This window comes from Watersipora subatra, chromosome 1 (assembly GCF_963576615.1).
Source record: "Watersipora subatra chromosome 1, tzWatSuba1.1, whole genome shotgun sequence".
Classification (NCBI taxonomy): domain Eukaryota; kingdom Metazoa; phylum Bryozoa; class Gymnolaemata; order Cheilostomatida; family Watersiporidae; genus Watersipora; species Watersipora subatra.
This window is the reverse complement of record NC_088708.1, coordinates 28334242-28577850: the sequence shown is the minus strand read 5'-3', so window position 1 is coordinate 28577850 and position 243609 is coordinate 28334242. Positions and strand designations below refer to the sequence as shown.

The 243609-nt window shown below is 36.3% G+C and overlaps 8 protein-coding genes and 1 long non-coding RNA gene across 10 annotated transcripts; 6 read left to right on the top strand and 3 right to left on the bottom strand.

The window, feature by feature from the left end:
* The first annotated feature begins 8731 nt into the window (after nt 1–8731).
* Nucleotides 8732–18144, top strand: LOC137385833 (leucine-rich repeat protein lrrA-like). Its single transcript, XM_068072408.1, has 8 exons — nt 8732–9628; nt 10159–10309; nt 11929–12052; nt 14652–14808; nt 15111–15245; nt 16170–16374; nt 17306–17449; nt 17767–18144. The coding sequence occupies exons 1-8, from the start codon at nt 8732–8734 to the stop codon at nt 17919–17921; spliced, it is 1968 nt and encodes a 655-aa protein (XP_067928509.1). The 3' UTR covers nt 17922–18144.
* Nucleotides 18145–48025: 29881 nt separating this feature from the next.
* On the bottom strand, nt 48026–79210 carry LOC137401083 (probable ATP-dependent RNA helicase DHX35). 2 transcript variants are annotated; one of them, XM_068087438.1, is made up of 18 exons: nt 79042–79210; nt 74715–74903; nt 73784–73995; nt 73444–73505; nt 71507–71636; nt 69910–70119; nt 69626–69657; nt 68685–68863; nt 67774–67827; nt 67543–67647; nt 67121–67245; nt 65563–65808; nt 60965–61042; nt 58658–58787; nt 57306–57465; nt 53554–53665; nt 48416–48483; nt 48026–48166 (listed from the first exon to the last, which is right to left on the bottom strand). In XM_068087438.1, exons 1-17 carry the CDS (start codon nt 79082–79084, stop codon nt 48445–48447), a joined length of 2106 nt encoding a protein of 701 aa, XP_067943539.1. In that variant the 5' UTR covers nt 79085–79210; the 3' UTR covers nt 48026–48166; nt 48416–48444. The 2 variants fall into 2 exon arrangements, with proteins under 2 accessions (XP_067943539.1, XP_067943548.1); XM_068087447.1 differs by having other exon boundaries at nt 67549–67647.
* On the top strand, nt 61403–64546 carry LOC137401168 (uncharacterized). Its single transcript, XR_010979295.1, has 3 exons — nt 61403–61507; nt 62105–62211; nt 64099–64546. It is a non-coding gene; the product is annotated as an uncharacterized lncRNA (long non-coding RNA).
* Nucleotides 79211–79679: 469 nt separating the features above from the next.
* LOC137401054 (synaptojanin-1-like) lies at nt 79680–161304 on the top strand. Its single transcript, XM_068087405.1, has 27 exons — nt 79680–79784; nt 80012–80143; nt 80273–80359; nt 82559–82690; nt 87224–87350; nt 87772–87997; nt 89457–89540; nt 90173–90331; nt 91662–91831; nt 92417–92498; nt 139542–139697; nt 141866–142022; nt 142354–142542; nt 144325–144427; nt 144645–144785; nt 145822–146014; nt 147275–147433; nt 147785–148005; nt 148370–148573; nt 148994–149075; nt 150449–150623; nt 150789–150887; nt 151165–151322; nt 152161–152242; nt 158633–158715; nt 159193–159358; nt 160359–161304. The coding sequence occupies exons 2-27, from the start codon at nt 80023–80025 to the stop codon at nt 160901–160903; spliced, it is 4101 nt and encodes a 1366-aa protein (XP_067943506.1). The 5' UTR covers nt 79680–79784; nt 80012–80022; the 3' UTR covers nt 160904–161304.
* A 5206-nt stretch (nt 161305–166510) lies between these two features.
* On the top strand, nt 166511–169392 carry LOC137385808 (arginine/serine-rich coiled-coil protein 2-like). The gene is made up of 5 exons (XM_068072375.1): nt 166511–166582; nt 167574–167730; nt 167839–167911; nt 168047–168229; nt 169059–169392. Exons 1-5 carry the CDS (start codon nt 166511–166513, stop codon nt 169390–169392), a joined length of 819 nt encoding a protein of 272 aa, XP_067928476.1.
* Nucleotides 169393–173731: 4339 nt separating this feature from the next.
* Nucleotides 173732–176334, top strand: LOC137401159 (mitochondrial inner membrane protease subunit 2-like). Its single transcript, XM_068087543.1, has 2 exons — nt 173732–174147; nt 175478–176334. Exons 1-2 carry the CDS (start codon nt 174122–174124, stop codon nt 176055–176057), a joined length of 606 nt encoding a protein of 201 aa, XP_067943644.1. The 5' UTR covers nt 173732–174121; the 3' UTR covers nt 176058–176334.
* A 49-nt stretch (nt 176335–176383) lies between these two features.
* LOC137401111 (peroxisomal acyl-coenzyme A oxidase 1-like) lies at nt 176384–196609 on the bottom strand. The gene is made up of 14 exons (XM_068087478.1): nt 196538–196609; nt 192382–192500; nt 191357–191534; nt 190988–191148; nt 189963–190070; nt 184758–184877; nt 184116–184401; nt 183200–183359; nt 182227–182417; nt 181143–181301; nt 179416–179518; nt 178704–178850; nt 177093–177299; nt 176384–176505 (listed from the first exon to the last, which is right to left on the bottom strand). The coding sequence occupies exons 2-14, from the start codon at nt 192491–192493 to the stop codon at nt 176443–176445; spliced, it is 1995 nt and encodes a 664-aa protein (XP_067943579.1). The 5' UTR covers nt 192494–192500; nt 196538–196609; the 3' UTR covers nt 176384–176442.
* Nucleotides 196610–196809: 200 nt separating this feature from the next.
* On the top strand, nt 196810–202368 carry LOC137401151 (UPAR/Ly6 domain-containing protein crim-like). The gene is made up of 3 exons (XM_068087530.1): nt 196810–196967; nt 200824–200970; nt 201831–202368. Exons 1-3 carry the CDS (start codon nt 196910–196912, stop codon nt 202088–202090), a joined length of 465 nt encoding a protein of 154 aa, XP_067943631.1. The 5' UTR covers nt 196810–196909; the 3' UTR covers nt 202091–202368.
* Nucleotides 202369–202519: 151 nt separating this feature from the next.
* On the bottom strand, nt 202520–236992 carry LOC137385797 (adenylate cyclase type 8-like). Its single transcript, XM_068072365.1, has 18 exons — nt 236906–236992; nt 223817–224965; nt 223254–223403; nt 221425–221537; nt 220653–220764; nt 218304–218431; nt 213308–213469; nt 210390–210606; nt 209210–209365; nt 208657–208790; nt 207937–208201; nt 207164–207214; nt 206846–207051; nt 205979–206072; nt 204983–205141; nt 204113–204352; nt 203003–203245; nt 202520–202808 (listed from the first exon to the last, which is right to left on the bottom strand). The coding sequence occupies exons 1-18, from the start codon at nt 236990–236992 to the stop codon at nt 202527–202529; spliced, it is 3948 nt and encodes a 1315-aa protein (XP_067928466.1). The 3' UTR covers nt 202520–202526.
* Between the last annotated feature and the right edge of the window lie 6617 nt (nt 236993–243609).

Below are 243609 nucleotides of genomic sequence, written 5' to 3'. Positions count from 1 at the left end.
GTACTTGGTTTGACAAACCTGTCTACGCAGTGAAATGATTGAAGGTAAGAATAGAGACTGTGGTTTTAATAAATGACAAATGGATAAACAATCAGATCTCCTCACTAGTTGCTTGCAGACTGAGCTAATTATTAGGTTTCTATGCTTCAAATAGATTGAGAGTTTCTTCCACCCCGATTCATAGGAACGGTAAAATCCGAATGGATTCGATGCCATTTTGCTTCGCTAAATTTGTGAAGGCAGTGATACTACTGTTCGACATCACAGCAACGGTCATTGCGAATAGATTCCAGTCAATAATACCCAATTAAGATTTCCCTAGTGGAGGTAAAAAAATTCAGTGCATTTCAATGCACTACCACGCGGGAATATTCTAACTACTATTGCCATTTGGTAGATTGCTCATACAATGAGATAATTACCTTTTTATTTATTTTACCACCTTTTTCATTAAAAAACTGAACCTACCGGTTGTACAGATTCCTACTGCACTTGTGCCGACCTTTTCTTAACTTAACTCTTTTAGCACAAAGATTTTTTAATAAAAGCGATTGTCGTTCATGCGACCTTTGAAGTAATCACTGTATAGTAAGTGAAAATTTTTGTTGTTGTTTTGTAATACACAGGGATATTAATATCGATAATAAAGAAAATTCGCATCAGGTATAATGGCTGAGTTATTGCAACAAACGTACGAAGGGTTATTTAAAAAGTGACCATGACCTGAAAGCGAGTCTAGTTTAAAAAGTGTTGTTTTGGGAGTACATTGCTAGTCTTGGAAAAATTGATAAAGTTCAACCCAGAGTCGTTGAAACGGTTGGGTACTAAGTCATTGACAGAGGCTAACTCCGAGTCCATTCAAAGCATAGAAAACCAGTTATTGAGACAGACAGATGCCAGGCAGCTTTATGCTCACATTCATCAAATCAGTGAAACAGATTGATGCCTGCAAAGCTTTCACCAAAATCAGGAGCCTTGAAAGATTCAAAGAGAGAAATGAAACAGTAATGATATTAGAAAAAAAAGAAAAAGCTCACTTGTGATAACAAGAAAGTAAACTAATAGTTAACCTAACAACAGACTGTTAATTCAGTTGATCATCAGAGAAAGATAACTTAACAGGTAGCCCTGGTCTGTGCAAAGGGCCTAAAAACTTAACAGCAGTAACCAAAATGACAAATATGCGGTGTTGTACTCTGAAGGGAGTTTATTGGTTGCACTACTAGAGAAAGCCGAAGAAGCTCCAGATGGCTCCTGATATTCATAAAAGCATAGAATCCCACAGCCATTATTTATATCAATTGTTAGCTTTAAACTACTCCATCATGAAAAGTGCGATTCAGTGTGCAGAAAGAAGAGAATTATTAACATTGGTCACAACTTAGTTCAACCAAAAGGAAATATGTAGCCAGTTTAAAAAGGAAATGTAAATGGTCTAAAATTGAGCTAAAACATAATGTGATCCAATAAAACTAGAGGACTAGATGGGTCTAACGGTGAATTTTCTGCAATGGTCCAATGTCCTAATAATAAGAGGTGATTGGAAAATGCGAAGTGAAAAATAGAGGAGGTTACAATGGCAAAACTTTGTTGATGGTGTAAGAGTAATACCTCATTTCAAATAATACTTGCTTTATCATGTGCATCTGTTTTTGTGATAAAAATAAACTCAAACTCATAGCAATGGCTTGCTCTAAAACAAAGATAAGTAGTTCTCTTGATTTCAACTTGAAGATTGTCTTACGAAACAACTGAAACTTTGAATCGCAGCAAACTGCTGAATGGTATTTGAACATAAGCTGTCCTGAGGTGCAGGTTTTCTATAACTATTGCATAATACCACAGATTTAGGCCTATTTTGTAGTTAATTATAATTGCTACTGTTACCTACATTTCTGATAGAAATAAGCAGAGTGCAGAGCTTTTCAACCTTAATAAGGAGTCACAAGCTTGATGCGATGGATTGGTTGGAATAAGCAAACATTACACTGGATCTTATTGGCTAGGACATCTTCAATCATTTGCAGACAGAATTGAACAAAGCCTCATTGTACTAACAGCAGAGCTTCTGCACCAGTGGAACCATTCGTATGAAGGTTATGGTACATTAGATCAAACCTTTACTATGGGTGGCCACTGGTTTTGGTGTTCTTGGCTGTTCTAGGTAATGATATTCAGCTGAACCACTTCCAGCAAAAAAACTCTCAGTAAAGCACTTGTTTAAGCAAGAAAAAAGCAAATGTCTCGTTGATATCTATCACAAAAACAAAACAGAATAAATTAAATGAATATACCATAATAGACACTGAGCAATAGATTTTAAGAGTATATACTGTCAGAGAAAAGCGGGTTGAAAACTTTTTAACCATAACCTAGGTACCTGGCAAGCAAAAACCTATTGCCAGACTAAAAGGCTTGCAACCACAAAACTAGAATTCGCTACTGCAACTAAGCCAAATGTAAATTGTAACAACAGTCTATGTCACAACTTTATTAAACTGTGATAGAAATTAAGACTGTATATAGGAAATAATACAAAACATAGTAAAAAAATATTCCACTGCTCAGCCTTTAACAAAAAAATGTAGGGTGTTTATTCAAACAATTCCTATCGACTTATAGAGTGATGACACCTATAAAGCAAACAATCTCATTTAAGTGCTCATGAATTCAGTTTAACTAGAGGTCTTTGAAAAAACGGAAAGGAAACAAAAATGCATTCTTATGAGTTTTCCATAATCCAATCTTACATACTATAAACCTAAGCTTTTTCGGTTCATGCTTAGTTTCTGCTGATTTCTAGTGTTAGTCTATAAAAGTAATGGATTTTGCATGATGGATGGTAACCAGCTTGTTCACATTTACTGCTTTATTTCTGTTGAAAGTGGTTAGTCGAGAATTATAAAAAACCTAGTAAGATTACAAATTCGTTTTATGGCAAATGTAACAATCGGTAACAGACATCGACATTTTTCAACCGAACAGTTTTTAAGCGGCACCCTGTGAACATTATAGGCCTAGAAGGTTAGCAACTTTAGCATGTCTTTTTCAGCTTTGTCATCATTATCAGAACATTACCGCGATCAACTTACTGCGTGTAAATTTATTTGTTACCTCATCAATCCATAATACCAAAAACCAGTTGAAGCTTCGATCCACTACGATGTCTTTTTAAACGGGCCTGCAAAACCAATATTGGGAGAAATGTGGTTTCCTTCCATTAGAATTCTGTAATCATCCCTCTCTGTATAAATACGATTAATAAGACTGGATATACTCCGCTACATATGTAGACAAGGTGTTTTTCCTCCTTCCTCGTTGAATAATCCTGCAACTATTTCACGCAATATGAAGCTATATTTTATTTTGCCATCAACACAAAAACCTTAACAAAAGCAACTTACGGACTAATGTATTACCAGCATGATATACCTGTTCTTGCTGACTGCAATACGCCTAGACCAGTAAAGTGTAAGGCTTTTGTTCAGGTCTGCGCTAAAGCGACGGTCATCACTTCAAATAAGCTGCGTTAGAATACGGGAATCCGTAATAATGTATAACCTTGACCCATAAGTAAATAGTTTGTTTTAATGAAAAAGCATCGGTTTTAACGTTGGCGATGCACCAAAGTTGGTGTTCCACTTGTTGGAATTAAACTACGCAGCGAGCGATCTCACGTGTCTTTCTAAATTCGACTAGCACCATCTGCTTTCTTCTGCCACTAGTTTAATTATTAAATTTAAAAAATACAAAATATTACAATGCCTATGACTACAGTGTATTTACTAAATATTTTCAACACGTATCTACCTTTTTACACATTTAGCCTAGTTTTGCAATATTGACTAATATTGCAGCGCATTCAAAGTCATTAGAACTTGATATCAGCTCTAGCTCCTCGATAGCCATTTAATTTTATTGTTCTGCAACAAACCAATAATAAAACCACGATATTATATGCGGTTTTTTGTCTGTAATAAGTTTCACAGTTTTTTAGCTGTTTCCATATTGTTTTAGTATATAAAGGCTTTTTCAAATCTCGCGTTATAAAAAATGCTCAAGTATGTATATATACATTAGTCATACCATACTATGGCGCCTTACAGTGCCTCGCGTTGCGTATTCGCAACTTGAGTTGCTGTTCAAAGAACTCGCCCTGGGTTTTTGATGAACTCGAGTTGTGTTACGCAAAACTAACCCGGGTTTGTAAAAAAGCCAAGTGAGTAATTGGAATGTCTCATCTACAGAACTGCCTTTGCGCAAGTTATATAAAATTTAATAATTGAATAATAATTTAAATATACATTTAAATTATATGCATTGGCGATATTTGCGCATATTTATCTATATATATATTTCTCAAAGTCCGTCTGTATGTCGTATATCTGTCTGGTGGTTTTCCGGCTATAGCTATTATTAGAACACCTGAGCTGGACAACAATGCAGACTCAAAGTCATGGCTTACCGTCATTGGAAGCCTAACCTTGTTAACTAGCTTTGTGGAATTTTCCATTGGCAACCAAATTCACATTACAGTTATTTGATATCAAAAGATTCACCATGTCTTACTCTGTTGTGTTGTAGGTGCAAAATATGTAGGAATGTGATTACAAGCTCTTAAAAGCTAAAAAACGAACAGTTAATCGCAGCCACACGAGACCGCCATAGTTTGGATTCTCTTTCCAAAACGGCTCAAATGTGACGTAGCTGTGGTAGATGGTTTCTGTTTACACTTTCATGCAACCTTATTCGTCGAAATATTTTCACAAATATACTTCACACATTCAATAAAACCATGTCTATTGTTCTTACGCGTCTATTTTATCGTCATTGTAATGCTGTCACTTTTAGCACTGATATCTTATAACTTACCGTGAAAATTCGTTAAATTTTTTAACCTTAGCTCGAAGGAGTATATATTATTGTCTGATAATCATGACGAGCTTGTTGGTCACCTGTGATAATGTGATGCAAAAATCATTTGCTGAGTATTGGGTCACATGATCAGATTACGACTTGACGATTAAATCAAGCCGAAACAAAACTGTAAAGTAGCGAGCATCTATATTTAATACGGGGACTTCGGTAAAACCCGAAGTGTTTGTCATAAACTAGTGCTACGATAAGTTTTATATTGAGCTTTTTATTGGCCTTTCAATTCACGTGAGAAGATCACGTAACAAGGCAATCAACTGTAATGACTACGTCAGAGAAATAAAGAGATTCCAATCTGCGGCGGCTTTTCGTTTTTGAGCTTTTAAAAGCTTGTAATCACATATGTTTTACTTTCCATGGATACATTTTTTTAGTTAGGTGTTACCCCTACATTGTAGAAATTCAAGGTTTGCTATTGTGAATTTCAGGGACTACTGACTGAATGAGCTAATGACACGTTAACCGCGAGTCGCGTTTTCCAAAACTTAACAAGGCAACGCGACCGCCCCGCGGGAATTGTGTTAGCTCCGAAACCCAGGCTATCACAATCCTAACAGAGCACGATCATTAAACTCCGCCCATATGATAGCCGTCGCCTATCCTTGGGGGGCTGTATATCATTGATTACAGAGACTACAGTACGCATAAGATTATATATGCTCCAGTTACCAAAAAGAAGTGTTCATCATTGTATTGGTTTGTAGACAGCGAGAAAGTACAACAAACAACACCATAAAGCATATTATAATGATCACAAAACCCTTCTGTAGTGGGTTAGCTTAATAACAACAGACTGGAAGAAAATCATAGGAACACTGAACACATAAAACATGTAGACTGTGACCTGGATTTTTTGCTTCACAGGTTTGATCAAACCAGTTAAATCCACCCAAATATCTTCGGACAATTTTTGCACTCACCATTTCACTGCACTATTTGGTTGCAGCTGCCATTTGGTTGCATCGCAATGTAATAGCTAATGTAGTTTGATCATCCTTCAATTCTCATTTGGTTTTCACCTTCAAAGGACGTGGCTCACTTTTGCCTATGTGGTTGCAGACCTGCTTTTAATGCTCCGTAAATAGATTTCATTTGAGTAATTTTTTTTCCCAAGAGTATTAAACAGTTCTCGATAGTCACTGAGTATACCCTTGCTAATTATGGCTTCGCATATGACTTTATAAGTTGAAATTCATCACATGCAAGTCCAATAATACTGGTGTTGCCTGGTTGTATATCAGTCTCTTCCACGCCGTCCTGGCATCGCTGCGCATCAGGCTTGTTGAGTTGCTTTCTTGCAAGCCAGTAAACAACAGTTCTCCTAAACTTCGTGCATCTTCCTGGCATACCTCAGACTGGTCATTTGATGTTTGTATCTCTGACCTTTGTAAACTGACCTGGACCTGCGCTGTTTTTGATAGTGCCCAAAATTCTGACACTTTTTTGACCTGTCTTCTCTAGGTGGACATTCTCTGCTTGAATTTATTGGCGCCTTAACACATCTGTGTTATCTCGACTCGTCTTTCGATGGTTGAGTTTTTTTCTTTTGTGTCTCAGGCCAGCATGCTACTGTTTTTGGCGCTTTGAATTTTTTGCGATTACATCGACTGCTGTCGCTCCAAAGCCACCTTTACCCATCGCCCGCTGCATCATCATCGATATAATTTTATCACAGCGGGGTATCCTGGCAGCTTGAGCTAATGTCAAGTAATTGGACTAGAAAATACGCTTTTTTATGAGCATCACTAATTCCTTTAGCATTCCATTGCTTGCTGACGTGCTGGCAATGTTCTCTGCAGCTCTTTAACAGTTTCAAGCACTGTAGGGTGACGAGCCAACTGCCTCTACAAGTTCAAGTTTTTACCTTATCAAGGTTTTTCCTCACTGGACCAACCTATTAGTGTTTATCAATATATAGCTAAATTTTCAGTTGTCTGCTTCATGATGCACCAGTGTTTTTATTGTGAGTTTGTACTCTGTTTATATATCTAGATTTATATATATATATCCTTTATATATATAGCTATATATATAGCCTTATATCTAGATTTTAATCAAAAAAATTAATTGAAGTTCAGTTTCTAAATCAGTATTTAGTGCATTGTCTTGGAAATAATAAATCAATATTTGTGCTATCAGTTGTGTAGACACATTTAATGCTGAACTTTTTGTGAAACCACATAATATTGAAGAATTGCCATTGTTAAAAATGGGCATTGCTTTAAAATTTATCCATCTTATTACTATGTTGTGTTTTAGCAAGTCTTTTTAATAAACCTTAGGACTCCTGTCATTAATTACTCAAATCATTTTCGCAGTATGAATGTTTTGCACTAACTTCATCGGATAATTTCACTTATATTCCAACTTATGAATAATCCTCAATCGAGTCTATGCCAAACGTTTTCGGCACATATTGACTAAACTAACTTTAAAAGGTTTTCACACATTAGATACATACAGTCAATTATTCAGGACAATTTTTTTTGTCTCTGTAGCTAGTGTCAGTTGTCAAGATGTACCCTTCTATTTTAACTCTGTATATCAGTCAATGGAAACTGCACAATACCCAGTGTTTTAAAGGTTAGCTGTGCATTGTTTCATCAATATTGCTTCAAAAAAAATTTATGTTGTCTTATATGTACATTGATCTATCTTATGAAAAAGTTTTGTTTGCCGAGATTCGCTATATGCAGCCATATAATCGTGAATAAGGGAATAAAAGGCAGGAGTCCAAACCGATTAGTTTTTGCAAATCTGCCATAAAGAAGCATGGGGTGAGGATCAGTTAACGACCAATGTAGGCAGGTCAAATTTCGCATCATTTTTGTTGTATTATTTGGCAATAATGCATAGGATTCTACAGCTTGTTGTTTTGTTAATAACAATTTTGCAGCAGCTTTAGGCAATAAGCGAGTACATGTTAATAACTCACTATTTTATCGAATGAGTTCACAATGTTAGACCGCGATTAGTACAACGCAAGGTCCAATTTCAAATTATGTTAATTGTCATCAAATCTCAACAGTACTTTCAAGATGTTTGGAGATTCTTTCTCCTACTCGTTCCAGCTCACCCCATTTTTGTAGGAGCAACCACTATGCATCCTTTTTATAGGCATTTGTTCTCACTGAAAGAATCATTTGCAGCTGTTTATACCATCTTTTTTCACAATTTATTTCGTTGCTCATTCCAAATAGATTTCATAATCTTCTTGAGTTCATGTTGAACTTTTGCTAGGCGTTTCTTTTCATCGCTAATTTAAACAGCACAAATAAACATTTGTTTGCGAAGCCAAGCAAGTTCACAGGTAAATTAAGAAAATAAGTGAATGTAAACTGTTTGCAAACTTAGCACCTGGCTTAAGTGATACCAGTTTTACTTGTGTGGTTCTTTACGTCACAATGAGAATTATGCATAGATGAAATGAATAAGTATGCATTAAACTATTATATCTACCATTTTGTGCAAACTGTGTGCCCTCAAATTAACAGTCGCGATCTGTTAAACAGTTGAACTAATGTTGTGTAGACATATATGGTAATTATAATGGCTTGATTATGCAGTATGCTATGTAATCCTAGTATATCGGTAACTTCATGGTTCTACAGTTTTTTTCTTCAAGAGGTGTTATCATAAACTCATATCCTGTGGTTCTGAACAGCACTCTTGAATTACTCCAACCCTTTAGCATATGCCTACTAGGCTACTATCAATTCTTAGATTCACATACTGCCTAAACATACCGTTTTTTTCAGCATTGGAGCAAAGGCAAAGTATATTTTATCTCTCAAAGATGGATGCTGGTGACCAGTCAACATTTTTACAACTGTCTTCCAAAGGCATTCGAGAGTGGCCAGATAACATCTCCGTCAATACCGTGTCGCTCAATCTTAACCACAATAATCTAACAGGAATTCCGCGAAATGTAGGCAAGCTCCAATGCTTGTTATGTCTAACTGCCATAGGAAATGAAATCGAGTACCTATCACCTGAACTTGGCGATGCATGCAAACTGGAAGATTTGAATTTTACAGAAAATTGTCTGACAACGCTGCCAGATTCTCTATGTTTATTAAGGAATTTGACTAACCTTACTCTTTTAGGAAATGAAATCACACACTTACCTAATGACATAGGATTGCTCTCCTCTCTCAAAACTTTAGATCTCTCAGAGAATGAGGTGACATGTGTACCTTGTAGCATTGGGTACCTTCAAAATCTTCAGTCCTTGGATATCAGTCATAACAATGTTGTTTCTCTTCCTTGCACATTTGGGAGTCTCAGCAAATTGAAGCATTTCAATGCATCAGAAAACTGTTTGGAAGAACTACCCGAGGAGTTTGGAAAACTATGTAGCTTGGAAATACTTGATCTCTCTTCGAACAATCTTTATTCTCTTCAATCGACATGCGAATTTGTAACGTGTCTGCTCGAGTTAGATTTAGACAATAACCAATTGCATGCTCTTCCCTCCTGGTTTGATCAGCTGGGGCAACTGCGCAAATTGAGCATTAGCGAAAATGCTCTGATTGATGATGCCCTGCGGGATGGAATGGGTTGGGGTTGTGTGGCACTAGAACATCTAGATCTTAGTGGGAATAATATCAGCCGTCTTCCATCAAGCTTCACAAACCTAATGAATCTTCAATTTCTTGATCTCGGCAGCGTTCTACCCGAATTGGAAAGAAAGGTGAGTAGAAAGCTACTGTTCTATCAAACTACAGAATAGGTTTGTGTATTGCTGTATCGCAGCCACGTTTGCATCGATAAAATACCTTATTGGTATATTTGATACCATTATACTGAAAATAATCTTTACTCCACTCAAATCTCACCAGGTGTTATAATTTATTTACGAAGTCTAGGATTTTTAATTATAAATAGCACCTATGCTGCTTGAAAATATTTTTGATTTGTGTTAGGTTACTTGACAACACTTGCTTCTGAGTAGTTGCATTAGCCATTGCCTATGAGTGAGATTTGTGTATCTAAACAGAGTGAGGAGGGTATCTGATGCCTAAAGTTATATCTTTTTTTTTGTGTGAACATAGAAAATAACAGCGAAATCACAGGCTTGAGCTTTTTATGTTCAAAGGTTGGTTAGCTAGTTGCTAGACAGTAATTAGTCCTCCCATTTCTTATTTTATCGGGTTGTGGTTGTTTCTACAGCTATTTGTGTATTTCCAGTAGTCTTGAGTGTATAAGTTTCAACTATTACAGGCTCAACTTTTGAATGGCAACATGATTGAGACCTTGCCTGCAGGCTTTGGTTCATTGTCCAACTTGGTAGAGCTAAGGCTCGATGAGAATCATGTCACTGAACTGCCAGAAGACTTTGGCCATCTCTCCTCACTTGAAATCTTTGATCTTGGTATTGTACTTGACAGCCACATAATTTGTTAATGTATCCGAAGGCATAAACAGACTAGTGAGTTTTCATTGCCTTTGTGCTGTTTTATCAAATGGTGTTACTGTTTTAAAACTAATGATTACACAAAACTCATGAATTATTTTTAAGCTGGTGTGTTAACACCTTGGAAGCCATTAGCATTTAGGAAAGTTTTAACAGAGGCCGGTAAAAAACTGATGCTGTACAAGGTAAAAATGAAGGTTACAAGTACGCTCATCTACAATGGAACTAGTAAGTTATTAACTAGATTGTACTTTAGTCAAATATGACAAATTTTTTTATTCTGTTTGTACAGACTATTTGGTTGGTTGAGGCTGATTCAATTGGATTCTTATGTAGCTTTTGTCTCAAATGCAGACAAATTAGTCTTCAACTGTAGCCCGCAATAGTTCATTTCAGAACAAAATTATTTAGTTTTGGGATATAGTTTACAGTCCATCAAGTAGAGAAATAGATGAGGAGTTTCCAGTATCAATGCCACGAAGGTTATTGAACAGCCTGGTTGTTGAAGAAGCTGGAAAAAAGGCTTGAATCACTTAAGGATTAGGCCAGCCTTGCTGCTGAAGATGTTGTGTACTAAGATGCCTGAGAGAAAAGACTAACTCGGATGCTGTCTCATCAAATATCAACTCGGCAACTTGTTTCTGAAAATATTGAGATGGGAAAATTGGCTCTCAAGAGTAAGCCTACTATACCATGGGTTTACAACCAGTTACACGAGAGGTTGATCCTAAAGCTTCAGCATCGAAAGAGCCATTTGCTCAGGATTCTTAGGGGGATATGGTGTTGTCTTCAACAGCAAAACAAATTCTTTTTATGTGGAAGCACCTATTGCTGACGACATTCAGATCGGTGTACCACATGAGAGTGAGGCCATACCTTTTATAGATGTAGCTAGTTCCAACTATATCAAGACTCCTCAACAGCTCCATCAGAATTCGAAACTGAAGTTTCATTAAAATATTACGAGAGCGTGTCAAATTGAATGTCAAGAAGTTGTTTTGGGTCGTCTGCCTCAAACCAACCAAAAGAGCACTGAATTTTTGATGCAATGCATTGTTAATACTATTGTTATATTCAATTTTTATATAATTTATTAGATTCTGTTACTGTATGTTATGATACTAATAGAGTAGTAATAAGATCGGCATCAGTACAGCAAGTACTGACAAGTCAAGTGACACATTTAGTTAAAGTTTGTCACATCGACTATATAATGTGCATTCATTATTGTTTTACTTCATGATTGGTACTAGCTGAAAAGATGCAAAGGCAAGAGAAAAAATAGTTGCTCGCATCGGTGGTTATTAAAAGACTTCTATGGCTAGCGTTGTCTTGTTAACGACTGCTGATTCTCTTTTTCAGCCAGGATCATGCCTGCCTTCAAGAAATGCTAATAAAACTCACTAGTCTGTTTACATTTTCACAAATATCCTGTTGTCTCCATTGATTCCATCAAATTGTCATGAACAATCAATTTTATTGCGGTAATTAAGCCGTGTTTTTCTTAGCAAGTTGAAGTATAATAGGTATCTGGTGTATGGCTACAATCACCACTCATACACACTTTCTCATGGCAGGTCGGGGAGTACTTACGGTTCTACCTGAATCATTCTGTTTGCTAAGCAAGTTGCGGTCATGCTCACTTGCAATGAACTGCTTAACATATTTACCAGAACGTTTTGGAGACCTCACTAGTCTGACGTAAGTTTGATTGTGGTCTAGTCATGTGCGAAATTATAAGACTGTTGACAATAATGTAGTATTTCTAAAATACCATATATATAGTAGCTAGTTGTAATTTCTCTTGAAAAAGAACAATAATACAGAAACTTGGTATCATTTTAATGCTCAGAATCTCCTCTATCTGTTTTTTATATCTACTAGTCTTTGAAAACAATACACTTGCTGTTACATTGCTCAGCAGTATGTAATGTAAATATTTTTACTAAATGCAGTTTTGTGAAAGGTGCTAAACTATCAAGAATAGCTGAATCTATACTTCTAGGGAAGTAAAAATGACAAACATTTAAGAAAACTTAATATCATCGCGGGAGAGTATTATGTAATGAGGAATAAATTTTAAGCTGCAAACATCACAATAACATCACAGAAAAGATCTTTATGAATATTGAAGATCTTTTCGAAGATCTTTATGATATTTATGAATCTCAAAGTTTGTCATCGACTGTAGGGATGTCTGCCTGTCCTGCTATAGCTATTAAAATCTTGGAATTGAAAATTTACTGTTTGCTGGATTTGAACTCACGTTGATTGCAACCGCAGGTTGGTAGTCCATTTGTCAAACTACGAGTCTACGAAGGCTCTTGCAATTCATAGCTCTTACTATATACTGTATACATCTTTTCTCGATTGCCCACGCTAAATGACGTATTAATTGAAACTCTATGAAGCACGGTGCTTTTTTGTCCTCTCTGTACTAGGGCTAATTGGTTTTACGCAAAACAATATCAACAATAATTTCTCTCGAAATTAAAATTTGGCGATGTATCTCAGTTCAGCGTCATCTGTTATCCGTTATGGTTATGATAAAAACGGATTCGCAAACAGATAAGTGATAACATTTTAGTTAAAAGTTTATTAAGATGCATACTAAAACTTTTTTCTATTGTGTTTTTAGTAAGCTAAATTCATATAAGTTAGATTCAGCGTTTATATTACGCGTGTATCTTGAAGGTAAGAACTCTGCACGTAGTACATTGTAATGTTACATTTTTTTCCAGACCGTACCTAGAAAATGCACTAAAGTTATTGTAGATAACTATAGTTACTAAGGTTAACATATTGTTTTGTTACTATTTTGTTATTTTGATGATTTTCAACAGGCAGTGATTGCATTAGATAATTAATATGGGTTTCTATACGTCTATACAATATTTTCGCCTTATGATAATCGTAGCAAAACAGACTATATTTAGCTCTTACTTGCTAATGATTTCACATTTACACTTAAACACCTTTACAGTGTTATTTTTCATCCCAATTTATCTCAACAAAACACTTCTTTCATGATATGAAATTTAAAAGTTGCAGCTGTTTAAAAAGTTTGAAAACCTTTACAGTTTCCTTTTTTCTCCTAATTCATTTGAACTGCACAAAAAACACTTTTCCCCATGATATGAAGTTTAAAAGTTAAAATGGTAAAAGTTGTATATGTTAAATAAAAATAAATTTTCAGTCTAAAGACTCTTTTATTATCTCGGTAACGTCGGGCATTCATCTAGTAACACATTAAAATGATATATAACTATCTTATATCCAAGCTGGTTATAAAGGGCTTATTGAGGCCTCTAGTTCAAGCGTATGAACATCAATGGGGCAGTTCTATACTTTTGCATGACTGTAATAGAACTCATCATCAATGTTACAAATTACAGCCCACCTTTGCAAGATCTTCTTTGCGCTATAAAGTTGACTATCACCTTTTGAAATCAACAGCTTTGAACGATCTAATCACTTGACTTATTGCTATGTTATGTAATACTATAAAGACGGCTTCATGGCTGATTCTGCAGTTTCAAATAATTTACAACAAAAATTCAGTGTAAACAGAATTGCAAGTCGTACTGCTGCAACTGTAAAGATTTCCATCTATCTGTGTTAATTGAAGTGATTGGCCACAGCTAATTAGTTTTTCAGTGATATAGCATACCTTATTTCAGTAATATTTTCATCGGGTAGCCATTTTGTCTGCTTGTAATTTGGATAACTATGGTTATCACTCGTGTTTAAGGTAGAGAGATAGGCTGAATATTAATGTTATTATCATAAGCTTTGCTCTGGTGGTTTTCATTTGTAAAAAATGAATAAATGACCTCACAAATAACATGTCCTCCTTTTGCTTGTTTCTAAATAAATATCGTACCAAATGTATTACCAAATTGCCTGATGTAAACCATTAGGCAATTCAGTAATACGAAATTTATTACCAAAGCAACTCCCATAATCATTATTTGGGAGTTGCCTTAGTGCGCTACTCCCAAATAATGATTCAATAGTTTTCATTTATTCACACGAACTATGTTATTGTGTTATTGATTGCAAAACAACAATCATACAGATCAATTGCTTTTGAAGTTTTTTCTAAAAGGTGTGTCATCATGTCTCGTTATGCACTGATTTGTATTTATTTAGGCTCTAAACTAGTCATAAACGTTGCTTCACTACTTGTTAAAACTGGAGATAAAAGGTTTTATGTGCACACCAGCTAGATTCACACTGTAATGTGACTTGGCACCATTGCTGACTTCCTGTCTATCAAGCGTATTTGATTTTTTTATAGCTGGCTTCGACTCGATCAGAACAGCTTGACATCCTTACCAGAGAGCTTTTCTCAGCTCATCCACCTGGAGTACCTTGACCTTTTCTTCAATGACTTTGAAAAATTTCCCACTCTTCTGTATTCTCTCACCAGCCTGAAGTCGCTCAATGTTGAGAGAGTATGACATACGACATCGAAATTTTTAGTTCAAGAATTTCCATTGTTCTGTAACAGTGGTGTGCATTTCTCTGTCCAGCTAGTAAATAAGCACTAATCATTCTGCCATAGCATAGATAGATATGAACTTTATTATTACCGGTCAAGGTCGTTTAAGTCAAATTAGACCATAAGATACGAAAGGATAGTAAAACAAAATTATACAAATTGAAAGAAAAAGATCTTTTTGCATAACGATGTTCCATGCAATCCCCGTTATAATGTGGATTGGCATATCTGCAGCTTTTTTCTTGTCGTATCTAGAACAAGTTCAAGATGAAGCATGATCCACAAATAGTGCATAAAACTACATACGCCGAAAGAAATCCCGCACTAGCTGAAAACTGGAGAGGAAAAGTTAGAGCTGCTGTCACGGATGGCAACGTCAACGCATTGCTAGTAAGGGCATGTTTCGGCTGCACTGGTTTCATTGTATTAGTTATCACTGGTGAAGCTTTCAGCGGGTAGCACATAGATGTCTAGTGAGAAGCCTTTGAAAAACGCTTATGAGTATAAGTATTATTTTATTGCATGCAAATATGTAATTTGTACAAATTTTGAAGTTCAAAACATGTAATATTAGAAATAGTCACTCTGTGAATTTTGGGCATTACGCTACAGATCACTATATTTCCACGTGCTTAAACCAATGTGATGATTCTGTTTGTTAAAATATCTTCTATGGAAATGGTAACATCGCCATAGCTGTGACGCTTTGGCTTGCGGCTAAGTTGTGGTAAATATTTGTTACTTGGAAATAATCAATGTCAGTATAAAATACTATATAATATTGCTCGGCTAGTTTATTGCATAAATTTTTTTAATTAGCGTGGAAGTGAATGTTTAGCAATTTTTGTAGGACTTACATTACTAGATCTTAAGGTTACTAATTGATCTCAAAAGCAGAATGGTTGTTAGAATTTATGGTTGACTAAAACTTATTACTATATGTTCTGTTATTCTTTTCGAATTATAACACAACTAGTTCTTTTTGACATATGTCACAGTGGCCACATTATTGCGATGTTGCAGCGCATTGCGTCATCACCAGAGCGCTGTGCCATCATGCAGCTATGAGTTTATTTCTAAACATGGATTCATGCTGACATTTCCCTGGCTTATAAATACACGACTTGAGTAAGCTATAAAGGTTTAATTATTCTCCTGGCTGATGCAATTGTGCAACAGTAATATAGAGTTGCTACTCTCTTTACTCTTTTACACTCTTCTAATTTTTGGGAAATTAATGGCCACAGGCTAGGTAGCGAATAACCTCAGTTATAAGCAAGTCGTTAGCCTGAGAGTCGATCCATTATTCTGCAGTTTGAGGGAGACTATCAGAGCTCGGAAGATGAGCTGGATGATGATGACTTTCAAATAGATCATAAGTTTATAAAGCAGGCCACCCAGAAAGGTGCCACTACGTGGCAGTCACATACAGGTGCTTTACTAGACAAGGAGAGGCAGATATATAGACATAGGTCCATGAGTCCTGCATCAGTGGAGAATAACGAAGAGACTGTGAGCGGTAAGACACATATACATGGTCACTCTAAATAAGTTGTATTTTTTTATGCAGGTTTTACCTGAATGTTCATTATTCTTTACTATGAATAGAATCTACACTTCAATAGGTTTTACCTTACTACAGGTTTTTTGCTTAGAACTATAGTTTATACCCTATGTTTAATCTTGTTCTACATTATCTTCTGAGAAATTAAGTTCATGTTACTCGTATTGGTTTTATTCTGACGTGATATGCTCATTTGGTTCTTCTTTATTTTAATTCACTTAATCAGGTATATTTGGCTGTTTTAGCTGTTTAAAACTAGCGAATACCTGGCGTTGTACAGGTATTAAAAACAGTTTATAAACAGTGGCAGGGAATGTTATTGCCTGCACTTGCCATTAGCCTGGCACATTGTTAATGCCTAATTTGAGTAAGCTATTATCTGTATTGCTAAACTTACTAATAAGAACCGTGAGAGCAAGCTTTAGTAACATTGCGTAACTCAAACTGTTATGCGTATTTTAACCGACATAACGATTCATATCACCTAATGAATCCATTGCATATCAGTAGCTTAATTGATTAGGTTATTACCTGGTGAAAGGGAGGTTCGGAGATCAAATCCAGTACGCAGTGGCTCTTTTATTCCTAGATTTTAATAGCTATAGCTGGACACACCCAACGATGAGTTTTGACATTTATATATATATATATATATATATATATATATATATATATATATATATATATGTAATTATATATATATATAGATTATTATACTAGGCCATGTAGCATTTCAAAGCAATTATGACGCGCTTATAGTGTAGTAAAGCCTTCTATAGTCTCTCTATTTGGAGCTGTACATGCGGTAGACAATGTCATTTTGTGTCACTGTTCCAAAAACGCTCTAGTTTTATTTATTTTTGTAATTGGAGGTTTATTTTTACAGAATGCACCTCAGAGAGTGTTCCCAACTGGGAGACCAATAATGAAGTCACAAGTGATTGGGAATCAGCTAGCTTTTCACAAAAAGAATGGGGTACAGAAAATGAGGAGAACTGGGATGATGAGGACCTCATCAACAACCCTTATGGTTGGTGGTCTCTAGCAACAGATCTCTAGTAGTAGACCTCTAGCGATAAATCTCTAGCGATAGATCTCTAGTGGTAAATCGCTAGCAATAGATATTTAGGGGTAGATCTCTAGCGGTAAATTTCTATCGATAGATTTCTATCAGTAGATCTCTAGAAATAGATCTCTTGCGATAGATCTCTAGTGGTAGATCTCTAGTAATAGATCTCTAGCGGTAGATCTCTAGCGGAAGATCTCTAGCGGCAGATTGCCATTTTTCATAACGCATGTCACTCCGTATTGTTAGGGTGTCATATAAGTCATGGCATTTGTCGCCAGGTACTCCTGCTTATTACCAGCATCCTCCATGGACTCAGAATACCGGCTTCATTCCTGCCGATTTGCACCGTCCAAGCCATGCCCACCTATTTCAAAGGGCTGCCTGGCCAATACTGCCTGTTGAGGATGGACAGTTTGATGATGCTTGCCCATAGAAGTTGATATCACATCCTTGGACACAGTTGATTAGCAAAGATAGTCATTATGTTCATTCACTTGAAGATAGATGGACCATCTTGTGCGTTATGTAATTTATTTACTTGATTAGTAATGGAGTACTAATTGCATTCACATATTGTGGAACTTTTTAAAGAAAGAAATATTTTTTCATTCATCCTCGATATCACGTAAAGCCTTGGTTTCAGATAAATTTGTTATATCACTGAAATATATCATCATCCAAGTTGTAGCTTTGTTATGCTTAATATGCGGCTTCATATATGATTCACAAAAACTCATGATTACCAACTTAAATTTCACGCCACCACTTTTTCAATATCAATTCGCTGTTAGATTGATTTCTTACAAGCTTTGTTAAAACCTTGATATGAATGTGATAAGGAACTGATTGTTAACATAATGTAGCCATTACCAAGGCATAAAATTACAGTGTATTATTATTTGTAAATTGTCCTGCTGAAGTGAGAAGCAACTCTGTCTCAGCATAATAGTTGTCTGCGTAGATATAGTAAACCTGCATAGATATATTAAACCTGCATAGATATAGTAAACCTGCATAGATATAGTAAACCCGCATAGATATAGTAAACCTGCATAGATATATTAAACCTGCATAGATATAGTAAACCTGCGTAGATATATTAAACCTGCATAGATATATTAAACCTGCCTAGATATAGTAAACCTGCATAGATATAGTAAACCCGCATAGATATAGTAAACCCGCTTAGATATATTAAACCTGCATAGATATATTAAACCTACATAGATATAGTAAACCTGTGTAGATATATTAAACCTGCATAGATATAGTAAACCTGCATAGATATAGTAAACTTGCATAAATATAGTAAACTTGCATAGATATAGTAAACCTGCATAGATATATTAAACCTGCATAGATATAGTAAACCTGCATAGATATAGTAAACCCGCATAGATATAGTAAACCTGCATAGATATATTAAACCTGCATAGATATAGTAAACTTGCATAAATATAGTAAACTTGCATAGATATAGTAAACCTGCATAGATATATTAAACCTGCATAGATATAGTAAACCTGCATAGATATAGTAAACCCGCATAGATATAGTAAACCTGCATAGATATATTAAACCTGCATAGATATAGTAAACCTGCGTAGATATATTAAACCTGCATAGATATATTAAACCTGCATAGATATAGTAAACCTGCATAGATATAGTAAACCCGCATAGATATAGTAAACCTGCATAGATATATTAAACCTGCATAGATATAGTAAACCTGCGTAGATATATTAAACCTGCATAGATATATTAAATCTGCCTAGATATATTAAACCTGCATAGATATAGTAAACCTGCATAGATATAGTAAACCCGCATAGATATAGTAAACCCGCTTAGATATATTAAACCTGCATAGATATATTAAACCTACATAGATATAGTAAACCTGCATAGATATAGTAAACCTGCATAGATATAGTAAACTTGCATAAATATAGTAAACTTGCATAGATATATTAAACCTGCATAGATATATTAAACCTGCATAGATATATTAAACCTGCATAGATATAGTAAACCTGCATAGATATAGTAAACCTGCATAGATATAGTAAACCTGCATAGATATAGTAAACCTGCATAGATATATTAAACCTGCATAGATATAGTAAACCTGCCTAGATATATTAAACCTGCATAGATATAGTAAACCCGCATAGATATAGTAAACCCGCTTAGATATATTAAACCTGCATAGATATATTAAACCTACATAGATATAGTAAACCTGCGTAGATATATTAAACCTGCATAGATATAGTAAACCTGCATAGATATATTAAACCTGCATAAATATAGTAAACCTGCGCAGATATAGTAAACCTGCATAGATATAGTAAACCTGCATAGATATAGTAAACTTGCATAGATATAGTAAATAGTAAAAATATAGGGTTTACTATATCTATGATTGTCTGTAAGTACCTGTAGCGTGCCATATTATTGCATATACATGTATTCATCAATTGCCTTGCAGTGTATTATAAATTTACAATAACTTTACATATCTACAGTCACCGAGCTTTTCCAAGTGTTATATTTTTATTATATTATATGTAAGTGTTATTATTAAATTATTATATTAAAGTACATATTTCAAAAAATTTAAGTTTTAAAAAAGAACTGTAAACTGCGAGTTGAGTACATGTATTTTAAAACTAGATTTATCTTTACTAGATGTAGACCTTCGCTGCTGTGAGAAATTTTAGTCAAAAGTCGCCTAATTTTACACATACTGTTATGTATATATATACATGTATCGACATGCACATTTATATATATTGTGGTGGATTTTACCATGCCACTTTCACCGTTTTCCACAAGCCAAGTAATCACGAAGACCGAGTTGTTATCTGATCATACAATTTATATTTTCATAATAAATATAGTTGTATTATAACAACGTCATGCATACATAAATATAGCACAATATAAGGATAAAGTGTCTCTCGTATGCAGGGAGCTGCGCTGGTCTGCCTGCCTCTCTATCCCGTCTGTTCTTTTATCTGCTTCGTTCGTGTTGGCTCCGCCCACTTGTGGTTTTGCATCCCGCGGTATGTTTGGTGGCTACATGACCCGCGTCACTCTGCCTTATCGCCGGCCCAGCCTCTGAGCGAGAGGGGGAGGCCTTGGTCGGCCTGTCACATGGCCGTCATGCTGGCACCGGCTCTGCTCGTGATGCGTTTCCCTCACACTCTCCTCCCCCTTCCCCCGGACTGGCCAGGGGGGCCATCCGACCGATGCCGGAGGGAGAGAACATTTGGGCCCAGAGCCAGTGCTGTCGAGCCTTTTCTTCCCACTGGGAGATCGTGTCCTCCAGGAACAGGGCATCCTGGCCTTGTTGTCGGGCACCCCTAACGAGTCCTCGAGCCTGGATGGCCATCCGATGCCGACGGCGACCATCCTCTTGTAACCGGTCGCAGCGGCCCTTTCGCAGTCGCCGGAGCTCCTCCCTGAACTGCTCTCCCCACAGATTCCGAAGCCGGTCCGCTCTGGTGGTTAAGGTTAGTACCGGCGGAGAGTTCTCTTTTTCCTTACAGGGGCGATAAGGCTGTTTGTCTGCGGGTCCAACCTTCTCTTGCCTAGGTGTGGGCCGCTTTCGTCCTGGCTTCTCTCGTCGTGGCTCTTCCCCGGGGTGGTTGTTTTCTGCCCGAATGGTCGAGGCCCTGGCCGGCCTCTCGGGTGGTGTGAGTGTGGGCCAACACTCCCGCATGGGCAGGTCTGCCGGCCATCCGCGGAGGCGCAAAAAAGACTGCCAGCGACAGCCTAGACTCCCCATGGTGAGCTGGGTAAGAACTCTCAGTCTGGGCTGGGTTGGTCTATCTGCTAACTCCTAACTAATCGACTCTTCTCTGGTCGACTCCCTTTGTTTTGAGTTACCATCAGCTATTATCCCTTGATTGGATTGGAGTAGCCGCTCCACCTGTTTCCGAGCCAACTGACAGGCTTTCCTTTTCACTGCCTATTGTCCTTCGCTGTGCGATTTCTTCTGCTTGCCTTCTTGCCAGCTCCAGCTCGAGCTGGCAGTCCCTCTCCTGCCTTTTTGCGCGAGCCCCTTTCATGTTTGGACCGCGTCGCGGCTCTAGTGTAGCTGGTGCTTGGCCTAGCTTTTCCTCGCTGGCATAGTAAAGCTTGATCCGGCCCTCATTTTGGATAGAGGACTGGCCCTGTCTCTCGATCAAATAGGTATGGTTTGCCCAAGCCCTTATGATTTTAAAAGGGCCCACGTACTTGGCCTGTAATTTGGGGTTTTCTCCTCTGCGCCGGCGCTTGTTCCGAAGCCACACCCACTCTCCTGGTGCGTATAGGGGTGGCTTTTTCTGGTCCTCCTGTCTCACCGCCTGCTGGGCCTCCCTCATTATCTTGTGAGCCGCTTCTAACCTCTACTGTGTTTCCTGCACGTACTGGTGGAAAGGCCGCTCCTCCAGCGGAGACGGGCTGATTTTCAACAGTTCAGGGAGGCGTAACTCTCGACCGAACATCAGCAGGTTTGCTGTTTCGCTCGTAACAGAGTGTGATGTACTCCTGTAAGCCCACATCAGCTGGGGCAGCAGTCTGTCCCACTCCTCCTGTCCTTGTGTTAGCAGAAGCGCTCGTAGCGAGTCTCCCAGTTGCCGGTTGTTTCTCTCCACAATGCCGTTAGCCTGAGGGTGGTATGATGTGGTGCGCATTTTTTCCACTCGCCATAGCAGCCACAGTTCTTCCATCAGTTGGCTCTCGAACTGTGCCCCTTGGTTCGCATGTATTTGCTCCGGCAAGCCCATGTAGCAAAATACTCGCTCGTCCAGCGAATTGGCAACTACAGGCACCATGGCATCCGGGAGGGCCAGTGCATCCTGCCAACGAGTGAAATGGTCTGTTAGCACCAGGATCCACTGGTTCCCTCTCGGTATCTCCGACATTGGTTCAACCAGGTCCACTGCCACCTTTTGCCAGGGGCGACCTGCGTATAACTTCTTCCGGCTACCTGCTCCCTTGTTCACACTGTGCTTAGCCACCTGGCAGACCTAACAGCACCTGACCATTTTTCTCACCATGGCCGTCATACCTGGCCAATACCAGGTCAGTTAGAGCCGGCTGATCGTTCTTCCCCCCCAGAGTGGGCCAGGGCGTGAGTCTGCCAAATGGCTGTTTCTCGGACCGGTGGGGGGTAGACGGATCACCACCTTGGCTGGCCGTGTGGAGCAGTATGTGCCTCCAGTACCCCGTTTTGCAGCCGGAGGAATGGGTGAATGCGGTGTAGCTGCCGCAGCTCGAATCCGCCTAATTTCAATTGCTCGGGGATTAATTCCATTGCCTGCTGCATAGAGAGGTACATGGAGGCCACTGGTCCACGTCCGGCAGCCTGCATGCGTGCCAACTCTCCTGTGGCGGTTTCTCTGGTGCTTATCTGAGCCGTCTCACAGAGTCCCGCATGGCCTCGACCAGCCTCGAGCTGGACCTCGATGCCTCTAGGGACAGAGGCGGGCTCGAACGACCGGCCGTTTCGCGCGCGGTCATTGCAACTCTTGGGTCAAGACTCGGGTTCTTTCCTGGTTGGTTCTCCAGGGCCAACTCCCTGTGGGTCGGTCCTCCATTCCTGTGACTCAATTAGCTCGCACTGTCGACAATTTTTGCAGGTCTTTCTGGCCACCTGGTTGGAAGGCTCCTTGCGTCGACACAGCCATTAGAGGGATGCGTGATCTGTACGGAGGAAGAACTGGGGCCCATAGAGGTAAGGCCGGAAGTACTTTACGGCCCTCACCATGGCAAGTAGTTCCTTTCGAGTCACACAGTATTTCCGCTCCGCCGGATTCAGTGTCTTGTTGAAATATGCGATGACCCGCTCAACTCCCCCTTGTACCTGGGACAACACAGCACCGACTCCACAATTACTAGCGTCCGTGTCCAGTATATACGGCTGAGTTGGGTTTGGGTAACTCCGTACGGGGGCTGAGGACAGCACCTTCAGCTTGTCGAAAGCCTCTTGTTCCTTTTAGCCCTAAGGCCAGGCCTCCCCTTGCTGGTGAGTCAGTTCAACGGACGGGCTGTGTCAGCGAAGTTGGGCACGTACTGCCGGTAGTACCCCACGGTACCCAGGAAGCCTTGTAGCTCGCGGAGACCCCTGGGATTCGGCCATAGCCGGACTGCCAGGGTTTTTTCTGGGTTGGTGGCTACCCCTTCCTCGCTGACTACATGTCCCAAGTACCGAACTCATAGCTGTAGGAGCTCGTACTTGAGCTTTAGTCCAGCTCCCTCCAAGCGCTGCAATACCTCCTCCAGCCATTGCAAGTGGGTATCAAAGTCCGGGGTGACGACGATGATGTCATCCAGGTATAGCAAGAGTGTCTTCCAGTGCAGCTCGGGCAGGACCCGCTCTACAAGCCGCTGGAACGGGGCCGGTGCCGAGGTCAGACCAAATGGCAGCACCTTCCATTTCCAAATTTCCTTGGATGCAGACTTTTCCTGCGCGTCTGCATCCAGGGTACATGCCAATACCCGCTCACCAGGTCGAGTGTGCTAAAATAGCGGCTGCCGGAGAGGGCATCGAAGCTGTCGTCGATCTGGGGGAGGGGGTAGGCGTCCTATGTGGTCACGGTGTTAAGTCGCCGGTAGTCGACACAGAACCGCCATTTCCTGTCTGTTTTTTGGACTAATACTACCGGGGAGCCCCAAGCTTCCTCGGCTGGCTCAATTAACCCCCTGTCCAGCAGCTCCTGTACCTGCCGCTTGGCCTCTGCCTCTTTTTCCGGCCCCAGCCGGTGGGGTGGCTGTCGGATGGGGCGAGTACCTTCCTTCAGTGGAATGGAATGCTCCACCTCGGAGGTACGACCCACATCCTCGTCTCCCCTGCTAAAGGTGTGCTAATAACGCACCAGTAACTTCCCCGCTGTGCCAGCTGGTCCAGCCCTTGGCAGTTCTTCCCGGCAGACACGTAGAGATCCTTCAGGTAGGCTGGCACCTTTACACCCGGCATCGCTTCCACGCCTCCCAAGGCGGGCCCGGATCCGGGGGAAGGTGGTCCGTCATTCATCTAATGGTACTCTACTCCCGTGTAGCTGCCGATAACCGACCCTGCCCGCAAGTGATAGGGTTAGTTCGTGAGGTTGAGACACCTAGCTGCCACGCCTCTCTTCGGCCCAGGCCAGTTTAAGCTGGCGGCCAGGGGCGGTCCACCGGGGCAACTTTATTAATCCGAGCAGACAGTGGTTTTCCGTGGTGACTCGGCAAGGCACTGTCATCTCCGTCCTGGCAAGTACTAACATGTCACGCAATATTTGAACTTTACTCAGGAGCAACTGGCCCTGTCGGTCTGTGCAGGTCAAGGGGTGACCCCGCACGGTCACGACGGGCTGCTCGAAGTTCATTGCGCACTGGTGAGCCACCAGGAAGGGCATCCCTAAGATAGCGTCCTCGCTTATCTGACTCACCACAAAGACCTCCTCGGTCTTTACATCCCGGAGTCGTACTGGCAGGCGTACAACCCCGTAGAATGTCAGCCGGGTCCCATCGGCCATGAGACTGTGACTATCACTCTCTTTCAACAAGCTCCTCGTGGCCGGAGAGAGCTTATCGAACACCTGTTTGCTCAGGAGGTTAGTGGTGCACCCTGTGTCGATCAGAAACTTGGCAGGCTTTCCCTCCACCTTCCCTGAAAGGAAGTAGCTCGTGGAGTGAGGCCAGCTCAGTGCCCGGGCTCTGATCAGCTCGGTGCCATAACAGGTACCTGCAACAGGTCCGGATACTCCTGGGCCCGAGCCCTCGAATATCTGCAAGGAGGGTTCCGGTGCATCGCTGGGGGTGAGCCCTGCCGCCTTTACGGCAGGCTTCTCACCGGGCGAAGGGGGTCCTTTCTTTTGACCCGCCCTACAGGGGCATCCGAGGTCCCCAGGTGAGAACTCTTTCTTGTATATTTCCACCGGGTTGCAGGGATACCAACAGGTTCGGCTAACTGCTTCTCCTGTCTCCCTGGGTTTCCCGATTTTTGACCTCCTTGGTGTCTGAGGGCACCGGTGTCCGTCTCTTCTTCTTTGTGGACAAGAGTTGGATCCAATCCTCCCAAAGACTCGTAGTAGTTCCGAAGAGGGACAAGTCCGGATTGGTCTGGCCATGAGAGTGGCACAGCACGACCTTGCCTGTCCTGTCTTCGCAGTCCTGGAGTCGGTGCGTCTTTCTGTCAGCTTTTAGGGGCCGAGGCTCGACCGGAGTGGCCGGGTCTCGCCCGCTGGTATTTGCCGGGTAGTGGAGACTTTGGGGCCTTGGGGCAGGCAGTAGTTGGCCCTACTACTGTGGCCCCTTCCCGTTTCCTTAAACAGTGGGCCTACCCTGAGGGCATCCCTTTCGGAAGTGCCCTATCTTTCCACACTTCCAACATTGTAGAGGTCGCTTCATGAGAACATCTTCACGGGGTGTGTGTTCCTCCGTAATCTTCTGTACTTGCCGGGTGAGGAGTTGGACCAATTGAGTGAGTTGGTCTAGCGTGGCATTCTGAACCACCGCGGCCTGGTCTCCGGCGGGCTCCTCGATGCTTCGCACCTCCGGCTAGTTCCTCCTTTCCGGCCAAATCTAAAAAATTCCGTGCTGGCTTGCACAGCGTCTGTTAAGGTCACCATGGGCACAGCCAGCAGATGCCGCTGCAGATTGGTGTCATTAAGCGAGTTGCAAAATAATTCTTTTGCCATATCGGCCTGGTAAGGTACCGGCGAGTCCCCGTAGGCCACCTTAACTAGGCATTCTACTTGACAGGCGTGCTCCTGTAACGAGGCGGTCGCCGTTTTCCGAAGGCTGTTTAGCCAAGTCCTTGCCTGTCGCGGAGAGACTGAACCAAGCTCGGAGCATCTCAAAGATGGCTCCCACCTCCCCTGCCTCTCCGCAGTTCTCGGCATCCTGTCGGAGTGCCTCTCTCAGATGCAACAGGCTGGCTCTATCTGTCCATCGGTTGGCCTCCGCCACCTCTCGGAACCGGCGGATGAAATACTCCACGTCGCCGGTCCCGTTGTACTGAGGGGTCTTGAACTGTGGCCCGGGGGCCTCAGTTCGTGGCCCAGGGGCCTCAGTTTGTGGGGCCATTGCTAGGCGCTCCAGTACTTCGGCTAATCAGTCGGTGCTGCGCTCCGCGCTCTCTTTTGCATCTTGTTCGAGAATATGCCTGTTTACTGGGGTTCGACTGCGTGCCTCAGCACGGTCTGCCAATAGCAGGGAATAACGTCTCGTTGTTCTTTCCTAGCCGAGAGTATGCCTGTTATTGAGAATCGACTGCATGCATCAGCACCGTCGGCCAATAGCAGGGAATAATGTCTCAGTCATTTCTTCTTATTCCGAGGCTTTCACCAATCCGGTGTGTCCGAGCGATGCTACAGCAAAGTCGGCAGCCAGATCTGGTTTGCTTTTTCCGTATGAGTGCTAGCTAACCCCGGTGTGCTCGATCGATGCTTATAAGCAAGGTTGGCAGCCGAAATCAGGTTTGCTCCTTGTAGTGCTCACTCGGTTGTTGTGGATTCGGCCTAAGTATCCCACTGCTGCCGCCAGTGTGATGGATTTTACCGAGCCACTTCCACGGTTTCCCACAAGCCGAATATTCACGAAGACCGAGTTGTTATCTGAGCATACAATGTATATTTCCATAATAAATATAGTTGTATTAATATAACAACGTCATGCATACATAAATATTACACAGTAAAAGGATAAAGTGTCTCTCGTATGCAGAGAGCTGCACTGCTTTGCCTGCATCTCCATCGCGTCTGTTCTTTTATCTGCTTCGTTTTTGTGTGCTCTGCCCACTTGTGGTTTCGCTTCCAGCCGTATGTTTGGTGGCTACATGACCCCCGTCACTTTGCCTTATCGCCCGCCCAGCCTCTGGGCAAGAGGGGGAGGCCTGGCTCGGCCGTCACGCTGGCACCTGCTCTGCTCGCGATGAGTTTCCCTCACAATATGTGCTTACATATATGCATATACAGTACAGTGCACCCTCGAGATACGATTACCCTGATATACAATTTTTTCACCTTACAAAGTCAAACATTGTGATATCTTCACCTCACTATACGAATATTATTTCACCATACGAATTTGAGACAAGTTTCGCCCGAGTTAAAATTTGGCCGCCGGTGTGCTCATAACACACGTCGAAATAAAAAAGACACTGAAATATAGTTTGCCAAAAACATTCTTAGAACGTTTAGAAGAGACACAATGATCGACTTCTCTCATATCCGCGTGGAAAATTTCATGTAAAATGCACAAGCAAGAGCAAATATTCATTTGTAGCGTTATTATAGCTTTTACTATAAACTTTTAAGTCAGCATAGGTATATAACTACAAGTATCTGTGATATCATCGACTCGGCTTGCTAGAACTCCGGCTTGACCAAAAACGAGAAAGACGCGAAACCGCTGGAAGAAAACCTCTCATCGCTCTCTTACGACTAGAAGCTCGGTGAGTGTTAACATGTTTGTTTTGTCTCCTGCTAAGTAGCTACTTGTTAAGGACCCACTGAACTAGATTAGCCATAGTTCACATGGTACCATGAGTGTTTACTTACAGGAGAAGTGTAATACGTTTGTGTTGAGCTAAGTTTGTCCGATAGTGTAGTGTTAAAGGAGGTGAGTATAGTGAATTGTGTTGGACAATTTTGGTGTGGATATAGGCGCTCAGCGAGGTGCATTGCGGTGTAGTGATGCCATAGATACACGAACGGATTTCAGTTGACCGTTCTGCTATTGATACTGTTCAGTAGCTTCTATTGTAATTTTTCGAATTAAAATAGCATAATTGCTAGAAGAAGGGCGGATGCAAATATTTTTGCTAGTTTCCCTGCGCTAGAGATTTTGGCTACTGATGTATTCGGTAGTTGGAAAAAGTTTAGCGAAGAGTTTACACTCTGTATGGCAATGAAGGCTTTTGAGATGGGGGATAGTGAGGCTACGGTGGAGGGAGAGGCCGTCGTGGTCCCCAACTTCACTCCTAGGGCTCAATTGCTAGCACTCTTAAAAGTCCTAGGCCAAAAGGGTAGGGAAACCCTAAGATCATTTGGTTTTGAGTTCAATAACCCGGGCTCAACATTCAACCAGGCTTGGGACCTGCTGAGAGGGCATTATGAACGAGAGGAAAATGTCTACGTCAAGACCCAAAAGTTTGTTTCTGTGAGACAACTTGCGGGAGAAAATGACAGAGATTTTCTCCTCAGAGTAGAACGGCTCAGTAGGCAGCTCGATTTTGGTAGGAATGACGATTCACATAGGAGCTTTGCCCTAGTCATTGCCGTGAATGGACTGCGCGATATAAAATTGAGTAGGGAATTAATGGCCCAAAATGATCTGGATTGGGAGAGGTTGACGAACCTTGTTCGAACCAGAAATGTAGCGCAAGAGGCTTCAGAGATGCTCGCGGCGGAGTCTAGTTCGACTTGACCAGCTGCCGCCCAACTTAGTGCGACACAGGATGCTGCGGTGCCGGCCCCAGGGGCTCGTCCCTTTTTGGAGGCTACAGGCGGTGAGGCTGGGGCACAGCAGCGTGTCAAACAGGAGGTTGGCGAGGTACGGAAGCGAGAGGACCGAGACTGTTGGCGAAAGAGAAGAGATGGTAGCGGTGACGGCTACAAGGATCGTGGACGTCAAGGGCGTTACGATGGCTACGGACACGGCTCTAGTAGCCGTGAGGGTAGTCAGGAACGCTTTGGGCATCGTAGTGGCTACAAAGGCGGCTCTAACAGTCGGGAAAGTAGCCACGAAGGACATTATCGCTATTGCCGTAATAGTGTTAACAGCCATTCAGACGACCCCAAGGACCGTGTAGGCAAGAATAGTTACTGGCGGAGGCGCCGTGACTCTCCCTACAGGAGAAGTGACGACTGTTGTTATGAGTGTGGCGCAGTGGATCACTTTGTTAGAGGTTGCCCCCAAGTTAGATGCAATGTTTGCAAGAAACCTGGGCACATGGCATGTGCATGCGGCAGACCAAGCAGGTGCCGTACATGCGACGGCAAATATCATGCGGAGAGTGAGTGTCCCTTTAAATCAGGGAAAGACCGCAATAGTGACGAAAAGGTTAGGATAGTCTCTAACCGGGATTCTAGTTGACTGGCTGATGGTTTTAAGACTCGCGCCCTCGGTCCATGGCCAAGATGCTCCTTTCTGTCTAGACACTGGGGTGGATGTCACTGTGTTGACAGTAGGAACTCAAAAGTCTTTGGACTTGCCACTCTCTCTTAGTTCCACAATTTTGGTTGGCGCAGTTGGAAAGAGGTTGAGTGTGGCAGGAGTTGCTGATATTAAGATCAAAAGCAAGCGAAAGTCCACTAATTGCAAAGCACATGTGGTGCTAGGTGCTAATAGAAATCTATTGGGAGCACGAGAAATTATAGACTTAAGTCTTTTAGCGATTGTCAATGCTATAAACATTGAGGCATTTGATCCAGTAAAGAAGTTTTCTAGGCTCTTTCAAGGGCTAGGAACGATGCCAGGCTTGTTTAGCATTGAACTAAAGGAAAACACTGAACCTTATCATCTTTTCTCTCCGAGGCCTATAGCTGCCGGTCTTTATGACAAGGCAAGGGCTGAAATAGAGAAGATGTTAGCGCTGGGAGTTATTGAGTCAGTAGAACAACCAACTGATTGGTGTTTGGGACTGACCATAGCTCCAAAACCTAATGGCGCCATTAGGATGTGTGTAGACCTTACCCACCTCAATAAAGGGGTGAAAAGGGAGACATCCACTCCCAAGGGTCAGTGACATGTTGTCAAGACTGGCCGAGGGTCGTATTTTTTCCAAGGTCGATGCAAATTCCAGATTTTGGCAAGTTAAGCTCGACCCTAAGAGCAAGCTACTGACGACGTTCATCTCTCCATGGGGGAGGTATTGCTTTAAACGAATGCCCTTCGGCATATCGTCAGCTCCTGAGTATTACCAAAGGGGCATGGAAAAGATATTAGGCCAGATGGACGGAGTTATCTGTCTAATGGATGATGTCTTAATCTTCGGTAAGGATGAGATCACTCACTGGAAACGGTTGAGAATGGTTCTATCCAAGATCGAAGCTGCTGGAGTGACACTTCGCGAAGGCAAATGTGAATTTGGCTGTACTTCGGTCAAATTCCTTAGAAATCTTGTTAGCGCTGAAGGTGTAAGGCCAGACCCAGACAAAGTAAAAGCAATTCGTCAGTTAAATCCCCCAGAAGATAAAAAAGCTGCCAGGCGCTTCATTGGCATGGTTAACTATCTCAGCAAGTTTTCCAGAAATTTTTCTGGTTTAGCTATACCTATTTATGCCGTGATGGAAGCGCGCAGTATGTGGCTGTGGGGCAGTAGTCAACAGTTGGCTTTTGAACAGATCAAACGGGAACTGTCATGAGCCCCTGTGCTATGTGCATTCGACTTGAATAAGCTGCATCGCGTGCAGCAGATTCAAGCCAGTATGCTCTCGGTGCTGTGCTATTACAGCAGATTGAGCTGAATACTTGGCAACCAGTCGAATGCGCTTCACGCAAATTGACTGAGGTCAAAACTAGGTATGCAATGGTCGAAAAAGAAGCGCTGGCAGTCACATGGGCCTGCGAAAAATTTGATTATTACCTAGTAGGTCGATATTTCGAGGTAGAGACAGACCACAACCTTTAGTCTCCATCCTTGGTGACAAAGATCTGTCTAAGCTACCTGTGCGGGTACAACGGTTTAAAATGAGAATGATGAGGTACGGTTATTCAATTTTCCATACCCTAAAACCTCAAATGTACTTCGCAGACACACTGAGTCGGCCCAGCGCCGCTAGCAGTTAAAACATAGGTCACTGTTCTGCAGTGGAACAGTACGTCGAGACACAGGTTGCAGAGATGCTAGACTCGTGTAGGCGAACTGAGTTGTTTGACGCCACTGGGCGAGACACAACATCCAGAAAATGTTTGGAATACCTTGCGAAAGGGTGGCCAGACAAAAAGAAATTGGATGCAGAGCTTGCAAAGTTGTATGGTAGTCGTGATACGATTACGTCATACCAGGGTTTAATTCTGTTTAAAGGCAGAATTTACATTCTGAGTGAGTTGAGGCCCATTTACCTGGCACGGTTTTATGAAAGCCATCAGGGGATCGAAAAGATGCGAGTAAAAATGAGGCAATTCACTTGGTGGCCCTCAATGAGTGGTGATATAGACCATTATGTCTCTCAACGTAATGTCTGTATTAGACACTGTTCTATCAAACACCAGCCCATGGAGCACGCTCAGCTTCCTGAAGCTCTTTGGTTGGAGATTGGGTGTGATGTTATGGAACATCAAGGTAACTTGTACCTAGTCATGATGGATTATTACTCCAGATGGATTGAAGTACCCCGGATTCAAGCTCAGACTTCTTGTCTTGTAATCCAGGCAATGAGGCCGGTCTTTGCCAGGCTGGGGGTGCCAAAATTAGTCAGGAGTGATAACGGACCATGTTTTGCTAGCCAGGAATATCGCAACTTTGCGCAAGCATGGGGTTTCCAAATAGCCACCAGCAGCCCAAGGTATGCGCCATCCAACGGACTAGCAGAACGGGCAGTCAAAACCGTCAAACGGATGTAGGACATGTCAACGGACAAGGACAAATCACTCCTTGATTACCAATCAACACCACTCAAATCGGGTTACTCCCCGAGCGAGTTAATGTTTGCTAGATCGATCAGGACAACGTCGGGAAAACCTGTTCTCCGAGTTGTAGACTACGATCTATTTGAACATAAAGAACTCGAAGCCAAAGAGGCTAAGCGTGAGAAATGGAACGCTAAACACAGGGCTAAGCCTCTGTCAGACTTCTTACCGGGGCAGCGGGTATGGGTTAATGCTCCAATCGATGTCGGTAAGGAAGGGGTTGTAGTCTGGGCGGACAGCTCTCCGAAGAGCTATTGGGTTCGCGTAGGACAGAGCGACCTTCGTCGCAACCATAAGCATTTATTTGTGCTTTCTGACTCAAATTGTAGAGAGGATGACTATTTTTTCATACAGCCTACCAGTGTGGGGAATGCCGAAGAGGCTGCCGTGAGTAAAAGAGTCATAGATAGACAAGCTTTTTCCGCTTTGCTAACCCCTAGAGTGCCTAATTCTACTACCCCCCGCTTTGATTAGAGGTAACACTGGTAATGTGGAAGACGCAATAGACGACGAGGCTCACGTCAGTAGTGATAACACTTAAAACAGTGGCACTAATGCTTGGGGTGATGGTATCTGCAGCAATGGTGGTTACAATAACACACTACCTGCTAACCTGAGCATAACTGATAGTGTAGAAAGTGATTTAGCTTCAGATACCTTATTTTCTGACCGCCTAACAGAGGGTGAGGCTTTGCCTGACAGACCTGCAGAAGTGGGACAAACCAGTAGTAGCAGCCGGGTTGCCAACCCCGTTGCTCAGACAGGTGACAGAGTGACCAGAAGTGGTCGGACTGTCAAGACAAAGAGGCACGATGGATTCCTCTATTATAAATAGTGTTCTCCTTTTTGTAGATTACTAATTCCTACTACATTGATCCAATATTATGAAGTGTCCCAATACACACTGCAAGGAGTCAGGAGACCACTTGGGGAAGGACTGCCCAAGATGCTGGAGTTGTGGAGAGACCTCCCATGCAACCGACCGGTGCATCTGCGTCAGGTGCAAGAAGTGCAGGCAGGAGGGACACGAGAGAAAACGGTGCCTCCGCATGGTCTGCAATGTGTGTGGGGAAAGGGCCACACAGTAGAGGTCTGCCAGAACATGTCAAGAAGAAGAGGAGGAAAGCCCTTCAGGCCTTAAGTACCTGCAGGTAATCCTTCAAAAATGGGACAGGCCTCAGGCCAACGAAATGTGGAAAGACGGGACGAAGGTGGGAGCAGACGGCACACAACATCCCATACCCCGTACAACCCACCTGTAGCCAGACAGACTGCGAGTGCCACCAATGTCTTCACCTTGGAAGACATTCAAGCAATGATCAGGGGGACTCCGGTTCCCAGACTGATTTTGAGGGAGACTTGCGGACCCTCAGAGAAGAACGTGCTGCACTGAAAAAGCGGCACGACACAGAAATGAAAGAGCTGGAGAGACGGGAGAATGAGCTCTTCGCAAAGAGGCATGAGCATGAGAGAGTTTGCCCTCTTCGGGAAGTCCTAGCCTCGGCTGGCTCCCCTGGTCTCCGGGTGGCTCCCCAGACACCCGCGTCTCAGAAAACACCTGCAGCTACCGCCATGCCACCGCCGTCTCCTGCCAACGACTGCAGCGAGGCATCTAGTGGAGACTCCAACGACAGAAGAGACCACCTCAAAATAGAAAGTCTTCCGTTGGAAGGAGGCCGTCCACGTCCTCCGCCACAGCCGAAGACCCCGCGACAGTAGACCGCACTGAACAGGCGACTGTGGCCGGAAACCTGCTTGCAGGAGACCGTGCTGAACAGGCGACTTCGGCCAGAAACCTGTCCACAGGAGACCGCGCTGAACCAACCAATGCAGCCAGAGACCTTTCTCTAGAAGAAGACTGTGCGAGAGAGAGGACATGGACACTGCCAACAAGGACCTGTTGCTCGGTCCAGGCAAAAGTGCGGTGTGATCTTCACAAGGTGGGAAGTCACGTCGGAGAGATTCCAGACTCTCGGCGACATTTGGAGAGATCCTAGATTCTCAACCCTTTTAAAGGAGTTCCCAGACTCCTTTTCTAAAACCTCGTGTTTCCAAGGATACCCGGAGTACCAAAGCGCCCTAGAAGCAAAGTAGAATTACCAGGCTCTACTCACAGAGACACCAGACTCTGGGGGAAACCCATGTTTACCCATGTGCACTTGACAGTGCAGAAGACCAGCAAGTAGTCGCCTACAGGCTATACAGGCTGCTGAGGGTTTGGCCTCACGGGATCTCCCAGAATCCCCTGAACACCCTCTGTTAAAGATCGGCATCCAACAAACAAAGGGAGATGTGATATCATCGACTCGGCTCGCTAGAACTCCGGCTTGACCGGAAACGAGAAAGACGCGAGACCGCTGGGAGAAAACCTCTCATCGCTCTCTTACGACTAGAAGCTCGGTGAGTGTTAACGTGTTTGTTTTGTCTCCTGCTAAGTAGCTACTTGTTAAGAACCCACTGAACTAGATTAGCCATAGTTCACAGTATCTACATTTAATTCGTTATCTATGGAATCTGAGACCGATACAAACGTTACAAAATGAAGGAAAAATTATTTCTATGTCAACAAAGTTGGATATCGTAAATAAGAAGAAAGGACCCGTATTATCAACATTGTCAAGGAATATGATCGCAACCAATCAGCATTTGCAATTATTATTAAACCAAGAACTCCATTAAAGCAAGCACAAGAAAGAGCTTCCGACTGAAGATTTGAATGAGCTAGGTCATGCGCGCAATCAGCATTCAAAAGGTGCAACCATTTAGTAAAGGCGAGGATGTAGAAGATACAGAAAACCCCACATTCGCAGAAATATTTCAAGTGTTTAATTTACTGATGTGGACTGGTACATTAAAACAATGCATGTATAATATATATTATTTATCTCTTGTGTGGCATGTTTTTCATATTTTATTCATTTTATTTGTTTCCCTTTGATTTTATGTTTTATTTTCTTGTTTAACCATGTCTTTGCATATGGGCTTGTTATCTTCTATGTGAATACAATTCATCATATGTATTTATGTAACTCATATAACTAGCTACTCAGGATAGTTGATGCATTCACATTACTTTCTGAAACTTGCTAAAGCCCTGTCCCCCTAGGGTATAAATATGTACAAACTTTGTATGTATGGTTACATTGATTCTTGTGCACATTTCAAACAAGACAAACTACTGTACCACATTCTCTGGATCCTTTTACAAGCGCTAGCTAGCAATTTTCTGCATTGCTCCATCAATTTTTTCGTAGAAAAATTGGACAGGAATGGACAACTTCTTTTAGCCTCCTAAAAAATTCCAATTCATTACGTTTTAAATTTATTTTCAAGTGTACAGCACCATAATTAGCATTGATACGTTTTTGCCTCATCTCTGCTTTACTCGCTACATGTACCAGCTAAAGCAATGTTATTCCAAAGGTATGTATGTCCTGCATAGAAAATAAAATTTTATTTTTCTTTTCGGTAGCCATTAAATGGTCAAGTGTGCGAGAGGCCGCTTTCTATAACTGCACCGCTCGGCCTTATTGATTTAGGTTGAAAAAGTTTTCAACCAGGTAGGCTAAAGTTTATAGTGAAATTAAAGATAGGAACTGCTGAAGGATAAAATTTCGTGATAAAAAGTTAAAATTCAGTAAAATAGTTCAAAATACATACTAAAACTTAGTTTTAAGTGTAGGCATAGCAAGCTAAACTTGAAGTGAATTCAAAGATTATGTTATGCGTACCTTTTGAAGGCAAGAACTCCTTACCGTACGTACTGCATTTGGTACACACATTATAATTTTGCGTTTTATTGCAGATCATAATCATTAAAATACACTAAATACAATACAGTTACTGTAGGTAACTATAATTACTAAAGTTAACATACTATTTTGTTGCTAATTGTCAATATGTACACATTTTTATAAAAAAAATTGACGATTTTTACCAGGGGGGTGTTTGCGTTGTTTGTATAATTACAATGGTCTCTATACCCCTACATACGATTTTTTCACCATACGATGCCAACTCTGGAACGAATTAACATCGTATTTCGAGGGTGCACTGTATATATATTATGCACTCATGCATTGATTACCTATATATACATAGATAAAGATGGATACATAGATGGAAACAGATGTACGTAAATGTCTTTACATACACGAGTCTACTTTTCATGCATATATACCGAATGTGTGGCGTTGCATGGGATATAAAATAAGTTTTTTGTATAGAAAATGTATTTTAAATTGGCCAAGTTTCGTTACTCAATGATTCTGAGTAACTTCTATATATATATATATAAAAGAAAAATATGTAATATATATGGGAAAGTGAAGAAAAAGAAGTTTTACTGTGTGTATGAAGCTTTTTACATGATAAATGTAAATAATAATATTAATAATTCCACCGGATGGCTTGGCGAGCAACGAACATTGGACCTCTTGAATGAATACAAGATATGGATAAGTTGATAGAAGATTACAGCTTTACCATCTGTAACAATGCTGCCATGTTTTAGATTATCAAATGCAGAAATAATTTTCATTTGCTCGTAATATAGGTAGTATTAGGAGTGTCGAACTGAGTTGGTGTTCAGGGAGATTAAAATTTATTGAGTATTATAAGTAGAATAGGCGACTTCAAACTGTCAGTGCCAATAAATTTTTTCAATAACCATGTAGATTCCAAACTACCGGTATAAAGATTTAGCAAAATTTACCAAAACTGCATAATGCAATCTAACAAATAGATTATGGCTTGAAAAATGCCAAAAAGTTGTTCATTACAAATCAAATAACAAATTGGGTAAACACCAAGGTTTGCAGCCTATCAGAATACTGGGAAACCGCTAGTGTTTCAGCTGATGACTTCTACCTGAAGGATAGCAGAAGAAAAACTAATCAAGTTTCATGATGATCATCAAAGTGTTACCAACGAAGTATGCCGGTAAAAGAAAGAAATTTAAAGAGAATTTGTGCAGCTCACACATAATTAAAAAACTTGTTACAGTCTTTGCTAACATAATCTTAAATTGGCTTGATTACTTGGATTATCTCTAAATCGAAACCCTCGATTTCTCATTCTTCAAGCACATGGCGCAGTAGCGATCTGTTTTTTATAGACGTGTCCCATCTTTCCAGCTGATCACTATGCTTATAGTGCTAATTAGTGACACCCGCTTGTATCGTGTTAAAGGTTACTACCATCAAATTTTAAAAGATTTTATTAAAAAGTAGCCTATGGATATTTTTTTATCATTTGAGATTTTGATTGTAGGTTTAGGTGATCTGACAGTCAGAATATTTCAAAAGTTAAATTGACAAAACTTGATTGCAGCTGAAGTGCTTCGGAGAAAAAGACATGCCCAGAATGCCCCAAAAAAAGGTGTTGATAGTCATGCATATCTATATACGTATATAAATCTCAAAGTTTGTCATCTGCGATTCGATCTGCCCACCTTGTACACCTGTACAAGGTGTACAAGATGTACATCTTATCCACCTGTACACGATCTGCGATTTGTATCTAGTGATGAACAATCCATATCGCAGAAGATTTGATCTTGGAACCTCTCATTCACCAGACAATGAACTAACCCATTGAGCTACGCGAGATGCCATTGATTCATTAGGCAATAGGGGTCATTATCTAAGTTAAAATATGCATAGCACTGTGCGTTACTGTGCAATGTCTCTAAAGCTAGCACTTATTAGAAAGTTTAGCAATACTAGCTTACTCAAATTAGCCATTGGCAATGTCTTAGGCTAATGGCAAGTAGCAGGCAGCTACATTACCTCTCAGTGTTTATAAGCTGCTTTTTAATAGCAGTACAACGTCATGCGTTCGGCTAGTCTACATATATAAATCTCACAGTTTGTCTGTCTGTGCTTCTGTCTGTCCAGCTATAGCGATTAGTATCTCGCAATGAAAAATCTGTTTCGCAGAAGATTTGATCTTGAAACCTCCCGTTCACCAGGCAATAAACTAACCAATCGAGCTACATGAGATTCCACTAGTTGTTTGTAAGTGACAAATACACTGTCACATCAGTAACCCTTTAAACACATTAATTATGATGACAGGACTGAATCAGTACTGTAGCAATGCATGAACCTCAACAAGCAAGTGTTCTAATTTTGAAATTTATGAATGCCACTCATTCTTCCAAAATATGGCTAAAGACGACCAACTGATTATCACCTATTATGTAAGTGTTGACATTAGCTCAACTTCATAAAGCGGTGTCAGTCTGTACCAGAGCTTGGTTCTCACAGCTATCTTTGCAAATAGCAAACTCCAAGAATATGATTGACTAGTCATATAATTTCTACAAATTTATCAGAGCAGCAGATCATATTCCGTGTGTTTTAGCATTATTGTACAAAAAACAGATCATCACATTGAATGGCTATGAGACAGCAGGTAAATGATTTTTATTAAGTTACCTAAGAAATAAAAAATTTTCAAGTGCTACTCAAACTTCAGAAGCTGTGCAAGACTACACATTTTTGGCTCACTAAATGTTATCTTTGGTTTTTAATTGTTTGTATTCTATGTGTTATTTATTAATTTATCTGTGCTGTCAGTAGAGATAAATTTAACTAAAATTTAGTATTTATGGGACAAGTATTTAACATTTTTGTTACATTGTATGCTCTTATTTAAAAAGATGTTTAAATAAGATTTCATCATATAACAAATTATCTATTCTGAAATCAAGACTAGGTGAACTTAGTCAGAATTATTGAAAAAAGGGTTTTCATGTCAAGTGAATGAACAAGTAAATTTCCTAAGACATGTGTTTGTGTTGAATAATATATAAATATAATATAACCTAATAAATTGTAGTATCATACAATATAATATAGTTACATACTATAGTATATAAGAAAATAGGTCAAAGTCATCCATGATTAGATATAGCTTTTAACACAAAGTATTTTGCCATTGTTTATCCAGTTTTGTTCTAATGCTTTCTTATTGCCCGAAAATAAAACTTGAAAGTGTAAATATTTTAGCAAATTATACTCAAACACTGTTGTATTTGAGCAAACTTAACTCATTGTAAAGAGCAGGTATGTGGTCACACATGTACACCGGTACACACCACCGTCATCTTAAATAAAGTGCAACAAAAGTACACTGTTGTATTATACATCAGTCTAAAATTCTACTGCATTGTAGATAATGATGACAGTTGGATTCGGCTTTTTATATGTCTTCTTGGCAGCAGAAATCACTAAACGGTATGTCATATTTATATTTAGTTTAAAATGCATGAAGCAAATCATTTAGCAAACAGAGACTAATCTACTCATATATGTATGTTTACTAACGCTTAGCTGAGTATAAAAGGTCCAGGATAATTAGATTGACACTACCAGTGGTTGTTACTACTATTGTCCTTATTGTTATTGTTATTACTGTTATGGTCGTTACTGTTATTGTTGTTAATGTTGTTATTGTCATTACTGTTATTGTTATTACTGTTATTGTTGTTACTGTTATTGTTGTTACTGTTGTTGTTGTTACTGTTATTGTTGTTACTGTTATTGCTGTTACTGTTGATGTTACTGCTGTTGTTAAAGGAACGACAATAATCAGACTGTCAGACTGTATCTAAAGACCAAGGATGAGGTTAGCAAAATCGCCGAAGATCTCTTTGCGCCAGGCAACATCCTCTTCAGCGAATTGAGTGCTCTACTTACAACTGATGGCAAGAATTATTCAGCGATAGTCGGACAGCATTTTAAACAGCCTAAGCTATCATATCACGAAGGGATAGGAACCAATGCTACATTTAATACTATATCTTCATTTGTACAAGTAAACAGAACTAATGTTTTTATTGCGGACTCAGGAAATGGCTGTATTAGATCCGTAGATCGAGTCACCAACACCACGTCTCGTATAGCTGGAACTTGTGTGAAGCTAGAATATCAGGCTCCTGCTATTGACGGTCCGATGCTGGAAGCTGAGTTTGGTACATTGAGTGACATGGACTACTATAACAATGTGTTATATGTTCTGGAGCCCTTTGCAAGACGCATTCGTAAAGTAGACTTCTGCTCGAGAAATGTATCTACCGTAGTAACTGAAACCTCCTTCTATGATCCTCAATTCCAGCCATATGGAATTGTAATCATTTCAACTGAGAATACAGCATATATATCAATTTCATATGGGATTGCAATGTTGGATCTCGTAAATGAGACCTTCTCATTTGCGACTCAGAACCAATATAATGCGGTTGCGGGCTATCAAGATGGCCTCCTTAATGAGAGTAAATGGTACTACAACACTAGGCTAACAATACTTCACAACACCCTTTTTGTTATAGAAAAGTATAAGTCACATCTTCGTGTGATAGACTTGGACACTAAAAATGTATCGACGATCCAGTTTACAAAATACTTGCTGTCAAACGTAGTGACTATCTCTGCGATCAACTGCACCCTGTATATCAGTGTTAAGAAGCGCATCAACTTCGTGACCATGGTAAATGAATTATGTACAGATAAGTCTACATCAGGATGGCTTTCTCATCACAAAGGTATAGTAACGATTGTTTATCACTCAGTGCTCTTTTGTCGGGTTGGTTACGTGTAGATTGAAATCCTACTAGTTGATTTTTACGTAAAAAATAGAAACTACCTTAGTCAGATAAATTTAAATTGTGTAAAAACAGAAAAGGATATTATTTTACAAAAATCTTTACTTAGACTTTTGTACTACCAATCACGTATTCTCACTCAACACATTCCACTCATCACATCACAAAATCTTTGAGCATAATGGCTTATCCTACACTTGCTCATTTCAGCATTTGTTTTACAGGTTTATAAATCCTGCCTAAACTATGTCCAGAACGTTTGTGTTCATCCTTCTAGGAATATGACAAGCATCACTTTTTATTCTGTGACACCAACATACCACATCAACCAGTTTCAGTTAATGAACTTTCTGTCCCTACAACCTTCAATTCACTATCCCGACTCCTCCGCAATACTATTAGATTACCAACTTTTATAACACTTTTGTTCGACTCAATAATTCCTGATTTCTGTCTTTTCATTTTTGTTTTGGTATGTAATAAAAACATGATTTTGTTGATGATTACTGATACTAATAAAAATTTACACATATGTATGTACATACATATGTATGTACATTCATATGTACATATGTACGTACATATGTACATATATTTTAATTATATACGGACATATGTACGGATGTATGAACGTATGTATGTACATGCATCTATAAGGATGGCAGTCATTCCTACTCTACTCAGTTGAATTAACCTTTTAGAGACGCAAATTGTTGATTATCTGTATACTGGCTGTATTCATGTTGGACCTAACCTATTTTTACTGATTTGCTAGATAAATTATGCGCCTAACATATACAGATGTACAAAGATTTTGTTTTTAATATTTTACTTAGGTAGCTGATCCTAATGAAAAAATGATCGATAACCTCTATTTACTAGGGTAGACAAATTCCTGAAAAAGTAGGTTCCACTATGTCAAACTTCGTCTGCTGAAAAGTTTATTGTCAGCCACATTGGAGATGACAGAACTTTATTGCTGAGTTTGGTGGACTAATTCATCAGCATAGGGTCCATAAGCGATATACAATTCAGGTGCTACAAATACAACCTGTCCATTCTTTCAAACTTGATTCGTAGTAGCGGGCTTTGATGACACTGAACAAAAAATACAATGGCTTTAATCTTTGAAAGAAAATATTTATAGAAGGTTTGTTTCATGATAGACAGGCCTCGTAAAAGATTCTTCAATGCAAAGGCTCAAAAGTATTTGAATATTTCAACTGCTACAAATGATATTTAATCCGAGTCTAAGAGCAGGTGTTGTAATTAATAGTGCAGCCATTCATATCAATTCAAATTCATAAAAGTTAATTTAGCCAACCCAAAACCGAAAGCAAAAACAAGTAATCACTGCTCAATAGACAATCTTAGAAAGTGAGAAAACTGCCGGTTCCCTTTATTGCTTCACAAGAATCAAAGCCACTGAGTGCAAGCCAATTAGACAGTTATATATTTTACAATTACATACAAATACATGTGATCAGCGTTTGCGCAGACAACAGAACAACATGACAGAGACTGCCAGCCATCTCTGATCTCATCGTTCTTCTGGCCTCCTTATATACACACTGTCTCTAACTAGCTCCACCCATCGGTCCTGTCAGGCCTCTGTCGATCTCAGCTGTCTTCTCTCAGCCGACCGAGTCTTCATCATCATCTGGATCTCCTGCTGAGCCGAGACTCAGCGTGGCCACGGCATTGGCCCTGGGGTCGACTAGCCAGCCGGCCCATGTCTCGGCGCACTGCTGTTTCACTAGTCAACCTGTAGAAAAATAATGGGACTGGTTAATAACAATATAATGTCTTCTGAAAATATCTTAGTCTGTCAGCTGAATGTGTTTTTGGGCGATGATTATTTCTATGTTTAAAGAAAGCACCTGCAAGTACTTTGAAGAATTTCTTACAGATAATACTTTATAAACATGGTGCAGCAGTAGCAAATCTTATAACTGAGGCTAATAATCTATCCGAGCTGAAAGCTTTTTTGAAAACTAGAAACAAGACATTTAAGAGCTAACATGTTATCAAAAGAAGCTTTATGAAGTAAAAGCTCTACTTGAAAAACACGAAGTAATTTGACCGGACCGACAGCCTCCAGTCGTATTATCATTTAGCAAGCCTAATTATAGAGGGTCAAAGATTAAGCAAGCAGTTCATAGCTGTCTATCTGTCTATCCCTCTGTCTGTCAGTCAATCTGTCTGTCAGTCAATCTGTCTGTCACTTGTCAACCTTTATTTTCACTAGTTAACTAAGCTTCAAGATACTTGGTAAAAAAAGTTTTGTGTTTTGTAATAAAAGTAGTATAAATCTTCCACTACCACCAAATAATGATTTCCAGACCATTCCATGTCATTCCAAAATATATTTGCCACAGTTACCATTGCTAAATGGTAGCAAGTCTTTAGCCGAGATTGTAACTAAAGAAAGTTCACATAGTGTGAGCTATTATAAACTTTTAAATGATCTTTGTGAATGCTATAGAAATATTCATATAATAAAGATCAAGTATTGTGGTTTAGTACAGCTTAAAACTGTTTTATGGCTATCATGCAAGGGTAGTACATTTTACACATGCCATTGCATTGCGATGTACGCATGTAGGTAACTCAGTCAAACTGTGATACAATTATGTTTGTAATAATATTACTTACTTAATATAACTTACACATATTATGTGTAAGTTTAAATTATGTTACTTAGTTCGAATTAAAATTTAAAGCCATATTATAAATTCATAATATGGCTTTTAAAGGTTTTGTATTATCGATTGATCAACTAAGAGCTAACCTATGCAATTGAGTAATTGCAATACCTTTTATAACTCACCGATTATTGGCTAAAGTACCCAAGTTAACAAACGGATATGATGGAATCAAATTTGGAAAATGTTTAGATGCGTATAAAATCTGCAAAACAATTTGCTGTACAAAGCTTACATAGCTTCTATAACTTTTAGATATAGCTGTTATAGCTGGAAGCGTATCTGGAGGAGCCTTGACAGCTTTGGCAGGTGCTGCCTTAGGATATTATCTACATCAAAAGAGAAAACATCGGAGATCTATCTTATCATTAAATCCAGTTTATAGCTCCTGTTCAACAACTGGATCAGAGCGAATTCTTGACGACTTCTCATCTCCCAAAAAGATGAGCTGAGTCAAGTTATCTACAAGTCCCAACAGAATAACAAATGCTGTAGCAAAGCGAATATTATGAAATTTAAAATATGAATATAACAAATGCATCCCATTTCTGTACTACAATCACATACTTCTGTGTTAGACATACGTCTTTAACACTTACATATACTTTTGGCTTGCTGTATTCCACTTTTTGCATGCAGGGTGTAGTATATGACAAGCTTTTCTGACGAATTCATTTGTAAATTTTTCTTTCTTTGCACAGTGCATTTTTATTTATCAGTCTGTAGGATGCTCTATGTGTACAGCAGAAACCTAGAGCTGTAATTTTCCTTGATTTTTAAAGCTTTCCATCTAACATGTAGTTTGTATACATAGCAAAACAAATATAAAAACTGGTTGACCATTGGTCATTAAAGACACATTCATTTCATTGTCGTACTCTCCGATTTATTCAAAATTCAATTTTTGAGATTTGTAGCCAATAATAAGTTAGAATGCAGAAATAACGAGAGAGTTGAGAATCCTAAGAAAGCTCTACGACTAAAGGCTTAGATGAAGGGCAAAGATATGGCGAACTAAATAGTGCAACTGATTTTGTATATAGCTGTACATTTATAACAATACAAATTAAAAAAACCTAAGAATACCAAAATGTCTTGGTTGATCAGTTGATCATATTTTAGTATAAACAAACAACTGTATAACCGAGGCAGCTGTATTTGCAACAAAGCTTGCTTTAAAAGCGTGACAAATAGTAAACAGGACTCTAATTTCTTTTTGTAAGTTACGTAATTTATCTTTTACACAAAAAATATTTTTGTGTCCCGTCAACGATTATTATGATACACATAATTCCTATCAATATCCAAGGAGTCCACAACATATACCTGTGTGAAAGCTATGGTATTACTGGCTGCAAAGGAAACTACAATATTTATTTAGACTTAAAGCCATCCCCAGCACATTATATTTGAACAAACTTGTATCAATGTACTTGCACAGTGGTAACCAACATGAAGTTAGTTTTTATCTTTGTCGGGTAAAAAAGTAGAATTATTTCCCGCAAAATGCTTATAAGTTGTATAAGTTATAGTTATAAGTTAGCTAAGCTACATGGCGAAGAGTTGTGCCACACTAATGATATGATATCTCTACATGAACAGTTACAGAAGTCTACTTTGAAGCTGGACTTTTGTACATCCCAGTTACATTTAAAAACAGCAATTTCTTTCGCAAATTAAAATTTTTGGATTGAAATAGTAAGAATACTGAGAGAAAGTTGTGTAACCAACAATGCTGAAGCCAGATCTCAGTTCCCATAACTGTCTCTACGAGCTACCAATCAGCCCATACAAATGCATACATAGAAAAATATCAGTTTATCATATGAAAGGGCTGCTCAGAACACAAGGTAAGAATGTAAGCGTTACTTTTGCTTGAAATAGTTCAATTTATTTGTCGTTTTATTTATGGTCATTAAAGAGCGAATGCTGTGTAGTTTGTTTATAGACCATTCAAACAAACTTTTTTTCAGCCCTTATATATAGCCTATTCACTGGAGAATCACCACTGGGTGTATTTGAAATTTTGTTGATAATTTGCAAAAAAGCAATCGTGTGTTTATTCTTGATATACAACTTAGAATTTGAGGATTGCATTAGTAAATTGCTATGCAATAATTAGCAATTGTACACCTTACATGCACTATTACACAAAACAAATGATTATATAATTAAATGATTTAGATTGAATGTCTTAAATGAACAAAATAATGTTAAGTATGGGATAGTCGCCACAGAGCATATCAGAGACCTATCTTACATTAATGTCACTGCAACTTTAGTACTTTACTGAACACCTGTAACCAGAAACACCGATATTAAACTGTAATAATTCAAATTATCATACTTCCATTCTGTTGATATATTCATCAAGGTTTTTCTTGAGAACAGCTGCTCTATAGTTCGCAAAGCTATTTTTTTGTACGATTTTCACAATTGTTCTACAAATACAGCTGTAGACTAACTAAACATATCACCTAGCCAGAGAGGTTTTGTAACATTTGAGACCCTTATTCTTTTTATATGGAAATTCAGTACTACATTCATGATGGGGGAAATTGCGGTAATGTGTTTCTGTTTGCTTATTTAACGGAATTCCTATGGTTTTGCAGATGCGGCTGGTAGTCATCCTTGCTTTTCTTATCCCAATGTCAGTAGATGGGAATGACAGATTGTAAGTAGGAGACATGTGCTCTAGTTTGCTATTTGCATCAATTACTGGTCACATCTTACATGTGTATGGAGATGTTGGCAGCGATTGCCTATCTTGCATATTTGCAAGTATTTCTACCCTCCACATTGTCACCAATTTGTCATAATATGGGGTTATGTTTCTCTAATGTTTTGATAGGGAAGTATGCTTGCATTTATATATAGCATGATATCAAGTTGCAACTTTAATTTTGTCCAGTCTTTATTAAGTAAAAAAATCAGCAAGAATAGAATTACAATTTGAGACTTCCTACTGTCAGAAATGAGAAAACAGTTTGACTCGATCACTTGTCAAATAATGAAAATTAAAAACTAATGATTAATCTTTACACAGCGATCAGATCAATAGTGTTGATGTTTAATAGATGTAACGCTGTAGCCTCTAATATCTTTAAAGGAAAGATGACAAAGAACCTGCAAAACTATTTCTAAAGACCAAGGATGAGGTTAGCCAAATAGCTGAAGATCTGTTTGCACCAGGCAACATCCTTTTCAGCGAATTGAGTGCTCTGCTTACAACTGATGACAAGAATTATTCAGCGATAGTTGGGCAGCATTTTAAACAGCCTAGGCTATCATATCACGAAGGGATAGGAACCAATGCTACCTTTAAAACTATATCTTCATTTGTACAAGTAAACAGAACTAATGTTTTTATTGCGGACTCAGGAAATGGCTGTATTAGATCCGTAGATCGAGTCACCAACACCACGTCTCGTATAGCTGGAACTTGTGTGAAGCTAGAATATCAGGCTCCTGCTATTGACGGTCCGATGCTGGAAGCTGAGTTTGGTACATTGAGTGACATGGACTACTATAACAATGTGTTATATGTTCTGGAGCCCTTTGCAAGACGCATTCGTAAAGTAGACTTCTGCTCGGGAAATGTATCTACCGTAGTACCTGAAGCCTCCTTCTATGATCCTCCATTCCAGCCATATGGAATTGTAATTGTTTCGAGTGAGAATACAGCATATATATCAATTTCATATGGAATTGCAATGTTGGATCTTGTAAATGAGACCTTCACATTCGCGACTCAGAACCGATATAATGCGGTTGCGGGCTATCAAGATGGCTCCCTTAGTGAGAGTAAATGGTACTACAACACCAGGCTAACATTACTTCATAACACACTTTTTGTTATAGAAAAGTATAAGTCACGTCTTCGTGCGATAGACTTGGACACTAGAAATGTATCGACGCTCTCTTTAGGCGCAACCAAAATTTCTGCTAAGTCTCCAGCCACTGTGGATGTCATCAACTGCACACTTTATGTGTCTGTAAAAGGAGTTATCGCTCAAGTAGCCTTGCTTGAGGTCCCCTGCTCAGCGAGTGACATCATCCCGACTAGAACACCAAACAGCTGTCTACCCATTGCAACTGAATTACCTGACCTTTTGACCCAGAGCATAGACTTGAAACAAACCACACCAATAACTCCGAACAGTAAACCTAAATTAACTTTGCCATTAACTACGGACAGCTCTCTATCTATAATAACGCACTTACCCCACCTTTCAACCCAGCCGACAGACATGAAACAAACTGAACTAATAACTCAACCCACTGAAGCCATATCAATTAACCAGACTCAACTTACCCCACTCAATGTGGTCACTAACTACACGCTAAATGCAGTCATCAGGGCAGGATGTATTTCTGTTGGAATAATAACAGGTGGTCTAACTTTCCTTGCCGGATACTGTCTACAAACCTATCTACGACGGCGACATCCACAAGCAAATACTCAACAACATGATCATGTGACACACTTGTAAATATGAAATAACTTCTTTTTTTTTAAATTCTATTTTGAGAAATAAGAATTGACCAGCTTTTTCACCGATTCCGCAACGGTTTATCTTGCCAGAAAAAACTGCAAACCAAAGTAAATGTTGACGGTTTTATGACAACTGGCATCTTATGGTTCAGCAGCTGATCTAGTAGGCCATGTCATATCATCACGTTCCTTATCACATAGGTTTCTGTAAACTTCAAGCTCCAGTTTTGGTTCAGCCAACCTAGTTCATTAATCTGAAATGGCAAAATAATGCTAAATTTGTAACATTTATAAACAAAAAACCAAAACAATCTGTTTTGGGTGGGCAAGTATGAAGTGCCCGAAAATAGAGACCATAACCAGCAAATGGATTTCACAATCACCTGTCAATGCTTATCATTACCAGCCAGCTACTCTAGCATACATGTCAGATGTCAGTAACAGATAAGCAAGAGTAGTTGGTTAAAATACAGAAAATTATGAGAGATAAGTTTGTGACATACAATGTCTGCTGTATCCCAGCTGCCTCATCTCAGGAGGTCTTTAATCTCTTTTCCGATATTTCCCGGCTCTGTATAACAAATATATATATTTCATGATTTCAATGATTTTAAAAACAACACTCCAATTCAGAAGATCATCGATGCTAAAAATTCAGAATAATTTCATGCTATTGATCTACTTTTAGATTTCTTACCACTACGTTATATTACTTTTATCTTAAATAATATCATGTTTAGCTGGTGTTTGCAGCAGATGAGCTATGATAGGACAATCTGAATAAAATTTGGTCACTTGGTCATGTTCAGAAATGGATTCCATTTTTGAACATGACCAAGTGAACTATTTCATCGGTTTACTGCAATGTATCAACTGTAAGCATATGTAGTCATGTCCATAAAATATCAGAACCAGTGTAAATTATTAGTAAATTTTTAAATTATTAGTACTCATTTATATAAATTTTTTATGTTTAAATTATTAATACAATTTATTAAATAATTTAATAAATAACTTAACAAATTGTTATTATTTATTTAAAATCTATAATTTTCAATTTATTATATGATTTAATAAATTGTAAATCATAGATTTTTAATTACTCATTTTTTGCAAATTATGATATGCAATCTATTGGTTGGACCTAGCTAACACTCACTAGTGATAGATGATGCTGTGTTTATATGCCATGTATCTATGCTTCGAATGGATTTGGAGATGCCTGCTGTCAACAAATTCGCACCCTACTGTTTCAACTATTTAGCGTTGCAATTTAGATCTTTTCAAGATTCGGCGATGTGTCCCTCAAAACGAAACTTGCTATATTAGTTTGACTTTCAGGTCATGGTCACTTCTCAATTCATGCGTAGTCAACTAGCTTCACTACAAAATAATGATTTTGTCATACTCATATGAGCAACCCATCCTTGGCATGCAAATGTTAATGTAAAGGCAGGGTAGAGCAGAAACAGTAGTGAGTAGCAGTAGAACGTTTTCACAGCAGAGACCCATGTGGTTGTGTGCTGAATTTTTTACCTCCATTGGAGAGAGCTTTGCCGAGTATAATTGATTTGAATCCATCAGTATTTAGTGAAATCTAATGAAGTGAAATGGCATCGAATGAGTTCAGATTTTATCGCTTCTACGATTCAAAGTGGAAGCAACTTTGAATCGTAGAAGCGATAAAATCCCAACTCATTTGAAAGTGGAAGCAACTTTGAATCCATTCGAAGCATGAATCTGCAGTGATAGAGCAGGTTATACTGCGTGTTATTTTTATTTCTTTTTATTAATAGATATAGACTGTAGAAACTCTCCAATATTGTTGTTATTGTGACAACTCATAGTCAGACCGCTACATGGAATATCCTGTTGGTCTACCTTGGAACAGATTTAACTTTAATAACATAATATGTAATTTACATCAGCACCGCTTCAGCATGCTACGGTATCAGACGTCAAACATTCTACAGTATTAGATGTCAAACATTCTATAGTATTAAATGTCAAACATTCTACAGTATTACATGTCAAACATTCTACAGTATTAAATGTCAAACATTCTACAGTATTAGATGTCAAACATTCTACAGTATGAGATGTCAAACATTCTACAGTATGAGATGTTGAATAACATAATAATAACAAAAAATAATTTGTGTACTGATCAACTTGGCAGGCTCGATGTCGACCAAGAACAACTGAACACCATTAGAAAAATAACAGCTTGGATATGTAGTCTACTAGGGTTAATAAGTAGCTACAGTCAATACTATCCTATCGCTACTTAATCATTTCCTGCAATACTACTACTGTTTAATATCCTTCTATTATCTCAATAGAGTCCACTTAGTTGCAATACATGCAATCAACCTTGTGTACTTGTCAACTGACATCTATATTATTAAATCCCACATTATCATTGTCTGTCTGTTAGTCTGCGTAAACGCTATGCGTTTCCATATTTTTTGTCCAAAATTCATGTGCAGACACTCCGTGCCTTCCACCAGGTCGCTTAAATATTTGGTTTCAAAACTTCTCATCTGGTTCCTGAGAAGCAACTTCCTAAACACAAATCTGATTAGAAAATCAAGTATGCGTTTTCGCAGACGTAAAAGGCATTGCCCTCGATAAATGCGTTCATAGATTGTTGGGGTGAAAAGAGTGCAGAACTTTGCGTTGACAATTTATACGGGTGCTACAGGCTATCTGATTGTAAATGAAAGAATTCAAGGCAACGTAGGGCTTAAAGCTAAGATTTAAATAAATTGTTGAACAATATTTAGTAATGCATTAACCATTTGAATAAGTCACTTCAATCTTGACTAAAATTATTCTGAGCAACAACAACATTCGTTTACTTTAGTATGGTGAAAACTGCCAATGTATTTTGGAGTTATACGCTCCGGCTGTGTGCATAAATGTTCAACAGTACAGTCATCCCTCGACATACAAGCTTAATGCGTTCCAGGACTGAACTTGTATGTCGATGTTGCAGGACTGAGCTTGTATGTCAATGTTCCAGGACTGAGCTTCTATATCGATGTTCCAGAACTGAGCTTGTATGTCGATGTTGCAGAACTGAGCTTGTATGTCAATGTTCCAGGACTGAGCTTCTATATCGATGTTGCAGAACTGAGATTGTATATCGATGTTTCAGAACTGAGATTGTATATCGATGTTCCAGGCCTGAGCTTGTATGTCGATGTTCCAGGACTGAGCTTGTATGTCGATGTTCTCATATCACAAAACAAAATTTCCGGCATAAAATAACAAAATACAAATTAATCTGTTCCCATACTATCAAAAAAACTGGCTGTTTTGATTGAAAAATATGCTTTCCATTGTTGTAATTCACTACCTACGCCCACAAAGTAACAAATACCTATTTAGTGGTTATGATCTGCAATAAAATGTAACATTACTATGTACAGTACTGTATGCAGTTCCTACTTTCGAGATAGACGTAGTGGCTAAGAGACTTAGCCACTACAGTGTGTGAGAGAGAGAGAGAGACTTGACAGCAGAGAGAGAGACTTGACAGCAGAGAGAGAGATTTGACAGCAGAGAGAGAGAGACTTGACAGCAGAGAGAGAGACTTGACAGCAGAGAGAGAGAGAGACTTGACAGCAGAGAGAGAGACTTGACAGCAGAGAGAGAGACTTGACAGCAGAGAGAGAGACTTGACAGCAGAGAGAGAGAGAGAGACTTGACAGCAGAGAGAGAGACTTGACAGCAATGCGTTCGGCACACTAGACGTTTGTGACGATATGTAACATAAACTTTGAATTTAACTTAAATGAATTTGGCTCACTAAACACACACTTAAAACTAAGTTTTAATTTTTACTAAGCTTTTACCAAACTCTAATTTTGACTTCATTTTAATTTTTGATCTTTTTCTGGTTTGGCGCTTTTTGCCACGCTTTTACCATAACTTTTAGCCGGCCTTTTTAAAACTTTTTTTAAACTGATTCGACGAGAAAGAGCGGGTGAAGTTGTTATCGAAAGTGGCCTCTTGCATACTTGGCCACTTATTGGCTGCATCGAGAATTGGGTCATATCCTTGTATCTCTTTCTTGTACCTCACGTCAGGAACTTGCTTGAAATTTTGCTCATATTTTGATTTTCTCGCATGTTGAGGCACTCGTATGTCGAGGTATGGCTGTACGTTTATTGTTAGTCGTTATATAAAGAATCATAGATATACACTAGTACAAAAATCACCAGTATTGTTGGCATATTATGTTAAAATGAAAAATTTCTGGCCCTACATTAATAACCATACACCAGCGTGTGATTTGTTTGCAAGGTAAATCCAGTTTGCTAGAAAATTCTGTGCCACAGGAGCTGTAGATACTAAAACGATGAAATTAAATTAAATAGATCTCTGTTTTACTAAAGAGAGTTTTTGAAATCGTATAGTTTACCCTTGCAATATCCTAATTCACTTTACGGTTTGGCTTAGGTATTAATTTCAAAAGACACACCTAAGAGAAGCAAGAATTTAACTTTGTAATGAGAGTTAACTTCAAATATGTAAAATCAACAATGATTTTGAGAACATGCCTTCTTACTGTCACAAGATATTATGTTTTAGTAAAAACAGCCTATAAAAATCCCAAGGTGACAGCACACAACCTGATAAGTGTTAGAGATGCCAAGCTAGGAGCAATTTGAAAGGCAACTCGGTGTGTATGACACCCAGGTTCAAGACTCATATATGATGCCAATTTGCATAATAGCAACGAATATGAGCAAGTATTAGCCTCGGCATATCAAATAATTTTCAACATGCAATGTCGAAGGTTTTGTAAATCATAACAACTCGTAAATCAGTACAAATGTATGCAGTTCTGCTTCAGTGAGTTTGGCTCTCTGTGCTCGGAAAATATACAACAGTGTTTCATACCTTCACTTTCAGTTTTAAAACCATAAACCCTAAAAGACTAGTGCAAGGGGTAGTGGCGATAAAAAAGGAAGGCACTACATATTTTAGAATTAATTGTATTCTAAATGTATTAAATATGTGTATTAATTTTATTCTGTATTAGAAGTATTCTGTAGCAAATTTAATGCTTGCGTTTAGAGAGCCAGGTGCTAATACTACAATAGAATAAATTTGTGTTTGTCTTTTTGACATTTTTGCGCACCCTAAGTCCAGTTATAGTAATTAAATCTAGCTATGAAAAATCTGTATCACGGAAGATTTGATCTCAGAAACCTCCTGCTCACAAGACAACAAACTGATCATTAAGCTATAGGTGGTACGATGGATTCATTGGGCAGATAGTCATTATCTGTGTTAAAATACACATAGCGACTCTGTGTTACGCGCAACATCACAAAAGCTTGTTCTCCTGGCTCTTATTAGTAGGTTTAGCAGTATGTATACTAACTTACTCAATTTAGCCAAAGGCAACTACATTACCTGCCACTGTTTATAAGCTGTTTTTTAATACCCGTACAAATGGGCAAGTGGTACAATGAAGAGCTCTCACTCTGGCACAACTGGTGGTCATAATTAACAGCTAATACCCCCTTTAGAATATTGTCCACCAAGTTTATTACAGTTACATCACCTTTGCAAACTTTGTAGGACATAACTTAAAAATTTGAAATAGTATGCAAGACCTACATACCGTCCCATATTCGTAGAAGTGACCAGCAAAAGTGTACAGCCATTCAGGTTCTATGACTGTTATATCCTGCATGTACTCTTTGTTAGTCCTCACTATCTCATTGAACACAACCCTGTGATAAACATAAACACATGGAAATCAGCTAAAAAGCACTGCTGACAGGCATAAGCGACACAAGACAACTGACAGATGACAAGTGAAATATGACAAGTGACATATGACAAAAGACAGAGGAAAAGTGACAGATGACAAATGTCAGCTGAGAAATGAAAGATTACAAGTGACAGACAGTAAATAACAGCTGACATGTGACAGATTACAGTGAAAGATCACAAGTGAAAAATGACAAGTGAAATATGACAAAAGACAGAGGACAAGTTATAAATGACAGCTGTCAGATGGCAAGTGGCAGATGACAAGTGTCATGACAAATGACAGACTGTAAATGACAGATAACATGTGATATATTATAAGTGAATGATGACAAATGACGCAAATGAGTGAAAATTAAATGTAATACTGACAGGTTTGCTTTAAGGATGTTAAGAACGGCTGTGTACAATCAGAGAGAAGCTTTGCCTAAGCCATTGAACAAAACCATTCAAATTCATAAAGCCCAAAGAGCTTTCACAAGAGCAAACGCCTGAGACAATCCCATCTAAACAAGATATAATACTGATAGATATACAAACAGCTATTAAAGATAAAGCTTTTTCAACATGTAAGTATTAAAATACAGTAAAGCAACTACGAGCATAAGCTCTATTCTAAAGAAGACATTGAAAGGCTCTATTACCTCATATTAATGTAAGATAACCTATAAACACTAAGCTTCACACAGAATATTTCACCAAATTACAGGCCATTTTTAAGTACAGTAGACCCTCCTAAAACGTATACTTCCTATAACATAAAATCCAGATAACGTAAAGAATTTATTGCAACGTTTTTGCTTCATACAACGTAAAGAATTCTATATTGTAAAGTGCCAAGTCGGAATGAATGGATAAAGTCGCCAATTGAATATTAACATATCTAGCCGCACTTGTGAGGAAAAAAACGACGTACATACATCGTTGCCTCTACATGTATTATCCATACAACTTCCATGACATTTTAGTTCGTTGTGAAAAATCATCAGATATGTTAACAGAACAGAGAATAGGTTGAGGACAGAGAGTTGTTCATAAATACTTGAAGGCGATCGTTTGGCACATTCATTACACCGCCAGTCTACCAATCTGAATGACACGAGTGGGACTATCCCCAAAAGTTACATTTTTTCTAAATCTTGACCTTGGATACGGATAGACGATGAACAGGTAAACACCGCTCGTAAAATATTTTTTTTAAATATATATTTATATTTTGCTTTCTTGTAGACATAAAATATTCGTTATTAGTTTTACTTTGTAAAGTAGATTTTGAAGTTTAAAAATGAACAAATCGTTGTAAATGTACATCAAATATGTGTGTTTTCCACCAATTTATTGTAAAATTACTGCAATCATAGTATATAAAACCAGTGAAATTGATCAGAAAAAAGAAAAATTTTATCGATGCTAACTAATAATATTGCGGTTATGGTACAGCCAACAAATTAAAAAGTTGAGCCTAGTTTTTCCTATTTTTATGGCCAATAGGGTGAGTTTGAAAAAATATTGGAGCGAATTATACATTTTAGTGTTCGTATAACGTAAAATCCCTATAATATAAACGTTCCTGGAACGGATTATTTACGGTGTAGGAGCGCCTAATGTGTTAGTCTTTTTGTAACATGATCAAATACACATGCATGTCTGGCTACCATTTGAAAAACATGTATGGTCACTGGAGTGAAATACAACACTACAAGTGATGAAGCCTGGCATAAAATACAATGGCGTTAGATACAACAGTTCATCGTCTGATCAAACACTGCGGCTTTTACATTTTCCTTGCTAGCTCAGCATATGTAGAACGAATGACAATAAAGATTTAATGCACTACAAATAGAATGGATATTGACGAATTGGTTTCTTGATGAGCTAATTGGCATGTAGTTATTTGTTTCTCTTGTTTTAAAATTTTTTTACATGGACATACAGACAAAATACATTGTAATTTGCAGTTGCCGCAATTAGGATCATAGTTGTGGTTTTTATTTTTATATTTGCATGCATTTGATGAAGTACCACTTTTATCAGTTGCAAAGGCTTCAATGTATTGACTTGTTATTTTAGTCTTGATGGTTATATGGTTGGTTGGTCAAAAAGTTTAACAATTGGATTTATGTAGAACGATATTGGTATTGATAAACGAAAAAAACTAGTGAAGATTTATGCCACAAAGTTTCAGGTAGCTACAGTCTCAATCAGTACTCTGAAGACCACATGTGTAAACATGCATTAACTTAAAAAAATAGCTAATTCAAATTCCTAAATAGGTCAACCAATTGCAATCTATTTTTGAACGAAAAATAACTGTTTACACTAAAAAAGCGGTAATAAACTTATTGAGTCATGTAGTAAAACAAGCGTGAGATTTGATGTTGAACTGGAAAACTGTCCATACATCTCAAGCACTTCCTAATTTTTGAAAGTCTACGTACTCCTTGAAAGAGTGAAGTCATTAGAAACTTTCACAGGAGATGCCAGGGTGAGTCACCTTGTAACTGTCTCAGCATATCTAAATCACTCAGTGATCAGTTTTACAGTCATCGGTCAACTTCCATAAATAATAATTACATAAATGTCACTAAATAACTGGTTGAAATTAAACATGTATCTCAAAATGTGCCCAAACAAACAAAGCTTATGACAACAAGTTACAAAAAGACAAAGCTGTCTAACTACCCAAAACCTGGTGGCCATAAGCAAAAGACTCTGCTTCATAATATAATGGTAAAAGATTAAGGTCTTAAGATGAGTTGGAGAAATTTATAAGAAAAAATTAAACTATAAAATAAACTATAAATATTATAAATTATCATGTCTATTATAATTTTTTAACTTTATGCTAAAATATGACTGATATGCGAATAGTCTTTGGAACAGTGTATTTGTTAAAAAATTAATTCTTGTCATGTAGTGTAACAATTAGAAGGTGAGGAATAGTCACACAAGTAGTCCACTTCATATTAAACCAAATCTATCTAATAGAAGCTGCTTGTAGTCAATAAGGAAAATAGCTCTAATTGTAATATGCTACGGCAACTCTAATGGCTGCATAGCTACACTATTATACAATGTGTACAAATTTGTTATCTACTCCTAACTGTGTAGACAACTCCTATATACCACAATGTGGTTGATTGTTATATATATTCTGGTGTAGAGGCTCAAGTTGTAGAATAGATTTAACACAGAAAATAAAAGTAAGACACTGGCTGATAGCAATAAGTAGCCTAGTTCTTTTTAGCAGAATTTTTGAAAAACTTGATCACCAAAATCCATTCCCTCTCTGCTGCATGTATGGCATTTTGTTCTGAACTAGATTTATTCTGGAACTAAATATACTGTGACCAACTGCTGACGGGATTTGGCACAGGAGTAATTGTGACTAGAACCTCTCCCTAACACCACCCAAGGTCCTTTTGTGATTCGAACCACTGATCTTATGATTACATGCCAGTGTACTAACCACTGGCCCACGGACTGCTTCGTGGTTCAGTTGTTCAAGTCCAAAATAAGTGGGACAAACACCTAACGATTTTTATGTACACAGTAAATGAATGACCCGCTTCAAAGTTCTCATGCAGGAAAAGAACTAACCACTGAGGAGGTACCTCTCTGTAGAGAACGGAGGTGGGATGAATATGCAGCTCATGGTTGTCTCTCACGGTTCTGTAGACTCCGATACCGGTATGGTGCAGCTTTGCAGCGTTTACAAAAATTCCTTTGGTGATACATTGTCTCACTGTCCTGCCATTTCCTAGAAAAATCAAGTAAGTTTATATGGACTAAAACGCTACCAGAAATATAAATAATATTGTAAAAACACAATTTAATGAAAATAAACTGTAGGTTAGCTTTGCGTAGCCTCATGTTTCTTAACTATAGGTAGAAAAGCTGTGAAAACTGCATCTTAAGGAGCAACATTGAGGCCTCTACAACTTATTTTTACAACTATGACATTTGTCAATGACATAGCTTACAATTTGTGACTCTTAGCAATTTGATTAATGATAGAGGCGCCTGCCTTCGTGTTAGTAGCAAGAGTTCAAGACAAAACATAAATAATTTCTAATGAAAGCTGATCGTGCATGAAATATTATTGAAGCAAAATTTTATAAACAGCCAATCAATGACGTCAAATGTGCTTGAAAGTCTTTAATTACCTATGTACTGAAAATACACATAAAAAGTTGTGTTTGATAACAGTTAGCTTTAATAATACTGGATAAGTCACTCATTTAGGTTACAATAATAACTGAGTCGACTTGGATGGATGTATGCAAACTTTTACTGTGTTGCCTGCTGATAATGTAGAGAATACTACATATCGTGTGGGTGGACAACTCCCAAAGTTGCTAACAGCAGGAGCTTTAAACTAAGGGGTTAGGACAATTTTGAGACGCCTTACAATAGGCAATTCCAAAATACCTCCACTGAACGAATAGCATGATGATTTTAATACCTAACACTATTTGAGTGATTATTTTGTTTGACTACTATCAGGAGTATATTAAAAGTGTACAAAAACTTGTATGTTGAAGAAACAGCAACTAACTTTTATCTCCCTCCTATCATCGATATTAATAAATCCCACGTTGTCATCGTGTTTGTCTGTCTGTTAGTCCGTATGAACACAATAAGTTTCTACATTTATTGGCTGATTTCATTCATATTTCAAACACTTACACGCACATGCTCCGTGTATTCCGCCAGGTCGCTAAAATACTCGGTTTCACAACTGTCTGGTTGCTGAAAACCAGCCTCTTGAACACCCACCTGCAGGTTATCTGATTTAAAACAACAAAAATTCTGGGCATCACAAAGCTTACTGCTAGTTTTATTTAAATGAAGCAAAATAAACAGACAAATAAACATAAAGTTTGCGACACATTTGCAAGCGGGAGCTGAATGAGTCGCTTTACCACACCAACATAATTAACTCTCCTTACCATTACAAGACTCAATGGGTAGCTTGAACCTTGACAGCACATTCCTTAACTGCTGCCGTATAGACAGCGCTCTAAGCAGACCCTTATAATTGAGATAATGCTGTCGACAGAACTTCTGACTCCGATGATTCTGATAAAACATAAGATAAGAGCATATGGAAGAAAACTTGTAGAAGGGAATTTCTCATGTGTTTTCTTTCACTTAGACTGAGACCTTTATCTAGCTATGATTGTTCAATCGCTACTATATTTAGAGAACAGAATAGAAAGGCTGACGATGTAGTCAGAAAATATCAGAGATATATGAGGAACTAAACAAGCTCAATGGTCGGCTACAAATAAGAAATGGTAAAAATGTACTAATAAAGTAACAAAAGTAAAAATTATAATAAATAAATTCATGGTATCAAGTAAATAAAAATACATAAAGGATGTGCTAAGAAAATCTACGCAAAAATTGAGCATCAGAAATGAAAAAAACAAATATAAACAAAAAAAGGCATGAAATGGAAAAGGCAGGAAAGGGAAAAAAGAGATATGAAATTTAGGTGACATACTAGCGATAAAAAACAAAAACAAGCATAATTCAAAAACTAGGAGCAGAAAATATGAAAAAATAAGCATAACGAGAAAACAATAGGGAAAAAAAGTGGTGTGAGAGATGAACAAACCAAGGACATAAGTGAGGAGGCACATAAAGAGAGATGAACAAACTAAGGACATAAGTGAGGAGACACATTAAGAGAGATGAACAAACCAAGGACATAAGTGAGGAGGCACATAAAGAGAGATGAACAAACTAAGGACATAAGTGAGGAGACACATTAAGAGAGATGAACAAACCAAGGACATAAGTGAGGAGGCACATAAAGAGAGATGAACAAACTAAGGTCATAAGTGAGGAGACACATTAAGAGAGATGAACAAACTAAGGACATAAGTGAAGAGACACATAAAGAGAGATGAACAAACTAAGGACATAAGTGAGGAGACACATAAAGAGAGATGAACAAACTAAGGACATAAATGAGGAGACACATAAAGAGAGATGAACAAACCAAGGACATAAGTGAGGAGACACATAAAGAGAGATAAACAAACTGAGGACATAAGTGAGGAGACACATAAAGAGAGATGAACAAACCAAGGACATAAGTGAGGAGACACATAAAGAGAGATGAACAAACTGAGGACATAAGTGAGGAGACACATAAAGAGAGATGAAAAAACCAAGGACATAAGTGAGGAGACACATAAAGAGAGATGAACAAACTAAGGTCATAAGTGAGGAGACACATTAAGAGAGATGAACAAACTAAGGACATAAGTGAAGAGACACATAAAGAGAGATGAACCAACTAAGGACATAAGTGAAGAGACACATAAAGAGAGATGAACAAACTAAGGACATAAGTGAGGAGACACATAAAGAGAGATAAACAAACTGAGGACATAAGTGAGGAGACACATAAAGAGAGATGAACAAACTAAGGACATAAGTGAGGAGACACATAAAGAGAGATAAACAAACTAAGGACATAAGTGAGGAGACACATAAAGAGGGATGAACAAACTAAGGACATAAGTGAGGAGACACATAAAGAGAGATGAACAAATTAAGGACATAAGTGAGGAGACACATAAAGAGAGATGAACAAACCAAGGACATAAGTGAGGAGAGACATAAAGAGAGATGAACAAACTGAGGACATAAGTGAGAAGACACATAAAGAGAGATAAACAAACTGAGGACATGAGTGAGGAGACACATAAAGAGAGATGAACAAACTAAGGACATAAGTGAAGAGACACATAAAGAGAGATGAACCAACTAAGGACATAAGTGAAGAGACACATAAAGAGAGATGAACAAACTAAGGACATAAGTGAGGAGACACATAAAGAGAGATAAACAAACTGAGGACATAAGTGAGGAGACACATAAAGAGAGATGAACAAACTAAGGACATAAGTGAAGAGACACATAAAGAGAGATGAACAAATTAAGGACATAAGTGAGGAGACACATAAAGAGAGATGAACAAACTGAGGACATAAGTGAGAAGACACATAAAGAGAGATGAACAAACTAAGGACATAAGTGAGGAGACACATAAAGAGAGATGAACAAATTAAGGACATAAGTGAGGAGACACATAAAGAGAGATGAACAAACTAAGGACATAAGTGAGGAGACACATAAAGAGAGATGAATAAACTAAGGACATAAGTGAGGAGACACATAAAGACAGGCAGAAGAGAGCAGCAACAGAAGAGACAAGAGAGGAGCAAAGGAACTAAAATTACCTCATCAAATGCATTGAAAACATTGAGTAGAGTCAGGTGGTCTCCCTCAGCAGCTGTGAACATCCTCTTCACTTTCTCCTACAGCAAACTGACAAGGTTTACCCCCTACGCACAAGATCGCCACATTTACTATGTATCCTTCATTACAAAACCTATCACCAGCCTAATTATCTTTCACCGATTCAGATGATTTAGTGGTCAAATGCATGAATATATTAGGGTAGGAGTAGCATTTTTCACAAAATGGCTGTTTAGAAACTTGTATAAAGATAAAGCGATCAAAGGCATGGCATAATATTTACAATACGGGCTACTATTCAAGTTTGGCTTCACAACAACAAATAAACATTTCAAATGACCATGTCTTATCTCCCTTACTCTATTTGAACATGAGCTCGATATGTAAAGCACGGCAGCTGGCTGTGTTCACTGACTTCACGAACGGTAGATAGGTGCACACAAGAGTGACATGCGACGCAGGAAACCATGCTTGGTTATAGTATTAGCTCTAATTGTGGGATGCGTTCATGGTCGGACCACTGGGTGGGTATGCATAATCATTATCATAGTAACGGTGAAATGATACTTGCCACAAGTTTAAAAATTAGACATGACTGGTAGAGTAGCGCAACAGAAGGCTCATGAGAAAAGGCTGTACTCATTGTAGACGAAATAATTATATAACCTTGAACTCATTGTAGACAACATAATTATATAACCTTGAACTCATTATAGACAACATAATTATATAACCTTGAACTCATTGTAGACAACATAATTATATAACCTTGTACTCATTGTAGACAACATAATTATATAACCTTGTACCCATTATAGACAACATAATTATATAACCTTGAACTCATTGTAGACAACATAATTATATAACCTTGTACTCATTGTAGACAACATAATTATATAACCTTGAACTCATTGTGGGCAACATTATATAACCTTGAAAACGAGGTGACTTGTTTGCACATTAGATCTATAACCGCCAAGTTGGTTGTCAGCAATGTGATTCAGAAGTCCAGACTTCATGTTTGTTTATAGCGGATGCACTACCTCTAGTCTTCTCATCCAATGAGAAGACATATATACATACCACCTATACTTCTGGCTACTGCATTTTCAATTTAGGTTGTCTGAGTCAGGGAAACGTGAGTCAAGGCCGTCAACAGACCTACACTCTTGGTATGACTCATCAACTGAGAGAAACTTACGGAGCAGTAACTCGTTATATAAAGGTAATTTTATTATATTCCACTGTTTGTGGCATCTGTCATTGTCTGCACAGACTTACACTATTAGCATTGTCCATAACTAAAATTTAATTGACATTTTAAAAGATCAATAGCGGTAAAATTACAATGTTCATCGGCTGGTCAATGACACTTTGCAAAATCAATCTTTTTAAATCAAATTCATGTCTTATTTTAAATTTTGATGGATGAATTTTGAAGCGATAACCGTGGAAGTCAGGCTAACAACATACGGTATAGTAGTTAGAATCGTGCTCTACAATGGATGAATTTTGAAGCGATAACCGTGGAAGTCACTCTAACAACATACGGTATAATAGTTAGAATCGTGCTCTACAATGTTACCAATTGTTTTTGCCCAATTGGGTCAAAACCACTCAGGCTATATGGTATTATATCAACATGGTACATGGTGATATAAAACCATATGTTTACATGGTATTATATTTACTTAATCTCTGTTGATCTCTGCCAGCAAAATTTCAGGCCATGCCTATATTTTTATTGACTAATTTTATTGACCTTTCACTGTACTGACCTTTTGCAATTAAATCAAAATGGATGGTGGATTCATAAATAATTTTTCAATTGTAGTTTTGACACTGAGATGCAAAGCATCAATTGCTATATCTGAACCACTAACTGTGAGCTTGCTATTCAGCATAACATGTTTCCATGACACATCAATTACCAGCTCACATATGTATATCTTCACAACACATGCTTAGAACACGTAGTCATGTAATTACACCAAACCATCATTTTGGCTTCATGAAAAGGACAGGACCGTGAAACGCAATGAGATTTGTGTGATTGCAACTGCCTCTAGAACAGAAATAAATGGCAAAAACCCACATAAAGAATTGTTGTAGCATAGATCCAATCAGCCAATAGTCACCAGTGTCAAGTTATTCAAAGTTATACGATGACGTTCCATCTAAAGCAGTTGTGTTGAAAGGTTATCTGCCTCCCACATTGACGAGAAGTTTATAAACAGGTACAGTACTAGATTCATGGACTGTACGCTGTTACACAAAAACCTTGAAGACAAATAGCGACACAATCTATCAGCTATTACAGTACATGATGGGATAAAGAGTCTTGGTGTCTGACCTGATCCAGTGTCGCCATATATGTACATTTCTACTTTACAGTGACAAATGACAGATTAACAGACCAAAATGATCTGGCCTAATATTTTATCAGTGAACATGTTGACTGACCCAATAACTGACTAGCTAACAAACCAACTAACCAACCCAAAGGACTGACCAAATGACTGGCCAAACAACTGACCAGATGACAACTGACCAGATGACAACTGACCAGATGACAACTGATTGGCTCAACAACTGACCAGCTGACAAACTGACTGGCTCAACAACTGACCAGATGACAACTGGCCAGATGACAACTGACCAGATGACAACTGATTGGCTCAACAACTGACCAGCTGACAAACTGACTGGCACAACAACTGACCAGCTGACAAACTGACTGGCCCAACAACTGACTAGCTGACAAACTGACTGACACAACAACTGACCAAATGACAAACTGACTGGCTCAACAACTGACCAGATGACAAACTGACTGGCTCAACAACTGACCAGATGGCAAACTGACTGGCTCAACAACTGACCAGATGACAAACTGATTGGCACAACAACTGATGAGCCAACAAACAGGCAGATGCAAGAACAGACCCTGCTAAAAAATCAGTCAGCAAACTGACATAAACACCGACTAATGAAATAACACACAAATTAACCTGCATTTTAGCTGATAACTGATCTGCTGAAAGAACGGTCCCTGCAACGAGACAAACTATTCAACTGGTTCCAATAACATAGTCACATTTTTACTATACAGATATACAGGCTGTCTGGATCCTCCCTACTGTGACAAGCGCAGTCGTAATCATAGTGGCAGCAGTCAGCATATTGGCAGTACAGTTGATACGGCAACGTAGATTGAAAAGACGACAACTAGGACTACTAACCATAGAGATGTTTGACATCACCAAAACACCAAAGAGAAGCATGAGAGGCCTGACTGTAAGCGTAATCAAACTTGACCAAAAACCGTCGAAGAGTGATGGAATGACAGATTCCCTGTGGTTAAAAAGTGAGGGGTGCCATGGATATGCATATATGTAGAAATGCTCTTGTTTTAAACCCTTACAGAATTCCAACATAGCCTATTACATAACAAGCAGAGAAATTGTGGCAGCATTTGATTGGTTAAAATAGTTTCACATTTTGCTCAACCAAAAGATTTATTTATTTATTTTAGTTTTAGTTTACTGATCTTAACAATCTATAACAAAATATATTACATAAATATTGCCCTTAATTTAATAACCTTGTCATAAAAAGGTTGAACTGTCAACTCTTGTCTCTAAAACCTTAAAAATAGCATTGCATTTGTCATGACGATCGTTGACCCCTCAAAAGGTCCAATTCCTTGTAAGTCCAGGAAAAGGACGAGAAGACTTTTACTCCCTAATCGAAACTCAAAGCGAAATCCGATTAATCAAAAAGCTTAATAAGATCTTACATGTAAACACACGTAAAAAATTATATCTAAAGTATTAAAATTTCCAAAACCATTCTTAAGCTTAGTTGTACAATGAAATTGGTTCTTTGGAGCCACTAGTCACATAACCTATATGCATTAAACTGACAGATCTTCAGCAAACAAGCAAACTCATATTCAAGCACTCATAAACCAACCTGCACATACAACATTAACATAAGTTTTTGGAAAAGACGCAGATTCAAAGCCATCCAGTAAGTTTTCATCTCGTAGAGGATACTTGTTCTTACTACATTTAGGTAATAACCGTATCAAAAGAGTATAGATGATTCTCTTGTAAAACACAAGATAAACATTGTGACTTCACTTGAACTGGCAGCCCATACCACTAATTGTAAAAACCGATAAGCACGAATAAGCAGTGAGATATAGTGCACAATCTGCTACCGAGCAAGGTAATTTTGTCGATAAGAAGTATTTGTTTGCACAGTGTAACTACCGGTAAGATTAAACCTAAATGGAATATTAACAATTCAAGTTTCCGTTGCTACGTGTTTTCCTCTAGAACCAACTTTCCACACTTATTGTTAACAAAAAAATGTCCCATGGCATTCCTAAAAACGCCTATCACCTATGTATACACCTATCACTTACAATATGTATACACCTATCCTATGTATATGACTTGTAACACTTAGCGTGAGTTATCTTCTCTCATCATGTATCTTATGAAAACTACATTTCATTTTGTCATATTTAAAGCTAAAATCAACACGGTGCTCACAGAATGCAACTCACAGCTTTCATCTTCTCGTTAGCTGAGTGCACAAAGACATTCTGTATCTGCGTCATAGCTGCAATAGTAAGCAATTCCTCAGCGCAACCCATATCCGCGCTGGCCAACAGCATCCTCCCAAACATAGGGTGCAGGGGCATCTCTGCCAGCCTCTCTCCATTTGGTTGAGTCAGAGCACATCGATTGTCTAAAGCTCCGAGGGCGTACAATAGCTCCACGGCTTGCAGCATGTTCTCGGCTGGTGGTTTCTGAAATTTTCATGAGAATATTGATATGTCAAAGGTTAGTTTCCTTCAAAGAAGTCTCATTGGTGTATTATATGTAGTTCTTTGATCGAACTCGGCTGAAAAACTGATATGGTCAATGAAATACTGCTAAACTCTGTGTACTAAGTCATGCTGCTCAAAAATTTTATCAAAAAGCATTAAAAGAACAAAAGCGTTATCCAATAAAACAAAAATTTTGCAATGATACTCCTTTAATACTAGTTTTCTATCTCTGAATAGACCGAGTTCTATTAACCTGTCCTTGACACTAAAAGGGCTGTAGCTACTGAGTGTTGGCTATACTTAAACTGTACATCAACCCACACTTGTGTAGGGAAGTTCATTGTATTGGTTGACACAATGTCACACGATCAAATCATCCACCTACCATCACCTACCCAACCCAACCCAATAAAAACTTTATATACCGTATTTGTCAAGAGTGGAATGTGAGGATTCATTGACAGCTGTAATGCAGCTTGAGGTAACACAAGATCTGACGATGTTCACATAGGCAATTTGCTTGAGAGATGAATCGAGTACATCAATCAGTGCCATGAAAACAATATTGACCAAGTCTAACATTTATATGATTGCTTATTCAACAACAAAATCATCGTCACAATCGCGTGTTCTTGTTGTGAAGTATATATTTTAAATTTGACTACGAGGCGCAAGCTGTGACAAGGTTTTAGATATTTACAATAAAAACTCAGAACCAGGTATAAAACTATATCAAAACTAATAACCTGGCAGTCTCAAGTGACATGAGAGGTGTGTGCGCCAATAAAGCACAGAGAATAACTATGTTTACAATAATTCTAAACACTTGCAAGGCGAATGATTGGTGCAGTTGGTAGTGTGATGCGTGACATAGCAGAATGCCCCGGGTTTGAATCCTATACAAAACACAATCTTTTTCCCTCAACCTCTAATCGCTTTTGTGAACATTTTCACAGACGTGTTTACAACTAGTTAGTCATGTAGTTTTAACACGAATACATACGATAGTCATTAACTGTTTGCATAAAAACCATTCTATAATACAGCTTTTTACTGCACCTCATGTGCTAAGATCATAAGTTTGCCTGTCGTTGTTCCATGTAGCAATATGTAGCTACTCCTCAAACCCGATAGCTTAATATTTTATCCTTATAAATCTACAATTAGTCACTAAAGACAGAACTAATGGCATTATTTGCAGCTGTGAGCATATGTAATCACCTATGATTACTCTCTCCAATGTTTATCAAGCTACCAATATTAAATATGACTGTAGGGTAGGTGAACTCACTGATATGTAGTCAAATCTAACGATGTTAACAATCCCCAGGGCCTTCATCTGCAAGACAAGGGGAGACAAGTCACTCCTTTGCATGTCAGGCACCTGAGTGGTTGATAGCTTATCATACTCACTCTCTGAAAAAGAATGACTGAACGTCTCCATCATATTATTCATATATACTATATTTCATCTAAAGTTCAAACTATCTCCATGTCTTCTAAGAGATTTGCATTGCGCCATAAACCTGAAATGCCAAATTAGAAAGTAATTTGGTTACACCCACTGTCATGAGACCTGAATTGAACAGTTGCAGCAGTCAATTCACTTGAATGACCTCATTGACAGCGAAGTGGTAACACGCCTGCTTCAGAAAATTTAAAACACCCTTAACAGCGGATAAGGACAAACAGCGGTAAGGACAAACAGCATACCGTTACCTGTATAGAGCCTGTAGACTTTGCCAGCACGTACTCTACCTGCCCTCCCGGCTCTTTGTACAGCAGATGCCTGTGATATCTTTGTTATAACTAGTGATGCTAAAACAACGTTATATAGACTGTTTATCATAGTTCACTGCCTATCAACCTTCAACAACTACAGAGAGTATGTATTTTTTTAATATTTTGGATACGGTTGTAATATCAAAGCTAGTTACTACTTACATATAGAAGCCTTTGGATTATAAGACATCAGCTTCACATACCCGCAGTCCACAACTACAACCAGCCGATATTGTGACATCATCAGACATGCAATATGACTTTTTCAAACGAGATATGAAGTACACAGAAAGAGCATGTGTTTTACAGTAGCCAATATGCACATAAGGTTCCAGTAGTTTGAGCGGCAAGTTGCAGTTATGTTAAGGTCACCCACAGTTTTTTTATAGTACAACCTATAACTACTTATAGTACAACCTAAATTTACCCATAGTACAACTCATAGCTTTCCAGAGTATAACCTACAGTAGTCACAGTACAATCTAGTTGTTCACAGTACAACCTATAATTTACTCACAGTATAACCTAAATTTACCTATAGTACATCATAGTACAACCTACAGTTGCGCATTATACAACTTATAGTTACTCATAGTACAACCTAAATTTACCCATAGTACATCCTAAATTTACCCATAGTACAACCCAGTTTTTTAGAGTACAACCTACAATTATACATAGCACAACCTACAATTTCTCATAGTACAACCTACAGTTACATATTCATAGTGCAACCTACAGTTACCACAAGTACAACCTATTGTTACTCATAGTACAACCCACAGTTACTCATAGTACAACCCACAGTTACTCATAGTACAACCTACAGTTACCGCTAGTACAACCCATCGTTACTCAAAGTACAGCACACAGTCACCCACAATAAAACCCATGATGATTCAGAATTTGACCTAAGGTAAACTGAAAGTTAATCCATGAGGAACACAACTGTATCTGAAAGAATTGTGATTTTTACCTAGATTAGCTGATTTTGATTCAGAGAGACCGTTTCACCTCTATCAACCTGACATGTCAGGACAGGGAGAGCAAGAATTTAAGCCACTAACTCTCACCATAAACTATCCCATTTATGGTGATAGAGGCCTCAGCTATGTTGGTTGCTAAAACAATCTTCCTCGTGTCCTGTGGGGTTCGCTGAAATACCTTCATTTGATAATTCGCTGGTAGACTGCCATGCATCGGCAAAATCATCATCTTTTGATGACGAGAAGACAAATCCCTGCTAATTTCCCTGAAGCAATAAACAGAGAGTAGATATTCCCAAATACGTTATATATATATATAAATATATATATATAAATACGATAGTGAGCAAAATAGCTGTCAAGGTTCCGAGACTAGTCTTCACAATTGTATCTGAAACTTCTCATTATCAACATTATGAGTAACATCGCCACAAATTGTAAGGCTGAAATACTATGAAAAGATATCAAGCGAATTCGCTGAAAATCCACCAGTATTGGTGCTAACACTATCGTCGGGACACTGGTTTATTTGTGGATAATAGATTATCTTTTCTGCCATGATTGGCTAGCTAATCATCAGTCTGAAAATAAAATAAATAAAATGCACAGAAAGGAAAAGTTCATGGTATAACAAAAACCTGATTCTAAAGTGATACAATGCAATTTGAAATTAGAACTGCTTTAAAAATAAAATTATCACATACAAATACTGAGAAAAATATTATTTTCATTACAAACATCGTAATAAAAATTAATTATAATTTTTAAGTATAATTGTCAAAAGCATAAGATTACACTTTGTTCAACACTCTGGTGTGCTTTACAGAGTGTTCATAGCAAGGCTGGCAATGATACTAGCGTTTCGCAATGACTCATACTTAATCTCTAGACTATTTCAGCCTTGACACTCGCACCAACTACTATAACTACGATGCTAGCCAGAACTGTTGCAGCTGCTACAAGCGAACATTCTTTTCAGCTAACATAGAAATGTTAAAAATTCCAAGCAATGTTGTTCAATAACATACCTCAGCTCTGCCACTGCAAAATCTATTTCGTCCTACAAAAGAAGATAACAGTTGAGGTTAAGATGATTAAAAACACAAAGTCTGAAACTATAAACCAAAGTCTGAAACTATAAACAAAAGATTTTCGTGCTAAAACATGTGAACTGGTTACGTGAGCAGCCAACAATCGTAAAAAAATGTTGAATTAACTAAAAATGCGCAGGTCTGTGTGACCAAAAAACACCATCATTAGAGAGACGATTACGTAACTGTAACACTGACAACAAAACACCATATATACTCACAGCTCCAGTCAGAAACGCCAAGACATCCCCGGGAGGCTCTCCTTTGTGTATTTTAGCAATAGTGTCAACGGTTTCCTGAACATAGTTCTGACAAGCAGCAGTCAGATAGTGCACATCTACCGGAAATGATCGGCCCTCCAAAGGCATTATAATAGCTGTATCTTTGAATTTGTCACCACTTTCATTCGTGTTGAAAAACTCATGAAACATCTGAAGGCAAATAACAACAGGCTGTTACGGTGCCTAACATCTCTATATTAACATCGCTATATTAACATCTCTATATTAACATCTCTATATTAACATCTCTATATTAACATCTCTATATTATAAAAGAAGCATAAACAATAAGAGAGCAGAATCGCTAGTTGTAAAACAAAGTGAAGTTGTTTTCTCTTGTCATTGAGCAATTTTCACTTTGGACTTGTTGATTATTACTAAACAATGTGTCTAGCAATCTTTATATATTGATTGCGTTTCCATGCTCTTTCTTAGCATCATTTGAAACACAAAAAAGTGGAAAGCTATAAAAGCTTATCCTCTGATTCTTATTTTTCTAAAACCGAAACTCCCACGAAAAATATTAAATTTTCAAGTATTTCTCCGGCCACGAGTCATATCCTTGGCAATAAAGACACAGCGTTGCGTTTTCTACCTTAGCTACTCCTTGTTAAAAGTTCTAAAACCGAAACCTTAAAACTAATTAATAAGCTATTAAGTTATAAAAAGAACCTTTAAGAAGTGAGACTCAACTTGTGAATTGATGAGAATAAACTGGAACAGGTTAACAATAGTGTCAACAATACTGCCTTCAGCAGGTTAACAATAGTGTCAACAATACTGCCTTCAGCAGGTTAACAATAGTGTCAACAATACTGCCTTCAGCAGGTTAACAATAGTGTCAACAATACTGCCTTCAGCAGGTTAACAATAGTGTCAACAATACTGCCTTCAGCAGGTTAACAATAGTGTCAACAATACTGCCTTCAGCAGGTTAACAATAGTGTCAACAATACTGCCTTCAGCAGGTTAACAATAGTGTCAACAATACTGCCTTCAGCAGGTTAACAATAGTGTCAACAATACTGCCTTCAGCAGGTTAACAATAGTGTCAACAATACTGCCTTCAGCAGGTTAACAATAGTGTCAACAATACTGCCTTCAGCAGGTTAACAATAGTGTCAACAATACTGCCTTCAGCAGGTTAACAATAGTGTCAACAATACTGCCTTCAGCAGGTTAACAATAGTGTCAACAATACTGCCTTCAGCAGTTTTCTCAGTGCATGAGCCTACATTGGATGCAGGGTAACTAATTAATGTGATTTGGTTACTGACAATATTCTTTAACTGTATGGAAATCCACATGTGATTATTCCCTTCAACACGATAATGACACTGAAGACCGACAGAATCTGTATTACGTAAATGATGCTCTCGACGTTAGGAGCATGACAAAAAGCATCAAAGGCCTCTTTCTCCCTTCAAATTAATATGATTTGACAATGGAAATAGTCGATTCTGCAAATGCAATGTACAGCGCATGTACTAGTGATTAAGGATAATGATTTCCAAGTGAGTTAAAAGTTAGGAGTCACCTTTGCATCTAAGGTAGCAGACGATATAATCACACGCAAGTCTTTTCTCTTCTTGAGTATTTTTTTCATTAGCCCGAGAGCCATATCTGTCTGCAGGGAACGTTCATGCGCCTCATCAAGCATGATAACACTAAAGCAGCAAACGGGTAATTTTGATTGGTCAAGCATTCAGAATACAAACTTGCCACAATGACACCAGATATGCATTAAGTTCAAAGACTACTAATAAACAATACCAATAAGATCATGCAAGATTTTCGATTCTTGTTAGGGTTATACACAGTAACCCTTCCTACTTCGTGTCATGGGTTTTATTAGGGTTAGACACAGTAACCCTTCCTACTTCGCATCATGGGTTTTATTAGGGTTATACACAGTAACCCTTCCTACTTCGTGTCATGGGTTTTATTAGGGTTATACACAGTAACCCTTCCTACTTCGTGTCATGGGTTTTATTAGGGTTATACACAGTAACCCTTCCTACTTCGCGTCATGGGTTTTATTAGGGTTATACATAGTAACCCTTCCTACTTCGCATCATGGGTTTTATTAGGGTTATACACGGTAACCCTTCCTACTTCGCATCATGGGTTTTATTAGGGTTATACACAGTGACGCCTCCTACTTCGTGTCAAGGGTTTTTGGTGGCCTTCATCCGGATAATTATGGCGATACACTGTCAGTCTCATCTCTAAAGCACGAACGCGACCTCACAGTTTATTGATATAAAAATCCTCTAACAACAAGCTTGTTGATGTCAGTGATAAAAACTAAAACCTCCTCCAAGAATAGTTTGAGACTGCTGTTCAACTGTTGAATAGTTTGAGACTGCTGTTCAACAGTTGAATAGTGTGAGACCGCTGTTCAACTGTTGAATAGTGTGAGACCGCTGTTCAACTGTTGAATAGTGTGAGACTGCTGTTCAACTGTTGAATAGTTTGAGACTGCTGTTCAACAGTTGAATAGTGTGAGACCGCTGTTCAACAGTTGAATAGTTTGAGACCGCTGTTCAACAGTTGAATAGTTTGAGACTGCTGTTCAACAGTTGAATAGTTTGAGACTGCTGTTCAACAGTTGAATAGTTTGAGACTGCTGTTCAACTGTTGAATAGTTTGAGACTGCTGTTCAACTTTTGAATAGTTTGAGACCGCTGTTCAACTGTTGAATAGTGTGAGACCGCTGTTCAACTGTTGAATAGTTTGAGACTGCTGTTCAACTGTTGAATAGTTTGAGACTGCTGTTCAACTGTTGAATAGTTTGAAACTGCTGTTCAATAGCCTGGGCATGGCTCTCTTGGGGGATGGGGGGAAGAGAGATGCCCAGGCTAGCTGTTCAACTGTTGAATAGAATCACACAACTTCTCCCTCACCTACACTGAATTGCCGACAAGCGCTTTTCATCATTTTACTATCCTGACACTGATTAGCTCCAAAATATTCAGAAATGACATGACCTCTTTGATTCTCACCCCAGCCATTCTTTAACCATCAGTTCTTGTTAATCTTTTACGGATTATATTATTGTAAATAAAATTTACTATACAAGCATACCGCATGCACAAAAACATGTATCTAAATGTATGGTAATTTTGAAAGTTTAGAAAACAGTTAAGTTTTCTGAAATGTTCAAATTATGGCTCATACTTTTAAAAAAAATCTAATTATTTTGTGGAAATAAAACTCCAGTTTTATAGGTAGGTTTGGAACATAATCCCTGTGAAGAAAGAGGGATTACTGTAATTTAGACTTCCTGATATCAGATTTGAGTATGATGGGAAGGAATGTCAGCAATAAATGCAATTTTTAATAATTAATATTTCACAAACTTAAAGACGAGCACAAGAATATAGCATCTATCCAGATGAAAATTACGAGTGAGTAATAACAGCAAAAAGCGGTATGTTGATCTGGCAATATGATGCTGCTCTTAAGCATTACCTGTATTGTCGAAGAATAGGGTCATTCATAATCTCCCTGATGAGCATGCCATCAGTGACAAACTGTGAATCAACAAACCAAAAAGAGTAAGTGAAGAGAATTTCAAATATTTATGAAAAATATTGTGCAGTTTCGTAGTCAACAGTTTCAAGACCGACGAAACAACCAGTCTAGTTGAAGAATATGATGTGAATTTTAGAATTTTAGATGACTATTGGACCTGAGTAAATTTGGCCAGAGAGAGACATCTGACAATATCCAAAATTGGATTGAATGTGAACTATTACCGATTTCAGTGTAACTGATTTCGGTGTAAATGGACAGAAATTCTTATTCTTACCTTTACTCGCGTCTCATTCTCATCCCAGCAATCATCAAATCGAATCTTATAACCTATTTCTCTTCCAATCATGCTGCCCCGCTCATCGGCCACCCTCGAAGCGAGAGTAACGCAGGCAACTCGACGTGGTTGTGACACAGCTATTGCGTAACCAAACTTTGCGTAGCCTGTTTCTAATAGGTATTGGGGAACTTGAGTACTTTTACCACTTCCTGTACAACAGATACCAAGTCATCCGCCATAGTGCAAAATATGTTTCCAATAATCAAGATCACTTATTAAAGCATAACTAACTTTGTTGTTGATTAACGACAACAAAGTTTCCACAACAACTTTGTTGTTGTGAAACAGAGAAAAACCTAAGGCTTGTTTCTGTCATACACTCAGTTTCCTGAGGTTATGATACTTCAGTTCATCAGTGTATGGAAGTGCGTCAAAATCATTAATGGAAGTGTGTCGAGTTCGTCGAGTTAATGCGTCGAAGATGGCCCGGCAAATCATAATAAGTTTTTTGATTGAGCTTTGCGGAAGGACTGTGCTAGTTGATGTTTTATCATTTCACTTTGTGAATGTCTTAGTCTTTTTAACAAGCTCTTACATAATGACATAGTATAAAAAACTGAACCCGAGGTTGCCATTAACGTCAGTTTTTCTCATGGAATATGCCGGATCTCGCAGCACATTCTTGACACTCATACCGTTATAACCATGATAAGTTATACCTTGACTTCATACTGACTAACATTTGTTCCATTGGTTAAAACACCATCCCAAACCTTTTCATTAATATAAGATTACCATGTCTACCAAGTGTCTATACCGATGATAGCTGAAGAATTTTGCAATTAGAGAGATCACAAGATAAATAGAATTACACATCGGTGTAAAAGACTCGGTATGTATCAGAAGAATGAGACCAAACACTACCCACCAGTTTCTCCGACTATTATAGTTGTCTGGTAATGCTCTACGCAATATAGCACATGTGTTCGGTGCTTGAATATTGGGAGTTGTTCTCTCTGCTGTCTTATAGACAAGGACATATGTGGATTATAAGATGATGTGATTATTTCATTGCCTATCCGCTCTTCCTTTATATCCTCTCCAGGAGCAGACGTGCCTGTTGACATAAACAAAATGTAAATAAAAGCTCTAAACAAATTCCACACAACCATTACATTTTTTAGTGGCCCAACATATATTCATATGTTAGACTCAAGCATAGAAAATTGGTTCCTTAAGTTAATTTATAGAATGATATACGTGATGGAAATTATGTGAAAAAGGTTTTGAGTCCATTAACCCCAAGGAAACATCAATATAACGGGAATATGGTCTTAAAATATTAGCCAATTACACAATGGATTTCTAATGCCTTATGTGACCTTATGATAAATAACAGTATTTTATTAACAGTTTAGTACTTTGCATACATAAATAATTTTACTTCTATAAAAAATATGTCATATTGAGAAAATTAAACGAGGGAGCCAGATAATGATTTATCATTTATTAAAAACATAATTAGTTTTCTGTTTTGCCATCAATAATGTAAGTGGAATTAGAACTGGTGGTACTTATATTAAATGAATGACATTCTAACGAAAAATAGCAGAAGTGTGCTGATTTTAGATTTTTATCAAACCCAGTCAAAAACACACAGAGGCCATATGAGTATTCGATGTCTTCCGTTCATCTGCTCAATAAACTTGAAAATAGTAGTCTAATAAAAGTGTTTTTGAGACAGTACATTATTTGTTTTGCCAAACTATATATTTAAGCGTCTGGTAAACTATCCATCTCCCTTAGAGTACACAATATAAGCACTTAAATCGTATGTTCTTTCATTTTTAAGCTTTGTTTAGCTGTCATCACAATTTTATTAACCAATTTTAATGTTTCAAGGAAATTTAGACATCATATGTTGAGACTAACTTCATTTGTTGAGATATATATTTGTGCAAATTTGATGTTGAATTTAAAAAAATGTACGTAGAGGTCAAGGGTTGACTGAAATTGAAAACAACAATAAGAATTACAGTGGTCAAGAAATTTACACTACATGTAACACAGTGGTTAGAGAAAGAAACAAACTTTGGTAGAAATAATTGGTCATGTTGTATAACTATAAGCCACTCTGACAACTGAGAGCTGTGACATGAAAAATGAAATAGACTGTACGAAAATGGCGCTCAGACAGACGGATTGCGTTTAACAAAACTTATACATACGATGATAGTTGTCTAAAATTATACTAAGACAATGACAAAATATTAATAGTTATCTACTCATGAGCCATGCTAAAGGCTGCTCTAAAAAGCATTGGTATCTTGGAAAGTTTGATTGTCAAATGAATTCTGTGATAACAGCTAAGCAAAAAATAAAAAGTTGGTTTTTTGAGAGTTATGACGTTCACATGTGAGAAAAAGGGTTGGAAAGTATAAAATGCTTGATTCATATGTTGCTGTTTCTTGTTATTGTATAAATATTTCCTAAGTTATTACTGATTTTGTTTTATTCCACATTTGGTAGATTTTTTAGTTTGCTGGTATTAGTGGTCGCAAGCTGTTTGAGTAGCAAATAATTTGCTGTATATTTCACAAATTTTTTTATTAGTATCAGATGGTGAAGCAATACTAATTTTTTATCCACACACTTAATTTAATAGAGCCTTTGGGATGCTGTTTTTGTGTAGCTGAAAACCTTCATTATATATCAGCTAGAGTAACTTTTTATTGTGAAATCGCTTGTTCCATGATTGACACAAAATATTTTAGCTTGTCACCTTACTTTTATTTTATCTGGAATGTTATTCGTACATAAGTAACGCAGCTTGTGATGATGTTTAAAATTGCCTTTTGGCTCTTTCATGTTTTTCAATTCCCCATGGTTTGATCAAGTTCTTGAATATGCCCTAATTGCCGCTTAATTTTTCTTGAAAAGCACTATTATAAAGAGCTAACCATTTTACACTCATTGGGCTTTTTTGAGCTGTTCAAATTTTTGAGTTACAAGCTAACAGAAATATTTCAAGTTTAAACAAGTTGACTGTTTAAACAACTGACATCGTCAGCTGTGTCTTAAAATGGCCTGAAACTAGTCACTGCATGAGAGACACCAAAGCCAATAGAAGACAACAATGTCAAATTCATCACATAAACTCAACAAATTTGAACGATTAGCAATTAGAGGCACCAACGACTGAACCATTTATATTTGATCTAGGCATATATGTACTTAGTTTATATAGTTCAGTTGCAGTCCTGTTTAGGATTACCTAATCTGCTGTTCAATATTTAGAGAAAAGTGATCATCACAGCCCTTTGTAGGTGCAATAATGACAGTTCATTTTGAACTAATCCAGCATTCTTAGAATGCTCTATTTGTTGCCATCGTCAAGCCATTAGTTACAGCCCTGATTCACCTTCATATTCCTCATGACAGTGAATTTAAATTTCAATCTAGACCTTAATTCACGGTTTGCTTCTTTCCCAGATAGTACAGCAGCTCTGCAGCTATCAGGGCAGACAATCATGATTCATCCGCTGTTGTATGGAAGTATCCGCAAAACAAGATATTGAAAAAAGAACGTCAATAAATTACTTACCCAATACATTTAATCATCAAAAAATCTACTACATGTATATTAAGAAGATTCAACTAGAATAAGCACATTAAGCAAATCAAAGAACCACACAAAAAACATTCGGAAGACACAAGTAAAAAAAATTAGGAATATGCATTACTAGCCAATCACAGAAAACCTACAAAAGAAATTAGATCTTTACTAGACACCACCAAAATTACTGGAGTTAGTCATCATATCTATCAGTACACTCCCATGATGTAATTAAAACAGGTCCACTCAAATACGCTGTTCTTTATGCTTCTAAGGCATAAAGAACAGAACCTGAGCACCTAAACACCTGCTCAAAGGTTAGCAGAAACATCTATAAAAGAAAACAGCTCCGATGATTCTGCTTCTCCCTTTCCCCACCACCTGCTGAGCTTTTTTTCTTCACTGTCAAGACTCCTTCTATTTCAACTGCTGAGCCTCCCTACCTATGGACTGTCATAATTATCATTTAACTGTCGAGACTTGCAGTTGTACGAGACTGAGTGAACGAGCATGGACGACCGTTCGAGTAAGGGTATAACTTTTATTGGCTATTTTAAGCTTTTCTCATTAATATTATTGTTTTAGAATTTTGCTAGTTGTGCATTTTAATTGTTTGGCTTAGAGAATATAAAAACAGCTTTTACTGGTAAATATCAGTATTGCTTATAGTAGCTTACCACCATCACTAGTACCTGAACCAGTAATAATCAAATTAGTTCACACAAGCTAAGAAGAAGTGCAAACTAAACATAGTCAGAATAGAATAAGATGACAAAGCAAATTCAACACTGATGTATGTGTGGATTTCAATGAATTGTGTACAACAAAATATTCCTTCCTAAGTCACCATAACACTGCTCAACATACGCAAGCCATTTAAAATGCAATCAAGAATAGCTTTGAGTTATGATATTATTGCCTCTTCAATACCTCAGTGTGGGTGATATTATCCCTTCATGAGATACCCATCGAATTGTCATGTTCCATCACATTTAATCGCAAGCTGTCTGTTTGCAAGCTGTAAAGAGTCCATGTCTTGATAGCATAAAATAAATGAGCCATTAGTGTAAACCAATGTATCTAATTTTCCACTTTGATTGAAATAAGGCGGTGGCTCCAACCCTAAATTCCCAAGCTTCCATACGCTGCACTAGCATTTTCCATTCTTAATAGGATTTCACTCTCTGGCTCTTGCATTGTGAGATACAATAACTTCACAATATGCCACGGTCTGACATTGTTTCCAGGTGGGTGCACGTGCTTGAGAAACACCTAGAAGCTTGCAGCTGATAAAAACTCCCTTTTTAATATCAAATTGATTTTAATGCTGAAGCGCCTTTCTGCAGTGACTAATCTATTTATCAAAACTTAAATTTGATGAAGATTGTGCGCTAATAGAGCACTGTCATTGGCAATAGAGACAAATTATCTATCATTAACGTACAGGCCTGCCAACCCAAGAGTTGGGCAATGCGTGAGATTTGGTTTTGGGGCAATTGATGTATCAATGATAGTATATACAAAATTGTGGAAATTGGGGCAAAAATCTCCCGCATTCTCATTTCTTTCTTTGGGGTGATTGCGTGAGTCTCGCGTCTCATGCGTGAGAGTTGGCAGGTATTTAATGTAAGGTTATTACCTGGCTTCCAAAACTTTCGTTTGCTGCTGTCGACATCCACCATATTCGCAATTGTCGTCCGCGTACTATAAGCTATTTATGCAATACAAATAAAAGCTGCTACAATTTACAAATTGTATTATTCACATTTGAGTCCATGCAAAAAAAAATTTGGTTTAATCGTCGCTAGTAATTAGAATTTCCATCCGACTCAAATTTCGTATACACGAACTACGAAGAAATGTATTTATTAATGTCGCTAATATTCGAGTTTGACATACTCGTAAGTTTCGGCGCATAAGGGCTCAACTGATGACTAGGGCGACATATAATCGGCAACATATTTTTTTCTTTTAGGCGAAAACAGTGGACGGAACAACAACCGATGAAAAAGTTAAAAATTGTTTAAAGAAATTAAATGAAAACTTAAAATTAGTATTAAAATTATTATATAACACTACATAAGTATACATTAATTTACCTGTAAAAACATTTATTTTTTTCAAAGTTAAAACTTTTATTAAGTTATTTACTTATTAGTATCCTTTTTACACGGTCGAAAGTAAAATATTTTGCCGAAATTGAAGAAAGTCTGTTGATTACAACGTCGGCGCAACAGAAACCGTAGCATTGTTTTTGAGCGCAGGCTACAAGTTTAGTATTAGTATCGATGTCTTGCAACAATCTCTATATAGTTGAGAAGAAGTCAACTGAGGCGGCATCTACAGAAAATTCATAATTACTGAACTAGGAAGTGCATGCATGTAATTTTGTTTTGTAATAGTTTATATTGTATATCATCATTTCTATTATTGTATTAATTGGTACATGCTATTGACACAAAATCTTTCAAACCGGCTTACGCGGACCATTAGAGTGGCGTAGAGTAGAACTCATGTAGCCAGTGATGGATACTTAAATATCGATGAAATGTTAACTTTCATCAATGTTAAAAGTGTTATAACCACAGATATTTCATCAAATGTTTCAGACTAGATCGTGATGAGCATGAGAGCTCTGCGAGTACACGAGAGAAGAGATGGACCTTTATATAAGTTATTGCTTCAGTCCCGGGATCAGGAAGAGACGATTATGTTCGAGGCTGGAGCTATTGCAGCACTGAGTAAGCGGATAACTTTTTTACGTCTGTGTGTATTTAATGACTGCTCGTTTACCCATGGCTCTTTTTATGAGTGCTGCCAGTTTGATTACAATATGATAGCACATTTCTATGCTCTTTTCATACATTTAGCTCCAATTGAGGTAGAAGAACTCAAGAAGCATTTGCCATTCACAAAGATTCTAGATGCTTTTGGATGTCTGGGAGTTTTACAAATTGGTAAGATATACCCAAAAAGCTATATCTTAGTTTATAGCAGTTTGTGAAAACAAGGTTTAACATCAGTGCATAGATGAATGATTCATGCGCACCGCTAAATTTTTTTACTAAAAATAAAAGAGGAAATTCTATTTTATATTGTTTGTGTATAATCGTATTGTTGAATTTTGCCAGCTTCCACTATAAAGACACTTTTGTTTCTCAAATAATCAAAATGACACGTATCATAATATTTTATCTTTTCATATCCAAAAGTACTTATATCATCTTTTTTAGTCCTTGCTTGTCTCAACTAATTCAAACTGTAAACCAAACTGCTATTTGGCTGATTTAAGTAACTATTGTATTTTCTTCTACAGACCCCTGCCCAAAATATTGAATTTCAACGGCTTGTAAAAAACGTCAATCAATTGCTATAAATCAGGATCCCGACATCTCGGAACTGTTTCTACTGGAAATATCTTTGTTTATCGTTGTGTTGGTTGTTGTATAGCTATTATTGCTTTTTAACCATCTCGTTAATCTTCTAAAAAGTGACACTATGTTGTGTCTATCGCCAATCACATGTATCCTGTGAGTTAACACTTTCATAACAGGACAAATAATAGACATATAAAAGTAACCGACAAAGTTTAGAAAAATGGGTTGCTTTCTAAAAAGAAAAAAGTCCTATCAGTCTGAAAGATACTTTCCCTTTGAATACCATTTAGATAAACATATAAAACTACATTAATCTATAACATGTAAAATTTTGTTATGTTGGGATAATAAAAGTTCTTTCGATTATTGTCAGAAAAAATAGGTAAATGTCTCTAGATTTAGTATTGCTGATGCAATGGCAACAAAAGTGATTAAGAGCAGATGTTTCGATGAAAAATATATTTTCTTTTGTTGCTGACAGCAGACAGTAAAGACGTTGTTTTTCGTAACAAAGTTGGTAGGTGGGAAAAGGTTTCTTGCACTCGCGCACATAGATAACTTGAAACAATTATAGCTGCAATGGTAACAAATTGAATTATCTCAGCCATAACACTGTGAAAACATCAATGTTTTCAAGTTATCACTCGGAGTCTACATATAAAATTAGGTTTAAAAAAAAGAAACTTTATACAGGTTGAGAATCTTCAAGCATATATGTGTGTGACACCAAATCAAAATGTACAGTTTGTAAAACCTCTATAAAATCTTGTCTATAGAGTAGGAAGTTTCCAGCACTACAAAATATTACACTAAATCAGGAGCTATTTATGCCGCAACATCTCATTCTAAGACGGTTACCATGTGGAAGCCAATGTGATATCGGCAGCCATAACAGGACCAGACACCTCGTAATGCAATTATTATGTTTGTGACATACTCAAAACTTTAAACAAAGTCATGTTTAGTTTAGAGTATGTCACTTTTGATATTTAGCAAAAATACTAAAAGTAATAATAAAAACACGATTGTAAATCTAGGGATCTGGCACAAGTTTAGACTCATTGTGACTACCTTTCAATAGTCAGCATTGATGATTCAACTTGGTTTCAGCTGCTCAAACATTGCCTCCTCATCATCAGCATTATCATAGAGCCAGAACACTATTGCCAATTATTGCTGAGTGCCAAAAAGTGTTAGTCTCGTGAACCAGGAAAGTTACCTATAGATTATAGGTATGAACATGTATACAGCAACACATTGGCAGACTATACATTTGCTCAATAAGCAAATACAAGGAACTTTTTGTCAACCTAGATCTCATGTAACAGGCTGTGAGTGTATATTGTAGACAGTATTATAGAGTAATGCGAACAATTAAAGGATATATACTTAGATATTTATATATATACTTATATATATGTATATCTATAACATGTAAAATTTGGTTATATTGGTAGAATAAAAGTTGTTTCGTTATATATACATTATATACACACCTCATATATACATGTACATATGTACTTATATATGTATATACACCTCATATATATATATATACGCACTTATATATATACTTGCATATATACTTTATATATAAAGTATTTTTGTATCAGTAAATCACAGAGTTTAACATTTAATAAGAAAATGCAATCCTTAATCTTGTGGCTTAGATGTCAAATGTACATAAGATATCTATCATTCTATAAAAATCTCAATTGGAACTTCGTGCTGAGAGCAGAGGTTTGTGATACGCAAGTGTTAACTGCTATCTCCTTGCAGACCGAATCTACCAGTACCTTGTTATGGTGACGAGCTGTGTATCTATTGGCAAGATACAGGAGTCTGACATCTATAAGATTACGGGCACAAGTTGTATTTCTCTGCGGGGTGGTGACGATGAGAGGGCTGGTGGTAGGTTGTACCTTCATAACTTTCTCTTTGTTTATTATCTTTACTTCATTAAATCTGTTTGACAACTTTTTGAAATTGGAGCTGGCATTGATTGGCTCACTTTGTTATACGAGGGCCATTCAATAAATAAGATGAATCTATATATATAAATCTAAGTGTTTGTTTGTCTGCCGTATGTCCAGTCGATAGCGATTGGTTAAAATACGCACTTGCAGCCCTTGGACTACTAGAAGCAAACTACTAAAAGCATGTTTGAACTATTAGAAGAAAAATACGTGCCCAGACTTTCCCAAAAATAGCGCTTGCAGTCCGATGCACCAGGAGAGATCATCATGTGTACGATTATAAGCACAATTATTCCAAGCTGAAGCAAGTTGGCTGCATGGTTTAGTAGTAGTGGGCTTGGTAAAATATCTGTGCATGCAAACATAAAGGTTCGATTCAAGTAAGGTGTAATCTTTTTTCTTAACAGCCAGATGGAAGGACGGACACAGCTCTTATTATAGTAAAGGCTAGCTGAATGCCCGGTGTTCTATAAAAATAATGATAAAAGTCTCTGGACAGAAAATTAATTTTTATTTAGCATATACAACATTTACCATTCTAACTTTTAAACATCATATCATAGGAAAAGAGTTTTTTGTGCAGTTCAAATGAATTAAGAGAAAAAAAAACAACTGTAAAGGTTATAAAACTTTTTCAAAGAACTGTATCTTTTAACTTTCATCTCATGTAAGTGGTTTGATGAAATAAATTGGGAGGAAAAATAAAATTGTAAAGTTGTTTAAATGTCAATGTGAAATCATTAGCAAGCAATGATTAAATATAGTCTGTTTTGCTACGATTACGATGAAAAATTATTCGGTATACAATTATCTGATTTTAGTTCGTTTCAGTGTTGACATCATAAGGTGAAAATATCGTTTAGATGTATAAAGTGGTGTAGAAACCCATAGAAATTATCTAATGCAATCACTTCCTGGTAAAAATCATCGTCATTAAAAAATAGTAACAAAACAATATGTTAACTTTAGTAACTATAGTTACCTGCAATAACTTTAGTGCATTTTTTGGTTCTGATCTGCAAGAAAATGTAACATTACAATGTGCTGAATGCAGAGTTCTTACCTTCAAGACAGACATGTAACATAAACGCTGGTACTCACTTATATGAATTTAGCTTACTAAAAACATACTTGAAGGAAGTTTTAGCATGTATTTTAGTAAACTTTTAACTAAAATTTTATCACTTATCTGTTTGCGAATCTGTTTTTATCATAACGGATGACGCTGAACTGAGATACATCGCCAAATTTCGATTTCGAGAGAAATTATTATTGATGTCGTTTTGTGGAAAACAAATTAGCCCTAGTACAGCGAGGACGAAAAAGCATCGTGTTTCATAGAGTTAATAGAGTTTCGTCAATAGAATTTTCATAGCTATAACTGGACATATCGACAGACACACAAACTTTGTGATTCATATATATAGACTAAGTGAATGCCCGGCGTTGCTCGGGTAATAAGTTTTTAGAAAAAAAATTTTCTTTTAACATATTACAACAATTATCATTCTAACATTCAAACTTCACATCATGAGAAAAATTATTATTTGTTGATATCGATTAACGGAAAACAAATTAGCCCTAGTACGGCGAGGATGTAAAGGCATCCTGTTTCATAGAGTTCATAGAGTTTCAATTATTACGTCATTTTGTGTGGGCAATTAAGAAAAGGGTATACGGTGTGTGATAAAAGCGATGAAAACGTAAGAACAGCATAGCTTGGTAGCTAAATGCATTTTCTCAAGCTCAATTTCATTGGGTAAAGAAACTTAGCCAATGGTAACTACATTACCTGCCACTGTTTAACGCTGTTTTAAGTTTTGAATGAATGTGTGGTATTAGCCTGTCTTGACAAACTAATTTTTACGGAGTTGTCCCCGTCAAGCGAATCGAGCAAAACAACAGCTTGTCACAATACGCACTGCACCTGATGCATCAGCTGCACTGAAAGGGAGTTGTTCTCTTCCGTCTATGCGGCTTGGGTGCGATGTTATGTCGGTCACTCCATTAGTAACAATAACGGATTTAGCCCAAAAATTAATGTAGAAAAAATAAGATCAAAACGTCTATCTTTAAAAAACGCTCTTCATCAATCCTTGTCCTAGTTTCTCTAAACAGTTTGCTCAATTGTAGACATTTTTATGGCTAAAATTGTCTTCTGCATAAACATTCACCATTATTATGTAAATCTCACCGGTTTTACACCCGAAAAAACTTGAAAACCTCCAAAAAAGGATCACATGACCATATAATCTCCAAGAAAGATTTTTGAGTCATCAGTAGAGATTATTTAAAACTTCAAAAGAATTTTGCTGTCTACTTATAATAAAACCCTTTCTATAAATAAATTCTCTTCTTTATTGAATGGCCCTTGTATTTTATCTAAACACAATCAACTGGGTCATTTTTTTGTTGTTAATTTTACGAACTAAATAAGCGTGATTGTTGATTGTTATTATTCTTATTATTCAAAAATTTTAAAGATTTATTGCGAAACCAGATTACAAACTTATAAACTTCATCCATACCTACTTTCATAACCAACTATCAATTTTCAATCGACGTGACTATAGCCTTTTTTCAAAATAGTAAGTAAGACATGCAGAGATCGGAAAAATTCAGGGAGCAAAAAACAAAAACTAGAGTAAAAATGCTGCCAGTAAAATAATATCATGTAATACCATTACAAATACCTTAACAATTATACTATGTGATGCCAAGCAATGAAATTCCTGTAAAAGAGTGAATGCTGCATAACGCAATCAAATACATCAATAAGTACATGTAAAATCGTGAGAAAACTGGTATTCGTGGCGAGTGTAACTGTGAGCTTATAATTTAAAATTATGTACTGAAACAAATGATTATGTAATCTCTTAGTCTGGTGACCTAGGCTGCGGGTCACCAGACTAAGAGTCTGAAAACTTTTTTTTCGTCTGCTGTTCTAAATACAGCTGACGTTAAAGTTCATCGTTTGATAAAGTGTTACACATTTTATGGTGGTCATCATTTTTGTAGCCTGGCAAAAATATTAATTTATCCATCAGTTCTGGTTCAAATGTGCCATTAGGGGGGAAAATTTCATCGGCTTTCCTCAAACTCATAGCTCAGTTTCTGCGAAAATGCTTCTGAAACCAATAACACCATGAACCAGTTACTTGAATCAGAGGCTCACTGCCAAATATGACAAGTGACATTTTATCTCATTAGCGACAGTTGGTGCCAGAAAAGTGTCATATCTATTGATAGTTTAATCATAATGTTACTTTGTTTACCATTTTAGTGTATATCTTTTAGTTATATTTTATTGCTTTTTCCATCAAGATTCTATGCACTGATAGATTGGCAAACAGGAGTGTCATAGCATTGTTCTACCAACACTGCACCCATTTTTATGCCTTTCATAATGCATTTAGTTTGGCATTTAGTTTACTTTCCCATATGGTCTGGACTCTCACTGAATCAGCACCGTCATAATATTTGGCAACCTGATAAGCTTTATTTGCTGTGCTTGCATAAGGAAATAACAAAAACTATGTGATAATTTCAAGTGTGTCTTTTAAGATGCTTAGTTATGAAATGTGAAGAGTACAATAAAAAATAGTTACACTTAATAGTTATACGAAATAGTTACACTTACACAAAGAAACACTTAATTTATCAAATGAAATCTGAGTATCCAACTTGAATCTGCAATAAGATCAAGATCCCATTCAATCGTGGCTGGAGTAGACCACTTTTTACCTTATGAGCATTTTCCATAAGTTAGATAATTTATTTGCGTAAGCGCTCATTTATGGAAGCCTGAAATGAAACAAATTATAAACAAAAGCTTTAATTTTAGAGAGCCGTCATTGCTATTAGCACTTTTTCAATAGCTTTAAAACTCCCGAAATACTCATGGCTTTATCAGCGAGTCATATAATAATACTGCTCGTAAGTAGGTCATATAGTAATATTATTCATGAGTAGATCATAATAATAATACTCCGAAGTGGGTCATATAATAATACTACTCATAAGTAGGTCATATAATAATACTATTCATAAGTGGGTCGTATAGTAATACTAATCATACATGTAAGTTGGTCATATTGCAATAATACTAATAAGTGGATCATATAGTAATAGTGCTTATAATTGGGTCATATAGTAATACTATTCATAAGTGGGCCATATAATAATACTAATCATAAGTGGGTCATATAGTAATAATACTCATAAGTAGGTCATATAATAATAATAATACTCGTAAGTGGGTCATATACATGTAGTAATACTGCTCATAAGTGGGTCATATAATAATACCACTCATAAATGAGTTATATAATAATACTACTCATAAGTGAGTCATATAATAATGCTACTCATAAGTGGGTCATATAATAATACCAATCATAAGTAGGTCATATAATAATGCTACTCATAAGTAGGTCATATAATAATATGGTATATTACTCTACCGTAGGCGTGCAAAAATTACTCAATTCTGGAACTTTCTACTTCGCTATGAGCTCAGCTGGATCGCAATTTAATTTAACCCTTTGCTCACAGAGGAGGCTGCAGGACCACGAGACTGACAACAGGTTTTTCTGGTATGTGTGGTATGCGCATGTGGTTGGTGATTAGCATCAGATTCCTGGATGTACACCTTTATGTCTTATTAACTGTGTATTAGTTTTTATGGCGCAGTGTAGTGTCATTAGTATTATAACATTGATATGTATGTCTAGGGGTTACAGATGCGCATAATAAATGCCTTCTCAACCAGTTTATATCATCCTATAAAATGCAGAGTTCTTTATTTTTAGCTTATAATTCCATTTTATGTATGTCAAGGTCAATCTACTGTTGCAGTAGTGTTTAGGTTTTACCGGGTTTTTAAAGTTTTTGCTTTTACTGCAGTTAGCAACTTCAATGGCCGTCATAACGAGTATTCTAGCATTTCTGTAGGTGAGAGTCGCTGATGAATTCGTTGTCATTTGGCTTGCCTTCAGCTATTGCCCTTTTTTGTAGGAATCGGTCTATGCACATACAGTTTGAAAGGTATGGCATAGCCTGTGAGAAATGGCTTCTCAAATGCATGTGTGGAGGCATAGAGATTCGCACCGTTTACTCAGGCGCAAAGCAGGCAAAGGCCTGTCTTATCTCGAGACACAGTTGCGAACGCGCAGGCACCCGCTACAACACTCGGGGCATAAATGATGATGGGCAGGCAGCTAATTTTGTTGAGACAGAGCAGGTTGGTTTCCTTGAATATTTGAAGTCATTTTTAGTTCTGGTCTGTATGCAAACATGTGGATGAGGCGGGAGGCTAGGCATTGTTTGACCGAATAGTTTAATGAAGTTGAGGCTTATGCTCTTAAGCCACTGATCAAAACACCGAGTCATGTTATCCATGCTTGTAATGGCAGCATTTCTACGTTGCTTTAAATTATTAGATTATGCTGTCTACTAGTTGGAGGAGGCCGCTTTTATATAACGTTCGCAATAATATGCTTTGAAACCCTGTTCTGTTGAATTCAATTCAGTGATTTTTAAAAATTAAAAAATGCCATAGTTTATACCATAGACCTATTAACTATACTATAGTTAATAGGTCTATGGGCTATACAGTCATACTTCGACATATGAAAACTTTGAGATACAAGCTGAATTGCAAGCAATTTTTTGCCTTGAGATGGGAGACAATTTAAAATGCAAGCATACGAGCCAGTTCTCGATGCAGCCATTAGGTGGCCAATGGTCGCTCGGTCTTTCTCGTCAGATCCGTTTGAAAAGGTTTTAAAGAAGCCGGCTAAAAATCAGTGAAAGCGAGGCAGAAAGTGCCAAGCCAGAAGACGATGATAAAATATGAAAACGAAGACAAAATTAGTGTTAAGTTTATTACAAAGTTAGAAACTATTTTCAGGTGTCTGTTTAGTAAGCTAAATTCATTTAAATTCAAAGTTTATGTTATGTATCGTCACAAAAGTGTAGTGTATCGAATGTGTTGCTGTCAAGTCTCTCTATCACCACCGCTAGCCACCATGTCTGTCTCAATGGTAAAGAATCCAGATAGTAGTGTACATATTAATGTTACATTTTATTGCAGATCATAATAGCAAGATAAACATTTTTTACTTTGTGAGTGTAAGTAGTGAGCGAATCACAACAATTAAAACACGTTTTCTGTCGTAATATCCTGTTTTAGGAGTTTGTTTAGAAATATTGCTTTGAAATACGAAAACATTAACATGCGAGTTGAGTTGTGGAACACATGCTCAGAATGTCAAGGTATGACTTTGTATAGGTTACTATAATCTAAAGAATCATTTATACAAATGAAAATACGTAAATTGTAAGGAATGAGTTTTACGATGTAAATAACCCCTTGAACCATTTCATATATTTTATGGAGGATTTTGGTTATGAAAAGTTACGAGAATGTTCTATTTTGATTTACCATAAAGTCTAGCCAATCCTAATCATAATTTCTTGCTGTAATTATGCCAATATATTGTATTATACATTTATTATGTGAAAGATTTCTGGACTTGTTTATCCATGTTTGTTTGTTTGGTCAACTTTCTTGCCGCTGAAATTTAACACATTTTGGTCATCTAGCATTAGATTATTTGCCATGCTCTCTCCATGCATGCTCCAATCAGATTTGCACGGTTGAAGTCATAGAGTTATCCAATCATCATCGACTTTTGCAGGTCATCGTTGTAGACGAGGTGATATCCTCCTTTGTTCAGATCAGAGGAAGCGTTCCTTTGTTTTGGGAACAACCTGGTCTAAATGTGAGTAATCTCTTTGAACCGTTGAACATGTAGTCTTTGACTTCAGACCTCACTTCAACATACATACTATTGTAGCACACTGAATCATTTTGATTGTAGTGAATTAAATGATTGAAATTAAAAAAATAAAGATTAAATGAGTTGAATTTGATGCAATGAATTGAAATATTTCATATTATGAAAGTATTTACCTTTATTTTTGTATTATAAACTAATGCTTACTGGTTTTGCCCGATCTATGGTGACAGACTTTCATACTTGAGGGTTGCTGTTCTTGACTATTTTATTCATATTTTGTGGTAGAATTACTTTTTATAGTTTTGTATTGAACCTATTAGATTATTTTTGTAGCAGCCCTGAGAATGGTTGTTAGCACTGGTAGGTACAACCTAGTTTGATTGTAAAAAAAGCTTTTGCACTTTTTATTTTGTCTGTTTATAGGGAGGAGACAATTGCTTTTTTGCAGTTTGTACTGTTAAATTTTCATTTAATCCATTTTATTAATATTAATTTTATTACTAATTGACACGTTGACGCATATTGATTAGCGGGCTCATTTTCTATTTTAGCTATATTTTAGCTATATAAGGCATTGCTTTCATATTTTCATTATCACTGTGTGTGGGTGTCAGGTGGGGTCTCATAAAGTGAAGATGTCACGGGGATATGAAGCCTGTGCACCAGCTCTTGAGCGACATCTGAATGGGCTTCAACAGCACTATGGCCAGGTATCTCTAGTCAACCTTTTGGGCAGGAAAGAAGGAGAGCATTCGCTTACTACGATGTTCAAGGTGAGACGTACATTGTTGGTATTTGCTGGCTCAAAGTCTATGCTTTCCCAACTTGGACATCACGATGGTGATTTACTGTTTTCTATATCTATGATTGCTGACATTGCTTAAGGTTATTAGGTCATTCTAGTTGCAAGTGGCGGCCATTACCATTGCTAGTTGCAAGTGGTGGCCATTACCATTGCTAGTTGCAAGTGGCGGCCATTACCATTGCTAGTTGCAAGTGGTGGCCATTACCATCGCTAGTTGCAAGTAGCGGCCATTACCATTGCTAGTTGCAAGTGGCGGCCATTACCATCGCTAGTTGCAAGTGGCGGCCATCACCATTGCTAGTTGCAAGTGGTGGCCATCACCATTGCTAGTTGCAAGTGGCGGCCATTACCATTGCTAGTTGCAAGTGGTGGCCATTACCATTGCTAGTTGCAAGTGGTGGCCATCACCATTGCTAGTTGCAAGTGGTGGCCATTACCATTGCTAGTTGCAAGTGGTGGCCATTACCATTGCTAGTTGCAAGTGGCGGCCATTACCATCGCTAGTTGCAAGTGGCGGCCATCACCATTGCTAGTTGCAAGTGGTGGCCATCACCATTGCTAGTTGCAAGTGGCGGCCATTACCATTGCTAGTTGCAAGTGGTGGCCATTACCATTGCTAGTTGCAAGTGGTGGCCATCACCATTGCTAGTTGCAAGTGGCGGCCATTACCATTGCTAGTTGCAAGTGGTGGCCATTACCATTGCTAGTTGCAAGTGGTGGCCATCACCATTGCTAGTTGCAAGTGGTGGCCATTACCATTGCTAGTTGCAAGTGGTAGCCATTACCATTGCTAGTTGCAAGTGGTGGCCATTACCATTGCTAGTTGCAAGTGGTGGCCATTACCATTGCTAGTTGCAAGTGGTGGCCATTACCATTGCTAGTTGCAAGTGGCGGCCATTACCATTGCTAGTTGCAAGTGGCGGCCATTACCATTGCTAGTTGCAAGTGGTGGCCATTACCATTGCTAGTTGCCAGTGGTGGCCATTACCATTGCTAGTTGCAAGTGGCGGCCATTACCATTGCTAGTTGCAAGTGGTGGCCATTACCATCGCTAGTTGCAAGTGGTGGCCATTACCATCGCTAGTTGCAAGTGGTGGCCATTACCATCGCTAGTTGCAAGTGGCGGCCATTACCATTGCTAGTTGCAAGTGGCGGCCATTACCATTGCTAGTTGCTCCAATTTATATTCTGTTATAGAGGAATAGCAAAATTTGATCTGTCTCTCTTTCTGACAGTTGTTTACTGTCTCTAACCTTTTAGCAATTTGTTGAGCAGCGTTGTTACTGTCTGTCACACAGAACCACCTGCACGCGTCTATGGTCTGCAGAGGGATACCCTACTATCACTTTGACTACCACTCGGAGTGTCGGGGTGGTAACAGTAAAAACCTCAGCAAACTTTTGACCAAGATGGAGAATGATATGGATAGCTTTGGAATCTTCCACTATGATGGTTCGAGTGTCATTCAGTACGTCTCCCACTATTAATTCATTTTTATGTCTCTAATTGATCTAATTTTTTACTTGCTGTCTGCAGGGTAATTCAGTATGTCTGTTATTGTTCTTTCACTTGATGTCTACAGGGTAATTCAGTATGTCTGTTATTGTTCTTTCACTCGATGTCTACAGGGTAATTCATTATATCTGTTATGGTTCCTTCACTTGATATCTACAGGGTAATTCAGTATGTCTGTTATTGTTCTTTCACTCGATGTCTACAGGGTAATTCATTATAATTATCTGTTATGGTTCCTTCACTCGATGTCTACAGGGTAATTCAGTATATCTGTTATGGTTTCTTCACTTGATGTCTACAGGGTAATTCAGTATATCTGTTATGGTTTCTTCACTTGATGTCTACAGGACAATTCAGTATGTCTGTTACTGCTCTTTCACTTGATGTCTACGGTGTTATCCAATAACTATTATCCCATATGGTTCACTATGTTTTTCATTCACGTTAGTCAAATTACATACGCTATCCTTAGATCTCTGTTTGAACTAAAGAACTACCTGCTTTCAACTTGCTGTAATGTAAATTGTTTATTTGTCAGGCAACAAAAAGGATGTATAAGGACAAATTGCGTGGACTGTTTGGATAGAACTAATGCCGTGCAAAGATTCTTTGCTTTATATGTGAGTTATACTCAAATGTTGGTTCTCTGGTTCTCACTTGTTAGTTATTTCCTCCTATCTAAAACCTGTAATTAGCTACTAAATAAATAAAATTATTGTTTACTTTATAAATTCTCTACTTAAAACAGGAGATTACTCTAAAAAACTCACAACCAAATTAAGTGTTATTTGTTCTTGGTTTAAAATACTTCTACTTTTATGAACTGCTGTTATTTTCTACACATTTCATAAGTCTGTTCATGAATCTAGGCACAGACTTTATAGACAGCCGGTGAACATGCGTATACATGCCTGTTTGTCTTTGTTGGTAGACTTGTGATAATGAGCTTTATTGCATATACAGTGCACCCCTGCCATATGACACTGATTTGTTCCAGTGTTGGCATTAGAAGGCAAAAATGTCGTATAGAGGGGTATAGAAACCCATAGTAATTATCTAATGCAAAAACCTCCTGATGAAAAAATATTAAAATTTTATATACACTGTACATTAGTAAATTAGTAGCAAAACAGTATATTAACTGTAGTAACTCAGTTACCTACAGTAAATTTAGTGTATTTAGTTATTATGATCTGCAAGAAAATGTAACACTGCAATGTACAGTACCGTATGGACTTCTTACTGTAGAGACACACCAATAACATAAACTTTGAATTTAACTTTTACATACCTTAGGGAGTTATTTATTACCTTTGGTACAGCTGTATAACATAAACTTAGCATTACAATGTACTACGTGCAGTACATACCTTAGGGAGTTAGTTATTACCTTTGGTACAGCTGTATAACATAAACTTAACATTACAATGTACTACGTGCAGTACATACCTTAGGGAGTTAGTTATTACCTTTGGTACAGCTGTATAACATAAACTTAACATTACAATGTACTACGTGCAGTACATACCTTAGGGAGTTATTTATTACCTTTGGTACAGCTGTATAACATAAACTTAACATTACAATGTACTACGTGCAGTACATACCTTAGGGAGTTATTTATTACCTTTGGTACAGCCGTATAACATAAACTTAACATTACAATGTACTACATGCAGTACATACCTTAGGGAGTTATTTATTACCTTTGGTACAGCCGTATAACATAAACTTAACATTACAATGTACTACGTGCAGTACATACCTTAGGGAGTTAGTTATTACCTTTGGTACAGCTGTATAACATAAACTTAACATTACAATGTACTACGTGCAGTACATACCTTAGGGAGTTAGTTATTACCTTTGGTACAGCTGTATAACATAAACTTAGCATTACAATGTACTACGTGCAGTACATACCTTAGGGAGTTATTTATTACCTTTGGTACAGCTGTATAACATAAACTTAACATTACAATGTACTACATGCAGTACATACCTTAGGGAGTTAGTTATTACCTTTGGTACAGCTGTATAACATAAACTTAACATTACAATGTACTACATGCAGTACATACCTTAGGGAGTTATTTATTACCTTTGGTACAGCCGTATAACATAAACTTAACATTACAATGTACTACATGCAGTACATACCTTAGGGAGTTAGTTATTACCTTTGGTACAGCTGTATAACATAAACTTAACATTACAATGTACTACGTGAGGTACATACCTTAGGGAGTTAGTTATTACCTTTGGTACAGCTGTATAACATAAACTTAACATTACAATGTACTACGTGCAGTACATACCTTAGGGAGTTAGTTATTACCTTTGGTACAGCTGTATAACATAAACTTAACATTACAATGTACTACGTGCAGTACATACCTTAGGGAGTTATTACCTTTGGTACAGCTGTATAACATAAACTTAGCATTACAATGTACTACGTGCAGTACATACCTTAGGGAGTTAGTTATTACCTTTGGTACAGCTGTATAACATAAACTTAGCATTACATTGTACTACGTGCAGTACATACCTTAGGGAGTTATTTATTACCTTTGGTACAGCCGTATAACATAAACTTAACATTACAATGTACTACGTGCAGTACATACCTTAGGGAGTTAGTTATTACCTTTGGTACAGCTGTATAACATAAACTTAACATTACAATGTACTACGTGCAGTACATACCTTAGGGAGTTATTACCTTTGGTACAGCTGTATACCATAAACTTAACATTACACTGTACTACGTGCAGTACATACCTTAGGGAGTTAGTTATTACCTTTGGTACAGCTGTATAACATAAACTTAACATTACAATGTACTACGTGCAGTACATACCTTAGGGAGTTATTTATTACCTTTGGTACAGCCGTATAACATAAACTTAACATTACAATGTACTACGTGCAGTACATATCTTAGGGAGTTATTACCTTTGGTACAGCTGTATAACATAAACTTAGCATTACAATGTACTACGTGCAGTACATACCTTAGGGAGTTAGTTATTACCTTTGGTACAGCTGTATAACATAAACTTAGCATTACATTGTACTACGTGCAGTACATACCTTAGGGAGTTAGTTATTACCTTTGGTACAGCTGTATAACATAAACTTAACATTACAATGTACTACGTGCAGTACATACCTTAGGGAGTTATTTATTACCTTTGGTACAGCTGTATAACATAAACTTAGCATTACATTGTACTACGTGCAGTACATACCTTAGGGAGTTATTTATTACCTTTGGTACAGCCGTATAACATAAACTTAACATTACAATGTACTACGTGCAGTACATACCTTGGGGAGTTAGTTATTACCTTTGGTACAGCTGTATAACATAAACTTAACATTACAATGTACTACGTGCAGTACATACCTTAGGGAGTTATTACCTTTGGTACAGCTGTATACCATAAACTTAACATTACACTGTACTACGTGCAGTACATACCTTAGGGAGTTAGTTATTACCTTTGGTACAGCTGTATAACATAAACTTAGCATTACAATGTACTACGTGCAGTACATACCTTAGGGAGTTAGTTATTACCTTTGGTACAGCTGTATAACATAAACTTAACATTACAATGTACTACGTGCAGTACATACCTTAGGGAGTTATTTATTACCTTTGGTACAGCCGTATAACATAAACTTAACATTACAATGTACTACGTGCAGTACATATCTTAGGGAGTTAGTTATTACCTTTGGTACAGCTGTATAACATAAACTTAACATTACAATGTACTACGTGCAGTACATACCTTAGGGAGTTAGTTATTATCTTTGGTACAGCTGTATAACATAAACTTAGCATTACAATGTACTACGTGCAGTACATACCTTAGGGAGTTAGTTATTACCTTTGGTACAGCTGTATAACATAAACTTAACATTACAATGTACTACGTGCAGTACATACCTTAGGGAGTTATTTATTACCTTTGGTACAGCTATATAACATAAACTTAGCATTACAATGTACTACGTGCAGTACATACCTTAGGGAGTTATTTATTACCTTTGGTACAGCTGTATAACATAAACTTAACATTACAATGTACTACGTGCAGTACATACCTTAGGGAGTTATTTATTACCTTTGGTACAGCCGTATAACATAAACTTAACATTACAATGTACTACGTGCAGTACATACCTTAGGGAGTTAGTTATTACCTTTGGTACAGCTGTATAACATAAACTTAACATTACAATGTACTACGTGCAGTACATACCTTAGGGAGTTATTACCTTTGGTACAGCTGTATAACATAAACTTAGCATTACAATGTACTACGTGCAGTACATACCTTAGGGAGTTAGTTATTACCTTTGGTACAGCTGTATAACATAAACTTAGCATTACAATGTACTACGTGCAGTACATACCTTAGGGAGTTAGTTATTACCTTTGGTACAGCTATATAACATAAACTTAACATTACAATGTACTACGTGCAGTACATACCTTAGGGAGTTAGTTATTACCTTTAGTACAGCTGTATAACATAAACTTAACATTACAATGTACTACGTGCAGTACATACCTTAGGGAGTTAGTTATTACCTTTGGTACAGCTGTATAACATAAACTTAACATTACAGTGTACTACGTGCAGTACATACCTTAGGGAGTTAGTTATTACCTTTGGTACAGCTGTATAACATAAACTTAACATTACAGTGTACTACGTGCAGTACATACCTTAGGGAGTTATTTATTACCTTTGGTACAGCTGTATAACATAAACTTAACATTACAATGTACTACGTGCAGTACATACCTTAGGGAGTTATTACCTTTGGTACAGCCGTATAACATAAACTTAACATTACAATGTACTACGTGCAGTACATACCTTAGGGAGTTAGTTATTACCTTTGGTACAGCTATATAACATAAACTTAACATTACAATGTACTACGTGCAGTACATACCTTAGGGAGTTAGTTATTACCTTTGGTACAGCTGTATAACATAAACTTAACATTACAATGTACTACGTGCAGTACATACCTTAGGGAGTTAGTTATTACCTTTGGTACAGCTGTATAACATAAACTTAACATTACAGTGTACTACGTGCAGTACATACCTTAGGGAGTTATTTATTACCTTTGGTACAGCTGTATAACATAAACTTAACATTACAATGTACTACGTGCAGTACATACCTTAGGGAGTTATTACCTTTGGTACAGCCGTATAACATAAACTTAGCATTACAATGTACTACGTGCAGTACATACCTTAGGGAGTTATTTATTACCTCTGGTACAGCTGTATAACATAAACTTAACATTACAATGTACTACGTGCAGTACATACCTTAGGGAGTTATTTATTACCTTTGGTACAGCTGTATAACATAAACTTAGCATTACAATGTACTACGTGCAGTACATACCTTAGGGAGTTAGTTATTACCTTTGGTACAGCTGTATAACATAAACTTAGCATTACAATGTACTACGTGCAGTACATACCTTAGGGAGTTAGTTATTACCTTTGGTACAGCTGTATAACATAAACTTAGCATTACAATGTACTACGTGCAGTACATACCTTAGGGAGTTATTACCTTTGGTACAGCTGTATAACATAAACTTAGCATTACAATGTACTACGTGCAGTACATACCTTAGGGAGTTAGTTATTACCTTTGGTACAGCTGTATAACATAAACTTAGCATTACAATGTACTACGTGCAGTACATACCTTAGGGAGTTAGTTATTACCTTTGGTACAGCTGTATAACATAAACTTAACATTACAATGTACTACGTGCAGTACATACCTTAGGGAGTTATTTATTACCTTTGGTACAGCTGTATAACATAAACTTAGCATTACAATGTACTACGTGCAGTACATACCTTAGGGAGTTATTTATTACCTTTGGTACAGCTGTATAACATAAACTTAACATTACAATGTACTACGTGCAGTACATACCTTAGGGAGTTATTTATTACCTTTGGTACAGCTGTATAACATAAACTTAACATTACAATGTACTACGTGCAGTACATACCTTAGGGAGTTAGTTATTACCTTTGGTACAGCTGTATAACATAAACTTAGCATTACAATGTACTACGTGCAGTACATACCTTAGGGAGTTAGTTATTATCTTTGGTACAGCTGTATAACATAAACTTAACATTACAATGTACTACGTGCAGTACATACCTTAGGGAGTTAGTTATTACCTTTGGTACAGCTGTATAACATAAACTTAGCATTACAATGTACTACGTGCAGTACATACCTTAGGGAGTTAGTTATTACCTTTGGTACAGCTGTATAACATAAACTTAACATTACAATGTACTACGTGCAGTACATACCTTAGGGAGTTAGTTATTACCTTTGGTACAGCTGTATAACATAAACTTAACATTACAATGTACTACGTGCAGTACATACCTTAGGGAGTTAGTTATTATCTTTGGTACAGCTGTATAACATAAACTTAACATTACAATGTACTACGTGCAGTACATACCTTAGGGAGTTAGTTATTACCTTTGGTACAGCTGTATAACATAAACTTAGCATTACAATGTACTACGTGCAGTACATACCGTAGGGAGTTAGTTATTACCTTTGGTACAGCTGTATAACATAAACTTAACATTACAATGTACTACGTGCAGTACATACCTTAGGGAGTTATTTATTACCTTTGGTACAGCTGTATAACATAAACTTAGCATTACAATGTACTACGTGCAGTACATACCTTAGGGAGTTAGTTATTACCTTTGGTACAGCTGTATAACATAAACTTAACATTACAATGTACTACGTGCAGTACATACCTTAGGGAGTTAGTTATTACCTTTGGTACAGCTGTATAACATAAACTTAACATTACAATGTACTACGTGCAGTACATACCTTAGGGAGTTAGTTATTACCTTTGGTACAGCTGTATAACATAAACTTAACATTACAATGTACTACGTGCAGTACATACCTTAGGGAGTTAGTTATTACCTTTGGTACAGCTGTATAACATAAACTTAACATTACAATGTACTACGTGCAGTACATACCTTAGGGAGTTATTTATTACCTTTGGTACAGCCGTATAACATAAACTTAGCATTACAATGTACTACGTGCAGTACATACCTTAGGGAGTTAGTTATTACCTTTGGTACAGATGTATAACATAAACTTAACATTACAATGTACTACGTGCAGTACATACCTTAGGGAGTTAGTTATTACCTTTGGTACAGCTGTATAACATAAACTTAACATTACAATGTACTACGTGCAGTACATACCTTAGGGAGTTAGTTATTACCTTTGGTACAGCTGTATAACATAAACTTAGCATTACAATGTACTACGTGCAGTACATACCTTAGGGAGTTAGTTATTACCTTTGGTACAGCTGTATAACATAAACTTAACATTACAATGTACTACGTGCAGTACATACCTTAGGGAGTTAGTTATTACCTTTGGTACAGCTGTATAACATAAACTTAGCATTACAATGTACTACGTGCAGTACATACCTTAGGGAGTTATTTATTACCTTTGGTACAGCTGTATAACATAAACTTAACATTACAATGTACTACGTGCAGTACATACCTTAGGGAGTTATTTATTACCTTTGGTACAGCTGTATAACATAAACTTAACATTACAATGTACTACGTGCAGTACATACCTTAGGGAGTTAGTTATTACCTTTGGTACAGCTGTATAACATAAACTTAACATTACAATGTACTACGTGCAGTACATACCTTAGGGAGTTATTTATTACCTTTGGTACAGCCGTATAACTTAAACTTAGCATTACAATGTACTACGTGCAGTACATACCTTAGGGAGTTATTTATCACCTTTGGTACAGCTGTATAACATAAACTTAGCATTACAATGTACTACGTGCAGTACATACCTTAGGGAGTTATTTATTACCTTTGGTACAGCTGTATAACATAAACTTAGCATTACAATGTACTACATGCAGTACATACCTTAGGGAGTTATTTATCACCTTTGGTACAGCTGTATAACATAAACTTAGCATTACAATGTACTACGTGCAGTACATACCTTAGGGAGTTATTTATTACCTTTGGTACAGCTGTATAACATAAACTTAGCATTACAATGTACTACGTGCAGTACATACCTTAGGGAGTTAGTTATTACCTTTGGTACAGATGTATAACATAAACTTAACATTACAATGTACTACGTGCAGTACATACCTTAGGGAGTTAGTTATTACCTTTGGTACAGCTGTATAACATAAACTTAACATTACAATGTACTACGTGCAGTACATACCTTAGGGAGTTAGTTATTACCTTTGGTACAGCTGTATAACATAAACTTAACATTACAATGTACTACGTGCAGTACATATCTTAGGGAGTTATTACCTTTGGTACAGATGTATAACATAAACTTAGCATTACAATGTACTACGTGCAGTACATACCTTAGGGAGTTAGTTATTACCTTTGGTACAGCTGTATAACATAAACTTAACATTACAATGTACTACGTGCAGTACATACCTTAGGGAGTTAGTTATTACCTTTGGTACAGCTGTATAACATAAACTTAACATTACAATGTACTACGTGCAGTACATACCTTAGGGAGTTATTTATTACCTTTGGTACAGCCGTATAACATAAACTTAGCATTACAATGTACTACGTGCAGTACATACCTTAGGGAGTTAGTTATTACCTTTGGTACAGATGTATAACATAAACTTAACATTACAATGTACTACGTGCAGTACATACCTTAGGGAGTTATTTATTACCTTTGGTACAGCTGTATAACATAAACTTAACATTACAATGTACTACGTGCAGTACATACCTTAGGGAGTTATTTATTACTTTTGGTACAGCCGTATAACATAAACTTAACATTACAATGTACTACGTGCAGTACATACCTTAGGGAGTTATTTATTACCTTTGGTACAGCTGTATAACATAAACTTAGCATTACAATGTACTACGTGCAGTACATACCTTAGGGAGTTAGTTATTACCTTTGGTACAGCTGTATAACATAAACTTAACATTACAATGTACTACGTGCAGTACATACCTTAGGGAGTTATTTATTACCTTTGGTACAGCTGTATAACATAAACTTAGCATTACAATGTACTACGTGCAGTACATACCTTAAGGAGTTATTTATTACCTTTGGTACAGCCGTATAACATAAACTTAACATTACAGTGTACTACGTGCAGTACATACCTTAGGGAGTTAGTTATTACCTTTGGTACAGCTGTATAACATAAACTTAACATTACAATGTACTACGTGCAGTACATACCTTAGGGAGTTATTTATTACCTTTGGTACAGCTGTATAACATAAACTTAACATTACAATGTACTACGTGCAGTACATACCTTAGGGAGTTATTAATTACCTTTGGTACAGCTGTATAACATAAACTTAACATTACAATGTACTACGTGCAGTACATACCTTAGGGAGTTATTTATTACCTTTGGTACAGCTGTATAACATAAACTTAACATTACAATGTACTACGTGCAGTACATACCTTAGGGAGTTAGTTATTACCTTTGGTACAGCTGTATAACATAAACTTAACATTACAATGTACTACGTGCAGTACATACCTTAGGGAGTTAGTTATTACCTTTGGTACAGCCGTATAACATAAACTTAACATTACAATGTACTACGTGCAGTACATACCTTAGGGAGTTAGTTATTACCTTTGGTACAGCTGTATAACATAAACTTAGCATTACAATGTACTACGTGCAGTACATACCTTAGGGAGTTATTTATTATCTTTGGTACAGCTGTATAACATAAACTTAGCATTACAATGTACTACGTGCAGTACATACCTTAGGGAGTTAGTTATTACCTTTGGTACAGCTGTATAACATAAACTTAGCATTACAATGTACTACGTGCAGTACATACCTTAGGGAGTTATTACCTTTGGTACAGCTGTATAACATAAACTTAACATTACAATGTACTACGTGCAGTACATACCTTAGGGAGTTATTTATTACCTTTGGTACAGATGTATAACATAAACTTAACATTACAATGTACTACGTGCAGTACATACCTTAGGGAGTTAGTTATTACCTTTGGTACAGCTGTATAACATAAACTTAGCATTACAATGTACTACGTGCAGTACATACCTTAAGGAGTTATTTATTACCTTTGGTACAGCCGTATAACATAAACTTAACATTACAGTGTACTACGTGCAGTACATACCTTAGGGAGTTAGTTATTACCTTTGGTACAGCTGTATAACATAAACTTAGCATTACAATGTACTACGTGCAGTACATACCTTAGGGAGTTATTACCTTTGGTACAGCTGTATAACATAAACTTAGCATTACAATGTACTACGTGCAGTACATACCTTAGGGAGTTAGTTATTACCTTTGGTACAGCTGTATAACATAAACTTAGCATTACAATGTACTACGTGCAGTACATACCTTAGGGAGTTAGTTATTACCTTTGGTACAGCTGTATAACATAAACTTAACATTACAATGTACTACGTGCAGTACATACCTTAGGGAGTTATTTATTACCTTTGGTACAGCTGTATAACATAAACTTAGCATTACAATGTACTACGTGCAGTACATACCTTAGGGAGTTATTTATTACCTTTGGTACAGCTGTATAACATAAACTTAACATTACAATGTACTACGTGCAGTACATACCTTAGGGAGTTATTTATTACCTTTGGTACAGCTGTATAACATAAACTTAACATTACAATGTACTACGTGCAGTACATACCTTAGGGAGTTAGTTATTACCTTTGGTACAGCTGTATAACATAAACTTAACATTACAATGTACTACGTGCAGTACATACCTTAGGGAGTTATTACCTTTGGTACAGCTGTATAACATAAACTTAGCATTACAATGTACTACGTGCAGTACATACCTTAGGGAGTTAGTTATTACCTTTGGTACAGCTGTATAACATAAACTTAGCATTACAATGTACTACGTGCAGTACATACCTTAGGGAGTTAGTTATTACCTTTGGTACAGCTGTATAACATAAACTTAACATTACAATGTACTACGTGCAGTACATACCTTAGGGAGTTAGTTATTACCTTTGGTACAGCTGTATAACATAAACTTAACATTACAATGTACTACGTGCAGTACATACCTTAGGGAGTTAGTTATTACCTTTGGTACAGCTGTATAACATAAACTTAACATTACAATGTACTACGTGCAGTACATACCTTAGGGAGTTAGTTATTACCTTTGGTACAGCTGTATAACATAAACTTAACATTACAATGTACTACGTGCAGTACATACCTTAGGGAGTTATTTATTACCTTTGGTACAGCCGTATAACATAAACTTAGCATTACAATGTACTACGTGCAGTACATACCTTAGGGAGTTAGTTATTACCTTTGGTACAGATGTATAACATAAACTTAACATTACAATGTACTACGTGCAGTACATACCTTAGGGAGTTAGTTATTACCTTTGGTACAGCTGTATAACATAAACTTAACATTACAATGTACTACGTGCAGTACATACCTTAGGGAGTTAGTTATTACCTTTGGTACAGCTGTATAACATAAACTTAGCATTACAATGTACTACGTGCAGTACATACCTTAGGGAGTTAGTTATTACCTTTGGTACAGCTGTATAACATAAACTTAACATTACAATGTACTACGTGCAGTACATACCTTAGGGAGTTAGTTATTACCTTTGGTACAGCTGTATAACATAAACTTAGCATTACAATGTACTACGTGCAGTACATACCTTAGGGAGTTATTTATTACCTTTGGTACAGCTGTATAACATAAACTTAACATTACAATGTACTACGTGCAGTACATACCTTAGGGAGTTATTTATTACCTTTGGTACAGCTGTATAACATAAACTTAACATTACAATGTACTACGTGCAGTACATACCTTAGGGAGTTAGTTATTACCTTTGGTACAGCTGTATAACATAAACTTAACATTACAATGTACTACGTGCAGTACATACCTTAGGGAGTTATTTATTACCTTTGGTACAGCCGTATAACTTAAACTTAGCATTACAATGTACTACGTGCAGTACATACCTTAGGGAGTTATTTATCACCTTTGGTACAGCTGTATAACATAAACTTAGCATTACAATGTACTACGTGCAGTACATACCTTAGGGAGTTATTTATTACCTTTGGTACAGCTGTATAACATAAACTTAGCATTACAATGTACTACATGCAGTACATACCTTAGGGAGTTATTTATCACCTTTGGTACAGCTGTATAACATAAACTTAGCATTACAATGTACTACGTGCAGTACATACCTTAGGGAGTTATTTATTACCTTTGGTACAGCTGTATAACATAAACTTAGCATTACAATGTACTACGTGCAGTACATACCTTAGGGAGTTAGTTATTACCTTTGGTACAGATGTATAACATAAACTTAACATTACAATGTACTACGTGCAGTACATACCTTAGGGAGTTAGTTATTACCTTTGGTACAGCTGTATAACATAAACTTAACATTACAATGTACTACGTGCAGTACATACCTTAGGGAGTTAGTTATTACCTTTGGTACAGCTGTATAACATAAACTTAACATTACAATGTACTACGTGCAGTACATATCTTAGGGAGTTATTACCTTTGGTACAGATGTATAACATAAACTTAGCATTACAATGTACTACGTGCAGTACATACCTTAGGGAGTTAGTTATTACCTTTGGTACAGCTGTATAACATAAACTTAACATTACAATGTACTACGTGCAGTACATACCTTAGGGAGTTAGTTATTACCTTTGGTACAGCTGTATAACATAAACTTAACATTACAATGTACTACGTGCAGTACATACCTTAGGGAGTTATTTATTACCTTTGGTACAGCCGTATAACATAAACTTAGCATTACAATGTACTACGTGCAGTACATACCTTAGGGAGTTAGTTATTACCTTTGGTACAGATGTATAACATAAACTTAACATTACAATGTACTACGTGCAGTACATACCTTAGGGAGTTATTTATTACCTTTGGTACAGCTGTATAACATAAACTTAACATTACAATGTACTACGTGCAGTACATACCTTAGGGAGTTATTTATTACTTTTGGTACAGCCGTATAACATAAACTTAACATTACAATGTACTACGTGCAGTACATACCTTAGGGAGTTATTTATTACCTTTGGTACAGCTGTATAACATAAACTTAGCATTACAATGTACTACGTGCAGTACATACCTTAGGGAGTTAGTTATTACCTTTGGTACAGCTGTATAACATAAACTTAACATTACAATGTACTACGTGCAGTACATACCTTAGGGAGTTATTTATTACCTTTGGTACAGCTGTATAACATAAACTTAGCATTACAATGTACTACGTGCAGTACATACCTTAAGGAGTTATTTATTACCTTTGGTACAGCCGTATAACATAAACTTAACATTACAGTGTACTACGTGCAGTACATACCTTAGGGAGTTAGTTATTACCTTTGGTACAGCTGTATAACATAAACTTAACATTACAATGTACTACGTGCAGTACATACCTTAGGGAGTTATTTATTACCTTTGGTACAGCTGTATAACATAAACTTAACATTACAATGTACTACGTGCAGTACATACCTTAGGGAGTTATTAATTACCTTTGGTACAGCTGTATAACATAAACTTAACATTACAATGTACTACGTGCAGTACATACCTTAGGGAGTTATTTATTACCTTTGGTACAGCTGTATAACATAAACTTAACATTACAATGTACTACGTGCAGTACATACCTTAGGGAGTTAGTTATTACCTTTGGTACAGCTGTATAACATAAACTTAACATTACAATGTACTACGTGCAGTACATACCTTAGGGAGTTAGTTATTACCTTTGGTACAGCCGTATAACATAAACTTAACATTACAATGTACTACGTGCAGTACATACCTTAGGGAGTTAGTTATTACCTTTGGTACAGCTGTATAACATAAACTTAGCATTACAATGTACTACGTGCAGTACATACCTTAGGGAGTTATTTATTATCTTTGGTACAGCTGTATAACATAAACTTAGCATTACAATGTACTACGTGCAGTACATACCTTAGGGAGTTAGTTATTACCTTTGGTACAGCTGTATAACATAAACTTAGCATTACAATGTACTACGTGCAGTACATACCTTAGGGAGTTATTACCTTTGGTACAGCTGTATAACATAAACTTAACATTACAATGTACTACGTGCAGTACATACCTTAGGGAGTTATTTATTACCTTTGGTACAGATGTATAACATAAACTTAACATTACAATGTACTACGTGCAGTACATACCTTAGGGAGTTAGTTATTACCTTTGGTACAGCTGTATAACATAAACTTAGCATTACAATGTACTACGTGCAGTACATACCTTAAGGAGTTATTTATTACCTTTGGTACAGCCGTATAACATAAACTTAACATTACAGTGTACTACGTGCAGTACATACCTTAGGGAGTTAGTTATTACCTTTGGTACAGCTGTATAACATAAACTTAGCATTACAATGTACTACGTGCAGTACATACCTTAGGGAGTTATTACCTTTGGTACAGCTGTATAACATAAACTTAGCATTACAATGTACTACGTGCAGTACATACCTTAGGGAGTTAGTTATTACCTTTGGTACAGCTGTATAACATAAACTTAGCATTACAATGTACTACGTGCAGTACATACCTTAGGGAGTTAGTTATTACCTTTGGTACAGCTGTATAACATAAACTTAACATTACAATGTACTACGTGCAGTACATACCTTAGGGAGTTATTTATTACCTTTGGTACAGCTGTATAACATAAACTTAGCATTACAATGTACTACGTGCAGTACATACCTTAGGGAGTTATTTATTACCTTTGGTACAGCTGTATAACATAAACTTAACATTACAATGTACTACGTGCAGTACATACCTTAGGGAGTTATTTATTACCTTTGGTACAGCTGTATAACATAAACTTAACATTACAATGTACTACGTGCAGTACATACCTTAGGGAGTTAGTTATTACCTTTGGTACAGCTGTATAACATAAACTTAGCATTACAATGTACTACGTGCAGTACATACCTTAGGGAGTTAGTTATTATCTTTGGTACAGCTGTATAACATAAACTTAACATTACAATGTACTACGTGCAGTACATACCTTAGGGAGTTAGTTATTACCTTTGGTACAGCTGTATAACATAAACTTAGCATTACAATGTACTACGTGCAGTACATACCTTAGGGAGTTAGTTATTACCTTTGGTACAGCTGTATAACATAAACTTAACATTACAATGTACTACGTGCAGTACATACCTTAGGGAGTTAGTTATTACCTTTGGTACAGCTGTATAACATAAACTTAACATTACAATGTACTACGTGCAGTACATACCTTAGGGAGTTAGTTATTATCTTTGGTACAGCTGTATAACATAAACTTAACATTACAATGTACTACGTGCAGTACATACCTTAGGGAGTTAGTTATTACCTTTGGTACAGCTGTATAACATAAACTTAGCATTACAATGTACTACGTGCAGTACATACCGTAGGGAGTTAGTTATTACCTTTGGTACAGCTGTATAACATAAACTTAACATTACAATGTACTACGTGCAGTACATACCTTAGGGAGTTATTTATTACCTTTGGTACAGCTGTATAACATAAACTTAGCATTACAATGTACTACGTGCAGTACATACCTTAGGGAGTTAGTTATTACCTTTGGTACAGCTGTATAACATAAACTTAACATTACAATGTACTACGTGCAGTACATACCTTAGGGAGTTAGTTATTACCTTTGGTACAGCTGTATAACATAAACTTAACATTACAATGTACTACGTGCAGTACATACCTTAGGGAGTTAGTTATTACCTTTGGTACAGCTGTATAACATAAACTTAACATTACAATGTACTACGTGCAGTACATACCTTAGGGAGTTAGTTATTACCTTTGGTACAGCTGTATAACATAAACTTAACATTACAATGTACTACGTGCAGTACATACCTTAGGGAGTTATTTATTACCTTTGGTACAGCCGTATAACATAAACTTAACATTACAATGTACTACGTGCAGTACATACCTTAGGGAGTTAGTTATTACCTTTGGTACAGCTGTATAACATAAACTTAACATTACAATGTACTACGTGCAGTACATACCTTAGGGAGTTAGTTATTACCTTTGGTACAGCTGTATAACATAAACTTAGCATTACAATGTACTACGTGCAGTACATACCTTAGGGAGTTAGTTATTACCTTTGGTACAGCTGTATAACATAAACTTAACATTACAATGTACTACGTGCAGTACATACCTTAGGGAGTTAGTTATTACCTTTGGTACAGCTGTATAACATAAACTTAGCATTACAATGTACTACGTGCAGTACATACCTTAGGGAGTTATTTATTACCTTTGGTACAGCTGTATAACATAAACTTAACATTACAATGTACTACGTGCAGTACATACCTTAGGGAGTTATTTATTACCTTTGGTACAGCTGTATAACATAAACTTAACATTACAATGTACTACGTGCAGTACATACCTTAGGGAGTTAGTTATTACCTTTGGTACAGCTGTATAACATAAACTTAGCATTACAATGTACTACGTGCAGTACATACCTTAGGGAGTTAGTTATTATCTTTGGTACAGCTGTATAACATAAACTTAACATTACAATGTACTACGTGCAGTACATACCTTAGGGAGTTAGTTATTACCTTTGGTACAGCTGTATAACATAAACTTAGCATTACAATGTACTACGTGCAGTACATACCTTAGGGAGTTAGTTATTACCTTTGGTACAGCTGTATAACATAAACTTAACATTACAATGTACTACGTGCAGTACATACCTTAGGGAGTTAGTTATTACCTTTGGTACAGCTGTATAACATAAACTTAACATTACAATGTACTACGTGCAGTACATACCTTAGGGAGTTAGTTATTATCTTTGGTACAGCTGTATAACATAAACTTAACATTACAATGTACTACGTGCAGTACATACCTTAGGGAGTTAGTTATTACCTTTGGTACAGCTGTATAACATAAACTTAGCATTACAATGTACTACGTGCAGTACATACCGTAGGGAGTTAGTTATTACCTTTGGTACAGCTGTATAACATAAACTTAACATTACAATGTACTACGTGCAGTACATACCTTAGGGAGTTATTTATTACCTTTGGTACAGCTGTATAACATAAACTTAGCATTACAATGTACTACGTGCAGTACATACCTTAGGGAGTTAGTTATTACCTTTGGTACAGCTGTATAACATAAACTTAACATTACAATGTACTACGTGCAGTACATACCTTAGGGAGTTAGTTATTACCTTTGGTACAGCTGTATAACATAAACTTAACATTACAATGTACTACGTGCAGTACATACCTTAGGGAGTTAGTTATTACCTTTGGTACAGCTGTATAACATAAACTTAACATTACAATGTACTACGTGCAGTACATACCTTAGGGAGTTAGTTATTACCTTTGGTACAGCTGTATAACATAAACTTAACATTACAATGTACTACGTGCAGTACATACCTTAGGGAGTTATTTATTACCTTTGGTACAGCCGTATAACATAAACTTAACATTACAATGTACTACGTGCAGTACATACCTTAGGGAGTTAGTTATTACCTTTGGTACAGCTGTATAACATAAACTTAACATTACAATGTACTACGTGCAGTACATACCTTAGGGAGTTAGTTATTACCTTTGGTACAGCTGTATAACATAAACTTAGCATTACAATGTACTACGTGCAGTACATACCTTAGGGAGTTAGTTATTACCTTTGGTACAGCTGTATAACATAAACTTAACATTACAATGTACTACGTGCAGTACATACCTTAGGGAGTTAGTTATTACCTTTGGTACAGCTGTATAACATAAACTTAGCATTACAATGTACTACGTGCAGTACATACCTTAGGGAGTTATTTATTACCTTTGGTACAGCTGTATAACATAAACTTAACATTACAATGTACTACGTGCAGTACATACCTTAGGGAGTTATTTATTACCTTTGGTACAGCTGTATAACATAAACTTAACATTACAATGTACTACGTGCAGTACATACCTTAGGGAGTTAGTTATTACCTTTGGTACAGCTGTATAACATAAACTTAACATTACAATGTACTACGTGCAGTACATACCTTAGGGAGTTATTTATTACCTTTGGTACAGCCGTATAACTTAAACTTAGCATTACAATGTACTACGTGCAGTACATACCTTAGGGAGTTATTTATCACCTTTGGTACAGCTGTATAACATAAACTTAGCATTACAATGTACTACGTGCAGTACATACCTTAGGGAGTTATTTATTACCTTTGGTACAGCTGTATAACATAAACTTAGCATTACAATGTACTACATGCAGTACATACCTTAGGGAGTTATTTATCACCTTTGGTACAGCTGTATAACATAAACTTAGCATTACAATGTACTACGTGCAGTACATACCTTAGGGAGTTATTTATTACCTTTGGTACAGCTGTATAACATAAACTTAGCATTACAATGTACTACGTGCAGTACATACCTTAGGGAGTTAGTTATTACCTTTGGTACAGATGTATAACATAAACTTAACATTACAATGTACTACGTGCAGTACATACCTTAGGGAGTTAGTTATTACCTTTGGTACAGCTGTATAACATAAACTTAACATTACAATGTACTACGTGCAGTACATACCTTAGGGAGTTAGTTATTACCTTTGGTACAGCTGTATAACATAAACTTAACATTACAATGTACTACGTGCAGTACATATCTTAGGGAGTTATTACCTTTGGTACAGATGTATAACATAAACTTAGCATTACAATGTACTACGTGCAGTACATACCTTAGGGAGTTAGTTATTACCTTTGGTACAGCTGTATAACATAAACTTAACATTACAATGTACTACGTGCAGTACATACCTTAGGGAGTTAGTTATTACCTTTGGTACAGCTGTATAACATAAACTTAACATTACAATGTACTACGTGCAGTACATACCTTAGGGAGTTATTTATTACCTTTGGTACAGCCGTATAACATAAACTTAGCATTACAATGTACTACGTGCAGTACATACCTTAGGGAGTTAGTTATTACCTTTGGTACAGATGTATAACATAAACTTAACATTACAATGTACTACGTGCAGTACATACCTTAGGGAGTTATTTATTACCTTTGGTACAGCTGTATAACATAAACTTAACATTACAATGTACTACGTGCAGTACATACCTTAGGGAGTTATTTATTACTTTTGGTACAGCCGTATAACATAAACTTAACATTACAATGTACTACGTGCAGTACATACCTTAGGGAGTTATTTATTACCTTTGGTACAGCTGTATAACATAAACTTAGCATTACAATGTACTACGTGCAGTACATACCTTAGGGAGTTAGTTATTACCTTTGGTACAGCTGTATAACATAAACTTAACATTACAATGTACTACGTGCAGTACATACCTTAGGGAGTTATTTATTACCTTTGGTACAGCTGTATAACATAAACTTAGCATTACAATGTACTACGTGCAGTACATACCTTAAGGAGTTATTTATTACCTTTGGTACAGCCGTATAACATAAACTTAACATTACAGTGTACTACGTGCAGTACATACCTTAGGGAGTTAGTTATTACCTTTGGTACAGCTGTATAACATAAACTTAACATTACAATGTACTACGTGCAGTACATACCTTAGGGAGTTATTTATTACCTTTGGTACAGCTGTATAACATAAACTTAACATTACAATGTACTACGTGCAGTACATACCTTAGGGAGTTATTAATTACCTTTGGTACAGCTGTATAACATAAACTTAACATTACAATGTACTACGTGCAGTACATACCTTAGGGAGTTATTTATTACCTTTGGTACAGCTGTATAACATAAACTTAACATTACAATGTACTACGTGCAGTACATACCTTAGGGAGTTAGTTATTACCTTTGGTACAGCTGTATAACATAAACTTAACATTACAATGTACTACGTGCAGTACATACCTTAGGGAGTTAGTTATTACCTTTGGTACAGCCGTATAACATAAACTTAACATTACAATGTACTACGTGCAGTACATACCTTAGGGAGTTAGTTATTACCTTTGGTACAGCTGTATAACATAAACTTAGCATTACAATGTACTACGTGCAGTACATACCTTAGGGAGTTATTTATTATCTTTGGTACAGCTGTATAACATAAACTTAGCATTACAATGTACTACGTGCAGTACATACCTTAGGGAGTTAGTTATTACCTTTGGTACAGCTGTATAACATAAACTTAGCATTACAATGTACTACGTGCAGTACATACCTTAGGGAGTTATTACCTTTGGTACAGCTGTATAACATAAACTTAACATTACAATGTACTACGTGCAGTACATACCTTAGGGAGTTATTTATTACCTTTGGTACAGATGTATAACATAAACTTAACATTACAATGTACTACGTGCAGTACATACCTTAGGGAGTTAGTTATTACCTTTGGTACAGCTGTATAACATAAACTTAGCATTACAATGTACTACCTGCAGTACATACCTTAAGGAGTTATTTATTACCTTTGGTACAGCCGTATAACATAAACTTAACATTACAGTGTACTACGTGCAGTACATACCTTAGGGAGTTAGTTATTACCTTTGGTACAGCTGTATAACATAAACTTAGCATTACAATGTACTACGTGCAGTACATACCTTAGGGAGTTATTTATTACCTTTGGTACAGCTGTATAACATAAACTTAACATTACAATGTACTACGTGCAGTACATACCTTAAGGAGTTATTTATTACCTTTGGTACAGCCGTATAACATAAACTTAGCATTACAATGTACTACGTGCAGTACATACCTTAAGGAGTTATTTATTACCTTTGGTACAGCCGTATAACATAAACTTAACATTACAGTGTACTACGTGCAGTACATACCTTAGGGAGTTAGTTATTACCTTTGGTACAGCTGTATAACATAAACTTAACATTACAATGTACTACGTGCAGTACATACCTTAGGGAGTTATTACCTTTGGTACAGATGTATAACATAAACTTAGCATTACAATGTACTACGTGCAGTACATACCTTAGGGAGTTATTTATTACCTTTGGTACAGCTGTATAACATAAACTTAACATTACAATGTACTACGTGCAGTACATACCTTAGGGAGTTAGTTATTACCTTTGGTACAGCTGTATAACATAAACTTAGCATTACAATGTACTACGTGCAGTACATACCTTAGGGAGTTAGTTATTACCTTTGGTACAGCTGTATAACATAAACTTAGCATTACAATGTACTACGTGCAGTACATACCTTAGGGAGTTATTTATTACCTTTGGTACAGCTGTATAACATAAACTTAGCATTACAATGTACTACGTGCAGTACATACCTTAGGGAGTTAGTTATTACCTTTGGTACAGCTGTATAACATAAACTTAGCATTACAATGTACTACGTGCAGTACATACCTTAGGGAGTTAGTTATTACCTTTGGTACAGCTGTATAACATAAACTTAGCATTACAATGTACTACGTGCAGTACATACCTTAGGGAGTTATTACCTTTGGTACAGCTGTATAACATAAACTTAGCATTACAATGTACTACGTGCAGTACATACCTTAGGGAGTTAGTTATTACCTTTGGTACAGCTGTATAACATAAACTTAGCATTACAATGTACTACGTGCAGTACATACCTTAGGGAGTTAGTTATTACCTTTGGTACAGCTGTATAACATAAACTTAACATTACAATGTACTACGTGCAGTACATACCTTAGGGAGTTATTTATTACCTTTGGTACAGCTGTATAACATAAACTTAGCATTACAATGTACTACGTGCAGTACATACCTTAGGGAGTTATTTATTACCTTTGGTACAGCTGTATAACATAAACTTAACATTACAATGTACTACGTGCAGTACATACCTTAGGGAGTTATTTATTACCTTTGGTACAGCTGTATAACATAAACTTAACATTACAATGTACTACGTGCAGTACATACCTTAGGGAGTTAGTTATTACCTTTGGTACAGCTGTATAACATAAACTTAGCATTACAATGTACTACGTGCAGTACATACCTTAGGGAGTTAGTTATTATCTTTGGTACAGCTGTATAACATAAACTTAACATTACAATGTACTACGTGCAGTACATACCTTAGGGAGTTAGTTATTACCTTTGGTACAGCTGTATAACATAAACTTAGCATTACAATGTACTACGTGCAGTACATACCTTAGGGAGTTAGTTATTACCTTTGGTACAGCTGTATAACATAAACTTAACATTACAATGTACTACGTGCAGTACATACCTTAGGGAGTTAGTTATTACCTTTGGTACAGCTGTATAACATAAACTTAACATTACAATGTACTACGTGCAGTACATACCTTAGGGAGTTAGTTATTATCTTTGGTACAGCTGTATAACATAAACTTAACATTACAATGTACTACGTGCAGTACATACCTTAGGGAGTTAGTTATTACCTTTGGTACAGCTGTATAACATAAACTTAGCATTACAATGTACTACGTGCAGTACATACCGTAGGGAGTTAGTTATTACCTTTGGTACAGCTGTATAACATAAACTTAACATTACAATGTACTACGTGCAGTACATACCTTAGGGAGTTATTTATTACCTTTGGTACAGCTGTATAACATAAACTTAGCATTACAATGTACTACGTGCAGTACATACCTTAGGGAGTTAGTTATTACCTTTGGTACAGCTGTATAACATAAACTTAACATTACAATGTACTACAAGCAGTACATACCTTAGGGAGTTAGTTATTACCTTTGGTACAGCTGTATAACATAAACTTAACATTACAATGTACTACGTGCAGTACATACCTTAGGGAGTTAGTTATTACCTTTGGTACAGCTGTATAACATAAACTTAACATTACAATGTACTACGTGCAGTACATATCTTAGGGAGTTAGTTATTACCTTTGGTACAGCTGTATAACATAAACTTAACATTACAATGTACTACGTGCAGTACATACCTTAGGGAGTTATTTATTACCTTTGGTACAGCCGTATAACATAAACTTAGCATTACAATGTACTACGTGCAGTACATACCTTAGGGAGTTAGTTATTACCTTTGGTACAGATGTATAACATAAACTTAACATTACAATGTACTACGTGCAGTACATACCTTAGGGAGTTAGTTATTACCTTTGGTACAGCTGTATAACATAAACTTAACATTACAATGTACTACGTGCAGTACATACCTTAGGGAGTTAGTTATTACCTTTGGTACAGCTGTATAACATAAACTTAGCATTACAATGTACTACGTGCAGTACATACCTTAGGGAGTTAGTTATTACCTTTGGTACAGCTGTATAACATAAACTTAACATTACAATGTACTACGTGCAGTACATACCTTAGGGAGTTAGTTATTACCTTTGGTACAGCTGTATAACATAAACTTAGCATTACAATGTACTACGTGCAGTACATACCTTAGGGAGTTATTTATTACCTTTGGTACAGCTGTATAACATAAACTTAACATTACAATGTACTACGTGCAGTACATACCTTAGGGAGTTATTTATTACCTTTGGTACAGCTGTATAACATAAACTTAACATTACAATGTACTACGTGCAGTACATACCTTAGGGAGTTAGTTATTACCTTTGGTACAGCTGTATAACATAAACTTAACATTACAATGTACTACGTGCAGTACATACCTTAGGGAGTTATTTATTACCTTTGGTACAGCCGTATAACTTAAACTTAGCATTACAATGTACTACGTGCAGTACATACCTTAGGGAGTTATTTATCACCTTTGGTACAGCTGTATAACATAAACTTAGCATTACAATGTACTACGTGCAGTACATACCTTAGGGAGTTATTTATTACCTTTGGTACAGCTGTATAACATAAACTTAGCATTACAATGTACTACATGCAGTACATACCTTAGGGAGTTATTTATCACCTTTGGTACAGCTGTATAACATAAACTTAGCATTACAATGTACTACGTGCAGTACATACCTTAGGGAGTTATTTATTACCTTTGGTACAGCTGTATAACATAAACTTAGCATTACAATGTACTACGTGCAGTACATACCTTAGGGAGTTAGTTATTACCTTTGGTACAGATGTATAACATAAACTTAACATTACAATGTACTACGTGCAGTACATACCTTAGGGAGTTAGTTATTACCTTTGGTACAGCTGTATAACATAAACTTAACATTACAATGTACTACGTGCAGTACATACCTTAGGGAGTTAGTTATTACCTTTGGTACAGCTGTATAACATAAACTTAACATTACAATGTACTACGTGCAGTACATATCTTAGGGAGTTATTACCTTTGGTACAGATGTATAACATAAACTTAGCATTACAATGTACTACGTGCAGTACATACCTTAGGGAGTTAGTTATTACCTTTGGTACAGCTGTATAACATAAACTTAACATTACAATGTACTACGTGCAGTACATACCTTAGGGAGTTAGTTATTACCTTTGGTACAGCTGTATAACATAAACTTAACATTACAATGTACTACGTGCAGTACATACCTTAGGGAGTTATTTATTACCTTTGGTACAGCCGTATAACATAAACTTAGCATTACAATGTACTACGTGCAGTACATACCTTAGGGAGTTAGTTATTACCTTTGGTACAGATGTATAACATAAACTTAACATTACAATGTACTACGTGCAGTACATACCTTAGGGAGTTATTTATTACCTTTGGTACAGCTGTATAACATAAACTTAACATTACAATGTACTACGTGCAGTACATACCTTAGGGAGTTATTTATTACTTTTGGTACAGCCGTATAACATAAACTTAACATTACAATGTACTACGTGCAGTACATACCTTAGGGAGTTATTTATTACCTTTGGTACAGCTGTATAACATAAACTTAGCATTACAATGTACTACGTGCAGTACATACCTTAGGGAGTTAGTTATTACCTTTGGTACAGCTGTATAACATAAACTTAACATTACAATGTACTACGTGCAGTACATACCTTAGGGAGTTATTTATTACCTTTGGTACAGCTGTATAACATAAACTTAGCATTACAATGTACTACGTGCAGTACATACCTTAAGGAGTTATTTATTACCTTTGGTACAGCCGTATAACATAAACTTAACATTACAGTGTACTACGTGCAGTACATACCTTAGGGAGTTAGTTATTACCTTTGGTACAGCTGTATAACATAAACTTAACATTACAATGTACTACGTGCAGTACATACCTTAGGGAGTTATTTATTACCTTTGGTACAGCTGTATAACATAAACTTAACATTACAATGTACTACGTGCAGTACATACCTTAGGGAGTTATTAATTACCTTTGGTACAGCTGTATAACATAAACTTAACATTACAATGTACTACGTGCAGTACATACCTTAGGGAGTTATTTATTACCTTTGGTACAGCTGTATAACATAAACTTAACATTACAATGTACTACGTGCAGTACATACCTTAGGGAGTTAGTTATTACCTTTGGTACAGCTGTATAACATAAACTTAACATTACAATGTACTACGTGCAGTACATACCTTAGGGAGTTAGTTATTACCTTTGGTACAGCCGTATAACATAAACTTAACATTACAATGTACTACGTGCAGTACATACCTTAGGGAGTTAGTTATTACCTTTGGTACAGCTGTATAACATAAACTTAGCATTACAATGTACTACGTGCAGTACATACCTTAGGGAGTTATTTATTATCTTTGGTACAGCTGTATAACATAAACTTAGCATTACAATGTACTACGTGCAGTACATACCTTAGGGAGTTAGTTATTACCTTTGGTACAGCTGTATAACATAAACTTAGCATTACAATGTACTACGTGCAGTACATACCTTAGGGAGTTATTACCTTTGGTACAGCTGTATAACATAAACTTAACATTACAATGTACTACGTGCAGTACATACCTTAGGGAGTTATTTATTACCTTTAGTACAGATGTATAACATAAACTTAACATTACAATGTACTACGTGCAGTACATACCTTAGGGAGTTAGTTATTACCTTTGGTACAGCTGTATAACATAAACTTAGCATTACAATGTACTACGTGCAGTACATACCTTAAGGAGTTATTTATTACCTTTGGTACAGCCGTATAACATAAACTTAACATTACAGTGTACTACGTGCAGTACATACCTTAGGGAGTTAGTTATTACCTTTGGTACAGCTGTATAACATAAACTTAGCATTACAATGTACTACGTGCAGTACATACCTTAGGGAGTTATTTATTACCTTTGGTACAGCTGTATAACATAAACTTAACATTACAATGTACTACGTGCAGTACATACCTTAAGGAGTTATTTATTACCTTTGGTACAGCCGTATAACATAAACTTAGCATTACAATGTACTACGTGCAGTACATACCTTAAGGAGTTATTTATTACCTTTGGTACAGCCGTATAACATAAACTTAACATTACAGTGTACTACGTGCAGTACATACCTTAGGGAGTTAGTTATTACCTTTGGTACAGCTGTATAACATAAACTTAACATTACAATGTACTACGTGCAGTACATACCTTAGGGAGTTATTACCTTTGGTACAGATGTATAACATAAACTTAGCATTACAATGTACTACGTGCAGTACATACCTTAGGGAGTTATTTATTACCTTTGGTACAGCTGTATAACATAAACTTAACATTACAATGTACTACGTGCAGTACATACCTTAGGGAGTTAGTTATTACCTTTGGTACAGCTGTATAACATAAACTTAGCATTACAATGTACTACGTGCAGTACATACCTTAGGGAGTTAGTTATTACCTTTGGTACAGCTGTATAACATAAACTTAGCATTACAATGTACTACGTGCAGTACATACCTTAGGGAGTTATTTATTACCTTTGGTACAGCTGTATAACATAAACTTAGCATTACAATGTACTACGTGCAGTACATACCTTAGGGAGTTAGTTATTACCTTTGGTACAGCTGTATAACATAAACTTAACATTACAATGTACTACATGCAGTACATACCTTAGGGAGTTAGTTATTACCTTTGGTACAGCTGTATAACATAAACTTAGCATTACAATGTACTACGTGCAGTACATACCTTAGGGAGTTAGTTATTACCTTTGGTACAGCTGTATAACATAAACTTAACATTACAATGTACTACGTGCAGTACATACCTTAGGCAGTTAGTTATTACCTTTGGTACAGCTGTATAACATAAACTTAACATTACAATGTACTACGTGCAGTACATACCGTAGGGAGTTAGTTATTACCTTTGGTACAGCTGTATAACATAAACTTAACATTACAATGTACTACGTGCAGTACATACCTTAGGGAGTTAGTTATTACCTTTGGTACAGCCGTATAACATAAACTTAATATTACAATGTACTACGTGCAGTACATACCTTAGGGAGTTATTACCTTTGGTACAGCCGTATAACATAAACTTAACATTACAATGTACTACGTGCAGTACATACCTTAGGGAGTTATTTATTACCTTTGGTACAGCCGTATAACATAAACTTAACATTACAGTGTACTACATGCAGTACATACCTTAGGGAGTTAGTTATTACCTTTGGTACAGCCGTATAACATAAACTTAGCATTACAATGTACTACGTGCAGTACATACCTTAGGGAGTTATTTATTACCTTTGGTACAGCTGTATAACATAAACTTAGCATTACAATGTACTACGTGCAGTACATACCTTAGGGAGTTAGTTATTACCTTTGGTACAGCTGTATAACATAAACTTAGCATTACAATGTACTACGTGCAGTACATACCTTAGGGAGTTATTTATTACCTTTGGTACAGCTGTATAACATAAACTTAGCATTACAATGTACTACGTGCAGTACATACCTTAGGGAGTTAGTTATTACCTTTGGTACAGCTGTATAACATAAACTTAGCATTACAATGTACTACGTGCAGTACATACCTTAGGGAGTTAGTTATTACCTTTGGTACAGCTGTATAACATAAACTTAGCATTACAATGTACTACGTGCAGTACATACCTTAGGGAGTTAGTTATTACCTTTGGTACAGCTGTATAACATAAACTTAGCATTACAATGTACTACGTGCAGTACATACCTTAGGGAGTTAGTTATTACCTTTGGTACAGCTGTATAACATAAACTTAGCATTACATTGTACTACGTGCAGTACATACCTTAGGGAGTTAGTTATTACCTTTGGTACAGCTGTATAACATAAACTTAGCATTACAATGTACTACGTGCAGTACATACCTTAGGGAGTTATTACCTTTGGTACAGCTGTATACCATAAACTTAGCATTACAATGTACTACGTGCAGTACATACCTTAGGGAGTTATTACCTTTGGTACAGCTGTATACCATAAACTTAACATTACAATGTACTACGTGCAGTACATACCTTAGGGAGTTATTACCTTTGGTACAGCTGTATACCATAAACTTAACATTACAATGTACTACGTGCAGTACATACCTTAGGGAGTTATTTATTACCTTTGGTACAGCCGTATAACATAAACTTAACATTACAATGTACTACGTGCAGTACATACCTTAGGGAGTTATTACCTTTGGTACAGCTGTATAACATAAACTTAACATTACAATGTACTACGTGCAGTACATACCTTAGGGAGTTAGTTATTACCTTTGGTACAGCTGTATAACATAAACTTAACATTACAATGTACTACATGCAGTACATACCTTAGGGAGTTAGTTATTACCTTTGGTACAGCTGTATAACATAAACTTAACATTACAATGTACTACATGCAGTACATACCTTAGGGAGTTAGTTATTACCTTTGGTACAGCCGTATAACATAAACTTAGCATTACAATGTACTACGTGCAGTACATACCTTAGGGAGTTATTTATTACCTTTGGTACAGCTGTATAACATAAACTTAGCATTACAATGTACTACGTGCAGTACATACCTTAGGGAGTTAGTTATTACCTTTGGTACAGCTGTATAACATAAACTTAGCATTACAATGTACTACGTGCAGTACATACCTTAGGGAGTTAGTTATTACCTTTGGTACAGCTGTATAACATAAACTTAACATTACAATGTACTACGTGCAGTACATACCTTAGGGAGTTATTTATTACCTTTGGTACAGCTGTATAACATAAACTTAGCATTACAATGTACTACGTGCAGTACATACCTTAAGGAGTTATTTATTACCTTTGGTACAGCCGTATAACATAAACTTAACATTACAGTGTACTACGTGCAGTACATACCTTAGGGAGTTAGTTATTACCTTTGGTACAGCTGTATAACATAAACTTAACATTACAATGTACTACGTGCAGTACATACCTTAGGGAGTTATTTATTACCTTTGGTACAGCTGTATAACATAAACTTAACATTACAATGTACTACGTGCAGTACATACCTTAGGGAGTTATTAATTACCTTTGGTACAGCTGTATAACATAAACTTAACATTACAATGTACTACGTGCAGTACATACCTTAGGGAGTTATTTATTACCTTTGGTACAGCTGTATAACATAAACTTAACATTACAATGTACTACGTGCAGTACATACCTTAGGGAGTTAGTTATTACCTTTGGTACAGCTGTATAACATAAACTTAACATTACAATGTACTACGTGCAGTACATACCTTAGGGAGTTAGTTATTACCTTTGGTACAGCCGTATAACATAAACTTAACATTACAATGTACTACGTGCAGTACATACCTTAGGGAGTTAGTTATTACCTTTGGTACAGCTGTATAACATAAACTTAGCATTACAATGTACTACGTGCAGTACATACCTTAGGGAGTTATTTATTATCTTTGGTACAGCTGTATAACATAAACTTAGCATTACAATGTACTACGTGCAGTACATACCTTAGGGAGTTAGTTATTACCTTTGGTACAGCTGTATAACATAAACTTAGCATTACAATGTACTACGTGCAGTACATACCTTAGGGAGTTATTACCTTTGGTACAGCTGTATAACATAAACTTAACATTACAATGTACTACGTGCAGTACATACCTTAGGGAGTTATTTATTACCTTTGGTACAGATGTATAACATAAACTTAACATTACAATGTACTACGTGCAGTACATACCTTAGGGAGTTAGTTATTACCTTTGGTACAGCTGTATAACATAAACTTAGCATTACAATGTACTACGTGCAGTACATACCTTAAGGAGTTATTTATTACCTTTGGTACAGCCGTATAACATAAACTTAACATTACAGTGTACTACGTGCAGTACATACCTTAGGGAGTTAGTTATTACCTTTGGTACAGCTGTATAACATAAACTTAGCATTACAATGTACTACGTGCAGTACATACCTTAGGGAGTTAGTTATTACCTTTGGTACAGCTGTATAACATAAACTTAGCATTACAATGTACTACGTGCAGTACATACCTTAGGGAGTTATTACCTTTGGTACAGCTGTATAACATAAACTTAGCATTACAATGTACTACGTGCAGTACATACCTTAGGGAGTTAGTTATTACCTTTGGTACAGCTGTATAACATAAACTTAGCATTACAATGTACTACGTGCAGTACATACCTTAGGGAGTTAGTTATTACCTTTGGTACAGCTGTATAACATAAACTTAACATTACAATGTACTACGTGCAGTACATACCTTAGGGAGTTATTTATTACCTTTGGTACAGCTGTATAACATAAACTTAGCATTACAATGTACTACGTGCAGTACATACCTTAGGGAGTTATTTATTACCTTTGGTACAGCTGTATAACATAAACTTAACATTACAATGTACTACGTGCAGTACATACCTTAGGGAGTTATTTATTACCTTTGGTACAGCTGTATAACATAAACTTAACATTACAATGTACTACGTGCAGTACATACCTTAGGGAGTTAGTTATTACCTTTGGTACAGCTGTATAACATAAACTTAGCATTACAATGTACTACGTGCAGTACATACCTTAGGGAGTTAGTTATTATCTTTGGTACAGCTGTATAACATAAACTTAACATTACAATGTACTACGTGCAGTACATACCTTAGGGAGTTAGTTATTACCTTTGGTACAGCTGTATAACATAAACTTAGCATTACAATGTACTACGTGCAGTACATACCTTAGGGAGTTAGTTATTACCTTTGGTACAGCTGTATAACATAAACTTAACATTACAATGTACTACGTGCAGTACATACCTTAGGGAGTTAGTTATTACCTTTGGTACAGCTGTATAACATAAACTTAACATTACAATGTACTACGTGCAGTACATACCTTAGGGAGTTAGTTATTATCTTTGGTACAGCTGTATAACATAAACTTAACATTACAATGTACTACGTGCAGTACATACCTTAGGGAGTTAGTTATTACCTTTGGTACAGCTGTATAACATAAACTTAGCATTACAATGTACTACGTGCAGTACATACCGTAGGGAGTTAGTTATTACCTTTGGTACAGCTGTATAACATAAACTTAACATTACAATGTACTACGTGCAGTACATACCTTAGGGAGTTATTTATTACCTTTGGTACAGCTGTATAACATAAACTTAGCATTACAATGTACTACGTGCAGTACATACCTTAGGGAGTTAGTTATTACCTTTGGTACAGCTGTATAACATAAACTTAACATTACAATGTACTACGTGCAGTACATACCTTAGGGAGTTAGTTATTACCTTTGGTACAGCTGTATAACATAAACTTAACATTACAATGTACTACGTGCAGTACATACCTTAGGGAGTTAGTTATTACCTTTGGTACAGCTGTATAACATAAACTTAACATTACAATGTACTACGTGCAGTACATACCTTAGGGAGTTAGTTATTACCTTTGGTACAGCTGTATAACATAAACTTAACATTACAATGTACTACGTGCAGTACATACCTTAGGGAGTTATTTATTACCTTTGGTACAGCCGTATAACATAAACTTAGCATTACAATGTACTACGTGCAGTACATACCTTAGGGAGTTAGTTATTACCTTTGGTACAGATGTATAACATAAACTTAACATTACAATGTACTACGTGCAGTACATACCTTAGGGAGTTAGTTATTACCTTTGGTACAGCTGTATAACATAAACTTAACATTACAATGTACTACGTGCAGTACATACCTTAGGGAGTTAGTTATTACCTTTGGTACAGCTGTATAACATAAACTTAGCATTACAATGTACTACGTGCAGTACATACCTTAGGGAGTTAGTTATTACCTTTGGTACAGCTGTATAACATAAACTTAACATTACAATGTACTACGTGCAGTACATACCTTAGGGAGTTAGTTATTACCTTTGGTACAGCTGTATAACATAAACTTAGCATTACAATGTACTACGTGCAGTACATACCTTAGGGAGTTATTTATTACCTTTGGTACAGCTGTATAACATAAACTTAACATTACAATGTACTACGTGCAGTACATACCTTAGGGAGTTATTTATTACCTTTGGTACAGCTGTATAACATAAACTTAACATTACAATGTACTACGTGCAGTACATACCTTAGGGAGTTAGTTATTACCTTTGGTACAGCTGTATAACATAAACTTAACATTACAATGTACTACGTGCAGTACATACCTTAGGGAGTTATTTATTACCTTTGGTACAGCCGTATAACTTAAACTTAGCATTACAATGTACTACGTGCAGTACATACCTTAGGGAGTTATTTATCACCTTTGGTACAGCTGTATAACATAAACTTAGCATTACAATGTACTACGTGCAGTACATACCTTAGGGAGTTATTTATTACCTTTGGTACAGCTGTATAACATAAACTTAGCATTACAATGTACTACATGCAGTACATACCTTAGGGAGTTATTTATCACCTTTGGTACAGCTGTATAACATAAACTTAGCATTACAATGTACTACGTGCAGTACATACCTTAGGGAGTTATTTATTACCTTTGGTACAGCTGTATAACATAAACTTAGCATTACAATGTACTACGTGCAGTACATACCTTAGGGAGTTAGTTATTACCTTTGGTACAGATGTATAACATAAACTTAACATTACAATGTACTACGTGCAGTACATACCTTAGGGAGTTAGTTATTACCTTTGGTACAGCTGTATAACATAAACTTAACATTACAATGTACTACGTGCAGTACATATCTTAGGGAGTTATTACCTTTGGTACAGATGTATAACATAAACTTAGCATTACAATGTACTACGTGCAGTACATACCTTAGGGAGTTAGTTATTACCTTTGGTACAGCTGTATAACATAAACTTAACATTACAATGTACTACGTGCAGTACATACCTTAGGGAGTTAGTTATTACCTTTGGTACAGCTGTATAACATAAACTTAACATTACAATGTACTACGTGCAGTACATACCTTAGGGAGTTATTTATTACCTTTGGTACAGCCGTATAACATAAACTTAGCATTACAATGTACTACGTGCAGTACATACCTTAGGGAGTTAGTTATTACCTTTGGTACAGATGTATAACATAAACTTAACATTACAATGTACTACGTGCAGTACATACCTTAGGGAGTTATTTATTACCTTTGGTACAGCTGTATAACATAAACTTAACATTACAATGTACTACGTGCAGTACATACCTTAGGGAGTTATTTATTACTTTTGGTACAGCCGTATAACATAAACTTAACATTACAATGTACTACGTGCAGTACATACCTTAGGGAGTTATTTATTACCTTTGGTACAGCTGTATAACATAAACTCAGCATTACAATGTACTACGTGCAGTACATACCTTAGGGAGTTAGTTATTACCTTTGGTACAGCTGTATAACATAAACTTAACATTACAATGTACTACGTGCAGTACATACCTTAGGGTGTTATTTATTACCTTTGGTACAGCTGTATAACATAAACTTAGCATTACAATGTACTACGTGCAGTACATACCTTAAGGAGTTATTTATTACCTTTGGTACAGCCGTATAACATAAACTTAACATTACAGTGTACTACGTGCAGTACATACCTTAGGGAGTTAGTTATTACCTTTGGTACAGCTGTATAACATAAACTTAACATTACAATGTACTACGTGCAGTACATACCTTAGGGAGTTATTTATTACCTTTGGTACAGCTGTATAACATAAACTTAACATTACAATGTACTACGTGCAGTACATACCTTAGGGAGTTATTAATTACCTTTGGTACAGCTGTATAACATAAACTTAACATTACAATGTACTACGTGCAGTACATACCTTAGGGAGTTAGTTATTACCTTTGGTACAGCTGTATAACATAAACTTAACATTACAATGTACTACGTGCAGTACATACCTTAGGGAGTTAGTTATTACCTTTGGTACAGCCGTATAACATAAACTTAACATTACAATGTACTACGTGCAGTACATACCTTAGGGAGTTAGTTATTACCTTTGGTACAGCTGTATAACATAAACTTAGCATTACAATGTACTACGTGCAGTACATACCTTAGGGAGTTATTTATTATCTTTGGTACAGCTGTATAACATAAACTTAGCATTACAATGTACTACGTGCAGTACATACCTTAGGGAGTTAGTTATTACCTTTGGTACAGCTGTATAACATAAACTTAGCATTACAATGTACTACGTGCAGTACATACCTTAGGGAGTTATTACCTTTGGTACAGCTGTATAACATAAACTTAACATTACAATGTACTACGTGCAGTACATACCTTAGGGAGTTATTTATTACCTTTGGTACAGATGTATAACATAAACTTAACATTACAATGTACTACGTGCAGTACATACCTTAGGGAGTTAGTTATTACCTTTGGTACAGCTGTATAACATAAACTTAGCATTACAATGTACTACATGCAGTACATACCTTAAGGAGTTATTTATTACCTTTGGTACAGCCGTATAACATAAACTTAACATTACAGTGTACTACGTGCAGTACATACCTTAGGGAGTTAGTTATTACCTTTGGTACAGCTGTATAACATAAACTTAGCATTACAATGTACTACGTGCAGTACATACCTTAAGGAGTTATTTATTACCTTTGGTACAGCTGTATAACATAAACTTAACATTACAATGTACTACGTGCAGTACATACCTTAAGGAGTTATTTATTACCTTTGGTACAGCCGTATAACATAAACTTAGCATTACAATGTACTACGTGCAGTACATACCTTAAGGAGTTATTTATTACCTTTGGTACAGCCGTATAACATAAACTTAACATTACAGTGTACTACGTGCAGTACATACCTTAGGGAGTTAGTTATTACCTTTGGTACAGCTGTATAACATAAACTTAACATTACAATGTACTACGTGCAGTACATACCTTAGGGAGTTATTACCTTTGGTACAGATGTATAACATAAACTTAGCATTACAATGTACTACGTGCAGTACATACCTTAGGGAGTTATTTATTACCTTTGGTACAGCTGTATAACATAAACTTAACATTACAATGTACTACGTGCAGTACATACCTTAGGGAGTTAGTTATTACCTTTGGTACAGCTGTATAACATAAACTTAGCATTACAATGTACTACGTGCAGTACATACCTTAGGGAGTTAGTTATTACCTTTGGTACAGCTGTATAACATAAACTTAGCATTACAATGTACTACGTGCAGTACATACCTTAGGGAGTTATTTATTACCTTTGGTACAGCTGTATAACATAAACTTAGCATTACAATGTACTACGTGCAGTACATACCTTAGGGAGTTAGTTATTACCTTTGGTACAGCTGTATAACATAAACTTAACATTACAATGTACTACATGCAGTACATACCTTAGGGAGTTAGTTATTACCTTTGGTACAGCTGTATAACATAAACTTAGCATTACAATGTACTACGTGCAGTACATACCTTAGGGAGTTAGTTATTACCTTTGGTACAGCTGTATAACATAAACTTAACATTACAATGTACTACGTGCAGTACATACCTTAGGCAGTTAGTTATTACCTTTGGTACAGCTGTATAACATAAACTTAACATTACAATGTACTACGTGCAGTACATACCGTAGGGAGTTAGTTATTACCTTTGGTACAGCTGTATAACATAAACTTAACATTACAATGTACTACGTGCAGTACATACCTTAGGGAGTTAGTTATTACCTTTGGTACAGCCGTATAACATAAACTTAATATTACAATGTACTACGTGCAGTACATACCTTAGGGAGTTATTACCTTTGGTACAGCCGTATAACATAAACTTAACATTACAATGTACTACGTGCAGTACATACCTTAGGGAGTTATTTATTACCTTTGGTACAGCCGTATAACATAAACTTAACATTACAGTGTACTACATGCAGTACATACCTTAGGGAGTTAGTTATTACCTTTGGTACAGCCGTATAACATAAACTTAGCATTACAATGTACTACGTGCAGTACATACCTTAGGGAGTTATTTATTACCTTTGGTACAGCTGTATAACATAAACTTAGCATTACAATGTACTACGTGCAGTACATACCTTAGGGAGTTAGTTATTACCTTTGGTACAGCTGTATAACATAAACTTAGCATTACAATGTACTACGTGCAGAACATACCTTAGGGAGTTATTTATTACCTTTGGTACAGCTGTATAACATAAACTTAGCATTACAATGTACTACGTGCAGTACATACCTTAGGGAGTTAGTTATTACCTTTGGTACAGCTGTATAACATAAACTTAGCATTACAATGTACTACGTGCAGTACATACCTTAGGGAGTTAGTTATTACCTTTGGTACAGCTGTATAACATAAACTTAGCATTACAATGTACTACGTGCAGTACATACCTTAGGGAGTTAGTTATTACCTTTGGTACAGCTGTATAACATAAACTTAACATTACAATGTACTACGTGCAGTACATACCTTAGGGAGTTATTTATTACCTTTGGTACAGCTGTATAACATAAACTTAGCATTACAATGTACTACGTGCAGTACATACCTTAGGGAGTTATTTATTACCTTTGGTACAGCTGTATAACATAAACTTAGCATTACAATGTACTACGTGCAGTACATACCTTAGGGAGTTATTTATTACCTTTGGTACAGCTGTATAACATAAACTTAGCATTACAATGTACTACGTGCAGTACATACCTTAGGGAGTTAGTTATTACCTTTGGTACAGCTGTATAACATAAACTTAGCATTACAATGTACTACGTGCAGTACATACCTTAGGGAGTTAGTTATTACCTTTGGTACAGCTGTATAACATAAACTTAGCATTACATTGTACTACGTGCAGTACATACCTTAGGGAGTTAGTTATTACCTTTGGTACAGCTGTATAACATAAACTTAGCATTACAATGTACTACGTGCAGTACATACCTTAGGGAGTTATTACCTTTGGTACAGCTGTATACCATAAACTTAGCATTACAATGTACTACGTGCAGTACATACCTTAGGGAGTTATTACCTTTGGTACAGCTGTATACCATAAACTTAACATTACAATGTACTACGTGCAGTACATACCTTAGGGAGTTATTACCTTTGGTACAGCTGTATACCATAAACTTAACATTACAATGTACTACGTGCAGTACATACCTTAGGGAGTTATTTATTACCTTTGGTACAGCCGTATAACATAAACTTAACATTACAATGTACTACGTGCAGTACATACCTTAGGGAGTTATTACCTTTGGTACAGCTGTATAACATAAACTTAACATTACAATGTACTACGTGCAGTACATACCTTAGGGAGTTAGTTATTACCTTTGGTACAGCTGTATAACATAAACTTAACATTACAATGTACTACATGCAGTACATACCTTAGGGAGTTAGTTATTACCTTTGGTACAGCTGTATAACATAAACTTAACATTACAATGTACTACATGCAGTACATACCTTAGGGAGTTAGTTATTACCTTTGGTACAGCCGTATAACATAAACTTAGCATTACAATGTACTACGTGCAGTACATACCTTAGGGAGTTATTTATTACCTTTGGTACAGCTGTATAACATAAACTTAGCATTACAATGTACTACGTGCAGTACATACCTTAGGGAGTTAGTTATTACCTTTGGTACAGCTGTATAACATAAACTTAGCATTACAATGTACTACGTGCAGTACATACCTTAGGGAGTTAGTTATTACCTTTGGTACAGCTGTATAACATAAACTTAACATTACAATGTACTACGTGCAGTACATACCTTAGGGAGTTATTTATTACCTTTGGTACAGCTGTATAACATAAACTTAGCATTACAATGTACTACGTGCAGTACATACCTTAAGGAGTTATTTATTACCTTTGGTACAGCTGTATAACATAAACTTAACATTACAATGTACTACGTGCAGTACATACCTTAGGGAGTTATTTATTACCTTTGGTACAGCTGTATAACATAAACTTAACATTACAATGTACTACGTGCAGTACATACCTTAGGGAGTTATTAATTACCTTTGGTACAGCTGTATAACATAAACTTAACATTACAATGTACTACGTGCAGTACATACCTTAGGGAGTTATTTATTACCTTTGGTACAGCTGTATAACATAAACTTAACATTACAATGTACTACGTGCAGTACATACCTTAGGGAGTTAGTTATTACCTTTGGTACAGCTGTATAACATAAACTTAACATTACAATGTACTACGTGCAGTACATACCTTAGGGAGTTAGTTATTACCTTTGGTACAGCCGTATAACATAAACTTAACATTACAATGTACTACGTGCAGTACATACCTTAGGGAGTTAGTTATTACCTTTGGTACAGCTGTATAACATAAACTTAGCATTACAATGTACTACGTGCAGTACATACCTTAGGGAGTTATTTATTATCTTTGGTACAGCTGTATAACATAAACTTAGCATTACAATGTACTACGTGCAGTACATACCTTAGGGAGTTAGTTATTACCTTTGGTACAGCTGTATAACATAAACTTAGCATTACAATGTACTACGTGCAGTACATACCTTAGGGAGTTATTACCTTTGGTACAGCTGTATAACATAAACTTAACATTACAATGTACTACGTGCAGTACATACCTTAGGGAGTTATTTATTACCTTTGGTACAGATGTATAACATAAACCTAACATTACAATGTACTACGTGCAGTACATACCTTAGGGAGTTAGTTATTACCTTTGGTACAGCTGTATAACATAAACTTAGCATTACAATGTACTACGTGCAGTACATACCTTAAGGAGTTATTTATTACCTTTGGTACAGCCGTATAACATAAACTTAACATTACAGTGTACTACGTGCAGTACATACCTTAGGGAGTTAGTTATTACCTTTGGTACAGCTGTATAACATAAACTTAGCATTACAATGTACTACGTGCAGTACATACCTTAGGGAGTTATTTATTACCTTTGGTACAGCTGTATAACATAAACTTAACATTACAATGTACTACGTGCAGTACATACCTTAAGGAGTTATTTATTACCTTTGGTACAGCCGTATAACATAAACTTAGCATTACAATGTACTACGTGCAGTACATACCTTAAGGAGTTATTTATTACCTTTGGTACAGCCGTATAACATAAACTTAACATTACAGTGTACTACGTGCAGTACATACCTTAGGGAGTTAGTTATTACCTTTGGTACAGCTGTATAACATAAACTTAACATTACAATGTACTACGTGCAGTACATACCTTAGGGAGTTATTACCTTTGGTACAGATGTATAACATAAACTTAGCATTACAATGTACTACGTGCAGTACATACCTTAGGGAGTTATTTATTACCTTTGGTACAGCTGTATAACATAAACTTAACATTACAATGTACTACGTGCAGTACATACCTTAGGGAGTTAGTTATTACCTTTGGTACAGATGTATAACATAAACTTAGCATTACAATGTACTACGTGCAGTACATACCTTAGGGAGTTAGTTATTACCTTTGGTACAGCTGTATAACATAAACTTAGCATTACAATGTACTACGTGCAGTACATACCTTAGGGAGTTATTTATTACCTTTGGTACAGCTGTATAACATAAACTTAGCATTACAATGTACTACGTGCAGTACATACCTTAGGGAGTTAGTTATTACCTTTGGTACAGCTGTATAACATAAACTTAACATTACAATGTACTACATGCAGTACATACCTTAGGGAGTTAGTTATTACCTTTGGTACAGCTGTATAACATAAACTTAGCATTACAATGTACTACGTGCAGTACATACCTTAGGGAGTTAGTTATTACCTTTGGTACAGCTGTATAACATAAACTTAACATTACAATGTACTACGTGCAGTACATACCTTAGGCAGTTAGTTATTACCTTTGGTACAGCTGTATAACATAAACTTAACATTACAATGTACTACGTGCAGTACATACCGTAGGGAGTTAGTTATTACCTTTGGTACAGCTGTATAACATAAACTTAACATTACAATGTACTACGTGCAGTACATACCTTAGGGAGTTAGTTATTACCTTTGGTACAGCCGTATAACATAAACTTAATATTACAATGTACTACGTGCAGTACATACCTTAGGGAGTTATTACCTTTGGTACAGCCGTATAACATAAACTTAACATTACAATGTACTACGTGCAGTACATACCTTAGGGAGTTATTTATTACCTTTGGTACAGCCGTATAACATAAACTTAACATTACAGTGTACTACATGCAGTACATACCTTAGGGAGTTAGTTATTACCTTTGGTACAGCCGTATAACATAAACTTAGCATTACAATGTACTACGTGCAGTACATACCTTAGGGAGTTATTTATTACCTTTGGTACAGCTGTATAACATAAACTTAGCATTACAATGTACTACGTGCAGTACATACCTTAGGGAGTTAGTTATTACCTTTGGTACAGCTGTATAACATAAACTTAGCATTACAATGTACTACGTGCAGTACATACCTTAGGGAGTTATTTATTACCTTTGGTACAGCTGTATAACATAAACTTAGCATTACAATGTACTACGTGCAGTACATACCTTAGGGAGTTAGTTATTACCTTTGGTACAGCTGTATAACATAAACTTAGCATTACAATGTACTACGTGCAGTACATACCTTAGGGAGTTAGTTATTACCTTTGGTACAGCTGTATAACATAAACTTAGCATTACAATGTACTACGTGCAGTACATACCTTAGGGAGTTAGTTATTACCTTTGGTACAGCTGTATAACATAAACTTAACATTACAATGTACTACGTGCAGTACATACCTTAGGGAGTTATTTATTACCTTTGGTACAGCTGTATAACATAAACTTAGCATTACAATGTACTACGTGCAGTACATACCTTAGGGAGTTATTTATTACCTTTGGTACAGCTGTATAACATAAACTTAGCATTACAATGTACTACGTGCAGTACATACCTTAGGGAGTTATTTATTACCTTTGGTACAGCTGTATAACATAAACTTAGCATTACAATGTACTACGTGCAGTACATACCTTAGGGAGTTAGTTATTACCTTTGGTACAGCTGTATAACATAAACTTAGCATTACAATGTACTACGTGCAGTACATACCTTAGGGAGTTAGTTATTACCTTTGGTACAGCTGTATAACATAAACTTAGCATTACATTGTACTACGTGCAGTACATACCTTAGGGAGTTAGTTATTACCTTTGGTACAGCTGTATAACATAAACTTAGCATTACAATGTACTACGTGCAGTACATACCTTAGGGAGTTATTACCTTTGGTACAGCTGTATACCATAAACTTAGCATTACAATGTACTACGTGCAGTACATACCTTAGGGAGTTATTACCTTTGGTACAGCTGTATACCATAAACTTAACATTACAATGTACTACGTGCAGTACATACCTTAGGGAGTTATTACCTTTGGTACAGCTGTATACCATAAACTTAACATTACAATGTACTACGTGCAGTACATACCTTAGGGAGTTATTTATTACCTTTGGTACAGCCGTATAACATAAACTTAACATTACAATGTACTACGTGCAGTACATACCTTAGGGAGTTATTACCTTTGGTACAGCTGTATAACATAAACTTAACATTACAATGTACTACGTGCAGTACATACCTTAGGGAGTTAGTTATTACCTTTGGTACAGCTGTATAACATAAACTTAACATTACAATGTACTACGTGCAGTACATACCTTAGGGAGTTATTACCTTTGGTACAGATGTATAACATAAACTTAGCATTACAATGTACTACGTGCAGTACATACCTTAGGGAGTTATTTATTACCTTTGGTACAGCTGTATAACATAAACTTAACATTACAATGTACTACGTGCAGTACATACCTTAGGGAGTTAGTTATTACCTTTGGTACAGCTGTATAACATAAACTTAGCATTACAATGTACTACGTGCAGTACATACCTTAGGGAGTTAGTTATTACCTTTGGTACAGCTGTATAACATAAACTTAGCATTACAATGTACTACGTGCAGTACATACCTTAGGGAGTTATTTATTACCTTTGGTACAGCTGTATAACATAAACTTAGCATTACAATGTACTACGTGCAGTACATACCTTAGGGAGTTAGTTATTACCTTTGGTACAGCTGTATAACATAAACTTAACATTACAATGTACTACATGCAGTACATACCTTAGGGAGTTAGTTATTACCTTTGGTACAGCTGTATAACATAAACTTAGCATTACAATGTACTACGTGCAGTACATACCTTAGGGAGTTAGTTATTACCTTTGGTACAGCTGTATAACATAAACTTAACATTACAATGTACTACGTGCAGTACATACCTTAGGCAGTTAGTTATTACCTTTGGTACAGCTGTATAACATAAACTTAACATTACAATGTACTACGTGCAGTACATACCGTAGGGAGTTAGTTATTACCTTTGGTACAGCTGTATAACATAAACTTAACATTACAATGTACTACGTGCAGTACATACCTTAGGGAGTTAGTTATTACCTTTGGTACAGCCGTATAACATAAACTTAATATTACAATGTACTACGTGCAGTACATACCTTAGGGAGTTATTACCTTTGGTACAGCCGTATAACATAAACTTAACATTACAATGTACTACGTGCAGTACATACCTTAGGGAGTTATTTATTACCTTTGGTACAGCCGTATAACATAAACTTAACATTACAGTGTACTACATGCAGTACATACCTTAGGGAGTTAGTTATTACCTTTTGTACAGCCGTATAACATAAACTTAGCATTACAATGTACTACGTGCAGTACATACCTTAGGGAGTTATTTATTACCTTTGGTACAGCTGTATAACATAAACTTAGCATTACAATGTACTACGTGCAGTACATACCTTAGGGAGTTAGTTATTACCTTTGGTACAGCTGTATAACATAAACTTAGCATTACAATGTACTACGTGCAGTACATACCTTAGGGAGTTATTTATTACCTTTGGTACAGCTGTATAACATAAACTTAGCATTACAATGTACTACGTGCAGTACATACCTTAGGGAGTTAGTTATTACCTTTGGTACAGCTGTATAACATAAACTTAGCATTACAATGTACTACGTGCAGTACATACCTTAGGGAGTTAGTTATTACCTTTGGTACAGCTGTATAACATAAACTTAGCATTACAATGTACTACGTGCAGTACATACCTTAGGGAGTTAGTTATTACCTTTGGTACAGCTGTATAACATAAACTTAACATTACAATGTACTACGTGCAGTACATACCTTAGGGAGTTATTTATTACCTTTGGTACAGCTGTATAACATAAACTTAGCATTACAATGTACTACGTGCAGTACATACCTTAGGGAGTTATTTATTACCTTTGGTACAGCTGTATAACATAAACTTAGCATTACAATGTACTACGTGCAGTACATACCTTAGGGAGTTATTTATTACCTTTGGTACAGCTGTATAACATAAACTTAGCATTACAATGTACTACGTGCAGTACATACCTTAGGGAGTTAGTTATTACCTTTGGTACAGCTGTATAACATAAACTTAGCATTACAATGTACTACGTGCAGTACATACCTTAGGGAGTTAGTTATTACCTTTGGTACAGCTGTATAACATAAACTTAGCATTACATTGTACTACGTGCAGTACATACCTTAGGGAGTTAGTTATTACCTTTGGTACAGCTGTATAACATAAACTTAGCATTACAATGTACTACGTGCAGTACATACCTTAGGGAGTTATTACCTTTGGTACAGCTGTATACCATAAACTTAACATTACAATGTACTACGTGCAGTACATACCTTAGGGAGTTATTACCTTTGGTACAGCTGTATACCATAAACTTAACATTACAATGTACTACGTGCAGTACATACCTTAGGGAGTTATTTATTACCTTTGGTACAGCCGTATAACATAAACTTAACATTACAATGTACTACGTGCAGTACATACCTTAGGGAGTTATTACCTTTGGTACAGCTGTATAACATAAACTTAACATTACAATGTACTACGTGCAGTACATACCTTAGGGAGTTAGTTATTACCTTTGGTACAGCTGTATAACATAAACTTAACATTACAATGTACTACATGCAGTACATACCTTAGGGAGTTAGTTATTACCTTTGGTACAGCTGTATAACATAAACTTAACATTACAATGTACTACGTGCAGTACATACCTTAGGGAGTTAGTTATTACCTTTGGTACAGCTGTATAACATAAACTTAACATTACAATGTACTACATGCAGTACATACCTTAGGGAGTTAGTTATTACCTTTGGTACAGATGTATAACATAAACTTAGCATTACAATGTACTACGTGCAGTACATACCTTAGGGAGTTAGTTATTACCTTTGGTACAGCTGTATAACATAAACTTAACATTACAATGTACTACATGCAGTACATACCTTAGGGAGTTAGTTATTACCTTTGGTACAGCTGTATAACATAAACTTAACATTACAATGTACTACGTGCAGTACATACCTTAGGGAGTTAGTTATTACCTTTGGTACAGCTGTATAACATAAACTTAACATTACAATGTACTACGTGCAGTACATACCTTAGGGAGTTAGTTATTACCTTTGGTACAGCCGTATAACATAAACTTAACATTACAATGTACTACGTGCAGTACATACCTTAGGGAGTTAGTTATTACCTTTGGTACAGCCGTATAACTTAAACTTAACATTACAATGTACTACGTGCAGTACATACCTTAGGGAGTTAGTTATTACCTTTGGTACAGCTGTATAACATAAACTTAGCATTACAATGTACTACGTGCAGTACATACCTTAGGGAGTTATTTATTACCTTTGGTACAGCTGTATAACATAAACTTAGCATTACAATGTACTACGTGCAGTACATACCTTAGGGAGTTATTTATCACCTTTGGTACAGCCGTATAACATAAACTTAACATTACAATGTACTACGTGCAGTACATACCTTAGGGAGTTATTTATTACCTTTGGTACAGCTGTATAACATAAACTTAGCATTACAATGTACTACGTGCAGTACATACCTTAGGGAGTTAGTTATTACCTTTGGTACAGCTGTATAACATAAACTTAACATTACAATGTACTACATGCAGTACATACCTTAGGGAGTTAGTTATTACCTTTGGTACAGCTGTATAACATGAACTTAGCATTACAATGTACTACGTGCAGTACATACCTTAGGGAGTTAGTTATTACCTTTGGTACAGCTGTATAACATAAACTTAACATTACAATGTACTACATGCAGTACATACCTTAGGGAGTTATTTATTACCTTTGGTACAGCTGTATAACATAAACTTAACATTACAATGTACTACGTGCAGTACATACCTTAGGGAGTTATTTATTACCTTTGGTACAGCCGTATAACATAAACTTAGCATTACAATGTACTACGTGCAGTACATACCTTAGGGAGTTATTTATTACCTTTGGTACAGCTGTATAACATAAACTTAGCATTACAATGTACTACGTGCAGTACATACCTTAGGGAGTTAGTTATTACCTTTGGTACAGCCGTATAACATAAACTTAGCATTACAATGTACTACGTGCAGTACATACCTTAGGGAGTTAGTTATTACCTTTGGTACAGCTGTATAACATAAACTTAGCATTACAATGTACTACGTGCAGTACATACCTTAGGGAGTTATTTATTACCTTTGGTACAGCCGTATAACATAAACTTAACATTACAATGTACTACGTGCAGTACATACCTTAGGGAGTTAGTTATTACCTTTGGTACAGCTGTATAACATAAACTTAACATTACAATGTACTACGTGCAGTACATACCGTAGGGAGTTAGTTATTACCTTTGGTACAGCTGTATAACATAAACTTAGCATTACAATGTACTACGTGCAGTACATACCTTAGGGAGTTATTTATTACCTTTGGTACAGCTGTATAACATAAACTTAACATTACAATGTACTACGTGCAGTACATACCTTAGGGAGTTAGTTATTACCTTTGGTACAGCTGTATAACATGAATGTTGAATTTAACTTGAATGAATTTAGCTTACTAAACACACACCTAAAGCTAAGTTTTAGCATGTATTTTACTAAAATCTTGTCATCATCTTAATCTTTATTACCTGTTTCTGGTTTCATTTTCACTATAACTTATAACACATAATGCTGAATTGAGAGAGAGAGAGTGAGCCTCGTATCTCTTTCAGGCGTTGCGAGAGAGATTTTAGCAAATAGCATATCAGCATTTTTGTTATTCCAACTATGCAGCACACCGACTGCCAGTTTTGACTTTCGAGAGACATTTTTATTGATGGTGACATCGTGTGGCAAAAAAATAGCACATAGATGGGACGAAAAACAACATCGTGTTCCACATTGTAAGGCGAAAAAAACATAAAGCAGGTACATCGTGTACCCTGGGTGCACTGTACTTTTTGGATAAGCCTATGAACTATGAAAATCTATTTACTAAGTTGATTTGTAGATGCTAAAGAAGCAGTTAGAGGCTCTCGGTCTGTCTTCCAAACCGCAGTTCGTCAGCAGGTTTGAAGAGATCTACAAGCAAATATGGCCTCTCAACGGCGATCATATCAGCAGGATATATGCTGGCACCGGAGCGATGACAGTGGGCAAGAATGTGGTAAGCAAACTATTCAGGGCCAACCTGACCATAGCTTAGGCCTCAGTCATGCTCGATTTGGTACGGCCAGGAGTGACTGCAGCTCTCGTTTGATTGGACAACTTATTATTTGAGAATGCATTTGTTGCAAACGGTTGATTCAATCACGATCAGAACGAATCGCACAACTAAAGGACAGGAAATACCTTGCACGATGCTGATTTTCTAGTGTGGCCCTCTCACAAATTTCAGTTGCTTTGTTTAAGATAGACAAATTTGGGTAAATTCAATTGAGTTGCCGTGTGGCCATACCTGTGGTTGCACTTTTGCGAACACTTTGTTTTATGTTTGTTTCATGTTTTAAAGTAAAACAAACTTTGTATTGCATTAATATTTTGCATTCATCGTAGCCTTAAGATTTCCTATGCATAGTGACTGCGCGATCGTGTACATGTAAGACATTCTGTTTTTGATTACATACCTCTCAAGAAGAATTACGGCAATCTTTGCCTTGGCTGGTGTACATCAGGATACACAATATCGGGCAGGCCTGTATTCCCTGGTTGCAAGTTGGGGCTGCAAATGTTAGGCGACTAGTCATGAACACCTTAAGGTTTGGGGCAGGTGTATGCCCCCCAACGGGGTACGGGCAGCGCCCCGAAGCTCTGGACCTTTTAAGCATCAACAACCCTCAAAGTATGCATAAATGTAATCAATTGTTAGCATCAAAATCTACATAAATATATTGCTTATGGTTTATGGTAGGCAAAACTTTTTCTTTATTCAACGAACGATATAAAACTCATGACACTACAGATTTCTGCAAGGGACATTCACAGAACAAGAGCTATTACTTCTTTATTGCAATAGCTCTTGTTCTGTTAATCTGCCCATGGCAGAAATCTTTCACAACTGATTCTGTATCTATTTCAACATCCTTATATATGTGTAATATTAGAAGATTATTTAGACGAGCCTGCCCCATAGTGCTCCTCATCGATGTTTTGATTCGTTTCAATGCAAAAAAGATCTCTCACTCACTGCATTAGTGGCAGGCAAAACCAATACTAGGTTAGTGAGCCTCTCCACTTCATCGCTCGTTGCGCTAGAGCGCAACTAGCGCTAGAGCGCAACTAGCGCTAGAGCGCAACTAGCGCTAGAGCGCAACTAGCGCTAGAGCGCAACTAGCGCTAGAGCGCAACTAGCGCTAGAGCGCAACTAGCGCTAGAGCGCAACTAGCGCTAGAGCGCAACTAGCGCTAGAGCGCAACTAGCGCTAGAGCGCAACTAGCGCTAGAGCGCAACTAGCGCTAGAGCGCAACTAGCGCTAGAGCGCAACTAGCGCTAGAGCGCAACTAGCGCTAGAGCGCAACTAGCGCTAGAGCGCAACTAGCGCTAGAGCGCAACTAGCGCTAGAGCGCAACTAGCGCTAGAGCGCAACTAGCGCTAGAGCGCAACTAGCGCTAGAGCGCAACTAGCGCTAGAGCGCAACTAGCGCTAGAGCGCAACTAGCGCTAGAGCGCAACTAGCGCTAGAGCGCAACTAGCGCTAGAGCGCAACTAGCGCTAGAACGCAACTAGCGCTAGAGCGCTAATAATCATTAGTTGGAAATTCCAAGTGAATTAGCTTAGACTGCAATTCTTAGTACTCAGCCGCCGAAAATCACTAAAAAGTTGGGTTTACTCACTGCCCCAGGGAATACGGGCTTGATATTGGGTGGGTCAGGTACGTTGACAATGGTTAAGTGTATGTATGGGTGTCGATACAGCATTAAAAGTGGCAAAAGTCATGACCTGAGATCTAAATAGATTGTTTGTTTGCAGTCTACAATAACCGAACATTTGCCTTATAACAAAGTCATAAATTTCTGATAAATGAAAAAAAATTTTCTGATGAATGTGCTTGTCAGTTATTGATAGTCATTACGTATTGATCAGATATCACTAAAAGCGACAAGTAGAGGATAACTCCAAGTGTATTGATACCTTTTAGACTAAATGAGTGCTTGTCACTTAAGGACGCGGTAGTGGTTATTCTATGATTATGTATTCTTTGGTATTTTGTCTTGTGTATCTCTCTGGAGTAGTCGTAACGAATCCAAAAGCACCGGCATAGGTTGCTCGCCAACCATTCAGTTGCGAAATTGTCGCATGATATACCAGCTCTCACATTACCTTTCTATATTATTAGTATCGAGATGTGACGACTTCAGCGACTCGGGCTATTCAGAACAATTTTCTTGACTCTAGCAAACAAGACGCTATCAACACTTTGCTGTTAGGCAGCACGAAGCGGAATGTTCTAGATGACGTGGCCTACACACTGAACCTAACGAACAGCATGCATGGTAAGAGTGTACTTCTTCCTTAGTCTGTTACTCTCAACTAGAGTGAGCACATCCCACTAGTCTTTTTGACTGTATAGATAAACTAAATGTTCTGTGGAGGTTTGACTGCACAGATAAACTACATGTTCTGTGGAGGGTTGACTGTACAGATGAGCTATATTTTCTGCGGAGGTTTGACTGCACAGATAAACTATATGTTCTATGAAGGTTTGACCATACCGATAAACTAATGTTCTGGCAATGCTGCTGATGTCTTCAGTCGTTTGGTGCGTTTTATATCGAGGCTCCAGTCGAATTGTATAACAAGTGATTGTTACTATTTCTTGTACAGCATCGACGAGTTTAACAGAGTCCCTCGCGCTTACGCGCCAAGATTATACTTGCACTGAAGATATCAGAGTCTGTCTCGCCACCTGGAATGTTAATGGTGGGACATTCTTTAGAAGTATAGCTTTCAGGGATGAATCGCTCGCAGACTGGCTTCTGGATGTTTACTCCAATTCTCTCAAGACTGCCCCAGGTACCCAACCTAGATTGTTATCCTTCATTTAGAAGCATTTAGGGCTACCAAATTATAGAGGGAGTGTTCAGTTACTTTCCATGTTTAAGCATTGAATCACTTGTGAGATATTTAAAACCTTATGATTTGCTAAACTCATCTCGAATTTGAACAACTTTGTATGGTAAAATCTTCTTCATGCTTGAAGTTATGCTATAGCCAATTATAGATTTGTCTTCCTTGCTTTATCTCTTCGTGTTGGACTTTCGCAACGCTGATAACTGGGCTTTTTAGTTGTAGACTAGGCTACGCTTCATGAGCTTATGTAGTGAAAAGTGAAGCATTCAACGGTTTTGTGTCTTTAGTGCTGCTGAGGATGGAAGGTTTTGCGTAAGCACATTTTCAAAAATTTAATACGTGTAATAAGAACAAAACAGCAATTCAACAAATAAGAAACCTAACAAATTTTAATAATGATATACTATTGCTCATATTTATAGAATCAGCATGCGATCGACTTTAATTTAATGTGAAGAGTTAGGTCAAACGACAAATTATATTTTATATGTTTATGAACTTTCTGTTGCTACAACCTACAATTCATTATCCCGACTCTTCCACAAGACTGTTAGATTATGGTGGACCGACGCCATACCACGTTAATTCATTCCAGCAGTGCCATTGTAAGACGAAAATGTTGTATAGAGGGGTATAGAAACACATATTACCGTAAAACCTCTAATTGAACGCCACCTTTATTTGAATGCCACTTCTATTTGACCGCCACTATGAGAGAAGGGTTGGAAAATAGAGCGCCCCCTCCATTTGACTTCCACTTTGACAATCTTTGATCTCTATGGGCCCATAATATCAAGTGATCAATAGAAAAGTGATCAATCGAAAAGTGGTCAATAACAATCAATTCTCTCGTTGTTCAACTCCGAAGCTTTTAGCTTGTTTTTCGTTAAAACATGTACATAAAAATGATCTACATTTACGATGGTACAAAGGTTACGTGTAGCGAGCAAGACTTTTATGCGTTGCATTTGTGCTAAATGCAACGCGTAAAAGTTTTGCTCTGCAAAAAAATTATTTGGACGCTAATATCGACTAGTTAGTCAGTGCAGAAGAAGATTTGAGGTCAGAAGACATTGTGGAAGGTATTAAACAGCTAGAAGATGTTGATACATATTTAGGTATAGCTTTCAGGGATGAACCGCTCGCAGACTGGCTCTCATCTATAGCAATGTCTCATCAATAGCAATGTCTCCGAGGTCACATTTAAAGTTTGATTCCAACAATCATGAGTAAATACAAAATAAAATATATATCAATCAAGATGTGTAACATCGCAACTTGAATGCAATCATAAATTTATAATGAAAGGGACAAACAGGAAATGCGACTATTGATGCCATTTTTGGAGAAGTATTTTTCTTCTCAGCGCTGTAACTGTTACAATGTTTGTCGATTTTAATCTAAAAAAGCCTGGCAGTCAGATCACCCGAAACAACAAACAAAATCTCAAATGATAAAAAGTATCTATACTTTTTGAGAATGTCTTTTAAAAGTTGACGTGAGTGAGCCTTTAAGTCAGTTGGTCTTGATGGCTTATTGATGCTGCAACCTCAATATTGCAATCAATTAAGACAGCTTGCAGCGTTCATTGGTATTTACTGCTTACCCCCTCGCTGTTCAATGTTGGGTATTTGCATTTGTCTCTTTCAGCTAATCAATAAAACATATCTCTTGCTGATTAGGTGGTTGGGTTTGCTTCATACTCACTGTTTCATGTCTGTGCAGAGACATGTGATCTCTCTGGAGACCCCGGGGTCGGCACTGATATCTTCGCTATAGGCTTTGAGGAGATTGTAGACTTAAATGCCAAGAATATTACTAGCGCTAGGTAAGAAGCTCGAGGTGGCAGTTGTAATGCTGGCTACTGTTTTCATTTCCTGTGAGTTTTGGCCATATTCATGTTGGGTTGTGCTAAAATACTACCGTTTTGGGATTGCTGCAGTTTTCCTAGAGATTGATATTGCATTAGTATTATTACCATTTGTCTATTGTATTAGTACTAAATGCTGTGTCTTGTTGTATAGCTATTGGTTTGCTTTCTTCAGCACGTCCAATCAGAAGACCTGGGGTATGGAGTTGGAGAAGACTCTGTCTAGGGACCACAAGTACATCTTACTGACTAGTGTTCAGCTTGTGGGAGTTTGTCTGTTCGTTTTCGTGAGGCCCCATTTAGCGCCTGTCATCAGGTATGTTCCTAGATTAGCCTCTTATAATTTATGACACATATGTCTCTTACGTAATGTCAAACATGTAACCATTACGTGATTACCAACTGCATCGTTTGTCATAGGGTTCTAAGGTACTACATGTATTATAGGCTGATGCTATGCCTTGTGGGAGTAAATATATGCCTAGCTGAAGTGAATGGTTTCTTATAAGACCGATTGTGGTCATCTTCTTGCATCAAATTGCAAATAATTTTTAGTGTTAGAAGTTAGTGCAGACTTTTTGCATGTGCATTAACAACATTAAACATCATGTGTTCTATCCTCTAATACCTTGCAGTTTACTCTGAACCTAGGATCACCTGAACATACAGGTTTTCAGCAGATGATATGAAATTGAGTCACATATTTGACTCTAGAGCTGTGTGAAATAAACTGAATCCTTTGGAAAACTAAAATTCTCATTTACAATATTGTTACTATTACACTATATATAGTCATATATGACTATATATAGTCATATATGACTATATATGTCATATATGATTATATATGTCATATATGATTATATATGTCATATATGACTATATATAGTCATATATGCCTATATATAATCATGTATGACTATATATGTCATATATGATTATATATATATGTCATATATGATTATATATGTCATATATGACTATATATGTCATATATGATCTGAAATCTTGAGATCTTCAACCATTAAAAAATGAAATGTTCATAATTTAGCCTACATAATCAAAAAAATATTTGTACAGCATAGTCTCTGCTGCTGTTTGGTTTATGTGTTTGAAATGAGGACAAAATGAGGATTAATTAGTATATAATTTATGGCTATTGACTAAATTCACAATGAGTAACAATGTAAATGAGATTTTTAGTCTTCCATCAAAGGGGTCCAGTTAATTTTGCATACGGCTGTATATTATTGATGATAATTTGCAGATAAGAAACAATTGCTTGTCAGTCCTAACTGTTTAGTCATGTTTGCAAGAACACACCATTCTGAAACATCGAATTTGAATTGCAGAGATGTGGCAGTGGACAGTGTGAAGACAGGCCTTGGTGGAGCTGCCGGAAACAAGGGAGCAGTCGCTATCCGATTTATGCTGTACAACAGCTCCTTGTGCTTTGTTTGTGCACACTTTACCGCCGGCCAGTCAGGCGTTAAGGAAAGAAACAATGACTTTGCTGAGATTTGTAATAAAATCTCTTTTCCTATGGTAATTTTCTTTATAGTTTTTTTTCTCTTTAGTTTCATGCTCTCTGTAACTCTAAGCAAGTTTGTACCAATCTGGCTGACTCCAGTACGGTGGTACCTTGAGATACAAATTTAATTTGTTCTATAACCATCGGTGTATGTAAAAAAATTGTATCTCAAACACATTTTCTCATGTAAAATAATGTAATATGTATTAATGCGTTCCAACTATATGCAACCACCATAAAATACAGTTAAATAACATTCAATATACCAATTTGTATGTAAATAAACTAGTAATAACACGCATGATGATAAAATAACATTTACGTACACTTAATAACTAAATAAACACAAATGAAAACATTGCTAAACTAATTTCAAATCTTTTTTCTTTTTGAGCTTTTAATTTTTTTAAAAATTTCGTAATCATCACTTTGGCTAATCATGCTTTGCTATAATTTCGCGCTTATTTTCCATCGATATTATTTTCTTAGACTTCCTTTTCATCACCTTTGTTTTTAGTCTTGAAACTCATGGTTGAATAATAATACGCAATAAGAATGTATAACCCAAAATAAAACAAAACACAATGAATAAGCAAACATGTGTGAACGGAGCGGCGGTAATAACCAAACAGGCTAAAAAATGCACTGCTCCCTAGCGGCACTCACGGCGATCATCGATTCGTATCTCAAATTTCTTGTCGTATGTCAAAACAAAATTGTTAAAAAGTTTTATGTCATATTTCAAATAAATTGTATGCCCGGGCAATCATATCTCAAGGTACTATTGTATAGAAAATTCCAGTATACTCTTGGACTGAGCACAGTGTGTGTTTTTATAGAAAATGTAGATTCGTACTGCATTCGGGTGTCTCTTAATATTGCCTGCTACTTCAAACTTTGTCCTACATTTGAACTATAGAATCAATATTAGCTCCTCAGCTATGGGTTGCTATAATTAAGGTGGGGGTGACTTTCAAGAGCCATGAGTGTGTTGAACCCTCAGCTATGGTTTGACTATCATTAATGTGGGGGTGACTCCTAAGAGCCATATGTATGAGTTCTGAGGCTATGGTTTGCTATCATTAAGGTGGGGATGACTCTCAAGACTCCGGAGTCTGTTGAACTCTCAGCTCTGGTTTGACTATCATTAAGGGGGGTGACTCCTAAGAGCCATATGTATGAGTTCTAAGGCTATAGTTTGCTATCGCTACAGGGGGTGACTCTCAAGAGCCATATGTATTTAGTTCATATGCTATAGTTGGCTATTGTTACAGGGGGCAACTCTCAAGAGCCATGAGTATGTATTTTGGGTGGGAGACTTCAACTACAGAATCGACATGTCCAAGTCTGAGGTAGAGATGCTAGTCAAGAGTGGTAATTGGTCAGCGTTACAAGCTGCTGATCAATTGGCCAATCAGAAGAGAGACGGAAATGTAAGTAGTTTATAATAGTTTGAAAGGTTTTTTTCTAAATATTAACAAATGGGAGTGCAATCTTAAAGGTTTGACTTTTCTGTAATACGTTTGTACTAATACAATTTTACACAATATCACTTTCTTTTTCAGGGTAGTGCAAAAATTGTTCAAAGGCATATAGTCTCAGTAGGTTGACTCTACCTACCTCTTACAGGGCTATTGTTAAACTGGGAACTTTTCTGCGTCTGTCTGTTTAAGGGATTTGATAAGATAGGCTCAGACAGGTTATAGTTGCTAAAGACACCTGCTTTGACCTGTCATTAAACAAGTCAGTTATTCTAAAATCACCCACTGCTTCTCGTTGCTCAGGTCTTTCCAGACTATAAGGAAGGAATTCCCAACTTTGCACCAACATACAAGTATGACGCCTTCTGTGACGATTATGACACAAGTGAAAAGGCAAGAGTTCCTTCATGGACAGACAGATGTCTGTGGAAGCGTAACAAGCTCATCGCTTGGGATGAAGCAAAATGGCATCCAGGAAGGCTTTTAGTTTACAACCGAGCCGAGTTGAAGACCTCAGACCATAGGTCAGTGGCTCACTAGGTTACTAAGAGGGTTACTAAGGTGGAGCATTGTTGAGTAGGCTCTATTATACTGTAATTATTTATGCTTGGACTGCATATAATTTTCTTAAATTTGTGGGTTGTCCTCTCTCTCTATGCTTATTTCGATAACAGTTTGTAGTATCATGCTCTATTTTTGGCTATCAAGGTGCAATTTTTAACGGTATTCTAGCTCTACTGTAACTGGTCAGTCACAGAAAAGGTGCTCGTTGCTTTATTTCTTGGCTTCATGATTGAAATTGAAACAAAAAAAATCAGAACAGTACATTAACATATATAAATAGTTGATGACAGCGTATTCTGTGATGTTATTGACTTTGGTATACAGGCCGGTTGCGGCGCTGTTGGAGTTGCCAATTCTGAAGGTAGACAAGACGCTAAAGGACAGGGTGCAGGATCTTGTAGTACAAAAGGAGGGTCCCACTGATGGCACCGTAATAGTGGCCAGCTCAGATAAGCACGACATAACGGATGTGAATGCAAACATGATTCTGGATATGTTTGGGACCCTCGGAGAAATCATACTTGTCAGGTAGGCAAACAGAAGTAAAATTTTCTATGTTAGAGTTTTAAATGTTAGTAGCCGGGGCATCATCTGGTAAAGGTAAAATTATTTTCATTTCCTCATTCACTCAAATGCTAGAACATTTATATAGTTGACAGTATTGAAATGATTGCGCTCACTCACTTAATTATGTAAAGATGTTGTTGTTGTTGAAAAATTTCATAAAAAACTGAAAAAAACTTTTTGATTATTTTTGAGTGTGTTATCTCGGGGCGGTAAACAGAATCTGAAGTTGTCATAACTTAGTTTTTATATGGAGATTTGCTCTACAAAACAATAAAGTCAACACTAACAGTTATTTTTTATTTAGTAGTCAAATTACTACACTGTACATCCTCTTTTGTTCGTATATTTTTCTGTATATTTTTTGTTGCTGTTGTTTCTCAGGTTTGTCGAAGCAGAGATATTTATAACATACAGCAGTGGAAAATCCGCCCTACAAGCTGTCGAGCGGTTCAACAACTTTCAGGTGAATAAAACTTTTGAGGTTTCTGCTGTTGGTTCTGCATAGCTGTTGATTCTTTGGTAAATTGCAAATACATTTCAATGTTAGGAGTTGTGCCACATCTTTGCATGCGTATGAAACCTATGAGCTTTTCATCCTCTAATACCTTGCATGGTCTAGAGCTTTTTGGCTCAGGCCTTTTGAAAAATAGCACTGCTATTTTTACACCACAGAAATTATTTACATACAGCAAATAATTAACATGATGATAATAGCAAGAGAATGCAAAAAACATTTTATTCATAAAACTTCACATATAATTTGATTGAAGGATCTTGTGAACCACATTTGTCAAATACGTAAATGTAGCTGTTACTCTTTAAAAAAAGCTCTTATGTGTCTTATTCGTCTCAGTAAAAAAAATAAAAATGTTTGTATATATGCTCATAAAAAACTGATGCTGACTAAAAAATACATAAATAAAAATGTGAAACCGTCAAAATCACCATAAAAATCATATTGTTTGATAAAAATGGGATTAAAATGTGATCTGATTAATGTTATGTAAAAATGGTTTTTTTTTTCGCTTATACTTAAAATTTGTTGAGTCACAATGAAAGTTGTATAAATACTGAACTTTTAACCTGCGCCAAAAAGTCCTGCACCTAAAATCGTCTGCACCAGAACGTCTGTGCCATAAAGTCACATTCTGTACTTTGCAGTCTACCCTCAACTTACGATAACTTCAACATACAGGTTTTCAGTAGACGATATGAAATTGGAACAAAAATTTGACTTTACCTCCTAATTAATTTCAGCTTACGGCTTCAGAAGTTTCTCAAAAAAATTTATTTTTGTAAGTAAAAGAGAAGAAACTGGTAAAAATTAAAAGTAACTATCTTTATCACTACCTCTCAATCCCAATGTAACCTTGCAATGTCGACCTTACACTTCTCATTTTATGGCTCTACTTTAAAGTACCGAGTTGAGCATATTTTTATTGACTTATTATTTTACTAATTTAGTTTTTTGGCATACAGTTTAGTTTTTACATTTAACTTTTACCTATTTTTTAAGATGCACTGGTGTTAATGCTGTCCGTAATTACTTGAAGTATTTTCATTAAGTGCTGTGGGCTGTGAAACAAATAAAATTCAATACTCTGTATTTTTTTGGGTATGTCTACTCCAGCGCCTGACAGTTTTAGCATTCGAAGCAAATCTCTAAACAAATAGTTTCACATGAAAAGGTTTGAGTGCGGCTTTAATCCAAATTTTGTGGAGAGGCAAATCTGTCAGTTCATTTCAGATGTCACCAAGTCTATGTAGTCTATATAGCATATAGCACTGCTTATAGCACTTAGCAACATCATTACTGTCTTTGAAAACTTACTCTAGCTCGAGCAGCAGAGCATCACAGTCCGGCTCAGCATGGACGTTTGGTTAGCCAATGTGAAGAATGAACTGAGGACCGACACAAGCAAGGAGGCAACATTTTACTCACCTGTAACAAATGACCTGCTTGGGGAAGATTTCAAGCCTCAGCGCTCAATGAGCTTTATTGAGAGTGATGGTGAGCTCATTGCTTGAATCGTTCTGACAGAATACCAAGTCTTAGACAGTTTTTAAGCACTCTTCTTTTCGGAGTTATGCTCTCTTTTAATGTGCTTTGAGTCTAGTTTCTGTATTTCAAAGTTGTCTGCTATTACTTGCTAAAACCCTGCTACTTATTGTGTAGGGGAGGAAGATTTAGTAGAGATGGATGATAACTCGACTGCATACCTCGACCCATTAGGACTGGCTTTGGAAACTTCTTCTAGTACATCTACGGCATCAGGTATGCTATTAGATTTCTGCATGTTGCTCTGTGGTATGCTCAACGCAATTATCGTTCAATTGTTTTTAATCGTTTTAATTGTTTACAACTGCGATTGGGCAGAACAAAAATTTATCAAAGCTTCAAAACTTATGTCTGTAAAAATGAAAGATATGTATTCGTGCCATCTAGAATGATGCTTATTGAGGTAATTGCAAAGATTGTATTATGCATGGTTTTTTGGAAGCGTTTTATTATTGCATGAACAAGGCTTTTATCAATCATCTCATTTCTGTAGGCCGCAACACACCAGATAGTTTGCTAGACATCCCTATTGGCAAATCCATTCCACCCGCACGCCCTTCTAAGCCTCCAACCCGACCTCCTCCACCAAAGAAATCTGCATCAATAGGCGACTTGCTCACTGGTTCCCCACCTACATCAGAACCGCCTCCGGTATGCCTGTCTGACCTTTGATTTGCTTGTATTAATAAACTTTATCCTGGGTATGATATTACATGATTCATACTTGGGCATGTTAGACTATGACAAGTGTCTTGTGCCCTGTGAGTGATGTTTAAGCATGGATAATGCCAGTAATACGTCTGCAATCGCAGCATAATGTCTTCATGTGATCATGTCTTCAGCATAATGAGCTTCAAGATGAACTTACACAAAATTTTAGTAGATTTTAGTAGAAAGTGTCGATATTTTTCTATCATTCGCGATTGTGTTTAATGTTTGACGTGATCTGATTGCCAGGATGTTTGAAGATTAAAATTGACAAAACTTGATCGCAGATAAAACGCTCGGAAGCAGAGTATGTGCCAAAATGATGTCCCTAGTTTTGCGGCTGCCTGTCTCTATCGTTATTGATATCGACTATTGTGTTCAAGTTGCAGCGTTATGAGTCGCTATTATGTTATGTGTCTATATTCATTCGATCTATTTAGCGAAGTGCAACTATAGACATCAGAATCACCCTTTCACTTGAATCTGAGTATATTAACTGCGATCAAGTTTTTTCGATTTTAATCTTGAAACATCCCGGCAGTCAGATTTACCTCAAACATAAAAAACAATTGCAAAGGATAGAAAAATGTCGATACTTTCTAATAAAATTCTGTGTAAGTTCATCTTTGATAATATTCTTAATTCGAGGCCAAGTTAAAAATTGACTAAACAAAAACTTATGATCATCAACATTTCTCAAAATCATTTTCAGCGTGGTAGAAAGCTTATGAAACGGCCAGTCACTGTCTCATGTCATGTGAAGATGTGCTCTCTTTTCTAGACATCCTCCTATACCTCTGAAGACCCTACAAGAGCTAAAAATAGTGTGTTTGATACATTTGAAACAAAGCCTATCTCTACAGGTATGTTGCAGTGCCAAATAGTAGAGATATGATTATAAAATGTAGGTCTGAGAAGAGCTTGTTGTGTGAGCTTCTGGCGTGACTGTGTGAGGGGTTTATGAGAGATGAGTCTGTAGAACATTAGAAGCTCCTATGACATGCACCTCCTTTTATGTAAATTCCACTGAATGTAAATCATTTATGTAAAGTTTTTGAATCGTATTACATAAGAAATTTCATACAACGTAAAGAGTCAAGTTTGTGCATGTTCTCAAGTTTGATTTGAATAACGGGTGTCTCATAGTTAGTCTCTAAGTACCATTTTTTCTCTTGCCGCACTTGAGAGAAACAAACGACGTATAGGGGTATCTTCATTATATATACTAGTGCTTTAGCAGTCTAGTGTGCGGTGAGAAACCAACAGGTGTTACGGTAGAGCACAGAGAACAAGTGACTCTACAATTATTCAGAAATACTGTAATGCACTTGATTGGTGCAAGTGTTACAGTGTCAGTCTCTCAAATTGATTGTCAAAACCTACCCTGGCTTTGGACAGACATACGGACAGACAGACACGGCCTTTAATTATAGCAACGATGTATTTTTCTTGTACTTTATGTTAAACATACAATATTTTTTCTTTGCAGCATAGACCTTGCTGTGGAGAAAAATCGATTTAAATTGACATTGAAGGTGTGTGCTCCCCTTAAAATTACCGTATCATGGACCCTAAACAAGTGTAAGTGATAAGAAAAAATGACAAAGTTGTCGATACAAACCAATCATACTACAGTTACTGTACAGGCGTTAAATTGAAAAGCTAAATTTAGTTTTTCTCTTAGAAGGGTCAAAGAGGTGAGTTTGGGAAGATCTGGGAATGGAGTAGGCTATTTACATGTATTTTCTGCTTCGTATGATGTAAAATCTCTATAATGTAAATGCTCTTGGGTCTAATTATTCATTCTGTAGGGGCGTCTACTATACAAGCGGGTGGCACAGCGTGTAATATGAGTGTATGGTACTAGATTATGGCCAGAGAAAGTGGTGTTTGTAACGGAAGTTTTCAATCTGAGTATCTGTTATATAACAGTGTCTTATAAACTTATCATATCAAGACATGGCATGAAAATTTGATTAAAACACGTCATACAGTGTGAGTGTGTGCAGTGCAAACTCTTTGGAAATTTTTAAATATACATATCATTTTATAGCTAGTATTTCTGATAATGAGAACCATATTTGACCGTCGCCATGGATGGCGATCGGGAAAATAATGTGAATTGTTCAGGATTCAAGTTCACAACATTCAGATTAGCGGCCAACCACACTACCACCTGTGCTTACCATTCAAAATTTTGAATAATTCTGCTCAAACATTCTCTCGCAGCTCCCTAGACAGCCGGTGTATTGGTGTCTGATAATGATCGGTTGTAGCAAACCTACTACAACTATTAGTGTGTAAAAGAATGGATAACATGGAACACCTTTGCAGTATTTACAGCAAATATTTATCTAGTTTGCTGCATCATTGATATGGTGATTGGTAATTGGCTTTTTGGACGCATCCCCTGATCTCAACCAATTGCAATTGCTAAAACAATTGATAGTAAAAACAGCAAATATAGTACGTATAATAAAATATAGCAAAAATATCAAAATCTGCTTCATCTTTTTTTTAAATACAGTCCAACTTCAACATTTATTGTTAATCAGTTTCGACGTTTGTTTGGCTCGTCAAACCCATCATATGTTCAACGAAATATTCCTATAGACATACATTGTGTTTCATTTGACTCATTCCACATGCTAACAACAATGATAAATACTTCACGTGATTACAATTAAACTAAATACATTATCTAAAAACTAGATGCAGAAACCTAAATGATATGTAAACACTAAATTAATAAAATGATAATCAGTAAAAATAGGTTTTTATTGCAAACAAAGGCTTGATAATGTGTATTATAATTGTACTATTAATGAATCTGTAGAAGGCACAACTATTGTATACCCTGAAATACTTCCACATTGTCCACTAATAAATGCAATGCATATGTATTTACACATACGCATTGCATATGTGTAAATAGCTTCAAATGGAATAAAACTTCCAAATGTTTGTACATATAGATTTTTTAAAGAAATACAGATCTGTGGAATGCTAATTTTGGTGGGTTATAGCAAGACTGATGGTCTATAATTTGTAGTGAGATATTGGCTATTTTATGGAAGCCATTTCTGAGTGTATGACAGGCATCGACAATTCTGCGGTCTTCATAATAAATCAAGTGCCAAACAGATTTGAATGAACCTAACCCTCTTGAAATCTTAGATTGTGAATCCTATTTGTCAATAATTTATGCAAAGTTCACTTGACACGACTCCAATATCAGTTCTAATGCTATCTTATAAGTCTATTTCTACGCGTACATTATGTGCTTTATCTATGGCTTGCAGGTGTCTGATAAAATGAAATATGATGATGCATTAGTCTGACTTGAGTGATATTGATTTTCAATCTTCAAATATGGAATTATGTAAATGATGATAGTTTTCTTCCTCTCCCCAGCACTGCCAAAGCCTATCCACTTTTATCATTACGCTGATTTCACTTTTTATCTGATGAGTCGAGCAGCTTGGAAACCTCAAAATGTACACATAAGTTTGTTGATAGGACTTATCGATCTCGGTGAGCCTAGCTATCAAATTAAAATATAGAAGCGCATTCAGCGAATGATGCACGCGTTATTTCCTGCTAATCATTACATAAGCCGCAGTGTCATGTGATCATATTGATCAGCTTTTTCAATTTTCGCGAATGTTGCAGTTGCATCTAGCAAGCCCACTTCTGCTTGTCCATCCGGAAGTTATGTCTCGATCATTTCGCATCACGGAAATTAAACCAGCATACTCTATGTAATGACTCTAGTGCAGCTTGCACTATTGTTATTCTTAAAGGTTGACTTGCAACAAAATTCACATTACAGTTATTTGGTATCAAAAGATTCACCATGTCTTACTCTGTTGTAGGTGCCAAATACGTGGAAATGTGATTACAAGCCCTTAAAAGCTCAAAAACGAGAAGCCGCTGTAGATTGGAGTCTGTTTATTTATCTGACGTAGTCATTACAGTTTGGTTATCATCTTGTCACGTGATGTTCTCACGTGTATTGAAAGGCCAATAAAAAGCTCACTATAAAACATATCGTAGCACTAGTTTATGACAAACACTTCGGGTTTTACCGAAGTCCCCGTATTAAATATAGATGCTCGCTACTTTACAGTTTTGTTTCGGCATTATTCAATCGTCAAGTCGTAATTTGATCATGTGACCCAATATTTCGCAAATAATTTTTGCAGCACTTTTCGATTATCACAGGTAACCAACAGGCTCGTCATGATTATCAGACAATGATATGTACTCCTTCGAGCTAAGGTTAAAAAGTTTAACGATTTTTTACGGTAAGTTATAAGATATCACTGTTAAAAGTGACAGCATTACAATGACGATAAAACAGACGCGTAAAAACAATAGACATGGTTTTATTGAATGTGTGAAGTATATTTGTAAAAATATTTCGACGAATGAGGTTGCATGAAAGTGTAAACAGAAACCATCCTGTAAGAACTATGTCCCATTCGAGCCGTTTTGGAAAGCGAATCCAAACTACGGGGGTCTCGTGTGGCTGCGATTAACTGTTCGTTTTTGAGCTTTTAAGAGCTTGTAATCACATTAATCATATTTTGCACTTACAACACAACAGAGTAAGACATGGTGAATCTTTTGATATCAAATAACTGTAATGTGAATTTTGTTGCAAGTCAACCTTTAAGCTGTTATATACATGTACAACCCTTGAAATTATTCGCCTGACTAGAGGATCTGTACATGTTAATACGAATGAGAAAATCTAGGATGTTTGAAGTGTAGATACCTAATGCTTGAAGTTATCTCTCCTGATTAAATGTGGGAGTTAGCAGAGCACAGTCAACCTCGAAGACGAATTTCATTCATTTCAGTATCTGCTTCATATGCTAAAACTTCATATATACTCGATCATATATGTGTCATGATCACAGAAACCATGGTTAAGTCGGGATTATAAGATTTAGAGTTTTCTACACTAGCAGAAGGAGAAATTTCTCACAGCTATTTTGCAAAAAAAATTTTTGATTCTAGCTTAATTACAGCAGATTCTATGGTCAAAAAACTGAATGCACGTTTACCGTTCGTGCGAAAACATAGTTCCGAGAAGACTGGTGTTAAAGTTTGAGAAACAAAAACCAATGCAAAATTTTGTTTACATTTCAAAATGTCATAGCAACAAATATCAAGAAGTTGTGATATTTATCTAGATTTCTGTATTTATATTCAAAAAATTATGCTGAATTTAAAAATCTAAACAGATTTTAGCTAATTGTCACAGAAATAGCTTTATATTTATAAAAAAAAAACGTATTACTTAATTTTGCAGATATTAAAAATGGCCTGGCAGTATCGCGATATTGGGCACAGCCAAATCATCAACAAAATCTTTAGAAAAATGACAACAGTAACATATTGCACACCATCGATCACTATATACTTCGATCTTGTAAACTTGAATGATTGTTCTTAAAATTAAATCTGAAAACAATCTTATAAAATCGAATAATTATTCTTACAATTAAATATTGTAATAAGCTTGTAAGAATTGTTAAGAAAATATCATTGTAATTCCCTTTACTTTCACTGTTTTTGACATCAGTTGGAATACCAAAGTACTCATTATAAGTGTCCAAAATATCAAAGCTATCTTTAAAATCGGCAAAAAAGAAACGATTATCTTTATCAGATGCCATTTTCAGAACTTCCTGTTTAGCATAGCAACGGTTTTAAGGGGGTTTTTCCGAGAGTTAAAGACTTCTATTGGCTAAACTGACTTCAGATTCAGAAAGATCACTCTTTGATTGGTCCAGATGCATGTGTTACAAAAATCGTTACCAATATTATAAATTCAGTTAGTGCAACTTCAAAGTCGGATAACTCAACTTCGTGATTTGCGACTTAACCATGGTTTCTGTGACCGCGACCCATATACTTATAATAATAGACTGTGTTTGATTCATTTAATTCGTTCTGCAGCCCAAAAACCTATGGTATGATAACTCCTGAATAAATACTGCCGATCTTTACGCGTATCAAAAAAACAAATGCATTATAAATATATAAAGAAGTGTGTAAAAGTAAAGTTTAAAGTAAAGTGAAGTTTAAACAACCTTTGCTTATGTACTATTTTATATTTTTGTTACATTTTAAATTCTCACCTGTAGCTTCTTATGTACTTATAAAACTTGGATGCTTCAAAATACTTTGAGAATCATATTTGGAAATTACTTGAGGTGCGGAGTCAAATATCTGCTTGAATTTTACATCGGCCATTTAAAGTCTGTCTGTTAAGACAATCGGGAGTTAGGTTTGATCGCATGTGAGTTCAATATGTACATTATTGATGTCCAGCCTATGGCACTTCATATGGCTATAATGCAATATTTGATGATTTGAAGTTTCACATTCATATATAACAAAATAGTTGAAATGGCCACCCTTTTTCATCAGGATCTTCTCACATTGACTTTAAAGTTTTTCAAGTTCCAACAATAGTTCGATATGTTTATTCGCAAAAAATAGGCATGATCAAGCATAGTTGGAAAGGAGCCAAATGGTTTCCGACATGATTTCCAAATAGTGATTGTTAGCCATCATGCTACTATTAATTTATATGCAAGACAGTAATAAAATAATTTCTGAAAAAATTCACATCAAATTGTCATGTAATTATGTATTACATATATTAAATAATTACATCACAATTACATAATTACATATTTGTGGTAGAATCACTGGGCGGGTGAAAGATTTGACAGTGACAATTGGATACATAATATGCAAAGGTGTTCATAATGCATAAAAATTGAATGCAGTTTTTGTTTTAAAAGGTTGGTTCTGGCTAATATGTGATTACTTTTAATTGTAACCACAACTGTGCTTCAAGGCAGACCTCACTTTGATTTTCATCGAGTACAAAACTTCTACCGCAATATATTTAATAGGCAAATGAAATGTTATTTTATACTACAGTACGACATTGTCTTTTGTAGTCAAACTAGGTCAAACAGCATTTTCATTCTGTAAATCATTTGCAACAAGTAATTTACGGAATAATTCGCAGCGTAGATCCTCATACAACTGATTTAGTAAAGCTCATGCGTCCGCAAGAAAACTATAGATAGTAATATAAACCTGGTCTTTTTGCTCTATAATAAGTAATAATACATGACATGTTCTAATTATAAGTTCTAACCACAATTAGTTCATTGAATGACTAATAACATTCCATATCCAAGTCAGCATTGTTTGATTTTTAGAGCCATTGGCACACAGCATCTCTCCCTTACAGCCAGTCACTATGAGAAGAGAGACTGCATCAAGCATTCCCAAAAGCAGAATGGTACTTAGATGTCCCTATTCATGTTTTTCAATATAGCTTTTCTAGTATATTGAATTCTTCCACAGTGTTTTTGTTCTACAGATAATTACTATCAAGAATATATGGGGCTCGCGTATGGGCCCCATTAGCTAATAAAATAATATCACTTCGGATTCAACTGAGCAGCAACATGCATTCATAAAGCTGACACATTTTGCTTATTATTAAACTTTGTTTGTTGTCATAACAATATAATAAAAAGAGCTTTTAATCAACATCCTGTATATTTTGTGGGCTGCAACTTGCAGCATTTAATGATAAATTGTGTTTGATTAACTGTAGGCTCATCAATGAATAACTTTAGATCAATTTTATATCGTCTTTGATGTAACAGTTCATAATTTTAGTACGGCTCGAGAATTATAAATCAAGCCTCAGGTATGTAAGCCACTACTACTGTATGTAGATTGCTAACTTTTAATAACTAACCATTTACAGGCAAGTGTTATAGGATCACCCACAAATGTTTCTCACTCTGGAGCTAAGAACGAAGAGGATGCAAGAAAGCTGATCGATGCTTTCATGATGGGGCAGTCCATCGAGTCAACAGACCTGCCAGTTCCTCTTCTGCCACCTTGTGATATCAATCCTGGCAGCACTTCAGGTCAGTATTGTATGTTGTATTTAACACGTAGATGCATGAATGCCTATAAATTTCACTATCTTGATAGGTTTGTATTGCCCTTCCTGACCAATACAAAGGTCATATAAAGAGACCTTTGTATTGCTCTGTTTGCAATACGAATCCGTGATAGAAATTTTCTGTGTTGCAAGGTGATTGTAGTTATTCAATAAATATTCAGGGTTGTCCACAGCATTTTATGCTATCAAGATATTTATAAGACATCTACAATAGGATAAAATAACGATCTAAAATGCTTGGCCAGCTTATCAGGGTGATGGAGCCATTAGAAAATTGATAAAATAAAACACTACAACACATATTTTTATTAATTACACTGGTCAAGTAGATTAAGACGAGGCTCTTTAAGAATGGATGGCCCTGAAAAAAACCAAGTTGGGCCAGGCTGTTACAAGTTCTGTTATTTGTCTGACATTATCATTTGGAATCGATGATTTATTTTTGCTGAATGGTCTTTCGTCTCTGATTTAAATTGACATAAAAACATCTGCTGTAGATGAGAGTTTTAGCCTGGTAAGTTTCATCGTTATTAATGTTGTGCCATTTTTGTTAGTGCCTTTCACTTTGTAGTTTGCTACCATATTTGTTCACGCACTATAAGTTGTTAAGTTTGAGAGAAATTGTTTATTGAAAGTAAGGTTTTTGAAATTTGATAAACAGATAGCTAAACGACAACATTCTTTTGATATTTATTAACACAGAAAGTCTGTTTTGCAATGCGATTTTAAGATTTGGCTTCTCAAATGACTTTGAGCCCGTAGCTAGTATGACAAAATTCATTTATGACATGGGACAGTTTATTTTGTTTTGTCAGGCACTAGAATGTGACAAGGTAAAGGTCTATACAAGGAAAACCATATACAAATAAAAACATATAAAGTTTTTGTATCATCTATAGTGCAGTGCAATAGAAATGACTTCATTGTGTATTCCCCAGTTGACCATGGTAATTACTGTTTAGCTATAGATAATACAACACCAGATGAGCCCCCACCACCAAACACTCAATTATTTCCCACCCCTGAGGATGTGACTATTGCTCATCAATCATCAACGCAAACTGAAGGGACAACAAAACAGATAAAAAGCCCTCCGATACCTGCAAGGCCCAAAGATCTTAATGTAGCTAATCATAATCTGGATAACGGAAGGTCGCCACGAGAACTGGAGGCTTCGGTTGATAGCAGTAGTTTTGTAAAAGGTCCTAGTTCAGGTCCTAGTTTGAGTTTAGATGGAAAGGAATCGAGTCCCAAACCAAAGAAGGCACCCCCACCTATTCCAATGAGATATTCAGAGACTAACGTCCAAGTAAAAGACGTAACACAAACAGGTGTATTACATTGCATACCAGCCACAAATGACTTGCCAGATAGTCTAGAGAGGAATGGAGTCGCTGTGACAAAGAGCTCCAAACCCTCCCCTCCACCAATACCTTCTAGGGCTGAAGAAATGAAAAGTCAAATGAAACCCACTCGCCCACCCATTCCACAAAGGCGCATGTTGTAAGCTTATTTATAGTTAGAAAATTTTAATATTTTTGAAGATGTATTGTCCACATGTTTTATGTCAATAGAGCTCATTTCATATTTTTTGTAAGTTTTGTTGCTATTACTAGTAGAACTTAATAATGAATTATTTTTATAAGATTTTTGTCATTCACTGTGCAGACGAAAGAATAGAAAATTTCGTCAAATTTCCTGTTGCAAGCGTTCCAACATATCAGTTCAATCTCAATGAAATTGCTTTGTAACTGTAGAATTGTTAACTTAACTTAAGATTTTAGTTTTGTGACGTTTTTCTAGTTACTGCCAAATGTTGAACTTAAATTATGTATACACATAGTGAGATTTGTTGTTCACTTTTCCTTCCAGTTCTCTTTCAATGAATACAAATATGCAAAATTTGTTTTCTAGTAACTATCTATGTTAGCAAGTCTGCATATATTTTTGTTATATTATTTAACATTTGTCAGCTCCTGTTGCCAGCAAATATATAAGACTGAAGGAAATTAAAGTCTCACTAACAAAGCTAATCAAATAATACACAAATTATATTAGGACCCTAAATACTTATAGCCATACAATTGTGCATACAAACTTGTTACAAGGCCTTGTATCACTTAGATGGAAACGGTCAGCAAAACCTGAATGTATGTTTGTTATCTAAACTATATACAAACTTCCAAATCATGTCATTTAAGCAATAGATGTGCTCAGAACTAAGAGGATCAAAACATGCGTATTGATGATTAAAATTGCAAATACAATAATTTGGTGATAAACATTGACCTAAGGATGGCAAACATTCAAGTTACTTACACCCATATATAACAACTATTATAGATAACATTAAAACACTGTTATCAACACTCTGAATGTCAAGAGTTTCTCGATAGTTTGTTTAAACTAAGCGTGGTGTAATCATAGCTTGGCAGTGATGCGCAATTGATTAATAGTGGCAATAGTCACTGCCATTTATTCAGGTACGCTTGACATTAATCAGATGCAGGCCAATATATAAACAAGGACGCTGGGGAAGAAAAGCAATACTACATGTGTATAGAATACGAGCAACTTCTCTTCTCTCTGGCATTCAAATTTGCAGTGATGGCAAAGTTTACTTATCTGATATCGCTGGCACTCGTATGCATGTTCTCCACAAGTATCTATTCGGCTTCAATTTTGGATCAGCTTTACGACTATTGTCCAGAGGCGTGTAACGGCGTTGCAGGGTATGAATTTCTGATAAAACATTGTTCTTGCTCACAAACGAAGGGAGTGTTTCGCTTTGGTAAAAGAATGCTGATGGACAATCCATATGACTACTATAACAACTAGATCAACAACAAAAAAGACAAACCTTGGTGAATATAAAGAGATTTCATCTACAAGGCCAGGCAGTCTCACCATTTGAGAACTATATACCTATACAGATATACAGACATTTTGACTCCTAGATCTATGAGAAGAAACAGCTGTTGATCATCATTGATTATTGTTGTGTAATTATTTCTTTACCAATGAAAATATTTTAATAAAACTGATGTTTATTTCTAATAAACATAACGATATGAGCCCTACCAATAGACTTTTTCTAATTGTAATAAGTGAAATGTATATCCAAAGGAGTTGGTCATGCCATTGCATAAAAACTAGGCGTGCTGTTGAAGTTTTGCTGGGCATACTATGAAACTGGTTCAAACCAAGTAATCAGCCAAGATATAATATAAATACTGCTTTACAGGAATATAATGTTCTACACTAATTATTCAAACAAATACAAAATGGTGAGAGATTAAAAATTGAACCCTGCTATACAATAAACTTCATGTAGCATGCACTCCAATTTTTTTTCAACAAATAAAAACTCTACCAAGAAGTGTAATTCTATTTTACTAGTCCAACTTCAGAACTACACTTTGGTACTTTCTCATAAAGTATTTTGAAATATCGAAACAATATTTTATCAATGTTGTTTTTATTTATAGTGTTTGTCACATTGTAACGCACCTATTCACGTGTCTAGTAGCTGTCTGACAAGCAAGTATTTAAAATTCACAGAGCCGTTTCAAAAGAGTGTAAATTAAGACTTCTCTACTAATCTTACTTGCATACAATGTGATTAGTTATGATAGGAATGATTTATCAAAAAATCAAAGCTAGACTACTGCTCATTGTTACCTTATTATGCCTTAGTCAAGAGTCGCAGCAGTAATTACAGAGAAATTACATAAACATTGCCACTTTATTCACTGCTAAAATATTAATTTCCATTATTTTATTTACGGTGTTGTACTTGGTTTTATAAAAAATACCAATATTAAATAATTTAAAGGTTGTAGGTTCAATAACACCTCGAGTAGTTTACCGGTTTGTGGAGGCACTCTTGAAGCTTGCAATCAACTCTTACCGCTCATAATAGGTAAATATCTGAGTTGGACTGATGGGTTGTTACATAACTGTTGAGAGAAGCAAGCATGTGTGCAGGCGACTTTCCTGCACAATAAACTTGGGTTGCTAGACCGGGATTACTTTAGCAAGCAAATGCCAAAGACTACAGAAACCTCACAGGCTCACTGAATCAAAAACTATAATATAATTATATCTCCTTGATTAAACATCTTTTAGTAGTTCAACTAGGAGAAGCATAATTTCAAACTTTAGAGAAAAGATGATGGGCAATGGTAATAATCCACCTTAGTATCAAACTGCCACCTTCAGAAGACAAGCTATATTTTATGGAAAAAATTGATAAAAGGCTCATAGAGTTATGCTGTTACAGGCAAACCTCGAATTATGATCGTTTTTTTGCATACAGTTTTTTTACATCCAGCATAAAATTCGACCAAGTATTTGTATCGGCATTTGAAATAATTGCATTCAAACAATGTCCAAAATTTCTCGACAAATTGAAATTTTGTAACTAAAAAGTTTGATAAACATTAAAGCTAAAACATGTAATAATAAAAAATAAAGCTAATATAATTCATATCTATTATGAGAGAGTAATATATGCTGCATACTTCGAGCACTCACTCTACCACTGAACCTGCACTCTGCCAAACCTACATTTCCATTCATGCATTTTAAAGGAAAAGTAACAATAAAAAACAATAATTAATAATTGTTTAATAATGTAATTTGTACTTATAATTTAATGCGTGCATTAAATTATATGCAATCATGTGATTCAATGTAATGCATCTGTTGTAATACTACATATGAAGTATTAAAACATTGCATGATTTTCGGATTGTGAAACAAAATACAATATTTTTATAAAAACATAAGCTCCAATATATGGCAATTTATACATATGGAGCAGATATCAAAGCAGAATAACTTTGTATGTTAAGGCATATAAAAGCATGCAAAATCTGGCACATAGTGGTGTTGGTGAAAACTGAAGGTTTATCCATTTGCAGTAGCATTAGGTAACAACTCACATCTGTATGCAAACATGATAACACATGCACGCCTGAAATACAATGAATCAGTAAATAGCTTATCGATGCAGCTCCCAAAATAGTTTTGATATAAACTGATTGCTACAAATATCACATCTATATGTACTAGCTGCAGCATAACAAAATAAAGTGCTTGCTCTATTAACTTGCAGCTTGTACGAATTATAGACTATTGGTAAGGGCATGAAGTAGATTGGATTACGAAAGCAGATTGTCCACCAGAATAATTGAACTATTGTGCAACACAGCAGCCAGGCGGCTGACTGGAGCTTTTCCCAATGCGACAACCACAATGATTCTTATGATTCAATGCCTGCTCCAAGTTTATTTAAACCCTGCTGACTTACATGCACAGTTTTTACAGGGAGTACCTGTCAAATATTTGTACAGAAATAGTAGGGGAATTTCAGTTTTCATCTGCTTCAACTGTCAAAGTGCTAGGTTGTAGTAGAAGTTATCTTTCTTTGTACGATAACTCCGAGTTACCTGCTCAAAATTATCACCATCTTCCACCTGAAACTAGCATTAACTACTTTTTGGTGCTTAGTTTTCAGCCTAGTGAGAATAACTTTTGTTTATTATTGGACGATGTACGTAATGTTGTTTGACCTAGTAATAAAACTTGCAATATTTGCAAACCTTTCCCAGAGCTGTTAGCTCTAGTGAAAAATGTATTTTTATCAACTCAATCATGTGAGCTTCATCCCATGTGCTAAGTTAGTAGTTTTAATATTCGGTTTATTAGATTAACTTTGTGGCTGCACGCGAGGCTTGCTCTACAAGCAAATGTCTTTGTTCAAGCCTCAAATATTCAATGAGACATTTTATCTCATAGGTTTATATTATATAAAGCCTAATATCCTAATATATATATATATATATATTAACTAAAAGCAAGTGTAAAAGCATATAAAAAGAGAACTCTACACTAAAAACCTAAAAGATAATTAGTGGAGTATGGAATATTTGAAAACTTATTGCGAAAAAAGTAAACTTTTAGTATTTGCGCTACAAATTTGAGTGCTTCGCGCGAAACAAATTTGTAGCGCAAATACTAAAAGTTTACTTTTTTCGCAATAAGTTTTCAAATATATATATATATACATATATATATGCGTGTGTGTCTGTGTATATATATTCAACAGTCAGCAGAATATAAATTGTTACAGCAGTCAGAATATATATATTCTGACTGCTGTAACAATTTAATCAAAGAAATGGAATCTGCCAGGTGTGACAAACAACAAATTCAACTTGCGTGAATATTATGATGGTGACAGTGTATTATTATACCAGACAATAGAAGTACTCACCAACTTATTTAAGCATTATGAGGGTATACCATCCCACCATAACCTTTTCGTATTATTTAGCTAGTTATAGAATTTGTAAGAACTTGTTAACAAATTTTACTTTTCTGTACAAATAGCGAATTTTGAATGCTATAGTATAAAGGATTAAGAAGATCAAATTCTAATCTTCTTTGTCATCTCAAATCTTAACAGCGTAAAAATCATGGATACATATTGACCATACCTAAAAACCCTAATTTTTAAAGATATCTTAGATATATTATAACCTCTCATATGGCAACTTTCATTTAAGGAGCTTGTTGAAGCACAGAAACGACCAAAGTGGTATTAGGCTAGCAATATTGTTCTATTACGTAGCTTACCATAACTATTACCTATGTTTGGTTTCTTATGGGCAATTGATCACTGACACAAAAGTCCTGATAAGCTTGTTAAAAAGGTATATAGCATATAAAGGCTTACATTATATCTTAGGCTATAAACCTATCAACTCCATTTGAGAAAACTAACTAGCGGCATACTGTATGTATTTATTGGGTATTTAATGTATGAGTATGTAATGGGTATTTGGATAGTTCATTGGTTGAAACTATTAATGTATTTTTCGGTATTTGTATATTTTACCAACCCAACGCTTGATTAGGCAAGTTAGAGTTGAATCAGAGCTATCATGATCAAGTATTTCAAATACTTAATGACTTAATGTTAGATAAACCTTTATGTCTTTGTTTTTGCAATAGCTTAAGATTGTAAATTTCAAAGTGTGTAAGTTGTCTCGATGGAGAAATTAGACAAATTCAAGCAAAAATTTTCACTAGTTCACATTGTTGTATTATGGGATTTGTGATGCTCAGGCTATATTGGCATCTGAACTCAAAGCGGTTGCGTGTGGTTGTGGCAATGACGGTGAGTGAATAAAGCTGGTGGGTTAAGCTAGTAGATTAGGTAGTATTAGGCAGTATTGGGTAGTATATACGGAAGTGGAACAGAAGATGGATTGTTCTCCTTCTTCTTTGCTTAAACTCATGTGAGAGCCTTCATTTATACAACATGGCGCAGTCGACAAAACCTTTTTTTTTATTGTTTGCGAAAATTTTCTAGAGGTGTTGTGATGATTGACAGTTCTTTTTCACGGGCGTGCAGGTGAGGGAACGTGTGGTGGTGTAGTGTTGTGGAGACGAGCTGTGGAGGCGAGTTGTTGCAGCTGTTAGGTGTATCAGCTGTGAAGTGTTATTTTTTAAGAGATAAGGGTGAGATGTTTACATTTATTATTCGTGCAGGAGATTGTGTGAATTAAAAAAAAGAGGAGGTGGAGAGTGAATTGTGTTGGTGAAGAATTGCGTTGTGACGTGAAAGAGTCCAGTTATCCGAAACTTGTGTTTGGTGAGCATAGTGATAGTTTATGAGAGAAATTTGTAGAAAAAAAAATTTACTGTCAAAAGTGCAGTTGAGAGGAGAGGTTATGAAGGTGGTAATAGACGTCTTATGAGAGGTACAGCTAAGTTGGTGCCGCCATTGAGAGCTATTGGGCACAGTGGTGCAGGAGTGTTAAAAGGTGCAGGGTTTGATTTACATGTAGATGGTGTAGATTTCACTTCTGAGAAGGCAGTGGAAATTTTGTAGGAATATTATAATAGGCAAGAAAGCATGTTTGTGAAGGGGCATAAGTTCTTGACAGCTAAACGGGCATTGAGTGAAAGTGATGAAGAGTTCTAAATGAATTGAATTGAGTTTTAGCAAATATGCCGAGGTAGTGAATAATGCTGATAGAGTAAGGTTTGCCCCAATAGTGGGGTTGAGGGATAGAGAAGTGAGTAGAAACTTCATGAAGAATACCAATTTTACTTGGGGAATGTTGAATGAGGCATTGAGGGCTTGTGAGATGGGGAATAATTAGGACAGGTTCTTGAGAGTGGAGAGTAGAGGTAGTAGCTTGGAAAGTGAAGAGGTAGCGAAGGTATCAGAGTACGACAGCCGTGCACAGTACCCGAATGGTGGTGATAGAGGAATCGATTCAGGAGGCAGATATTCTCCTAGAAGTAGTCCTAGAGCTGGTAGAAAGTATTATAGTGATAGTAGTGATGAATGTGATGTTAGTAGGTATGAAGCAAGGAGTCGAGAAACATGTAGCAAGACCTATACCTTCTAATGTTCCTGAGTAGCAAGAACAGGGACAGTAGAAGGTACATCTAAAGACAATAGCAAAGAGAGAAAGAGAGACAGTAGTAGGGAAAGGTATGTCGCTAGATAAGGAGAAAGTAGTAGAGGCGAGAAAGTTTGCTGCAATTGCAATGGCCATGAGATACAGAGTTGTCCCTTCATTATATGTTTTCCTTGTGGGAAATGAGGTCATGTATCCCAATATTGCAGGGATAAAGGTAGAGAAATGAGGTATGACAGACAAGGTATTAGCATTAGACTAGGAGGTAGCCGCGACAGCAGCTATGAAAGGTATGGTAGTCGAGATAGTAGTAAGGAAAGGTATAGAAGCAGAGAAAGTCCTCGTGAGGTGAAAGATAAGTGGAGTAGATACAGCAATAACGGTATGCACAGGTATGAGAGAGATAAATAAGCATGATGAAAAGTACAGTGGCAGTAGCAGAGGTAAAAGGGTAAGATTTTCTGGCTCTAGGGATAAATATGCTGAAAACCAATGACTAGGCCGGAAAATTTTACAGTATTGGAAAGTTAATGGAGTGAATGTCGAGTTTACGTTTGATACTAGAGCTGAGGTGTCGATAATAACCGAGGCAACAGCCAATAGGTTAGACATATAGTTAAAGAAGCTATCAAAAGCTTTAGAAAATGCTGAAAGTAGTGAGTTGAATGTGGTTGGAAGTGTGGTAGTTCATTTGGAAAGTAATCACAGGACTATGGATGCTGAAGTTTATGTGGTGAAAGGGTTGAGAACAAACTATTTGGGCATAACTGAGTTGGACCAGCTGAAATTATTGGCTGTTGTAAATGCGTCATGCGAGAGCAAGTTTGAGCCTGTTAAGGAGTGTGGAGGTATTAAGCCAATTGATTCATTTTTGTTGAGAGCCGTTACTGCTGGATTAAGTTGTCACGTTTTAGACGGTGTAAAGTTACAAAGCCTGACAAATCAGTCTGACAGGGAGAACGAGGTTGAGAAAGGCTATATAGGTTGAGATTTGTGGACTTTTAAAACCAAAGGAGCGATGAGTAGTGGATGTGCAGTAATAGGAAGGTATATGAAAAACTAGCACAAGGACAGTGGTGAAAAGATGGGCAATCAAGGGGGACAGCCATGACTGTGTTCCCTATCATGCCCCATTGACACTTTCACCTCTCTGGTGCTTTAGACAGAAGGGGGACAGCCTAAGGCACCAGAGAGGTGAAAACGTCAATGGGGGCATGATAGGGATCACAGTCGTGCTGAGATAAGTGAAGGTGCTAAGAAAGTGGCTGGACCAATATCTATAATAGAGAAGGTGAGCTCTTTGTTAGCTGAGGTGTCCAGGGATGGAATGTTGAGCAGAATTCAATATGAGAGAAGGTTGGTGGAGAATGAGAGGGAGGATAAGGAGGTACAGAAGATGTTGAAAATGGCTAGGCTAAAAGCCAAGCCTGATGCAGCAGTCGAGGATTTGGAGAATGCGGAGGCATTCAAGGTGACAATTGAGCAGTGGGCTGAGGTCCAGAGGAGAATCGTTGATAGTAGACCTGCACGAGATGCAGGGTCAAACAGATTTTGATGTATTTGGGCCTATGAACACTCCCAGCCCTGTGGTGCAACCCCCTGTGTAGTCGATTACAACCCAGGTGAAGCCCTCCTACAGGATGCCTGCCGAGCCCGCCTCTATTGGGGAGAGTGTGGCAATGATACTAGAATAAACCCCAGGGTTGATACTCCCCCAAAAGACCCATTAGGCTCAGCCCAAAGTCACGTTTTAGGGGGGCTTCAGACGATGCGGCACTGTCAGTGAATTTGCTAGTTTAGGGGGAGGAGGGTTTTCACAGCCAAGCCAGTGAAAGAGCCCATGTTTCTCATAGCTTGGCCTGATTAGGTATTCCCCTAGAATCCTAGATACATAGGCGATACATATGCTATAGGCCTAGTAGAAATTATTTTTATAGCTTCTGAATCATATTGGATGTTTAGCGGGGCATGGAACCTAGGCGCCCCCTAAAGAACTCCCAGTGTTTAGGGGGTATATTTCAAATTGACCAACCAGGTGATTGGGGGCCATTGGGGCACAATATCCAAATCTGGGCCTAGCCAGGCGGGTATTTCTTTCAGAGTACCAACCCTGGGAAATACACTTGAAGTACTGGATACACCAGTAGGTATTACGAGGACGCGTGTTTTATCTCCAACTCGGTGTGCTAAACCAATGATGTACAGCCACCCCCCCCCAACCATATACAGCCCTGTGGCCGTGGGGGCTGTATATCATTGGCTAAATTAATTACTTTAGCATTCAAATCATAAAAATAAATGTTGTCTGGTAAACTTTATTTACGATGCTATATCACAGCTATAAATTTATTAAAAAAAACTGCTATGACAGCTCAGATATAATGAGTGGCAGCAAAAATGAAGTAACAGTATTTTACAGCACCATGAGAAAATTCTTAATTAATGACACGATATGAGCACTAGTATCTGCAGCAATAGAAAGCAACGGTAACTCATTAATAACATTGCTAAATGCAATTTTGCAATAAAAGCTATTATAAAACGGGTAGAACATCTAAGGCCTTTCTCGACATCAGCATTGCCATGTAGCGACACTGCTGAAGTCGCCCAGTTGGACTTTAGCAGCGTTCATTCAGTAAAGGTGAAGGTGGTTTTTCAGTTTGTAGCCTTAAAATTAGTATTCGTATAATGAAATATGAACGTGTCTCACGTTATACGTTAACTTTTGTGCTATCCTTCAACGATTGCATTTCTAACCAATGTTGCTTCGCTTTTACTTGATTCTTGCAGATCCAACTGGATAGGATTTGCATATTGGACAAAAATACCTTTTTTTCTCTCGAATGTGCTAATATTTGAGCAGACGTGTAAGAAAAAATGTGTTGCAAACATAATAGATTTTCTCAAATTAAAAACAGACTTTAGGTCAGTGTAAATATGTTTACTGAGGGAATTCTTTTAGCCTCTGGCTACCTTCGGTTTGGTCACGTATACAGGGGCACTTGAATTTTGCTTTCAGTAACCATTTTTTTATTTTATAGAAATGCACTATAAGCGAAATTTTGTACTAAAAATGTTTAAAAACAAGGCTAAAAACATTTTAGCCCTTTATTTTCAGTCTAGCACTTGTTGTGTCTTTATAAGGCACTTCAAGTCTCAATGCTTAAATGCACATTATTTATATATTGATTAGTATATTAGTCTAATAAGGTGTTTTTATATGCTTACTTTGGCATAGTTTTACTTATGTTTTTAGAAGTCGTGGAAGGTCTACGCTCATTAGTGTAATTTTTGGTAGCAACCATTAAACTGAATCCAATCAATATTTTAGGTTCATGCAGAATGTGATTAGACAATGGAAGTATTCTCAAATGCTGATCGAGCAGTTTAATAGGAACAGTTTTGTAGGTTAGATTGCATAGTAATCCTGCGGTTCACCAAGATCGGCTTACAGCTAAAATCGTGCCTTTTTATTGAGGTTCTTGAGCTTTAGCAGAACTAGACATGTGCGGCTGGTTACTACACAAGAAACAACAAAATTGAGCTAACAACAAAAGCAAATACAAATTGTCTCATTTTTGTTGTTTGTTGTGACACTATGCCTTGTCTAACACCTAGCAACAAAAGCAGATACAAAAGTGTGTGTTAGACAAGGCATAGTGGCAAAAAACTGCTTTTCATCTTTTACTAGCTCTTCAAAGATGTCCTCTAAGGTAGCAGGTCAAAATGTTGTAAGTAAGCACCTGTAAGAGGAGTTTGCTGTAACAGGCAAGCGTTGTATGTCAGGAAGGTTATGTATGGAAGTGTACCGGTTTTACATTGCGTTGCTCTGTTTATCGTGTCCAGTTTAGAGCCCTTTCAGTTCATTAACATTAAAAGCATTTAGTATAGGAAGTCATGGCAAGTCATGGTATTATCATATTTGAAATATGGTATTTCCTTGTGTTGCCTATCTCATTCAGCATTGTGGCTTGAGTACTTGTCTAATGGCGTTATTTTACAGAAGTTCAAACGAGAATTTTCGCAAACCTAAACAATTCAACTCGACAAAATCTTGAAGGTGTAACCTGAACCATATGAAATTTTTCGTTTGCTGTAACTTTTTGTGGTAGGTGACCAGTTTTATGATATATTTCATACTATTCATATACATTATATAAGCTAAAGTTGAATACACCTGTTGCTGTTTTGGCCCTTCCCGTTTTGCTCTGCTTGTGCAAAATGTTCTCTGGTAGAATAAAAGCTTTTATAAAGTGGAGACAAGCATGTACGTCTCATATGTTGGTAAATTGTAGCCCGCAATTGTGACCATATACATGGCATCAAAGTGACATTTTTCTTACAAACAGTAAGTTATCGCAACTTCCGATCTGGAATGCTCTCAAGTTTCAACAGTACATTGGTCCTGGGCTCTTAATGATGGGCAGCTGAGGGTTTAGAAATGGCTGGGGATCTAAATTGGCCTGCTATGTTGCTTGACATGTTGCTTTTATTCACAGCATTTCAATGCTGGCCAGTATATTTTTTTGATGAAGTTCAGGTGCTATAGTGGTTTTGAGATGGTGCTTCAGATACTATTGGTCTAGTTAGCTTGGAAATCTATTATACAACATGTAATTGTCAGCCAGAGATTGTTTTATAAATGTCGTAAATAATTTTATGGTAGTAGGTTTGGCTTGGCTAAAGCTAATATGTTGACATTTTAGTGAATAAAACCTATAAATAAACTTACAATCCGCCCTAAATTAGTTTTAAAGAATTCGTTTGTTGCTATCATCTGTGATTACTCTGTCATCATCAAAGAATCTACTCTGAATGTGCCCCTTACTGTTGTGGGTCATGAACATACATTTGTCACTTATCAGACCTTGAAGTAAACTTTCCTATGTCACAAAATTACCAAGCTTGCGCCTCTTTATCTGCTGCATTTTTCATATACATTCATATCACGTTTTATATTTGTCGTAGCATTCTGAAATCTGATAGACAAGCCTATGAAGATTATATATAGCAGTTAACTTCATCAAAGCATTTGTTTATAATTCTGTCATAACAGTGTTATAAAGAGAGCAGACAATAGAGAGCATCTTTGGCTAGTGATCTAGAATGCCTGACCTGGAATAACAGGTGGGGTTTAATTCTTAAAAAAGGTCACTGATGGTATAAGAATAACATCTACCCTTAAATTGCTCTCTGTAACTGGGCATGTCTCCAGTCGTCGAGGTTCCCTTACCACTGGACTCAGACATGTCTAGCCAAGATCACAGGACCATTGTTTGTACATTGGTTTAGACTGCTCACAGTATCACGATAGGTTTTAGGCAAAATATTATTTTTTCTCTCTTTCTCCGACATTAGCCCGTTTCAGCTCAATACATTTGTACAAACTCTCAATAATTAGTGTATCTGTAGTTTAGAATATTCTAGAATTTCTAGCGGCAATAATTTTGATATTCATAAGATAAAAAACAAAATAAAACATCTAGCAGATGAGTTTCACCAACCGAGTTTTCATTTTCTACAGAGCTTACTCCTTTCTGTAATCATACTGATTAAGATGACACCATGCAAAAAGTTTGCAATGCTGTAGCGTCATCTTTTTAAGATTATCATGTGAGGCGTAGCAAGAATATGAATTCAACAAACACGGGGTTGTAATTTTAAAATAACACTTACTGATTCAATCAAAGTAACCTCGTAACCGCAGCACTTTTGGGATGAAGCAGTCATGCAACCGCATCCAGGTACTTACAAATGTGGTTAGCGGTTTTTCCTGCAAACAACTAGTTAAGAGTATGAATCTTGGAAAGGTTAATGCTAGTGTCAGGAATGGTGTCTTGATAAAATATTCTAGTCACTCGCTGTGCCGACAGTATAGCTTTTTTCTCAAAACTTTCTGCGCAACAAAGATATTTTGCACCGTTCAGTGAATCCGAATAGTTTGTGAAATAGAGCTGTTTGATAAGAAATGCAAACTACAATCAAAACTTAACTTTGATCCTTCATTATCCATAAAATATCATTACAACTAGCCAATTTTATGTATGTGATTATGTGTGTGCTTCGAGTCTATTTGCTTAATAATTCATTTATTTGATTCAGTATATCGTCAACTTACATCTTGTTTAATTTTTTAACGCTTATCATGAGATGTATAATTATCTTCAGGTCTACAGGTATAACAATTCACCCCAAGATCTGGTATTAGGTCAACCGCTAAATCTTGTTCCCCTGATCTGTTGAAACAAGGTTGATGCTGACTCGGATGCTGAAGCTCATATAAAATGGCTCAGACCATCAAGAGGGAATGGTACGGTCCGTCAGGCTCTGATGATATAGACATGTTCTTATGTTATAACTGTTACGTTATGGTGCTGAGTGATTTAAACAGCGTAATGTAAAATTTTTATATAGTCTATATGTTATAATTGTTATATATTCTGTATGTTATAATTGTTATCTAGTCTACATGTTATAATTGTTATCTAGTCTATATGTTATAATTGTTATATAGTCTATATTTTATAATTGTTTTATAATCTATATGTTATGACTGTTATCTAGTCTATATGTTATAATTGTTATCTAGTCTATATGCTATAGTACGTAGAGTATGAATAATACTCTTATCAGCAACACCATTCTACGACTGTTAGATATATAATTAGTCCAATGAATTTACTGCATAGTTGGATGTTATGACTTATGTAATGATGATAAACTGAACATTCTCTGGTACATTTCTGTCACTAGAGATGCATTAGTTTTGATATCAATACTAGCGATGAGAAGCCCCGAAGCCCCGGGCATGGTTGTACATATGGTTGACACCTGTAAAAGACAAGCGTGTGGATCTGCTGATTCCTGTATGAAATACTGGTGTAGTAAAACTTACATGAATATTTATGGTCATTATATCTAGCAGTGATCCCATATGGATGTATGAATAGCTGTGATTTGATACTCTCCGTTATATGAATAAGAATGTTCATCATTTTGTTTGTCTGGTGTGATTATTAGGGAGGTAATGCTTATGTGTCTGTCTTAGTGTTTTCCAATAATAATGATGGTGCCAGTGTTTTCAATTCCTTGTTAGTCTAAATATGACAAACCAGTGCTTACATACGTTGATTATCTATACACACAAGAACTCAATCGTCTATCAATTTTTGGCAGTCCAGGCCAAAGATTTAGTGTTTTGTGTGCCCATTGTTTTTAGTGGAAACAATCTTTACTATAGTAAGAGCCATGTTCATCTATGTGTCTGGAGCCACGCTCTGAGATTAAAAAAAATGTTGTTTTCAACGGGATTGAAACTCATTACTATCTGCTTAATAGACCGGCACTCTACCATCTGCACCAATCTACTGCTTTGCCATACTTTGCAATAATTGTGTAATTAGTTATTACACCCGGCAATCTCTCTACTCGTAATTATTGTTAGAGTTGATGGGCATTTCCTAACGTAAATTGTGGAACTAAAGCTCATTTGGTAAACTCTGCATGTGACAGTGTGCCCCTGAAATGAATCACATCTATATTGTAGGGTGCTAAAGGATTTTCCTTGCCATAGTCACTGAGAAATTGTGTCTTTTTGCAAAGATGTGAATGTTGTGGCTCCATCTCACTTTCATTTGCAGGAAACCCATTATCTACTTAATGGGAAAGTTTGTGGCAGGAGGATTTGCGAGTTACTCTGTACTGTCCTGCTCACCTTACAGCGTTCACCAGGTAGTCGGCAGATCCATGCAACCAACACTTAATTCCCATCTTCCAAGTGGAAATCAGAACTACACAATCAACCGCTCAAACTTCTTCAAATTTCAAAATCGAGTTAAACAACTTTTTGAACCCTTCGATTGGGTTCTTGTGAAATCGAGTGACCGGTACAATCTAAAAGCTGGTGATATCGTTACCATGCATAATCCACGGGTTCATACCGACAGAGACATAAAACGTGTAGTAGCTACTGGTGCTCAAGCAGTTGTTACTCGGGGCTACAAGAACAGAACAGTAGTCATTCCAGAAGGATATATTTGGGTCGAAGGAGATAATCACTCTATAAGTAAAGACAGCAACACTTATGGTCCAGTCCCAGCAGCACTAGTTTTTGGTAAAGCTGTAGCCATAGTTTTTCCGCCCTGGCGTTGGCGTCGGCTACTATCGGAAGCTCCAACTGGTAGACGACTCCAAGCTCGGGGTCGAGATGACAGTTCTTAAACCTTGTGCCACGTGCCAAGGACACAAAAATTATTCTATTTTTGTATTTAAAATTGAACTTTTTTGCCTATGTTCTCAATGATTTGCGTCCTAAGTATTTATTTCAAGTGCACTTGCATTGTATGGCATGGACAGATACCAACTTTTGTCAAACCTTAGATATGCTGCAGTGTCTTGCGATTCTTGATACATTGCCACAAGTAAAGAAGGCATGCAAATGATAATCGGGATATTTACTTTGTGGTGGCAAATATCAGTTGCATAGCGAAAAATATAAAAATAATATTTATCATAAACTTATTGCTAAAAAGTAACTTGCAAAGAGGTAAAAACTTGATGTTCATTTTGATAGTGGGAAGAAAAAATGTAAGCGGAATACATTTGCCTAAAGCTTGCACTGGAGGGCCCGCTGCATAGGCTTGACATACTTGTGATGGGACGGATGAACCTGGAAATATTAACAACTTATTAAAATTTTGAACCATATGATATCAAAAGTCATTGAATTCCAATTATTGCTTCAAGTGTACATGGCATATGCGGAGTCATCTTCCTTATATGAGATTACTAGTTGAGTGCCCTGTGTTGCACGGGTAATAAAATAATTACCCAATGAATTTGAGTAACTCATCTGGTAAACTTGTAGTCTAAATCTTTACTATAATAATAGCCGTGTTTGAAGCCAGCTTAGTAATAATTACGGTATGTGTAATGATTAACCGTTCTAATAATAACCAATAGGAATTAAGCATGAGTATTTTATCCGATGTAATGACTATGACCACAATTAATCCATTGTATCGCAAGCAGTTCGTGTGGCTCATAATGGGTAAGCTCGCTGCCTCAAACTGTTCTATTGTCAAAAGAGTTCAAATCCAGCACATTTTCGTTACCAAAACTGTAACTATCGCTATAACTGGACAGATGAACAAACACAGATATAAACACTGCTTACTTTATAATTTATACATGTAAATTATAAAGGAAGCACAGGGTTCATCGTGTCTGGGCTATAATACTATTTTAAGCGCCTACCTGATGAGTATTAAGTGAAGACTGCTTGGCGTAGTCGTACAAGGCATCATATACATTGCCATCATATCTTCCCAAACAGCTGTTGAGCAGCCTGTCTGGATAGTCAAATGCATCCACTAGGGCCACAGCGTTTGGACGCAACATGGTGAGCAGTTCCGAGCTACGCTCCTTGACAATCTTCAATTGTTCTATTTGTAATGTCCTTGTCTGTAAGTAAACACAAAGATGGTATTATTTTATAGCGTTTAACCAACAGAAATACCAGATATGAAGTCGACTCTAATGTGTTGACAACTACCAAAAATGTGTTTAGATAACCATCAGCATACTAGTAACAGTATGCAATTGGTTAGCTGCGTTTTGTAATGTTTTTCTGAATCCACTTCACCTCAAAGTTTGATGACCTTAAAAAATAATTTCAATTACCCAACACGAGCTGATAGATGCTTGCAATGGGTTGTGTCTATGATAAAAGGAAGTAGACTTGCCTCTGTGTAAACAATCGTATATTTGCTGGAACACTTGAGTGTTGATGATTGTGTGATTGAAATGAGTGTCAGTTCGTAAGTATAGTAAAAGCATATACAATGTAGGTACTGATTATAACCCTAAATATTGATTAAAACAACTCAAATATGTTCAGCTGAACAATGGTGACAATGGCCTTCATTGGTTGCATCAGTTTTGATAAAGCAGGTTACAGCAGCGGTGCCCAGCCTTTTCAAGTGCGCTCAACATTCAGATAAATTATTAGGTCAAACGCACGCAAAATTTTAAGGCGAATATTTGCAATATTGGTTGAAGCTGTAGCATGGTTCACAACGTCACACAAATAACTGGAAAAGCTTTTAATGTCCACTTCATTTCAACTCGTCTTGCTTAGAGAGACCTGCCTCAGAGGTGCTCAGTGAAAGACAGCACAGCAGGTAGACATAAGGAGGATCCATTAGCGCAAGTGACAAGAATGAGATTTAAAATATTTTTGTTTGGCTTCTAGAAAATGTGAAGGAGAGGGAGACTGGTGACATTACGGTACCTTGTCTCCCTTTCAAAAGTTATTTAATATTATAACTATAATTTGCCATACCGATAAACTGCATAAGAGTGGGCCACATGAGGTAGCTTCACGGGCCGGGTGTCGCCTGCTGGCCGAAGGTTGCGCACAGCTGGGTTACAGCATTAACGCTAAAGAAGAAAATTAACTATGCCGTCTTTGATACAGAAAAGGATTTGACTTTTTATTCCCATCCTTGCAGTTAAATGGGTTTTACTTAAACATTGATTATGTATGTTATTGAGTAGTTTTCAAATGATGTCATTCGATATTTCAACATCCTGGTCTGTGTCTTGATGAGTCATTCAGTGACCTTCAGTTTGGGTCAGTACGATGATAAAGCCAAAGTAAATGTAACATTTGTAATGTGCCTTATGAGAAAATTACACACGCAAAATGGGAAGTTAGCATCATATTTCAATAACAGACCCAGAATTCAACAAATCTATGAACAGAACAAAATCTTCCTGGAACACTGGCTAAAAATATATACAAGACAATAGCAGTGAGGTAAGTGTCTGCTATTGCCTCTCATGCAATTGTTTATCGAAACTTACCTCCAGAAATTGACCAGAGTTTTGTACTATATTACTGACAAGATAGAATTCACAAAGGTGAGTCATCACTTCTCTAGCCTGTGAATCCCATGAATCTAGCTTGAGAGTATCAGCAAACAGCTTTACAGTGACATATTGGCAGTATACCTGAAATTAAAAATGATTTTATTTCCACCAAAGAATTGTGGCTTTGTTACCAATGTAGAACATGTTTTCTGTTCTGCATTGATAGCATTGTAGCATTTTTTTCTGCTCCATCTCTGCTGGAACAGAGAAAAATCTTACAATTATTAATTTTTTAATCAGACATGAAACAATTCCAACTATAAAATTACTCAAGTAAAAAACAGAACAGAAACAGGTCAGACCTATGAGACTAACCAGCACTTGATAAAAACAACTCGCTTCTGGAGAAGTAGGGAAGTTGTAACAATCCAAGACATGAAAATAGTGTCCTGTCAGACAAATTAGCAAGACTACTGCTTTTTTAGATAAATAATATGATATTCTGGACATCGTTATGCTGTTAGAGCATGGCAGAAAGTAACTAGTAAAGTCTACAATTTGAGGGTTGCTAGATAAGGACTAACACCCCATCACTTGCAGCCATTAAACGGAAGGATCAAAGAATCCAGTTAGCTGCTCTTGAAACTATTTGAGTTACAAAAACCCAAGCGGGTCCCTACAAGTTACATTCAACTGAAGAAGTTACCTTGGCCATTGTCACCAGCTCTACTGAATGTTTATTCCACGCCGTTTCATAGTCTGTTGCCTGAGCGGAATGCTGAAGATGCCCAACAACTTTATGGATTTTCCTGAAACAGCATGACTTGGTAAGACGCAGGAAGAGTTGATATTAGCACACCAACCTTTTTGACTGACTGGGTAGCGAAGGGAACAGTACCTTACAGTGTAGTCGAGTGTTGAAAAATTCTTTGGAGTACTATTATTAGTTAACACAATCACGAATTTACTAGCACACTAGGGAGTGAACAACTACAATGCGCTTTGGTTGCACTCTAATTCTGAGTACATAGTGGAAAGTGAAAAAAAATTCATATGAGACCTCATGGAAACTACTTTTACACACATTTCGTAGTTACACACATTTCCTAGAGTCGTAGAAACGACCCTCTCTTGTTTAGACCGATACAGACTGGGCTATGTTCAGATATTCAAAATTGAGTACTGTACATTAAGCAGCCTACTTGTATATTGTCCCGTACACATAGTCCTAGGTTACAATACACTTATACGGTATACAGTTGACGCTCCTATGAAGTATACCTCCTATACTAGTATAATACTAATATAATATTAATATCAGTAATAATAACAAACAAAGATTATATTACATCACTTTAGCAGGAAATTTACACCATTGCGTCATCTGTCACTAGGGCCACCTATCGGACAACGTTGTCATTATTCAGACAACCGACTGCATCAAACAATCACCTGAATTCCAGATGTTGCCCAGACGATCGAAAGTACGGAGAAGTGAAGTCTGACTGTATAGTGAACGCACTCTACTTTTTACCATTCACAGCAGCAATTATTCCTTTTGTTAAGTGTTTTAATATCTTGGTAGTTAACGGAGTCAAGAGATAATCACATCAGTTATTACCTGCACCTATTAAAGTTAAGCGTTTGAAATTATTTGAGATTTAAATAGTTTGTGAATGTTTGCATTTGAAGCTTTCAATTTTTTCCAAACTTAAAGCTTGGTTTGATTGAAAACAAACTCAGCTTGTAGAGTAGCTTTAAAAGAATTTCATGCCAAACTCAATAGCAAACCCAGGCTCTTCTGTATAATAACTGAGTGGACAGGCTTACTGCGCAGCTCAATACTGTTTCAGACAGAACTATCTTTCTAAAAGATTTTATGGCTTTATCATTGAAGGATTGTCTAATGTCCACTATAAAGCACCTTGCATCAGCCAGTTAATGAAATAATTCAATTTATGAATGAATTTGTGAACGATATTAGTTTAGTTGTGTTATGCTGTGCATCATTATACAATACCTCAAAAGCATTACTATCACTACCAAGAAATTTTATTGTAACCCAAAAAATTAGAATGTATATATATAAAGTTTTACAGTATATATATATAGAGTATATATATAGAGTATATATATATAGAGTATATATATATAGAGTATATATATATAGAGTATATATATATATAGAGTATATATATAGTTGCGATATCGGGTAAAAATTTGAGTGTTTTCATGTAATTAGACTCAAAATTCTGAGAAAAAAAAATTAATTCTGATTTCAAGAAATCGTATACATAATTAAATTACACTTGGCTCCAAATACTTTTGACCTCACATCAAAGTCTGCTGCTCACCGACTATGACTACCAGAATAGTCCAAATTACATATGCAAGTCACCAATAATTTCTAGAGAATGAGGACAAAAGGCTCACCTAAGAAAGACTTGCTTGAAAAGGAGAATGTATAGTTCAGAGTTGAACTTCTTAGCCGACGTTAGCACCATAGGAACATCAGCTGACTCCTCCAACAATTTCAGCATTCCAGGCAGCGGCTGACCAGACTCCTTCGCCATGTAAAATGTTATTAAAGACCTAACGGGAAAAATTAAAAAAATACTGTTGAGAATTTGCAATTGCACGAGGCAGAAAAGACTAGTAAATGGAGGATTTATAAGCGACCAATGAATGACCTGACAATAAAAAATGAACAAATCACGTAAGGTAACACAGTGAATAGCAACATAGAATAGTCATTATATTCCTGGCTCAATCAGAATGATTTGCATTTAGAATAACTTTAACTGGCTGCCCAGTCAATGCGGACTCGCTCACAAATCGCTTATGAAGAAGCCTGGCTCTATATTTATTATTCGAGCCAAAGGTCAAGGACTAGATACAGAAATAAAATGAATGACAGCGAATGTTGAAGACACATGAGAAAGCCAAAAAGGTGAGACGGATACACGCTCATACATGTTAGCTTGCAACCTACACGCTCGTTACATGTAAACCGCTGGCTGTCGATGAGCTTATGCTACAGTATTGAAGCGGTCATGTGGCGATCGGCCGAGAAACATTTGGTCAAATTTAAACCATCTATAATTGGCATAATCATTTTAGTTTTTATGAATGTGTTTTAAAGCTCTGTCTATACTCTGACAGCCAGATGGTGGTACTATGTAAGTTATTTTATACACCCAGCATGATGCCATTTTGTTTCTACTTGGTAAGATGCTGCCATAGAACTAGGGCTATGTGATTCGATACAATAAATTCACCTCAGTTGAAAAACAGTCAAGTATCAGTCTTGACTCATTTTCCTGAAGAATGAAGGCTTTAATTTAACATTTAAAACTTTCCTTAATATTTCGACTAAGTGATTGATTCTTCTTCACCAATGTAACACAGATTTATTAGTTCTGTGCAAAAAAAACCACAGAGTGGTACCTGCTTAAAGATTCTATGTGTACATGTGAGAGCAGCGCAATTGCTAAACTAAACAAATATGATGACCAACCTGGCACACTGCAGGTACATAACCGTATTCTCTCCCTCGTATGTACATTGAGCCACACACTGTGCATATAGCTTGGGTATTCCACTAGCATGGCTGTAACCATGACCTCCGCATGATCTTCTACAGACCTCGATCAAACCCACAGCTGTTTCTGAGGCAAAGGCTTTCATTCCACAGGTCAAGCAGTGCAACTGAAAACATACATGTTCATAAATAATAAATGTATGAAACGCATGTCAGTACACATTAGACAAAAATTTACACAGAGTTTTGAAAAAACTACCCCATTACTAGCACTTTTGCAAAATTATAAAAAGATTCTATATTTTTAGTTTGTAATTTTTATGAAAGTTAAAAAACATGAGATAAGAGAGATTGCAATAATAATACAATAGTATAAATACAATATTATGCAAGCGCTAAAATAAAGAACAGATAACGCTAAGATATTATATTGACTATTTGACTATTTACTTAGAAAAGTGATATTAATGTTTACAGAATTTCTCACTTTTGCTCCTCCGGGCAGCAACTAGCAGCCTTATTAGAAATATTAAATGAAAAAAAGATGAACATGAAAAAAACTGCTCTTCTTTTTAGACCATTACTCCTAGAGGAAAATGATATTTATGAATGAAATCACGATTAATATGCCATCTCAGGTGAATTTATTATCTTACCTTGCCGCTGAAATCAACCAAACAAAAAATGTTCAGCAAATTCACATCAAACAGAACTAGACTCATGAAAATTTAGCTGGGTTGCAACTGAAGCCCAACCTACCACTTAAACTACACTCTAGCAATTCTTTATAAAAATTCATTCAAAAAAAAGTGAAGCAATAATCTAGAACATTCTCGTGTCTTTAAATACATTGGTGATAACAGCTATATATAAAAATGAAATCTAAACATTGGCCATTTACATTATTGAAGTTGTCTTGTTCTTGTTACACTCCAAGCCATAGGCTCACCTCTTTTAATCTAGACGAATCTCCAGCCTGCACTGCAGAGACGATTTCCTTATATATCGAGTAGAGAGCATGGCCTGTGAATGTAAAGGCATAAGCAGTGCTAATGGCAGGAAACAGTTTCCACTGTTGCGTCTGGTAATCAAGCACCTGCGGTTCCTGCCTAAAAGTCACAGACTCATATTGGTTATTCTCAACGAAACTAATAAATGCTCAAAATATTTGATCATGCTCTTAGCCTGAGGCCTTCTGCGTAGTTCATAGAGCATACAGTACTGCAGTAGCCTGAGTTCCTTAGCCTTATAAGTGCTATTGTAGTGTTGCACTGAAGAGGGTGAAAAGCAAGGACAGCTTGAAGAAAAGCTGACTATTGAAGGATTATTTGCTGTCACTGTGACTACGAGGGCAACTTGTTAGAGTAGATGATTTAACAGCACAGTGTTAGAGTTTTTTCTGTTCAATTTGTAATCTTGCTAAGTGTTTGACTAAATGTAAATCAGATTATGGCAAACTTCATTCTAATTGATAAAACAGAAGTCCTTTCACATCAAATTCAGTAAATTGGAGACATAGACACTAGATTGCATCAAGGAATTGTGCAAACCCAGAACAATATTCAGTGCATATTTATGCAGCGTGTTCACCAGAGTGGCAGCAAAAACAGTAATAAGCATTACTGGATTTTTGTGATGCGTTAAGAGTCTCCCGACAGGTACAAAAAATGCTGCCTAATACTCAGTCTAAACATATTTTCAATGTCAGCATTATAAATCGCCTTTCACCGTGAGTAAAACAGAAAGCCAAAAATTTGTCTGTTCGTGTTAAATGGGCAACCGCATTCATAGCAAACGCATCTAAACGTATAACCAACGAAGTTTTAGCTAAGAGACAAAACCAACAACAAAAATATATTACCAACCCCTTAGAATTAGCAGTCTGCCTCCTGACAGCGCTGTATCTTGTGGCAATAGTCGCTGCCATAGCAAGATCATCAGCAGCGCCGAACACAATAAGTGTCCTCACACTCATCATAGTCAAGTAGGCTATCTGTGGTATGCTCTGACTTGAGAAGACTCCATCAGATGAAACCTGTGAGTATCTCATGAGCATGTTATTCCGAGGTATGCGATAATTAGTAAATCGCAGGTAGCCATTGTCCATCATGTCAAATCCAAATTTCTTGTTGATATCGCCCAACTCTACTCCTAAAAATAAAAACAATCAAGCATTTTTGTTATTAAATTGTTTCCACAAATAAATCACGTAGTATATTCAGCATATTGCATTCTTGAAAGTATATTTTACTTATAAAAATATTAGCAATATTGAGTATCCAATTTCTTTGATCATGCGATTCAGTCTTATCCATTATGAATTTCTCGCCTCAAACATTGGCTTTGTAAAGTTGTCTACCCAAATTATTAAAAATGTGCTGGCAACTCCTATTTATTGATGTTAATGCCGTATTATAGTTTACACAGTCCATCAAAGGTTTTTGCAACTTGTTAAATTTTCATCTAGCATTTGATTAGAAATAAAATGAACACATCCAGTGACTTACCAGGAAGAACCTGATGGTTCTGTAAGTCTCTGAGTTGGCAGAGAAAGGCGTGGTTTCCATATTCCTTGCCATCAATGATCAGCTTGGCCATTACCGCTGCATAGTTACTAGTATGGCCAACTAAAAAGAAGCAGCAGAAGCTAGCAATACTATTGAATCATTCAAGTTGGAGTATTATTGAGAAATCTTTAAACATCAGTTATGGATGATATTTCAGGTTGCATTTCTGGTAGCATTTTGGATCATACTCTTTGAAAAGAGATAAATAGCACAACCCTAAAATCATTAGAAATGTTGTGACACAAAATTTTTCTATGTCCAATGGCTGTGTTGGAGGAAAGACACAGATAAACTTCTACATAATAATAATCATTTACTATTATTACTATTATTATTGTCTTTTATCACTGGCCGACTAGTGGTCTCAGGCTGTAGCTAAATGTCAAAGGATTATCCTTTGAGTTCGGAGAAGGAACACGGAAAAAGTTGAAACGTGTGAATGGTATCCTTTAAGGATACCATTCACACGTTTCAACTTTTTTCGTGTTCCTTCTCCGAATTTATACAGAGATACAACCATAGAGTTATCTCCCCCCTAAAGTGATAACTGTGCCTTCAACAACACGAGCGTTTCCGGTGCCAACAAGGAGCGTTTAGGCCATGCTTCTTTTTTGTGCTAGTCAATCGTATTGATTGACAGAACAATAACATCAGCCATGAGAATGATCATGAATTTCCACAGTTAAGATAGTAATTATTGCTCATAATAAAGAAATGATGATTATAGTATATTAATCTAATATATGCTTATTATTTAAAGCAATTCAATACCTACATGACTTGCAAAGTCACTGAATAGATAGTGTTGAGCAAGTAAGTTAATGCTATCAGTTACTCTAATGATATACAGCCCCCACACATGGGGGGCTGTATATCATTGGTTACTCATAGATAAGATAGGTAGTCATACTGGGGTTGTATTGCATTGGTGTGATGGGAAGCTAATCGACTACCATCAACTGAAAGTATTGACATTGTATGGTGATGGAGTGATTCATTGACACCACAGTCCACAAACAGCCCTTGCATGTAATATTAGATTTCAATACATATCAATCAAATACATAGACTAGCTTGAAGCAAAGATGTCCACTGGTTAGTGGACATCTTTGCTTGATGTAAGCAAGCAAAAAGTTTGAAAGTTAGAGTGGCAAATGTTGCTATATGTTAAATAAAAATAAATTATACTTAATTATACTAAATTGTAATTATTTAAAAATAAAATAGAATATTTTATTACTTTATTTATTAAATAATTTTTTATTGTAATCATAGCTAAACAAATTATATTTAGCCATTACTTGCTAATTATTTCACATTTACATTTAAACACATTTGCAGTTTCATTTTTCTTCCTAATTTATTTCAACAAAAAACTTTTTTCATGATATGAAATTTAAGAGTTGTAGTTGTTTGAAAAAGCTTGAAAACATTTACAGTTGTTTTTATTTTCTCTCTTCTCTTCATTTATTTCAATTACACAAAACACTTCTCATGATATGTAGTTTGAAAGTTAAAGTGGCAAATGTTGTTATATGTTAAATAAAAATAAATTATACTTAATTATACTAAATTATAATTATATAAAATTAAAATAGACTTTTTTATTACCTTATTTATTAAATAATTTTTCATTGTAATCATAGCTAAACAGATTATATTTAGCCATTACTTGCTACTTATTTCACATTTACATTTAAACACATTTACAGTTTTATTTTTCTTCCTAATTTATTTCAACAAAACACTTCTTTCATGATATGAAATTTAAAAGTTGTAGTTGTTTGAAAAAGCTTGAAAACCTTTACAGTTGTTTTCTTTTTCCTCTTAATTCATTTGAACTGCTTAAAAATATTTTCTCATGCTATGAAGGTAAAAAGTTAGAATGGTAAATGTTATATAAAAATAAATTTTCTATCCAAAGACTTTTTTATTACTCGGGCAATACAGCTCATAGTTGATGGCAGTCAACTAGCTTCCCATCACACTAATGCAATACAACCCCAGTATGACTATCTATCTTATCTATGAGCAACTGATTGCATTAACTCACTTAACACTATCTATTCAGTGCCTTTGCAAGTCATGTAAGTATCAGGGATTACGTGTATGTCACAATTTTCATTTCCATAACATTTCCATAATTCATTTCCATATTATTTCCTTTCCATAATATTTCCCTACTTTATTTCCATATCATTTTCATTTCCATAACATTTCCATAATTCATTTCCATATTATTTCCATTGCCATAACATTTCCCTACTTCATTTCCATATTATTTCCATTTCCATAACACTTCCCTAATTCATTTTCATATTGTTTCCATACATTTGCATAATTCATATATATATTATTTCCATTTCCATACCATTTTCATATTTCTAAAATAAAATTTCCATATCCATTTCCCTAAAATTATGGAAATCTTTGTTTATGGAAATGGATATGGAAAAGTAAACATTTCCATGATATGTTTAGCAATCCCTGGTAGGTATTGAATTGCTTTAATTAATAAGCATATATTAGAGTAATAAACTATAATCATCATTTTTTAATATGAGCATTAATTACTATCTTAACTGGAAATTCATGATCATTGTTTAACCATTCTCATGGCTGATGTTATTGATCTAGTCAATTACTATGATTAACTAGCACAAAAAAGGGGCGTGGCCTAAACACTCCTTGTTGGCACTGGAAACGCTCCTTGTTGGCACCGGAAACGCTCATATTAATAACACTCTAGGGGAGATAACTCTATGGACGCAACCGAATGCATTGATTTGAGCAGCCAACAGTAATTCTTCAGTGTTTTATTTCTAGCCATTCATTGACATGACTGGGTCACTGCCTCACTCTCATAAATGCTGACTTTTATTATTAGTGTTGTATCTGCAGACACGCGAGCTAACTACTACGCTATGTAGTTCTTGCCATACTGTGGAATAATTGTGCACATACTTATGCAGTAGTTGCGAACATACTATAAGTTACTACTAAAATGCTTGAAGATCATGATTGCGTGAAGGATCATGATTGCGTGAGGGATCATGATTGCGTGAGGGATCATGATTGCGTGAGGGATCATGATTGCGTGAATTGCGTGAGGGATCATGATTGCGTGAGAGATCATGATTGCGTGAGGGATCATGATTGCGCGAGGGATCATGACTGCGTGAGGGATCATGATTGCGTGAGGGATCATGATTGCGTGAGGGATCATGATTGCGTAACATCAAGCTGGCTTCACAGCTCTTCTTATAGTAAAGATTTAAACTAGCTTAATTTACTAGCTTAAGTTACTAAAATTCATTGGGTAATTAATTATTGCTCGTGCATGCTGGACACTCATCTAGTACGTATTGTTTACTGGTCAGTGTCCTGACCTGAAATTTCCAGTAGTCTTTAATATTCTAACCAATTCAAGCTGGGCAGAGTTGTACTCACTCTACTTCCTTTGTTTGCCCTTTCCGAATGTTTTTGCAAGCTTGCTACCACACCAAGTGCATCTCCAATAACAGTTACAATAGATGTTATTATTATCTTAGCATTAATATATTATTATCATCATCACAAGTATTATTTTCAACAATAATTGATTTAAACAATTATATCGACAAACTCAAAATTATCTGCTCTATCCACCTGATGGTAGATGTTGGTAGATTTTAAATTCATAGACGGCAATACGAGCAATTATAGAATCACACAACCATCTAAAACTGAATGAGTTGGTGAAAATTTAAATTTTAAAACTCGGCCAAGTTAAGGCATTCTATTTTTAATCGAACAACAAGGAAATTAAAAATAATTATTTCAATACGATAAAAACAGGTTTACACAAGAAAATTAAGAGATACCACATTTGTAATCAAATATTTTAAAAAAATGTTCAAATGAGGTAGAAGCAATTTGTATAAACCAGCAATTATCAACTTGCAATTAGCATATTTTAGAGAAAATCAATACGTTTGATATGCACCTGTTTTCATGTGAAAGGAACGAAAAGGCATATAAAAAGCAACTATTTAATTATTAATATTATAGTACCAATAAATGAGACACATGTACTACTTGAAAGTAGTAGTTATGATCTGTAAGTGATTATTTGACTGTAATAGAGAGCCGAGTGACACCCTCTGATAAATTCTTACTTCTGTATTCAAGTGCCAACCAATAAAAATATCCAATCTTGCAGCCATGTTGACTCTAACCATTTCTTTTTGCCAGGCAGCGTTTGGCAGCGTTCGCAAAAATTTTGCAGATTTGTATGTGAAGGAAGATTAAGTTGTAATTTTTCTGGTTTTAAAAAAGAATCACATTTTCGAATGAAAAAAATACCGTGCGCAAGTAGAAACCATTGATTTTATTTCGTTATTATTTTGACAAAAATAAATGGGTAGTTATTTTTTGTAATAAATATTAAATGCAATAAAATGTGGTGAATCAAAATCAATAGCTTTTTACAATTATAAAGTGCCATATAATTACCAAATTTAACAACTTCCATGAAACACCGCTTTACCTCATAGTTCAATGAAGGAATCGTGTCAAGTGCGGGTACTTTAGACCAGCACCATTAGAAGTGACGTTATTCCTAACTAAGGTTATGTTAAGTTAGTGTACTAAGCACTATGCCAAATGGGGTTGCAGTTAAAAACCTGACTTCTCCAAACTCGCTTTCTTGGATTCAAAAGTGACTGCAAAACATGAGTCTGCTGAAAAGTAATAAAATGCGTGATTCAAAAGTACATAAAATTACTGAAACACAACCAGATAGCTTCATCAAAATTTACCAACTTTTAAAACTTCAAGTATCTCTACAATTCTATTATTAATACTAGTACTCTAGCAGTTCCATGCCTCGTGAGAGATCATTACGTGTAATAATTATGTGTACAATTATTCTTAGATGTGGAAAGCTGGTTGAGTGGTACAGATGGTAGTCTGCTTAGTTGAGAATCTGAATACACGGGTTCGAATCCTGTACAATGTAATCTTTATATTCTAATGCTCTTAGTGTGGCTTCGGGAAAACAAATAGACGGATGGACGGACGAACAAACAAACAGACAGACACAGCTCTTATAATAGTAAAAATTGAAGTACAGAACTGGCCAATTGAAGCTTATTATGTACTCACGAGCTCCAGGCCAAAATTTGATGGAAGATAGTGTAGGACTGTTCATAATAAACTGCTGCCTCTCCTTATCAAAGGTCGCTGTCGTCTCAAGCTTCTTCAAGTAAGTACCTATATAAACGACAAGCTTTCACAAGATTCTAGCATGAGTAAGTAACCAAAGAGAAAGTCAGAACTTGCAAGTTCCCGCTCTGAGTAATTATTACGGTTTCATTCAAATAAAACTGCTTTGTTCAAAAACACTTGTAACATTAAACTTGACAAAATGTTGCTAAGAGGAGATGAACAAATCAGCAAGCTATTTGAAACAAACAGAAACATTCTACAAGCGAGTTATGGCACATGGCCTGAAACTACTCAAAAGAGAGTTAGGTCATTCATACGCTATAATAAAAGTACTCGTTATTGCTCAAAAATGCTTGAGGTTGGTGCATACAGAGAAGGAGTATTTTCACTTCTGACTTTATATTTAATAAATACCTAAAATGAAGAAAATATTATGGATGCAAAAACATAGGAAAAACCATTTCTTCTTTGTACAAGAAAATTATTGCTGACTTATCAAATCTCAGTAGCTTCTTCTATTTTGTTGTTACAGATCTGATATGAATATAAAAGTTCCTATTTTGTTATAAAACTACTTCCATGAATATAGATAACACCAAATTTATGCTTATATTATCAAATTGCCCCATGACCCTGTTTCATGCCCCCATCTCACACTTCTATCTCACATCCAAGTCTCACGCCCCTGCCTCATGCCCCTGCCTCCAGCACCTAGCTCATGCCACTGTCTCATGCCCTTGCCTCATGTCTGCTACCTCATGCCCCTGCCTCATGCCCTTACCCAATATGCTGATAAGATAAACATGGCTAGTTTTGTCATCTACTACAAGTACTTCTGTGTATATGTAGTAGGGACTTGACTCAAAAATAAATGTTTAAACAAGCAAACATTCTTTATGTTGATTATCGTTTAAAGTATTTCCTGTTACCACAAAAAGAGGAATTATGTGTATCTAGCATACCGTGGCCAATTTCAGTCTGAGCATATGTGCCAATTATCTCAAGACATTCAGCTTTTGGTTTAAACTCGGCTATCTGCTCATCAGTGCCTTGGCTCTCTATCAGAGGCATAAACATGAGGTGATGCACTCCAAAAGGATGTACCGGGCCTATGAACAGAGCTCTGTAAAAGGCGAAAGACTTCATGCACAATATATTGTTGTAATCTACTAAACTCAAAAGGCGATAGCCGATGATCGACTAATTCTTACCCATGAGCTTTACATCAAATTAAACTTAAGCTGATTATTTACGCTGCTTTTTAGGAAAAAACTAATCTCAACTGAACCAAAACATAAAATTATAACAGCTCACAGACTCAATGGCCTTACTCTTTATAAAAATGTTCAGCTCCAGCAACTTCATTCCCCTGATCTTTGTAACCATATGTTTCTAGCCGATCTCGACAGACTGCATACAATCGAATGGCCTCGGTATAAACTTCATCTCGAGGTAGAGTTGGAAACTTTTCAGCCAGCTTTAGTTCATCGTCTTCAGCAGCTCTTCTATCTAAATAAATATATTTGTCATCTTATCTAGATATCAAATATATTTGTCATCTTATCTAGATATCAAATATACTTGCCATCTTATCTAGATATCAAATATACTTGCCATCTTATCTATACATAAAATATATTTTTCATCTTCTCTATATATAAAATAAACTTGTCATCTTATCTAGATATAAAATATATTTGATATCTTATCTAGATTTGAAATAAATTTGTCATTTTATCTAGATATAAAATATATTTGTCATCTTATCTAGATATAAAATATACTTGATATCTTATCTAGATTTAAAATAAATTTGTCATTTTATCTAGATATGAAAAATAGGCCTACTTGTCCTATTATCTAGATGTAAAATATATTTGTCATCTTATCTAGATTTAAAATAAATTTGACATCTTATCTAGATATGAAAAATAGGCCTACTTGTCCTATTATCTAGATGTAAAATATATTTGTCATCTTATCTAAATATAAAATAAATTTGTCATTTTATCTAGATATGAAAAATAGGCCTACTTGTCCTATTATCTAGATATAAAATATATTTGTCATCTTATCTAGATTTAAAATAAATTTGACATCTTATCTAGATATGAAAAATAGGCCTACTTGTCCTATTATCTAGATGTAAAATATATTTGTCATCTTATCTAAATATAAAATATATTTGTCATTTTATCTAGATATAAAATATATTTGACATCTTATCTAGATATAAAGTGTATTTGCCATCTTATCTAGATATAAAGTATATTTGACACTTTATTTTGATATAAACTATATATTTGGTTCTTTAGAAGCAGCAACAGAAAGACTAACATTTGAGTAAAGAACTTACATGCCAACCTTCGAACATGCATACCATCTGCACCAAATAGCTGCCTAGTGATGGCATCTGGTCTAAATGTGGCCGATGCCCTCTCCTTAGCTAGGTCTTTATTAACAGCCATCTCTAGTCTACAAGGTAACAGTAGTAACAGCAGTATAAACACACTGCGTAATAGAACCAGTTTACATTATAAAGGGGAGAAAGGGAGAAGGAAGAGGAGCTATCATGCAATACTAAAAACAGTAATCAATGTAAACTTTTAAGCCTTATTCAATCTCTCAAACCCTAAAACCGTTTCTGAGGAACTAGCGCTATGCAATAATAAGGGAGCCTAACCCAATATGTATTATCGATAACCGATAGTATATAGTCTATAGCCATTGCCATAGCACACAAATCGAAGGCTATAGTCAATATTTCATTGCATGCAGCCCACAGTTCATAGTCTATACTCTATAGTCCATCGCTGATAGTCTGTGGTTTAACATCTATAGATTTTGCTCTATGGTCTATAGCATGAAGTAGATATCTGATAGTCTATCTATTTTTTAACTATCACTCTTAGGGTCAAATCTTACAGCTAATTTTTATTGATAAAAGTTTATAGTAAACTATTACTTGGAAGATTTTAAAAGCTTTGAGTGAATTCCAAGCAAAAGTGTTTATTTTTTTTCTCTCTCCTAGGTCTGAAGGAAACAGGACTTGATCAAACTCTCATACACTTATATATCTGAGGGCGAGAAATGAATTCTATATGTTATTCTATATGCTTTGAGCATATTAATGCATTTCACCATAGTAAGAACTTTGCTCATAGCTACAGTGTATTGCCATTGCTCAGTGCGTGGCTGTCTGATGAACTTGAGAGCAAAATTTATTTTTATTCCCACTGCTTACCATTTTTCTGTTATGCTAGTAATCATATCATATGTGGATGTTAGGTAATAGGTAGATGTTACATTTAAAATGTACATGCACTTACTACCAAACAAATCACATGTGTTTGGTAAAATATAACATATGTGATGTGTTATATCTATATATATATTTCTCAAAGTATGTCCGTATGTCTGTCTGCATTCCGGCTATGGCTATTGTTAGAATAACTGTGCTGGACAACAATGCTGACGCAATGCCATGGAATGCCGTCATTAAAAGCCTGGCAGCTTACTAGAATTCTCCATTGGCAATGTGCCAGGCTAATAGCTTGAAAGTTACAGCTGTTTGACAAAGTTTTAAAACCTTTACAGTTGTTTTCATTTTTCTTTTAATTTATTTCAACTAAACAAAACACTTCTCTCATGATATGTAGTTTGAAAGTTAGAATGGTAAATGTTATTATATGTTAAACACAAATCAATTTTCTGTCCAGACTTTTTATTACCCGAGCAACGCCGGGTAACACAGCTAGTTTATCAATATGAACCAGAACTGGTCAAATTCCAAAAGAAAATCAACTGCTCCAAACTCCTATATAAGTACATGCGTCAGATAAGAGTTACATGGTGTGTCAACATTTAGTATAAAATGATAAAATTTGTATCTGTAAAAGGAGATTTCATTGGGTTCATCACAAACCTAGGCTGGTTACGACTCAAACTCAACAAGACTAAAATAAAATAATGAAGCTAAACCAAATATAACCTTAACAGCCTGTGCTGGCATTAAGGGTCTGTGATCACCACATGCAGGAAGAAGCCCACAAATACAAAGCTAAACTATCTTAAGATCAGTTATAAATTAATCAAGTAAGCATTATACTATTACAGTAAATACACTTCAGCTATATAGCTGGTTCATGAACTTGTATGCAAAAGCTGTCCATCAAAAAGTATTTTGTTGCTAAACACATGTTCACTAATTGTTGAGAATCTAAACATGTCACATTACTAACAAGGGCACTACGCTACACAGTGTACTTTGGTTGGTGTGAATCAGGATTAGTCAAATAGCCCACCTTTTAGGGAGGCAAATTTTTATCACTCTGTACTAAATTTTGACATGCCATGTAACTCTTATCCGACACATGTTTTTAAATAGAAGTTTGAAGCAATCAATTTCTTTTTGGAATATGAGTAGGAATAAATACTAACTGGTTACACACAAAAGATAAATTTCAATGACAGCTGGTCATCTTTTAAAAATAATCTTCTATTTCAGTATTACTATGACACTGCTCAACTTAGCACATATGATGCAAACATGATGCAAACATGTACCGCTATACAGTAACTCATCTCTTCATAAGTTGCTTGTGTTTGTACACTGCAACTGTAGCATTTGCCTGCATTCATTTTACTAAAACAATGATAGTCACTAGACCGAGAAGAGTTAACTATTGGGCAAAAAAAGACTGTTTGATGCCTATGAATCTAGCTGTTATGCTAGTGAACCTGCAGAATGTCCACAACAACACATGGAGCGCAGTTGAGAAGTAGCTGCAGTTTCTGATGAGCCCAGTAAAATTACATTGGGAGCAAATAGTTATGAAATAAAAAACATTGAACGTTGTACAAAGTCAGCATAGCAGAGATTCATTATAACAAACTGGGATAATTCCAGAGAAAAAAATCCTCACACTATTATTTCTTACATCTGTAAAAGACTTCATATGCTTCACTGCGTTTTTGTAGTCGAAAATGTAGCAATATTCACTTAAAATTTAATACCTTTCAACAAATTGCATACATGAAAGTCTCTATATACATGTACTTTATGAATATTATGAATTGCTAAAAGCTTGAATCATAAAATGCAAAGCAGTGCCTGAAAAGGCAAAGAAACTGTTTAATTCTCATAAACTATTTTAAGTTATCGACTTTCTTCAATTTAGTTTTTAAAAAAACTTACTCGTTTCTGTATCCAAGGATAATTTAGTGTTGGTTTGTTTGTATAAAAAAAATTAAACGAAGCCAAGAAAATTTGTGATTAAAAAAAATTACCTAACAGTTTCTTGGTAAATAGCCAAAACACCTAAAATGCCAAAGACAAAGTTGACAAAATGAAAAATGATGCAATTGCACCCTTTGTACTTTTGTGGCATTTGCACTTTTGTGATACTAAACACTTTACAGTAGATTAAAAATATCAACAACGCTAAAAAACTGCTTATAGCATATATGATTGCACCAATCATATTTCAACACCAACTAATTTTACTAAAATAAATCTGACTGCTCTCAGTGAGCTTTGTGTTAAAGATTTTTTCGTTGTAAAGAAACTATTTGATGTGTTCGTTTTCACCAATTCATTGCAGTATTGCCCATACTGGTGCCTACAGTACAAATTTTGCACACTTGTAAATAAGATTACTTCTAAGAAAATATAAAATAATATTCACAATAAAAAAAAATTCACAAATAAATTCACAATAAAAACACTCAACCCTCTAAACTATGGTCTCTAACTTATACAAACACAAGTAATTAGATGCGCTGTAAATCTTGTGGTCACTCAGCTAAGCATGTACAGTACATTGAAAGATTGTTGTGAAAGCTTGTAAACTCTTAAACTTGAATGATCATTTTTATTCTCATTATTTTAAAGTAAATTCTGCATTCAGTGATTACAGCAAGCAGAGGACACTCACAGACAATATAGCAGATAATAGTACAATGACAACAATGATTAAAAATTTAGCAGCTCGTGGCAAGCCAACGTCAATTTCTGTGAACTCCAGATGCTTCCACCAAAGTTTTCTACCTAGGATCATACACGAACTGAGGGGCTGCCCATCTGACCGCTAAACATGTTCAGCTGTATTGCTAAACCCCAGCCCAAAAAATATCAAAGCAACTGTTAGACATATGAGAAACTTTCACTACACCAAAGGTGGCATAGAGTGTTCTACCTCATCAGAGGTAATTCAGTTATTTGCATGTAAAATTGGGTCAATACAGCTTAAAAGTGTTTGAATCAGTACTTTTAGCACAAAAGACTCAAAATTATGCAATCTAAACTCATGTAATTTAATAGATTTGAACAATATGGCGTCTGTTAGCATCTCTACCCACGGATATATTGGTCTAGCAAGCAGAAGAGCCACGCCCACCGCCAAACTGTCTGATCTGTTTTATTATGCATGTTAGCATAGAGCTAATTAAAAACGGTACATACAATGTAAATTAATCTCATAAATTAAATCTAGACTTTTTTTACAACCTACTTAGGTAAACTGCTAACCACTGCAGTTACAAGTTTGCTGAAGTCCTAACCAACGCGAGGATCAAGGTTCATACGTTACGGCAAAACAAAGACAGTTAGTGGACTCGTTTAAAATAGCTTGTTTTCTAGTTATGCTTGTTTATTATAAAAACGTTGTATAGAGCAATGTATTGCAGTAGTTTTATGGATTTCTTTTTCAACATTTTTACTCGCAACAATAGTCGTACATTTTGAGACTTGTTAGATGGATTCTACGTCTAGTGTTTAAGATTTAGCAGCGCCACCTAGTAATCACGACCTACCTTCAGTTGTTCAATACATGTACTTACATAGGCCTACAAACTTATAATTGCAGGCTTATAGTCGCGATAGTATGTGGAAGCGAACGTTCCTTATTTCTGTAGCAACTTTGCTACTTATTTTAGAAAAGAGTAAGTATTGTTGGGGTTATTAAACGTGTGTGTGTGTCATTGTCGTTGGCTGCTAAAACAGGAGCCTAATCCACAACTAAACCAAAACTGTTCATCCATTGCGCGTCAATATTACCATAATACAGATCTGAAATTTATGTCATTAAAGCAAAATGATCATATTGAGAAATTAGTTATCTTGTTTTCTTTAGACTGTTGGCAGGCCCATAGGACATCACATTGTAGTTACCTCCTTGAGATCTTTTTTTCATTAGTTTGCAACTAGGACATTTTTTTAACCCTCCTTTTGTAACTTTAGTTGCGTCTGCGTACTTTTAAATCTTGTTTACATTTTGTCTTTTGTTCATTCGTGCTATGTTTTTTATTATCTATAGCATTTGGTTTTGTGCACTTGTTTTTCGCAATATTTCAATCATTTTTTTAATAGTTTTTGTGTTCTTTTATAAAATCATATTACTTTTTATTTTTTCCATATGGGTCTATCCATAAATAAATGGATTTTTTGGCAAAATTTCAAGAGTAATAGTAATTTCATTAAAATAATGCTTCACATATGAAGTATACATACCAAACCCTAAAATAGGAAATAATTGTGGGGGTAGGGCTCCTCTATCATGTTTTAATAGTTTGCTAAAGTTAGTGTATATGCACAAAATACTTTATGACCATAATGGCAAGATAGATATGCTTGTACATGGTATACATATTACTCTGAACGCAAATATCTAATTGTAATGGATTTCGCATTGGCTTTGCTGCCCGCTAATGCATAAATTGGTATTGCAGTGCACTGATCTATTGGTGTGGGGCTCTTTTATAAGTTGGCATGTTTTGAGTAACAATGGTGACAGGAAACATCAATAAGTTTCTACTACACTTGTATTATTAGTTCAAAATTGGTAGTAATTTGTCTTCAATGCTAACTTTATACGCTGTACCTTTAACTAATTTCAGTTTTGCTCAAAGTTGCACATATTTCCAAAATTTGCGTCACCGCTGTTACACTGTCACCATTGTTACACCCCTCAACTCATCTAACTATAGTATTAATTTGAGTGAATTTCACATTTAACAGTAATTTGTGGTGTTGTTGATGTTCTCATGTATGAGTTACTCATTATCATATTGTAAATTTAAGCCATTGTGGAAACTTAACAAGCTTCTTTCAGCAAGTTAGCAAACGATTGCTACCTTACAAATGTATTACTAAGACTTGCGACTCCGATATTGAGAATGGTTCCAAATTTAATCAAATCAACTCATGGAAGTAACTTGTAACAAGTGCTTGAAACAGAATATTGTTAAGTGGAAAGTCTGCCGGTCATTTCTGCTTTCAACCTGAGTAACACAAAATCTGCAGAGCAGATGCGTAAATATTGTAAAAAATATGTCAATATTCAAAACAATAGACCCAGTATTTGACTGCCCTAGTCAAAATCAAGAGTAGAACAAAATGAAGAGCTCAACTTACAGAAGATCATTTGGAGGAAACTCGAGAAAAAGCAAGGATTAGAGTTAAGCAATACAGAGATCGGGAAAAAACTTGAAAGTAAAATTACCAGGTATGTACATTCTATTTTTTTCTTCAAAAAACTTAATGCTTTATTACATCTGCGTACATTATGGATGTTTTAAGTTAATGTTTCATGTATTTTGTAAAAAAAGTTATTAAAGTTTATATTCATTTTTGTAGCAATCACTTCCCAATTTGGCAACCCACAATCTGAAGATAAAGCTGTAAAAAGATTGATCGAGCACTTCTAAACGGCCCAAGCAAAGGTCGTCAGACCGTCCATAAACTGGCAATGACAGTTAGACTATCATTGTCAGAAGATGGCAATAGAAATGAGAAAAGATAAAATGAAACAAAGATATAGAAAAGTAAAAGTATGCCATTGGAAAGTTTTAACTTTTACATAGATCCCGATGACCATGCAATTAGTGATCCAGAAAGTGAGTGCAATTCCGAACCCATCAAACAACTAGCAAGCACATTGAAAGAAGATGATTTTGTGCTAACATTGCTGCCTGGGGAAAAAACTTTTAGGCGTTATGTAGGAGTGGTAAACAATGTAGATGCCCTCAAAGCTAAAGTGCAGTTTTTTTAAAGAGTGAAGCCAAAAAACACTTCAGTTGTTAATACAAAAAATATAGCATGGGTAGAATTTCATCACATAGCCAAGTCACTGTCTTGTCCTACTTTCTCTAAAAGAGGTCAGTAATGTTTTACAGAAGATTTAGAGCATGCAGAATGCTCTAAAACATTTTTTTAGTACATTCTCACAATTACATGATCAATATTCTTTTTCTCATCTTACGTTATTTAAGCTTAATCATGTTTGTTATGTATTATAACTATTATATTATTATATTTTATACTTTGAAACCAATAAAAAATATTTCAAGTTAAGGCTTGTCTATATATATCGTAATCATTAGCTTTAATACCATTATTGATCTCATTAAAGCGAACTTAAATACTTATAAGTTTACTGAATATAAGAAGCGTAACGATGGTGGCAATCAAATGTAACAGCGGTGACATGTTTACAAGCAGGTAGTTAGCAACTACCATCTAATATCTGGATAACTTTTAGTGGATATGTCAGCAAGCTTCTTTAAAATAAGACAAATAAGTTTTTATAATTGTGCTTCCCAACAAATCAGAGAGTTTTAAGGATAAGCAACTAGCTCTTCAAAATGCATATTTCTCTGATGTAACGCGAGTGACACACTAACTAAAAAATTTCTCTGTAAAAATTAACTTCAGTCTAACATATTATACATCATTCGAAAGAGCTCGTTGAGCTCTAAGAGAATATCCGATTTAAAATCATCTTAAATGCAATACCAATATTTTATAATTAAATTTCTGCTCCAATTGTAACAATGGTGATTATGGATAGACCCATATATATTCTAAGATCTACATTTAGTGTTCATTATCTCAATGTATTTCGAAAAGTGATCAGTTCATCCCACACCATTCCCACAACTGCTTTGTATTCTATACTATCCTTTTCCTGTCATGTAGTTTCTTTTGGTTTATGGTAAGTCGATTTTATGCGTTTGAATTATGTTGTGGTGACAAAGGGGAGTTCATTGAGGTCCAGGAAAATGGCACGAATGTTACATAGCGGTGAAACCTCAATAGTACTTATCAGATTTGAAGCATGTTTTGTTGGATATGTATTGGTCCAAAATTTAATTATTGAAGGCAGGTCTCTATTGATCAGTAATGCTATGTAAATAGAACGTATATTTATATCTTGTTATACTTTCAATTAGCTTTCTCCTATTTCAGTCCTAAAGTATTACAGCCTGTGGTCTGAATGCTGTTGTTTTATCCTCTATACAGCGGTATTTCTGGTATGAAATAGTTTATGATCAAACCAAATCATAACATATAATGATTTTATGTTTAATCTTGACTACCGCCAAATATTATCATTGTTTTTGGTGAGAACCTCTTCTGGTCTCCTAATTCATTTAATGCGATCAGAACTACATTTCTAGAAATGTTTCTGTGAATTTAAATTTATTCATGAACATATTCTGAGTGAGTTTTTTTCAGTCAATGTGTGCTTTTGTTCAGTAAACAGGGGTGGGCACTAGTTAAAAATTAAAAGTTTCTATATATTTTACTGTTTATCTTTCATCTATCAACCAAGACTGTTCGTATCATTTGAAATGACTTTGTAATCTGAAAGTTTGTTAAGTTGACATCAGTGACCGCACTCATTGACTATGAGTCAGATGGTAGCGACATGTTGTGAGGTTTGTAGTTTATGTAAACAAATGTAGCAATAATATAATTGTGGTTTACGACTCCATCTGATTTGAAAAATTGTTTTAGGTACAGCCTTGAAATGTTTCCAGTGCCATAGCTCTCAACCTGGCTGCGGGGTGTACTCTGTAGACTACATACTGCAAGGGTGGAAGGAATGTCCAGGAACTGAAACGGATCCTCCTATGTGTGTTAAAATTAAAAACACTGTTGGAAGTGAGTAAATAGTTTTGATTTGTAACATTCGTAATCGCTAGTAGTGGACTACCTTTGGCATATATAGGAGTGAATACGTGGTCAGTAGGCTTGCATTGATTGTCTGCCGGTGTATTTGTTTTATGCGACATGAAATCCGGGTAATAAATGAGCTTTGTGGAAGTTGCTTTGTTAAACCATTGGTTTACTATATTTAAATATGTTAATAACATTTTTAGTTTACTAGTGTTTTTGTTTGTGCACATTTACACAGAATGATTCTTGAAGCAATGATGATACAGAAAGTATGATATACAAATGATACAAAAAGTTGAGCATTTTTTTACGTCAATATAGACTACGATGGAATTATCGGCTGCAGTTGACTATTGTTGTGCTCTTAAAGCTTAGCGGTTAATACACCGCTGCAATTGTTTCTCATTTTTGAATGAGTTGTTGTTGAACTACAGTCAAATGCTAACATTTGATCCTTATTTTAATATCTCGGCTGTATGCCGTATATTATTACATTAAACATGAAGCTATTCATTCTTATAATTTTTATCATTCTTCTTTGCTGAAGGTAAGGGTTGGGGTACTATTTGCCCTTATGAAGCTGTTTTGTTATGAACCGTCTATTTTAAAATATATTTAGAATATTATTGCCAATCTGATTGGCTCGCATATACTAGCAACAAATAAGACCATACTCTTCGTTAGCTTAATCATTATTGGCTGTTGGTGTGAATGCTAGTTTATCGCTCCCATGATGTTGGCCATCAATTTCAAGTAATCATTTATGGTCTTTGGTGTGAGATAGATATTTAGGTACAATTTTTTTTCAGATTTCGCTGGAAGTTTTGATTAAATGATTATTTTAGGTCAAACAACTGTGACCAGGGGATGTCTTTCTACATTGCTAAAGGAAACACAAATACGGGAAGATATGCCTAGCGTTCGACGACACAGCTACTGCATACCAGCAAAGTCCGACAGCACGTATGGCCCTAGCTACATCAACAGTGAGACTAAAAAGCTCTATTGTTTCTGCAATGATTTGTGGTTGTGTAACTCCGCCTCGAGTTTTCAGGCAACTATTTCTTTTGCTCTGGCCTGTGTACTGATGACATGGATGTTGTAACTCAGCCCACTTCCATCTCTATTTTATATCCTTTTATCATTTTTATAATTGGAATATTCTGGAAATTATGTGAATCTCGACTGAAACATTCCACTTTTACATTCCAAGGACGTTTCATTCACATATTTCGGTTGTCAGACTGTAAGATTAGTGGATGCAATTTAGGCTGCCCAGATAAGTTTGTAAATTTGATATTCTTCATATTGAATTTTGATTTATTACAAATGTAGTATAATATTTTTGCATAGATAATAAAATTTATAAAATAAAACCTAAAACTTTGTGCAATTCTGTGTAGTGAGGTAAGTGTAATGTCTAATTCATAAGCCTGTGTTATGAGATCTATTTCATACCTAAGTGTCTATATCAGTGATCTGTTGGGATTATCTGGTAACTATCCAACTTGGTGAAGGCAGCTCAGTACAGACAGAAATTCCTAATCAATATGATTGTCAACAGCTTCTTGATCTTGAACCTTCTGTTTCTTGGAAGGATTTCTCAAAATGCTCAGCACCAATGTGTCAAATGAGTTAGTGGTGGGAGAGCCAATGATGGTGGAAGGTCTGCGGAGGGCAGATGAATGAGGAACTATCTTGCTTGGCTCTGATACGGTGTAAACGCACTGCGACTGTGACATGCCTTTGACTGGTATTGATCCTTTGCACTTGACTGGATAATGGAGTTTTTTGCTCAATATGTTGGCTGTAGATTCCATAACCTACAATGATAATATCAAAATTGCTTCATGATTCCCACTATTAGATTAGACTTGGATTTTTAATAAATTTTCAAACTTTAATCAATAAATGTTACGAAACTGATTCAACAGTTTTTGCAAACATATATCCCGACAGCAATGAGTTGAAGTAGAGCATTCTACTCCTATCAGGTGAAAAAGACTATATAACTTACAAGGATTTCACCTGGCTCACAATTACTTTCCATTCTGCTAGCTATGTTCACGGTATGTCCCCAGATGTCGTAGTGGGGCTTCCTCGCTCCTATCACACCTGCGACTAGTGGTCCGTGGTTTATTCCAACTCGTAACTGGAATCTATATTCAAATACGTTCTGATTTATAATAGTCAGAGTTTTTTGCATTTCAAATGCAAGGTCGATACAGGTCTTTAGGTTCTGGGCGGCATTGTTCTCTGACTGCAACATAAAGCGCTTAATACATAGTGTCTGTTACTTAAAAAATAAATTGATATACAGTTGTATTATGGTAACCATTGCCAAGAAAATTTATTTTGGAGTTTCCCCTCTTGCGGGCGAATTCATTTCAAAGTAATGGTTGTTATGTATTGCTCTCATTATTTTAGCCGTAACTCAAAAATCGTTCGTTTGATCATTCTGAACTACAGGATAGATAAACTACTGTACACATAAAAATGATCAGTACAAAATAATCGTGAAGTTATTTACAAATTGATACTAATTATGACTCGATCACATCGGTATATATATTAACTTTCTTTAGAAAAATTGCATCTACAATAGTTGATAAACTCTTAAGCCCTCCCAATTTGTTACAAATAACTCTGCCATTCTTTTGTTACAAAAATGAATGAATTCACAATTGGGTTAGGAGTTGATAGCTCACCTGCGAGTAGTTAATTTATGTCCATACTAATACTTAATACCCGGTAAATTTTAAAAAAGTTTGCCAACATATCTCAGAGCAGGTGTTAGCAAGTATTTATTTGTTAGCAACTATTTATTATGCGCCAACAAATATTTGGATGGTTAACATGAATGAAACCCGCGTTAAAGCAAGATATGACATCAAGAGCGGGTGAGTTCCTCAAAACTCTTATAATTCCTTCAACCTGAGGAGCTAATATTCCTATTCTCAGAATAGCTTGAATACGTGAAGTATCATGTTTCCAAAAAATAGAACATTTTCCATTGGTCAGCACTCAACGCAAGGCAGTGGGAAGAGGTGTGTAGATGACAAGCCATTCCTCTCCAAGCATTCTAACAGCTATTCTGTACTATCATTTAAAAAAATATTAATCTAACCTTTTGAACTGGAGAAAGTCCCACACATGTCATATAGGTGCTACCGATAGTTTTGATTTTTTCAACTTCCACAAATGCTGATTGAGTGAGTAGCTCATCAAAGTCAGCGATGATCTCATTCAGTATCATAAGACAACCAAATCCGTAGCCATTCCCTTGTACGTCAAGGTAGAATTCATTGAAGTTGCAAACAGATGCAAACATGACCGCAACATTGTTGTAGGACTCACAGTAAAGCTCCTGGAAAAACATTTGTATTTACAGCATTTTAGGCGCAAGCAGCAAAATGGTTTCACCATTGTTTAGTATGTGGGAATCAAGTTACAATCTGGAGTTATGTTCTCCTTTAAAATCATTAGGTTGACAACTACCGTCTGAAGGTTATTGCTGACTTTGTAATAGGTGTATATATGTAACTCTAAGTTGAAAATGACAAACTTTAGCATATTTTGTAGCTATATGGCTAAAAAAGTTTAAAAAATTAGCCAAAAGCAAATTTTAATGTCCATTCGTAGACTGAGGAAGACAACAAGAGATATGATTGTAGGAAATCCCCAGCATTTTTGGTATTATTTTTTCTTTTTCTCTAAAATCAATCTATTATTGTTATCAAGTGAAGTCAACATGCATAAGTAACACTCTCTGTGCTGGGTGTTCAAAGTGGATATTGACTTTAAAATGAGCCATCCTATCTTAGCTGTCTCAATTATTTTCACAAACAGACTACCTTAGTATTTGAGCTAAGAAATGCTTTGTTTATATATCTTCTTTGTTTGCTCACCTAATACGTGAGGATTTTATCTAAAGCATGTAAGGGCTCCTAGAGCAATAATGAAGCTAGCAGTGATAAGAGAACCTTATCATTCTTACCTCATCACGTCTGTTCTTGGCCAGGAAGTTATTGGCTACATGTTCAGGCAAAATGTTTCTGAGCAACGTCAGGTTGTTACCTCTGACAGCATCCATCTCTTGCAATTCTTGCTTTGCTTGCAGCCTCCACAAAAAATCCAATCTGGCATGAAGATCCAACTAAAATTTTTCATCAATGAAACATTATTTATAATGATATTAAAAAATGTGAAATAATTGGCAAACAAATTAGAAATTTGTGTTTTGTCACCAAAGAATTTGTAATTTTATAGCAGTACAGCAATTGTGTGCAAAATGTTTGTCTCTAGATGTTATGCTGCCTTGATGGAAAGTAATTTTTTATTTGATTTTTTAACTCGCATCAAATATATTTGAAAGGTTGAACAAAAGAGATTTATAATTGCAACAGTGGTTTCAAAATTTTACCTTACTCCATTTCTTGACATAATAAAAGTTACTTAATAAATTATACCAAATCTCTTTAAGAAGTCCCACTAAATCCTTTTAAGAGATTGCACCAAATCCGTTTAAAGTATTTTGCCAAATCTCTTTTAAGCAATTTTGTGAAAACTATTTAAGAATGCAGAAACTAAACCCAATTTACTAAAAGTAGCAACTTTTACCATGATAGTCTCATGTTCTTTTCATTGCGAAGAAAATTGATTCGTTGACATAATCTTTTGACAGATTTGAACATAGTTTTCAAATTGACACTTGTCTGCAAATTATAGTCACTTTTCTTGTCCTTTAAAAAACATACATGATACAAATGCCTTTTTATCAACTGGGTAATCATCTGTATTTCTTAGCAACTGTACTGTAGTATGCTACAGTATGTAGGTGTGCTACAGTATGTAGGTGTGCTACAGTATGGCTTTAGCTGAGAAATACCTCCTATTCTGACATGCCAGCTGAGCTGCTGCACCTAGTGAATCAACAAGGAACAAAAACAATGCTGTGAAATAAACAGCTAGATAGTACTATAGAGCTACTCACCACTCGAGAGTAGTAAATCAGTAAGACAGCTGTGAAGAGTATAGCGACGATATACTCAACTCTCTTGTACAAGGTCATGTATCCATATAGAGTTCTGTAACAGTTACAGACACCTATTCTTTAACCTTGAACTCACGCAATGCACCCAGGATATTATGCACACTTTTACACGCATGTATGATATTTTATCTTTGGCAGCATTGACTGAGTTAGCTAAAAAAACAATTATTTAGCACGTCCTCAATATGTTCAACTAATCTTAGATACCAATATTTTTTGTATTAGATTATACAGTCATACCTCAACATACAAGCTTTTTGCGTTCCGAGACCGAGCTCATATATTAATTCTCTCATATCTCAAATCAATTTTTCTTATATAAAATAACTAAATACAAATTAATGCGTTTCCACTCTCTAAAAAACTATCTGGAAACAGAATATTACAATGGCAAAATGTGAGTTTAATTGTTCGAATGTATCACCTACGCTCGCAAAGTAACAAATACGATAAAATTTTCCCTTTCCTCTTGTCTCAGATGTCTTGTATGTTAGGACACTCGTATGTTGAGGTATGACTGTATATACATATGTACATACGTACATACATACGTACATACATACGTACATACATACATGTATATATATACATACATAAATACATATATACATATGACCAAATAAATTTGTATGTTCTATTTGTCACCTTCATAGCTGGGATTTTATAAATCCTAAAAAGCTCCACAACTGTTTTTTTTTAAAGTTTTACATTCAAAACTATTTAATTAATGCTTGCTAAAAAACCTACGCTTGGTTATCCAAAACTAAAAACTGGCAAAACCAAAGGTGTATGAACTGACATTCTTACCTCTGTGATAAATCGAATGAGCCTGTAGCATTAAGCTCAGACTGGAGACGTGCATAAACCTGTCCTATGTTTTCTTGGGCCATAGTCTCAAACACGAGAATAGAAGCGACGGACATCAAAACGATCATTGTGACTTTGATAGCATGTATCCACTTTAGAAATGATGCTGTAGATAACATGACCAACAGCCAAGCTATGAGCATATACTGCAAAATAAAACAATCAATGATGTCATAGCTCTAACATTGTTTATTAGTATTTTATCCATAAATTATGTATATTTATAGAAGCTTATACAGGTTTAGTTAACAAACTTACTGCTTCATAACAGCTACTTTGTATCTCTATGTTATTCATCGTCGTATATATCTGCAATAATAACAAACAATAATACAGAATTAAAAGTAATGGAAGTCTGTTTATTGTTAAGTAACATAAAGATATAAAAAATTGTGTTTTTTCAAATTCTTATAGCGTGAGAGGTGATTTACTGGGCAGCTATTTATCTACCATTCCATATATGCCCCAGGAAATTGTGTTAGACCAATCACAATTAACTAAGAATTTAATGCAAATAGATAAATAAATAATTTGGCCATAAAGAAATTTGATCGGTCAAGTTTAAATCTCTCATATTAGAACACTGCCCATTTTAGCACCACAGAATTTGTTATGTGAAAAAATTTAAACATGAGGTTTTGTGTTTTAAATGGTACGGAATAATTGTAAGCTTTCCTAAATGACAGGCTAATTTTTGCATCACTCTTACTAAGCTAATAAAGTAGGGCAACAGGAACGCTGTCTAATTGAAAACAGAAAATTCTTGGCATTAGTAACTATGCCAGAAACAATGAAAAACTATGCCGAAAAAGTTAACCTAAATTGTCAACTACATTACCTCAAGAAAAGGGGTCAGTAGTTGAAATGAAAATAAAAATTGCGTTTATGCAGTTATTATTTATGATGACTTGGGTGTACGGTTCATGCTGACTGGCAGAGTTATAATTAATTTCAAATTTTGCAACACTAGATTAATTTATTTAAAACAAATAATAAGAAATTTGAACATAAATGGGTTCACATTCACTTACCGGGTTAAAAATAGTAGATAGAAATAAAAATGCCATTGCTGATGTAATCAACACATTTCTGATCGCGTAGCTCTTCGGTATCGTAGAGTGTTTCACCTCTCGTAAGTGTGCCACCGTGTTCTGTCGACTAGACCAGTCGGGGTCAGGCTTTTCAATCATCTTCTGATATTTGTAGAAGGAGACATAGCGATACAAAAGGATGCAAGCGATAAATGTTAAACTGAGAAGAAAGACGACTGTCGTCAGAAATGGACCTAGCCAGTACCTGTAAGACAAAGTCGTAAAAATGCTAATAATCTTACTGATATCACATGAATTGAGCACATCAAGCATTCATACCAGTGATGGTAACAAAGATGTAAAAGCAGAATTTATATACTCTTCCGCGACAGTATTAGATTACCAACTTTAAAAGCACTTTTGTTAAACTCATGAAATTAATCTTGATTTCTGTCTTTTCGTTTTTTCTGTTGGCATGTAAGAAAAAACATCGTTTTTTTGATGATTACTGATGCCAATAATAAGTTATACACACATCTAAATAAACTTACAGCGTAAATATATGAATTTATGAAGTAATATATAAAAATAAGGATCTATGCTATGCAACTAAAGGTATTCACTGAAGTTGGAAGAACGTCGTTTTAAATTTAATCTAGCACATAATGTATCCAATAACTAAAAATTTAATGCAGCAAGACTATGCAAAATAATACGTACATCTGAAAATCATCTGATTGATGAGCAACAGCCTGGGTGACGACAATGACAAGCACTATAATCACAAATGATAGAAAGTTTATCTGAAACGTATCATCCTTGCAGTCTCTGTATTTCCTTTCATTGTCTTTGTCCTAAAACATTCAACACTGTATACATTGTCCTAAAACATTCAACACTGTATACATTGTCCTAAAACATTCAACACTGTATACATTGTCCTAAAACATTCAACACTGTATACATTGTCCTAAAACATTCAACACTGTATACATTGTCCTAAAACATTCAACACTGTATACATTGTCCTAAAACATTCAACACTGTATACACTGTCCTAAAACATTCAACACTGTATACATTGTCCTAAAACATTCAACACTGTATACAATGTTTTAAAATACTCAACTCTGTATACACCTAAAACTCAAACTTAAATGGTTTTATATTTACAATTATACATGTTTTGTGACAATACCAAACATTCTGTTTGATTGGGCAGTACTACAGACTGCTACTGTCACAAGTGTTGCTGACAGATTTGGGCAGGTACCGTGTATTGAAGAAGAACAGTGTTCACTTGATCCTTCGCCAACATATCATCCGCTTTGGAGTCTGTCGCTTGTATCAGCATTTCGTTGACTGCATTATTAGTTGACTGCCGTAACTGTACTGGCATCTTAGTATCCTGCTCATGGTTGGTGTAGATCTGGTAAGCATAGCTTAGGAAATACACAGGGCAGTTAAGAATGGTTAAAGGTAGAATTATGAGAATCATGTTTTTTAAAGCACTACTTGCGCAGCTTTATTGTTAACATTTTTTTAGTGAGAAGCAAAGCACCCAAATTTTAATAAGGGGTCGAGTCAGGAGCCTTTGGAAGTCACCGACAAAACACAAAAGTGCAGAATCTATGGCTAATGTTAAGCGCAGATGTGCACGGTGCTTGACCACTGTTTGTCATTGAACTGAGAGCCAAAAACATTTAGTCATAACTAGGAGTAAGCGCTGCCATGCCAGGGTTTCCTTCATTTTCAGATAGTTCTCAAATTGGTGCTAAAGTCGCTAATTTTCAAGAACCAGACATACATGTAGGTGTGAAACAAAATATTTTTTGCAAATATCTTTTATGTGTGGGAAGTTAGGATAGAATGACCAAAAAATGTGGAAACGCACAACATTTATGCAGACTAACGCACGCACACATGCGCGCACGCACACATACACACAGTGGGACTTATTAATATTGATATTAAATATGCAAACAATGGCCAAAGTGTTATTATTAATTACGCACATTTAGTCGATTTCATCAATATTCCACTAATGTTCAGATGTACTATAATTATATTTGCTTTTTTATAACTTTATACAGAGTAAATATTAATATTTTGTCCAATTTAACTTTTATACAAATAGCCCATTTATTAAACTGATTTATTTGACCAGTTAAAATTAAAATAAATTACACTAATTAATTAGCTTAAAAAGCAATACAGATATTACATATCATATCAGCAAAAATTAGATATGAAATATGACTGATATTTTTGGTAACTATTTTCACATGTTTATGCATTCATAGCCTTTGCTCAGAGCTATCCATTAAACTGATGAGTCCATCGAGGTGCAACTCAAATAATGGCTTTCTCAAGACTGCTTCTTGCAAGGTATAATATTAACACTGGCAATGCCGTAAGCATTTCAGCCTTGACATGTACAGCTAGCAACTCACCCCATCAATTGAATAAAGAGTTTGTCTTCTGTCAACGATCGACAACTTCTTTTGGTTTTGGGGCTTCACTTCATCTTCTGACTCTTCCGTTTTAGGATTTATAAAGTAGGTACTTATGTTGAGTTTCTTAAGATAGTCATTGTTCAAGTTAAGGTTTGGTTCCAAGTCTATTTCTCTAGTTAGTGACATCTTAGTCGCTTCAGATATGTGAACTCTTCTATAAGAGGTAAAAAAAGTCTATTTCTCTAGTAAGTGATATGTTAGTCGCTTTAGATACCTATGTGAATTTTTTATAAAAGCTTAAAAAGGATCAGCCTCTTTCTCTAGTTAGAGTAGCGTCTTAGTTGCTCTAGATATGTGCTCTAGAACTTTTTTATAAAAGGTAAAAAGACACTTTTACAGGTACAAGTTTATACTAATTAATATGCATTTTTAGAAGAAAAATCACAGACCAGTTGGTTTTACCAGGTTAATGAAGTAGGGCAGCAGGAATGCAGTCCTATTAAATATATAAAATTATTGACGTTTATTTAGTAACTTTGATCTAAACTTCCTACCAGATTACATCGAGAAAAGCAGTCAGTAGATGAGACGAAAATAAAAATTACATCTATGCAGTTATTATTTGTGATAACTTGTGGGTACGGTTTATGCTGACTGGCAGAGTTGGTAATTTGTAGTTAATTTCAGATGCTGCAATTTATGCTGAATAAAAAATGCTGAATAAAAAATGCTGAATAAAAAATGCTGAAATTTACGCTCAATTAGAGATGTCAGGATGTACGCTGACTGACGGCGATTACAAGTTTTACTAACTGGTGTGAAATTAAAATCATGTTTTGGCAGCGTATTAAACTTAAAAACTATGCAGTATAGTAGACGTAACAATGACTTTGACGGATATTTGATTTGGATTCGTATCAAAAAAATAATAAAATCAGCCAAATTTCTTTACAAAATGTTGAAAAACTGCTGCCTTTTCTAAATAGATCAAACTATGCTGACAACAGGAGCAAACATCAAGCTATTTATGGTACAAAACATGAGGATTATGAAGCTGTTGATGATGTAAATAGTTTGCTCAAGTTATCAAACCTCTGTCTAGTTTAAGGCTTATTATAATAACTTTCCCAACTGATGTTGTGCGCTGGACTTATATATGGGATAAGATAGATAATGGTTGGCATTTTAGAGAGATTAATGCAAAAACTAAGCGGGACAACGTATGCATCGATGTTGAGGATGAAAGATTATACAACCACATGAAAATCTACATTGACATGCTTTTAGAAGATGTAATCTAAAATTGTTTTTGCTTAACTATGACTACGCAAAAAAAGCTGTGAGAAACTTTTGTAAAGATGTTTACATACAAGGTCATGCGAAGCCATTATTAATTGGTTTTTTACAGTATGTGACCAATATAAAATATATATATATATAAAATGCAGGGTGAACTTTCAGCTTAACCTAAAAGTTGATTTTAAACTTTTCACAAAAAATAGACAAAAGTCAGTGTCAATTAGCTTTTCATAATAAGTAATATGCGTTTTGAGTTATCTATTTATAATACACTAGAAATTCCCCTAGAAATTACACTAGAAAAATACACTAGAAATTTATATTATAAAATAACTATACATATGTTGTTATTTAATAAAACTAGAAATTCTCCTGTCATACAGCCCACGACCAAAGTGATATTGGAAAAAAAAGGGTACTGATGGTTGAGAAATGCAATATTAGCAGTCAAATGGCACTGCAGTGCAATAGGATAACTGCAATGGTAGCTGTAATGTACTGGGTGTGGGTATTATTATATACAACAAATAGCGATAATGAAAGGAAAAGATTATGTTTATATCTCTCCCCTGCAATAGGAGAATTGCAATATTGGCCAATATTAGAAGTAAAATGCACTGATATTATTAGAATAACCAATATTATTAATATAGTAATAATATAAAACTAATGCACAATTTTGTTTACATTTCAAAACGTCATAGCTAACAATATCAAGGAGTTGGGATATTTATATAGATTTTTAGAAAATCTGTACTACGTAGTCATCGTTCTGTAGTCATCCAAACTTATAATTAATTATTGTAATAATTTCATAAGAGCCGTTAGAAAAAATATCACCGTCATTCCTTTTACTTACACTGCCTTGGACATCAGTTAGAATTCCAAAGTACTGAAAAGTTTCCAAAATGTCAGTTACTTTGAAATCGGCAAAAATGAAACGATTTCAGTACTCCTACGTTAATTACAGAAACCTTCGGCAATGCTATAGACTGGTGAAATGTGCACGTTATTTTTTTCGTGAAATGCGCACGACTTAATCGTTCTAGTCTCTGTCGCTCGGCGTTTTAATTTTCGGTCTTAACTTTGATAAAAGTCAGGATTAGCAAGTTTTAATAACGATTTTCGGCCAAATAAATCTGTCTATTTATGTATAATCCGATCAGATGGGTTAGTTTTAGGAATTTGCGGTAACCTTTCAAAGGCTTGTTAACATTTTTAAATAGGTTTATATGCGTTTTGTATCATTATTATACTTAAACGACTTTACAGAAAAATAGTTAAATTTGTTGATAAGGTTTTGTTACAAGGGTTTGATGACGGCCGTTAACGGATAATTTTTCGGGAGTTGTGTGCGCATGTACATTTATCATAAATCTCCCAAACCAATCACTTCGCTCATGTTTGGTCGTGGGATAATAAATTATTAGTATTACTAATATTATACAGTTTTAATACTTCGGTATGTTTAAACCTCACTATTTTAATTTAATTGTTATAATGGTGAATCGTAATTTGAGTAGTTTGTTTAAAATAGGCAACATACAGTACATATTCTCCTGCCTGTCCTACATTAGAATGCTCATGTATAAAAAGGAATTGTGTAAAAGTTTTACCCTTTTTCTCCACTAGATTCCATAACGTTTGCAGTGTTAACATCATCTGAGTAGACGTCAAATTGCCACTTCTTGAGGCCAAGCACTCCTCCAAATACTGAGCCTGTGTGCACTCCTATACGCATGTCAAGGCATTCCACATTCTGCTGTTCTCTCACCAGTCTGCATTGATTACAGTGTAACATAATAATTTATGACTTTAGCACTTGCATCATTAGCAAACCTATTATGCAATCACAGGCTATAACTAAAACTCTTTAAAAAGATTTATTTGTAGTATTTGTTGAAGATTAGTAGTTTAGTGCCTCTGATAATAGGTCAGGGTCAAACTCTACTGACGGTGGCAGTAAAGTTATCTGTTCTTAAATTCTCAACTCGACCAAACAGGCAATTAGCCTGGTTTCTTTAGAAATAATCTGTCAAAAAAGGCAAAAAAACAAAATAGCAATAAACACTGATATGCCTACAGCAAGTTTGGTACATGTACGCAATGCGTTAATAGCTAATATAAGATTCACTGCGTCATATATTTGCCCATTCTTTTTTCTTCCCATCAAAAAGAAATGCATTAATCACTTGTGTTTTGCCTGATTGTGACTCAATAAACACAGATATGGCATAATTATATGTGCTTGACCAAATTGTCCTGCCCATACTGACAAACTTTAGACAGCTTATCTTGCAATATGTTCTTGTCACACCTCTTCGTTTACATGCGGCGCGATGCATCACATTTCCCATGCTCAAGAGAAGAATGATGCTCAGCAACAATCAAGTGCACTACGCTTGTCAACTGTTGAATGCGTAGTTATTGCTGTTAAGCCGCCATTACAGTCTCTAATATCAATATTCAACTAAGAGATTACTGAAAGCGCGTTCAGATAACATGTGGAAGCAGACGATTTCAAAATGACGATCTATCACTAATAATAGCCATTAGTCGTACGGGTCTATTCCGGTTAAACTCCAACCACTTGCGACATAGAGTGATGAGCCACTCGCACGTCAAACAACAAGAGAATATTTGGCCCTTTGGTATTGCTTCCTTGTTGATTCTTCACAGAAAGAGGGTGAATGAGTAATAATGACGGCGATGACTTATGATTTGACACCTGTCACTCAGTGCTGAGCAGGTGACAAACATGGTTTAAGCTGGAGAAGTGTTTAAGAACTTCAAATATAGGCTAATTCCTTTCTAATTTTGCTACCATATTTAGACATACCTATGTTGAAATTAGTTTTCAGTTCAGGAATAAACTTATATGTCTATGGTCACAGACACAGCGAGTTCATCGAATTGTTAGTTTTAGATTAATGGCTATCCAGTGTGACTATCTACATTTACAGGAAGTGACAAGTTTTGCTAAGGCTGACAGAATTTCCTTTAATAAAAAATTGTTTCTTTTAAATTAGTTAGAATAATAGAAATAATAACATACTAATATTAACAGAAGAATAAATTATGCAGGACTTCCACGTTTATACCAACCAGGACTAGCTACAGGTATAGTCGTTAGCAAGGTAACACTTACTTTTTTTAGTTTGAGGTTTTGAGGATTGCCATGTGAAAGAGCAATCTGTATAACCAGAAAATAAAGTTTAATACTAACGATAAACTGGTCAATCGCTTAATGTTTCAAACTATCTGATGAAAATACAGAATATAGGTTTGAGTGACGGTTTAGACTAGTGGAAATGAAACGTCATGCATGAGACTGCTTGACTGAAGATAATATTCCTAGAAAAGTACAGACTATTCTAGATTAGAGGAAGCAAATATGGGCTATTGCAAAATCAATTATACATTTTACGTCACAAGGATGTGAAACTGCCACAGCTGGGTGATACAATTTGCTCATGTACATAGAATATGGTGAAAAGGAAGAAAGACAGAAGTGTTAATAGCCAATCAGTACAGGAGGTCATGCGAGCTAGTCAAGTAGTACTCATCTCTGAGCTTGATAAATGCATTGAACAAAGAAGAATAATGCTAAAATAATATGAAACATGAAAACAAATATTCAAGTTCGCTGTTAAACCTCTAACGAATAAACAAGGAATAACAATGTCTGAGAAATGCAAGCTATTATTAGCTATTTATGGTGGTTTATTAAATATTTACTATAATAAGAGCCGTGTTTGTCCTTCTATCTGCCCGAAGGGAAAAAAGATTGTTTCACACAGAATTTGAACTCATAACTTTCAGCATAGCATCCCAGCACTTTATCATCTGCACCAATTGACTAATCACTAGCATTCCAGAACAATTACACCTACATGTATAGTTAATACACCTAATGATTTTTTACAGTGTACAGCACTGCTGGGGTACCAGTAATAATTATAATCATAAGAATGGAGTAAATTTAAATACTAATAACTAACATAAAGTGAAGTCTCACAGAGTGACTAACAAAAGAAAAAATCCCACATTTCACATTTTAACGATTGTAATAAACTGACAGGAGGGCAGTACAGGAAACGATTTTACTTTGTGCCAGTATTAGTACGTTGGCCCAACTTAAAGCGGTATAAAATAAGTTTGGTAAAAGGTGGAATGATCAGCAAAATTGGATCAGCAAAGAAATTGTGGTACCGGAGTATTCAAATCGATGATGTGACTCAAGCCTGTGTACCATACGTAATTAAAAAAGATAAAGACCTGGCCATTGCTGTATCAGTCGATAGAAAAGCAAGCAACAAGGAAAAGAGAATAGAACATAAATAAAGATTTGGGGAGGGAACAGAGGCGACTGTGTTAAACTTCTGTAAAGGTGGTACCAAGGCAGTATGATTGCTAGCACTTGCTAGCACTTGCTAGCACTTGCTAGAACTTGCTAGCACTTGCTAGCACTTGCTAGTACTTGCTAGCACTTGGTGCAGTAGGGGATGTGAAGATAAACTGAATTAATTAGGCATTAAAAAGAGATTTCGCTTGTACAATGTACTACTAGCCAGAATACTAAGAAAAGGTCTGGAATTCACTGGTTAGTTGTTTTAGTCCAATTCCAAGTACTAGCAATGCATAAAGTTGTGTATACAAACAACAATAATACTAATAATAATAATTAATGCTATTATTATAGCTACTGAGCAAAGCCAAAGGCTAGGTATAATATCAGACTACACCAAAGAGTTTGGAGTCACAGCACTTTGGAGATAGTGAGACTCGGTAAAGATTTAGAGACAACTGCACAATGAATTGAAAATATCTTGGTCACTAGTATTACATGTATTAGTATTACTAGTACATTGGCAGTCCAGTGTGCCATGGTCACTAGTATTACACGTATTAGTATTACTAGTACCATGGTAGACCAGTGTGCCATGGTACTAGTATTACACGTATTAGTATTACTAGTACCATGGCAGTCCAGTGTGCCATGGTCACTAGTATTACACGTATTAGTATTACTAGTACATTGGCAGTCCAGTGTGCCATGGTACTAGTATTACATGTATTAGTATTACTAGTACCATGGCAGTCCAGTGTGCCATGGTCACTAGTATTACACGTATTAGTATTACTAGTACCATGGCAGACCAGTGTGCCATGGTCACTAGTATTACACGTATTAGTATTACTGGTACCATGGCAGTCCAGTGTGCCATGGTCACTAGTATTACACGTATTAGTATTACTGGTACCATGGCAGTCCAGTGTGCCATGGTCACTAGTATTACACGTATTAGTATTACTAGTACCATGGCAGTCCAGTGTGCCATGGTACTAGTATTACACGTATTAGTATTACTAGTACCATGGCAGACCAGTGTGCCATGGTCACTAGTATTACACGTATTAGTATTACTAGTACCATGGCAGTCCAGTGTGCCATGGTCACTAGTATTACACGTATTAGTATTACTAGTACCATGGCAGTCCAGTGTGCCATGGTACTAGTATTACACGTATTAGTATTACTAGTACCATGGCAGACCAGTGTGCCATGGTCACTAGTATTACACGTATTAGTATTACTAGTACCATGGCAGACCAGTGTGCCATGGTACTAGTATTACATGTATTAGTATTACTAGTACCATGGCAGTCTAGTGTGCCGTGGTACTAGTATTACACGTATTAGTATTACTAGTACCATGGCAGTCTAGTGTGCCATGGTCACTAGTACTACACGTATTAGTATTACTAGTACCATGGCAGTCCAGTGTGCCATGAGAGATCGTCAGGTGTGCCAATAAAGCAGATAATCACTATCTGCACAATTATTCAACAATACCAGAAGGTGGTTGATTGCGGTAGATGTTATTATGTTTGCCTACAAAGCCGAGCGTTGTCAGTTTGAATACCATATGAAGCCATCTTGTTTGCTAACCTCTAACCATAGCTTTGAACAGACAGATCGACTGCGGCAGCTCTTATTATAGTAAACAGGACACTTTTATGTTAGTTTCTGAACACTGGCTAAATATGTTAGTATTTGGCCTCTCACTGAGTGGTTTAGAGTTGTATTATGATTTTTTTTATTATTATTATAAAATCAATAATACTAATGATTCTATTAGCAGTAGTAATCGTAACAGCATAATTTTTTTTAAATACACGAGTACACTAGCTACTATAAAAGTGATTATCTCAATACATCCTATTGCTAGTTATAAAGAGCACTCTATAGCAAACACACATTAAAAATACTTGTGTCTTCTGTTATGGGCAATTTGTAACTAGCTGAAACCTTTTACACAGTTGCAAAAAAGCTAAGTACAAATTCTATCCATAGGGGCGGGTAAACACCTTCTTACACCAATCATATCTGTGCGTTATACTTACATACCTTATTGCACCAATCATATCCATGCATTATACTTACATACCTTATTGCACCAATCATATCCATGCATTATACTTACATACCTTATTGCACCAATCATATCTGTGCGTTATACTTACATACTTTATTGCACTGATCATATCCATGCATTATACTTACATACCTTATTGCACCAATCATATCCATGCATTATACTTACATACCTTATTGCACTGATCATATTCAGACCCATCTCTACACAGTGGTCCGCATGGTCTGGTGTCTGCTCTGGCAGCCCACACACAGCCTCGTAACAGTCCCCTAGCAGCTTGATCCGTCTACATTTGTGCTTCTGCAGCATTTTAAATCATTTTATTTAAACTTGAATACAATTCTGTCAGGTTTAATATATAGCTTGACTAAGTACACGGTTTGAGTTTAAGAAACTTACTACAAGCGACATGGAGTTTTGCATAGCTGTAGTATAACTTGCTAGTATTGGCTTGCACCAAAATGTGTTTTTCTCAAATGTATAGTGTTAGTAGTAGAGTAGTTTTATAATAATATAGTTCTTCACAACTTTAAACAGTAAGTTCTCTCACTTTTTATTTGCATTTTAATGTGTCCAATTGGCAAAAGTTTACAAGTCGGTTAGTTTACTCAATCTGTCAATCTGTCAGTCTGTCAATCTGTCAGCCTGTCAGTTTGTCAGTCTGTCTGTCAGTCTGTCAATCTTTCAGTCTATCAATCTGTCAGCCTGTCAGTTTGTCAGTCTGTCAGTCTGTCTGTCAGTCTGGCAATCTGGCAATCTGTCATCCTGTCAGTCTGTCAGTCTGTCAGCCTGTCAGCCTGTCAGTCTGTCTGTCAGTCTGTCAGTCTGTCAGTCTGTCAGTCTGTCAGTCTGTCAGTCTGTCAGTCTGTCAGTCTGTCAGTCTGTCAGTCAGTCAGTCTGTCAGTCTGTCAGAAGACATTGCAAGATAACTTTTATTAAGTTTTGTGAGTTGAAAATGCACACCTATTACTTTCCCATGAATTACAAACGAAACCAAATGTTCACACAATTGAGGTACGAAAATGAAAACTATGATTGAGCCTTCTAGCACGCTAACATGGATATAAACCGTACCCTGAAATATAGTGACCAAACAATAGAAGTATTAGCTAACCGTACCCTGAAATATAGTGACCAAACAATAGAAGTATTAGCTAACCGTACCCTGAAATATAGTGCCTAAACAATAGAAGTACGTATTAACTAACCGTACCCTGAAATATAGTGACCAAACAATAGAAGTATTAGCTTCAAACACATTTTACGATGTCGGGTTTATTGATTATTTCTAACCTTAGTTGCATGTTTTGGTACTGTTTGTATAGTATGACATAGTATAACATCTCCGTGCTTAGTGCCCTTCTCGTCACATAGTTGCTAGATAACATAGATCAAGTTATCACTATTTTTAGACTCTTCAAGAGTGCTCCAGCCCTTGTATAAGCTACACTTTACCACCTTAACTTCCGACAGCCAGTGATCAACAAGCTGGCATAGAGCTGGTCACGCTACCTTACACAAACACCTGAGGCATGTTTAAAAACTCCTATCGATAGTATCAAGTGGTAGAGCTATATGTCATTAGATCGCTTGTGACACCAGACCGTGTGGTCAACAAACGCTGTTTCGAGTTTACTAGTAGTGAGCCCGGGAATGCCTGGGGTATTTTTCCTTTTCAATCCTGTCACCTGCATGTGGGTGTTTGAAAGGCTGGTTCTCAGGAACCAGCCATATGCATGTGAAGTTTAGACCAAACCAGTCAAAAATTGGGGCTAAACGCATGGCTTTACGCATAGTAACAGACAGGCACACGCACACAAAGACAAAGCAGTATTTATTAACATATATATACCATATACATAAATTATACCTAATTTCTCCTACATTTAGTCGCTATAGATATTGCTAGTATCGCTTAACTTCAACTTTTAGAAAGTTTGCAGTTTAGACACTAATTGGAATTAAAATTTTTAGAATCTATCCTGTCAAGAAAGGTAGATGTTGTTTTCTACTCAAAAGATGCATAATGCATAGCGTTTTGTTGTAAGCAGTTTACATTTTATGCAAAATTTTAATTAGGGTGCTTCAACTCAGAAAGACAGCAGTATATCTACCTAGAAGATGTATGGTGGTAGGGTGACACTTTTACAAGAACTGTATGAATATGACTCTGATATCACATTGATGTCAGACCTTCACTTTTTATGTTTAATCCATTGCGAGTCTTCAACATATAGCATGGGTTCCCAGCGAGGAAGAATGTTATTTGTGGAACAGCGGAGCCAGTCTTATTAAAGCAGTTTGACATGATACGCACAAAAACAACATATCAGATGTTTTAGTTAACTAGCTATACTGGCAAGCATTCCTTCCTTTTTGTACCATTCAAAGATATTGTCCAGTAGCGCTCAGGAGACTCTATTATATCTAATAATCACTGTAACTCAACACTGCGATTGTTAGATATGCCTTTCAATGAATCTGCAATGCAAGCTACTCTATAAAGCCCTAGCCTACTCACCTTAGCGAGTTTGTCAAAGTTAGCGAAGAGATCATTGAGCATGTTCACTAGATCCTTTGCAGTCAATTTTTGTCCGAGTGTAGTGAATCCACAGATGTCAGCGAATAAGATACTGCAAGTATGTATGTATGTATGCGTTACGAGCGCTTTAGACGATAGCTATAATATGCGTCACAGAGTAACAATCAGCAATTTAAATTATTCTATGTACCCTTTTTAATTTGACCAAAAAGGCTGTCTAATAAGATGTCTGCTTGCCATTACATTGTAGATCTGTATGCACAGTTTTGGAAATTTTGTTATAGCAAACTATACTTTAATCGCAAAATACTATAGCTCAGTGATGTCAACTTTTTTCGTACGCTCATTTTTACTTGCCTATAATGCAGACATTTGCTGCCACGTGTAAGCGGGAAGAGAAACCACGAGTAAGAACTAAATTTAAATTCTGATGTTTTCAGGTGATTTCAAATTGGAAAGTTTGCGACTAATGAATCAAAAAATCGTCACAGAAACAGTTAATATTAATGAAAAAATTGTTTTGTATTTCAGCATTACGTAAGTCATATCAGGTAATAACCTGCTGAAATGAGTAGAGCTGGAAAGATACAAGCAGATTTTTAATTATTCATTTCAACTCTTGCTGAACACATTTTTAAAGTTTTTTGCCTGTTTATACCAATCATCTATAACAAAAATAAATTATTTCGATCTATTTTCCTATAGGCCTAATGACTGTAGCTAGTAATTAGGGAGAGCTTTATGTACACACCTAACATGGGCATATCTTTGAAGATGAACAGTGTTGAAGTTACCTGGTTTCTCATCTTCCTTCAGAATATCATCCACGATGAACTTGGGTAAAACTGACAGAACTAGTCTCTCCTAAAGAACAGCAGAGTCATGAACCTAAAAGTGTTTCTCTCATCAAACAACAAGAAGATGATCGGATGTATGAATATAGTTTTTATTATTGCTATAGTTTTTTTAACAAATGAAAGTTATGCTAGTAACAAACACAGAATGATATTATATATATAAACTATTTTACTGACAATGATTTCATTTCAAACACAAATATTTTTCCAATTGCACGTATAACAATCATAAAACAAAAGAAAAACGGTAACAGCTAGCCACTAAAATCAAATAAATAGTGTTTACAATACCGTACCTCTTTCTGCTGAAAGCACGGATATTATAGGTGGAAGATTGTTAAAATAGCTAACAAAGATACTTTCAAAATAACTATTACAAGTTGTACGCAATTTATTCATATAACGTTAATTGAAATTAAAACCTGTAACTATCCTGTAAAAAATGAGGACACAAACCATGGAAACATAGGTAAACCGGGGGTAAACCATGGAATAACTTGAAACCTTTAATTGTCCAAAATAAACATTTAGCATAGGGTAGGTAAAATATGAAGATGCAAAGATATAGATACCGATATATGTATTATATAATTATGTCAGTGATGTCTATCAATGTCTAAGGCTTCAATTTCAACAACTGAAGCTTACCTCTTTGTAGATACTAAGGATTTTACAAAACACAGATTGACTGACAGGCATGTTTGCATTTACTGGGAGAGTTAAGTGACTCTTCTTTACGTCATCTAAGCAACATAAGCTTAGCTCACTCATTTTTATCTCCCTTATAAAGCTTTTCTTTGCAGAACAGTAGCAGGAAGTGTGTAGTATTGCTGATATCTGACCCTTTATGTTTCCTTCTAGTACTTATATCAATTTTATTATCTTTTCATCTTTATTGGGGGATTCTACACGTGCCCCTACTATGTGAACTGACACCGTGCCCCTACTATGTGAACTGACATCGTGCCCCTACTATGTGAACTGACACTGTCTCATACCAGTCTAGTATATATTGTCATGATACTACATATGTTATCATGATACTCATACTAGTTTACGAGGTTTAATGGGTCTTAGACACACTATTCAGGGATGGTCCGCAAGGGTACAAAAATACTTCTTACTACGAATTCAAAAAAAAATCACCCTAAATCAGTAATTGTTTAGAAGGGCTAAAAAATTGATTGTAACTCAAAGCCATGTTTTCAAATTTCGCAAACACTTATGTATCATCATGCATTTTTATGAGCCTATTTCGTAGATGTCGCTACCGAGACAACATCAAGCACTATCACGATAAAAGTTGCATCATTGTGTCTGTATCTATTTGGTAGCCTTTAGTTGTTCTTGGAAATCTATCAATCAGTCCAAATCTGAGTTCGTTGTTCTGGAGTTCATATACTAACTGTTTTTCCTGCCCAAACTTTTGCACTTTTCGACAGTTACTGGTATTTCTAGTACTATATATCTTTATACTTTCTCACTCAGGCTTGGAATGCTATCAAGTCGAGTTCACTGATAGAGTCAGCAGTTATTACAAGGAGCCTTGCTGTGATATATCTCATATGAACCGATAAGAAGCAATGAAAGCCATACTTTAAAGATAATAATATTGAACTCACAGAACAAAGGAGCAATGTTTCACTCTTGTTACATGGCCCGCTAGAGGGGAGCCTGAGTGGCAATTTTATGTAATTCTTTGCGCTGCCGAGCAGTTACTTACCTGATTTTGATTCTCTTTACATACTGCGTGGCGCGAAGAAATGCAAGTCCTAATCTCGAGGAATGCTTTTCGTTCTGTTCTTTCGACGAGGTAGTAGTTAAACACGCCCATCATCGTCAACGCCACCATCATCAGCACATCTAGTAGTAACTGCAAAAAAAATATTTTGATTTCCATTTGTGGATCACTACTTTATATATGTCGTGTTTTTTATCTTGTATGCGAGCTTTCTTTTCGTAAATAATTTTGTTTAGTATTTAGCCTGAGAAATCTGGTATTAATGTAATGCATAAGTTATTCGATGATCTAGTTTCACAAACAAGAGCACATTCTGAGAAAATCAGCGACGAATATGCAAATGAAGTTGCATATCTCTCAAACATATGCATAAGGTAAGACAGATTTAATTTTAGACCGATTAGAATATTTGACGTCTACTAGCAATCCAGGAGGTCATTGGAAGATTATATTCGTATAATAAAAACTTACAAACCGCTTAGCGTAAAAGTTCACAAGCAAGAAAAGTCGAGAGAGATGTCGAAGTTACTTAGCGAGTGACTTACTCGTGGTAAACATGAGGAATTGTAAATGCCAGTGAGTAGTCCTGCAGTGAGGACATGTAGAACAATAAGGATAATAGAAAGCCCCAGCATCCTTTTCAATGGTATTATGGAGAGGAAACCAAAAGGGGCTACGATTGCCAAAGCAGTTTGCCAAGTACCAAAAGCATCCCATGTATCGATACTGCTGTATTGGCTTCTGAGCTGCTGAAAGTCAATAAAGTTGGTGATGGGTGTAATCTGAGAGTGCAGGACGAGTAGAAGCCAAGTGGCGTAAGCGCATCTCACTCCCTCCTTACAAGAGTTAGCTTTCATCGTAAAAACACAGGCTATAATGTGTAGGACGACCATAACAATAGTGATGATTGTCTCTCGAATAATATATCCCTTATTCACGCTCGCTAATCCACTAGGAGACGGCAGCATCTTTAATATGAATAGCACAACCCAAAGTATGCAGTATAGAATGTTTACCATCAGTGCGGTTTTTCGTCTTTTGTGACTATAATAGTGTTGATATAAGCTTTCATCTAATTCTGCCGTAAATTGGGTAGGTAGTCTTGGAAATAGAAAGCCCCAAATATTGTAATCTGGTTGAAGTTGAGGTTTGCTATTGTTCTCAATGTCAGGAGATGTGAGAGGAACAACTTTTACGTGACTGTTTACAGGTGGTGGAAGGACCTGATTAGCAACCGTAGGAATTTCTTGCGAAGCCTCCTTGTCCTCAATAACCTTTTCAAGCGTTTCTCCTTCTTCATCGTCTTCATCGTCAACGGATGAAGCCATCGAACGTTTTCGAGAAAAATCAGTCAATCCAATATCTTCCAGAATACTTTTACGGCGATGTTGAATATTGCCTCCTTGTTTAGCCTGTTTTGCAGCTCTTTGCCACAGCTGTTTATGTTTGAGAAGGTTCGATCGCATTTCAGTCTGCTGCCTCTTAATTGAAGCAGTTATAGAATCTGTAGTTGAAACTGTTTCCATAATTGAATCTGGTTCTACACCATCGTTCTGTTCATCTATGAGTTCTTTAATTGTTGCAAGGCTAGTCATCTCTACATCTGAGTCTACGTCGATATCTATACCCCACAACTGAGTGCCACCGGCTTCAAAACTCTGTTTAAGGGATTGAAGTTCAGCAGACGAGGTATCCTGAAAACCAAAAACAAAAAGAAATGTGGAGCAAATGTTTAGATATATATATGTATCCTGACATATATGTATCCTGATTTACATTTATTCTGATATATGTATCCTGATATATATGTATAGTGATACATATGTATCCTGATTTACATTTATTCTGATATATATGTATCCTGTTATATATGTATCCTGATATACATGTATATGTATCCGGATTTACATTTATTCTGATATACATGTATATGTATCCTGATATATAGCTTATGTATTCTGATACAGTATATACAATTTATATAGATATAAATGTGTGTCTGTCTCTGATGTATAACAGTCCATAAGAGCATATAGTGTGTGTCTAGGCTAGCCAAGGTGTACTTAGAATGATTCGCATGACTTACTTTCACACTTTTGAGGTAAGGAAGCTTTGAATTTTGACTAATGTATTGCATAAATGACATAAATGTATATTAAATCTTTACAATTGCATTATGACAGCAGTGAGTGTTGTGTAGCCTTTGTGATTAAAACAGCGCAAGCATCATAATCTCCTTTATAATTGTGTATAGAACTTATTTTTAAATAAAAGTAACTGAAAATATTTTTAATGCAGTCTAATATTTTGTAGTTATCATAGAATTCAACTGGTGCAATAATAATAACAGTAAAGCAATAACAACATTACTGATAGTAACAATATGAACAATAATAGCAATATTAATATTACTATTACAAAATAATAAAAATAACTATGATATCAATTAAAAATAGTAATGATAATAATAACCACAGTAATAATAATGATAAAATGAAAACACTATATGATAAGAATAACAATAATAATAATGATAAGATGAAAACACTATATCATAAGAACAACAGCAATAATAATGATAAAATGAAAACACTATATCATAAGAATAGCAATAATAATAATGATAAAATGAAAACACTATATCATAAGAATAACAATAATAATAATGATAAGATGAAAACACTATATCATAAGAATAACAATAATAATAATGATAAAATGAAAACACTATATCATAAGAATAGCAACAATAATAATGATAAAATGAAAACACTATATCATAAGAATAACAATAATAATAATGATGAGATGAAAACACTATATCATAAGAATAGCAACAATAATAATGATAAAATGAAAACACTATATCATAAGAATAGCAATAATAATAATGATAAAATGAAAACACTATATTATAAGAATAACAATAATAATAATGATAAAATGAAAACACTATATCATAAGAATAGCAATAATAATAATGATAAGATGAAAACACTATATTATAAGAATAACAATGATAATGATAACAATAGTAATAATATTAGAGATGCATCCAATAAAAACAAGCTGGAGAAATAAATGAGGCTAGCAATGCAAACGCTTTAGGAACCTAAGATTCCATAGCAAACCCTATTATAGTTTAACAACAAAGTTTTCTGGTCTACTACTTTAGCTATGCTCGTGTAATACTAGATACAAATACTATGTAGCCTTATATAGCTAATATAGCACTTAAAAAATAAACATATGTCTTATTTAGAGGAAAACATACAACAGTACATTTTTCTAAGATCACCATAAACTACAAGACCAACTCAAAGCTGGTTAAAGATGTGCTTGCGTCAAATTTAAGTTGATCTTAAAAAGAAAGCATTTTTTTTCTCTATCAGTTGATATGTTGTTTGTTGTGTTACGCAATCTCATTGCCAAGATATTTGAAGATTAAAATCGAAAAAATCTGATCACCGTAAAAACGCTCAGGCCACAAAAATGTACCCAGACTTGCCCACACTCAGTATTTTATGGATTTACAATTAGTTTATCAAACATTACTTATAGAGCAAGCGAGCAAGCGATATATTTCTGTAGCTTTTCAAGTTTTGAGTAAGCCAGGCTGTATTGCACTTCCCAATAGATCTGAGCTCCAACGGATTATCGGTTGTTAGTTGTATGCGAATAGTATGTTTATTTGATATATATATGCATATACCGATATATCGTGAATCTAAAATGAAATTAAATGAAGAGTAAATAATAATAAAAGAGGCGATAGCAAATTTGATATCAAGTGAAAGTAGCATAGAAGATGTATAAAAACTCTCAAATAATATGTAGCAGATAAAACATTGCTAACAAATTATGATTTGATATGAATGAGTATATAACAGATATAAAGCAGAAATGCGCATATACTTAAAAAAGGCAGCTGAAAACAAAGCATTAACTATATGAATAATAACAAATAAAAAAGGCACTCTGTATAATAATGATATTAAAGTAAAAAGTATTACCTTGTTACATCCTCTCAGGAAATGCAATAAGAATTGTCCTGGTTGTGATATAGCGTGATAAATATTCTTGATCGTGCTTTCTGATGACTTAGTTTACTTTAGGAATATTGACGAATATGATAAGTGTAAAACACAAGTTACCAGCTTGAGGTGCACAAGATAAATGCCTCAGGTGGTCCAAAAAGTAAAAAAGTGTTGCTGCCAATTGCTAATGAGTCATACTTCCGATTATAAACCAAATACACAAATGTTGAATTAGTATTGAAAAACACATAAAATGAGGACAAGGCTTGGTGAAATCACAACTCTGTGGTTAAAATTGACTTGTTTGCTGTCTCTTGAGGACAGCTGATAGACTAGGACATTGAGTAAAGATGTACACATTACTACAAGTATAGTAAATAAGCTGCTGAATCTAACACTCCCACCTAAAATTTTAGGATGAAATTTTATTGGTAGCTTTGACTAATACAACAATTTTGCTAACTGGTCTTACCAGATGCTGTGGTTTATTATTAGGATAGCTTTTTGGCCCAATCAATAGTTTTACAGCTCTTACCTCACCGTCATGAGATCGTTCTATATCTACGACCCGCGCGAGTGACCAGTCACCTCGGAGTCCCTCATCTTTGAGTACGTAAACCACGTCATCAACCGACACTTCGTCTTGCTTGTGGGTCCATTTTTGCCTGGTTTGCAAGGTATGAATATATTCATTGCGCCACCTTCGCCAGAACTCATTGGCTAGCTGCTGGACAACTCTCCAACGCTTTTTAGAATAAATGTCTGCCTTCTCAACTTCATCGTCATTAGGACTAATGGACAGCTAAGGTTGTGGGGGTATATCAATTGGTTCAGTCCACAAAAATTTGGGACTTGAAAACCATTCTGAGTGTGTGAGATCAATGATGCTAGCACCACGTGATGCCACATCAGCTGGATTCTGGTTAGTTGGCCCATATGCCCAATTTTTTGGTTTAGAAAGTGTGCGTATCGTTTCGACTCTGTTGGCAACAAATGTTTGAAACCGCTCCTTTGTATTGCAGATGTATCCTAGTACTCCTGTGGGGTCAGAATAAAAATAATTTGTGATGCTTGGGAGCTCTAGCTCCTTGACATACTTGTTTACTGCTTGTACAGCACTACAAGCTGCTTGCAGTTCGAGCCTTGGTATTGTGATTTGCTTGATTGGGGCTACCTTAGCCTTGCTGGCTAGTAGGGCTACATGAACCTTGCTTTGGTTTGGATTAACTAATCGCAAATATGTACAGTGACCATAACCGGTAGTACTAGCATCGGTAAACGTATGTAATTGAGCACTTTCAATTTGATTGAAAGCTCTGGGTGACACACATCGAGGTACTTGAACATTGTGTACATTGGAGAGGTCTGACTTCCATTTGGCCCAGCAATTTAGAAGTGATGATTCTAAAGGGGTATCCCAATCATAGTTCTGCTTGCAGGTTTCCTGCAGAATAATTTTGCCTTTGAGTGTGAAGGGGGATATCAGACCTAAAGGGTCAAAGACAGATGCGACTGAGAACAAAACTCTTCTTCGGGTGTTGGGTTTTGAGGGTGGTTCATGCTTGAAAGTGAATATATCTTGGTTAGTATCCCACAATACGCCAAGAGACCTTTTTTGTGGAAGAGGTTCTGAGGTAAGCTCCAGACTGGCTAATGTGCTAGTGCACTCACTTTTTGGAATGGCAGCTATTACGGCTCTACTGTTTGAAACTATCTTGTGTAACCTCAGTTTCCCTGTCTGACACAGAGCCTGAGATTCTTTGATCAGGTTTACAGCCTCAGATTCGTTTCTGACACTGGCAAGGCCATCATCAACATAAAAGTTATGGTGTATAAAGTGGTGCAATTGTGTGTTGTGGGGAAACGTGTCTCTAAAATTGTCAGCCGAAAATCGTAGCCCATAAGTGGCACATGCAAGAGAGGACCTGGCTCCAAATAAATATACCGTCATTTTGTATGATTAAAGCGGACCTTCTGTGTTGTACCAAATGAATTGTAAATAATCTTGGTGATTTTCCGATACTTTGAACTGGTGAAACATCCTCTCGATGTCTCCCATGATTGCTATTGGTTTCAGTCTAAACCTTAGCAGGATTCCTTGTAGATCGTTCATATGTTCTGGCCCTTGAAGAAGAAAGTCATTCAGGCTTACTCCTCCCACCTTGGCAGCACAGTCAAAAACTACTCTAATTCGATCTGGTTTTCGAGGGTGGTACACCCCAAAGTGTGGAATGTACCCTGAGTGGTCAGTAGTTTCTTCAGTTGCAGGAATAGCTTCTCCCTTGTTTATTATATCTCTCATAAACTCATGGTACTGTTTCTTATAACGCGAGCCCTTCTGGAATTCCTTTTCTAGCAGCCTAAACCTATGTATGGCAGCTGATTTTGTATTTAGTGCATATGGTTTTGATTTGAATGGCAAGGGCATGGTTACCCTACCCCTTTTCAGAGTAGTTTGTGTTTTTAGTATGTGAAGAAATTGTTTATCATCTACAGAGAGGCTTGGTGTGTTTTCATGTGCACCATGAAATTCTTGGTTGAATATATTTATAAGTTTGTGCAGTTCTTTGTTTGATTTGGTTGTGCACTGAAATGTCACAAATTCATGTTTGACTGGTTGGTCAACAATTGTTGCTAGTGTGGTATGTGGAGCACTGTCACCCATAACATTCCAGCCTATGGCAGTTTTGATAGCAAATGGTTCATCATCATGATCAGTGTCGATAACTTGCTGAGGTTTGAAGGCTTTGGTAAAATTGTTGCCTATGAGTAGACCGACAGGTACATCTTGGTGATTGTTAGGTAATTCATTAGCTACTTGTATGAGATGTGGCCAACGGCTCAGTACAGTTTTTGTAGGTATTTGTCGTCTGTCAATAGGTATTTTGTGATGTGAATAGCTAGGGGGTAATTCAAAGCAAACTTCATGATTGTAGGCTCTGACTGTCAAACCATACACTAGATGAGTATGGACTTTCTTTTTGTCAGATGTCATTGTTGTAATATCTATTTCTGTGTGGGTATAGTCTGGTTGTATCTTGTGTGTGTATCGTATCTACAGTGATATAAGTTGTGTCGGACATTGAGTCAACAAGAGCATATACTAAAGCTTCCTTTAAAGGTTTTTTTACTTGAGACCCAAACAGGTAGTATCCACAAAAGTGAGTTCAATTCCATGTTTAAACATGTATTCAAACATGATTTTTCTAGTCATTGAGAATTATCTTTTGTTTTTAAAGGCTCTGCAGCTTTTGGCTGCAATGAGCTGTTGGCTATAGGCTTAGATTGCTCCAGATTCGAGCTATTGCCAAAACCAGATTTTACCTGTTGTTTGACGGATGAAGTTCGCATATTGTGTAAGGCGGTTGGGTGTTTACCTTGACAGACCTTACATATAGCTGGTACTTCACACTGCCTGTAGCTGTGGGCATCAGTCAAGCAAGAGAAACATAGCTGTTTGTCCCTCATGAAGGTTTGTTGTTCGTTAAAAGAGAGTCAACCAAATTTCCCACACTATGCGGTGGAGTGGTTTTTCATGTTGCAATAGACGCACTCCTTAGTACTGATTTCGCTTCTGATACCTTGAGTTGGTCCATTATGCTGAGTGGCATATGTTTTCTTCAGGTTTCTGCTTTGCTTGTTAGTATCGTTTGTGTAGGCCTTGCCTGCGTATATGTCGGCGTACATAGGATTACACGACATCTCAAGTTCTGTACTCAAAAACTTGCAAAGTGCTTCAAAACTTGGGCTTTGGTTGTATTTCTTTTGATATTTAGTAGCCTTTCGTACCCATTGACGAGGTATGAATTCAGGCAGCTTAGCCAAGATTTGTTTATGAACCTCATAGTTGTCAAGAAATGAAAGCTTGTCTATACAGACTTTTGCAGTCTTGCACAACAGAAGGAAGTCTATGAACTTCTGCAGTCCATCATGGTCTCTAGGTTTGATGGCAGACCACTGTTCAAGTTTGTTTCTAAAACCTTGAGCAATTGTAAATGGGTCACCAAATCTGGCGTCTAACACTGCTCTGGCTTCAACATAGGCGGTCTCGCTTTGTAGGAGAAAGTACCCATTTACAGCTTCTAGAGCTTTTCCTCCAAGATATTTACTCATGTAATTTAACTTTTCGGAGTCGGAAAGCGGTTTTTTACCTATCAGGTTATCAAAGCTGAGCGCCCAACGAGGATAGTCTACTGAATTTCCATCAAACACCTTTGGCTCTGATAGTGGTAGTTGATATGTCATAACTACAGTCTTAACAGGTTCTGCTGAGATATGCTGCCCTGAGATTGTATTTTGCTGTAAGGAAGTAGCTACCGGAGTTGTGTTCACCTTGCAATGCGAAGCTGTAAGAGGCCTAGTCGTACGTTCTTGATTGAAGGTGTGCGCGATGGGCATAATTGTCTCAGGTTCAAGATCATCATCCTCAGATTCAGAGTCTAATGTATGTGGGACTTGATTGGCAACATGGTTTGTTGCTTTCTCTTTGCATGGCTTTGTAGTTGCAGGTGGCTTGTTGGGCGCAAAAGGAGAGGCAAGGTTCAAAGTATTTGGTGGTGCATTGAGTACTTGGTGGCCATTACCAGTTAGCATGAGATCAGATCCTTCCCATTCTTCTTCAGCTAATGCTTAACTGTATATGACAGCCTTTCATTTTTCAGCCTCAATTTGACTCTCGATTTCAATTGCCTTTTTGGCATTTTCTAATTTTGTCAGTTGTTCTTGAATTGCTTGTGTTTTGCTGTTAGCATGTAGCTGCATTTCTAATTCGACTCGTCTTGCATTTGCTTCAGCTTGTTTTTGTCTTAAGATTGATGAAGTTGTTGAACAAGAAGTGCTGCATGAATACTGTGAGCCAATCGCTGAATTCCTTGATTTGCGTGATAATGCTCTTGAGGTTTTTGGCCTAACTACTTTGCTGCTTACTATCTGGCTTATTTGATTACACAACTCGTCATTATCATGTGTTAACTTGTCAACCTGCTGTGTGACAGCTTTGCATGGCTCGCCATTCAAAACTCTAAATTCATTATAGAGCTTATGCACATGTCTCTTACTGGCTTCAAGATCCTTTTTTATAGCCTATACCTAGCAAAGGAGGTGTCTTCTTGGTTTATTTCATTGTGAAGTGTGGCATTTTTCTGAGCTTGCACTTTTATATCACTTAGCATTTGCCCCTTTATTGTTTCACCTTTTACCCTAGCTAATCTTCTAGGTTGGTTTGAAAGTGACAAGGTGTCATATTGGGTACCGATTTTACGGGTGGGCTGGTTGTGAAGTGAAGGAGTTTTATGAATGGAAATTAGATCGATTAGCTCTGCATTTGCATGGTGTGGATTGATTGACTCAAGCACCAGATTGGAGTCAAGCGGCGTTACGTCAGGTATGATCTCATCGGCACTAGCAATCGCGTCGGCTGTACGAGCAAGCAGCCCTTCAAGCGGTGAGGCAGAGCTCGTAGCCATATTCATTTTAATAGTTTGGCTTATGTATCCAAAGAGCAATTATCGCAGCTCCAATAGACCAGCAGCTAATTGTTATATCCAAAATAGTGTCGTTAGCTACTCTACATTTATATATGACGGTCAACATTTGGCAAACATAAAACCTATGGTTGTGATTTCACCCGTGCCGAGACTAACAATATACCGCTGACAAATAACAAAAAAGAAACAAAAAAATACAAGCTGTGTAACTAAATAATAAAACGATGAAGGCTATGCTCATGGTTATGTAAAATTAATTGCAGGCATTATACACCTACTTCTTGTAGACTTACTTCTCTTCAGCAGGTTGACTTGCCTGGTGGAGATATTACACAGCTGTTATTTCTTTCTTGCTGTTGATTTAGTGGTTGTGGCTCATCTGTGTATCAGTAGTAGTTCAGGCGTAATATCCACTCCATTCTATTCTTGTATCCTTAGGTGACAAGATTCACTGTATTGCACTTCCCAATAGATCTGAGCTCCAACGGATTATCGGTTGTTAGTTGTATGCGAATAGTATGTTTATTTGATATATATGCATATACCGATATATCGTGAATCTAAAATGAAATTAAATAAGAGTAAATAATAATAAAAGAGGCGATAGCAAATTTGATATCAAATGAAAGTAGCATAGAAGATGTATAAAAACTCGCAAATAATATGTAGCAGATAAAACATTACTAACAAATTATGATTTGATATGAATGAGTATATAACAGATATAAAGCAGAAATGCGCATATACTTGAAAAAGGCAGCTGAAAACAAAGCATTAACTATATGAATAATAACAAATAAAAAAGGCACTCTGTATAATAATGATATTAAAGTAAAAAGTATTACCTTGTTACATCCTCTCAGGAAATGCAATAAGAATTGTCCTGGTTGTGATATAGCGTGATAAATATTCTTGATCGTGCTTTCTGATGACTTTAGTTTACTTCAGGAATATTGACGAATATGATAAGTGTAAAACACAAGTTACCAGCTTGAGGTGCTCAAGATAAATGCCTCAGGTGGTCCAAAAAGTAAAAAAGTGTTGCTGCCAATTGCTAATGAATCATACTTCCAATTATAAACCAAATACACAAATGTTGAATTAGTATTGAAAAACAATTAAAATGAGGACAAGGCTTGGTGAAATCACAACTCTGTGATTAAAATTGACTTGTTTGCTGTCTCTTGAGGACAGCTGATAGACTAGGACATTGAGTAAAGATGTACACATTACTACAAGTATAGTAAATAAGCTGCTGAATCTAACACAGGCATACATCTGTCAGAAATTGTAACGGTAACAAAAAGAACTTATTTTTTGAAGATAATAGCGAAGGGCATTATGTGGAATATGGTAGTTGAAGGAGCTTGAAAAAGCCGAAATCAAGGCTAGATCCAGTGGTATAAACCTGCTGAGCTTTCACCTATCCCTTTTTTATAATTCAAACTTTAGCACAATTCTCTTCAGCTTTTTTTTAAAATGCTCCTGTTAATCACTAGCATTGACCTAGCATGTGACGATTCTACGGCGTGTCAATACATACAAGTCTAGACATTCAAACGCTCACATCCTTCCTCCCCTCGTATGGTTCACGCCTCTCCAAGGTTCACCGAGCATTATGACTAACAGACTAGATCTTTCGATCTATTGTCCATAAAAACTGTGTGATTCAGTGAGATGAACAAATATTCTCTCGATAAAACATTGTATCCATGTCATATCAGGTCTTTCATAGAGCTATTTTTGTTCATAAACCAATCTATGCTTGTGTGTTTTAAGCCGAGAAGCAAGCAGAGAAGAAAGAAGGTGAAGATGCACATTCTTGTTATTGAGTTATTGATTTATTGAGTTATTGATTTATTGAGTTATTGATTGTTTAAACTAATAAAGTCATATTTATTTTAAAGAAGTCGATTATGAAGAAGTGAAAGTTATACATGTGTCATCTATCCTTGTTTTTAGGCATTTTACGAACACAGATATTTGTAAAACCTATATGCAAATGATAACTTGCCAGTACAACAACAGGCTGGGGTCCAACACCCTGAGAGACCATCGGTTGTGGTCAAAAAGGCATCCAGCTTTTAATTACCCCATCTGTAATCAAATGGATTTGCAGCTCCAATCAGCGTACTTCAATCAAGCACTGAATTTTGTGTGGCAGTTCCTGCATCGGGTCCTTTGTCAAATGTATTGGTGCTGCCTTTCTTGACACATAAAGGGGTCCAAGGAAAGACTAGCCTGCTCAATGCAAGAGCCTACCCGACACGTAGAATTCCATATTACTCCATTCAGCATTGTTGTCCATAACAGAATCTTGCCACTGAAACTTGCCAAGCCAAGCAAGTTCTGCACAAATCACTAACAACCCGATTTTTTGATATCAATGTGGCATCAGGGCGACCACATTTAGACAGCTCCTGTAAAAGTGTCGTGCTGCTGCTATATATCTTCTCGGTAGATACGCGGCTGTCCTTCATTGTTAAAAGTCCTTAATTTAAATGCTGCATAAGATGAAAACAGTTTACGTTCGATCACCTTTCAACTACAGTTAACAAGTTCTCAGATTGTGGAAAACTCTACATGGCCTACAGCCCTCACTAGAGTCTCACTTTCTATTTTCTCTCTCAGACACGAAGTTAATTTTTTTACACATGTTCATGTCCTCTAACAACGAATATGAAATTCGTCTGTAGTTAAAAAATTAGGGACTTTGCTTACCGTTAATATCACAAAATAACTTATCACAAGAGTGAGTTGTATTTGGTGAGATATTTTGACCTACGACCTTAAATCTGTTTAAGGGATTGAAGTTCAGCAGACGAGGTATCCTGAAAACCAAAACCAATAAGAAATGTGGAGCAAATGTTTAGATATTTAGATGTATCTTGATATATATGTATCTTGATATATACAAAGATGTATTCTGATATATATGCATACTGATATATGTATAGTGATATATATGTATTCTGATATACATTTATCCTGATACATATATATATATGCATCCTGATATAGACATGCATGTATCCTGTTATATATATATAATATATATCAGGATAGGCATTCAAAAATTTAAGTTTTAATGACTGCAGGTAGCGTGTAATCATATAATTGCTTCTTCAAATAAAACTTAAGCTATGCTGCGAGGTTTACAGAACTCCCTGAGCAGCCCTCGATTAAGAGTTGACTCAAGGGACTGCCTCAATTATTCTCCTCTAAGTGAAAGGCAGCTTGACCGGTTGACTGGCCAATGAGAAACTTGCAAACTAATTTCTTTAACAAAACCTAGCCATAATTAATATTAGGGAAACACTCAGCAAAAAAATCGGAAGTTTATTAGCTCGTGTCATTTTTTACTCTCCTCTCTTGCAGTGTCTCACTCTACCAGCTAGACATCTTCTCAACATGTTTATGTGGATCATTCGATCAATGGCATACTTTAGAGTCGACAAAATTCTCTACAGACATATTTGTACAGAACATTCTAGGTACAGCCAACTTAGAGTCGACGAAATTCTCCTCAGACATGTTTATGTGGAACATTCTAGCAATGTCATACTCGAGAGTCGACGAAATTCTCTACAAATATCAAATATATTTGTGCGGAACATTCTAGCAATTCTTTATGCAACTGCACTGATTGTTGCAATAACTGATGAACGCTTTAGAATGAAAACAATCATGACGAATATTCAGCAATGAACCATGCACTCACCCTCGGCTCTATGCTAATCTCCTCAAAGTTGCTCCTACATGCCATGCTCATTTCTATTGCTATTAGAAAACTACTAGAATACTTTTTCCCACCAGGCAAAGTGACAATCAGACTACATCAAGTAGCAGAAGCCATGTTACCAACACAGTTTGTTACAATGAAAATAGATCGGCATCTCATCAAAGGGTTATGTAAACAAGACAGCTCCTCATCAGCCAATAGTCATATTGCCTCCTGGATGGAAGTTCATTTTATGATATCAAAAATAGACACTTGAAAGGATTATTCTTGCATTATTAAGACACCCAGCTATCTCTCAAGACCTCTTCTGCTGATGTCATGAGAGCTTGTAAAACAATGATGGAAATTGCTGAAAAAGGACAAACAAACCGTATGTATTCCATCGGTGATCTCAGTAGAGGAATAGCTGCTTTTTCGCTTGCTGATAGAATGTCGTTTGTAGCCCGAGCGAAACATGCCGCCCCTAGTAATCGTACACCTTTGTACAGTGACTAAACTAGTTAACCTTCGTAGGACATTGATAAGGTCGTAAAGGCAGGCCTCTACAAAATGCCAGTGTGAAAGGGTTCCTTTCTAATTTATGTTACATGTATCATGTGAGAGATAGGAGTGTTTACTTAAAGACGCGTACAATCACGTCTTCTGCATTCGGGTGCTTATCAGCTGTTACAAGCTGTTACAACTGTTTGCTGTAATTAGCCGATCCACTGTAAATCTATGAATATACATTACAGTAACTGATCGACAATTATCTGAAATGCAGTACACTTTTTACAACCTAAAATATGTTATAGTCAGTTACAACACAGTTTCTCCCAACTATATTAACGGGTTGCATACACTTACCCATATAGACGTTGTTGTTCCCAGGCTACTTCTGTCAGGCTGGTTTTATTTCTCTAAAACTTTGAATTCGTAAGACAGCGCGGCGCTCGATTAAATGATCGATGAAAAGAAATCAAGAATGAAGATGACACGCATACAAAATCCTAGTGTGCAGAATCAACTCATATTTGTTCAACTTGCTTCTTTTATATCGTCGGGTTTAGTCGAGCTTTTCAATGTCATGCTCGACTGGCCGATATTCTATAATAGCCTCTCGTCAATCCTCACTTATTAAAAGATGATTTCACACCAAGATGAGATGTCTCAAAGCACAGTGAATGAGAGCAGAGCACACATTCAAATTATCGTTAGTACTACGCAGTAATACACACTATCCATTCTAGGATACAATTTGACAAAGTCTGCGTGCACCAATCATAAGCTCCTATCTTTCCCTATAACACGGTAATTTAATCAACGCCGACCAGCCAGTGGTTAGCTGCTGCTATCTGCTTTTACTTTGTGCGAACATATAGCGTGTTGCAGAGTTAAGGCCGGGCCACACGTATCGTGTAATTTCAACTAATCTGGGAAATTCCATTCTTCGTACGAAATTTCTGACCTGCCACCCGGAGTTTCCCCACCACGGATTCGTACGAAACTAACTTTCAACTAGCCAATCAGAATGCGGTGATAAATTGAAGCCGATTTCGTTTCAATCTTTCTGGATATGCGCCAAAGAAAGCGATCTTCAACATTCAACTAACCTTTTCAACCGACCAATCAAACAATGATTCGTAGGAATTTCTAATGTTTCGTCCAATTTAGGATTCGTTCATCGCGCGCAACCAACGATGGACGAATTTGTCCAAATGTCAATTCTTACGAATCGTTTCGTCCAAATTTTGCCGATTTCGTGAGAATTTTGTCTCGTGTGGCCCTACCTTTAATCTCCAGAGCAAAAGTGTTTTCAACTTACGAGAAGCGATGAGAATATTAAACACTAATTTGCTAGTTTCTATGTAGCTGCAATAACGACTCTAGGCGGTGTCTGTTGATCTGCTGCCTCAAGTACCTGCCATAAGTAAAGTCAATACACTGGAGCGGTAACAATCACAACTCCTGCTCATATTTGGCTTCGATAAATTGGTAGATAGTAGTAACTCAGCATGATTTTTTTTTTTTAATTTTGAAGGCAAAATAAAATGCTTTACGTAGGTTGATGTTTTAGGGAAATTGGTGTTCAACAAGACGCATTATGTAAATGATTATGTAGCATTTATACTGTATGCAACTGTATACAATCACATTAAGTTGTTTCTGTCACGTCTGCTGACATCGAGAACGATTGCAAACCTCAACTTAAACCGGATAACAGTATTTGGGGCTTTTTATTTCCAAGACTACCTACCCAATTTACGACAGAATTAAATGAAAGCCTATATCAACGCTATTATAGCCACAAAAGACGAAAACCGCACTGATGGTAAACATTCTATACTGCATACTTTGGGTTGTACTATTCATTCTAAAGATGCTGTCGTCTCCTAGTGGAGCAGCGAGCGTGAATAAGGGATATATTATTCGAGAGACAATCATAACTGTTGTTATGGTCGTCGTACACATTATAGCCTGCGTTTTTAGGATGAGAACTAACTCTTGTAAGGAGGGTGTGAGATGCGCCTATGCCACTTGGCTTCTACTCGCCCTGCACTCTCAGACTACACCCATCACCAACTCTATTGACTTTCAGCAGCTCAGAAGCCAATACAGCAGCATCGATACATGGGATGCTTTTGGTACTTGGCAAACTGCTTTGGCAATTGTTGTCCCTTTTGGTTTGGCTTTGTTGCAGTGTTTTATATACCATCGCCATTTCCCAACATGCAAACTGATTGTCAGAGTTACGCTGACCAATAAGACAGTCAGTGATAAAAGTCAGTGTCTATAAGATATAGTCAGTGTTCTCGCTCTGTCGTAAACACAAACATCGGTGCTTTAATTGTAGCTGTTCAAATTTCGCTGCTTTGCTTTGAAAAGGGTAGTGGTGGTATTGTTGTCAAAATATTTACACCAGATGCTCTACTTATGATACGTGAGATGCGAGCAGCAAGTGGAGATCAGTTAGTACATAGCTACAGGTAATATTGACATTCCTATAAATCATTCCCTTGAGATACTGCAGTCTTAGCCGTACATGGTAAGCAAGACTGACCTCGATTCGTATAACTGCAGCTGGAGTTCAGATGAGCTATTAGATGGACACAGAGGAGACCAGCAAGGAATGATTTACTTGATTTGCTTGATAGAAAAATGACTGCCTCAGTCAAAATCTTTGGCCATACAAATCTTTTAAAAGTGTTTTTTTGTAAGCATTTTACATCTTATGCAGCATTTTAATCAGCTTCAACTCAGAAAGACAGCAGTATATCTACCTAGAAGATGTATGGTGGTAGGGTGACACCTACAAGAACTGTATGAATATGACTCTGATATCACATTGATGGCAGAGCTTCGCTTTTAATGTCTAATTCATTGCGAGTCTTCTACATATAGCATGGGTTCCCAGCGGGCGAAGAATCTTATTTGTGGAATGGCGGAGCCAACAAAACTATCACAAAAGTTTTTTTACTGTCGCCTACTCATGAATTTACAGTCTCACTCAAGGTCAAGGTCAAAGTCCTAGCTGCTTTCTCTTTGGCTCAATTTTGGTCCACAACATCAACTTTTTGTTTCACTTTTTGGCTAATAATTAAAAAACATGCTTTATGAAAAATCAGTTGGCGGCGTGACCATTCTGTCATTCTAAAGCTTTTGAAAAATAATGATGTAGGCCAGCTGACATCTGACACTTATGTCACGGTGACTAATTTTCTCTAATAGTAGCTATCAGGTGGAGACTGTAGCATTGTCATCTACATTCTTATATGACTGGTTTCGTCAGAGCTCACGTGTTTTTCCAGCAATTGGAAAGTTATCAGCCACTGTCAGGCATCTGCTCAACGGAATAGAGATCACAGCTCATGTAATCTAGCCAACCCAGAATCTTCTAAAACTGAAGGTTTTTTATAATTACTCTGAATGCAAAAGTTGAACAGAAAAGAGATATTTTTTTGGAGTTTTCCCGACATATTTTGGCATACCTAGCATAGTAGTCAGTTCTATCACAGTTCTGTTCTTCACTGAAACTGTAATTGCTAATGCTATATCATTATTATATCATGCTGTTGTATCATTTTTTAGTTACAAACCTTTATCTATGTTAACATTAGATTGAATTACTATTATTGATGGTCACACACGAAGTTCTGCTCCTCCAAGTGCCACAAATCCATACAACTCACTCTCCAACAGTTAGATTTGAAGAAATAGTCCTTGTGGTTTAATAGTTTTAATCTAAATACACTATTCGCGCTCTTGCTTGAGTTCTAAACTCAAATGCTGCAATTTAGGTTACAAATGTAGTAAACAACTAAATCAATGACAATGTATAACACTGACATATAACTGTGTAACATGAAATATAAAACTACGTTTGGAGTTTGGTAGAAAAAAATGCGTAGCAAAAAATGCGCAGCAAAAAACGCGCCATGAAGTACAGCTAACACCAACATGTTTTTAGTAAGGTCTAGGGATGAGAATTCCATCAGCATCAAATGGAGCCATTTGAGAAACACTTCGTGACCTTCAAGTATGTGGGGGCAGAGAGTAGTGGGATATGGATCATCTTTCCATCTAACTTGAGCTGAGAGGCTGATCATCCCAGACATGACTAAGTTGGCTGCGCTGATTATCGTTTATTGGTATTCGTCAAAAATCTCAATAAGGTGATGGAATGGCTTGAGCCATTGCAGGAGTTTCTTCAGAGGTATGCAGGTATTTAGTAATAAATCATTCACCTTGCTTGTGAAGAATTTAAATTCAGATGTCAAAAAGCTACCTCAACTCGATAGCTTATAGCTAGATAGATTCTAGGCTAGGGCCATGAGAAGTGTTCTGTGAAACATTGATAGGAAGTCAGCGTAAAGCATTGCTGTTCATCGTCTTACATAGATATTTTTGTTTCGTTGTAGGTGATCCAAGGACAGTAAAACAAAACTATATCACAAAAAGTTGCTCTAGCTTGCCGCTTTCTATCCAAAAGTTTGTTCCCCTTTCAAGTTTTGTAACTTTCAGTACAGAAATTGTTCTGAAGTCCAAATAGTAAAATATAGAGAGCACTTTTGCATATTTGTCAAACAGCTTGACAAGTAAAATACTTGTTAAGTAGCAGGGTGTCTGCAAAAATAATTTGTTTTTACCTATCCAGAAAAAGCAAGGTTGACTAACCAATTAAAGGAAACAGTAGATATCAGCTAAAGGCTAAGTTGTCGGGTAATTTATGTTGACTTGACAACCAACATGATAAATATGTTTTAATCTTAGATATTACTGATATCTGACGTAAATGCCTACAAAAGGTGAAGTACGCATGCCTATAGCGGGTCGCTTGCTGGCTCTCCCCGTATGCATTGTAGACTAAAGGCTAATATGTACTAATCCAAGTTTATCCAGATTATCCAAGCTGTATCTTTCCTAACAGCTGCATAAATGTCATGACTTCCAGATAGAGGCGGATCTATTAATATACTATAATTGACATTTGAGCTTCTCCTTCCAAAAATCTCTCCGACTAATTCTGAGAACTCAGTCTTGTGAGCAAGAGTGAAACTAGATAATTTTATGACACTTTTACTGCTCATTACATAACTCTATGTATTTGTACAAATGTATGAGTAGTTTTGGTCAAAAGAATAATAGCTTGTTGAGAATGAGTAAAACATTTTTTTCAAAGTTTTGTTGAAAAAGAAAATACCGTGAACTTTAAAAAAAACAAATTAGAAGCTTTTACGTGTACTGGCAGGTAACCAGCAAATAAGTGATCATATTTACATTTACCTTCTTACATAACTCATTCATCATCACGTTACGTCATACGGTAATGAGCGGATGATGAAAACAATTAGTCGATTGTGATGCAAGACCAGTAAACAGTTTCAGCTGATGATATCAGTCAGCCTGGTTGCGGCAGTGTTCAAGCGTGAGCATTCTATCTCTGCCATTAACCATTAACATCTGCTTGACAAAAGATGGCTATAAAAAGTTGGTCTAGAAAAGGTAACTCTTAGTAAATCTGAATACTAGTGTTCAGGGAGCGCCGTGGTGTAGTGGTTAGAACATTGGACTACGCATTGACAGAGGTCAATGGTTCAAACCCCACTACAAGATATCAGCTTCCAAATTACTCATGTGCTCTAAGATGCACTGGCCATGCTGCCAGTATGGTCAGTGACCACCACCTCACAAATATCCTGCCAGTCAGGTTTCTCATGAGAGGTCTCTCAAACACTCAGACTTGTGGAGGCATAACTTTTGTGAAAAAAATTGTATGGAACTGCGAATGAAGTCTTACAGCTGCACTAATAGTGTGGTACAATGAATAATTTATAGATCCACACAAAAAGTAGTAAAATGATCTACAAAATGACTTACAGCTTAGGTGTGTCGCAAGCAACAACAACCTCAAATGTTTATGCGGACATGTCTTTAGTACAACTCGCACAACTACAAGTGAAGTTGATTCCATGTAATGCTTTCGTGAATACTCGAAGCTGACATAGCTGACATATCATCTCTCACTGCAATGTTTCACTATGTTATAGATATTCTTCTTTAGCAGCATGAAGAGGGCATGCATCAAGGGATATTTTATTATTTATAGCTTGAGTTGAATATCATGCTGGTAGTCAGACGGAATCATCTGAGATTCTAGCACCAACAGGAACTAGACTTTAATCGAGTGGTTAAAGTCTTCCACTTCCAGATGATTTTAACCTAAACTTTATATCACAGTTTTCGATAAACTATTATAAGTATAAAGTCACAAGTGTTCCTATTTCTGTTGATTATATTACGACCCTTGGATTATAAGCTTTCTAAAAGGACAAACATGTTTTGTGTGTTTCAATCGTGTTAAGCTAAATACAAGATAAACTCAGAGATGTTTTGTTTTCAAACTTTTATATATGTCTGCTATTGGCAGTAAAAGTTTCAAAGGAGCCCGGACTAGTTACTTAGCGTTCAAGGCTTTAACTTCAGGCTTTAACTGATTATTTTTTTACTGTCTACAATATCTGGTAACATCAAAACTTTGAATACAGGAAGTACAATAAAACCACTTAGATTAGCGATTCCCTATTCATTTTCAT

Excerpts from the sequence above, each read along its gene's own strand:
- LOC137385808 (XM_068072375.1), top strand. The coding sequence starts at position 166,511 with ATGGGATTTGTGATGCTCAGGCTATATTGGCATCTGAACTCAAAGCGG. Across the intron at positions 166,583-167,573 it reads GTGTGGTTGTGGCAATGACG|GACAGGTTCTTGAGAGTGGA; the intron begins GTGAGTGAATAA and ends GGGAATAATTAG. Across the intron at positions 168,230-169,058 it reads AGCAATAACGGTATGCACAG|GGATCACAGTCGTGCTGAGA; the intron begins GTATGAGAGAGA and ends GGGGCATGATAG.
- LOC137401083 (XM_068087438.1), bottom strand. The coding sequence starts at position 79,084 with ATGGTGGATGTCGACAGCAGCAAACGAAAGTTTTGGAAGCCAG. Across the intron at positions 71,637-73,443 it reads CCTATTCTTCGACAATACAG|TGTTATCATGCTTGATGAGG; the intron begins GTAATGCTTAAG and ends TTGCTGCTTTAG. Across the intron at positions 57,466-58,657 it reads ACCCATTGAGTCTTGTAATG|GAAATGGCAGGACAGTGAGA; the intron begins GTAAGGAGAGTT and ends TGATTTTTCTAG.
- LOC137401054 (XM_068087405.1), top strand. The coding sequence starts at position 80,023 with ATGAGCATGAGAGCTCTGCGAGTACACGAGAGAAGAGATGGACCTTTA. Across the intron at positions 87,351-87,771 it reads ACTGACAACAGGTTTTTCTG|GAATCGGTCTATGCACATAC; the intron begins GTATGTGTGGTA and ends CCTTTTTTGTAG. Across the intron at positions 146,015-147,274 it reads ATAAAATCTCTTTTCCTATG|GGGGCAACTCTCAAGAGCCA; the intron begins GTAATTTTCTTT and ends CTATTGTTACAG.
- LOC137385833 (XM_068072408.1), top strand. The coding sequence starts at position 8,732 with ATGGATGCTGGTGACCAGTCAACATTTTTACAACTGTCTTCCAAAGGC. Across the intron at positions 14,809-15,110 it reads AGTCGCTCAATGTTGAGAGA|AACAAGTTCAAGATGAAGCA; the intron begins GTATGACATACG and ends TGTCGTATCTAG. Across the intron at positions 16,375-17,305 it reads TAACGAAGAGACTGTGAGCG|AATGCACCTCAGAGAGTGTT; the intron begins GTAAGACACATA and ends TTATTTTTACAG.
- LOC137385797 (XM_068072365.1), bottom strand. The coding sequence starts at position 236,992 with ATGTTTCGCTCGGGCTACAAACGACATTCTATCAGCAAGCGAAAAAGC. Across the intron at positions 206,073-206,845 it reads TCATTCGATTTATCACAGAG|AACTCTATATGGATACATGA; the intron begins GTAAGAATGTCA and ends TAACTGTTACAG. Across the intron at positions 204,353-204,982 it reads CCAAGAACAGACGTGATGAG|GAGCTTTACTGTGAGTCCTA; the intron begins GTAAGAATGATA and ends ATGTTTTTCCAG.
- LOC137401151 (XM_068087530.1), top strand. The coding sequence starts at position 196,910 with ATGTGGAAGCGAACGTTCCTTATTTCTGTAGCAACTTTGCTACTTATT. Across the intron at positions 196,968-200,823 it reads GCTACTTATTTTAGAAAAGA|GTACAGCCTTGAAATGTTTC; the intron begins GTAAGTATTGTT and ends AAATTGTTTTAG. Across the intron at positions 200,971-201,830 it reads AATTAAAAACACTGTTGGAA|GTCAAACAACTGTGACCAGG; the intron begins GTGAGTAAATAG and ends TGATTATTTTAG.
- LOC137401111 (XM_068087478.1), bottom strand. The coding sequence starts at position 192,493 with ATGGCTGTTAATAAAGACCTAGCTAAGGAGAGGGCATCGGCCACATTT. Across the intron at positions 190,071-190,987 it reads TCAGACTGAAATTGGCCACG|GTACTTACTTGAAGAAGCTT; the intron begins GTATGCTAGATA and ends TCGTTTATATAG. Across the intron at positions 176,506-177,092 it reads CTTCACTTAATACTCATCAG|GTTCATCCGTCCCATCACAA; the intron begins GTAGGCGCTTAA and ends TAATATTTCCAG.
- LOC137401159 (XM_068087543.1), top strand. The coding sequence starts at position 174,122 with ATGGCTCAGACCATCAAGAGGGAATG. Across the intron at positions 174,148-175,477 it reads CAGACCATCAAGAGGGAATG|GAAACCCATTATCTACTTAA; the intron begins GTACGGTCCGTC and ends TTTCATTTGCAG.